Source organism: Schistocerca serialis, chromosome 2 (assembly GCF_023864345.2).
Source record: "Schistocerca serialis cubense isolate TAMUIC-IGC-003099 chromosome 2, iqSchSeri2.2, whole genome shotgun sequence".
Taxonomy (NCBI): Eukaryota; Metazoa; Arthropoda; class Insecta; order Orthoptera; family Acrididae; genus Schistocerca; species Schistocerca serialis.
Genome location: NC_064639.1, coordinates 1011253386 through 1011541743, shown reverse-complemented (window position 1 = coordinate 1011541743; position 288358 = coordinate 1011253386).

The window sequence follows — 288358 nt, the reverse complement described above, 5'->3', positions numbered from 1 at the left end:
TGTGTGTGTGTGTGTGTGTGTGTGTGTGTGTGTGTGTGTGTGAGTGTGTCTGTTTGTGTGAGAAGAGAGAGAGAGTTTGTGCGTGTGTGTGTATGTGTGTGTGTGTGTGTGTGTGTTTGCGTGTTCCACATCTCCTCCTGAGCCACTGTACCGATTGCAAACAAACTTCGTACACACGCCCTTTAGTGTCAGGCAATAATCGCTGTGGGGGTAGGAATCACATACCTATCATAGTTCACGAATATGATGGCATAAGCAATGAATGCATGACAAGATGCCACATTTAGCATGCTTTGTTACTAACTCTATTCGCAAAAATTGCAAAATTTACAAATTTTTACGGCAATCTGGTGATTTGACCTGCTGAATTACTATTCATTAACAGCATTCCGGGGGGTGTTTTCCCACCGGAGCCGGCGCTGTGGCCGAGTGGTTCTAGGCGCTTCAGTCCGGCACCGCACTACTACTACTGTCGCAGGTTCGAATGCTGCCTCGGGCATGGATGTGTGTGATGTCCTTAGGTTAGTTAGGTTTGAGTAGTTCTAAGTCTGGGGGACTGATGACCTCAGATGTTAAGTCCCATACTGCTAAGAGCTATTTGAACCATTTTTTCCCACCGGATAACGCTCGCCCACATACCGCTGCAGTAACCCCACATCCTCTGCAGAGTGTCAACATGTTGCTTTAGCCTCCTCGATCACCAGATCTCTCTCCAATCGAGGAAATATGGGACATTATCGGACGGAAACTCCAGCGTCTCCACAAACGGGATAACCGTCCCTGTATTGGCTGATCAGGAGCAACAGGCATGGAATTCCATCCCACAAACTGACATCCGACATCTGTACAACACGTTGTGTTGCACGTTTACATACAAGCATTCAACATTATTGTGGTTACAGCGATTGTTAATGTACCAGCATTTCATATTTGCAGTAGGCTTATCTCGATTTTACATTAACCTGTGATCTTGCAATGTTAAGCACTTAAATATCTTACCTAGATAAATGTACTCCCTAAATTTCATTCCTCTCCATTTATTATTTTCTGGTTCTGCCATTTTTTCCATCGGTGTACATAGGGTGGACTCATAATTTTTTCTGCTGTCTTTGACTTTCAAAATGCGATTAATAGGGAATTGCTATCTAACGAATCCCTGCGCACTGCAGTCACCGAGAAGTTCCACCATTGACGTGTTGCTGTTTGACTACCAACGCCCTGCCGGTTTTCCTGCTTTGAGTGGCTGACGTACGTACTACAGTTCCTGCCACGGTTTTCCCAGCTCCGATCCCTCTGTGAAAATGACACGTGGTGGCCGTATGCTAAAACAAAGGTACTGAGGACTTACGAGCTGTTTAATTCACATAACATTTTTCCTGTTTTTGGCATACTGTACTCTCTTTTCGAACAGCTGCCTTATTAAACTGTTGTCTTCAGCAAACATGGGCTCCCTTTAAACAACGTCGCTAATTGGGCCGCTGGTACGGCTCACAGAGAAAACAGGGGTGCCTCGTCACTTTACTCTCGCTTCGTGCCTTGTTATCCTTGCAGAATCAACACATAAATAACCGCATTGAAGGAAACTGCCCCGGCGACCGCACAATAAGGCGCTTTGCGCTGCTAATCCCCCAGAAAAACAGCGTCCGGCCAGTGGGCGGCGGTGGGCGGCGGCGGCAGATACTTTGGCCGAATTAACGAGCCCGGCCGCCGCAAGCGCCGCCCACCGGATTTGCGCCCCAAAAGGGCGGCAGTCCGCCGCTGGCGATGACCACGTGCGCTCTCGGCCGTTGAGTTTACTGTACCCGGATCGTGACGCTGCCTGCAGCGCACAGAGCTTCAACAGCAGTCCACCTAACTGTGACAACTTGCATCACGTCATTCTTTGCTACTTCTGTGGGTTATGATGGACGGTGGGCCGCTTTCTGGAACTTTTGTGATACTTGTACGGAATGTGTTACCATTTCAGGTAGTGGGCCTTGGATCAGGGTGTCGCTATCTGCGACGTACTACTGGGAAATATTACTTCCTGCCATAAGAACACAATCCGCACACCAGTTCACTGACAGATAGCTGTGGCTGCCTATCTCCCTGAGTTCAGAACTGCAAATGATCTCTGGTTGGTAAGTAGTTATTGCGAAGATGGAGTTCACTGATATCACCCATGGGAAGCCACCATTGGCTACAACGTGCTTCGGTATACAAGTTGATTCTTATTGACATTTAAAAACCTCTTAAGTGACTTAGATGACGGTGAAACAAGTAATTTAATACAAGGCACACACTGCCACAGATGTGACGTCACCTTATGACGTACCTCTCGCCGCACGTGTAGTGGTTAAGACCATCGGTATATCGCACCTTTTCATCCTAACCCACCTCAAGTATTTACGTCGGTGTGGCTCCGGGCCTACGTGCGTGAGGCTCAGGGTTCTAATCTTGCTTCTAGCAGGCAGTATCTTTTTTCATTGCGTTAGACAATTATGTGTTTATGTGGAAATAAGATTTGTTATTTTATTTACTGGTCACATGGTCTCCACTGGTTTATCGCAAAACATAACCTACCATATCGCGTCACAAATAAATTGAGTATAAGATTCCAAACAGCATCACTACAAGTAAATGAACTACGTTTTCTTAACGAAATAATGACTGTAAACAAAACAAAAAGGGACGAAAGGAAAGGAAAATAAAAGTGCTTTTAGATGGGTACAGCGAAGACAATAATTTGGCATCTTCTACGTTTACAACAGAGCATATTTACAAAAGGTGTTTGAACATTTGACAATTTACCTGAATGCAAGTATTGCATCACTCAAACAGTCTTAAAAGACGCGCTCGAAAATACTCTCCGTATTTTGGATCTTCGCAGCGGCTATGCGCCCTATTAGATCCATTTAGGATTCTACTGGGGTGCTTCATCCAGCCCCAAAATAAACAGTCTAGTAGGTTTAAATCCGGGTGTCTAGTGCTAACAGATTGGTCCACGTCACGCTACCAGCCTATCTGATTATATCTGATTTAAGTTATTTATTGTTGCGATGGTATAGTGTAGCGGAGCTCCTCGCTGTTGAAGTCACATGTTTGGTCTTACCTAGAGAGGAACTGTTTCGAGTAGCTGTGGCAGAACCTCCCTCAAAAAGCTGAGTAATTATGACCGTTTACATCATCAGGCAAAATGTACGGTTCTACTGTCTCGTTGTCTGAAATTCCCGCCCTTACGTTAACATTAAATTTGTCTCCACAATCTTGCTCGTACATTTTATGTGGGTTATTAAGGGACCAATAAATGTCATTTTTGGTATTCAAGATTCCTTTCTCATTAAATGCCACTTCGTCTATAAACATTACAGGAGATAAAATTAGGGTCCTGTTGCTGGCATTCACGAAGCCTTTCACGAAATTCAGTACAAGGCGCATAATCCCTTCCCTTACAACTTGCTCACTTTGGCCTTGTGTCACGTTTCAAGGTCATCCCGTAAGGGAAGGTCGCCGTAGTTGACGCGGAGAATGGAAGAGAAATTTGTTTCGTTACTAACTAAACAGAAAAACTCTTAAAAAATTTTAGCTACTACGCTGCACCGGTATTGACAGGAGAGGGAGGATTAGGTGGGGCGGTAATAGGATTCCCCTCTCTATTGGAGCGCTCCATTCATGTCTCGGTCTGCAAGCAGTGCAGTGGTGACATAGTAAATTTTTCACTGTGGACAATGAGACAGGCAGTATCTGTGAAGCTGTTGGCAGTATAGCAGAAGATGTATCTACAGGAGAAGAGTATGTTATTTATGAATAAACAAAACAACCATTGGCAGAAAAGGATGTTGCAGTAGCAGAGGTTACTACACTTGAAACGTCCCCTTAGAAAAATTATACATGACTGTGCCTAAACTGATACACAATATTTTTAGCGCAACGGAATCTGACTTTCAATAATCCCTACAAAAGAATGGCCCTGAGTAACATTAACCTATACCTTTCACAAATCACTTACCTCACAAAAATCTTCGTTACTCGGACTACTGCAATTCAGTGAGCGTCACTACTGCCAGCTAAATAAAAGATTCAAACTACGGAAGGCACTAACTACTGATAGGCATAGTTAGCAAATGAAAGATTTTAATAGAGAACAAACAATGTATTTACCTTAATAGTCATAATATATATAGCAGTTCATGACATCCAGTCTTACAAATTTCAAAACTCCGCCATTTCTCCCCCCACATCCACCACTGCTAGCGGCTCACCTCCAACTGCGCAACGCTACGCGCTGTTAACAGCCAACTGCCCAACACTACAATAGCCAACAACAATGCAAACCAGCGACAGACTGCACGCAGCACAGCCAGTGATTTTCATACAGAGCGCTACGTGGCGTTACCAATAAGAAAACCTAAACAGCCTACTTACACACTTTTAATATATGAAGACGCAGCAGATGAAGAGGAATCAGACAAAGAATCATCACATGAAGAAAATGATAGTGCCATCGCAGTGAGGGTGAGGCAATGACACCAGTGGCGGATTTCCAGGGAAGCAGGGAATCATCTTATCAGCCATCACCTCCAAGAAAACGAAAGAAGTTTCCAGAAGGATACCTGGCTGACGCGCACAGGATATGGACAAAACAACCAAGGGAAATAGATGCAAATGTTGAACCTCCCCTGACTGCGTTGTCCTAGATTAGCAACTGACGTGAGACATCGTCTGAAAATTACAGAAGTGTTGGCACAGAAAAGGAAAATAAAGAGCAAAACTGTCCTACAAAACTCTGAAAACAGGCTAAACCAACTTCATTCGTCAAGCCTATAAGTTCTGTAGGATATGATAAATCGTGAAATACGTGATCATTTTATAGCAAAGAGACATGAAACGCAATAATACATGACCGCTCATTGATACTTTGGGCATTGAAAATAAAGAATGGAGCTGACCCTCATAATTCACTGTTGTGAAGTCGTGGGTACGCAAATTTAAATGTAAGAATAAGATTGTCTACCGCAAAACAACCGACAAAGTTAGCAAGTGGTTGGTTTAAGGGAATGCCGATATTCAAAAAGAGTTCATCAGTTCGTGAGAGAACTCAGGTCGCTAACTGAAGAAAAACGTCGCAGATCAAGTAATTAATGTTTATCAATAAATATTTGATGAAGAGTTACGAAGTAATTAATGTTGACCAGTCAAGATTTGTTAAAGAGTTACCAAGTAATTAATGTTGACTAACCGAAATTTGATAAAGAGTTACCATCTGGACGGCCTCCCGCAGTGAAATCCTGGGTTTGTGATGGAGGGTACGATGACACCGCACTTGTACGTCCTTGTATTGGAGACCACCGGCCATTTTCCTGCAAATATGAATATAAATTTACCGTACAACAAGGTGTCTGATAGAGATTTAAAAGTCTTCCTAGCAGAACAGAAGTAATGTCGTCAGATACACAAGAAAAAACCAAAGCTCTTCACTTGGATCACTGCTGGGCAGCCAACAGACATAACGAACTATACAACTCCACAGTTGAATTAATTAAGAAGCGGATTTCAGCGAAGTGCACATGCATTATGCAACCTGTCGACGTTTTCTTCTTCAGTCCACACAAAAATTTTGTAAAATTTATTACACATACAATTATGGTATCTTCCGACAATGACATTAACAAATGGCATACAGACTACTTCTTACCCTTTCAATTGTTTGTGTATTTCCAGTGTTCGATGCCTGGATTCTCCTACTTAATCGATCTGCATTTTTTAATGAGGCTACAGCAGAGACTTTTCTGGTGTAGCTGAAGCAACCTTGGAGAACTGGGTTTACGGAAGAGTGTTTCCATGAGAACTGTGACTAACCTACTCTCAACAAATGCGCTTACAGTGAGAACTGTCTATGCACTGAACTTTCTGTTACTGACTTGCACATTTGTTGCCTCCGATATTGTTGCCATTTAATTAAACACTGTCATAGAGTGTTTTTCTTATATTGTTCATCTGTCTCAAACAATCCACTTGTATAATAAATCATTCATACTTACAATATTCTTATCGTAGCTTTGACGCGTGATGTCTTCTGTTTTAAGAGTCCATAGCAGCTACAATTTTTATCGTTTATGTATATTTTGTTACTCTATTAACTGCGCTATATATCGTCTACGCGGCACCATATCGTGACCTTCCCTTGTAAGTTCCGCACTCGCCATAGAGTTGACTGCGAAACACAGAATTGGCCCGGGACTTAAAATGTAGTCGTTTCAGGATCCTACTGCACTCGTGCCAAAGCAGCTTCCTCCATTTGGTCTCTTATATGCTGGCGAGGCCCAACATTACCGGCACGTCCGAGACCCTGGAAAGTTGTAATTGATGAGAAACATCCACACTTGATGGGAACATCTTGACGTTTAATATGAGTGGAAAAGGTGTAGTGACTTTTAGGTTTAAATACAAGGAAAAAAGCAAGATTTTAAGCTACTCCATATGGGAAACGTAATTTTTAAGCATTAACATAGAAACCCATAGAATAAATGGCAAAAAGGTAAAAATTATGTCGTACGTTGCATCTTGTCTGATAATTAACCTTGATTCTTGATTTCAGAACACAGCATTGCTGAGCAGTGTGTTATCATCCTTCAATACATTTCTTGCCTTCACTGTTTACTCACGCACAGGGTCCCTGTTTCACGCATTCGACGATCCACAGTAGTAAACAATACGTAAGGAGGTAAAACACGCTGTAGGAAACGTTATGCGTAAATACGTATCGTTGCAAGCGTACTGGAATTAGCGCCACCGTAACAGCGACACTACGTCTGCAAGCTCGTTAAATGGTAACCGATTAATCGTAGTCCTGTATTACCCCTACCGCGCGCACTACCGTACCAGGTCGGATAATGCACGAACGAAAGCAGAGCAGTCTAGCGGAGTGAAGTGTAGCACTACCCCTGCTGGCGAGATTACGATCGACAAGCCCAACCACTGCACGTGCGGCGAAGTACGTCATCTGCTGACGTCACACGTTCAACATTTGTCTTCCAATTTTGCCCCATTTCTCGATATTTTCGGCCCCCATATGTCTTACTTTCTTGTATCAGCATCATCCTCACTGCTTGGGTTCTTTTTTTTAAAAGCTAATAGGAATCACTGTGCATCTTGGACTACCCCAAGAAAGAAGACCTAACGTACTGGCGTTCTGTAAACGTTATAAAGAATGAATCCACAGGACTAACCACTAAAAATAACACAGTTTTAGGCGAAGGTAACCCTGTATGTGTTTCAGATGAAGCAACGAGTTACTTGTAGAAACATTTTGTGTGCGTAGAAAAGCGTGCAAAGTAGTGGGATACAACGTTATCAATTGACGTCGAAGCAGTAGGGCAACTATGACTTACTAACATCGTTGTTGTGATGGCAAAGTAATTTGTATTTGCAAATGACAACTGGGGACCGAATGAGGGACCAACCGTGTCTAGCAGCTAAAAGGGTGGTGGTGATTAGTGTTTAACGTCCCGTCGACAACGAGGTCATTAGAGACGGAGCGCAAGCTCGGGTTAGGGAAGGATTGGGAAGGAAATCGGCCGTGCCCTTTCAAAGGAACCATCCCGGCATTTGCCTGAAACGATTTAGGGAAATCACGGAAAACCTAAATCAGGATGGCCGGAGACGAGATTGAACCGTCGTCCTCCCGAATGCGAGTCCAGTGTGCTAACCACTGCGCCACCTCGCTCGGTCAGCTAAAAGGGAAAATCATATTTATCGACCTGTGAATCATTCTTTGTAGGTTGAATGATCAAGAGTTCAGACAGCTGTTTATACTTCACGCCGAACTTTTAAGTTCTTTGGAGGCAACAAACCCTATACCAACTGTCTACGATTTGCTACCGAAAATAGCAAAGCCACATACTATCCTTTTTTAAACTATTAAAACCAATGTTCTTGAATGGAACTCTGCGTCTCTCACGATGGACTAAAAAATTGCTATCGTTCAATCAGCTGCAAGTTTGTTTCCTGAAACAGAGATTATGGGTTGCAGTTTTCAGTTTAATCCATGTCTGTAAGAACAAAGTTAGCATCGCTGCCTTGTTCTTGATTATAAGGGAAACGAGTAAATTAATTGGTTCAAATGGCTCTGAGCACTATGGGACTCAACTGCTGAGGTCATTAGTCCCCTAGAACTTAGAACTTGTTAAACCTAACTAACCTAAGGACATCACAAACATCCATCCCCGAGGCAGGATTCGAACCTGCGACCGTAGCGGTCTTGCGGTTCCAGACTGCAGCGCCTTTAACCGCACGGCCACTTCGGCCGGCCAGTAAATTAATTGTTACATATGTGTTCAGCTCTAGTACATCCTCCTCTGGAAATGTTGGATATTTGGCTGTCTGTTCAGGAGAACACGCCTGGAAACCAAAAGGTGTAGGACTTCTATGATTATACCTTGATTAGCTGCTTAGCTGAGTGGTAATGTACTTGCCTCCCATGCAGCTGGCCCGGGTTCGATTCCTGGCCGAGTTGGAGGTTTTCTCCGCTCGTAGAGTGGGTGTTGTTTGTCCTTAACGTCATTTCATCCTCATCACCGGCACGCAAGTCGCCCAATGTGGCGTCGACTGAAATAAGACTTGCACTTGGCAGCCGAACTACCGCGGACTGGACCTCCCGGCCAGCAATGCCATACGCTCATTTCATTTTACCTTGTTTGGAGGCTCGATAGTGGGGATGTGCCGAGAGATACGTGAAAGTGGGGTGGAAGTCGCCATTGCATTGCCAGGAACTCTGAAGTATGGTACCTAGGGATAAATATTTTAATACCAAAAGTTCATACTACTGTTTACTGATAAGTAAAAGAATCGTCTAGAAGACGCTTAGTACCGCAACCAACGATTTGACCCATTAATTTTAAATTTCTGTGGCAGAAGAAAAAAGAAGTCTACAATTTAGACTGATGAGACTACGACAAATACTTTAAAAGACTCCAGACTGAAAGCAACTTAAAATCATTTTTGACTTGTGTGGCCTACACAAAGAAATTACAGTGAAATAGAAGGTGCCATATCCAATGGAAATTATATAATACTGAAACGTAGGTTAATGCATTTCCTGCTGTGTATGTGGGGTGGGGGTGGGGGGGTGGGGGGTGGCGACATGAAACTACCTCACTGCCTCATCGTGGTTTTCCCTGGAATCGATACAAAGTAAGCTAAATGTCTCTTGCTATTTGTAAAATATTCGCTAATTAAGACCGACAAGACTGTCGTATAGGTTGTGCCTCTTCTAGGAAATCATGTTGAGAGATTCTTAGAATCTAAATCTGTGTAGATCGACACTAATATAAAAACGCAAACAAATGACTTCCAATAATATTCAATCATTCTCTGTCCGTATAAAGACGTGCTGTAGACGACAGCAAGCTGCGCTCTCTTATACATAGCTCAATGAAAGCAAATATAACAAGTTTCAAAGCAATTAGTGACAAGTTGTGTTCCTTAAGAGTTAGGCCAAACATTTTCAATGTTACGAGGATGTATACCCAAGCCCTTCTGGAGGAATCAGATGGAGATGAGAAGGATGCATTTTATTCATAACTGGAGGGGGAAATCAGCGAAGTTCAAAGGCACGATACAAAAATGATCCTCGTGGATTGGAATGCAAAAACCGGGAAAGAAGAAATGTAAAGAAAAATAATAGGAAATGAAAGCCTGCTTGGAGTCGCAGTGATCACAGAATAAGGCTGACAGACTTCGCCAACTATAAGGAGACGACAATAAAAAGCACATGGCATCCAAGGAAATATATTAAGAAGTGCATATGGGCATCACCAGAGAGAGTCACAAGAAACCAGATAACCACGTCATTGTAGATAAACAGCACGCATCAGACATATGGAGGTCAGTAGCTCTACAGGGGCAGACGGAGTTAAAGATCATTACTTCATGCAGGTCAGATATAAGCAGAAGATATATATGTTAGGGAACAAAAAGAGTAGAGGAAAAGTGAAATACAATATAGAAATTACTCAAAATAAAGAAAAACAGGAAAAATACAAGAAACATTTACAAGACATTATCGAGACAAGGAAGACTACCGGAAGGAAGGGGACATGGGAAGTACGAGGGTCACTCCATAAGATATGTACACTATTTTTTTAAAATCCATCTTTTATTCTAGATGTCTGAAAGTTTTACAGTGTTTAGATACATCCTTTAGGAACAATATTTTCATTTCTCCATATAATTTCCATCGCTTGCAACTGCCTTACGCCATCTTGGAACCAGCTCCTGTATACCCGCATGGTAAAATTCTGGACCAACCTGCTGGAGCCACTGTTTGGCAGCGTGCACAAGGGAGTCATCATCTTCAAATCCTGTTCCACGAAGAGAGCCTTTCAGTTATCCCAAAGAGATGATAGTCACATGGAGCCAGGTCAGGACTGTAAGGCGGGTGTTTCAATGTTGTCCATCCGAGTTTTGTGATCGGTTCCTTGGTTTTTTGACTGATATGTGGCCGTGCATTGTCGTGCAACACCAAAACATCCTGCTTTTGCCGATGTGGTCGAACACGACTCAGTCGAGCTTGAACTTTCTTCAGTGTCGTCACATATGCATCAGAATTTATGGAGGTTCCACTTGGCATGACGTCCACAAGCAAGAGTCTTTCTGAATCGAAAAACACCGTAGCCATAACTTTTCCAGCAGATAGTGTGGTTTTGAATTTTTTTTTTTCTTGGGTGAATTTGCATGATGCCACTCCATTGATTGCCTCTTCGTCTCCGGTTAAAATGATGGAGCCATGTTTCATCACCTGTCACAATTCTTCCAAGAAATTCATCTCCACCATTCCCGTACTGTTCGAAAAGTTCGCTGCATACCGTTTTTCTTGTTTCTTTGTGAGCCACTGTCAACATTCTGGGAACCCACGTGGCACAAACTTTTTTTAACGCCAACACTTTCAGTATTCTGCAAATACTTCCTTCCCCTATCCCACCGTAGCGTGACAATTCGTTCACTGTGATGCGTCTGTCAGCAGTCACCAATCCGTTAACTCTCTGCACATTGTATGGAGTGTGTGCAGTACGAGGCCTGCCGTTGCAAGGACAATCCTCAATATTGCCGTGCCCGCTTTCATCACGTAACCTGCTTGTCTACCGACTAACTGTACTGCGATCGACAGCAGTATCTCCATACTCCTTTTCAACCTGTAGTGGATGTTTCCCACTGTCTCGTTTTCACAGCACAGGAATTCTATGACAGCACGTTGCTTCTGACGAACGTCAAGTATAGCAGCCATCTTGAAGACATGCTGTGACGGCGCCACTCACAGGAATAGGTTGAAATAAGTTTGAAAACAAGCGGGAAGGATGCATCTACACTCTGTGAAACTTTCACACATGCAGAATGAAATCTGTATTTTTACAAAAATATAGAGCATTTCTTTTGGAGTGACCCTCGTAAATAGGAGATACTGAAAACAGCCATCAGCGTAGGCACGAAAGAAGTATATGGGAGGGCAGATTACAACAGACCAGTGTAAGTGGTTTGATGAGGAAATGGTAATACAAGAAAGCAATGAATTGAGACAAAGGATGCTATAAAGAAACACACAAGGAATGGTGGAAACTGTACAGAGAAGAGGAAAACTGTAGGTAAGTGAAGAAAAGGCAATATGAAAGGAGGAGGACAGAGTAGTAGGACGAAATGAGGGATAATAACGAGATAGGAAAGCTCTGTGAAAGATCTGAAAAAATTATTCCAACCGTGGGCATTCTTCTGCAAGGATGAAGATGGGAACCTAATAGAAGATAAATGCCATGTTTTGGGAAGATGGCAGGAGCATTTCCTGAATTTAGCTAATGGAAAGGGGTGAGGGAACCTTGAATGAGGAAGAGGAGGAACTGAACATAGAACTGAAATTAGAATCAGAGGCGTTGGAGCATTAAGTCGAACTACCAGAGGTAGAGGAAACGAGGAATGGAATTGAAAGCTTAAAGAATAGTAAAGCAGCAGGGGAAGATGGCATAGAGGAGGAATTATTAACGTTTGGGGGAAAGAATATGTTGATGACTGTTAATGAATTATTAAAGGAGATATAAATAAAGGAAGAAATGGTTAAGAATTGTAGCATGGTAATAAATTGCCCATTTCATAAGAAAGTGCATCAGTTACCACGGGATTAAAGTGTTTAGTAAAATTTTAGCCTCTCGGCTAGAATACCGGGTGGAAATTATACTGGGGGATTATCAGGCTGGCTTTAGGAGAAGTACATGCACGATATACCCGATTTTTTTACTGTCACAAGTGCTACAACTTAGGGAACACACAGAACCTCTTGCATAGGCATAACGCTTTGGAAATACACTGAGGTGATAATTGATTAGGGTTCATATAGAATTAAATTTTCGCTAGTAATAGCTGTCTACTCCTGTTAATAAACCGTAAAATTAGACCTCCTCCACCGTATCCCTTACCTATCCCCACCTTCCACCCCAAACCACCCTCTTACTCTTTTATACCATTTCCCACCGATTTCCTCCATTCACTCATTTTCACCTGACAATTTGTCCCACTTCATTATGATATAATATTTTAATTTCTCAATGCCCTTCTTGTATTAGCATATTAACCTTAATTTAGCTTAGTTAGTTTCACCAATAATCATAATACCACTTTTCCTAAAACAAGAAGGCGTTCTGAAAAGTAATGCCTCTGAATTTTTTGTATGGAAACTCCTGGAGCTTTTTAAACGAACATTCTACATCTTTATTCTTCGCGTCCACATATTTTCAGCCCTTTGCCATTAGAGGGCTTCGACTGTAGCGTTTAATATTCCAGTGTGTAACGGAACTATGTCGGTGCGCGAGAATCACAGTGCTGTAATTGAGTTTCATATTCGAAAAGTTCTTCCATACATGGAGTACCCTCTTCATTATCGTGGCAATGCTAGCCCACTCTAGGGCTGCGACGTCTACAAGAATCCGACGTCTTGGGTTCACTGTCATCTATCATCCATCTTACAATCCCAGCGTGGCCCTATCCGATTTTCATCTGTTTCCGAAACTTAAACAAAACCTTCGAGGATATCACGTTGACACTGATGAAGCAGTGCAAACAGAGGTGAGGTTGTGGCTCGTCAACAAAGTCAAACGTTCTACAGAGATGGTGTCAACAAATTGATCTCTCGTTGGGAGAAACGTGTTCGTCGCCGGGATGACAATGTTGAGAAATAAATATTGAGACATTAAGACCAAAGGTGTAAATGTTAATAATGTTTGTTTTATTTAAAAAGTTTTAAGAGTATTCACATAAAAAATTGGTAGGCATTACTTTTCTACACGCCCTAATAACGAAGGAAATTAATCGGCAGACCTATATTTCTCCAGATAGAACGCTCAGAAGCACAAATACACATAACATAACATATGCTTACCACATCACGAAGGAAAAAGAAAGGCAAGCGACCAGGCTTGCCACCTTACACAGTGACATGTAAAAAAGTCATTTCTCGTTAATTTTTAATATTTGATGAACAATATTGTCATAATTAATTTAGTTTCAGAGTACTGGCAGTGTCTTCATGAATATCCGAGTCCGTTACGACATTAACGCAAAAGGCAAATTTTGTGACCCTTTTTAACTATGTTAAATTCCTTATTGATTTTTCAAAGTAGCACAGATTTATGTCAGTCTTTGGGAGGAAAGTAAGACTACTTTCTCTTCATTATTAACAGCTAAGGTATTTTTTAGGATATGTGCCAGGAATCTATCACAGGCAGTATAACTCTGTTCAATAACAGTCTCTATGTACTCCGCAAGCACATGTAAATTAAACAACAAGGTGCGTCTGAAAAGTTCGGTGAATGGTTTCAGAAAATAAAGAAAACAATAGTTACAAACAAAATACCTTTACTTGTCATTAAAGAAATCACCATTAGCTACAAGTTACGTCTGTCATCTATTTTACGTTTGTTGGAAACCGTCAGAAAAAGCGCCTTTGTAATCACTCCAAGCACGTTGGTCACGCTTTGTAGGTTATCCGCTTCATTGCAGGTGAGACTTGGTGCTACCAATACGATCCCGAGACCAGACGACAGACAATGTCATGGTGAGCGTCGCTTACCCACCTGCCAAAACATGTCGGCTCTCATGAAGTCCAAGATCAAGACGATGTTGATCGCCTTTTTCACCAAGAAGGACTTGATCCAACAGGAACGTCTACTCAAGGGAGACGGGAGACGACGAACACCGTGCCACTGACTGTTTCTTCGTATCGTATTTCTAGCACCAGGTCTCATCTCTTGTAACGAGCCACTATCCAACAACACGTGGCCACTGCGCTTCGAACGATTCCACAAGACTCATTAGCTGATGATTCCCAACAGTTTCATAATCGATTCAGAAGTAAGCTGTAGCTAAGGGGGAATACTTTGAAGGCCAGTTCAGGCACTTTGTCTGTAACTCTTGTTTCCTTTATTTTCTGAGGCCATTCACCAAATTTTTCAGACACACCTTGTATATTGATAAGAATCTGGCCCATGTGATTTACAGTGCTAAAGAAACAAGTACACAGCCTGGAGGTGACGATGCGGCACAATACGTCCTCCTCGTCGACTATGTGCAGTTTCAAGCTAAGTGTTTACACATGACTCTTCTTCTAATTAACAGTTGACATGGAGCACTGTTTGGACATCATGTTTATTACGGGAGCCACAGACCATCCGAGGAAATATATCGATACAGCCGTATACACTTTAGCCTCGTATTCGATCCTAGATGTGTCCGCCATGATGACTGACTGCCTTATGACCGGTGCTTCGACTTCAGTTGGCGCGCATTCTAAGTGCTTTTCACCTTTCCCAATGGCACTCTTCTACTTTCTTAGCACGGAGGCACTTCGTTCCAGCTTTTCCTATCCTATCGTTAGAGTTTTATCGACACTATACATGGAACAATATCAAATTCAGAATTTTCACGGATAAAAATTGTATAAATAGTGACAATATATATATTGTTATTGTTGTTGTGGTCTTCAGTCCTGAGACTGGTTTGATGCAGCTCTCCATGCTACTCTATCCTGTGCAAGCTTCTTCATCTCCCAGTACCTACTGCAACCTACATCCTTCTGAATCTGCTTAGTGTATTCATCTCTTGGTGTCCCTTTACGATTTTTACCCTCCACGCTGCCCTCCAATGCTAAATTTGTGATCCCTTGATGCCTCAAAACATGTCCTACCAACCGATCCCTTCTTCTAGTCAAGTTGTGCCACAAACTTCTCTTCTCCCCAATCCAATACCTCCTCATTAGTTACGTGATCTACCCACCTTATCTTCAGCATTCTTCTGTAGCACCACATTTCGAAAGCTTCTATTCTCTTCTTGTCCAAACTGGTTATCGTCCATGTTTCACTTCCATACATGGCTACAGTCCATACAAATACTTTCAGAAACGACATCCTGACACTTAAATCTATGCTCGATGTTAACAAATTTCTCTTCTTCAGAAACGATTTCCTTGCCATTGCCAGTCTACATTTTATATCCTCTCTACTTCGACCATCATCAGTTATTTTACTCCCTAAATAGCAAAACTCCTTTACTACTTTAAGTGTCTCATTTCCTAATCTAATCCCCTCAGCATCTCCCGATTTAATTTGACTACATTCCATTATCCTCGTTTTGCTTTTGTTGATGTTCATCATATATCCTCCTTTCAAGACACTGTCCATTCCGTTCAACTGCTCTTCCAAGTCCTTAGCTGTCTCTGACAGAATTACAATGTCATCGGCGAACCTCAAAGTTTTTCTTCTCCATGAATTTTAATACCTACTCCGAATTTTTCTTTTGTTTCCTTTACTGCTTGCTCAATATACAGATTGAATAACATCGGGGAGAGGCTACAACACTGTCTCACTCCTTTCCCAACCACTGCTTCCCTTTCATGCCCCTCGACTCTTATAACTGCCATCTGGTTTCTGTACAAATTGTAAATAGCTTTTCGCTCCCTGTATTTTACCCCTGCCACCTTCAGAATTTGAAAGAGAATATTCCAGTTAATGTTGTCAAAAGCTTTCTCTAAGTCTACAAGTGCTAGAAATGTAGGTTTGCCTTTTCTTAATCTTTCTTCTAAGATAAGTCGTAAGGTTAGTATTGCCTCACGTGTTCCAACATTTCCACGGAATCCAAACTGATCTTCCCCAAGGTCCGCTTCTACCAGTTTTTCCATTCGTCTGTAAAGAATTCGCGTTAGTATTTTGCAGCTGTGACTTATTAAACTGATAGCTCGGTAATTTTCATATCTGTCAACACCTGCTTTCTTTGGGATTGGAATTATTATATTCGTCTTAAAGTCTGTGGGTATTTCGCCTGTCTCATACATCTTGCTCACCAGATGGTAGAGTTTTGTCATGACTGGCTCTCCCAAGGCCATCAGTAGTTCTAATGGAATGTTGTCTACTCCCGGGGCCTTGTTTCGACTCAGGTCTTTCAGTGCTCTGTCAAACTCTTCACGCAGTATCTTATCTCCCATTTCTTCTTCATCTACATCCTCTTCCATTTCCATAATATTGTCCTCAAGTACATCGCCCTTGTATAAACCCTCTATATACTCCTTCCACCTTTCTGCCTTCCCTTCTTTGCTTAGAACTGGGTTTCCATCTGAGCTCTTGATATTCATACAAGTGGTTCTCTTCTCTCCAAAGGTCTCTTTAATTTTCCTGTAGGCAGTATCTATCTTACCCTTAGTGAGACAAGCCTCTGCATCCTTACATTTGTCCTCTAGCCATCCCTGCTTAGCCATTTTGCACTTCCTGTCGATCTCATTTTTGAGACGTTTGTATTCCTTTTTGCCTGCTTCATTTACTGCATTTTTATATTTTCTCCTTTCGTCAATTAAATTCAATATTTCTTCTGTTACCCAAGGATTTCTATTAGCCCTCGTCTTTTTACCTACTTGATCCTCTGCTGCCTTCACTACTTCATCCCTCAAAGCCACCCATTCTTCTTTTACTGTATTTCTTTCCCCCATTCCTGTCAATTGTTCCCTTATGCTCTCCCTGAAACTCTCTACAACCTCTGGTTCTTTCAGTTTATGCAGGTCCCATCTCCTTAAATTCCCGCCTTTTTGCAGTTTCTTCAGTTTCAATCTGCAGTTCATAACCAATAGATTGTGGTCAGAATCCACATCTGCCCCTGGAAATGTCCTACAATTTAAAACCTGGTTCCTAAATCTCTGTCTTACCATTATATAATCTATCTGATACCTTTTAGTATCTCCAGGATTCTTCCAGGTATACAACCTTCTTTCATGATTCTTGAACCAAGTGTTAGCTATGATTAAGTTATGCTCTATGCAAAATTCTACAAGGCGGCTTCCTCTTTCATTTCTTCCCCCCAATCCATACTCACCTACTATGTTTCCTTCTCTCCCTTTTCCTACTGACGAATTGCAGTCACCCATGAGTATTAAATTTTCGTCTCCCTTCACTACCTGAAAAATTTCTTTTATGTCGTCATACATTTCATCAATTTCTTCATCATCTGCAGAGCTAGTTGGCATATAAACTTGTACTACTGTAGTAAGCATGGGCCTTGTGTCTATCTTGGCCACAATAATGCGTTCACTATGCTGTTTGTAGTAGCTAACCCGCCCTCCTATTTCTTATTCATTATTAAACCTACTCCTGCATTACCCCTATTTGATTTTGTATTTATAACCCTGTAATCACCTGACCAAAAGTCTTGTTCCTCCTGCCACCGAACTTCACTAATTCCCACTATATCTAACTTTAACCTATCCATTTCCCTTTTTAAATTTTCTAACCTACCTGCCCGATTAAAATATATATATATATATATATAACCGGCTGAAAATTGTGAGTGCAATGAAGTGTTGGTATTAGAAGCTATGTCAATGTCTAATCTTAATGCTGTGGAGCCAAACGTAGCTAAATTTTTGAGAAAGAGAATATTTTAAAACAGAACACGAATCGAAACATATTTGATGTGGTAGTTGCACTGTACTCTGGCCGTACCCAGCAGGTCGTTTGCCTCCACGGAATTTGGCAGGACCACTTAGCAGTCGGACTACAATGCATTCCACCCCCATGGGTGCTGTCCTGACTGCGTTGGCCCTTAGGCCGGATTTACTACACCCGTCGTGCGCGTGTCTTGCGGGGCAATCTCGTAATGAAATTGTCTGGAGAAGTTGCCAGGAATTTTTTTTTTAAAACAGTCTGGCTATAATACGGGGCGAGCCACTAAGTGGCTGGCGAGGAGACGACCGCTGCAAAAAAGACAGCCCACTGGCTCTCGAGCCAAGGAACCAAGCCTTACTCCCTCACCGACCAGAGATCACGCGGTTTCACTTTTAGCAGACGTAGAAGAAAGTGACGCCTGTGACATCTCTTTCGGCCCCTGAGCTGTGCAGAGGGTATAGAAAATATATTTCTCTTCTTGTTGTATTGTGCATTTGTTCTATTTTGCGCACTATTCACACGTAGAAGGTAACACTACCGTTAACAATTATAGGACGATGTGTCATACTGTCATGTCGAATATTACTCTCCGGTTTGCTTTGAGATGTTTCTGACAACATACCTGAGGTCAGGAACCAAGCTATAAGAAGCTGATACGAGATTCTGAAATAATCCGCTTATAAATTATTTTTAAATTCTAGGTTTATACCTGTGTTTTCGAGAACGTAACGTTAGTGACCAAAATGGGCCATTAAATTTCAGATTAACCGTTTGTCCCCGAATGAATCTCTTTCTAACTTTAAATTTTTTATTTCCCACTATCTTTCTTCAACCCTTTATTGTTGATCCAATCGCCTCTATTACAATACTCTGTCTTCGGAGAAACAGTCATGTGGCCGACCTCTTTCACTTGTTCATAATCTAGCCATGGTGGCATCTCGTTTGGCTCCTCACTAATTATCAGCTCTTGTTGGTTCTACTGTCAAATTGTTTTGTGCTCATTCTGATACTGTGACTCCCACTATCGGTATTTTTTTACTGTCCTAGTTGTATACAGTAAAAATTACCTCTAATTACTTCATTACAAGTCCTTCCTTTGTTTTGTAGGGTGTCAAGCCGCCAGAAACGCGTACCTGGTGTACTGACACCGCAATGTACGTTCTTACGTGGCAGTTGAAACCTTGATAATGAAACCGCGCTCATTGAAGACCCTTACGTAACAGTCGAAACCTTGATGATGAAACTATCCTCCGCAATGTACATTGACGAAGTAAAAATGCGATTGACAACAGAGAGGACAGGCCTTATTATTACGTAGTCCAGAAACGTAACTGAGTGCGCCTTCCGTCATTTTCTTCAAGGATTTTGTGGAGCAGATTTGAGTAACGCAACAGATAACCTCCACATTTGAACATTAGTTCGACATTTAATTTTAATTTCCAATAAGAGTTCGTAACATGACTCCAGTATATCGCTTTGCGTTTATGTTTCAGCTCTGTTACGACTACGTGATAAGTAATTGTGTGAGCTTGGTACGAGTTTCTCGGAGTGCAAAGCACCCGAATTCTCGCTAAAAATGAGTGGGTCTGAAGGCAGTCCTGTAGGGCCTACAGAAGGATTTTCATGGGGTCTCAAAAGAAAGGGACTATCGCTTCCTGTGTAGAGCTAGTTTTCGCGAATATTGTCCTCTTTCTCGAAATGCTTGTTTTGAACAGTTTCTCGCAGTAATCTGCTTGCCACAGACATACTGCCACCGGTCTCCACGGTCTTTCCCTTGGGCTGCTTGAGGGTGAAATTTCCCTTCCTTTCGCACGCCAGGCTGGAGCCACCTACTGGTGCTATCTTGGCATGAGAAAGTTCGTTGCTTTCCTCAAAAATTATAGAATGTCCAATTCAGAGTAACGAGCCTGCCATCAGACACAGTGCAGATGCTGCCGACCAGTGGAGAGAAACTGACTGAAGGCAGTAATAACATCATGAATCATAATGACGCTTTTTGCATGGTTTGTGTGGGAAGTTTCTGATGGTTTTCCCAGTATTTACAACTAAAAGGGAGTATATTTGTTAATCAGATTGGCTGTAGCATTCATTTTACCATGAAGGCGGAGCATGGCAATTGCGGGAGTACAGGAGAGAACGTGGATTGGTGAAGATTCGCTTCACGGCTTTTGTCCGGTGCTGTCTCATGCCCTCTCGCTGTGCTCGAAGAATGTAATCCATCTTCTGAACAGCCGCATTTAACTCATTTGGTTGTGCATCTTAAATCCTCGATTATCTGCATTAAATATTAGACTCATTTCCTTTGCTTTTGCGAGCCGCTGGAAAGTGGAACTCTTATTAATTTTTGCTTCCTGCAATCTTACAATTACATGCAAGTTCCACAGAGTTTAGAGTCGTTTCATTTACGTTTGCTACAATTTTGAGAATACTGTATTATTCATTTTATATTAAATCAAAGTTTTGTATTCTCGATTTGACCTAGCGCCGGCCAGTGTGGCCGAGCGGTTCTAGGAGCTTCAGTCTGGAAACGCGATACCGCTACGGTCGCAGGTTCGAATCCTGCCTCGAGCATGGATGTGTGTGATGGCCTCAGGTTAGTTAGGTTTAAGTAGTTCTAAGTTCTAGGGGACTGATTACCTCAGATGTTGAGTCCCATAGTGTTCAGAGCCATTTGAACCATTCGATTTGACTTAACATTTTGAGAACCGTAATGTCCTACAACTTCCTTGTGCTCAGGCAACCAAAACAGTTCATCAGCTGTATATCTAGCATGTTTGCTTCATTGTGACGATTTTCCGATGTAGGCAGTGGGCAAGCACCAATGATAAAAGAGATGGAGATGTGATAAACTGTGTTAAACTCTCATTTCTTTTTATAGCAGGAGAATTTGCTGCATAAGCTATTGAGCCTTATTTCGATTTCTTACAGCTTTTTTACCTTGTGCAAATAGTCATACTAATTGCCATGCATCCATTAGGAACATTTTGCAAACTTCGCTTTTAATTTACGCCGGCACTGAATAACCTAATTACACGCTTAGCAAAATGAGACCTCTAATTTTCAAGTTCATATGACATTGTAAGGATTTTTGTGAGTATACATGTTCGACAGAAGGGTGCGATTGGGAGCCTTTTGTCATGGCTTTTTTATGTCTTTCCCACGGAAGATTTCGAGGAACGTGCCGTGGTGTTGGTAGCGTTGAATCCTGAATACTGTTTTAGGTATTTTTATTTTGCCGCATGGCACTCAGAACTTTTAGAGGTTCTTAGAACCTTGCTTTCTCTTCTTTCACGTGTTCTTCAGGAGAAAGGATGATTGTTTTCAGGGCTGTGCCATTTGTAGTAAGGCAGCTCACGCTGATATGTGTCTTGTGGCTGACAGTTCTAACCATCCACCTGAGCATGAAGGGAGGCTTCGTCCCTTGGTTCATAGAGCTCTATCATATCACAAGATGAGAGTTTGTCATATGAGATAGCCCATATTGAAATTTCCTTTTGCCAGAATTCGTATCGTCACGCAATCGACAAATGGTGATGCCTAAGTCAAAAGACCTTTTCTTACGGCGTATAATTACTCGTTTTCAGAGGAAAACTATGTGAAGTACGTTCCTCGATCATCACCTAAGTTGAAGGTCTGTAAAACATGATCTTTGTTTGCGTGAAGCGATTTGTTTGCCAAACCCTGTAACACATCATTCAGTTGATCAGTACCCTGAAAGACCGGTGGACAAATCATGAGCTACACGCTTACAGCATCAGAGCAAATTAGAGGCTGCAGAACTCTTCCTCAGCCATGTCAGAAATGCGCTACGTAAACAAAGAGCACTTCATCTCAGATTCAAGGGAAGTAAAACCATAGCTGACAAACAAAAGCTAAACGAAGAGTAAATGAGCCTAAGTAGAGCAATGAGAGAAGCGTTCAATGGTTTTGAAAGGAAGACGTAGTTGACCGATGCACACATTCAATTCAACTCATTCAAAAATACACATACTTACACACTAAACAAGACAAGAAAATTTACCCACAAAAAATGAACAAAGCGTACATAAATCACAAAACTACATATTCAAACTATCCTAAATTTGTTCAAATTACGCATGCTTATCAGGTACGAATCTATTTACAATTTCCACTAAGTGATTTGTTCTCAGTTTTCAGGAATGTCATTGGTTTGGCCAGTAAAAGGTTTCAGGTCTTTCTGTGGATATAATCCAAGGATTTTGCTAGTCTCAAGTTGTGCTAACAAATAGCACCCTTCATTAGGTATACCTACAATTACGTGTGGCCCCGTATGTGGAAGTTGCCACTTCTTATTTACGTTCTTAATACTAGATGCTTTTGGATGATTCCTCAGCATAACTAATTGTCCAATCCCGTATCAACGTACTTGTTTCCAATTTTTGTCATAATTTCTCACCCGAATGTTTGCCTGGTGTTGCAACGACTTAAAACCTGTGTCATCCTCTCCTCTTTTGTCACTACGTTTGGTATAATGGGATGAGGTTGTAACCATTCGTTACCAGGTGGATTAGTCAGAAGCACTTCGGCCTGCATGTATCCGGTCGACTCATATGGTAGGATGTTCTGAATTTTTTCGAACAACAGGATGTACTCTACCCACTTGGTCTGTTGATCGGCAGCGTAAGTGCGTATAAATCTGTTTGGATCGCGAAAGCATCTCCCGACCGGGTTGGCCCCGGAATTAAAATATGACACAAGTGTTTGTTTTGTACCTTGATCTTGTACGAATTGCTTCCACGATCTGCTTTTGAAGTCAGTTGCATTGTCCTTTAGCAAGGAAGTTGGTTTTCCTACATTAGGAATACAATCATTTGCTAACTTCTTCACTATAGTAGTTTAAGTGGAATGTTTTGATGCGTAAAGCCTTAAATATTTTCTAAAGATGTCAAATACAGCAATAACATACTTCACGCCTCCCCTTGCGACGGGTAATGGACCAGTGACGTCGACCGCTGCGGTTTGCAGTGGTTAGGTTGGCACTGTTGGATGAAGTACGCTCCTTGCGCTACGCGTTAGTTTCCTGACATTAAAAGGCAAGTTCTCAAGTTTTGCTTCACTTTTTTGTACAGGTTAGGGAAACAGCAATACTTTGATATTAAATCGGCGCACTTGTTGCCTCCAAAATGTCCCCAGTAGGTGAATGTGTACCAGACGAGATTACTAATAAATCCTGCTGGGATGTAAATACACCAATGCTCTGATTGTGTGGTGTCACCGCCAGACACCACACTTGCTAGGTGGTAGCTTTAAATCGGCCGCGGTCCATTAGTACATGTCGGACCCGCGTGTCGCCACTTTCAGAGATAACAGACCGAGCGCCACCACACGGCAGGTCTAGAGAGACGTACTAGCACTCGCCCCAGTTGTACGGACGACGTAGCTAGCGATGCACACTGACGAAGCCTCGCTCATTTGCAGAGCAGATAGTTAGAACAGCCTTCAGCTAAGTCAATGGCTACGACCAAGCAAGGCGCCATTAGTAGTTTATTGCATGTATCTATGGAGTCTCATATCGTCAATAGCGATGTACCACAAGGATGGATTAAAGTTAAGTATTCCAGCAGCTACGTACTTTTCTTTATAGCATTCATTACGTATTCTGTTACAGACCTATCTCTTGCCTGCGTGAGCTAAACGCGTGCCTTTCGGCTACTTCCGTGGCGTGGCTGTCTTGCTACGCCACAACAGATTGTTTACTCTTTCTATGATATAATGGGTCATTGTGCAATTTATTCACCTTACCATATTGTCCTCCGTTGTTGCCTTCTAACGAGTTAATTATGCTTTTCCAAGTAGGGTCTTCTCGCTGAAGCCTTGATGTTGCGGCACATACGTAGGCATCTTGGCCTCCTAGCAGGATCTCTCAATAAGAGAATCTTAAACCAACTGGATTGTTCCACTAGATTGACGAATTCTGATAAACCTCGCGGTTAACGAGACAACGCATCTGTGACGACATTGTCTGCACCTTTAACGTGCCTTATCTGTAGGTAAATCAGACTAAGAACAGCCGACCATTTGCAAAGGATAAAGTAATCTTTACCTAGGTTTCAATAGATATAAATCTATCTTCTTCAGAAGACGGCAGTATTATAACAACATGAAGTGATATGTCCTTATCGTTTAGGCAAACATCTGCATAGTTACATTAATCATATAAAATATAGCCCTGACAACAGGGTTTGTCACACAAATAAAATAGGTACATAGAAGTTGCAGAGCGCCTAAGCGCTTAGGCGCTCTGCAACTTCTACGTACCTATTTTTTTTTTGTGTCAAACCCTGTTGTCAGGGCTATATTTTATATGATTAATGTAACTATGCAGATGTTTGCCTAAACGATAAGGACATATCACTTCATGTTGTTATAATACTGCCGTCTTCTGAAGAAGATAGATTTATATCTATTGAAACCTAGGTAAAGATTACTTTATCCTTTGCAAATGGTCGGCTGTTCTTAGTCTGATTTACGTGGAACCATTGCTGTAGCGCAGCTATGTTTAAAGTACTTATCTGTAGGTTATAATCTTGCAGCGCAGACACACACCTGGTGATCCTTTTGTGTAATAGCGTGCAAGTTAAGACGTAGCTCAATGCCTGATGATCGCAAAGTACAATAATATTTTTGTCATACACATTGTGCCGGTGATTCTGAAGGGTACACACCACGGCAAGTGCTTCCAACTCCGTAGATGAGTACGATCTCTTGCAAGCGTTAAGTACACGATTCGCGAATGCTACTGTTTTTATTTCTGTCTGTTGCCCCATGTTTGCTGTCTGTGATAGACAGGTTCCAAGCCCGCAGGTGGAAGCATCCGTCGCCAGGAAGAAATCCTGAGACATATTAGTGTGGCGTTGTATGTTTGCTGTGATCATAGCCTGTTTTATCTGATCATATGCATTCCGGCAGTCCTGTGTGAATATCCATGGTCTATTTTTCCTTAGCAGGTTGAGTAAGTCCTCGTTGTTCAGTAACTGACCAGGAACTAAAGTCTAAAAAAAATGATGCCATCTCTAAGAAAGTCTTTAATTGTTTTTTGGATGTTGGATGTGGTATTTCCTCGATCGCACGGAGTATCTTAGGGTTGGGTAATATCCCTACAGGTGAAAATATACGTCCGAGGAACGTAATTTCCTCGCGACCGAATTTCGACTTGCTTATGTTGGCAGTCACTCCGCACGTCTGAAATTTATACAGAACGCGCCGCAGTATTTCAGTGTGCTCGCTCCACATCTCCGTGGCTATCAATACATCCTCTACATAGACAGTTACTTTTTCGGGAAAATCAGGCCCTAGGACCGCGTCCAGTGCCATAATAAACACTCCTACACTGAAATTTAGGCCAAAGGGTAAAACTTATAACTGATAACTGCGGCCTGCGAAAATAAAGGCTGTAAATGTTCGTGATTCAGGCGTTATGGTGACCTGCGAATACGAAGCTTTTAAATCAAGATTAGTAAGGTATTTTACCCCTTGAAAGTTTTGTATCTGGTCCTCTATGTTCTCCGGTCGAGTACGCACGGGTATTATGATGTTGTTTATGTCTCGTGCGTCTAACACTTACCTGATGCTACCATCAGGTTAAGTCACGGCTAGTAATGGACTACCATATGGCGACAGGGATGTCTCGATGATTCCCCGTCTCAACATCGTCTGTATTTCTTTTCCTACCGCATGTTTTCTCGACTAGGGGTTAGAATAGGTCGCGCGGCAGAATGTATCGTGAGCTAGGACTTGCATATTGTACTCATACCCTGTGATTACACCGAGTCTTTCGGTAAATACGTCGGCAAATTGGTTAAGCAACCTTGTCAGTTCACTTTGTTGCTGGTCATTCAAATATGTGGATTCGGCTACCTTTTTGACAAGATTTTGCTTAATGTTCCGTGACTCCTACACCCAGGCATCTTCCATATCATTTCCACTCTCTACAGAGAGATTATTCACCTCCATTAGTGTGGGACTGACAGGGAGAACTCCGGTAAAGTGAAGACAATAGTTCGTGCATGCATCAGACGTCCTGATTAACACCAATTCGATCTACTTATCATGGTATATTAAGGTGCAGATGCCACGTGCCTTCGTTTCACAGAGAGCATCGAAACCCAGAATACAGGGTACGGTGAGATTTCTAACTATCAGAAATGAGCTTGTAAAAGCTTCTTGTTCTAGTGTTAGCTCTGTCTGTGCCTGGTTTTTTATCAACTGCCCCTTCCATCGTGGGGCTCCTACCACTGTACCCTGCTGGTACAATCGCCAGCTTCCTAATCTTGTACACACAACGGAACAATTGTTTATCTATCACGGATGTGCTGGCACCGGTGTCCAAAATCACTGTCATTAAAGTATCGTTAATTTTGACCTGAAAGGGAGCTTGAATCAATTCCATATCATCCGTACTCCGCTGTTGCGGTTCAGTTGTTAGTTCGTCCTTCAAATGTTGGCCATCATTGTACCTGAGCGCACATACGTTTACATTCCGGCGCGCACCCTACTCCATTGCCGACCGACTGGAAAGGGCCAAAGCGGTCGGCCGGTGTTTGACGGCCTGTCTCCGGCTGCAGGAGTCTCATCTGTGACGTCCACAATCCCCACGCTGTCGTTTTGAGCGCAGGACTGACTCTGTGGTACATACACTTGCGCATTTGGGTTACGTGGATGCGGCGGTGGCGGTGACATGATTATAACGTTTATGTGATGGACCGGTACACTATTATTTGATATTTGACTGTCCGCCTGCCAGTTTGCTGGCCCTGGGCGTTGCCAGTGGTCGTTGGCAGTGCACATGTTTTCTGGAAGAAGTTGGTGTTACCCCTCCTTCACCTTTCCTTTTACAGTTGTATTGTTCATTGCGGTTTTTACTCGCTCTGTAAGTAGCTCGTGAATATTGGTTTCCTTCCGCATGGTTAGGATGCCAATTACTGTTACTCGGTTGCTGGTTATGTTCCACCTGCCTTTTATTGTGCGCTTACCATTTGAAAAGTCATTATTCTTCGCGTACCCGTTCTTTCCCCCCCCCCCCCCCCCCATGAACCATGGACCTTGCCGTTGGTGGGGAGGTCTGCGTTCCTCAGCGATACAGATAGCCGTACCGTAGGTACAACCACAACGGAGGGGTATCTGTTGAGAGGCCAGACAAACGTGTGGTTCCTGAAGAGGGGCAGCAGCCTTTTCAGTAGTTGCAAGGGCAACAGTCTGGATGATTGACTGATCTGGCCTTGTAACATTAACCAAAACGGCCTTGCTGTGCTGGTACTGCGAAAGGCTGAAAGCAAGGGGAAACTACGGCCGTAATTTTTCCCGAGGGCATGCAGCTTTACTGTATGATTAAATGATGATGGCGTCCTCTTGGGTAAAATATTCCGGAGGTAAAATAGTCCCCCATTCGGATCTCCGGGCGGGGACTACTCAAGAGGATGTCGTTATCAGGAGAAAGAAAACTGGCGTTCTACGGATCGGAGCGTGGAATGTCAGATCCCTTAATCGGGCAGGTAGGTTGTAACCTCCCCACAAAAATTTTAAAAGAAAATATAGCAATACATAATAGAAATGGGAGCCAAGTGTAACCTCCCCACAAAAATTTTTAAAAGAAAATAACGATACTAATTAGAAATGCTGATGGACATGGCTCTATGCGTAACCTGCCTACAATCAAATGTACTGACAATGGCAACAAATGTGAAATTCGCAATCTGACTCAATTATAAATCCTTCAAAAAATTAAAGTCCATTCAGTGACAAGAAAATTCAATTAAACCGAAATATCGGTCTTTGGCCCTGTGTAAAAAACAATCAGAATTAAAGTCTTACCTCAGAATAAATGGATGTCACATATCTGCTCTTGTTGTTGCGCACCACTTGGAGGAACTACATTGCAAATAATAATATTCTCCTTTTTTTTGTAATTCTAGTGAAATTTTTCTTCAAAAAGAAGTGGAATGAAATGGGAAGTGCAACGAGATCTTTAGTTCAAAAAAATTAAACTTTTGAGAAAATGCTTTTGAAATAAAAAATTATTATTGGGAGACTTGTTGGAGAATAATTACAATAAATAAAATTTTTCATTATCTAATGATTATATTAATTAACAGTATACCTTATTCCTCATCTTGACCATTGTTGCCGACCGCCTACATCACACAACCGCACTGGGCTGCTACTACTGACCGACCGCTCTGCATGACGACTACAGACTGAGTACTGCTCTCAACTAGACAGAGCTACAGACTCGCAACGACTGACTGACTGCTACTCTGCATAGCGACAACTAACTCGCAAAGACTACTACTGACTGAGAACCGCTCGCAACACTCGCGCGGTCAAGCGCATACTCTCTGGTCACAGATGCTACAATGCCTCGCCATCGCTGCTGCGTTACATACGTGTTTCATAACCCTCCACTCGGGGGGCAAAAATTTGGCAGCGATGGTGAGTCATTTGGACTTGCCAAGCGCGGCAAAATTTTTCTTTAATTAACAAAATCCTACAACTTACAGAATATTTAAATGTTGTGCACACGCACTAAGTACAAAATATATCAGACAAGGACAAAATGTGAATACTAAACATAGTAGCAAATCAGAAAAAAGTATATACAAACTTTTTGACAGATAAAGTGCACAGGCACTGAAAATTCTTTAGCATATGCAGAACAAATAAACAGACTGGCAAGAATAATTAGATGTAGTACATAAAGTAAATGTTGTGCACACGCACTAAGTACAAAATATATCAGACAAAGACAAAATGTGAGTACAAAACATAGTAGCAAATCAGAAAAGTATATACAAATTATTTGACAGATAAAGTGCACAGGCACTGAAAAAATTCTTTAGCATATGCAGAACAAATAAACAGACTGGCAAGAATAATTAGATGTAGTACATAAAGTAAATGTTGTGCACACGCACTAAGTATAAAATATATCAGACAAAGACAAAATGTGAGTACAAAACATAGTAGCAAATCAGAAAAGTATATATAAATTATTTGACAGATAAAGTGCACAGGCACTGAAAAAATTCTTTAGCATATGCAGAACAAATAAACAGACTGGCAAGAATAATTAGATGTAGTACATAAAGTAAATGTTGTGCACACGCACTAAGTACAAAATATATCAGACAAAGACAAAATGTGAGTACAAAACATAGTAGCAAATCAGAAAAGTATATACAAATTATTTGACAGATAACAAAGTGCACAGGCACTGAAAAAATTCTTTAGCATATTCAGAACAAATAAACAGACTGGCAAGAATAATTAGATGTAGTACATAAAGTAAATGTTGTGCACACGCACTAAGTACAAAATATATCAGACAAAGACAAAATGTGAGTACAAAACATAGTAGCAAATCAGAAAAGTATATACAAATTATTTGACAGATAACAAAGTGCACAGGCACTGAAAAAATTCTTTAGCATATTCAGAACAAATAAACAGACTGGCAAAAAATATTATGTTGACAAGTGTACATGCACTGAAAAATGTCTTTAGCATTTTCACAACAAATAAACATAATGGCAAAAAAAAATTCATGTCCAAAGTGCACATGCACTGAAAAATGTCTTTAGTATTTTCACAACAAATAAACATAATGGCAAACATCATGTCGACCAGTGACATAAGTGTACTCACACTGGAGTTTAGCGAATCGAAAAATGTATAACCTATGAACATAAATGATGTTACCAAAAAAAAATTTTTTTTTTTTTTTTTTTTTTTATGTGACAAGAATCAGGATAGGAAAGGGAAGGATTGCATCATGGTTGTAGCACTTTAGATTGCACACAGCTGCTCTGAAAGTCCATATCTTTCCACAGTAGTACAACACCAAGTGACACAACTTGAAGTTCTTTTCCCATCAGAATTTATCAGTGTAGCCAAGACACTGAACTGTCGTAGTAATGTTCCATGTTTTCATTTTGGCAGTACATTAGGTACACCAAACAGTGGGACCATAATAATGTCTTCATCGCTCATGGTGGTGGACAGCATGTCGTGTCAACACCACACTCTTACAAGGCACACCAACGTAGAATTAGTGCAAAACCAAATATAGTGCTCCATGATCACTGGGATAAACAGGACAAATGGACATTGCAGTAATTCAGGGTAGTCAGCTTATGAGGTGAAGGACATCAAGTCACATAATATTGACAATTACAGTCTTCATTGATAGTTCGTGGCATTCATAGCCCAGTTATTGAACATTTCTGTACCAAGTATGTAGTATTACAGAAAAATGTTCATTAATTGTTTTACATAGAATCAGTAGCCTTCTTTTCCTGGTTACAAAATATTATGAAATAATCGCATTCTTTTCAGTTACAGAGTATAATTAAGAATCATTAACCTTCTCCTAATTACAGTTAATTAATCATTTGTCATTCCAATCTATTGAGAATCATTAGCCTTCTTCTAATTACAAAGCATTATTAAACAATCACATTTATTTCCAATTACAAAGTATGAACATTGAAAACAAGAGTTAATTAATGGCATAATTAATAACAATTTCGTTGATTGACATTAATTATTGGCACTCAGTGGCCATCAAGTATTGAATAGAATAAAACATAGTTCATCATTCAGTATTATTCAGATCATTACAAAGTCATTATTAAAAATCAGTTAATTACAGTCAAATCATTAGTAATCACAGGCATTACAATAAACAGTGGCAGTTATTAGCTAGTGACAAAGCATTATTTTGAATATAGTCTCCTTAAGAGGTCATTACTCGAGTGACATGCTATTCAGAGTTGATCAGTATTATTCAGAATTATTATAAACTAGTGACATTATGTGGGACTGGTAATACATTTTTTTGGTAGCAATGCATTGCGTTGGGATCGATAATTAATTGCTGAGGCACAATACTTTTTGCTTTTGACCTATTGCTGCAAATGAGGATAGGTAACGTCATTCGTCATGAGTCAGCTGTAGCAAGATTATGTAACAAGGCAGTACATGTGATCACATTTATAAATGATAAACACAAATGGGTAAAAAATATAAAAATGCAAGTACTAGAACAGGTATAATAAGTAACAGGTTTAGTAAGTGTCATGAAAAACTTCTCCTGGAAAAAATACAAAAACGGATTATTGACCTGAAAGAAGAAACGCACACTATGCTGAAAAGTAGTGAACTTCGAATTAACAAGTAGTGAAATGTGTATAAAATGTGTTCCATAGCTGTCCTTTCCAAAACTTTCCGTCATCCTACTATGCAATGTAACACCTGCTGTCAAAGCAAACCGCAACAAATACTTAAATAACTACGTAGCATAAATACATTACTTCAACATTATCCTCATCTGTAAAGAAAAAACTTCATTATCCATATCATCATAACTTCACCATTATCATCACCTGTAAAGAAAAACTTCATTATTCATAATACCATATCCTTCATCATTATTCATCAGTATTCATTATCATCTGCAAAAAATCACTTCATTACTCATTTCATAACTATTCCTTATCTCTAGCATATTTCATCACTAAAACTAAGATGTGTAGTTCAGTCTGACAGCCTGCATCAATCACCTTGTATTCTGAAAGAAAAAATTAGTTAAGACTGCTATTCTGTGATGAGTATAGTATAGTCTTGTTAATGCTTGTTAATCCTGATCCCTTTACTCTTCCTCATAAAGTTATTGCATCTCCTTTCGTTTATTCCGTAGGTGAAATTCCCATTTATGTTAAATTTATTTCTTAGAATCATCATTCCTTTCTGAAATTGATGAACAAAGATTAATGTCTTGCATTTAAATCCTATACCCACTAAATAATGACTGGTTTATGGTGACACAATTAACCATACAGCATAACATGACAGAAAACGTAATATGTCCAAGACATTGACAGTGTTCGGATGCGAAAAAATGTACACAGAATAATACAATGCAGTAGCAAAAAAAATGTGAAACAGTCACGATGTTGAGATGTCATAAGGCAAAAAAAAAAATTGTCAAAGTCGACTGGTGTGTGTTATATCTTAACTATTTCATAGTGCATACAAACAAAACTGGAGTACAGTCATATACACAAAAAATGGAAAATGTGCACGGTCTGATGTGTAACGACAAGAAAAGCGACCTGCTAACCTTACCTTGCCGGGCACTTGCCAAGAAAAAAAATACGATAATCATCAATAATTAGTCAGGTGAATTAATTGCATTAGTAAATGGCATCATAGTGTGTTGAATCATACAGTGGTTTCACTCAATAAACGGTTTAATGTTTGAGATATGGTGATTGCCTTTCGATTTTCTGGTTCTCAAAGTTTCGACGTGTACAACATTGGGGTGAGGGATACTGCGAATCCGATACGGACCTGCGTATAGAAGTTCAAATTTACTACACTTACCTTTTAATTTGCTGGATAAATAGTGTGTACGTACTAATATCTTCTGTCCAACGTGAAAGTCGCGGCGTGTACAAACCTGTTTTTGCTGTCTTCTCCGGCGCTCTGCGGCACGTTTGATGTTGTTCAGCGCAATGTCAATTATTTCGTGGTGTCGTAGGCGACGATTTTTGGGGAATTCTATTAATTCTTTAATTTTGTTCGGTGGTTCAACGTTTTTCAGTATAACAGTCGGAGATAGCATAGTGGATTCATTTGGAATGGAATTAATTACATCTTGGAATGAGAGTATGTGTGTATCCCAATCAATATGTCTTTTGTGGCAGTATATTCTGCACAGCTTACCAATTTCCTTCATTAATCTTTCACAAGGGTTCGAAGAAGCGTGGTACTTGGATATATAGATCGGAGAAATGTTTCTAGCTCGTAACATGCGTGTCCATACACTACTACGAAATTGAGATCCATTATCAGAAATTACTTTCATTACATGCCCTACATGAAATAGAAAATGTTTTACAAATGCTTTCGAAACAGTTTTAGCAGTAGCTTTGCGTAACGGAGTGAAAGTAACAAATTTTGAAGTGAGTTCAACAGCGACAAAGATGTAGCAAAAACATGGTAGTGAGGTCGGACATGTTCTTTTGTGTTCCGATTCTACTTTGTTACTATCCGTAATAGTTTGCACGTGTCAAAATTAATCATTTGCTGAAAAACATTTGTTTGTGTTTTGTGAGTGTCGTAAATTGGTAGTGACAGCAGAAGACAACACAGCTGACGGACAGAAGCATTAGCTCGCGCAGCTGACCAAAGCATGTGAAGAAAAAAAAAAAAGAATACTATGTCTCGTAATGACGACGAAATGAAATTTTCAAATGCAACTTGTTGAATGTACATGACGCTGAAATTTGCTTTGCAGAAGTTGGTTGCGATGTCTTGCTGATTGTTGCCGAGAGAACGCGATAGTGCGTCTGCTATAACATTTTGTGTGCCGGGAATATGAACAATCGTAAAATTAAATTCTTGTAAATATAGTTTCCATCTACTTAATCTGTCGTGAGTAAATTTAGCTGAAAGCAAAAAATTGTATAGCTCTATGGTCTGTGTAAACGGTGGTATGTCTGCCATAAAGAAAGTGCCGAAATCTCGTAAAAGCCCAGACAACGCATAATGTTTCCAATTCTGTAACAGAGTAATTTCGCTCAGCAGGTGACAGAATGCGGCTTGCAAATGCGATGTTTTTGATTACTATTGAACCATCTTCTTCAATTTCCTGGAAAATGTGTACGCCTAAAGCGGTGTTAGAACTGTCGGTGGCAATGGAAAAATTTCTAGTAAGATCTGGGTGCGATAATAGTGGAGCATTCAACAAAGCATGCTTCAAATAACATTCTCGTGAGCAAAATTCTGCTTGTCAAAAGTAATGTTTGCGTTACTGTAGTATGCAATCTGTGCTGTATCTGGTTAAATTCTATCGTACGTGTTATTATTTACGGGAGAATGTTGTGGCATATCCACTGTATGAACTGTTCTGTTATTTCATACTGACGTGTTACGCTATGGATGACACCTATTGTCTGGATCATTCATGATAATGTGTTGTTGCTAATGTTCTTGCTGCTGAAAAGATCGACTGTTATTAAATGTACGCTGAAAATTGTGCTCATCATTTTTACGTCTGTCATGATAGTAATTTCTATACGGCGCATAGCGATGCGAGTTGAAATAGTGTGTTGTCTGTACGTAGTTATTTCTTTGCTGCCATGCGTTACTATTTGTTGGGGCTGGGACTATACGTGCACGCGGCGAAACATTAAAGTTTGGTTGACCTTGTAGACTGCATTGTTGGTTACGTATGCTAAGCGGTTGACTTTCATGCTATTGTGGTGAAAAACATCTATTGTTACCAAAAAAATGCGTTTGCTGTTAATTTTACTTTTACACATACTGATGATTACGATTTTATCTGTAATTAAAATTACGGCGGTAGTTGTCATTACGGGAGTGCCTACTGAAAATTGTCACATTCGGTAAAAGTTTGTCACATCGGATATTCATTACATGTTTCTTAATACTACAAAGAGCAATAGTTAAAGAGCAGTTTGGATAGATATAAAGGATAGTAGAAGAGAAGGCAGCAGTGCAGAAAACTAAAGATGAAACAGCACTACTACAGCTCGGGGCCCTATGCTCGCTACGGCACATATTCATTAAAGCGTAATGAATCCCCTGAGGTCTTTTACGCACTGCAAATAAATTTTAGCTTTTGCGTTGCACGCAATAGCGGTAAAAATTCAAAAGCAAATAGTTGTATCCATGTTAATTCTAGTTTCCTCATTACAGGCAATGCTGATGAAAATACAATAGCAATTTGTCGCTTCAGGTTCAAAGCTAGTTTCTCCATTACAGATAATAGCGGTGAAAGTACAAAAATAAATTGTCGTATACAGTGCAAATCGTGTATCTGTGTTCTGCCATTATTAAATTCCTTACATTTTCTTACAAATGCAAACTGCTTATTATCAACGTTCTCGTCACTGAATTTGAGAACACGTTCGGGTTTGTGTGTGAATCTGTTCGTCTCTGTCATTTCGGTTTTCAAGTTGCGTAGCTTTTCAGATTTTAATTCGCGTGGCTTTTCGGATTTTAAGTCGCGTAGTTGCTGTAAATTGCTCACATTATACACGCTGCGTGAGTCTGACAAATGTTCATAAAGTGGCGTCTGTTGTGGTATGTTATTAACTGAAATGTTTTTCATCTCTGTTACTTCTTGTTGTAAATTTGATAACTTCCGACGTAACGTGTTGTTAGATGAATCGATTTCATTAATTGTCAGCTGTAAATTTTGAAATTCAGGTGTTTGGATAAAAGAAACCGGTGCAGTATCGTCTGATTTATTGTCATTAGTATTTTCGATAACATCAATACGACTGGCCAATTCATCACATTTTTCAGTCAGTATTTTAACCTGATCATCGGTTTTAGAATCAGACGCATTAATCTGTTTTTGCAACTTGCGCGTAGTTTCGCTCAGTTTTTTAACATCAGCTTTGATGACATCGCAATCCTGTGTTAGATCTAGTTGTTCGAATCTATCTGTCACTGTTTGAATATTTACTGTGTGTGTATCCGTTTTTGCTTTAAGATCAGAAATTTCATCCCGTAATTCCGCGTTCAATTGTTCTATGGTATTAATTTTGTCGGACACTGTAGTAATATTATTGTCTACATACGTCTTCGCTTTCGCGAATATTTTACGTTTGTCCTCTTGTCTCTGTGCAGTGATTGTTTCCATGACTTGTCGTTTTACTTTGTTTTGATCTTGAATAAATCTGCGGAAACGCGTATCACTGTTCTGTATGTGCTGACTAAAGCGCTCGTTAATCTGAGTGTTCTGCTGTTCGAATTTCGCGTCTATCTTTGCGTCCATAGTGCGCGAAAGTTCTACCGTCATTGCTTTAAACTCGTCCCGTAATTGTGCAGCTTTTTCAGAGCATTGTTTAGCGACTCCGCTAATTTCGTCTCTGAGTGTTTCTGTTGCGGCTGTTTGCATTTCTCTTAATTCTTGCGCAACAGACTTAATTGCTTCGCTATTTTTTTGAGAACAAGCCTCAATTTCCACGCGCAATTGTTCCTTAGTGTCATGGCACTGCGCGGCAACGTCTCTAATTTGTTCACTAAGCTGTCTGTTATCTTCCCTAAGTTGTTTGAAATTTTCACTCCGTTGTTTATTATCTTCCCTAAGTTGTATCAGTATTGCCATAATTGGATCCGAGCCAAAATTACCATTTCTATTCTCTGTACTGTTCAATAGTGGATCTGGAATTGTTTCACTTTCTGTAACCATTTGGTCATTCTGAAATTTACAAAAAGGTTTGTCAGTCAAATGTATACTATCAGTCATTGTTTCGGAATTAAATACATCTGTCCTACTTTGTGTGATCTGTTCATTTTCATTAGACAGATTTGACTGTACATTACTTGAATTTTCCAAATCGGGTGTGTTAAGCTCTACAGCGCTCATTACCATAGAGCATTCTGCGTCATCAATTGTCGTCAAGTTAACAGACGAGACAATTGAGTTCGTTTGTTCATCATTAAGGTGAAAGTCATCATTAGTGGTTGGAATGCACTGATTGTTAGTGAACGCAGGATTGTCATCATTACGTTGCGTATCACAATTACTATCGGTCACGTTGTTTAAGTCGGTAATTTCATTCACAATACTTCGCGATACACTATTCACAGTCTTTCGCGGCATTTTTACAATAGTCAAAATTTTTCACAAAGCAAATAAGCACAATGCAAAAGCAACACACAAATACAACAAAGCAGCAAATTGCCGTTGACCTGTAGAAAGAAAGTCACAATATTATTAAAAGCGTTGCGCCAAATCCTAATTATCTAAGCAAATAAGAGCAGATATCTGACTGTCGCTCAAAAGACTCTCAACGAAATACGATCCTGGACTGGGTGTCGCCAAGTGTAACCTCCCCACAAAAATTTTAAAAGAAAATATAGCAATACATAATAGAAATGGGAGCCAAGTGTAACCTCCCCACAAAAATTTTTAAAAGAAAATAACGATACTAATTAGAAATGCTGATGGACATGGCTCTATGCGTAACCTGCCTACAATCAAATGTACTGACAATGGCAACAAATGTGAAATTCGCAATCTGACTCAATTATAAATCCTTCAAAAAATTAAAGTCCATTCAGTGACAAGAAAATTCAATTAAACCGAAATATCGGTCTTTGGCCCTGTGTAAAAAACAATCAGAATTAAAGTCTTACCTCAGAATAAATGGATGTCACATATCTGCTCTTGTTGTTGCGCACCACTTGGAGGAACTACATTGCAAATAATAATATTCTCCTTTTTTTTGTAATTCTAGTGAAATTTTTCTTCAAAAAGAAGTGGAATGAAATGGGAAGTGCAACGAGATCTTTAGTTCAAAAAAATTAAACTTTTGAGAAAATGCTTTTGAAATAAAAAATTATTATTGGGAGACTTGTTGGAGAATAATTACAATAAATAAAATTTTTCATTATCTAATGATTATATTAATTAACAGTATACCTTATTCCTCATCTTGACCATTGTTGCCGACCGCCTACATCACACAACCGCACTGGGCTGCTACTACTGACCGACCGCTCTGCATGACGACTACAGACTGAGTACTGCTCTCAACTAGACAGAGCTACAGACTCGCAACGACTGACTGACTGCTACTCTGCATAGCGACAACTAACTCGCAAAGACTACTACTGACTGAGAACCGCTCGCAACACTCGCGCGGTCAAGCGCATACTCTCTGGTCACAGATGCTACAATGCCTCGCCATCGCTGCTGCGTTACATACGTGTTTCAAGGTTAGAAAATTTAAAAAGGGAAATGGATAGGTTAAAGTAAAATATCGTGGGAATTAGTGAAGTTCGGTGGCAGGAGGAACAAGACTTCTGGTCAGGTGACTACAGGGTTATAAACACAAAGTCAAATAGGGGTAATGCAGGAGTAGGTTTAATAATGAATAAGAAAATAGGAATTCGGGTAAACTACTACAAACAGCATAGTGAACGCATTATTGTGGCCAAGATAGATACGAAGCCCACACCTACTACAGTAGTACAAGTTTATATGCCAACTAGCTCTGCAGATGACGAAGAAATTGAAGAAATGTATGATGAAATAAAAGAAATTAATCAGATAGTGAAGGGAGACGAAAATTTAATAGTCATGGGTGACTGGAATTCGAGTGTAGGAAAAGGGAGAGAAGGAAACGTAGTAGGTGAATATGGATTGGGGCTAAGAAATGAAAGAGGAAGCCGCCTGATAGAATTTTGCACAGAGCACAACTTAATCATAGCTAACACTTGGCTTAAGAATCATGATAGAAGGGTGTATACATGGAAGAACCCTGGAGATACTAAAAGGTATCAGATAGATTATATAATGGTAAGACAGAGATTTAGGAACCAGGTTTTAAAGTGTAAGACATTTCCAGGGGCAGATGTGGACTCTGACCACAATCTATTGGTTATGACCTGTAGATTAAAGCTAAAGAAACTGCAAAAAGGTGGGAATTTAAGGAGATGGGACCTGGATAAACTGAAAGAACCAGAGGTTGTACAGAGTTTCAGGGAGAGCATAAGGGAACAATTGAAAGGAATGGGGGAAAGAAATACAGTAGAAGAAGAATGGGTAGCTCTGAGGGATGAAGTAGTGAAGGCAGCAGACGATCAAGTAGGTAAAAAGAAGAGGGTTAGTAGAAATCCTTGGGTAACGCAAGAAATATTGAATTTAATTGATGAAAGGAGAAAATATAAACATGCAGTAAATGAAGCAGGCAAAAAGGAATACAAACGTCTCAAAAATGATATCGACAGGAAGTGCAAAATGGCTAAGCAGGGATGGCTAGAGGACAAATGTAAGGATGTAGAGGCTTATCTCACTAGGGGTAAGATAGATACTGCCTACAGTAAAATTAAAGAGACCTTTGGAGATAAGAGAACCACATGTATGAACATCAAGAGCTCAGATGGAAACCCAGTTCTAAGCAAAGAAGGGAAAGCAGAAAGGTGGTAGGAGTATATAGAGGGTCCATACAAGGGCGATGCACTTGAGGACAATGTTATGGAAATGGAAGAGGTTGTAGATGAAGATGAAATGGGAGATACGATACTGCGTGAAGAGTTTGACAGAGCACTGAAGGACCTGAGTCGAAACAAGGCCCCCGGAGTAGACAACATTCCATTGGAACTACTGACGGCCTTGGGAGAGCCAGTCCTGACAAAACTCTACCATCTGGTCAGCAAGATGTATGAAACAGGCGAAATACCCACAGACTTCAAGAAGAATATAATAATTCCAATCCCAAAGAAAGCAGGTGTTGACAGATGTGAAAATTACCGAACAATCAGTTTAATAAGCCACAGCTGCAAAGTACTACCACGAATTCTTTACAGACGAATGGAAAAACTAGTAGAAGCTGACCTCGGGGAAGATCAGTTTGGATTCCGTAGAAATACTGGAACACGTGAGGCAATACTGGACTTACGACTTATCTTAGAAGAAAGATTAAGGAAAGGCAAACCTACGTTTCTAGCATTTGTAGACTTAGAGAAAGCTTTTGACAATGTTGACTGGAATACTATCTTTCAAATTCTAAAGGTGGCAGGGGTAAAATACAGGGAGCGAAAGGATGTTTACAACTTGTACAGAAACCAGATGGCAGTTATAAGAGCTGAGGGACATGAAAGGGAAGCAGTGGTTGGGAAGGGAGTGAGACAGGATTGTAGCCTCTCCCCGATGTTATTCAATCTCTATATTGAGCAAGCAGTAAAGGAAACAAAAGAAAAATTTGGAGTAGGTATTAAAATCCATGGAGAAGAAATAAAAATTTTGAGGTTCGCCGATGACATTGTAATTCTGTCAGAGACAGCAAAGGACTTGGAAGAGCAGTTGAACGGAATGGATGGTGTCTTGAAGGGAGGATATAAGATGAACATCAACAAAAGCAAAACGAGGATAATGGAATGTAGTCGAGTTAAGTCGGGTGATGCTGAGGGTATTAGACTAGGAAATGAGACACTTAAAGTAGTAAAGGAGTTTTGCTATTTGGGGAGCAAAATAACTGATGATGGACGAAGTAGAGAGGATATAAAATGTAGACTGGCAATGGCAAGGAAAGCGTTTCTGAAGAAGAGAAATTTGTTAACATCGAGTATAGATTTAAGTGTCAGGAAGTTATTTCTGAAAGTATTTGTATGGAGTGTAGCCATGTATGGAAGTGAAACATGGACGGTAAATAGTTTGGACAAGAAGAGAATAGAAGCTTTTGAAATGTGGTGCTACAGAAGAATGCTGAAGATTAGATGGGTAGATCACATAACTAATGAGGAAGTATTGAATAGGATTGGGGAGAAGAGAAGTTTGTGGCACAACTTGACCAGAAGAAGGGATCGGTTAGTAGGACATGTTCTGAGGCATCAAGGGATCACCAATTTAGTATTGGAGGGCAGCGTGGAGGGTAAAAATCATAGGGGGAGACCAAGAGATGAATACACTAAGCAGATTCAGAAGAATGTAGGTTGCAGTAGGTACTGGGAGATGAAGAAGCTTGCACAGGATAGAGTAGCATGGAGAGCTGCATCAAACCAGTCTCAGGACTGAAGACCACAACAACAACAACAACCCGTTCTTTCTGGGGCTCCTTCTGTTCGAATGTTGCGATTTAGTGTTGTTTTGATTGCTCCCTGCATTGCCATATTCGTTTTGACGACATCTTCTTGAAATGGCTCTGAGCACTATGGGACTTAACATGTGAGGTAATCAGTCCCATAGAACTTAGAACTACTTAAACCTAACTAACCTAAGGACATCCCACACATCCATGCCCGAGGCAGGATTCGAACCTGCGACTGTAGTGGTCTCGCGGTACCAGACTGAAGCGCGTAGAACCGCTCGGTTACAACGGCCGGATGGATTAAATCCAAAGAATCTAGTGTTGACCTAAATTGGTCTAAGTCCGTGCCTGGTCCATGCACGAGTTTTTCTCGAATGGCAATGGGTAGTTTTCCTTTAAGAATTCTCAATCCATCTCTAGCCAACATCGGCTCATCCCAATAGCGCGTCTTATTAAGATTTTCTCAAAATACTTTCTTAAATTCCCTTGGCAGGGGTTGAATAGTTCGGGGTTGTAGACCTGTTTTCCTAAACGTTCTTGTACAGATCTGGACCAGAACCTTGCAGGAAATTTGTTTTCAAAATCAGAAAACAACGCGCACTATTCACCCGTTTCTAGTGCCCACAGCGCTGCAGCTCCTGTTATAAAGGATATGATAAACTGAATCTGTTCCCTTTCACAACCATGAGAGAGGCAAAACGTTTTTAAACTTGTTATAACAGGATGCACAGCCTTTTTCTCATCATTGTTTATCTGAAACTGTCTATGTTTTATCAACGATTCTTCAAGTTTTACTTGGGCAAGGGTTGGTAATACGCCTGAATGCCTGGCACCAACAATGACCGTAATAACATGTGGAGTCTGGCTTGGCTGACTCTCGCAGATAAATTTCTCCTCGTGGTGTATATTTAATGGAAAAATCCGGCTACAGTTGTTGATCTCCGGGAGCTTAAGTTGAAATCTTATAATTGACGTTCGAATACGCATGGTTATTGTCAAGCTTACTTATTTTATAATCAAGTCCATTGATTTTTCCGGAACAACTTTGTTATGTTCTACAAATTCCTGGAACTTATTGCTTTATCGCATTCATTTCTTAACGTAGATGTGAGATAATAGTCTTATCTCGTTCTTCCAAAAGGCCGTTCAATTTCTGAACAAGAAATCACGCTCTTTCTCTCTCCTCTCCCCCCTAGCCAGGGCTTCAGCCTTCCCTCTTTCTTCAAGAACTTTGGCTTATGCCCTCTCCTAACGTTCGTTACATTCTGATTGTAACACGCCCTTTGCCTGACGTAAAAGTGCTTGTTCGCGTTGTCTGTCCCGGATATCTAATTGTAACATCGCAAGAAAATCAGGACTAGGACCCGCTGCTACTGCTGCACCATCAGCTGATGCTGTGACATCACTTTTCGTTTCTGGCCTAATTTAACTAACACGTGATCACTTGAGCTTGGTCAGTATTTTCAGTAAAATCGTGAGATGTTTGTCCCGGTTCTGATTCCTTTTGAGGAATTTGCGAACGGATATTCCCCGATGGGCCAGCTGTTTGGTGCTCGTGGACATTATCGCCCACTTCCATATCAGATAAAGCCTCACACTCGGAACGTTTCTCTCTACGTGGCCTACCCATTCTTATACAGTGATAATGTACACAAGACACACACAAAAACACAAGAAATGTAACACACACCTTAGTAAAAGTGTGTCACAATACACAAAAAATCCACATAAAAGTTAGAAATTTCTACCGAAGTTCACTTTCTTTTAGTTATGTAAGCCTATCATTAACTAAAATTCTTTCAAATTGACTCATAACTTGACTCTGTACATGAACTGAGCTATTACACCTATACAGAACTTTCTCCAACTGCAGTACGCATTTTACCTATACTGAATTGTTAACTATCAAAAACACTGCAAAATTATCTTGTGATCTATGCTCTGAAGTTACCTTTGTGTACACTCATTTAAAGTATTTTACACAATATCTGACAAGCAAATTCGTACGAAATATGCACAGCAGTAAACTATGTATGTCAGACACTCAAATTGAACACTATCGTTCAGTGTTTTTAGTAAATGAATAGTTTTGACCTCACTGAAAACATATGTGAATGTAAATTCACTAAAATATGTAGACAACTTAAAAATTTTCACTGTGCAGAGTGCCTGGCCCCCTGCTCATTTATGTCTTGTCGTCCACCAGCCAGCAGCACTTGTATCTGCACTTTTACCTTTTTTAGTTTTTGGTTTATTGCTCTGGTTATTTGTATTTTTCTCAAAGCAGCAGACCAAGGATCAGTTCCTGTAGCCACTTCTCACACATGGATAGGTTGCTTGTAGGATTTTGATGGGAGTGGTACATGAAACAGTTTATTTTTACAATGTTAAAATACATGCCACCCGCAATTTCTACATACACGAAGTATACATTCACATCTAAGTTTTTGTTTGAGGCTCCGAGTTCAATCAAAAACGAAATACAACTGTATATCTGTTTGCACATCTGTTCGGATATATTTATGTAAGTGGTTCGAGCTGCACGCTTTGGGCTCCAGTTGTGGTGGTGCTTCATGTACCTCCACAACTGGTATATTTATGTAAATCGGTGGCTCGTGCCCCACTCTTTGGGCGCTATTGTGGTGGTTCTTTTATGTATTGGTATTTATATATTACGAAATGCTGGAGTTAGTGTTATTCTGGCTGCTTCACAGCTGAAAAATTGTTTACGTCAGTTACTCAGTTGTGGTACTTCTCACAGTTTGTTTGCCCGACCTGATGTTTTTATATTAAAAGACACCACCAACACACAAATATTTAGATATATAGCTACATTTTTTCTATTGAAATTGACTTTTTATAATTATCATTTACTTTTATGAAAATGCAAGGCTAAGGAGATTCTCGCAATTCCCGTTAAGCGGGGATTAAAAATTCTACTGAAGTCACTTTACTCAAATATGATTCAATATCGGAAAAACTGATTAGTTTTACTGTTTCAAAGGAAGAACCGCTGATCAAGAGAATTCTTCTAAATTAACATTCATTTTTATTTGTCAAAATTGGCAAATATTAAGATATTTATTACGACTCTGGCCCGTTATCATTTACAAAATGGCGCTGACCTCTGTACCAACGTTCCCTAAAAAAATTGAATAAAAACATTGATTTGCCGCTTCAAGAATATGGGAGTTGGTACATACAAAACTTGTAAGTAGTATTTCATTATATTTAGCCTAAATATTACATGTACCTTAGATGTTTTCGTGCCTCGTCACAAAATGGCTTCTTACACTACCAAGAAACAAAAGGGAAGAGACAGCAATCCTTTTGCAGAAGGAACAGAGATTTCAGTTACATTCGCAGATCATATTGGTTAATTACAGAGTTTTTCTTATTTTCTGAGATAATATTTATTTCGTTACTCTGTCAGTTTTGTTATATTTACGAAGTTATTCAATATCATTTTTATCGTGTTATGTGGCGTACAGTCACAAAGTCCCATTCCACGTCTGGAATGATTCCACTCGGTATGCACACGGCGTACACAATGGCCTTCTTCCCCTCCTTGGGAGCCTTGTCCTGGGTCCCCAAAACGCGATTAACACTGGTACTCCCAGCTACCAATAATCCCACCCTCCGTGACTGCCCAGATCTTGCAGGCTGTTTCTTCTGAAATAGGATTGGTCAAATGGCTCTGAGCACTATGGGACTTAACTTCTGAGGCCATAAGTCCCCTAGAACTTAGAACTACTTAAACTGAACTAACCTAAGGACATCACACACACCCATGCCCGAGGCAGGATTCGAACCTGCGACAGTAGCGGTCGATCGGTTCCAGACCGTAGCGCCTGGAACCGTTCTGCCACCCCGGCCGGCCTGAAATAGGACAAGCGATTGCGTCTAGCTAAGGGACATTGTCAGCCACAGATATCTCCCGATACCCGTTTGTCAGTCTAAGCCTTTTGCAGCCTGCCACGCCCCGTAGCGACCTCCCACTCGACCACGAGTGAGGGGTCAACCCTAATGCCAGCAGCTACTGGGCTGGCCACCAGTGCGGACCGATTGGCGGACTCGTGGGTCATGCTGGAAGTCTGTTGGATCCCCACGGCCGGTCCACAACGGTGATGCCTAACCATTGCAGCCTCATGCTGCATAACCGAAGCCAACACAGCTTGGAGCTGAGAGCGAAGGATCACTAACTCAGTTCGCATCCGTTCACAGCGATCACAGTCCCTGTCCACACCAAAGACGGTGGAAAAGTACAATACACAAACAATCGGCCATCGACATGCTCAACGAAACACTACTGTACACTGACAAAAACGCGGGACCTGCGCCTATTAAAATAGATGTCTAATAAAATAGATTAATATGGATGAGATACCAACGCACACAGGCGAGACTAAATAATTCGCTCGTGGTTATGAAACTATAAAATGTATCACAATATCGGTTACTTCCCAGTTGCTCCTCTGTCTTGGCTTGTGGCTGATACCTGACGAACTCTCTCTCGTGGCATGGTTTCAGAAAACTCTTATGTCTGGTTTCAGAGAGAGACAACTAGCTTGATGCTCTTTGATCTTCATTCTAGAAATAGGAGAGGAGGGATCAAATTATTTTTGTTAACCAATACGGAAGCAATTCATGGGCCCTCTAGGATTTATATATATATTAGGGGCTACACGCTGTTGATATCCTTTACTTCCACAAAACAAACAGTAAATATGGAAAGAAAATGAAAAACAGGTGAGACGGGACGGGATGTGAACCACACCTTCACCGTCAAGCAACATCTGTTAATTTCAGCTCAATTGGTTTATTACTTAGTAAGGTAAAAAGGCAAGAAACGCACACATAAGTTACAACCTATAATTTAGATATCATGGGGTACCTTGGAATTAATGTGAATATTGAACAATCGTATATCCCACGTAATACATCCTCACTGAATAAGGATTCAGTTTAGTGGAACACAGACGGACACAGTGCTACTGGAACAACTCTCGTTAATAATAAACGACTACCTACGAGCGGAACGGATTTAGCGTTCACTGAAGGTTGAGCAGAAAGAATTATGTGGTAAAAGGTAAGGGAAACTAGGAACTGACGGCAGCATTACCTCATGAATACTCCGTTGATAGGGTTTCGTATATGGTGGCGAAGAAGTGCTGTGCGGAATCCAGAACAGAGCCCAGTGGAGCACGTGCCTAATGAAACTGAAACCGCTGCGATTCAGTACCGACGATCCTTTAGAGTAACTCCTCCTGTTTCGTAATGCCAAGGAGTGATATTCAACACTGTACTAACTACTAATTTAACAAAAGCTTCACATGTCTTCTGTTTCGGAACGCCAGGGAGTGGTATCAGACACTGCACTATAAACTTTTTATTTAACAAAAGCTTCTCCACGTAATAGGACCTTTCGGAACGAAATCACATCCTCAGAATGTGAATGATGAGCACAAAAGTGATTTGAGCTCTAGGAGACCAACAATAAGATTTTTCCTTTTATACCTTGGGTATAATTTTAAGATATTATTCAAATATACGGATGTGAACTAGTAATTTATACTCACCACCTTTCACATTTAACAGTTGTAGAAATTCGTCTGCGAAATAGAAGTTGTCAAGGAGAAACATTTTCAGTTCGTTATCAAATTTTACTTTGCTGTCTGTCACACATTTTATGTCACGTAAATTTTTGTTACATAATCGTGCACCCCTTTTTGCACTAAAGACAACTTTAATGTGGAGAAATGAATATCATTTTTCCTTCTGATATTCTAATTACGTACATCGTTTTTACTTTTAACTACAGAAAACTCCGTGAGGGAATAAAAAGTCAGAATGCCCAACTCCGCCGACCGCCGTGGCCGAGCGGTTCTAGGTGCTTCAGTCCGGAACCCCGTGACTGCTACGGTCGAAGGTTCAATCACTCCTTACAACTGGCGTTAACGATTCGTATTCCATTCTCAGTATTTCTGTAGGAAATTAGGGTTCACATCTTGTCCCGCAGTCGGTATGTAGTGGTGCACGATGCCTATGAGCAGAACGCTCACATCACGGTGTTTTCCCCCGCTGTGTTGCCATCGCGGCGGGCGTGTATTGGACGGCGCACCACGCTACGCTGGCAGCAGACCCGTGGCAGCTGGCAGTTCGCCGCTGTCAACACGGCGCTCCCCGCTGCTCGATATTAGTTTCGGGGCGCAAACAGACCCGCAGAACAGGCCCCATCTCAGGTCTGCGTGCGCAGACGGGTATTTCAAACATGTCAGGGGAATGACGTCAGTCCTGTCTCAGTCGTGGTATATTTGTCCATCTGTTTCGCCACAAGTGAATCACGATATTGCTCAGTGTATCTATACGTATCACTCCGCTGACATGCCCTTGCTTACTTCTGTCGTTGTGTGAAGACATACTGTTCTAAAGTGGCAGGTTCTGGAAGCGATGTCACAGGATGCGACTAAGTCATGCCTGCGTGACATCCTTTGTTCCAGGAGAGCATGTCTCGGATTTTGTGTGCAGGAAAATTTCAGATCTTAGTGAGGTTTGGAAGGTTGCTGATGAGTTACTGGGCCGGCCGCTGGTGGCCGAGCGGTTCTAGACGCTTCAGTGTGGAACCGCGCGACCGCTACTGTCGCAGGTTCGAATCCTGCCTCGGGCATGGATGTGTGTGTGATGTCCTTAGGTTAGTTAGGATTAAATAGTTCTAAGTTCTAGGGCACTGATGACCTCAGATGTTAAGTCCCACAGTGCTCAGAGCCATTTGAACCATTTGAGTTATTGGCTGAAGAGAAGCTGTGAGGACAGGTCGTGAGTCGTGCTTGGGTAGCATAGTCGCTGTACTCAAGTGCGAAACAAAATAGCCACTCTTGGGTAATGGGACATTTTGTGCACTTCGTCGTAGTCCAAAAATCGTCCGCTCTAGAGAACCTTATACCCTATATTACTGGAGAGCATTACAAGCAGCAAAACAATCCCAGATATAAGATTAAAAATTTCTTAAAGTATGCACTAACGTAAACGACACACTTAGACGAGGAGAGACAAGTCGTCTAATGTTCGTCACATCTCTTTGTCGACATCTGATGACAACGATGCTCCTAAAGACAATAATCGAAAATAGGATTTTGAGTTAATGTAGAGACAGAAGTTTACCGCAGTTAATATGCCAATTTTTAAGGGTTCAAAGACTAAACACGAGGAGGCAGAATGACACAGTGACGAAACGTCCAGTCTCTATCAAACGGATTTCTCCTCTTTCTACACTTTGATTATAACATCGATACTAGGCCTACAACTCAGGAAATACGGGGTGACTATTTTAAACATTCAGAAAATGTAACTTTATGTAGCTGACGAACTTGCTTTCATCTTTCATTAATTCAGCACCTACCTCATTTCCTGGACATCCAGATTAATTATTTCGAGAACGTTTATCGTAACTCTGCCAGGAGGTATTGTTGTTGGAGATTACTTTTGACCTTCCGAGTAAGACTTTAACCTTTTTACCCGCCAGGATAGGTGAGAGCGCTAACGCGCTGCTTCCTGGGCTCGGCTAGGCTCGCCGGGCCCGGATCGAATCCGCCTGGCGGATTAACGACGACGGCCGGTGTGCCGGTCAGCCTGGATGTGGTTTTTAGGCGGTTTTCCACATCCTACTAGGTGAATACCGGGCTGGTCACCTCGTCCCGCCTCAGTTACACGACTCGCAGAAATTTGAAACACATTCACACTATTTCACGATTTACACTACACGCAGACAGCTGGGGTACACCAATTCCATCCCGGGGGGTATCGGGTGGTGGCACGAAGGGAATCCCGCCACCCCTTAAAATGAACCATGCCAACTCCGTACTTCACCCTGCCGACCCTGCGCACAATGCGGCATAGAGGCAGTAGCAAAAGAAAAGAAAAGAAAGTTAAGAAAATAACCTCTTTATTTTAATTTTAATTCAAATTTCGCCTTATCGTTGCACTGAAGCAAGGCCCAGAAGGCAGAATAATGGCGAACATAAGGAAGAGCTTAGTGGCAGGAAGGAGGCACTAAGACAAAAAGCTCATGAGAAGCAAAGATCTCACTTTCGAGCCCCGCTCCAGTACAAAGTTTTAATGCACTAGGAAGTTTGATACCGGAGCACACTTGACTGGTGAACAAAAATTCATTCTGGAAACAATACCCCCGGCTGAGACACGTATCCGCAGTATCCTTTCTTCCAGGAGTGTTCGGTACATGGGAGAACTTCTCTGAAGGTAGGAGATGAGGTACTGGCAGAACTGAAGCTATGAGCACGGTTCGTGTGAAATCTTATGGGGCTTAACTGCTAAGGTCATCAGTCCCTAAGCTTACACACTACCCAATCTAAATTATCCTAAGGACAAACACACACACCCATGCCCAAGGGAGGACTCGAACCTCCACCGGGACCAGCCGCACAGTCCATGACTGCAGCGCCTAGACCGCACGGTTAATCCCGCGCGGCGGCACAGTTCGTCAGTCGTGCGTGGGTAGCTCAGTGCGTAGAGCATTTGCCTGAGGAACGCAAAGCACCTAGCTTCGAGTCATGGACAGGTACACGATTTTAATCAAACAATAAATTTCGAACCGATCTGTAATGGAAGTATCCCTCAGATACATACTGTGGATGTGGGCCCGTCTTCGGTAGTTTGTGAGTCAATTTTTCTGGTTCTCTTTCTCCCTTAAACAGCCCTTCGATCTGTCCTCAAATCCTAAGGCAATGGGGGCCACGGCAGTTCAAGGAGATATACTCTGGTTGCTAGATTGCCTTTATTATTGGTGTTATTTAGGGTTTATGATTTTTCTAATATTTTATATTTTCCTTTATTGGTTGATTTTGGTTCTTATTATTTTATATTTAATGTGTTTATAATTCTTACTTTTTTAGTTAAGATGCCGATATTTTTGGTTCATTTCTTCAGGCGACCTGGTAATAAAACGATACGGTGCGAGGAGAGATGGTATGCATGCAGATCCCTTGTTCTGTAACACATGTATACAACCTCATCTGACCACCTCGTTCTTCAGTGCAACAACATACACAGGCGCCAAGGGTCAGAAACAGTGTCTGCGTCACCCTGCCGGATGCAGTGACTGAAAGATATCGAAATATCTGCATTGCTTTCATCACTTCACTGCTGCAGGCGGTATCGTTGGATGAACTTAACAGTTCGACGGAACAATTCTAGATAATAAATGCAACAAAATTATTACATTACCATAAACATACATCACTGAGCATAGATAATTTAATTATAGCGTAGAGGTGTCTTACATCGCAATTCTTAGTTGTGTATGTTACTAAGCGACTGTCCCAGAACCTGGAACTAGAAATCCGAACTTTAAACCGGTTACAGGTCGCCTAATGGTTTCAGGGGCAACAAAAATTTCATTATTTCGAGCGATTGTTAGCCGAAGCTAAAAATTTGAGTTTCTGTCGTTAAGAATTATAATCTAAGGTTAAATGCTTAACACGTAAGACTGTAAGTAGGCTGTTTAGGTTTTTTTATTGGTAACGCCACCTCTGTATGAAAATCACTGGCTGTGCTGTGTGCAGTCTGTGGCTGCTTTGCATTGTTGTAATACTCGCCATTGTAGTGTTGGGCAGCGGCAGCTGGATGTGAACAGCGCGTAGCGTTGCGCAGTTGGAGGTGAGCCGCCAGCAGTGGTGGATGTGGGGAGAGAGATGGCGGAGTTTTGAAATTTGTCATGAACTGCTATATTTATATATGATGATATCAAGGTAAATACATTGTTTGTTCTCTATTAATATCTTTCATTTGCTAACTATCCCTATCAGTAGTTAGTGCCTTCCATAGTTTGAATCTTTTATTTAGCTGGCAGTAGTGGCGCTCGCTGTATTGCAGTAGCTTGAGCAGCGAAGATTTTTGTGAGGTAAGTGATTTGTGAAAGGTATAGTTTAATGTTAGTCAGGGCCATTCTTTTGTAGGGAATTTTGAAAGTCAGATTGCGTTGCGCTAACAAAATATTGAGTGTCAGTTTTAGCACAGTCATGTATAATTGTTGAAAGGGGACGTTTCATATGTCGACCCTTAGCCTAGGATACCTCACTGGAATGTTCTGATTTTTTTCTTGTAGTTTGTGTATTTAGTGTAGCTTTTGTTTATTGCTAGCGCGTAATTGTAGAGAGAATCTCCTTTGTAGTTGTAGCCTTTCATTGTTGTACAGTAAAACAGTTGTGGCATGCATGTAGATTTGCACCAAGTATTTCGTAGCTACGCTTGCAATTAACTAGATATTATTTTCAGTGCTATGTTAATGAGTTCTCCTATTTTTGCACTTCAAATTGTGCTTTTCTGTGTTATCGTGTGAAATATTGTGACAATTATGGCGTGTGAAAAACGTAACACTAGGCTCCAAACTAAACTGAGAAATAATAGTGACGACGAGCGTAGCTTATCAGCGCCGCCGAGTAATGAATTTACTAATGTTCAAAGTAGTAATTTGGTAACTGTGCACAGGGAAATGGAGCGGGCGTCAAACAATGGCGTGGACAGTGAAACAATTAGTGAAGAGGGAAGCATTATCGATCGATCGGTCGGCAATAGCTCGCCTCAGGAAGCCGAAATGACACGACACGATCTCGCAAATACTGTAGTTTCAGGTTTTGGATCCTCACCGTTTTCTCAAATAAGTCAAGACACATTTTATGCTTGTCAAAATGTGAATGTTTCCGGTGCAAATTCACTGCCGAAAAGCACTGAGGAACATGTTTCAGACACCAATGCATTGTTATTACAATTAATACAACAAATGGGACAAACACAGCAAAAGCTTCAAAAGTTAGTCACAATGGAACAAAATCTTAAAAAGTTAGACTCATTGGAACAAACTCTTGAACAAACACGTGAAGATTTAACTACTGAGTTACATAACATTGAATCGAAAAGTCAAAAAGTCTGTAATGACGTAAAAACACAAATTTGTGAGCATTTTCAACCTATTTTTTCGCGGCATGAAAATGCATTACAGAATCACGAAGCAGCCATAAAAAAACTGCAAACTATTGTTCATGAAAATCATGAGACCTTGCAAGCAAAATTTGACTCAGTTGCATCTATCTATTCGGTTACGCAACTTGCAAAAACTCAGGAAAACTTAAAGGACACAGTAGATACTCTGAAACTTGGTTCAGAAAAACACACTGAGGAAATAAGTACACTATCGGAGAAAGTAGTCGAACTTTCGGATCAGTTCACTAATTTATCTACAAAGGTAGATGATGATCTGAATGACACAACACCTGTAGCCTTCACGGACATTGAAGAGTATGAACAAATTAGAAAATTCAAACAAAATCAAAATCAAATCAATACACAGTACAAAAGAGAAATCGGGGAAGTGCAAGATCAGTTGGCACAAGTAGTACAAGAATTACGTGTTTCAGAGGACACTCGCGCCCCAATACGGGAAGAGGGACATAGAAATACGGAACAGACACAAAATAACAACACAGGGCACTTCGGAAATTGTGAAAGAAGTTGGCAAGGTACGCCGAATTTTGAGATGGAACCGCCGAAACGACGTAACAATGACCGACATGCGACTTGCCGACATGATGATTTTGACTATAAGCTGTTCATTACTACATGTAAATTCAAAACATTTAAGAATTCTGGCAACGACATTCATCCACAAGCATGGCTCCATCAATTCTCTCATTGTTTTCCTCCCAACTGGTCGTTAGAACACAGATTAGAATTTATGTGTGGCTACTTGGAGAATGAACCAGCTGTAAGAATGCGATCGGTAATTCACGATTGCCACAGTGAAGGAGAGTTTTACCATGCCTTCCTCTCAGCATATTGGTCTCAAGCCACACAAGACCGAGTAAAACATAGCATCATAATGATGAAACGTTTCGAACAATCTGAATTTTCCAGTCTTATGAAATATTTTGAAGACATGTTGCATAAGAATCAATATCTTTCAAACCCATACAGCCCCTCAGAACTCATCCGCATTTGCTTAATCAAACTGTCTGAACATTTACGACATATTATTTTGGCAGGACGTTGCAAAGACGACATTGAAGCATTTCAAGGACTCTTACAAGAACTGGAAATTGACACTGACAATCGCGGAACGCAGGAGCACAACAATTACAGATCACATCCGTCGCAATTCCGCGATGAAAGAAATAATAAGTGGACACAACAAGGCTATTATTACAACGCAAATCGTGACCAAAACAGACACCACCCATATGACAACCACTGGCAGAGTAATAATAGTTACAGAGAAAGATCACATTTCCGTAGTAATGAATATGACAGAGACAATCATAGAAATAGACAATATGACAACCAGAACTATTATTATCAAGGGAGACAGAATAACTTCAGACGCAACAGTTCAGCGCGCAGTTACGACTCAGGGAGAAATTCTCCACCACATGACCGACAAACAAGAAACTATGTAAACTACCGACAAAACGACAGACGTGAATTTCATCAGAACTGGCGGGATTCTAACAGAGCTGGGCCCTCTCGGCAAGGCGAATTCGTAGAAGTTAGGTCTCCTAATCCCAATAACAACGCGCGCCAACAAAGAGACAGACAATGACTTGCGCCGCAGGCACCCACGTGCGCCGGCTGGCTCAGAGAAAAATAACATAGACGCTAACCTTGTGAAAAATTTTAGCATTCTTTACCGATGTATACAACATGATAATTGCTTTGAAGTTGAAACTCTGTGCACTAGGAAGAGTAAAGGTTTACACCACATTTCACATGTAAAACCGTTTATTGAAAGATAATCTGCTTTTTAACTTTGTCTTTGCCATAAAATGTTTCACTTCACGTTACTAGTATGCTTCAGAAACTGTTACCATGCAACAATGTTTGAAGTTAAATATCCAGTCAAGAACCAAGAGAACTTATTTAAACAGAAATTACGAATGCATTGTTATTGCAAACAGATGACACAGTGTAATTGTGTTTGTACATTCTTGCTTGTTAGTTGCGCGATTAGAACATTTACCAGTACTGCTAATGAGATTCTAATGCAACATTTTGGTTTACTTGAAAATACATTTGGGATTTAAAGTACTTTCTGTGAGATTAAAGATGACTTAGTATTTGGTTTCTTTGACAGCTACTAATGTCTGACATAATTTACATTGTTGCTTTTGCGGTGAATCTGTTTTATATCTGCACAGTTTTTCTGAATTCTTCTGGAAAGTAAAACATGTCTTAGTAGTAACTTTTGTGGTATAGCTACAAGGAGACAGCCTTTTCCATAGCACAACAATACGTTACAGCACAGTACTTTCATCATCTCAACAATAAGCGTGATAACTAAGATATCTCTACGCAAAGCATTTCACTTTTGTTTATCATGAGGTAAGTACATTGGCTTCTGCAGAACTTAGCTTTCGGAGGAAAATAACTACGACACTTCCACAGAGATTATCTTACAACAAGATGCACATTTAGCGCTACAGGACACGCATTTCAGTGATGAATTTTGTACTTAAAACATTTATTTTTAAAGATTTTTGAATTACAAAGAAAGTTTTCCGTGATATATTTCATTCCATTGCTGTAATCTGTAACACCTGAGGGTATAATTATATTAATCCTCAGGGGGGTACATGCTTACTTTGTGTACCATGTGTGTGGCAACCACAAGGAACCCTAGCTAATATGGTATTTGCTTATACAACTTTACACATCTGTACCATATTTCTCTAACACACAAATTACACAGCTATCTGATCATTTAACTGAGAGATAAACATGTTTTTTACTACGTCAGTGACAGATGTTTATGTGATTACACCGTTGGATAACTTCACATTTACGAAATTGTATTTTGTCTGTACTTTGTGAACTGTTCATATTTCTTCGGACCCATTGTGATACTATGAGAGCTTTGAATGATGTATTTGGTATGAGATCATGATTTTTAAAGTACGTTTGAGGCAGATGACACTGTTGATATGAGCAGAGAATATCTTTTTATGGTTTGAAATTATTGCAGAAAGCTACGACCTTTTTGAGATTTGACTGAGGTGTTATGATGTTATTTTTACGATGATGATGTGTATTATGCTGTTGAGGTATGTTTATGTCAATAAGATGATGCTACCATATATGATGAATGTGATTACGTGTGTATATGTATATGAATAATGAATAGAAGTTAGGGACTCTTGATTTGTGAAAAAGGATGTTGGAAACAAAGAATCGTACTTTAAGAGTTATGAAATGTGTGTGTAAATGCGTGAATGTATCACAATGCCGGCGAAAATTTTTTTGGACACTGTTATATTTAGAGGATTTTGTTTCTACACATTTGTGACGTAAATTTTCGACCTGTGAAATTTTCATATGAGACTGTCACTGTAGCGGAAACTGGTGTCGTAAATATTTCCGTAAGAAAGTTAAGTGACCACCTGCACGTAATGCGTCGTGGGCACACAGCTGTGTCAGACACCTGGAGAACAAGCCATTAGGGTGTGCCTTTCCGGAAGCACAGGTAGAAAAAAAAGAAAAAAGGCAGGCCTTTATCCTCGCCATTGACATTCCTTTAGAGAAAATATTGCAAATGCGACACCCTCATTACTTCCATTAACCTTGCTATTGACATTCCTTTGTAGAAAGCATCGCAAATATTACACGCTCATTACCTGAAAACATATGATTACTCGTACTTTGTGCTAATTACTGAAATGCTTATGAATTGATGGGAAATATTCGTACATCTGCACACCTGATTATGACAAGTGTCTTTCTACGAGAGTTGAGAGCTACTGACTTACGAAATGCCACATGACTATTGAATGATATTTTTATGCTTTGGTTTGCATAATTGCTTATTTCATTTGATATCTGGTTTCCAGCTGTGTTGCAGCATTGCTTTTATAAAATAAAATGCATTTGCTAATGTGAACACTTTCTGTCAACAGATCTATTAAATAATTATTTTATGATCCACATTCTTTAAAAAAGGAGCACTTGGAAAGGAAAGAACAATAAGAAGGAACTAGTAACAGTAATACATAATTTTCTTTTCAAGTACATGGTAATATTTTTTTTTACAATCAGTTGTTGTGGTGCACCACTTTAATTACATAGATATTAAGATGTGAATATACATTTCCCTTATCTGCATTGTTGTTTTTACTGTAATATTTTTTCTGCTTGAGCTATGTCATGTTTAGGTATAAGTTACTGCTGTTTGCCAGGTGTAGTGTTACTGAATTTGACTTTGTGTTACTCTGCTAAGCCAATTTTACTACTCATTTATTTTTCTTGTTGCTGCACATTGGCTCATATTAGTTGTAATTTTGCATTTTTTCTGTTAATTTAGATTTACTGCTGCTTGCTTTGCAAATTGGCGTTTTTTGTCATTGCTGTTTGTGTTAATTTGTTATGTGCTGTTGCATTGCCTTGTCCCTTAGTTTAGCATCTGAGCTCAGTAGATTTAAGTTAGCTTAAGAGGGGGTAGACTATATAAGAAACTAACTATGATGAATTTATAAGAAATGCATTGAGAAGCTATCAGAAATGGTCTGGCAAAAAAAAAAAAAAAAGGATACTGTACAGTGGAGAAAAACTATTTTTGACAGAGGATGTGAACAGAATACAGAAAGCAGGCTTAGATAGGACTTTTTGGGAATAATGCTGAATGAAGGGAGATCTCCATGCAAAATACTGCAGTAAAACAAACCCTGTCCTTTCCTTTTGTGTCATCCCTCTATATGTTTGTGTATCCTTGAGTATTTGTGTTTTTCCTGTCTTTATGTGTTTAGCTGATGAGAGCTATGTTGTAGAATTTTTCTAATACTCTGTTATTTACTTTGTAAAGATGCTTGGACATTATTTATTCTGTTTTGTTTTAATGCTCATGTCCGAAGTTGATGTTTCGCAAGTTATTCTGATCTTTTATGTATTTACTTATGTCATAATTCTTGTAACACTGATTTATATGTTTATTTCTATTGTTTTGTAGAGCCTATATTACTACAAATGTTATCTGTATTGTTATGTTTTTAATGATGTATTTTGTACCTTTGTAATTGTATTCTTACGTCATAAAATTGTAATTGTCACCAGTTCATGATATTATTAACTTGTTAGTTACATTTCACTGCACACGTTTCTGTTGGTCATAGTATATGGACAATATGTGAGAAGTAGGGACTGTTAGTGTTTGCACGTGTGTTAATAACTCAGCAAGGGACTGGATAACAGCATTGCTGGTTCTAAGGACAATTCCAAAAACTTCGTGAGTGCACAAGTGGTGGTTATGGACTTGTTATATTAACTGCAAGACTCTTCACTGGTGATTGTACACCCGCACAGTCACAACAGATGGCTGCTGGCCGTCTCTACAAGGACTACAGTGGGTCTGCATCTTTGATGGCCAACCAATACCACAATCTCTACCAGGACTACAGTGGGCCTGTCCACAATCTCTACAAGGTCTACAGTGGGTCTGCACCTCTGGTGGCCCACCAATACTCTCTACCAGGACTGCAGTGGGTCTGCTCTGTGATGACCTACCTACCAGTATTCGTCAGAACTTCGAATGACTCTGCTGTGGGTTTGCTCTGTTGTGGCCCATTACCTGTCAGCATGTCTAGAGTCAGCACTGTCTTTCCGTTGGAAGGACAACACTACTTCTTCAAGATTGCATGGAAATCCACTACTTCTGTGTGCATTTTCTTTTACTGCGCAGACTTTGAGAAAAACTCTGCATTTTTACTGTGATGAACAATCTGGACTGTCTTTATGGACTGTGAGAAATTTTTAGCTTTTGACCAACATTCTATCAATAATTGTGTGCATTTGATTTCTTTGTTATTGTAATTATAAAATTTTTTTTTCAAATCTGTATTGGCCACTGCCCAATCCAATTTATAAAATTTTTTGTGGGGAGCATGGGGGCTATGTAAGTAGGCTGTTTAGGTGTTTTTATTGGTAACGCCACCTCTGTATGAAAATCACTGGCTGTGCTGTGTGCAGTCTGCGGCTGCTTTGCATTGTTGTAATACTCGCCATTGTAGTGTTGGGCAGCGGCAGCTGGATGTGAACAGCGCGTAGCGTTGCGCAGTTGGAGGTGAGCCGCCAGCAGTGGTGGATGTGGGGAGAGAGATGGCGGAGTTTTGAAATTTGTCATGAACTGCTATATTTATATATGATGATATCAAGGTAAATACATTGTTTGTTCTCTATTAATATCTTTCATTTGCTAACTATCCCTATCAGTAGTTAGTGCCTTCCATAGTTTGAATCTTTTATTTAGCTGGCAGTAGTGGCGCTCGCTGTATTGCAGTAGCTTGAGCAGCGAAGATTTTTGTGAGGTAAGTGATTTGTGAAAGGTATAGTTTAATGTTAGTCAGGGCCATTCTTTTGTAGGGAATTTTGAAAGTCAGATTGCGTTGCGCTAACAAAATATTGTGTGTCAGTTTTAGCACAGTCATGTATAATTGTTGAAAGGGGACGTTTCATAAGACATGTGTTTGTCTCGAGGCAGCGTGACTTCCATCAAACTTTACACATGATTTTAAACATTGAGAGAGCTCTAGAAAATCATATATACAGACATCTTTCTGCCTGTATTATATTATCTGTTATTTGTGTACCCCTAGCCTCACCGAAGGAAGTGTTTCAGTTGTACAGATTGTCTTTTTCTTTTCTTTATTATGTTACAAGTAAGGGTGCACTTAAATCACTCCCACATCCTTGTTCTATCGTTTAATCTGTTGTATGTGATACAAACGAGTGAATTTGAGTTTTCGTGAGAGTAGAAAGCACCTATCTGCTACTGCAGTTTTCGTCTGCTCCTTCAGTTTGGCCAATAGCCGTAGAAGAAGGGGAAATGCAGAGAGCTCTAGATTGGCCGTAAGAGCTGGTCCGATAGCACACTAAAGAGTTACGTTTGCAGGTACGACCTCCCTATCTTAGTGGCTCCAAACCCCCTCCCAAACACTCACCACAGCGCTAGCGGAAGCGGTCAGACTGGATGCTGTAGGGTTACTATTCTACAGGGACTTGGTGAGTACGGACTGAACATTAGGAAGCCAACGGATGATGGAATTTGAAATATTCAAAGTGTGCACTTTCAATAATTCCATTGTTGTTTCTTTTGGAATCAGGGAATAGTGTGGGAATAAATTATGTGAGAAGCTTTAATATAATTTTTGAGGTTTGGTTAGAATACTTTGTGTATGAATGAACGGTGCTCCATCCGAAATATTTAAGATATGAATTTCAATTATTTCAATGAAGTTTCTTTTGTAATCAGGGGTAATCATGTTAGTGCGGTAATAAATGCATGTGAAGTTTTTCGTATATTCGTGGGTTTTGGCAAAATAGTATGTATATGAATGTGCTTGGCTCCACGTGTGAGGTAGAAGAAAAGAGATTTGGTTTCTTAGACAGGTCTGGTAGTGGATTTATTCTAAATTTACCGAGTAAGTTTATTAAACGAATTGTGAAATCCTCGTGTTTGAATTTCAGTTCCTTCCCGAGTTTGGAGCTTGAAAGTCGGTGGCTTTGTAAAGCCACACTGCCAACTTGTTGATGTGCAATGGAGGCACATTCTTTGGTAACTCGTGGTAAACGTGTGCACCTCCGTCCGGTGGTATTGCAAGGAACGCATTTTAAATCTTATGCCTTTTCATTGTCAGATTTAGCAGATCAACCATTCGTGAACAGGGTAAAAATGTACATTGGGTGGAACTCCCTGTTGGTTGGGTGGAATAGTCACAGCATTTTTATATACTATGATTTCTGACTGCTTCAGATGTTTGTTTAACACATGGTACGTGCACAGCAATTTCAGCCTTTCATGTGCTGGAATGTATTCACAATTAACATACTATAATTGTATCACATTGAGAAGTGTTTAAAAAGTTTCAAGTCATATAATGTAGGGCTCACAGTTGAGCAGAATAGCTCCTCTGACCCTTATATTTGCTTAGCTAAATTATTTGGTGCTGCGACAGCGGACCACATTAAATCACTTTCGCGATTTATGATACTTAATCACATTTAAATCATCCCCTCTTGAAGCTTAGGGTAAATGCCTACGCCTTCAGCGTTCGCGGTTCGTTTGTATTCTTGACATGTTTTTGTAAATTTTGACGAAGCTATAACTGGGGTTTCCTGCGTATTCCGTGTGCCTTATGTGTCGTGTTGATCAGTTCACATTGTATCTCTTAGACTTCTGAATAGTCGCTGGAATTTGAGGCAGTCTTGGCAGTAGTAGTACAAAATTTATTCGGGTTGTTGTGGGCCGAGCGAGTGTAAGAAAGTTAGATCCGCTTCCGGATTCCTGTTTCCTCTGACGATCCTATCCACCCACAACAGTGTTCAGATTTGATGCATTAAGGTAATTTATTAAATGTTCGTGTAATGTAGAGGATTACACCAGTTTATTAATATTTGAACGCCATTGTCTTGTCTGGACCTGGCTGACAAATGACAAAATTGTTGAATAAACTTTGTGGATTATACATTAAAATATTTCATGGTTTCAAGGTTGCAGTCTCACTTCCATAAATGAGTGTCAGATATAAGTAGCGATTAGGGCCAAAAGAAAAGTTAAGATGTGTTCCAGCGTAAAGTGAAGCGCCGGCACGCCGGTAAGGAACGTTAAAGCAGAGAGGACTGTGAAGGAGACATCAGCTAATTGCAAGCGGAAGGACCCCTCTCTAGGTCGACAACCCAACGACAGCGCCCTCGACACGATGAGGACATAAGCGCCGCGCCGCAGCCCAGTTCAAGACAAGGAGTTGGCCGACTTCGACAGCGGCATCAAGAATAGGCACTTGTATAGGAGCGACTAAGGAACTGCATTACTTCTCTTGTATTACGAATTGTATATACTGAAGAGACTGCTTATGTTGCATGTCGCTCTTTACTTGCGACACATCATTGTAAATTTTCCAAAGTTAAGTACTGTCATCTATTTTCTGTAAATAAAATTCATTAATAGAATTTGCTTGAATTGTTGTCTAGCGATCCGAGAAAGCAGTAGGCACCCCATATTCGATGAGTAGTTAGGTCAACGAGGAGGTCAACGGTTCCCATAGCGACAGCCACCACAGATTCACTGTTTCCTTTTTTCAAGGGCTTTTATGTTTTGCTGTTTCTCTCTTGTCTCTTCTTTGCAGGGGTGTGTTTCCTTGCTTTAATTGTATCTCTCATAGTGTTTATCTCTCATAGTGTTTTTTGTTAATCAGTGTTTTCAAGTGGGCGTCGCAGCAATTTTCTTTGATTTTGTACTTATTTATATTGCTTGCCTTGTCGACACTTGTTACTTTCAACATGCTCACCCCACCTATTCCACCTCCTGCTCAGGCGTCACAGCTGCAAGTGTTAGATGCAGCGCAGCTAATGCAGATGTTTCGGTTTCGGAGCCAACAAATATCTACACTGCCAAACACAGTGCAGCAACTACCGGCCAACGCTGTGCTCCCAGAAGAACAACAAACTACACCTACAGCAGCTCCAAGTGCTATATCGCCTTTTCGGCAGTTTCATGAACACGAAAAGAAAAGGCTCGAGTGGTTGCAAAAGTTTGAAGCCCATGTAATTGCTCACAACGTACCAAGTACTGTGAAAGTGCATAATTTTTTGTCCACGGTAGGAAGTGCAGTGTTCAGAATCATTCATAAATTATTTGCTAACGTTATGCCGTGTGAACTTCCCTATGATCAGGTTGTAGATTCGCTAACTAACAATTGAATGTGGTAGCAGCTAGGTACCGATTCCTTAATTGCAAGAAATGGTCAGAACAAACTTATCGTGAGTGGGTAACAGATCTGCAGGGCATGACGAGGAAACGGCAATTCAAATGTGCTAGTGGTGTTTTATATTCAGATGTATTGCTGCGTCATGCGTCATGTACAATATAACTGATGTCAGACTCAGAAAACAGAATTGGAAACAGTCCGATCCATCATTCCATCACGTAGTGTAAATACTATATCAGTACGATTCAGATGCCCTGTCAGCCGATAAATTGGAGCAGCCACAAGTTTGTCGGTTCGAGTCGCCCCTTGCCCGCGACCGGTCATTAGGCAGCAACAGCAGGCACATGCCATGCTGCATCAAAACTTCTCACACCGCGTAAACAGCTCTGTAAACAGGCGAACGGAATTATGTTATGCCCTTGGTGCTATTCACGGAACAAGCTCCAAGTCTACCCATCAAGACAAGCACAGAGTTACGCTTGTGGCAAGAAAGGTCGTGTGAAGTCCGTATGCTTGCAACAGAACAACTATATGAATTCTACCCACTCACACCATTCTCGTCACAAGGCCCTTGCCGTTAATGCAATGTATTCAAAGCCTGTTGCAGGCATTAACAAAACTAGCAAGCGAACAGTTTCCTCCGTGCTACGCCAGTCCAACAAACTTTTCATTGAACTGCATATTAGTGGAAAACGTCTGAAATTTCAGTTGGACACAGATGCCGCAGTTACATTTGCTGCATTGTACATAAGAACTGTTAGCCTCCCCACGCATGTCTAAAACTAGAATGCACCTAACGGCTTACAATGGGCAAGACATTCCCGTTCTCAGAAAATGTACTTGTTCTCAGAAAATGTACTTTGACTACCCTGTATTGCTCGCATACATGAACTATGACTTTCAGTGTGCTACAATCACGCAATTGTGAGAATATTTTCGTCCTTCATTCATTTGATTTGTTTCCTTTTAAAATTCAGGACAATGTGTTGTCAGTGACTGCATTCAGTGTTACAGACAGTGTAGCTAACTTGCTGAAAGAATTCCCTGAACCTTTTTTCTGAAAGTGTAGGCAAGGCTAACAATTTTGTTGCACATATTATTATGAAAGACAACGCACAGCCGAAATTTTGCCGGGCCAGGACTGTTTCTATTGCATTACGGGACAAAGTCGCTGCTGAACTCAAAGAATTGCAAGATAGCGGAGCCATTGCGCCCATACAAGCTAGTCAAAGGGCAAGACTACTGGTTTTGCTCCCCACCCTACAGGTCGCGTTTGCCTCTGTGTTGACTTTGCAGTCAACCCACGAACTGTGATTGATACTTATCCATTGCCACGCCCAGAGGATCTCATGGACAGATTTTTCGCTGTTCGCTATTTCTCAAAAACTGATTTGTGCGACGCTAATCTTCAAATATCACTAAATGAAGAATCTCAAAAAGTGTGTGTTGTCAACACTCACTTAGGCTAGTTTAAATATTTTCGCTTGCCCTTTGGCAGTGCTTCCGCACCCATTTTTCAGTGGTATTCGGAACAGCTGACTGCTCAAGTACCAAATTGTTTAAGCTATTTGGACGACATTATCGTAGAATGTCGTACACCTGAAGAATACATTTCAAATTTACGTTCTTTGTTTTGTGTGCTATCTGATGCAGGACTAAAGTGTAGACTGGACAAGTGTGATTTTTTAAACCTGAGTTGCAATATATTGGTCTATCATAAACAGTCAAGGTGTACATTCTCTTCAGTCGCACTTGGCAACCATACGAGACTTGCCAGTTCCTCGAAATATCACAGAATTGCAGTCAGCTTTAGGGAAAATGAACTATTATATTCGGTTCATAGCGAATGCTGCACAAATCGCCGCTCCATTGCCTCGCTTGCGTCGCATGAACGTCCCATTTGTTTGGACAGATGACTGCCAAGAAGCTTTTAACAAACTAAGTTTCCTTTACTTTACGTCTGCGGTCACAAACTTTTTGTTAATAGATTACCGGTTTCGGTCTATAATGACCATCATCAGATCTGAAGCAAAAAATGGGAAAAACATAAATACACTCGCAGATCGTCTAACTTTAAAAACCATACATAGACAATACATGCATGTGTGCGCTTTAAGTATGAAGAGGCATACCTGTTTCATAAAAATGAAGTCCTAATGTACTGCAGCCATAGTGGCATCGTCAAATGTTGAATGCAGATCAGCACAAGCATCGTTAAATATATATAAATAACATCATATGCACGAGTCATGTTTTCAGTAGCATTACTGTTCAAAACAAGCCGCCGTACAGAAGCCACAAGATGTTTGTATTGTAAGTTCACCAGATGTCGCTAATGTCGGCATACGCTAGTTTTAAGAAACTTACAGCTGCAATGCTCAGTGATTGATATTTGGTTCACTTTGATCCTGACAAACTAGTCGTGTTGCAGGTTGACGCCTCCACTTACGGAATCGATGCAGTACTTTTGTACAGATTTGGTGATAAAGAGAGGCCTATTTCTTTCGCATCAAAAGTATTGTCCACAGCTCAGTGTTACTATTCACAAATAGAGAAAGAGGCATTGGCTGTTGTGGTGGTGTCATCTAATTCCACCGTTGCTTGTATGGCAGGAAATTCTACTTAGTAACGGATCACAAGCCATTGCTGTTCTTTTTCCTGTACGAACTGCCCAAAAATTGCGAAGATGGGCTTTGTCGTCTCAATACCAGTACGGTATTGTGTATCGTCCGACAGCTCAACGTGGTAATGCGGACGCACTTTCCAGCCTTCCCATTGGTCCTGACGAAGACTTTGACGCTTCTGTTGCATCTTCTTGTCACATCGATGCTCAGAATTTTGAATTGCTTCAATCCTTCCCTCTGAACTATAGGAAAATTGCACAGGCCACGGAAGCTAAATCAGATTTGAACATTTTGCTACATTACATTCGGACATCTTTGACTCGCTCATTGCATTGCATAAAGAACTCCATAGTGCGCCTATACTTTGAACTTCGACATAGCCTCGCTATACAGAAAGGTGTGATTCTTGTTCAAAATGACAGTGGACAGTCACTTGTGTTGATTCCCAAACCTTTGCAAAAAGAAGTGTTAAAGTTACTTCATCGAGGACACTTGGGGATTGTTCATACTAAACAGTTAGCGTGTCGACACTGTACTTGGCTGGGAATGGACACCCAAATAGAACAGATGATGTCACAGTGTTACGCATGTGAGGAAAATCAGTCTGCTCCTACACAAAAATTCTCTGCTTGGCCTAAGTCGCATTCATCATGGCAACTTGTATGCGTAGACTTAGCGGGACCATTTTGGAACACTCTTTGGTTGAGTGTGGTAGATTCGTATAGCTTCCCTTTTCTGTGCCAATGAACTCGACAACGTCACATAGCACCATTCATGCTTGTCCTCTACCTTTTTGCCTCGAAGGTTTACCGGAATTCGTAGTGTCGGGCAATGGCCCTCAGTTCACGTCAGATGAATTTGAAGTATTTTGTGAATGCAATGGCACACTGTATGTAACTATTGCACAGTTCATTCATAGCCCAACAGCGAAGCGGAAAGTTTTGACAGAACATGCAGGCAGCAGATGCCCAAACTTCGCACTGCACACACCAGGAATCTAGCAGTGAAACTGTCTCTCGCCTCCTATCGTTGGCATCCACGAGATGGACCATCACCGGTGGAACTGCTTCGCGGCCGCCGCCATCGGACACTGCTCCATCTGATCCACCCTCCTCAGCGTCCGGCTGCGAAGGAAGGCCGCGAGTATCGCTTCGCGCCGCATGATATTGTGTTTTACGGGTTTTTAGCGGCAGCAGACGGTGGGCGCGAGACGAGATCATTCGTCGACTTAGTGCCTGCACGTATCTCATTTCAGGCCCAGACGGATTGCAGCGCCGATATCACAATCACTTTCGTCACTGTAATGTGCACGGTGATCCTTTTGTGTCTCTTCCCCCAGATTCACGGATCCCGAGGTCAGTGCGGCCACAGCAGTGTAATCACGACACCGCGGCACGACCCCATGGAGATGGAGCCTTCGCCGCCTCCACCTCCTCTCGTCCTACCAATGGAGCTAGACCCGCCCACACCACAGCAGCAGACGCCTTCTACATCTGGGTATGGGCGTCTGGAGGTGGACGCGTATCCTTCTGGTCGTTTTCTGGGGAACGTTTCCGCCAGAGCGGAGGCCGGAATGCGGGGCACGATCGGAAGCCTGACATCCCCTGCAGCCACAGATTCCGGTCCAGGGCAACGTCCACGATCGTGCCTCCCCTCCCGGTATCGAGGTCCTCCTTTGGAGGAGGAAGGGGGGGGGGAGGATGAATGTTCTGGCGTAAAGTCAAGCGCCAGCAGTCTGGTACGGACCGTTAAAGCAGAGAGGGCTGTGAAGAAGACATTAGCCAATTGCACGCCGATCTTGGACGACAACCCGACGGCAGCGCCCTCGACACGAACATGGTGCAAGAGCCGCGCCGCCTGGCCGCGGCCCAGTTGAAGAGTAGCAGTTCGCCGACTTCGACAGCGGCATCAAGAATAGGCACTTGTATAGCAGTGACTTAAGAACTGTAGTACTTCTCTTGTATTATGACTTGTATATGCTGAACAGTCTGCTTATGTTGGATGTCACCCTTTGCTTGTGACACAACTTTGTATACTTCCCAAAGTGAAGTACTGTCATTTATTTTCGGTAAATAAAATTAATTAATACGATTTGCGATCCAAGAAAGCAGGTTTCCCAGGCACCCCATATTCGACGATTGGGCAGTATACAACAAGATCGAAGGACAACTAAATAGAGAATAAAGACAACGCTTACAGGAATGGAGAATGAAATAAGTGTATACTATCCTCCACTCCACTGTAAAATTAGTGCTGTCTCCACTGCACTATCAAAATGAATCCTCCACTAAACTTAAACGTAACCGTCTCAACATTATAAACATTTTCTCGCTTACATGTTTCATCTAAAATATTAAACACATTCAGCATAGTGACCCTGTTTCCTTATCTATACAAGAAACCACTTAAAAATGCAGCACTATATTGAAATCTTAAGAAATTTACAAAATCCTTCTAATAACACACTGGCTTTTCAAATCTATTGTGTTACGCTTTCCGGTAGAAATGCTGCGTACGATTTGGAACCAAGTCTCTCCTTCGACTGGACACTTCTGTTGGATCCTATGGAGATGTCTCTTGATTACAGACACTGGTGAATCATATTCGTGGCACTCTCATACTCACCTTTTTCGAACCTGTCTGCTAAGGACCCCATACAGAAAGACTCCAGTGTGGTGTTAGACAGGCTCTCAGCATCTTGTAACTGTTCCTCAGCCTCTGTCGCCCCCCCTCCCTCAGCATTTTCCATGTGATCGTTCCAGTTTAAATCGGAACTGAGCGGAAGTCGGAGATCGCTATATCTACCACATTTTGCACCCCTGATGAAACAGGGTGAGCTGAGTTAATGCGACAGCACAGTGTTTCGACCACTTGGGGCAAATCGGAACGTATTGTCGTAGCTACGATGTGTGAGGCCAGCTCTAAACGAAGCTTTCTCATGCAACACGAGGCAATAGACAAGGCAGTACGAGCAGTTAAGGTGGTGTTTCTTGTTGGGAGTAATTAGGAAAACTTCACATCATATGGAAACTGGAAGAATGACGAGGATTTTGCTACTCATTGTGGTGCGTTTGCAAACTACATACAAGTACTGCAGTCTGAAGGAGACCGCTTCTCTCAGCCATTCGTGCCTGTCACCCTAACATCTCAGTCTCTCTCTCTTTCTCTCTCCTCGTTATTTGGTACCACCCAACAGATAAAAACTATGAACGATATGCAGTCAAACTTTTAAGCTTCATACTAACCATTGATTTAAGTGTCAGGAAGTCATTTCTGAAAGTATTCGTATGGAGTGTAGCCATGTATGGAAGTGAAACATGGACGATAAATAGTTTGGACAAGAAGAGAATAGAAGCTTTCGAAATGTGGTGCTACAGAAGAATGCTGAAGATTAGATGGGTAGATCACATAACTAATGAGGAAGTATTGAATAGGATAGGGGAGAAGAGAAGTTTGTGGCACAACTGGACCAGAAGAAGGGATCGGTTGGTAGGACATGTTCTGAGGCATCAAGGGATCACCAATTTAGTATTGGAGGGCAGCGTGGAGGGTAAAAATCGTAGAGGGAGACCAAGAGATGAATACACTAAGCAGATTCAGAAGGATGTAGGTTGCAGTAGGTACTGGGAGATGAAAAAGCTTGCACAGGATAGAGTAGCATGGAGAGCTGCATCAAACCAGTCTCAGGACTGAAGACCACAACAACAACAACAACTAACCATTGTGATAGAAATTTGCCAACGTCGTCTAGTCGAGATGTCGATGAGATTTTACTGTGTCTCTCTCCTCCGATATATAGAAAACAAATACAGTCTGCGTGGGTCCTGTGGATATGTCTCTTAGTCATTACAGCCACTGCTGAATTATACTCGTGGCACTCTCATATCTCGAAATGTCTGAATCGACCGTACATATAATTCATGAGGTACACTGTAGTTTTTGAGGTACAATACAGTATTCTTGAGGTATAAATTGACTCTGCTATTTCAATGCAGAAATACCTTTAACTTACACGCTACAACAGTAACACTGGTAGGAATTTTTTTTGTAAATCTACGCTAAAAACTAATGTGGAGATACTTTCATTACTACTACTAAATTGCACAGCCCCAGTAGCATAGATTTCACAATAATTCTGATGGACTGTGCACACTTAGAATCTAATTTCATCAGTCCCCAATAGCAAAGGTTTTTCTTACAATAACAGTTCTGATGTACTGTGAGCTATAAGATATATGTACACTTAAAAACCATTCTGACTTTGATGGCTAACAGCAGGTTAAAAACTTAAAAGCTATTTTATTTACAAGACACACATTGTATATATATATATATATATATATATATATATATATATATATATAGGCTACACATACGTTCAATATGAACAAATATATCAATATACAATTTTTTTTATTTATGCCTTTTAATATTTACGTATGTATACATACATGTACATAGCGGACAAAAATATTTACACTATACACACACATACACACACACACACACACACACACACACACACACACACAATTACTTAACTATGATAAAAGGGTCATACTATTACTCTGCAGGCACTCTCTCTCTCATTCTCTCTCTCTATCACTCAATCAGAGTCCCCTGCCCCTTCTCTTGCTACAAGCGAGTAGTATGAGTACGGGAGAGTTTCAATCCCATCATCACAAATGACCCTTTTATCGACATGAGACGGCAAACCGATTTTAGACTGCAGCACAGCATACACCTCTTGTCCTCTCGATCGATTACTGCCCTGCCGTACAATTAGCGGTGGCTGTGGTGCAGCACTGCGAACACCACTGCACAGGCACTGCAAATAGTCTTCGATAGAGAGGGCTCTCGATGCCATATGACGCACACTCTTTGCTGGCCTCTGGGGGGCACCTTCCAATGTGCGATACGCATACATTTTTCGGCATAGACCTACAAACTCCACAATCGGCAATCAATTCGCCTCGTCCTTCAAAAGACCGATAACCTGCTTGTTGTGTGGAATAACACCATAAGGATTATCGGTCGAGTATGAGGACGTGTCGAATTCTTTACTGTGGCACCTCATTACTTCATATGGATCGCAGTTCTTCACCCAATAGATGAAGCTATCTGTATGCATATAAGGTAGTTTAGGATCTGCGAAATGAGTTTTCGCAAACTCATAAAGAAAGCGGTAAATGTGGAGTTTGGCTTCGTCTAGTATGCACATCCCCACATAAACAGGTTTCGTAAACTCTACTGTAGCCTCCGCGATCTCCACAGCATCAAAGTTCTTATTGAATACGGTGACCCGCTTAAAATTTGGTCTGGCAATGCATTTCTTACGCTATAACGCCCGTCCCATTCAGTTATAATAAAAATTTCACCTCGTTGCCCCAAATTCTTCTTTGTTTTACAGAAAATGGAATTACTCATTAATTTACAAACATCTTTCTCAAAGTCACACGCCACGGAAGCTCTCTGTCTCTATTCAGATCAATATACTCCCTCAACCAGTGGGACTGCTTGAAGGAGATATCCCAGGTGATTCTAACCAGCTCCATATCCAAGATGAGATTACTATAATGAATGATGCATCTCCACTTATCCCCCAGAGTTGTCATCAGTTTTGGCGTGGAGCTTCCTTGCGGAACTAGTTGCTCTGGACACACCAGCAAATCGACGTGCACATCATGCAAACCAATGTGAGTTCTGCCTCCACCACATACCCTACATCAGAATCAGCTGCCATACCCACCATGATTTTTCCACCTAATCCCCTGCATTCGTCTTCGGGCACCCATCAGAACACACCAACCACTAGTGTTTGCTGCATGGCTCGCATGTATAAGTTATTTACGTCCATGTACATTATGTAACTCAAATCAAGGAATGCATTGAACCTGTCACCCATCCACTGGTTATTTACCTTCATGTGTCTATGGACACATTGGCAAAGTCCCCCACAGATCCCTCGCTCAAAGAAAAGAAGCATGTCAGCATTGGTCAATTCAATGGTGCACTTCGTTTTCTTGAGCATTGCATCCCAAGACAACCCAGGCGCTGTGTAATAAAAGGCAGGATTCAGAGAATATGTAGCCTTGCATAGACTCTGGAATTCCTCGAAAACGTCCACAAGCAAGTGCATGTCTGTGTCCATGTAAAGCTCTCCTAAAGTTGAAATATTGAATTCCCGCCAGACATTCATGGCATGCTCATATTCTGCATCCGTTATGGCATCGCCTGTAAGGTTGCTGGAGAATGCAGTTATGTCGGGTAGCCTGGTTTTGTTGAGTTTCGCCATCCTATCCACATACTCATATGGGAAAGCCCCCTTCATAGTCACAAGTTGAACCACGTCGGGAAATGCTGCTTGAGTGATATGCATATCCCTCCCGAGGTAGAGTTTCACGGAGTTTCTGGAGTGGCGCCTGCATTAAACATAGTGTATCAAGGAAGTGGAGCGTAATTCTTGGCATCATTTGTTTGGAGAATGAAATGTATTTCTCGGCGTTCTCAGGTAGGACACTGACCTGTCTGTTCTCCAAGCCAAAATCACCAATTACTCAACTAGAAAGTGAGCATCATACCCGCTTAAGTTATGAAAGAAAACGGTTATGTGCCCTGGAGCTGGTACTTCAATTTGCATGTGTTGTGAGCTGCGCCTCGGAACTTTCCCGTAAGATGATAGTGGTCCCTACGAGGAGTTTCCACTTTTATGTCCAACTGCAGCCCACAAATATGACAATCAGTCACATTACTATACAAATCTTCATTCTCCTTCGATTTGGTCATGGGCACGTTGTTTCTGTAAAGCTTATCGATCTCCTGTGAAAATTTTTCGAGCTCAGTGAGCAGCCAAACCACAGGATTATCTCCAACATAAAATTTGTAGCGGTTAAGACTGAAATAATATGAAGATACAATGTGGTACACTGCCGCATATGGTACGTGTTTTACTGTTAAGGTGGTGTGTGAGGCTGTAGGGTCACCTTCACAACGGGTCACAGCAGTGAAGATGCATTCAGAGTCGGCGTACACTACAAACGGGCATCTCTCCTGGTGGGGAGCATTCTTGAACTTTATGAATTTGTTTTCCTCAGTGGACATAATGACATACACCTGTCCTTGGAAGCAGTGTCTACTAGATGCGCTGCTAATAACTTCTCTGAGGAAAAGGCATTGAGACACCTTAAACAAATATGTTGCTTACAATTATGATTACGCAGTTGGGCCGAAAGGAGTTGGGACACGTCTTTGATCCAAATATTGTGGTAATTATCACCTTCACAGAAGAGCAGCGTGAACTGATATTCCGGTATTCTGCACCTCAAATTTAGGTATGTCCTGGATCTTGACAGGGAAATCGATACCATGAAAGTTATAACACCCAAGAATATTATCACCTACGTATTATATACTGGGATGCTCAGGATGATCTCTGTAAGTGTAGTTTCTTTTGCAAGCCAGGGCTGACCAAGCGAAACAGGCCTGATCGTTTCTATTTTCTACGTTAATGCTTGCCCTCTTGTTAGCTATATCTTTAGGGAGTTTGATATAGAGTGACCCTCTGTTTACCGTATTGTAGACATGTGTACGGATATCCAGGTGTAGTATTCGGCCGAGTGCTTTGGCTGAACCTTTGACCTCCATCTCGCAAAACCAGGGCCATTATAGCACTCAACATGGACTTACAAAACCACTCAGCGATTGATGTGCTCCAAATTATCACGGCATTTTCCTCCCACAGATAACGAAGAGTTGTCTCTTCAACACCAGACTCAGCTTTAGGGGGGGGGAGGGGGGGGGGGGTGCGCTAATTCGATGCATTGCACAGCACTGCATTTCACGGTGGGATAGCACAGATCATTGACTACCTTGTTGAGCTCTGTTTCGATGAGAGGAGGCATTCCCTTAGAAAACCAACAGGATCACTGTACTCTCCCGCCATGTTCTTGATCCTTGTGAACGAGATTCACTCCTCAAAATCATCTGCAATCACCGAGTATTCTATCAGTGGTATGGTATCACCGACCTGATGTCCTTCACTAAATGGACGGGAGAGAGAACAGCCACTACACACAGGATCATCTTTATTAGTACTAATACTATTTTGATTCCACCCCATTGATGATGGTGTTGGTGAGGGCAAGTCGGTAGGCAATGAGGCACATGTACCTTGCGTGTATGTCGATTCTGACAATGCTCGTATGATGATGATGATGACAGAGGAGGATGTTGCGGTGTTACCGGGTCAGAGCGATGGAAAGAGCCAGGCTGCAGCAATGGCTCCCGATACTGTTGTAGACCCGATCTGGTAACTTGAGAGGTGGTGGTTCATTGCTCGGCCCATGGATGCCAGAATGGCTGTGGCGTGGAGGCGGAAGCGATGGTAGTTTCCCGCACAGCAAGTAGTGGCGCCCTTATAAGCGAGACGTGCCTTACCATGTGCCGCTTTGGTGATGAAGACAGCTTAGCTGCCACAAGTATGCATACCACATCGTGTTAAGGTTGCTGAGATGTGACCACTGTAGATGAAGAAGAGGTAAAATAATTATAGTTAAGTACATTGCTTACCACTGCTGGTGCGGTGAAAGAAAGAATTCTGACGATCATATGGTTATAAGGTGAGTGAGTAATTACCTTTTCTGCTTTGACTCCAGGACATTAACTCTTGATCGGCGCCTCCACCAGACCCTCAAACAGGTCATCATAATCACATCTAGTAGAACCAGATCAGAGCGCCTTTGTCTGTCCTCGTCTGTCTCGCCTACAACAACAACAACAACAACGACAACAAACAAGCTGTATAAACCGATTTGTGACAGAAAAAATCTCCCTATACTACTACCACTACTACTAGAGGCACATAATCCTTTTTTTAACTTAAAATTATACTGCTTGGGCATCTCATTATTTGCTGGAGGCTGTTCCTGCATCTGCTGGTGAACAGCCTCTAGTGGCCTATCTAGCAAATCGAAGTCCTCTAGAGCTGTTCCTGTAACAGGACGAGATTTAATTTTATTTATCTTGAATGTCGAGCTATACAGAAAGATCACACATGGATTTTTTTTCTATACTTATGTGAGTATTGTTGTTGGTTATCCACAGCTGGAGGCTGTTCCACATAGCGTTGCTGCTGCTGTAGTAAATAGTGTTTTCAGTCCCCATCTCTGCCTCCAGCTCAATTTGCATTTGCTTCAAGTGAGCTAGAGGAACAAAAAAAAATATGAAATAAGAAAATATTGAATCGCTACTATACAAGAACAAATTAATTATACTCATAAGGCAATTCTGGCTGTGAGCCCAACACAGGAGGCTGGACTTACAGAGTCTGTTGCGGTCCAGCCCCCTCTTGTCTCTCCTCACACTCCAAGACAGAATCCTGGAGTTGTACTATAAGAAGAAGACGAATTAATAATGTGAATTTAACATAAACACGATAATTTACACTCAGAATAGAAATTATTTACTCGTTTGGTAATCCTATCTCTAGAATTCTAAGCCTCTTGCCGCTACACTCAAGAAGTGTTACTGCAGCTAACTCTCTTCATATTGCGGTGAGAACAGAACAAGTAAGGCCGGCCGGTGTGGCCGAGCGGTTAAAGGCGCTGCAGTCTGGAACCGCACGACCGCTACGGTCGCAGGTTCGAATCCTGCCTCGGGCATGGATGTGTGTGATGTTCTTAGGTTAGTTAGGTTTAAGTAGTTCTAACTTCTAGGGGACTTATGACCACAGCAGTTGAGTCCCATAGTGCTCAGAGCCATTTGAACCAGAACAAGTAAACACTCACAGACATGATGGAATGCACAACAAAGTGTACAGCAGCGGGCTGAGGCCAATGGAGATTGGTTGTGGGTTTATGTATAGCCGATGCGACTAATGAGAGAGCTTTGAATGTACAGACAGTGAGAAGTTTTTATCAAACTACACTATTTCGGGAAGGGCTTGATGCAACTATCATCTCTCACTCTCTCCAAGTAAGAAGAATGCTTTTATGATTAACTGTGTGTTTGAACCGTGCACATACATGATGAAGGCTTTTAGCGTTGAGAAGTATACCGTTTCTGAGATGGATGTTGAAAGCAGGATATTATGATTTTGGGGAAGGGTAACACGTGATGCCCCTTTAGGACAATCAGGAAGAATGCAATCGGTGTTATTCTGAGCTATTTTCGTGAACCGGTCCAGTTAGGACAATAATTTCCATTCAGACAAACTGAGACATCATGAAAGCGACAGTTAACTATTTCTGTGACACTTTACCAATTCCGAGAAGTGTTTGATAAAAAATGGACGGGCTGTGCCATTAAGATTGGGAGAGAGAAAGCAGTCGATGTTATTCTGGAACAGATTTCTATAGCGTGACATGTGACATCAGCATTCACAGGTTTCGCACGCATGGGCTAGACAGGAGTTGCATGTCCCATTACGATTGTGAGGCAGAGAAAACAGTCGATGTTATTCCGGAACAGATTTCTATAGTGCGACCTGTGACGTCATTATCCACAGGTAGAGCGGGGTTTCGTGCGAGCAATGGTAAACACGCGTGCACGAGGCCCAGAGGCTGGCTTGGCGCTTATTTAGATAGACATGTGACATCAGTATAACACTCGAAGAACTCTAACTGTAGACATGACTTTCACATGCTGTCAGAAGCAGTGTGACCCGCTATTCCCCTACCCCCCCTCCAGACCGCCATCTTGAATTACATCATGGGAGGGATGATGGCGCCATCTGGAGGTAGTACTGTGTATTAGGTCATTTGGACTCCGGACCTCGTGGTGGATGCAGTGGATAACGGTACTGCCTCAAATTGTTTAAATAAAGACTGCCTGCAAAATAAAGACTTATGCCCATCCTATCCAGCACAGGATAAGTTCTTTTCCCACCGTTTTCCCCACACCAGGCCGCCAGCTTGGATTATGGCATGGGAGGGGCGATGGGCCCCTCTGGTGGCGGTACTGTGTACTAGGTCAGTTGGACTCTGGACCTTGTGGTCAACACACTTGAAGGCATTACTGCCTCAAATTGTTTGAATAAAACTTATGTCCTTCCTATCCAGCAAAAGCTGAGTTCTTTTCCGGCCAATTCCTAGAAAGAGGTGGTGGTCAGATTATGTAGGGTAGTGAAGGTAGCCCAAGTGCTTTTTTTCCACCATTTTCCTGATATAGCCATGGCGTGTTGCATTGTCCTCATGGAATTTGAACTTCCCACAATTTTCTGGGGGAGGGGATGGAGGTGGAGGGGAGGGGAAGAGGTTAGTGGTGGTAGCCCAATTGACCTATCTTCCTGCCAAAATTTTAACTTCGCACCATGACCTCATTGTGACGATGTCATATCACTGCTATCTTGGATCCACCATCTTTAATAAATTTGACAACAATTGAGAGAGGGGTGATGCTGTCTTTGCTCCACTACTCAGGGTGAGGAGAGAAGAGGGGGACCATACAGAGGAAAGAGGAAGACAGGGAGAGAGAAAGAAAAGAGAAGGAGAAGGAAAGAGGCAGGGGGAGGGAGAGATAGTAGAGAGAGGTGGAAGGAGGAAATTAACAGACACAGTGAGAGGAGAAAATGGACAGAGAAACGGGACAGAACGAGTTGGATGGAAAGAAGGGAGATGAAGAGATGGAGAGAGAATACATACCAGGGCAATGCCAGGTACTTAGCTAGTTATGTATATAATTTCTCTTTAAAACAGAACCATCCGCCGATCCCAGTATCCTACAATAAATTGTCTCATTAACAATATTTACCTATAGAGACGTTTCACTTGCTGTCCAACGTGTAAGTATTAAACTGTGTTAAAATAAACGTGTATCAGAATAGAACATAAGTGATTTCATGCAGTGGCCGCTAGCAGTGGCGTGCGGCGAGCGCTGCGGTGCTGTTGGCCTCATCGAGGGCATAAGCCGGCGGATCGTGCTTGATCTGCCATGGCGCCAGTAAGCCCCACCATTTCACTGTCGCTGCCGCTGGCGCTGTCCGCTGGCGAAACCACAGCGCGTGAAACAGCTGCCCGCTGACGATTAGCTGCCACTCTGGCGCTCACCGCATGACTGGCGCTGATTGCCGATACACCACCACCTGACGATTGCATTTCACGTCTTTGGTTCTCGCCACGCGCAAGAGGTGACTGATAATGAAGAGTTCGCATACAAGCCGCTATCACAATATCTGACGGAACAAGACAATGACAAAATCATCTTTTGAAATGACATAAAAACTGGACATAGCATGAAGACGGGTTTCAGTCTATATATGTAAATGCATTTTCGACTGGACTATCTTACAAAGTTGGGGAGAATAATGTGTGTTGTATTTCGTGTCTTAGTTGTCTTACGTATGCAACTCAGTTACGAAAAATTTGGACAAATCTCTTCTATGTAACTCAAATTTGAACAAAACACTCATTTCATCAACGTAAACTACATGCTTGTACTTTCTTGGTGAATATATGTGTTTTACGATTACTCAATTATATTTTGAGGAAAATGTTGCAATGCCGCTATCTGAGTCCTCTAATATATATCAAAACCATTTAAAACAATGTACTACCAAAGCACTGAGAAAATGTTGTGTACGAAAAATGTAAAATTTAGCTAAGTTGATTTGAAAGATAAATTCTGAAGCATGTTATTGCCCCTTTTTAAAATTCATCGTCTCTTTAACTTGGAAAATGTGTTGTTAGTGGGTAAACTTCGCATTAAAAACAACTGCATAGTGTTTGACGACCAATCAAAACATCCGGGTCACCAGTTAAACCCAAACCATGGCTTAAATTTTGACAGAAATCTGTCAGAAATAGCGGCGAAAGACTTTCGACATGAAGAGTAACCATCATTCTGCCAAAGGCCTGATCATAGATTGCAGAGCAGCTGACTGATGTTCAGTGCACCCTACTGCACTTTCGATGGGAAACTGCCCTAACAAGGTGGATTAATTAGCAATGAGCAACGGCAGGGCGATGCAGAAGGCAATGGAAACCACTGCATTAAAGACACATAATGTATAACGCTTTACACATATATAATTATAGAGCAAAAATCAACGTGGAATGTTTGAAGTTGGAACATGTCAGGCATGATAGAAAATACGGAAAGAAAAATAAAGAGGCTAAATCTGCGGTAGGAGTCAGCAAAGAGGAATGGAAGATAATGTTTTGCTCTACACGGGAATATGTGGTTCTATCAACAACAGCAGGAACTGGCATAACGGGAGTTGTGAATATGAGGACAGCTTGAGCTTCACCTCCTGCGAACAGTTGTGTGACACGATTATTCTCATCATAACTACCAGCAAACAACGCCAACAACAATAGTTCATGTCTACAGGCTGAAGTCTCGAGCAGAAAATGAAGAGGACTCAACAGGCAAAGTGACATTATAATAATCATAGAGCGCAGGACCGCTATGGGCAGAGGAAATGCAAGTGAAACACATACTGTAGAATACGAGATTGGTAGTCGAAAGAACAGGGGAGAAATATTCCTTGAGTTCTGCAGTAAGATTCACATTTTTGTAGGAAAATACATTGTTCAAGAATCGCAATAGAAGCATGTTGGAAAAGACTCAAATACAGGATTGTAAGGCCTAACCAGGAACACTATAGTTTCAGATCACAATTTAGCAATGACGAAAAATACGCTGGAGCTTAAAATAATCGTCAGGATCTATCAACGAATCAGATACTGAAGTATTAAGACTGGGGCTGTTGATACTGTGATTAAGAATACAGTAGTGGGCAGTTCAACTGAAGAGTAAAGAACATAACTAAAAACGGAAAACAAAGATGTTGAAGAAAAAGTAGTACAAGAAAGGAAACTGAGACGTTCCCTTTAGTGAAACTTCCTGGCAGATTAAAACTGTGTGCCTGACCGAGACTCGAACTCGGGACCTTTGGCTTAATCTGCCAGGAAGTTTCATATCAGCGCACACTCCGCTGCAGAGTGAAAATCTCATTCTGGAAACGTTCCCTTTAATGTTAGAAGCAATATTCCGTTAGATCACCAAAGAAGAAAATACAAACTGTAACGGAAAAGAAAGGAGTACAACAATACACTGTCTCATCAAAAGCATCCAGACAAGTATTAGTGGACATTAATGTGGGGTGAGTCCACCCGTTGCCTTTGTAAACGCTTGTCCTGTGCTGAGAACACTTTCGATAAGATCTCTGAATATCTGTGGAGCAATGGCGGCCCGTTTTTCCCCAAGAGCCAAAACCAGAGAAGGTATTAATGATGTACGTTGGGGTCTACTGCCAAGTCGACGTTCTAAATCACCCAAAAGGTGTTCCATTCGGTTTAGGTCTAGACCCTCGGTAAGTCGATCCGTTTCGGGAACTTTCCTGACCCCAAACCAGTGCGTTACAAATGCTGTTTTGTGACAGGGTACATTACGAATCTGAAACAGTCATCTGCTCCGAAATATTCCTCTACTGCACACACCACAGAATGCTGTAAAATATGTTCATATCGTTCCACGTATAGCGTTTCCTGACGCAAAATAAAGAGACAACACTCCAGTCGAGAAATGCACAAACCGTAAAACCACCTTCTCCATACTTCACTATTGGCACTGATGGCAGGTAACGTTCTCCAGGCATTCACCAAACCAGAACCCTTCTATCGGATTGCCACAGGATGTAGCATGATTAAGCAATTGAAATTATTCGTTTCCAGTCATGCATTGTCCTGTGGCCTCTCTCTTTACACCACCTCAAGCATCGTTTAGCATTGATTTAAGTATGTGGCTCATGAAAAGGTCCTCGCTCATTGTACCCCATTCATTTTAATTGCCTAACCACAGCCTTAGTGCTAGTTGGAATACTGATATGAGGCTTCAGTTCAATTTCCCTAAAAAATGTGTCCCCTTTTATACAAAATTTTCACCCAAGAACATTGTTCTATCTGATCACTATTTTTTGAAATATTCTAGAGTAGAACATTCTTTCATTGCACAACGGGAAAAAACGGGAACATGAGTGAATATTTTAATGAATCTAAGGTCACGATTACGCCTAGCAGATTAGGTGCTATGAAACTGTACAGTCTCACAGTGTCTATACACAAAGAAGATAAAATATAACTTTCACGTCGAACATGATCCGGAACAGTAGCGTCTCGTAATCACGGCAATGACGACTTAGGTTGCAGGCTGTAATGACAATCAAACCAAAATTTTGAGATGATGGCAGTTGTCTCTTGGACTAATTATTCTGTTGGCAGCAGAGTTCATTGTGAAGTTCGTGCTCAAGTTACGTATGGAGTCAAGAATGAATATAAGAGCGTAAGTACAATTTAACTCTTGTACTGATTTTTAATCACCGTGGGAGGAAAATAAATGAAAGTCCTTTTCTGAAATCCCTGATTATTAGTAAACAATTTAGTAACTGTCAACAAAGAGCAAATTTACACTTGCCCACAAATGTATCGAAGCCAGTACGCAAACCACGGAGGTAGATAATTGAAATACCAATACTCTGCCGCTATCGAGGAACAATGTTTGTCTCTCTGAATAATGGAAGTACAGTACGAAAATGACTGAAGGTACAGTTAGAGACCTGACAGCATTGCAAATAAAATATCACGCCATGTAGTACGAGTAAATCACGGTCTCACCACAATCCTCGTAATTTGTAGCATGAGAATAGCTATCGGAACGTAACCACATCCCAGATACCCAGTGTCCATAAGCCAGATCCAACAAGTGCCGCAGTGCAGGAAACGTCGCAGAAAGTCGCAAACAGAAGCAGAAGAGAATGCTTTGTCTCATGTTTAAGGGAGCGGGCTAGTACGCTACCCTTTCAGGTTGACCCCTATTGACCAGGCTTCTGTATCTCCGAAGTATTGCCTACAGACATACCTTCACTTTACCAACCAAAGACTGTCATGTGGCTAGCAGTCAATATCTTGGATACAGAACCCCTTTGCTACAAAATAGTAATTCAGAACTCATGTAAGATGAAGAACTTGAAAGGTGACTTTGTAATGGTATGTTTTCAGGTACTCGAGAGTGGTTCCTTCTGTTGATTTCATGTAATATTTTTATAACCATCCTCTGCAATGACCGACCGTCCCTGTCCAGTAGCACATGAGAACCACCTGGACTTGGTTTAGCTTCCGTTGTTCCTTTGCGGTTCGATTTCACAATCACACCACCAGCTGTCGATTTCAGCAGCTTTGAAAGAGTTGAAACGTTCCCGATGGACTTGCTACTCGGGCGACATCCAATGACTAGTTCACGTTGGAAGTCACCTAGTCTGCAGACTAACCAATTCTGTGGTTACTGCTACTCAGCTGCCAGCACATTACTCCCAGCCTCCTTTTATACTATCGGATCTGTTTCTCGTGACATCTGGTGGTCAGTTCTGCGCTACGTGGGAGGGTTCAAATATTTTTGCAGATGGTGTACGTGTTTCACAACACACCTTCAAGCACACATATTTGAAAATGCGCTCTGCAACAGACGACACCTACGTGCATCCACATTGATCCAAGAACATGTTCAGTTACGATTTCGGTGGTCACAGACCATCATGATGCAACACTGGGTCAACGGGAATGTGTCGCCTGGCTGGATAAATCACCCTTTATTCTTACACGAGGTCCATGGTCGAGCCCATGACACCTCTTTCAGGCGCTGTATTTCCTGCTTCATTTCTTTGTGATTAACGCTAGGAAGCTCTGTCCTGTGATTTAAGAGTGTGACAATCGTGTTCCATGTACTATTCATGTATGGTTTGTGTAGTCTGACTAACGTAAGGTCTGCTATATTAACACAGTGTTCTGTGGATTTCAGCCATCCTCAAATCCAGTTCGTCCTTTACCAAGCCGAGAGCAGCAGAGTGGGTAGAAGATTAACGTAATGTTTCTTTTGGATTCTGCCTAATTCAGACGAAAATTTGCGCACGCATGGGAGGAACTCCATGGATTTGCACAACTTCTTCTTGTCTTTATCTTGTGACAGGTCATGTTTACTTATCGTTGAAACCGTATGAAGAATTTCCTTTGCATCTGAACACAGCTTGCGAATTTTACAGCCACTTTGCCATGCTGTCTCTGTCAGATACAACAGGTGCCCGGTGGACCAGTGTGTGAAGGATGCATGTAGTTTGTGGAGGTTAGTGACAGCTAGATACCGATAAATATATATTCGTGTGTGTGAGCTTACTGTAAACGGAAGACCTAATGACCGAGCCACTTTATGGTTGGAAAAAAAAACTAGATAAGTGAAAAGGTAGACAGTCAAGTTCGTACTTCCGTTGTAAATTAGATTTTACCGTGGGTTGATTTTAAACGTAATAATCTTGACAGCTCTTCATCGTGGAGCTGCAATACAAAAGTACACATCTCAACAACACAGTGCCAGAACACTTTCGGTTCAAATTCCGCCAACTCGAGGGCTCTCTCCTCATAGTCTTCCGAAAAAAAAAAAAATACTGTCAGGAAGGAGAGGGACTACCCAAAGCAATACTTCCAGTTTATTCAAAACATTCACTTCTGAACAAAAATAAGGTGAAAATAGATCATGATGAAACAGCTCTCTTCGATCGCTTTTGGGCTTAATGCCGATGAGTTGTAGTGAAACAGAAGTTGTAAAGTATGGCCGGAACTTGGCCGTCAGCGGAATGTATTATGAGGTAATAATAAATTTAAGGTCTCATTAAGATAATTTTCTGTTTAACGAAAACTGCAAAGTTTTACAGGATCACTTTCTTTTTAGCCTGACTGACTGTCTGTTAAGATCCATCGTCTCAGGAGTGGATAGATACATCAAATTGAAATTTGTGTCTACGATCACCTGGAGGTGTAAAATATTTAAACTTCTATGTCAATTCAGTGAAAAGATACGGCCATTCATGCCACGTATTGAGATACTCGCAAACTCACTTATCCAAACCTATACAGGAACTATCTACATATATAATTATGTCTATACAGGACCCTCAGGGCGGTTTTTTCTCTTCTATATATACGTCACGAAGATCTCATCAGCGCTGTAGACTAGTCGGATTGAGTACTCACCTGGTCAACGGCCGTCCTCTGCATCAAAAAGTCTTAAGCTATGCTACGTGCCCCACGGCTTTTCTGATCCTGTAATGAAATCACTGGATGAGTAACACACATAATAAAATGTATTCAGTCTCTTCTTGGATACACTAAATTCAAGTCTAATTTTTATTAAATGAGTTACGATTTTTAATACGTGGCGTACATTCCTATACTTCTGATAAAAATAGATCCAGTTGAACCATTCGTGAGAATGATTAATCTTTCAATTATGATTACTGCCTGATGCGTCTATGTAAAATGTCTTTAGATTAAGCAGAATTATAAAAATTACGAAGTATATCCTTGGTTTTATAATATTTTGCCAAGGTGCGCCTACAAAACAGTATTTTGATGTTTCAAAAATCGGAATGAGCTACAAACTGAATCCTAATGAAAGATACATATTCGGATTACCTGAAAACAAGCGCAGGGTTCATAAATACTGAAAAGTTTTCAGTTATAACTGCTAGCACGGGTAACGGCGGTTGGCTTGGTTGAGTTCCTGGTTAAATATCATCATTGGTTGTCTGAGCAACCAGAAGATTGATGCTACGACAGCTTCGGGTAACAACTACTGGAGAACAATTTTCCTTTCTTAACGTATTCTTCTTCAGACTAGGTGGAAGTGTAAGCATTTATATCATGAACGATATGTAGTCAGAAAGTATTAAATCTTTGTTCTTTTTCCTGCCATTATCCCGTGTCTTCACGGCGTTCACTGTGTTAATCTAGAGTTAGGGTTAGCGATAGGGCGTGGCCGGATGCCCTCCCAGTAGCCACCTTTCTCAGAAACCGAATTTGTTCAGCCCATCTATCTGTGTCATTCCACGTGAAAATGGGAAGAACAAGTTTTCTAAATGCACGATATTCACCTAGTGAGATGTGGGAAACCACCTAAATACTATGCAGAGGTTGGCTGGCACGCCGGCCGGAGTGGCCGAGCGGTTCTAGGCGCTACAGTCTGGAAATGCGCGACCGCTACGGTCGCAGGTTCGAATCCTGCCTCGGGCATGGATGTGTGTGGTGTCCTTAGGTTAGTTAGGTTTAAGAAGTTCTAAGTTCTAGGCGACTGATGACCTCAGAAGTTAAGTCCCATAGTGCTCAGAGCTATATTTTGGCTGGCACACCGGACTTCGTCGTTATTCCACTGGGCGGATTCGATGCGGGGCCCTCCCAGATACCGAAAGCTGCGTGTCAACGCGCGCGGCTGTCATGGCTGATAGCCAGAGGTTGTTAAATATCATAAGAAACATTTGAGGAAAGGGGACAACACATACTTAATGCGTGTAAAAGGGACGAACTGCACCGTAGTCTGGCAACACATGCTTGAAAGGTATTCTAGTGAACACTGCGTCAAAATCAAAACTTGTTAACAGGTGCTGTGCATTGAGAGTATTAAAAATAATATACGAGTTGTATGCTTCGTATGTGCAGTAGTTACGACACGGAATGAGCCGAGTATGGAGGTCTCGGAACTACAAGAGAGCAAGCGGCGTTCCCTGGACCGCCTGCGGCGGAGGCAGCAGCAAGGTAGTAGTCGGCGGTGGTAGTGGAGGTGGAGGGAGTGGAAGGAGGCGAGGGAGTGAGGAGGGCTCCCGGTTTCATCTCTGCCTCGCCTGCCCGGCCCGGCACGGCTCGGGCCGCACCCAGTCGGTAAACATAATAATGGTAAATTTAATGCTCCGGAGTTGGCTCCAGTTTTAGGCCCGCGGGCTCCGGGAACAAGGGTGAGCCGAGCCGGGCTGGAAAAGGGGAGGGGGGGGGGGGGGAGGAAGCTAGGCCCAGCCGAGCCGGCCGGCTCATCCCGGCAGTCTGAGACGGGACGGGCACCCTTCATTAAGCAGCTCATTAGCCACCTTTGATGTGCGTCGCCGGGTTTTTCCTCGGCGGCCGTAACTGCGTTAGCTTCTGGTTCGGCCGCTGACTGCGGGCCAGGTCGGCTGCGACAGTGCACCACTCTCCTCGCCTCCCGCTTATTGCGTCCTGCTGCCGTGGTCGCTGGTCGCACGTCCATTTATTTAGGTGCTCCATCCATGAATGCGTGTGTGCCGTCGAAAACCGACATCTGATGCGAAAGTAGTTGTGTAATCATCACAGATAGAATGGCAATGTTCGGCAGTCTGAAGACAGATAAAATATTAACTGGTCAAAAAGACTTCGGGTTTGCAGCCGGTCGTCGTAAACTTCATTGCACGATATTTCGGCTGGACAACTGCCAGCCAGCTTCAGGTGAGCCTAACAAGGACTGACGAAGACGTTCTCCGCTCCAGCTTATATAGTGCGCTGATAGTACTGCCGCGCATGCGTTGCAAATTGCGGAGACAGAAGGGCCACACCGACCAGCGTCGGCGCCCTCGCTGGTGGAACTGCAGTAATCAGCTGCCGTCGGTATTCTCGCTGGCCGCAGCTATCGAAGTCTTCTGGCGTCTTCGTCTCGAGCAAATTTCGGAGATGACGGAATTCCATGCGTTATTCAATTGGTAACTAATGTCACGGTTCATTAGATTTCCCGAAATGCGTATTTCAACTGATTCTTTGATAATGGAGTCCCAAAAAGTTTTTGCAGTGGCCAAAATCGAAGTTTTGTCGTACTCCATTGAATGTCCGTTAGAAATACAATGTTCCGCAACTGCAGACTTACTGGGTTGCAGTAGGCGAGTGCAACGTTGATGTTCTGGACAACGCTCTTCCACTGTACGCGTTGTCTGTCCTATATAGGCCATACCACATTGACACGGTATTTTGTAAATTCTCGCCTTCCGCAGTAACAGATCATCCTTCACCGATCCCAGCAAATCCGAAATCTTAGAAGGCGGACGAAAAACCACTTTCACATTAAAACGATTAAGAATCCTTGCTATCTTGAAGGAGATATTTCCGACAAAGGGAAGAAAAGCTAGGGACTTGGCTGGCGCGTCCTCCTCTTTATCCACTTCACGGTTCCCGGCTCTATTTGAGAAGGCCCTGTTAATTTGCCGGGTCGAGTACCCGTTGTCTCTGAACACCGTCCTCAAATGTGCCAGTTCCTTAGGCAAATTCTCTGCATCCGACACTGTGTGTGGCCTGTGTACAAGGGTTTTAAGTACACTCATGGTCTAGGATGGGTGATGGCAACTTGAAGAATATAAATACAAATCAGTGTGAGTGGGCTTGCGATAGACAGAATGTCCCACAGTGCCGTCACTCTTCCGTTTAACCAAAACATCCAGGAACGGAAGGGAGCCATCTTTCTCTAGTTCCATAGTAAATCGAGTATTCTCGTGGATGGAGTTAAGATGATGAAAAAACTCCATTAACTTTTCTTCTCCGTGGGGCCACACTACGAAAGTGTCATCGACGTATCTCCAAAAAACAGTTGGTTTACAGACGGCTGATTCAAGTGCTCTCTCCTCATAATCCTCCATAAAGAGGCTAGCCACCAGAGGAGACAGAGGGCTGCCCATGGCGACACCGTCAGACTGTTCAAAATATTCCTGGTTAAACACAAAATAAGTTGAGGAAAGAGAATGTCGGAACAAAGCAGTAATGTCCGATTCAAACTATTGACCAATTAGAATCAAGAAATCCGCCAGAGGTACTTTTGTGAAAAGGGAAACTACATCAAAACTCACTAGAAGAGCCGAACTATTTAACTGGAGAGCCCTCAGTCTGTTAATAAAATCAGCAGAGTTCCGTATATGGTGTGAACATTTGCCAACAAATGGTCTCAACAAAGATGCTAGATGTTTGGCTAAATCATATGTCGGTGCGTCAATATTACTCACAATAGGCCGTAAAGGCAGACCTTCTTTATGCACTTTAGGAAGACCATACATTCTCAGTGGTACGCTGCCATGTGGTCTTAACCGCTTGATAGTCTCTGGAGCTAGCGAGGAAGAGTTCAAAAGTGCACACGTCTTCCGTTGCACATGTGCTGTTGGATCTTGATCAATTCTCCGATACATAGTATCACTAAGTAGACTATACATCTTCTCCAAATACAACCCCCAAGGTAACACAATTTCAAATTTTACAGAAAATATTAACTGCTGCTGAATCTTCCGAGCTGAATGGTTGTGAACCATGAAACACTTCCATACTGGTGTTTTGTCCGTAACTGCGCTGGACATCATCAGAAGTGCTCCTGGTTCACCTGAATCTTACCGAGCGATGGTTCGGACGTCGGATAGGGACAAATACTTAAAACGTAGACGTGACCTGCAGAAATAATTTGTGTCAAATACTTAACGTAAATATCGACCTGTCGTCTGTCAAAGACAAAACTTACATAATCAGGAGCATCTCTGAAGATATCCAGGGCAGCATTGGACGAAACGTCAGCAACGAAAATGCTTCAAGAACCGCGAGCATACAACCCGAAAGATTTACCAGCAATCAAGGCATCCGATCGCGAAAACCTTCGTTGTATGATGAGATAAGGTACTGCCTTTCCCACATGATTTGTGCATGACAGTAACTGCGAGTGTGGCATTTTACTATTTTACAATCGGCCACTAGTTGGCGTCTTTGAGATGACGTTGTTGTTTTAAGATTTGCCGTTTGTGATTGTTAACAAAACGGAAGTTAAAAACATGTATGAACAGTTTGTTCATAGTGGGCGTTTTCTGTGTTGAGAAGAAATTGTCTATTGTTGTGTACATAGTTCCGCGTAGTCAGCGGTTATACAACTTTCCCACTAGAGCGCGCCCCACTAAGCACAACAGCGCAGGCGCAGTGCTCGTCTGTTTCCGCACTACGAGATGGCGCTGCCTAAGAGACAGACCAAATTCTGCTTCCGCCGATCCGCATATTAATATGTCACACAGCCAATGAGATTGCTGCTAACGTAGAATCTTTTCTCCTCGCGGATCACACTCGCGCAGTGATACCTGAACGCTCGAGGTATTATAACGAGTGTACAGACCTCCAATCAGTCAGTCTGCATCAGTCTGCATTAGTCAAGTTTCAGTCTGCTTCTAATAAGATTACCATATTCATGTACATATTCATGAAGATAAATGAATAGACACTTTGTCAAGTATCAGAGATATGTGAAAATAAGATTAACGTACCAAGACCAAACGAACTTCAGATTGTCACTTGTAAACAGCATCCAGAATCAAGTTAAGTAATTTCTATCCTTTTTATTATTTTAATAAATGTGTGTGAAAATTAATCAAGTTCTGTTTAAAGTTGGTCACCGTCAATCTGCTACTCTAAGTGTGCAAGTGGCATTTCTATCGTCTGACCTAACGGCGGAAGATAAACACGCCACGATAAGACCACGAGACCTATTGCTGACACTCGCCTACTTCGTTAGAGCGACGAGTCAAATAATCTGATGGTGTGTGTACCGAAGGTCTTACAGTACGCTCACCACATCTATTTTTATCATTTTCGTAAAGACCTAACTATCGAAAATGCCTTGAATCGCTTCGTTGAACTTTTGGTACTTACTCATCTTCAGGAGAGACTATTTACAATTTGTTTCTTGACTTCCCGAATACAGGTACCACAACAAGTACCACACGCAGTTTATTTACCAAAAGCACCATTGTATGGGGCATCAAACACAATTTGTGTCTTCACTGAGGACTTGTTGGTAGGCAGAACATAGCGTGTTAATATGGATGGAGAGTAGAAGTAACTCGCAGCGCAACATGGAGAAGTGTTTTGGAGCCTTGCTGTTCATACTGTATATAAGTGACCTGGAAAACGATATTAGTAGCAACTGTAGAGTTTTTAAAATGATACAAATAGATAAACATCTACAGCAACATATAATCACGTCTTTGTCAGATTTCATACTTCAAATAGGGCAGCTATGAAGGAGCTTGAAGCGGTAAGCGGGTGGGAAGTAAAACTTGAAATTTTCACCAGAAAAAACGTTTATTTGAAAAAGGTAGTTAAAATTAATTACCATAAAAATTTATATATTTCAGTTTGTTTTTTATTACAGAATGCCTACTTACGGTAGCAGAAAAAATGATTCTCACAGCACAAAGAATTTTTAAAAAATTGAAAGCCTAAGAAAGGTATTTAGTTACAACTAAAAATTTGCTAAAGTAGTTCTCTATTACAACAGCATTTAGGTAAATGATTGACAATTTAAAATATTGGCACGGTAATAAAATAATTACAGGAAGTACCCGAAAGGTGATATTTAGTTAGTTGTAGTCTACGCTGACCCTGGTTCAATCTATACTAGACAAACAATTCATACACAATGAGAGCAATTTTTAATTAGGCATAGTGATGAGAATCAGCATTCAAGAAGGTTTAAAAATCACGTCACATCAACCAGTGAGCCGCTATAACCAATGAGTATAAGAACAAGCGAGTGCATACAGTTTATATGTACGATTAAGAAAATGGTGGCCTCAGCTATTGCACGAACACGGGTGCCCAAAATACTGAACTTCATACAAAACCCACAGTATACAGTCAAGAATATCTTTTCAGAGATCATAAACTACAAGCAGATACCCACATTACACCAAAGAATTTAAAAATGTCAGGTATTGAGCAAATAAAATTTACACTGAAAGACGATTTTTCAATTTAAACAATTTTTAATATATGAAAACCAGATTAAAACAAGTAAAATCACGAAAACTCAACTGGTGCATACTTAACAAAACCACTTCATTTTGCCCGGCACACGTAAATATGGCCAACACTCGAAAAGCAACACTACGAAACGTAAGATTCTCCGTGCACTAAACACAAGTAGGACACACTTGTTAAACACATAGACGGCAAAAGGCAAATGGTGTAGTCGCACGTCGGCAAAAGAATCCAGTAACGCCGCTCCCCGTGTATATCCTTTGGAAGTGAGTACGCTTAACCTCTGAGCACAAGCATGCCACAGGGCCAAGCAACATGCTCAACAAACAATTCTTTATGCGTCTGCTGTTCCACTCTGTCGGTAATGCACGGACCAAACATCAAAGGCGAACCAAAGCCGTGTTGGAACTCGGGCGTTGCATTCCTCAGCCAAGTGAGCTTAGAAATCCAAGACCCGCTTACAAAACAGAGCAACGCCGAGAAGTGCTCGTCGAATCACAGCCCCACGCTGCTCAAAACTTTCTTCTCCAGTTAGCGGCAAGACGGAACTGACCAAGAGCGAAAGAAGCTCGGTGTTAAGTCGCCGTGCTGGGTAGAGAGCGCTTCCTCTAGAGAGACGCCAGGAAGAATGTTAATTAAGGCTCGGAAAAGATGTAGCCTCGAAATATCGATGAGGAATCGATGGTGCCCTCGGCTCCATAGTGGTGCAAAGATTAGCAGCTTCAGAATTGTAAAGGTGTGCTCATCACAAAATGAGAGAAAAGTAGTATCTCTTCACTACATCAGTAAGTGAAAACTGGTACCAGTGAAGTCGTGCAAACACCTGGATGCTACAGCCTATTAGAATCTGAAATGGAATGACCATGTAGGTTCAACCATAGGTAAGGATAGTGGCAAGATACTTGGAAAATACAGTCCGTCTGCAAACGAGACTGCTTAGAAATCTCTCGTGCATCACATCCTACACTATCGCTCAAGTGAATCACGTCCATACCAGATAGAACTAATAGGGGGTATTTAATGTATCCAGAGAAGGGCGACGTTGGTGGTCACATGGTTGGTTTACTCACGAGAAGGCTTCATGGATGTACTGAAAAACCTGAACAGGTAGATGCATTAAGATAGACGCCAGGTATACCGCAAAACCCTACACACAAATGTTTGAGAATCAGTAAGAAGAGAAGAAACTGCACATCAGCTCCCTACGTATGATTCCATTGCTAACTATAAAGAGAAGATTAGACTACTTACAGCACGCATAAAATATTTATGCAATCATTCTTCGCACATTAAGACACGATTGGAAAATGTGGTGCCATACTAAGCACCATTTGCCATGCATTTCACAACGGTATGCAAAGAACGTAAGTATAGAACCAAACATTTGCTGAATTTTGTCTGGTTCGTCCTTTCCTTCAGCGAAAGGAGGTAGTCTTTTCGCATTGTTGTTTAACTTAGTTCTAGAAAACTTTCCGTATATGGAAGTGCGAAAAGACATAAAAAAATAAATATCGAAATGTCTGGATGCGAAATCAACATTAACTGTATAAGTTCCGCTAATGACGTAACACTGACCATTAATAACAAAGGAGAAACAATATATTCCATGGATAAACTACATGGAATGTCGGTAACGCCAGGCTTCTAGATTTATTACGAGAAAACCCATTACGTGGATATCTGCACCAAGACAGCAGGGTATTCCTAGTAAACATGGAATATTTTGGAAGTTTATATAATACAGCAAACCTAGAAGGGGTCATGAAAGTTCAGAAACGACTCAGAATCACATGTACATGATTAACAAAATGTTGTGCATCATAAAACTGCGACATTTGAAGACAGTTTATCGGATGCACTTTTTGTATCATAGACTACAACTAGTGGAGGTTGTTACAAAGTTGCAGAAATTGGGAAACAGGAGTGAAAAATTATCAATAAAAAATGTAGCCCTATACAGGAAAACAGATAATGTATGATGAGCAGAACATCGGTAAATAGGTAGCTTCACTAAAACGGTGCGCACGAGACTCTTGAAACTCTATACGGAATGGGCAATAGACTCTCTAAAAGACTAATTAACACTGTTAATACAAAAAGGTCAGTCAGAAAAAACTAAGAAAAATTAACGAGACATGAACATCACAGAAGAATTCAAAATAAGTTGCCTGGCCTACCTGGCCTTTGGAAAACTAGTGAACACATAGGTTCAAGAAGAAACTTGAAAGACTGTTATTTTGTAACGAACGCCTTTCTTACGTCGCAGATGTGCTTCCCGCATCGTGTAAGTCACTTGTTGTTGCGAATTCAGTAACAAGTCGCCTCTATCTTTGAGAGTGAGACTTCTTTGCCTGAACAAGGAACTGCTACTTTATCTTAAGGCGAGGAAAAAGCTTTCTTCACTGAGAACGCTAGGTGATAGAGTTCTTATCAGTTCCACCACGATTTGAAACACAATGGCCACTCTCGCCGAATCCTGCGACATGGCCAGCACGCAGTTTCAGACGTTTGTCTTGGGCGTGATATGGACACGTTCGACCGGCATCCTTCCGTGTAATAGTAAAAACGCCGCAAGCAGCCAGTGTTTCAGTGGAATTTTATGATTGAAATCCATGATAACATTAAAGTTAGGTAAAATCGTGTCTGTTTCGTGTGGTCTTTTCCATATGGCCTTCACATGCAGAATACAACGTATCCTCGTTTTTAATTGCTTCAGAATACGTGGAGACTTGAAACAGTCTTTATACATGGCATGCGTAACTTCACTTGGGTCTATGTCTACAAATAATTTATGACCTTATTTCTTTAGTAATTCTAATATTTGCTGTTTCCAGGAGATGTTAGATATTACGATTCGTTGTTTGTTCACGGCCACCATTGGTGAACTGTGTGTATAACTCGCCTGTAAATTACATTCAGTTTTCTGTACATTTTGACTTCACGAATTGATCAATTTACACCTTTTGCCTGGGCTAGCAATTACACCACATATACTTGAATTTTTACACTTGGTTTCATAGGGAAGCGTCTTTCTTATACCTTTGTTATGTATTCTCGGGCTTTACACTGCACATGGGTGTGCCAGTAGTATTTATTTATTTGTAATAAATGTCAGTAATCCAGGTAGGCTGACGCTAATGCAGCTCTCAGAAGTATCCTGTAGCTGAGGCGACGTGATTGCAGATCGTCGTATTCACCACTAGAGCTCAATATTTTCGTATTATTAGGCAATATAAGTAACAGAAGACAAAAACAATTGTCCTTGCAGAAATCAGCCCTACAAGGTGCGATTTATTATACAGGGTGACCCAAAAGTTCGTTAACAATTGAAAATTCAAAGCTTCGCGGATTAGTGTAGGTAGAGAGGAAAAAATTGACACACGTGCTTGAAATGACACGGGGTTTTACTGAAAGCAAAAAAAAAAAAGAAAAAAAAATGCACAAAATGACAAATGGTAACGGCCTTGCCGCAGTGGATACACCGGTTCCCTTGAGTTAACCGAAGTTATGCCCTGTCGGGGGTGGTCGGCACTTGGATGGGTGACCATCCCCGCCGCCATGAGCTGTTGCCATTTTTCGGGGTGCACTCACCCTCGTGATGTCAATTGAGGAGCTACTCGACCGAATAGTAGCGGCTTCGGTCAAGAATACCATCATAACGACCTGGAGGGCGGTGTGCTGACCCCACGCCCCTGCAAACCGCATCCTCGCAAGGATGACATGGCGGTCGGATGGTACCAGTAGGCCACTCGTGGCCTGAAGACGGAGTGATTTTATTACAAGATGGTCAATAGAAGGTGCTTCTTGAGATACAACAGACATGGTTAGCATAATAAGAGCTTTTTAGCAAGTACGGTGTTCTTCATAGCAGATGCTCGACATTTCGACGCCATTCATCAAGAATACCTTAGCCGAGGGACAATACTGTGAACAGCACTGTACAAGATATCAGTAGGTATGGTGAGAGACTGCCGTCACGTGTGTCTTTGAGCATCCCTAATGAAGTAGGACGATCGCCGTAGAGTTGCGACTTCAATTCTACAAGCAATAAACACCGGACTGAGGTCTGGGGAGGTGGGAGGCCAAACGTGGCGAACGTGGCGGCTCATCACGCGATACTCACCAGAAGTTGTGCGCAAGAGATCCTTCAGATGTGTAGCAATATGGAATGGAGCGCTATTCTGCATAAATGTCGTACCTTCCAACAGGTGTTTATCAACCAGGATAGGGATGATCTGACTCTCTGTCTCATTACAGCTCATTTCATACACGATTCTGATGGGACGTGACTGGCGCGTTGCTATCCGGGAATATTTGTTGGCCAGATTTTGCAGTCAATTTCGGTTTCAACAAAACTTCACGCCATTTCAGTCACACGTGTCAATTTTTATCACTGTACCTACTTTATTCCGTGAATTACTGCATTTTCAAATGTTAATATACACTACTGGCCATTAGAATTGCTACACCAAGAAGAAATGCAGATGATAAACGGGTATTCACTGGGCAAATATATTATACTAGAAATGACATGTGATTACATTTTCGCGCAATTTGGATGCATAGATCCTGAGAAATCAGTACGCAGAACAACTACCTCTGGCTGTAATAACGGCCTTGATACGCCTGTGCTTGAGTCAAACAGAGCTTGGATGGCGTGTACAGGTACAGTTGCCCATGCAGCTTCAACACCATACCACAGTTCATCAAGAGTAGTGACTGGCGTATTGTGACGAGCCAGTTGCTCGGCCACCATTGAGCAGACGTTTTCAATTGGTGAGAGATCTGGAGAATGTGCTCGCCAGGGCAGCAGTCGAACATTTTCTGTATACAGGAAGTCCCGTACAGGATCTGCAACATGCGTTCGTGCATTATCCTGCTGAAATCTAGGATTTCGCAGAGATCTAATAAAGGGTAGAGCCACGGGTCGTAACATATCTGAAATGTAACGTCCACTGTTCAAAGTGCCGTCAGTGCGAACAAGAGGTGACGGAGACGTGTAACCAATGGCACCCCATACCATCACGGCGGGTGATACGCCATTATGGCGATGACGAATACACGCTAACAATGTGCGTTCACCGCGATGTCGCCACACACGGATGCGACCATCATGGAGCTATACACAGAACCTGGTTTCATCCGAAAAAATGACGTTTTGCACCCAGGTTCGTTGTTGAGTACACCATCGCAGGCGCTCCTGTCTGTGATGCAGCGTCAAGGGTAACCGCAGCCATGGTCTCCGAGCTGATAGCCCATGCTGCTGCAGACTTCGTCGAACTGTTCGTGCAGATGGTTGTTGTCTTGCAAACGTCCCCATCTGTTGACTCAGGGATCGAGACGTGGCTGCACGATCCGTTACAGCCATGCGGATAAGATGCCTGTCATCTCGACTGCTAGTGATACAAGGCCGTTGGGATCCAGTCCGGCGTTCCGTATTACCCTCCTGAACCCCACCGATTCCATATTGTGCTAACAGTCATTGGGTGTGCAGCAATGTCGCGATACGATAAACCGCAAATCGCGATAAGCTACAATCCGACCTTTATCAAAGTCGGAAACGAGATGGCATGCATTTCTCCTCCTTACACGAGGCATTACAACAACGTTTCACCAGGCAACGCTGGTCAACTGCTGTTTGTGTATGAGAAATCGGTTGGAAACGTTCCTCATGTCAGCACGTTGAAGGTGTCGCCACCGGCTCCAACCCTGTGTGAATTCTGTGAATAGCTAATCATTTGCATATCACAGCATCTTCATCCTGTCGGTTAAATTTTAGGTCTGTAGCACGTCATCTTCGTGGTGTAGCAATTTTATTGGCCAGTAGTGTACTTTGAAGCTGTGTATTAGGGCCTCATATGTAGGTTCAGGTACAAGCACATGTTCAGTATTCAATTGTCATAAATCCAAATGATTTCCTCCATTTCGTCGTGCTGTACGTTGTAATGGCATCAGCATTTAAGGTAAAATCTGAAATTATAGTAAACGTGTTAAAGAATAGCTGAAGCCAAGAACTAAGAAGTGGATGAGACAGCAAGACCTGTTATAATGCTTTTTCTTATGCCAGTCGTGGTACGGAATCCTGCTGTTGGGCTGCCGGCAAGCGAAACCACTCCCCCGGCCGTGGAGCGTTTTGGGAGACGTTGACGGGCCGCGCCTCGCGCATCCGGCGCAGTCGCAGCCTTCTGCAGACCGCAGCAATTACCCGACGACGGCGTCGACGTCAGCGGAATGCGGGCCTGTATGACGCCATCACTTGCGGCCACGCGCCTGCCGCCGTGATGAGATTGGAGACGCGGCCGCCTAATGGCGGCATTTGCGACGCCGCCTCATGTCACGGGCCGTGGCCCGGCGCCGCCGGCGACGCCGCTGACCGATGCCGTCTTCAGGGCCTCCGTCACGCCTCCTGCCCGCCGTTTACCTGCAGCGGCTGCGGCCGACACGAGCCAGTTGCCTCCACCTCCCCGTCCGCTGACGGACTGCACCACAGGAATGAAATTACACTACCTTCCATTAAGACTGCAACACCGGAAAAGATAGTACTTTAAAAGAATTTACGTTTTGTGCAGAATCAGCATATTAGCACCAACACGTGATTCAATTGTACACTGAGGTGACAATAGTCATGGGATACCTCCTAATATCGTGTCGGACCTCCTAAGAGAAGCAACGCACCGAGGCATGGACTCAAAAGTCGCTGAAAGTCCCCTGAAGAAATACTGAGCCATTCCGCCTCTACTGCCGTCCATAACTGCGAAAGTGATTCGGGTGAAGGATTTTGTGCACGAACTCTCGATTATGTGCCATAAATGTTCGATGGGATTCACATCAAGCGATGTGGGTGGTTAAATCATTCGCTCAAACTGTCCAGAAAGTTCTTCAAACCAATCGGGAACAGCGTCTCCGGTGACGTGGCGCATTGTCATCCACAAAGATTCCAGCATTGTCTGTTAACATGAAGTACATGAATGTGTGCAGACGATCCCCAAGCGGCCGAAAATAGCCATCTCCAGTCAATCACAGGTTCGGTTGGATCTGAGAATCCAGTACATTCCATGTTAACACAGCCCAAACCATTATGGAGTCAAACTGCCTTGCTCACATCTTGGGTGAACCCTACCGTCAGCTTTTACCAACAGATATCGGAACTAATCTAACCAAGCCACAGTTTTCCAGTCGCCTAGGATCCAACTAATATGGCCACGAGCTCAGGAGAGGTGCTGCTGGCGATATCGTGCTGTTAGCAAAGGCACTCGCATCGGTCGTCTGCTGGCATAGCTCATTAATGCTAAATTTCGCCACACTGTCCCTACGGATACGTTAGTCCTACGTTCTACATTCATTTCTGCTGTCATTTCATTCAGTGTTGCTTGTCTGTTAGCACTGACAATCCTACGCACACGTCGCTGCTCTCGGTCGTTAAATAAAGAACGTACCCCACTGTGTCGTCCGTGATTAGAGCTAATGCCTGAAATTTTGTGTTCTCTTCACACTCTTGACACTTTCAGTCTTGGATTATTGAATTCCCTAACGGTTTCCGAAATAGAATGTTCTGTGCGTCTAGCTTCAACTGCTATCCAAGTCTATTAATTCCGCTCGTGCAGCCCTAATAACGTCAGAATCCTGTTCACCTGAGTCACCTGAGAACCAATGGCGGTTCCGGCAACTCTTTGCTCATTCATACCTTGTGTAAGTAATACTACCGCCATCTGTATATGTTCATATCGCTATCCCATGACTTTTGTCATCTAAGTGTATTTTGGGGTTGTAAAGGATGCAGAATGTAGTGAACAATACTACCATCTGCGGAAGCAACAACAGCTCAAACCCGGATGGGTATCGAGTCGAATTGACCTTGAATGACAGATACGGGTGCTTCATTCCATTCTGTTCCCACTCTATGCCAGTCTTCACCAATCGCAATCGCTGGCTACTGGTGACATCGCAGTCTCTCGGTAACCCACAATGAGATGTTTGCAATCGGTGAGAGATGTAGAGAATGTGCGGTCAAGGGCATCGGTTGAACACCCTCTACGTCGAGGTACACTCCTGGAAATTGAAATAAGAACACCGTGAATTCATTGTCTCAGGAAGGGGAAACTTTATTGACACATTCCTGGGGTCAGATACATCACATGATCACACTGACAGAACCACAGGCACATAGACACAGGCAACAGAGCATGCACAATGTCGGCACTAGTACAGCGTATATCCACCTTTCGCAGCAATGCAGGCTGCTATTCTCCCATGGAGACGATCGTAGAGATGCTGGATGTAGTCCTGTGGAACGACTTGCCATGCCATTTCCACCTGGCGCCTCAGTTGGAACAGCGTTCGTGCTGGACGTGCAGACCGCGTGAGACGACGCTTCATCCAGTCCCAAACATGCTCAGTGGGGGACAGATACGGAGATCTTGCTGGCCAGGGTAGTTGACTTACACCTTCTAGAGCACGTTGGGTGGCACGGGATACATGCGGACGTGCATTGTCCTGTTGGAACAGCAAGTTCCCTTGCCGGTCTAGGAATGGTAGAACGATGGGTTCGATGACGGTTTGGATGTACCGTGCACTATTCAGTGTCCCCTCGACGATCACCAGTGGTGTACGGCCAGTGTAGGAGATCGCTCCCCACACCATGATGCCGGGTGTTGGCCCTGTGTGCCTTGGTCGTATGCAGTCCTGATTGTGGTGCTCACCTGCACGGCGCCAAACACGCATACGACCATCATTGGCACCAAGGCAGAAGCGACTCTCATCGCTGAAGACGACACGTCTCCATTCGTCCCTTCATTCACGCCTGTCGCGACACCACTGGAGGTGGGCTGCACGATGTTGGGGCGTGAGCGGAAGACGGCATAACGGTGTGCGGGACCGTAGCCCAGCTTCATGGAGACGGTTGCGAATGTTCCTCGCCGATACCCCAGGAGCAACAGAGTCCCTAATTTGCCGGGAAGTGGCGGTGCGGTCCCCTCCGGCACTGCGTAGGATCCTACAGTCTTGGCGTGCATCCGTGCGTCGCTGCGGTCCGGTCCCAGGTCGACGGGCACGTGCACCTTCCGCCGACCACTGGCGACAACATCGATGTACTGTGGAGACCTCACGCCCCACGTGTTGAGCAATTCGGCGGTACGTCCACCCGGCCTCCCGCATGCCCACTATACGCCCTCGCTCAAAGTCCGTCAACTGCACATACGGTTCACGTCCACGCTGTCGCGGCATGCTACCAGTGTTAAAGACTGCGATGGAGCTCCGTATGCCACGGCAAACTGGCTGACACTGACGGCGGCGGTGCACAAATGCTGCGCAGCTAGCGCCATTCGACGGCCAACACCGCGGTTCCTGGTGTGTCCGCTGTGCCGTGCGTGTGATCATTGCTTGTACAGCCCTCTCGCAGTGTCCGGAGCAAGTATGGTGGGTCTGACACACCGGTGTCAATGTGTTCTTTTTTCCATTTCCAGGAGTGTAGATCTGAACATAACGGGCAACATGCCATCCTGCGTTACCTTGTTGAAAGGTAACGGCATAGAGAACTAGTAGATAGGTCAAAGACATCTACTTTAAGACGTCAGATTAGCACCTGCGAACTAGAGGCGTACACAGAAATGGGACTTCTCTGAGAAAACATGGAGTTCCGTTGCTCTGTTCAGTGTTTTCGTTCGGGGCAGAAGCGTTGGTGCGTCTCTGCGTCGAGAGAAGCCGCAACAGTGGTCGCAGTTGATCGCACTGTCCGAGCTGGTACTTGTCTTACTACAAACAAACCTATTTCTGACTCAAGGTTGACGACACGACTGTACCATGCTGCTCATGTCTGTCCTTTGCGTGTGGCCGTTCAGATCCAGTCGTCCCCATAGTTGTGAGTTCCAAATAAACATGACTAGCAATATTGCCGAACTATGAGGGTGTAGTGGGACGCGAAATTGAAGCGTCACCCCTCCACCAGTGTCAGCCCAGTTTGCAGGTGAATATAGGTTTAATTTAGTTTTTTGTTTATGTATTTTTTGTGATATTTGTAATGGTTGTGAATTGTCTAAAGTTTGTATTTACTTTTTATGTTTCATGCACGGAGAGGACGGCGCAACGAACGGAGACAGCATCTTCGTTGCCGGGACCAGAGAGAAAATTGCTGGCCACTATACGTCGCGGGGCGACAGGCAAAGAGCAACAGAAGATCCTGAAACCGAGTTGTTGCGTCGTGCTTCTAAAAATTGAAAAATTGTAATTTTTTAATGTTTTGTACAACAATGACATCATAGAAAGTTTAATCATGTGTAAATGTTCAGTCCTATCTTGTCAAGGCTCAGGTTCACGTCTATATGTATGAAGATAATAAAGTAGTGTATACTACTACACGTGTTCCGAGAATTTATTTACGAAGAATTATGTGAATGAATTAATAATCTATTTGACAAGATCATTAATTTTGACAACGTTCATCGCGAGTTTGAGTCTTGAAAGTTTATGCAATATGGTTCTAATATTTATTAAATCAGATAACTTGCGTTAGTATAACTTCTGAGAAGAAACAAAACGACATCTAAATTGAGAAAAAGTTTGCGCAAACCGATAGGACTGAGTGACGTAATTCTGCGCATACGAATCAAATGATGATGTTTTAATTACAGTTTCGTTCAAGAACCATTCAGAGACAAATTTTAAAAAGAGTTTAAATAATTTTGAAGTGTGTTGTAACTGACGTAGGTGACGAAGTCTGCACATGGTCATATGTCAAATGAAAATCATTTAAACAAATCTATACGTCGTTACACTACAACAAGCGCTGTGTCCTAGCCGTTCTAGGCACTTCAGTCCGGATCCACGCTGCTGCTACGGTCGCAGGTTCGAATCCTGCTTCGGGCATGGATGTGTGTCATGTACTTAGGTTAGTTAGGTTTAAGTAGTTCTAAGTTTTAGGGGACTGATGACCTCAGATTGTGCTTAGAGCCATTTGAACCATTTTTCGCCGAACGATGAGCTGCAGCGTTGAGAGATCACGATTCTGTCGCCGTTATATTCCGACACACATTGGTACACATTTCTTTTTCATAGACTGGGCATAACGCTGCCGTCTCAAAATCAATCAACATTCAAATGAGATTTCTGAACGAGCAACTTGCTGCATAATCTTTCTCTGTGCATGATGATTCAGCTGCTCCCACAGCTGTCGTCATATGCAACTCCAAATGGTGCTTCTGGCCCTCATAAACGACGCTCGAGCCTTTCGTTTTCTCTCACTCCTTTCTTACAAACTATTAGACTTTTTTTTTTGGTCATCAGTCTACTGACTGGTTTGATGCGGCCCGCCACGAATTCCTTTCCTGTGCTAACCTCTTCATCGCAGAGTAGCACTTGCAACCTATGTCCTCAGTTATTTGCTTGACGTATTCCAATCTCTGTCTTCCTCTACAGTTTTTGTCCTCTACAGCTCCCTCTAGTACCATGGAAGTCATTCCCTCATGTCTTAGCAGATGTCCTATTATCATGTCCCTTTTCCTTATCAGTGTTTTCCACATATTCCTTTTCTCTCCGATTCTGCCTAGAACCTCCTCATTCCTTACCTTATCAGTCCACCTAATTTTCAACATTCATCTATAGCACCACATCTCAAATGCTTCGATTCTCTTCTGTTCCGGTTTTCCCACACTCCATGTTTCACTGCCATACAATGCTGTACTCCAGACGTACATACTCAGAAATTTCTTCCTCAAATTAAGGCCAGTATTTGATATTAGTAGACTTCTCTTGGCCAGAAATGCCTTTTTTGCCGTAGCGAGTCTGCTTTTGATGTCCTCCTTGCTCCGTCCGTCATTGGTTGTTTTACTGCCTAGGTAGCAGAATTCCTTAACTTCATTGACTTCGTGACCATCAATCCTGATGTTAAGTTTCTCGCTGTTCTCGTTTCTACTACTTCCCATTACCTTCGTCTTTCTCCGATTTACTCTCAAACCATACTGTGTACTCATTAGACTGTTGATTCCGTTCAGCAGATCATTTAATTCTTCTTGACTTCCACTCAGGATAGCATTGTCATCAGCGAATCGTATCATTGATATCCCTTCACCTTGTATTTTAATTCCACTCCTGAACCTTTCTTTTATTTCCATCATTGCTTCCTCGGTGTACAGATTGAAGAGTAGGGGCGAAAGGCTACAGCCTTGTCTTACAGCCTTCTTAATACGAGCACTTCGATCTTGATCGTCCACTCTTATTATTCCCTCTTGGTTGTTGTACATATTTTATATGACCCGTCTCTCCCTATAGCTTACCCCTACTTTTTTCAGAATCTCGAACAGCTTGCACCATTTTATATTGTCTAACGCTTTTCCCAGGTCGACAAATCCTATGAAAGTGTCTTGATTTTCTTTAGTCTTGCTTCCATTATTAGCCGTAACGTCAGAATTGCCTCTCTCGTCCCTTTACTTTTCCTAAAGCCAAACTGATAGTCACCTAGCGCATTCTCAATTTTTTTTTACATTCTTCTGTATATTATTCTTGTAAGCAGCTTCGATGCATTCTCACACTTGTCAGCTCTTGCCGTCTTCGGAATTGTGTGGATGATGCTTTTCCGAAAGTCAGATGGTATACCGCCAGACTCGTATACTCTACACACCAAAGTGAATAGCCGTTTTGTTGCCACTTCCCCCAATGATTTTAGAAATTCTGATGGAATGTCATCTATCCCTTCTGCCTTATTAGACCGTAAGCCCTCCAAAGCTCTTATACTGGATCCCCTATCTCTTCTAAATCGACTCCTGTTTCTTCTTCTATCACATCAGACAAATCTTCGCCCTCATAGAGGCTTTCAATGTATTCTTTCCACCTATCTGTATACCTCCTCCTCTTGTGATTCTTGAACAGGGTATTCGCTATTACTAGCTGAAACTGGTTACAGAACTCAATTAGTCTTTCTCCTCTTTAATTCCTTGTCCCAAGCCCATATTCTCCTGTAACCTTTTCTTCTACTCCTTCCCCTACAACTGCATTCCAGTCGCCCATGACTATTAGATTTTCGTCCCCCTTTACATACTGCATTACCATTTCAATATCCTCATACACTTTCTCTACCTGTTCATCTTCAGCTTGCGACGTCGGCATGTATACCTGAACTATCGTTGTCGGTGTTGGTCTGCTGTCGATTCTGATTAGAACAACCTGGTCACTGAACTGTTCACAGTAACACACCCTCTGCCCTACCTTCCTATTCATAACGAATCCTCCACCTGTTATACCATTTTCTGCTGCTGTTGATATTACCCGATACTCATCTGATCATAAATCCTTGTCTTCCTTCCACTTCACTTCACTAACCCATACTATATCTATATTAGACCTACAGCGAAAAAATGAACAGTATCTTTTTGTAGGATATTAAATGTTGTAAAATTTTGTGCAGGGATACGTTTTGAGTTATTAAAAAAAAGTCCAAAGAGACCTTCAGAACATCCCCAACCCCACACTCAGCCCTCACCAGTTTACATAGGAGAGAGTACCACGAACAACATACTAGAATCCCGCGCTGATGAGGGATGAGTGTCGGGGTGGAGGTGCGTCTGAAGGTCACTTTTGTACGATTTTTTTAATAATTCGAAAGCCTTGGAAAACGTATCCTAGTATAAAAATTATCTAAGATAAATTTCCTGCAAATAGGTTCTTTCATTTTCCTGTAGGACTAATAGGTTGCGCGTAGTGAGCGACAGAATATGAAAATCTCACTTGTGGCTTACGAATGTCAGCTATAAACTTGGGGCTTGCGTAAAACGACATCACTAGGGGCAGCTGAATCACTATATACACAGAATGTAGATGGCGTTAGTCCTGAACACCTGGTGCCGTTGCGCTGAAATGCTCAACTCTTGTATATTCAAGATTACAGCCGACGTCATGCCGATTACACGAATTTTAATGTGCAGCGATGCATAGTTTTCGATACTGTACCAATTCCTATCCTTAATCAACTTTTCAAAACGTATCGGATTTCGTGGAGACAGGGGCATACCAATCAGTCTGAAACTCAAACACATTAGTCACTACCCAGACGTCGACACTGCTCATACAGTTAATCCAAAAAGCAGGTAACTTGGTAGATTAAAACTGTAAGCCTATCCGGGAGTTGAATGCAGTCTCTGGCCTTCCATGGGCAAAGTTAAGAAGGAATGACTCCCAACTGTTGTCTAGCACATTTTGAATATACAGTATGTAATGTATTGAATAACCAATGTCGAAGTATGCACACCATGCAGATTACAACTGCTATGTGCAAGAAACAGTAGCTACGAGCTGCCAGATATAGACTTTGAGTACAAATAAAGACAGGAATGCTCCTACAAGTTAGTCCAAAAGTGACTTAATATTGTAGATGGACGAGCGAATGCATTCAGTAACGTTTAAATAATGGGAATAAACTACATTACGTACCAATGGCAGTACAAATGCAGTAGACGTCAAGGTCTATAAGTAATCCGTCGACTAGACAGAAATAATTCACAGTGAGCACTTTGAATGAAGGCAAGCTGAAAACAGTAATCTTTTAAACAATCTTCTTCTAAATCACTATCTAAACAGTGTTCAGGAGGCGTCTGAAATGATCCTGGTATTCATCAGTGTAACCGATGGTACAGTGCAAAATCTTTATTTGCTGTCAAAGAATGAACTAGAAGAAGAATTCGATCTTTGTCGTCCATATCCGGCCGTAGCAACTGTTCTAGGAACAGTTTTAGTTTGCATTTCAGCATGTATGGTTATTTGCTACCATATGCCCCCATTGGACTATTTAAGAATCACGCTTGGTTTTGAGCCTCGGACATACGTCTACATCTACATCAACATTTATACTCCGCAAGCCACCCAACGGTGTGTGGCGGAGGGCACTTTACGTGCCACTGTCATAACCCCCCTTTTCTGTTCCAGTCGCGTATGGTTCGCGGGAAGAACGACTGCCGGAAAGCCTCCGTGCGTGCTCGAATCTCTCAATTTTACATTCGTGATCTCCTCGGGAGGTATAAGTAGGGGGAAACAATATATTCGATACCTCATCCAGAAACGCACCCTCTCAAAACCTGGACAGCAAGCTACACCGCGATGCAGAGCGCTTCTCTTGCAGAGTCTGCCAGTTGAGTTTGCTAAACATCTCCGTAACGCTATCACGCTTACCAAATAACCCTGTGACGAACCGTGCCGCTCTTCTTTGGATCTTCTCTACCTCCTCTGCCAACCCGATCTGGTACGGATCCCACACTGATGAGCAATACTCAAGTATAGGTCGAACGAGTGTTTTGTAAGCCACCTCCTTTGTTGATGGACTACATTTTCTAAGCACTCTCCCAATGAATCTCAACCTGGTACCTGCCCTACCATCAATTAATTTTATATGATCATTCCATTTCAAATCGTTCCGCACGCATACTCCCAGATATTTTACAGAGGTAACTGCTACCAGAGTTTCTTCCGCTATCATATACTCATACAATAAAGGATCCTTCTTTCTAAGTATTCGCAATACATTACATTTGTCTATGTTAAGGGTCAGTTGCCACTCCCTGCACCAAGTGCCTATCCGCTGCAGATCTTCCTGCATTTCGCTGCAATTTTCTATTGCTCAACTTCTCTGTATACTACAGCATCATCCGCAAAAAGACGCATGGAACTTCCGACACTATCTACTAGGTCATTTATATATATTGTGAAAAGCAATGGTCCCATAACACTCCCCTGTGTCACGCCAGAGGTTACTTTAACGTTTGTAGACGTCTCTCCATTTAGAACAACATGCTGTGTTCTATTTGCTAAAAACTCTTCAATCCAGCCACACAGCTGGTCTGATATTCCGTAGGCTCTTAGTTTGTTTATCAGACGACGGTGCGGAACTGTATCGAACGCCTTCCGGAAGTGAAGGAAAATAGCATCTACGTGGGAGCCTGTATCTAATATATTCTGGGTCTCATGAAGAAATAAAGCGAGTTGGGTCTCACACGATCGCTATTTCCGGAATCCATGTTGATTCCTACAGAGTAGATTCTGGGTTTCCAGAAACGACATGATACGCGAGCAAAAAACATGTTCTAAAATTCTACAACAGATCGATGTCAGAGATATAGGTCTATAGTTTTGCGCATCTGCTCGCCGACCCTTCCTGAAGACTGGGACTACCTGTGCTCTTTTCCAATCATTTGGAACCTTCCGTTCCTCTAGAGACTTGCGGTACACGGCTGTTAGAAGGGGGGCTGTGTGGAAGAAGAGTGCCATTCACCAGAATAACAGGCATTATCACGTATGAATGGTTGGTTGCCGCTACTAAACCTACGGAAATATAGATCGTCTTCGCTCCTTCATCAGGAAGAGTTCTTATAATGTAACTCTTTAGCAAATCTTGACTGATCTGCATTAATTGCTATTGTGTGAAATCATATACTTCAGTAGAACGCGTTACTTCCGTAACACATTGTCCGCCTTCTTTTCCATATCAGCAGAATCACCAACAAAGTTGCTGCTAAATCTATGCGGGATCTTGCGAGAAACAACTTTTTTTTCTCTTGAACCCCTGCAACCATGTTTTGAAGCTATTAATGTTACGGTGTTGTTTGGATCAATTTTTGCCTTAAAAGACATCGACCAGACTCTTAGTGTTCGGTCGTATACAATTCCATGCTGTTTTCGCGTTGCAGTGAACTTTTTGCGTACCTAGTTGTTTATTCCTTCTTGTAGCTTCTTCTTGTCTCTGCCTTGTTGCTTCAACGACTCTTAGAAGTTTTGTAAAACTGTCTGCCTTTTTATTTGTATTTATAGTGCCACTACAGTTGTGAATTTGACTCTATGGCACATGTCTAGGGCTAATCCAGGAGGACACCACTGTGTAGAACCATTTTCACATGACTGCTTTGCCCAGATTTTATAAGCATCATCCAAGTAACCTTCAGGAAATTTTGTTCTATTCTTCTCTAGTGGTGACAAAGACAATTCGGAGAATCAATGCTCTCGTCACCGCAACGGAGTGGTGGATCGAGTTCTAAAGTCGGCTCATTTTCTAGAAATGTCTCTGGATCTTTCCAGAATAACTTTCAGTATCGTTTCATTGGTGACTTCTTCATCTACCCTAGGGACTTAATACTCCTCAACAACCAAGTCTTCATCAAATAGCTGTTTTCCAATCTGTTCAAAAACTAAGCGGTCTACCCTATTTGAGCGTTCCTCCGAAATATCGAAGATATCCACTAATGGCTGAACGACCACAGCTGGATTCACTGTGTAACAGTCTGTGCGTAAAACACGTCCCATTCACCTCTAATGTGTGATTAGCCTGCTTCTTTCCTTGCGCTCCATGTTCCCCTCCCCTTGCTTCCACTTCCAGTGGTAAAATTGCACTAAATGTGCTATATTATTTTCTGAAACACGAATAAATTGGCCACATTCAAGCGTCAGCGACAACTATGGGTCCCTTTACTTGTAGAAGTACGACTTATCCACCCAAAATGGGCTCAATGGCTCAGCAGTTGCTGTGGGCTCTTGTAACTGGAAGCCGTTAAGGCAGGGAGCATGTGTTGCTCGGACAGCATTTAAAACTTAAGAAACATTTTGTTTATGTAGGATCTATTGTACAGAAAAAAAAACAGAAAATATGCTATAGAAAGGTCCACCTGCTTAGCTGGGTGGTAACGTGTTTGCCCCCCGTGCAAGCGGGCTCAGGTTCGATTTCCGGCCGGGTTGGAGATTTTCTCCGCTCGTGGACTGGGTGTTATGTCGTCCTCATCGTCATTCATCCTCGTCACTCGCACGCAAGTCACCCAATATGCCGTCGACTGCAATAAGACTTGCACTTGGCGGCCGAACTTCCTCGGATGGGGCCTCCCGGCCAACAATGCCATACGCTCATTTCATTTCATTTTGCTACTGAATATAAAGTAAGAAATCTGATTCGTCTAAGATGACACTAAAGGCCGTATCTGTTATATTAAAGACAGAACTGCTAATTGCTAATTGACACTTACAGCAGATAGGCAAATTAATGTGAACAGTGGTAGTAATGGGACGCTTGTGTTTGACAGTCAATAAGTCAGGTAAGGCATGTGTAGCACTGGACTAGGCATCAGTACAGTGCACACTTCGTATTTGCATTCAGAGACCGAGGTCGATGTGCAATGAAAGACCTAACAGAGTTCCAAAGACGGCAGACTGTGGAGACCCGATTAGCCGGAGCATCAGTAACCAAGATAGCCAACTTACAGAATATTTCCAGAGCAACTGTTTCAACAGTCATCACAGCCTACACAAAACATGGAAAGTCATAATCGTGTAAACGTAATGGCGGGAGCAAACCTAATCTAAATGACAGTGTTCGTTGTTCGCCAACACGAATTGTGTCAAAATGACACAAAACTACGGCGGCTAAAGTGACTGCAGAGCTCAAGAGCCATTTCGAGACCCCGTGTACATCGACATTGTCTGACGAGAACTCCATGAAGAGAATATTCATGGACGAGCTGCTATACTGAAATCAATAGTGACGACAACCAACGCAAACAACAGTAAAACATGGTGTGGGAAGCTTAAATTCTGGACGAATGATCAGTGGAAACACGTCATATGGTCCGACGAGTCAACGTTTTCGTTATTTCCAACATCGGCCGGGGAGTACGTCTGGAGAACGCCAAAACAAGCCTACAATCCTGATTGCTTGATTCCAACGGTTAAGCATGGTGTGGGCAGCCATATCAAGGTATTCTGCTGGTCCCATCATTACTCTCAAATCCCGTGTTACACCCAACGATTACGTGAATATTTTAGGTGATCAGGTGCACCCCATGATTCAAATGTTGTTCCCCAACAATGATGCCATATTTCAGGACAATAATGCACCTATTCACACAGCCAGGACAGAACAATCGTTGTATGAGGAGCATGCAACTGAACTGCAGCGTCTTCCCTGGCCAACACAGTCCCTTGTGGGCGGTATTGGGGCGCAGACTGCGGAGCAGATTTCCGCCTCCCTAGTCACAACAGGATTTGATCGAAGAATAGTATAACATTCCACTGAAGACTATGCACTCATCACATGCCAGTATTCCATGAAGAATCACATCTGCATTACGGGAAAAATGGGGGTCCAACCCCTTATTCCGAAGTAAGTACAGATACATTATTTTGCCTATTCCCTGTATTTTGTAGCTTATCCTCTAGGAACATAGAGGGGAACGAATCAATTACAGAATGATTAATTAGGGCTTGAGTACTTTTAAAGAGGAACAACGGAATGTGAAAAAAGGAGATGTACGCCTGCCATCACTTAAAGAGTGACAATGAAGATCCAACCAAATAGAACAAGATGAAAAAATTTCTTTCCATGTGTGATTACTGAAGATTGTATATAGTCGGCCGCTGTGCAACTGAAGGTGGACCAGGGAGAAAATTGCTCAAATAACAAGAACTCCAGCAAACAATGTACCGACTAACATTTTCTTCAGACCAGAGGAAAGTTACTACCCTCAGGCAAAAAATAACGCAGTGATTTGGTTAATGGGCAAATATACAAGTTATGTTTGTAACAATATTGGGAGCGATGAACATATTGAATACAAGATGTATATGGAAAATGAATTCGAGAAAATACTTAAATGTCAGAATCACAATAAGAAATATGGTAACATGCTCCGAATTGTCTGCAACAGAATGGGTATAGGTTAGGAACTGGTTTCCTAGTAGAGACGGAATGGGTTCGGTCACGTTCCCGACCCTAACCTCACCTGCAAGTCACACATGGAAAATAAATCAGTAGTACAGCAGATACAAGAATATGACGGCAAACATCTGGTGTCTGATACAAAGGAAGATCTTGAACTCCCTATGGATGGGTTTAGAAGGCTGGAACTGACAAAAATAAAACAGCAGTGAAGGATTTTGCGATGACGCTGTACGGAACTGCTCTTCTGTCCACGTAATTTACCCTGGAAGGAACACACACCAAGGATCTACTGAATGATTAATTTGGGTCTCGGAAATGATGATGAGGAACCTGAGGCTGCAGAAGAAGAGAATGTGCCATGCTGAACTGTCACCAGTTGAAGGTTACAGTGAAGGTGCTAAATGTGTGCTATTGCTAAAGACTGAATGTCATTCCTCATTCTCTGAATGCTGTAATTTATGACTGCAATTATCTGTCACCTTATTTATATCATTTCATTGTAGCCATTTTTGTTACTGTTTTTGTGGAATAAAAAAAAAGCGGTTCTAGGCGCTTCAGTTCGGGACCGCGCTGCTGCTACTGTCGCAGGCTCGAATCCTACCTCGGGCATGCATGTGTGTGACGTCCTTAGGTTAGTTAGGTTTAGGTAGTTCTAAGTTCTAGGAGACTGATGACCTCACAAATTAAGTCCCATAGTGCTCAGAGCCAAAAATAATTCGACAAGAGCATCGTTCGAGAAACACGAAGGCTTATTAACCTCAAATGTTTCTGACAAGTTCACCGTGCCTTTGGCCTTACTGGCACTTATCGACCTTAATGACAGTGAAAAATTAAACCGCGTCTACCTAATGGAAATTTAAAAAAGCAATCGTCGCCGAAGTTAATCTGTCGGTAAAGAGGGAGGAAGGGTTACATCTAAATGAAAGGAAAAATGCAAATGAAATTAGTGGAAATTAATTTTGGAGAAGGGTAAAGTTAATAAAGAAAGTAAATGTGCGGTCGTTACGTTAACAATTAACTGGCGTTAATTAGCTATTTAAGATTTGGAGAAAGTTACGTTCGCCAGTCCTATGGACAACTACTATAATAACTGAAAAAGAAAGGTTAATGCACATATAATTAGCACTAAAAGCATGGCAACTGAAGGTTGACACGTGTTTTGTGAAAACTGAATGTTTGTCGTAATTAATAAATTTCGCTATACTCTGACTTAATTTAGCAAAAGAATTAATAAAACCGGAAAACTGAAAGTTAATTTAGTAACTGAAATTAATAGCGAACTTTGTTTCTGAAGCACTACGAAATTAAATAAAATAAGGTTAGTCTTGGGCTACCTCAACAATCAACTCAAAAGTAACTTGAATCTACACAATTTAGAAATAAGAGATTTAACTTTGAACTTGAATTAAATGGTTTTGAACAATTAACAATAGTAAAATTTAGTACGTACCAAGCTGAGCTGCAGTCACAGGTAAGCTATAATTTGGTAACAAAACTCTTAATTTGTGATTGTGTAATCTAAATATAGTTCTGTTTGGTTATTGTAGCCAGCTATGATTACTTTAACTGAACTTTGAAATTAAAGCAGTGAAATGGAATGATATTAGTTTAATGCTGGCGTTTGAATTTCAATAGCACTCGGGTTCATTTCGGAAATGGAAGGGATCCTGCTTGGTAATGCAATTGGAACAATGAGCAACAAAGGTTCATGCTAAGTTGCTGTATTTTAGTGATGCAAATGGAACAGTTTGAAAAGCTGAGGTCTGCCATACCGTTCTAAAACTTTGCGTTTTTGCAGTCTTCCTTGTTGGTTGATTGAAGGTTTCAAGTCGTCGATCGAGGAGGTGGCGAAAATCACTTATTGTCGGCCGTCGCTGTTGCAGAAGGTGGATGCTGGCGCGCCTTCTTCTCGACACGGTCACCAGGCGAAACAGCCTCTTGATGTGTGCCAGCTAATGTTTCCCGTCCGCGACACCGTGCCAGAAACTGTCATAGCAAGTCAAGCGCAATTACATGCTGCCAAACCCCGAAAGCGCGGCAACTCGCAGGAGCGTCACTCAACGCACCTGCTCCACCGCCCTTCTCCAGCCAGACTCTGCTCTGCCCGCGCTCCATACAAATAATATTTACAAACCAAACCAATTATACATCGACATATATATATATATATATATATATATATATATATATATATACAAATTGTAAAACAATTACAATACATAAAGACACAGAAATGTCATTTCTTCAGGTAACAAAATAGGGAAAAAATTTATAGTACAATAGATGGAAATAGGAGGATATGCATTTCGGCGTTACAAAACCAGTATTGAACAACATAGAAACCGAAAAGAAATCTTAGTAGTGTGATATCCTAATTTGGCTGGATCACTGGTGGTTCCTAGTGATCTCCGTGTGAGCTGGTCCCTCATCAGTATGCAGCTAAATGACGATTATTGGTCGGGCGGAACATTCTGTGACGTGGCAAAGAATACAGATCATCTTTCTTTATATGATAGTTTCTAGGGACGCGTAAAGTTATGTTACTACAGTAAGTGATTTGTGTATCAAAAAACGTTTTGTTGAACGACGAAGTAGATATACCATACGTATTCCAAAGCACAAATGAGAAAACTTATTCTTGGAAAGACGCCGACTGAGTTTCACTCTACTTCTCAGTTATAAAAAAGTTGTGTTACATAACGTTTTAGGAGCTGACACTGGACTGAGAATTTACTAGAGAAGAAACTGCTCATTTAGTTGTTCACACAAGAGAGCTGAGAGCAGAACACTCAATTCGGGATGAATTCTCTCTCGGAAAATTATGTAAATAGTCGTTAACATTTTCGAGTGCTTTCGAAATTCGTCATGAAGTCCAATGGCACGCAGAAAGAAAATATAATTAGTAAATGTGGAATGAACGAAGATATGTTTACTTCATGTCATGGGTGAACGTAGATGCCATACGAGTAAACTAAAATCAGTTGCCAATGTTAGCATACAATTCCGATGCTGTTAGTATATGGTAACTGTCACACATTCCTATAATTACTGTCTACATGGATAGATGATTTGATTTGATAAGAACTAATAAGCACGTGTGGTTGAATTTGGTGAGTAGGAAGGAAAGTAGAGGTACATTTGATGTAGAATAAAATAGAGTTGTTAACTTCCTAACACTGGATAACTATACTGGTTCTCTGAACTGCCTAGAGGCTCTTGGAATCTTGGAGTATCTGTAGAGAAAACGTTAGGCCAAAGTCCGAGGGGATTACAAAGCTTTCCAATGAAATAAAACATTCCTCCTTCCCCTCTCACTCCTACCATTCTCCGCTAATAACCCACGACCACTCATGTACACACCTAATTCTCAATTTTGAAATGAAAATAGATCATTCTGGACCATTAACTTAGTGCAAACGAATTTCAATTACACTGGGAAACGGTGTGATTACGATATTCACATCATGTTAGTGTAAATGAATCGGGAGTAATCCAAGTTCAGTATTTTTTTGAGATAGCAATCAGACTGTCAGAGATTAATATTTTAGGCTTTATAAAATAACGTAGGGAGGTGGCTGAATTGATAGGCACATCATATCTTTCGCACAGTGAAACTGAAGTAACACGTTAGAGGTTCCCAAAACATGTTAAAAAGGCCATTTTCAAATACGAGGTAACAGGCACCAGAATGCTCCTAAAGAACCTTCGATGGCTCTGTGAGACGTCTAACAATGATAGGGTGAAAATATCTGAAAATTGCCCCAATGCACGATGAACACCTCCTAGTAAAAAGCACATAGGGTGATCAACTCCTGTTTGTGATAATGAATCTCCAATGTTTGTATCTACACAAACATTAGTGGATCTGCTCTAGTAACCGCCAGAGTTAGCACATTCGTGCATCATGAACACTTCCTAGTAAAAAGCACAAAAGGTGACTCGGAGGTACATAAATCACAACATCTTTCTCCTAGTAATTACTAGAGCCGCACATTTACCGTGTTATGAACTGTTCTCTGTAAAGATGCAGAGAGAGAGGCTAAAGATGCTGATGGCGATATTTTTTAGTGCTCTGTTTGACACTAATTAACTGGGTGGTTTCCGCATAAAATCAAGGAGTTCACTTCTTATTTTCTGATTTCTTATATATGTTCTTGTATGGACAGTGGTGGAATGGTTTGCAAACAGACATTTGAGGTCATGGCCAAATCTGAAAGTTCACACTAACGGGAGAGGTCGCCCGAAACCGGAAACAGGAATCGTCACCGAATCAGCTTCACGTATGTTAGTTGGAGAAAAGGTTACGTTGTGCTTCGATACGGATTGAAAAGAAACTCACAGCTTATCAAAATGAAAGTGAGTGTACACCTACAAGCTACAATAATGTCTGGAGTTGTGGAATTCCCCTAGACGCGCGCTTATCAGCTTTACGTGACAAATGTACTGAGAACACGGAAATTTTATGGAAACTATATCTCGAGAAGATAATGCTAATAAAGGGGCAAATTACGAGATAACATTATCAGAAGAAACATTACACTGATACCAATAGTTACGTCTAAGTATTTTTAATTTGTCTTTACTGGTGACATTGTGACCTATCAGCACAAGATATAGTCTTGCGAAACGGGATTATTTCTTTAACACCCTGTATTTTATGAAATGCAAGCTTCCTTAGCAAATTTTCACTGATGAAATCTTTTCAGGTTGTCAGCTGAGTCATGTTGCAACGAGTTTGCTGCTCGTCATCTACAGGTGACGAGATATCGCGGGCCGTTGGTAGACTTTCCGGAGGGGTGGAGAGGGGCGTGGGCATCGTGTCCCTTCTACCGCCTCCGCCTCTTTCACAACAGAGCGTTCCTGAAGTATTTTAACGTCACATACTACGCGGATCTCTATTGGAACACCTGTCCGGAATGATAATATCATCGTGTACTCTTATATCTACTGCCTTTTTGATGACCTAATCCCGTAACCCGTTGGTGCCGCGTAGGATGACATGGTAGGATGTTCCGCCACCAGGAAGGAGACACACACGGGCCTTTATCTAACCGGCAACAGCTGCCACTACTCAGCCCAACGCAAATTTATGTTCGCCACCCTTGTATACAGAGCGCGAGCCGTATGCGACGAGGAAAGTCTGGCTACCGAGCTACAACACCTGAGTGAAACCTTTCGCAAGAACGGCTACTCGGAAACAGAAATACGGCGCTCTCTCCAGCCGAGAAAGGAAACAGTCCAGAAGAAGAACACAAGCACATACCTTCCGTATGGAAGACTGTCCACAGACAACATTACACGATAATGGAGAAGCAAAACTTAAAAGTAAAATTCCGCTCGACGGTTAAAATGAAGAGTAATCTGTTGTGAAACACCTGCTAGGACTATGGACACCGGCGTCTACAGGGTGACCTGTGAGCGTGGCCTGCAGTTTATTGGCCGCATGCAGTGGTGCATCTGGCAGCAGTGCTCAGAACATGACGGGAGGTGTCGTGCCGTAACAACAGAGTCTGGAATTAAGTACTGAAAGAGGCAGTGGAGATAAGAATATATGACGATCTTGCCAACTGGGACAATTGTTTCTAACTGAGTTCTGTGTGGGATGTGGATGTAACGAAAGTACGTAAGGCAAGCCCTAATGTGAGGTTAGCGGAGGCAATGGGATGAATAGACAGGCGTCAACAGGACGCTACGCCCGTGGTCCCCTTCTTCCCACCACAGACACTGAATTCTCGGCAGCCGTACCTGCGGTCCAGCGCCTGTAAAGGAATGAACTGGACACTAACCTGATACTTCACCCGAACATGACGAGTCTGAAACTCTTCGAAACCTTGTTACAACACGACGCCACAATTCAGCTGATAACCAGAGATTATTTCACACTGGATTTAATTACATTAATAAACTTGTCTAGAGTGGATCTATTTTTATGTTTCCATAATGCCATTTTTAGTACTACGGTTCGCATCATGTAGGTAGGCGGCACAATTTGAAGCCATTCTGAGCATCCCCATCCATTAATCGCTAGTATCTAATAAAATTCATTCTTTTTCCACAAATGCATCTACTAAGTACTCCGAAAGCCAGTGTTCGGTGCGGTTTCACTGAAAAACTATTAGTAATTTCCTTTTCCGTTCCACTTGCAAATACAGCGAAGGAAAAACGACTGTCTATATGCCTCCACATGAGCCCTAATGTCTCGCATCTTGTCTTCGTGGTCCTTAGGTGCATTGTATGTTGGTGACCGTAGAATCATTGTGCAGTCAGCTTCAAATGCCGCTTCTCTAAATTTTCTCAATAATATTCCTATCCGTAGCACTTGCATGTTGTTCGAACGCGCCATAGCAAATCGAGCAGCCAGCCTCTAAATCGCCTCATGTCTCCCTTTAATCTGACCTCGTGCGGATCAGAAACACTCGAGCAGTACTCAAGAATAGGTCCCACTAACGTCCTAAATACGTGCTCCTTTACAAATGAACAACTCTTTCCTAAAATTGTCCCAATAAGACAAAGTTGACCATTCACCTTCCCTAGCACAGTCCTTACATGCTTGTTCCATTTCATAGCGCTCTGCAACGTTTACTATGTCACGGCTGGAAAATACTAACGGGAATTCTTTACTGACGAATGGAAAAACTGGTAGAAGCCGACCTCGCGGAAGATCAGTTTGGATTCCGTAAAAATACTGGAACACTCCCTGAGGCAAAACTGACCCTACGAATTATCTTAGAAGAAGATAGATTAAGGAAAGCCAAACCTACGTTTCCCGCATTTGTAGACTTAGAAAAAGCTTTTGACAATGTTGACTGGAATACTCTCTTTCAAATTCTGAAGGTGGCAGGGGTAAAATACAGGGAGCGAAAGGCTATTTACAATTTGTGCAGAAACCAAATGGCAGTTATAAGATTCGAGGGACATGAAAGGGAAGCAGTCGTTGGAAAGGGAGTGAGACAGGGTTGCAGCCTCTCCCCGATGTTATTCAATCTGTATGTTGAGCAAGCAGTAAAGGAAACAAAATAAAAACTTGGAGTAGGCATTAAAATCCATGGAGATGAAATAAAAACTTTGAGGTTCACCGATGACATTGTAATTCGGTCAGAGACAGCAAAGGGCTTGGAAGAGCAGTTAAACAGAATGGAAAGTGTCTCGAAATGAGGATACAAGATGTACATCAACCAAAGCAAAACGAGGATAATGGAATGTAGTCAAATTAAGTCGGGTGATGCGGAGGGAATTAGATTAGGAAATGAGACACTTAAAGTAGTAAACGAGTTTTGCTATTTAGGGAGCAAAATAACTGATGATGGTCGAAGTAGAGAGGATATAAAATGTAGACTGGCAATGCCAAGGAAAGCGTTTCTGAAGAAGAGAAATTTATTAGCATCGAACGTAGATTTAAGTGTCAGGAAGACTTTTCTGAAAGTATTTGTATGGACTGTAGCCATGTATGGAAGTGAAACATGGACGATAAATAGTTTGGACAAGAAGAGAATAGAAGCTTTCGAAATGTGGTTCTACAGAAGAATGCTGAAGATTAGACGGGTAGATCACATAACTAACGAGGAGGTATTGAATAGAGTTGGGGAGAAGAGGAGTTTGTGGTACAACTTGACTAGAAGAAGGGATCGCTTGGTAGGACATGCTCTGAGGCATCCAGGGATCACCAATTTAGTGTTGGAGGGCAGCGTGGAGGGTAAAAACCGTAGAGGAAGACCAAGAGATGAATACACTGAGCAGATTCAGAAGGATGTAGGTTGCAGTAGGTACTGGGAGATGAAGAAGCGTGCACGAGAGCTGCATAAAACCAACCTTTGGACTGAAGACCACAACAACAACAACTGCAGCGTTACGCCTGCATATTTAATCGAATCGATTGCGTCAGTTCGCACATTACTAATGTTGTATCCGAAAATTAGGGGTTTGTTTTTCCTAATCATCCACATCAACTTAACTTTTTCTAGATTTACAGCTAGCTGCCATTCATCACACCAACTAGATATTTCATCTAAGTCATCCTGTAGCCTGCTACAGTCACTCCACGACGACACCTCCCCATACAGCTCATCACCATCAACAAACAATCGCAGACTGCTGCTTAACCTGTCCTCCAAATCGTTTCCGAGTATGTTTACAGAGAACAACTTCCCTGGAGGCACTCCTGACGATACCCTTGTCTCTGACTCGCCATCGAGGACAACGTGCTGGATTCTATAACATAAGAAGTATTCGAGCCACTCACACATCTATGAACGTGTTCCATATGCTCGTACATTCCTTTACAGCCTGCAGTGAAGCACCGTGTCAAACTCTTTCCGGAAACCTAGGAATAAGGATTCTGCCAGTTGCCCTTCATCCATAGTTCGCAGTACATAATGTGAGAAAAGGCCGCGAGTTACAACTATATGGCGAAAATCTCTCTCCTGCATCCTACATTTCTTCCTACCATAATTATTATTTTTCGGTATATCGATTGTGGACCACGAACAGCGACTGTGATTTAAATTTTCGTTTATCTGGTAATAAATATGCAACCAGTAAAAACATTCTTTGTAAGAACATCGAATGTTTACACCCTGTGAGCCAGTGTAAAACCAAGTGTAGCTACACACTGTGTTTGTTTGTGTACGTAGCTTAATAGTGCACGTTATAAGAAGCAATGTGATGTGAATACCACAAGACAGTCCACTGTAAGTACCTGAAACGTAAAAAACTTTAGGATTCGTAAATGTTTCGCCACCGATTACTAAATTTCCGTCATTTCCGCCAGCAGCACCAGCATCACATCTAGCTTCACTTGGTCCTCAACAAAATGTTCTTGTAACACCTCCACCTGATAATGAGCCTGCAGTGGCTCGAAAACATGTTCATTGTTGAATAAATCGTAAAAATGCATATTTATTACCAGATAAACGCCAATAATTATTTTTTATTCATAGTGATTTACCATTAGCAACAGTCAAATACACGGACAGACGGACATTATAAAATTACACGTTTAAAAAAAAATTCTATGCAGTAGAAGAGGTTGTCAAGCAGATATAATGATTTATTTTGTTGTATATTACAGTCCAGTTCGCACTAAAATGACAATTACTGAAACTAGTTTCATGACCTTGTCGTTAGATAATTGTGTTTTTAGGAAAATTGTACTTGACATCTTCACAAAGCTGCATCATCTGTTCTCGCCTACAGACGTGTAGCAGAAGCTGTGAAACAACGGATGAAACGTCATCAACATCTCTCATGCAGACGACCGGCTGTAATCTGTTATAAAATTCATTATTCTCCTTACATATGTGAACGTATAATACGATACGAAATGAAATTTATTGTTATCCGCAGCAACACGGTCTGGGAAGGCGGACGTTGTGCGCCCGCTCTTTGCCACCACTTTTAGGCAAACCACATCTCCTCCCCTCTTCCCTATCGTTCCGCCTCGCTGAGCCATCCTACATGACGCGGACTATAGTAAAGCCATCGGCACACGGACCGTGCTGTCGAACGTCAACGTTGAGCGTGCTAAGTTCAACGTGCTACTGAACGCTCAGAAATGTTGCGACTTCTGCATATGGTACGTGGGCCCCAACGTGGTATATGCGATCACAACGCACTCCAGCGGCAGTTGCGGTATGTTTCTAGTTGGTTAATCACACTATTTACTACACGGGTGCGCGTAAAATTCCCACGTTAGCTCTTTTAAAACGCACGTTTCCTCCATCGCCCACGAAAAGGAAAGTACCATGTCCAGTCAATAAGGACACAGGCTTATAAAAGTTCCATTACAAACAGTGTGATACAAATTTGCAATATTTCTCCACATAAGATAAACATTCTTGCATGATTCCCACATTTTTGTAAAACCCCAAGGTCTGTCTTACTTCATCACTGTTCCTACCCAGTGGCAAAATCTTTGCAATATGTGAATTACGGAGTGTAAAAGAAAAAGGAGCAAAATATATTTATACAAGTAGTGCAAGCTGTCATGTAGATTAAGCCAATCGAACAAACTCATCCCTCGAAAAAAGATGAACTTATATTTACATAACATCAAATATTATAGTATATACTTACATTAAACTAATAAGAAAGTATCAGAACGTAACAAAAACCAAATGTTGGGAAAAAAAATTCGAAAGTTCTGGAACGCGAGCCAACACCCCAGGTTTCAATTTTTATACGGATTAGTGACGTCACTCACCATGCTTTTTTTCATTGTTTTGTTTGGGCGTTGCGGACGTCACATGCATCCGTTCAAGTTCGTTTCTTGATCCTTCCACTCAGTTTTTTTATTATAGAGGCCAACCAGCTCTCTGACCGAACACGCTGAGCTACCGTGCCGGCATGCTAAACCTACAACACACTGCTAATAACCAATCATAGCATATTACCATTTGCTGAGAACTTTAATTGTAGATATGTTACTGATAGAAATTTAATTATAACAAATTGTACCAAGAACAATGGATTTTGGGTGGATCTGCAGCATGTCGCTGCCTTCAAATACCATACTCTCATAATACACAAGGTACAATAATTCTTATGCCACGAATACGATGTATTTCACTATTTTATTTCAACGAATCACACAGTTAACAACGGGTTCTCCAGTGATTCTCAATTTGCTGGTGCTCAGAAACGGCATATAAACGTATAGGCTTGAAATGAATGCCAATATGGCGCCTCACAACTCTGTGCTGAAGAGAGATGGCGTGCATGTGACGTAGGTGGCGTTGTGCCATCTCACTGGTCAACTCTCAGACGCACGCTCAGAATTTCTGACATGCTAGATATTGCTCTGCACGTTCGGGAAGACTCTCGAACGTGCTGTTCCACGCTATGACGTCAGAAACTCGGCCCGCTCAACGTTCAACGTTCTGATACACGACTTAACGGTTGTCTTTTTACGGAAAATGTAATACACTACTGGCCATTAATATTGCTACACCAAGAAGAAATGCAGATGATAAACGGGTATTCACTGGACAAATATATAGTACTAGAACTGACATGTGATTATACTTTCACGCAATTTGGGTGAATAGATCCTGAGAAATCAGTACCCTGAACAACCACCTCTGGCCATAATAACGGCTTTGATACGCCTGGGCATTGAGGCAAACAGAGCTTGGATGGCGTGTCGAGGTACAGCTGTCCATGCAGCTTCAACACGATACCACAGTTCATCAAGAGTAGTGACTGGCATATTGTGACGAGACAGTTACTCGGCGACCATTGACCAGACATGTTCAATTGGTGAGAGATCTGGAGAATGTGCTGGCCAGGGCAGCAGTGGAACCTTTTCTGTATCCAGAAAGGTCCGTACAGGACCTGCAACATGCGCTCGTACATTATCCTGCTGAAATGTAGGGTTTCGCAGGGATCGAATGAAGGGTAGAGCCACGGGTCGTAACACATCTGAAATGTAACGTCCACTGTTCAATGTGCCGTCAGTGCGAACAAGAGGTGATCGAAAGGTGTAACCAATGGCACCCCATACCATCACGTCGGGTGATACGCCAGTATGGCGATGACGAATACACGCTTCCAATGTGCGTTTACCGCGATGTCGCCAAACACGGATTCGCCTATCATGATGCTGCAAACAGAACCTGGATTCATCTGAAAAAATGTTTTGCCACTCGTGCACCCAGGTTCGTCGTCGAGTACACCATCGCAGGCGCTCCTGTCTATGATACAGCGTCAAGGGTAACCGCAGCCATGGTCTCCGAGCTGATAGTGCATGCTGCTGCAAACGTCGTCGAACTGTTCGTGCAGATGCTTATTGTCTTGCAAACGTCCCCATCTGTTGACTCAGGGATCCGTTACAGCTATGCGGATAAGATGCCTGTCATCTCGACTGCTAGTGATACGAGGCCGTTGGGATCCAGCACGTCGTTCCGTATTACCCTCCTGAACTCACCGATTTCATATACTGCTAACAGTCATTGGATCTCGACCAACGCGAGCAGCAATGTCGCGATACGATAAACGGCAATCGCGATAGGCTACAATCCCACCTTTATCAAAGTGATGGCACGCATTTCTCCTCCTTACAGAGGCATCACAACAACGTTTCACCGGGCAACGCCGGTCAACTGCTGTTTGTGTATGAGAAATCGGTTGGAAACGTTCCTCATGTCAGCACGTTGTAGGTGTCGCCACCGGCGCCAACCTTGTGTGAATGCTCCGAAATGCTAATCATTTGCATATCATAGTATCTTCTTCCTGGCGGCTAAATTTCGCGTCTATGGCACGTCATCTTCGTAGTGTAGCAGTTTTATTGACCAGTAGTGTATATTCTCCATAGCGTAAGCAGATACGAGGATTCGAAACAAACTGCTGTGACATGAAAACTTATGTAGTCTCCGCAGACGCACGAGTACAGTGAGACACGGCTGCTGCTGTTCGTAACGCGGCGTAGCGTTGATACTGCGGCTTGCTGCGGTGGGCGGCCGGCGCCAGCGGACAGCTGCGGCCGCTGCAGCGCCTGGCTTTTGGCCGTGGCGGGCGGCAGGCGTCATGTCGCAGGTAGGCGTTGTGTATCGGCGCCACCTTGACGGCTGACACGGCCATGCGTCTGCCGCGCCGCCTAACCGGCTGTCGGGCCGGCGGCTCGCATCCGTCACCCACGCACAAGTGCGTGCCGCGAGCCGCGCTCCCGGCCGCTACCGGTCACCTCGTCCACACTCCGCCGTCCAAGAGCGCCGTGTCGTGCGTAGATATATTAGAGAATGGTGTAAGTGAAAACGTACAAATCCGAAACAACCCACCAATATTTTACCAACACAAACGATAACGGTCCGCAGCTCGTGGTCGTGCGGTAGCGTTCTCTCCTCCCGCGCACGGGTTCCCGGGTTCGATTCCCGGCGGCGTCAGGGATTTTCTCTGCCTCGTGATGACTGGGTGTTGGGTGCTGCCCTTAGGTTAGTTGGGTTTAAGCAGTTCTAAGTTCTAGGAGACTGATGACCATAGAAGTTAAGTCCCATAGTGCTCAGTGCCATTTGAACAAACGATAACGGTGTACCAGCAAATAGCGCCCACCTGCTACAGTGGAAGGAAACTACAATCTCAATAATTTGTACTTGTTTTGTAAACAAAACTTCCTTTTCCTGCTGATAGTTACTCTATTTATCCAACACGCGTTTCGCCTTCTCCTGTTCTAAGGCATCATCAGTGGGATCTTTAACGATACAGTTTTGTTAGTTATACCGGGTGATCAAAAAGTCAGTATAAATTAGAAAACTTAATAAACCACGGAATAATGTAGATAAAGATGTAAAAATTAACACAGATGAGATGCGGTTTTATAAACAACCCAAAAAAAAGTTCACAAAATGTCCGACAGATGGCGCTGGACAGCAAAACGTCAGTGACTGCTGTAACATCCACGAGATAAATTTTAGCTACAGGGCGACGAGGGGAAATTATGCCTGTAACAATTATGAATATCATCTATTCAACATATGAAAAAACAGTGAAAACGATGATAAATATTAATTATTTATGTAATATTTTATGATGTAATTCGACATATCGATGTGTACCATACAAAAAAAAAATGGCTCTGAGCACTATGGGACTTAACATCTGAGGTTATCAGTCCCCTAGAACTTAGAACTACTTAACTAAACTAAGCACATCACACACATCCAAGCCCGAGGCAGGATTCGAACCTGCGACCGTAGCAGTCGCGCGGATCCGGAGTAGAGCGCCTAGAACCGCTCGGCCACCGCGGTCGGCTGTATCATTCAAAGACAATGATAATTGTAAATTCCTTTTATGATCTGCATTTGTCTTCCTTTGTTTTTACCTTTCGTTGGTTGGCTTTTGTAGGTTGCGGACGCATATCAAACTGAGGTCTGTTAAGAAATTGTAATTATTTGTTAATTATTACTTGAGTATAGAGTTCATTATTATTATAAATATGAGTGAATAATTATTTTTAACTTTAATTCACTCAATAAGCATTATCTGTGTTATTCTTTCCGCTGCTAGGGGCGCAGCCATTGATGATAGCGATTTATATCGCGTTTTTTGTCTGTATTTTCTTTTGAAAGAAAATCAAATGTTTGCTTGATGAAGTCTAAATAGTGCACAATACAAAAGTAAAGTTTAATAAGCATTTCAAATACTTATCCTATTTGCTCTCACAATAGAAAGTCTCTACCAATTGTCTGCCGCCATCTTAACAATTATCTCAGCGGCAAATTCAAATTACGCAACTCTGCAGACATAAATGCCGAAGGCAATCTAAATGTGTAAAAATTAATGTGCACCGGTGGTCCCGAACTCATTTTAATGAAAATAATTCGAATCAGATTGGTTCTTTAAAAACAGTGCTCATAGCACGATCGTTATAACAAACTTTTCTAGCTGATGTATGGAGCCGAAATTAATTATGCATGAGTTGCGAAGAATATTGTTTCAGGTAACATACGTCAGCGTTGTGCGCTGCTGATATTCGGTGGCTTTAATGATCATTTTGCTGAAGATAACTGTTTCCATCATAATCAATAGTTGTATTGAAACTGTTGTATGAACAGTGATTTAGTGACACTTACACATCTTACAGACAACACATTAACACAACGTTAACTTGGAGTTCTTTAGCAACTTGACCAAATCTTTAGCCGGGAGAAAAATTATTTAGTAATTACTCAATGTAATAAAATAAGATTATCATTTTCACTTACAAATTAATAAAATACCAAACCACCAAATAACACAGCGAACGCCACACTACGCCTGACAATCGTGTATAAAAGGAGCAGTAATGAAAGAGAGAATCAGATGCGCCAGCAGTCGCAGCATGTTGACGTTACCTGAAAAGGCGCTTTTAGTGAAGCTGTATTATCAGAATGGGGAATGTGCCACTTCAGCGTTACGATCCTATCGCCATAGGAAGGGGATTCGAACGTGTAAAGATACGTTGGCAAATGCAGCTGTGGCGAGAATGATTTCGAAGTTCAAAGCCACGGGTTGTTTAGACGACAGACCTCGTAGTGGCCAACCGAGCATAAGGCGTAATGCTACTGAGACAGTTCAGGAGGAAATGGAGACCGTAGCGGGTTCGTCTATGCACGGGGAAGTCAGCGCTCGTGCAGTCGCACGTCGCTCCGGCATTCCATACACTACTGTTTGGTTGGCACTGAGGCGTACCCTCCGATGCTATCCGTACAAAATCCATCGGCATCATGAACTGTTACCTGGCGAATTAGTGGATCGGCGGGCATTTGCGGTGTGGGCGTTTCAAAAGATGGCGGAAGATGACGATTGGTTGAGTAACGTTTTGTGGACCGACGAACCTCATTTCACGCTGCGAGGGTCTGTCAACGCCCACAACTGCAGAATTTGGGCTGCCGAAAATCCTAGAACTGTCGTGGAAATTCCACTGCACGATGAGAAAGTCACGGTATGGGTTGGCTTTACCACATCTACCATTATCGGGCCTTTTTCCTTCGAGGAAATGCGTGATTCTGTTTTTGTAACTGCTACCGTGACGGGTGGGAGGTACGCCGATATGTTACAGAATCGCATCATCCCCAGCCTGGCTGATAAACACCTGCTGGAACGTACGATGTTTATGCAGGATGGTGCTCCATCCCATATTGCTAGACGCGTGGAAGATCTCTTGAGCGTCGTTTGGTGATGATCGTGTGCTCAGCCGCCACTTTCGTCATGCTTGGCCTCCCTGGTCCCCAGACCTCAGTCCGTGCAATTATTGGCTTTGGCGTTACCTGAAGTCGCATATGCATCGTGATCGACCGACATCTCTAGGGATGCTTGAAGACAACATCCGACGCCAGTGTCTCAACATAACTCCGGACATGCTTTACAGTGCTGTTCACAACATTATTCCTCGACTACAGCTATTGTTGAGGAATGATGGTGGACAAATTGAGCATTTCCTGTAAAGAACATGATCTTTGTTTTGTCTTACTTTGTTATGCTAATTATTGCTATTTTGAGCAGATGAAGCGCCATCTGTCGGACATTTTTTGAATGTTTGTATTGTTTTGGTTCTAATAAAACCCCACGTCATTCTAAGCATGTGTGTCAATTAGTACCTCTCTATCTACATTATTCCGTGACTTATTCAGTTTTCAAATTTATACTGACTTTTTGATCACCCAGTAGATTATCGAACAGTTCGCGATTTTTCGTAAAAAGGAATTACTTACAATTTGCTGATATGCGTTTCCTCACATCTGGTCTGGAGCTCGCACTACCACTTTTATCATTACCACACAAACACATATTTGTGTTCTCGCGTTCCACACACAGTTCACCATGTTTCTCACTCTTTTTTGTGGTGGATTATTGTTCTTTTGTCACTCGATACAACTATTTCTTCATACACTTCTTTTCACAGCGTAAATATTGCGCCTCATTGCGTGTTGCATCTTCTATGGTATGTTGAGAGTGAGAAACATGGTGAACAGTGTGTGGAAGGCAAGAACACAAAGATGCAATTATATGGCAGTGGTAAAAGTGGTAGTGCGACTTACAGACCAGATGTGAGGAAACGCAGATCAGCAAATTGGAAGTAATTACTTTTTTTTTTCGCGAAGTGAGCTGTTTGATAATCTATAATTAACAAAACTGTATTGTTATAGATCTCCCTGATGATGCCTTAGAACAGGAGAAGGCGAAACGCGTATGGGATAAATAAAGTAACTAGCAGCAGGAAAAGGCAGTTTTATTTACAAAACAAGTATTTATATGCTTGCTGCGGAAGATGGCCACACAAACAAACTTGTCAATAACAGGTTTTTGTCGTCATTTATAAAGCATGAAACGTTAGTCATACTACAGTACATACAGCACAGTACATACAATCGAAAACGGTGTGCCAGCAAATAATGCCCACCTGCTACAGTGGAAGGAAACTAAAAGGTCGATAACAGGTTTTTGTCATCATTTATAAAGCATGAAACTTTAGCCATGCTACCGTAGTCTGTGCTCTTTCTAAATTTCAGTTTTGACCTTAACGTTCCAGGTGAGGTCTCACAGACCGCTAGCATTTATTGTTACTCTGCTGCTAATGCGTAGGGGTGGGGTCGGAGAGTACACCGTTATTTAGTTGTCCTTTCCCGAAGCTGCCGTGGTTTCCTTTGTCAGCAGCCATGTGAAAGTGATGTGAGCTTATACTGTTACTGCTTCTTTCGTGCTAGCCGTCCTTGAGACGCACCCGAGACTTTGAGTTGTGACTTCAATAGCCAAGTCATCGTCCACTGTTTATATTGCGGACCCTCACTTTGAGAACACTGGTTTAAAATTGTTTGAGGAGAGTTTAGGAAGTGATGATGGATCAGATAGTGACAACGGAACTGAAAGCGAACATAACTCAGCATAGGAGCAGTAAGGAAGTGAAGAAAAATTTATTTTGCCACATGTGAGTTCCTTGAATGAAACAACTGGTTAAATTGTAGGGATTCAGTCTTTAGCTAAAGGTCCTCCTAGAAATGCATTTGGTCGAAACAAATATTGCTGTTCGTCAGAGCCTCTTCAACGATGGCCAGTGACAGTTTTTCTGCATTTTAACATAAGCGGGGTAAATGCGTTTGTCTTTTACACTTCCTAAAAAGGCAATACTTAGGCTTCAATTTCTTAAGAAATTTTCAGACTTGTTGGTGACATCACAGATAAAAAGCCAGTCAACAGCTTTCACAACTCGTGAACTTTATGCACCCATTAATCGTGTTTTGTGTGTAGCAGACTCAAGAGTAGAATTCGTTGTAGAACGATTGAAAAAATGCAAAATATCTTCCATCTGTCACCCAAGAAAGAAGAGAAAGACACCTTAAACCTGCCATTGTTCCAAGAAGCCAATCCAACTTGAATTCTCTACAAAAATTTCCAGTGTGTGCAAAGAAAACCTCTGAGGAGGAAACTAAAAACCTGAAAAGTACTAGTATAACTTTCATTTTTCGAATGATTTTTTTTTGGGAAATTTTTATGTTTTTATTATTATAGTATAATGAACAGTAAAAACACAGCAAAAAGTGAAACTTAGAGTGCAGGGTATTTGAATTCTCATAGCAGTAATATTATCGTGTAATATTATGTCCATTTTGTGTAGTTTTCTGTTTAGATGAGTTTCTTTGTAAAAATGGACTTTAAAATTTATTTAAATATTTTTTGTGTGGTATTAATGTAACCTCCTACATAAAAAGCTGAACTGTTCCAGTGAAATTGCTGAATGCATTTTATGGCTATTTAAAAATAGCGGTCTCTCAGACCGCATCTGGGATAGACCGTGACAAAAAAATTACCTGGGAAGCTAAGGGTCAATGAAGTCTTGCAAGAATGGAATGTCTTCGTACATCCATTTTGCCTTAGATGAAACGACGACAGGTGTTACTATACATGGTGTTTAACAATTCCTATTCCTAGTCCTCACGCATTGTTGAGAGGGTGTAGAAGATAAAGTTTTGGTAAGGAGCTTATATCAGGAAACGTAACCTGTGGATTTAAAGATCGGATCTCTTTCAAATCTCCCGCTTCACGGTACTCACGCAGCGGAGACAACAGGCTCCGCCCTGTGTGTTGTACGGGAGCTTTTGGAATGGGCCCTGTTTCGAGTACTCACCGTCGTGTTATCATGAACGTTACGAATGCCGTCCTTTACGAAGTCTAGAGTGCGGTTCGTTCGTGGAACACCACACTGAATCCTCCTAGCTGCTTACGTTCCAGTTCCTCGCAACCTTTATTCTAGGAGGACGAAAATAGTATATGACATCATATTTACAACAGGGACTGGCGAAGGTGCCCTGTTCTCAGTTTGTCTGCGTACCGATTTTCAAACTTATTTTATATCCGAACGACAGTTTTACGGACATGGTTTCTTTATCAAAACTTTATCTATTAAGCCCCTCTAAAACCCTCAAAGCAGTTCAAAAGGAGTACTGAAACACCCTGTATATTGAAAGCATGAGGGTTGACACCTTCATCTGTATTTAAAGATCTTTGTTTGCTACCAACTTCAGTGCTTCACTACATTATCTTCGCTCCCCTGAATAGAATGAACACACAATTTGTCGTAACTGTACAAAATGCAGTATCTAACTGTCTATAATTGTTTTTAAGCCTGATCGTACAACAACTCCATTAAGAAAAAACGTTCCAGTTTTCGTATGTAAAAGTGACCAGCAAAGTGTGAAAACCTTCACAAAATACAAGAGCTATACTACATCTCTATGTAATTATTGCACTTAAATGAGAGAGCCTAATACAGTGTTCTGGTACTACATTTAGCCATTATCTTATATAAGGACACGTTTTGCGTCAGCGGTAGCACGTGTTTGCTGTGCGTCGGCAATGGCAGGTGTACGACATATTCTAAGCGCTCGGTTATAAAGTCACCTTTCATTTGTGTTGCGCACGTGTACGGAATTATTCACACCAGTTACTAGTTCGCACATTAGCTTACTTCGGTGAAGTGGGTGTAACATCGTAAATAGCTGTGTGTAATCAGAAACTCGCTTTCAGATTACAGCTGTGTGCCACACTGGAACACGAACCTGGGGTCCAGCGGGCAAGTGCTCAACTAACTGAGCTACCCGAGCACAGCTCACAATCCGTCCTCACGTCTACATCTGCACTCACATTATTACCCTGCAATTCACAATTAAGCACCTGGCAGAGAGTTCATCGAACGGCCTTTAAGCTACTTCTCTACCGCTCCGCTCACGGACAGCGCGCGGGGAAAATGAACACTTCAGTCTTTCCGTGCGTGCTCTGATTTCTCTTATTTTGTTACGATGATCATTTCTCCCTATGTAGGTGAGCGCCAACGAATCATTTCCATACTGTGAGGAGAAAGTTCACCAGAAGTTCCTGCCGCAGCGGAAAACGCCCTTATTTTAATGACTGCAACTGCACTCTCGAAGTTTAACTTCCGACAACACTCGTTAGCATGCAATCTATTTTAGAACAAATCACTGTTTTGCGCTACACTCATACGTTTTATGGTATAGTTAAGCTAAAATTTACATTTCTGTTTTATAATACGAGTACACTGCGATTCCACTGCGCATAAGTCACGCGTTTTGCGCCTCACGATCTGAACTGTTTTATGCCACTAACACAAGAGGATGACTGCCCCCGTACCAATACTGACGTAGCCCATGGTCCTTCTGTACCATATTGAACTATCTCACGTACATTGCACGTCTGAAAACTAGCGAAACAGTTTCAACACTTCACTACGATTTTCACTTCGAATATCAGCGCTATGAAGGCCCATAACACAGTGACCAGACTGCGAAGACATCGGAGACATCTGTCGGTTGGTACTTAACGACAATGTTCTTACGACGTCATGAACTTTATACAAGCAACACCACTGGTACAAGCAACAGCAGGGCTCCCCCGTGGAACAGGTGTGGGTGCAACCGCAACTGAGCAGTAGCTATGGAATGGCAAGACTACATGTGGTTACTGAAGAGTGCCAGCAGCTTTGTCAGTAATTGCAAGGGCATCAGGCTCGAAGACCGATCTGGCTTTGTGCCGTTAAGCTACATGAGTTAGTGTATTGCTACTGCGAACGATTCAGTGCTATATTCTGTATCTGTAATCACGTCTTCAAGGAGCGTACTTTGATACCACTCTGCGGTCATTGTTGACTGCAATGGCCTCCTTGCTCAGGTACCTAGCGTAAAGTGTATGAGAAATTGCAAGCACATTAACAGTAAGACAATGTAAAATAAATAAATTCTAGCAAATAACAACAAAGTAATTTCAGGAATAAATAATAGCCGTCCATTTACTGACCCACGCAGTTCTTTTCATTTAATTTTGCTGAAAGGGAGCAGACTTCAAGCGTATCCATGATGTGACAGAACCGGTAGGTGGAAAGGATAGTCAACTGATTTTCAGGAATGCATTACGGATCACGACAGGTGCTCGCATTTGTATTCGATTACACTGGTCAGTCTTAGCCACTAGCACAGTTGCAAGACTCACGGCAGTCCATGCAGGGTTGGGTTGTTTGGGCGGGAGACCAGACAGGGAGGTCATCGGTCTCATCGGATTAGGCAAGGACGGGGAAGGAAGTCGGCCTTGCCCTTTAAAAAGAACCATCCCGTTATTTGCCTGGAGCGATTTAGGGAAATCACGGAAAACCTAAATCCGGATGGCCGGACGCGGGATTGAACCGTCGTCCTCCCGAATGCGAGTCCAGTGTGCTAACCATTCGGTGGCAGTCCATGGAAGTTCGAGCTACGACCTTGAAATAAGTCTTCCGGTGCGCAGAGGCAAGTTTATCAGTGAATCCGCCGTCGGACACTTTGTAGTCAGTATGAGACGCCTCCCAGGCTGAGCTCTGAGGTGAGTTGCTGGTTGCCGGTGCACAATGAAGGCGCAGTACAATAGGCGCGAGTAACGCATTGCCGGATGTCGCGGGGGGTGGCGGGTCGGACCATCAGTCTTGTCGTGGCAGCGGCGCTGATAGCGGCCGATCCATCAGCGGCTGCTCCTTATCGCGCTCATCCATAATCAACGACGCCGCCATTCAAGCTGCAACTTGGCGACAGAGTTCACAGAGGTGGGAGACCTGGGGTGGAATTCTGCCACCTATCTCAGTTAGCACTACGTGGCAATGACACCGTAAGCATTTACGCTGTGTCATCAAATCTTCCAACGAATTAACCTCGGACAGCGCTGAATTCGTAAATTAACTTATATGACTGTATGTTTTTGGTAACTGAGACGAGAGGAACTTGCAACAACTGATACAAAGAGACTACCTCATTTGAATAGATTCCAAATTGGTGTTTTAATAAAAAGCAGTTAGGATCGCAATAATATTTTTTTAAATTTTTATTCTGGATGCCGGTTCGGTCTATAAGCCCATTATTCTATCAGGACTCAAGATGACGTGAGGGGCCACGGTATGCAACCGCTGTGTCGTGCTGACTCGTACTTGTTACACAATGGGCACTATTAGGCGGTGGAAATGGGAAAACTCACAAACATTAGCGGCTCCTACAAAAGGGAGAAGTTATGCTCTTGCGCCTGGGTAATCGCATCTCAGAAATGGTGAAAGTGGTTGGCCTACTATTTTTTTTTTTTTGCGTAATGCTGTCATGAGGATGTATGAGACGTGGTTGAAATATGGTGCCACCATGTTGTTGTTGTGGTCTTTAGTCTTGAGACTGTGTTGATGCAGCTCTCCATGCTACTCTATCCTGTGCAAGCTTCTTCATCTCCCAGTACCTGCCGGAACCTACATCCTTCTGTATCTGCTTAGTGTATTCATCTCTTGGTCTCCATCTACGATTTTTACCCTTCAGGCTGCCCTTGACCCCTTGATGCCTCAGAAAATGTCCTACCAACCTATCCCTTCTTCTAGTCAAGTTGTGCCACAAACTGCTCTCCCCCAGTCCTATTCAACACCTCCTCATTAGTTATGTGATCTACCCATCTGATCTTCAGCATTCTTCTATACATCACATTTCTAAAGCTTCTGTTCTCTTCTTGTCCAAACTATGTTTCACTTCTATACATGGCTACACTCCACACAAATACTTTCAGAAACGACTTCCTGACACTTAAGTCTATACTCTATGTTAACAAATTTCTCCTCTTCAGAAACGCTTTCCTTGCCATTGCCAGTCTACATTTTATATCCTGTCTACTTCGACCATCATCAGTTATTTTGCTCCCCAAATAGCAAAACTCCTTTACTACTTTAAGTGTCTCATTTCCTAATCTACACTCCTGGAAATTGAAATAAGAACACCGTGAATTCATTGTCCCAGGAAGGGGAAACTTTATTGACACATTCCTGGGGTCAGATGCATCACATGATCACACTGACAGAACCACAGGCACATAGACACAGGCAACAGAGCATGCACAATGTCGGCACTAGTACAGTGTATATCCACCTTTCGCAGCAATGCAGGCTGCTATTCTCCCATGGAGACGATCGTAGAGATGCTGGATGTAGTCCTGTGGAACGGCTTGCCATGCCATTTCCACCTGGCGCCTCAGTTGGACCAGCGTTCGTGCTGGACGTGCAGACCGCGTGAGACGACGCTTCATCCAGTCCCAAACATGCTCAATGGGAGACAGATCCGGAGATCTTGCTGGCCAGGGTAGTTGACTTACACCTTCTAGAGCACGTTGGGTGGCACGGGATACATGCGGACGTGCATTGTCCTGTTGGAACAGCAAGTTGTAAATAGTCTTTCGCTCCCTGTATTTTACCCCTGCCACCTTCAGAATTTGAAAGAGAGTATTCCAGTCAACATTGTCAAAAGCTTTCTCTAAGTCTACATATGCTAGAAACGTAGGTCTGCCTTTCCTTAGTCTATTTTCTAAGATAAGTCGTAGGGTCAGTACTGACTTACGTGTTCTAATATTTCTACGGAATCCAAACTGATCTTCCCCATGATTGGCTTCTACCAGTTTTTCCATTCGTCTGTAAAGAATTCGCGTTAGTATTTAGCAGCTGTGACTTATTAAACTGACTGTTCGGTAATTTTCACATCTGTCAACACCTGCTTTCTTTGGGATTGGAATTATTATATTCTTCTTGAAGTCTGAGGGAATTTCGCCTGTCTCATACATCTTGCTCAACAGATGGTAGAGTTGTGTCCGGACTGGCTCTCCCAAGGCTGTCAGCAAATCTAAAGGAATGTTGTCTACTCCCGGGGCCTTGTTTCGACTCAGGTCTTTCAGTGCTCTTAGGGGCCCACGTCTCATCACAAAACGTGTAGAGATCTCTGGGCTGACGGCTACATAAACCATCAACGTAACGCCTAAGGACATAATATTTTTAGGGAAACTTCTGTATATGTAGTAACTACTTGCCAAGAAAAGAATTTTTCAAATTTGACCCTTAAGGGATCAAATGGCGCCCAGGTGCTCAGGTTAAATTACTTGGAAGGAATGGACCAGGGTTCGCATAAACATCATTCAGCATTTATGAAATATTTATTATAAAAATGGTTCAAATGGCTCTGAGCACTATGGGACTTAACATCTGTGGTCATCAGTCCCCTAGAACTTAGAACTACTTAAACCTAAGTAACCTAAGGACATCACACACATCCATGCCCGAGGCAGGATTCGAACCTGCGACCGTAGCAGCCGCGCGGTTCCGGACTGCGCGCCTAGAACCGCTAGACCACCGCGGCCGGCAATATTAATTATAAGAGATTATAAAGTGCAAACTTCGAACTTTACAACATGCATCTTTCTGAATACACTCAGCAGCTATTGGCGCTTAATAAATTTAAAACAGACTGAATTTAAAAAAAAATTACAATTTAAGAAAAAACCCACAGGGCACTTAAATAAAACTTATTAAGAAATATCGGAATTTACTGTAGTTTTGAGTTTATAGAAGAAGCAAAAAAAAGGAAAAAAGACTTCATAGCTAACATGCAGCTTAATTATTCTGATAAAGAGAACGAGCTGGCCCTCTAGAATCTTATACCATAATTCAGATCTATAAATTGGATCCTGACTAATATGAAATGAAGAACATGATGGTTAATAAGGACAATTACTTATAAACGCATTCCACTAACTTCCAGCCTCTACATCTGTAAGAATCTTTAATTACGAATACTTTGCCAGAGCCAGATAATAAAACCTTAAAAAATGCAAAATACAAGAAACTGCCAATCACGGCACTTCAAATATTTAAACCTGGTCAGCGCCAGATAATAAAATTCAAGGTAATTTAACAACCTGAGCAATGGCCGTCCACGGCCCTGTAAAACAGTAACACAGTAGAATGAAACTTTTTTTAAACTCATATTAACTAAAACAAAATGACTTGCACTTACAAACGAATTAAATTTTAGCCTTCAAGCAACACACAGGACCAAGATCGGTTACTATAACGCGCACTTAGGAATAATGTCGGGGAACTACCGTGTCAACAGAATTCGTGCCAAATATAACGACCAACGTAACCAAACCCGAGCCCCATATTGTGCATCATTCTCAGCCGAGCCGATCCGACGTGATGCGCCAACTACACTGTCGCTGTGTGCCTGACCGAGACTCGAACTCGGGACCTTTGCCCTCCACGGGCAAGTGCTCTACCAACTGAGCTACCTAAGCACGACTCACGACCCGTCCTCACAGCTTCAATCTGCCAGTACTTCGTCTCCTACTCTGGGTAGCTCAGATGGTAGGGCACTTGCCCACGAAAGGCAAAGGTCCCGTGTTCGAATCTCGGTCCGGCACACAGTTTTAATCTGCCAGGGAGTTTCATATCAGCGCACGCTCCGCTGCAGAGTGAAAATCTCGTTCTGGAAACATCCCCCAGGCTGTGGCTAAGCCATTTCTCCGCAATATACTATAGAATTTTCGAAATCTATTAAAAACTGTGGTAAAAATTGAGGTAATTAACTATAAAATTTGTGTTTTTCCTAAACATGAAATTTAAAATATAACAGTTCATTGGTTTTTTGTAAATAAAATAAATTCTATAATTTCATACACCTGTGAGTATAGTACGTATCATGTGCAAAATTAATCGAAGAATCTCTCTAACTTACGAAGAAAAGTGTACCTATAGCAACAAATGCAGTCATTAGGAAGTGAAAAAATGATGAATTTCACACGTAAAAGTTTATTTTGTTATGTTTTTGAACTTCCACTGCAATAAGTGTGAATCCTGAATCCTTCCTGGTGATGCTGACAAAGTTTTACGAATTTAATTGTAAAAGTATAGACACTGGAAATTAAAATGTCCTGTGATGCCTCTCCTGCTCCAAGTCGGCCCGTTTGACGTCCTACCCCCCCTTAAGCGATGAATCAAATACTAAGAACAAAGCCATGATACAAGAAGCTAAGGGAAAACAGGCAACAGCAATTTTTATCAAATCAACGTGTGAAAAAGAACACCTCGACATTGGTCACATTACCAAGTGAGATAGGCCCCTAACGTGTGAAGGCCCCCCGCAAACGGAAGCCACTGTGTTCTTTACACAATGACAAAGCATTGTCAAACATCAACAGCTAAGGGGTAAATTGGGTATGAAACAGGCATTATAAATGCCTATCCACAATGCTAGCTGCATTGTCGCTCCTTAGACGAAAATATATTACATATCAACGAACGTAAAGAAAGTGCAGTAACGGAACCAGAAAATTCATTCTGCAAACGGTAAAGAACACTGGTTACGAAGTCATATTTCCCTGTATTGATAAAATATTGAAGTGCAAGGTCCTGTGTGTTTGTTTTGTATAGTTTGCAGCTTCTACTGAAAGTTCTTCCTCGTGATCAAAAGACTTAAACAGTCAAATGAAGAGACACGTGGTTTGAAACGTAGAACTCTTAAAGATCTATTCGATAAATGGCATTCTTTTCAGTTGGATTTCTAGTATAACTCTACACAAAACACCTTTCCAAGCCGGCCGGAGTGGCCGTGCGGTTCTAGGCGCTACAGTCTGGAACCGAGCGACCGCTACGGTCGCAGGTTCGAATCCTGCTTCGGGCATGGATGTGTGTGATGTCCTTTGGTTAGTTAGGTTTAATTAGTTCTAATTCTAGGCGACTTATGACCTCAAAAGTTAAGTCGCATAGTGCTCGGATCCATACGAACCATTTTTTGAGCCACGGGTCGTAACACATCTGAAATGTAACGCCCACTGTTCAGAGTGCCGTCAATGCGAACAAGACATGACAGAGACGTGTAACCAATAGCACCCCACACCATCACACCGGCTGATACGACAGTATGGCGATGACGAATACACTCTTCCAATGTGCGTTCACCACGATGTAAGCAGAACCTGGATTCATAAATGACGTTTTGCCATTCGTGCACCCAGGTTCGTCGTTGAGTACACCATAGCAGGCACTCCTGTTTGTGATGCAGCGTCAAGGGTAACCGCACCCATGGTCTCCGAATTGATGGTCCATGCTGCTGCAAACGTCGTCATGGACTGTGCGGCTGATCCCGGCGGAGGTTCGAGTCCTCCCTCGGTTATGGGTGTGTGTGTGTCCTTAGGATATTTTAGGTTAAATAGTGTGTAAGCTTAAGGACTGATGACTTTAGCAGTAAAGTCCCATAAGATTTCACACACACACGCAAACGTTGTCGAACTCTTCGTGCAGTTGGTTCTTGTCGTGCAAAGTTCCCCACCTGTTGACTCAGGGATCGAGATGTGGCTGCATGATCCGTTACAGCCATGCGGATAAGACGCCTGTCATCTCGACTGCTAGTGATACGAGGCCGTTGGGATCCAGCACGGCGTTCCGTATTACCCTCCTGAACCCACCGACTCCATATTCTACTTACAGTCATTGGATCTCGACCAACGCGAGCAGCAATGTCGCGCTACGATAAACCGCAACCGCGATAGGCTACAATCCAACCTTTATCAAAGTCGGAAACTTGATGGTACGCATTTCTTCTCCTTACACCAGGCATCACAACAACGTTTCACCAGGCAACGCCGGCCAACTGCTGTTTGTGTATGAGAAATCGGTTGGAAACTTTCCTCATGTCAGCACGCTGTAGGTGTCGTCACCGGAGCCAACGTTGTGTGAACGCTCTGAAAAGCTAATCATTTGCGTATAACAGCATCTTCTTCCTGTCGGTTAAATGTCGCGTCTGTAACACGTCATCTTCCTGGTGCAGCAATTTTAGTGGTCAGTAGTGTAACAGCTGAACTGGCAACACCTAGAACGCCTTAAACTATGAATCAAATGCTAAGAACAAAGCCAAGATACAAAAAGCCAAGGGAAAACAGGCAACAGTAATTTTTATCAAATCAGCGTGTGAAAAAGAACACCTCGAAACCGATCACACTAACAAGTATGATAGGCCCCTAACGTGTGAAGGCCCCCGCAAACGGAAGCCACTGTGTTCTTTACACAATGAAAAAGAGTTCCCCCACTTCGAAAGCATTGCCAAACATCAACAGCTAAGGGGTTAATTGGGTATGAGACAGCCATTATAAATGCCTATCTCTAATGATAGCTGCACTGTTGCTCCTTCGACGAAAATCTATTACATATCAACGAACGTAAAGAAAGTGCAGTAACGGAACCAGAAAATTCACTCTGCAAACGGTAAAGAACACTGGTTACGAAGTCATATTTCCTGTGTAAGTAGGCTGTTTAGGTTTTTATGTTGGTAACGCCACGTAGCGCTCTGTATGAAAATCACTGACTGTGCTGTGTACAGTGTGAGGCTGATTTGCATTGTTGGAATATTTCTATTGTAGTGTTGGGCAGTTAGATGTGAACAATGCGTAGCGTTGCGCAGTTGGAGGTGAGCCGCCAGCAGTGGTGATGTGGGGAGAGAGATGGCAGAGTTTTGAGAGCAGATGCTCTGGACGTGTGTCCGTCAGAGACAGTAAATTTGTAAGACTGGATGTAATGAACTGATATACATATTATGACTTTTGAACACTATTAAGGTAAATACATTGTTTGTTCTCTATCAAAATCTTTCATTTGCTGAGTATGCCTATTAGTAGTTAGTGCCTTCAGTAGTTAGAATCTTTTATTCAGCTGCCAGTATTGGCGCTAGCTGTATTGCAGTAGCTCGAGTAACGAAGATTTTTGTGAGGTAAGTGATTCATGAAAGGTATAGGCTATTGTTAGGGCCATTCTTTTGTAGAGATTATTGAATGTCAGAATGCGTTGCGCTAAAAATATTGTGTGTCAATTTAGTGTTGATCAGAATAAGTATAGAGCGAAATGTCTGAGTACGTTCAGTTCTGCTCAGCTGTTTGAAAATCAAATAATGTAAGAGGTTTATCAGCACAGTAATTCATAAATTTTTAAAAGGGGATGTTTCACCTGTATCGATAAAATATTGAAGAGCATGGTCTTGCGTGTTTGTTTTGCATAGTTTGGAGCTTCTACTGAAAGTTTTTCCTCGTGATCAAAAGACTTAAACAGTTAAATGAAGAGACACGTGGTTTGAAACGCAGAACTCTTAACAGATTAGCTATTCGATAAATGGCATCCTATTCAGTTGGATTTCTAGTGTAACTCTACACAAAACGCCTTTCGAAGCTGGCTATCCATGGTACAGCAACCACTATTACTCCAGCAGCCCAGTCGCATAAAGAAACCGACGGTACAGACAGACTCTTTTTCAACTTCTGTTGTGAAAAACGTGCTTATGACTAGTCTACTAATAAACAACACGTGTTCTGTACTCTAACGCTTTACTTTGCATACCCTTAAAAATACAGCTGAGCAGAGATGGATGCATAAAGGATAGTCTTTAGCCAAGCTCCTGGATGTCCCCGAATGGGGCCGTTGAAACCGAGGCAGTGCGATCGGAGATTGCGTTCCACCCCCAGTAGCGTGTCTCCCTTTTTTTTGCGGCAATCGCTTAGCTGTCTCGCGGCCCCTCCTCCGAGCATCCGATCTCACCACGCTTTCCTCACGGTTCGCAGCTTCGGAAACAAACCCAAGTTGACAAATTTCCCAAAAAATTCCAGCACATGCATCGAGCATTTTTCCGCTCCGGCGAGCAGGTTTGGCCGCCACGTCGCCAACCTCGTGCGTGCTCCTCCGAGCATACTTCCCCCCTCACCGCCCGCACCCATCCCCACCCACGGCACCAGGGCCCCGCTATCTTTCTCCACAACGTCTCCGCACTTTTACTTGCTCCGTTCTTCGCTTCCGCCCGCTTCCGGCGCCGCCGCTGTGCTACTAGGTCAAACGGAGTCGCCGCTTGCTCCCTTTCCTTCCCGTCGCACAAAGAAACAAATGAGGCAGGAGGCAAGCGCACGGAAGGGACAGAAAGAGACGCCGAGATAAATATAATCCGGGAGGCTGCACAGGACCTCAGAGCCGAAATGTTGGTGAGAGTTTGTGGCTACTCTGGCGATGCCGGAGGAATAGCGCTCTTGTGGCCGGGCTCTGAAGATCGGATTTCGTGTAAGCTGTTCGCAGTGATACCACAGCAATCCAAAATATAAAATTTTCGCAAACAAAATTACGGCATAAACATCAGGATTGGTCACATTGAAAGGGTACAGTACCGAACCACATTGAAAATAGATACAACATTCTTCGTTATTCTTGTCAGAACAACATATTTTTTGTAATAATAACTCAATTTCACTTAATACACCGAAGCCGGATACCAGTGTAGGAAAGAATGACAATTTATTTATATAATTGATCACATGTGCACTCCTAATAAATAAATCCCTGCATCCAATTTGGTGAGATCTGCGAAATGAATGAATGTATGGTCGTCTGCTAACCGCAGATAGTGAATGTTCAATATATGATCATCTTTGAGACGGTCCTTTGGTCACCTTTGGTGGAACCAAAGAGATGAAATTTACCTGAGCTTTGAGCGCCTGAAATGTGACTGACCAATGGGTAACATGGTCTTCCCCCATTTCGACAGAGGTGCGAGCTGACCTGAAGAACGGCCATGTTTCAGCACTCTGGCGCTGGATCTTGTATTGGTAAGACCTGTCTTAGGTGTGCTCCGTAAATACAAAAGAGTGGAGAGAATGGTATCCATGTGGAATACTTAAGAGTAGTTTGGAAAAATAATTTCTCTATTTCAGGAACTTTTGTGGGGAGAATTAAATGTCAGACAGGTAATATTAAGGGGATCGTAGTAATCTTCGGAAGTGACCGACGGTCACAATGAAACCACGTGTTCTTCCGAGTGCTTAAGTTAAGCTGAATTACTGGCGTGTGTACTTTAAGTTGGAAATATTTAAGAAATGGCATGTGCATGACTTGAAATTAGAGACGAGTACTTCCACGTGGTGAGTACTGTGTGAGTCTCAATCTGTGTATGAGACAAAGGATAAAGAGAAGTACTCGTCCATGGTATCAGTTGAGGACTCGCGTGTGTGACGAATATGTTCTTAATATTACTTTGCGTGTTATGTTTCCGTGTGACTCTTGATTCAAACTATAATACTCTAAGAGTGAAGCAAGGTGAGTCAGCCGTCTATCCAGCAACGCCAGTTGGCTTGCATTGCACAGGAAGACGTGCACATATCCTCCAGAGTTTATAGTAGGAAAGAAAAGCTACGAAGTGGGGCAGTGTCGTGTGAAACTGGGATGAATACGAATTGGAGTGGGAAAGCTGAAAGCGATGTAATTATAACGTTGTGACTATTCCTTGTGTTGTATTCCATGTTGCCAGTGTGGTGTATTTCATGTCATTTAAGAATGTGTGGTTTGCATGGGAGAGCAGCAAGATAGATTCAGAGGCAGTGGGTTATGCATGTTCCTTTTTGTACCGCTCGGTCTGGAGGAAATTTTCGTGATGATGGGTGTGAGAGTCGAAGTGTGAGATATATCAAAAGATCCACCATCCTATCCTGAAAGTTCACTGTAGTGTTAGAAAATTACGAGACCATAAGATAGAGAATCACCAATGTAAAGCCATGCCCACTGGGCGGAGTTTCTCATGTGCAATTGTTATAGAAAATTTAATGGTGTGTTTAGGTTATAGAATTTATCGGAATGAAAAAGACAGTGAAAAGAAAAAGATTGGTGGCCTTTTACTTCGAATAGTATGTTCTCATGATATCCAGAATTTATAATGTGTGCGCCATTCATATTCAGTGTGATGGCCAAGTGTTGGTCAAAGCCGTTTGGTAAGAAAGAAAATGTGGTATTGCCAGTGTGTAGTGAACAGTCAGAGTTGTGTAAATTACTAATAGTCAGATGTGCGTTATCTGTTTCCGTTGCGTAATATTCAAACAGGAGAATAATTTGTAACTTAATTGTCTGTACTAGAGCTCATGTTACTCGATAAATAAGAATGAACCCACTCGCTTTGCAGACCACTCATCTTGCAGGCCTGACTGCTTGATGCCACACCATGTGCAAGGCATGTGGGTGCCTCTCAACATATAAATGAAATATTTATACCTTTGAAGAACATAAAGCCACATAAAAATATGTATGTTCTTATGGTAGGCATTGTTCGTCGTAGATCTTATACATGAATTATTGTCGGATTCTCTCATTGTTTTCGGAGCACAGCGGCTTAACAGTGTTACTCCAGATGCGATTCATCTTTATTTACAAAGCTTCATCAGTGGTGGTTGTGTAAATGTAGCATACATAACAATGTTCTATATTTCTGATAATTATACACATATGAACAGAAGTTTTCCATCATCCCTTTATTTCACTCTTTGTGGTTCAGAAAGAAAACTTGACCCTGAGTTATGCGAATGTGTCCTCATCACAAAAAAATTAAAAAAATTAAAAATGTGTAACAACAAAACCATTTAGTTATATCCTTCACGGGACTGCAGTCGGATCACGAAGCCAGCCTGATAAATTTTTAAATTTTTTAAATATGTTTTTATTTTTTTTAATATTTCCGCAGTCCACCTGTCCGTTATCTTCTGGTAAGTAAGCCATTGCACAAACTCACCGGAACAGAATTCAGACTGCTAGCGACGGCTCTTTTACACACCGGGAATGGCCAAGAGCGGGTGCGCAATAAATCTGTCCTCTAGAGCAAGTGAACATACATCATCTCTCAGTATGAAGCGACGAAATCGATAAATCATTATCAGAAACAACTCTGATGGTTGAATCAAACACCGTTGTTTTTCTTAATATCTGTTGGAAAAGAGTTCCAAATCTTACTTAAAGACAAGCCCTTGTCTCTAGTCACAAGATTTTCAGGTAGTCGAATTTCAACGGATTCCTTTAAAACAGACTCCCAGTAGCGAAACGCAGGGGCAACCTCTTGTCTCTCTTTATAAAACACTTTATGTCCCTCGGTAAGACAGTGCTCTGCCATCGCAGACTTCTCAGGCTGAAACAAACATGTTTGGTGCTGGTGCTCCACACATCGGTCCTCAATGTTAAGAATTTCTTGACCATCATGACACACCAGGCTTCCTCAATCTCAAGTTATCCTTTACTGAACCACAGAGCGCTCTAATCTCGGCTGGCACACAGAAAACACTTTTGAATTCATAACTTTTTAAAATTCTTTCTATTTTCGGAGATATGCTCCCAGCAAAAAGTAGGAAAACCATCGATTTACGTGTATTTTCTAATGGTTCCCGCGAAGGTCTGAACTGTAAACCACGACGGACCTATTTGTCTAAATAGCCATTCTGCTTGAACTCAACCTTAAGATGTTCCAGCTCTCGAGTCAAGTTTTCGGCGTCTCAAATGGCATAAACTCTTCTTGCCAATGTCTGTAGTACTCGCGTACACTGGAACGATGGATGGCAGCTCGATGCTAGCAGGTGACAGGCCGTGTGCGCGGGATTTCGATAAACACTGTGCCCCAGTGTAACATCATCCTTTCTGTAAACCAAGATATCAAGACAGGGAAGCTTTTCATCCCTTTGAATCTTCATCGTGAACTTGATGCTGGGATGATGGTAATTAAAAGGATCTACCAAAAGGTTAAGAGCGTCTCTTCCATGTGGTCAAACAATGAACGTATCGTCGACACACCTCCTAAAACAGCCAGCGCCATGTCTTCAAAAGCTTCCACAAATTGAAACATCCCCTTTGAAAAATTAATGAATAACTGTGCTGATAAACCTCTTACGTTATTTGATTTTCAAACAGCTGAGCAAAACTGAACATAATCAGACATTTCTCTCTTTACTTATTCTGCTTATCACTAAATTGACAGACAATATTTTTTTTTTTTTTGCGCAACACAATCTGACTTTCTATAATCCCTACAAAAGAATGGCCCCGACTAACAATAACCTATACCTTTCATGAATCATTTACCTCACAAAAATCTTCATTACTCAAACTACTGCGATACTGCGTGCACCAATAGTGCCAGCTGAATAAAAGATTCTAACTACTGAACGCACTAACTAGTGATAGGCATAGAAAATGAAAGATTTTGATAGAGAACAAACAATGTATTTACCTTAATAATGTTCAAAAGTCATCATATATATACCAGTTCTTGATATACAATATTACAGATTTACTCTTTCTGATGTTCTTGATATACAATATTACAAATTTACTCTTTCTGATGGACACACGTCTTGATCGTCCGCTCTCAAAATTCTGCCGTCTCTCTCCCCACATCCACCACTCCTGGCGGCTCACCTCCAATTGCGCAACGCTACGCGCTGTTCACATCCAACTGCCCAACACTACAATAGCAAATATTCCAGCAATGCAAACCAGCCACAGATTTCATACAGCACAGTCAGTGATTTTCGTACAGAGCGCTACGTGGTGTTACCAACATAAAAACCTAAACAGCCCACTTACAAAATAACAACGTGATGACGGGCCCACTACTGACATACACTAGTAAAATGTTATGGAACAAAATACCAAACATATAGTGGGTTGAGATGAAAATTCTAGTAAAAATGTAAGGTGATAGAACAGAGGCCAAGTACAGCAAAGAAAAGCATTTTAAGAGCCGAATATTAAAATATCATTACATAAACCAGAGCATTCAGGAATGTTCCCAAAAGAAGAAAGAATGGGGGACGGCTAACTGATAAAAGAACAAATAATATACAGATCACCCGAGAACACAAACATTTTGTTATGTGCAGATGGTAAACATGTAATTGCTGAATATGTATTATGTAATATGAATGACGCATCGTCTAAGGTAATGGGAACAGTTAGCTTCTGAATTAGCCTGCAACAAAATATGACTTTCTAAAAAAATGGCTCTGAACACTATGGGACTTAACAGCGGAGGTCATCAGTCCCCTAGAACTTAGAACCGCTTAAACCTAACTAACCTAAGGACATCACTCACGTCCATGCCCGAGGCAGGATTCGAACATGCGACCGTAGCGGTCGCCCGGTTCGTGACTAAAGCGCCTAGAACCGCTCGGCCACTCTGGCCGGCTATGGCTTTCTAGCTTGTAACTATTGTAGGAGGGAAATTCTGGTGTCGCAATGTGATAATAAAATCTGCGAAGCCCAACATTCATAGGACTAGACAAAGATGAGAAGCTCTATTGGAATTTTCACACTGAGAACACAAACTAAAAATTTTACTTTACTATACGAATTATTTCAATGGCTCTGACAATGAAGGGTGATACCTTATTTGCTGTGCTTACTTTCACATGTGTGCTGTGGTAGATTTTGGATAAATTCTGTGCATTCACGAAGAATATTCCTAACCTAGAGCAGGGGTCTCCAAACCAACGCCCGTGGACCAACACCGGTGCGGGAACGCCATCACTCCGGTCCGCAGTGACGGGTCAGGCATTAATGGTATCCAACCAACCGTAATTTATTTTATTGCAGTTGAACCTTGCTTATCGAACGCCTACCATAATGAGTGATGCAGCGTAGAGGAAAATGTAAGAAACTGACTCGCTTAATGAACGATATCTCGCTTAAAGAGACTTTTTCGTGTTATTTTTTCAGTCTTTAATAACCATTTCAGAAACCACATTCTGGCTTGGATCGAACTCTTTACCCACTATAAACGAAATCTAAGCCACTCGTTCTTCTACAATGCTTTTTCAGCCAGCTGTAGTACTTACAATATGTCTCGTGCCGATGCTGCAAATTCTCCGCAATGATATAGCAAGAGTTTTCATCACCGGCGCATGGTAAAACTTTCCTTTGCAGTATCTGTTTATGAATTCCAGTTCTGATTTGTCGTAGTTAACGAACAAGAATTCATTAAAGATGTCCATGACGCAGTAGCTATACACAATACACTTTAACTAACGATAATGCTACGCATCTTTTCCGGCAAACTTTGAACCATAGGCGTGAACAAATATCTGTGGACAACTTTCTTCTAAACTAGGATGTACTGTGCTACAAACAAAAATTACGACACTGTATTATAAATGTCTGACTACCTATTTTTTCGGATTGAAACTCAGTGACCCATTCTATATGGATTCCTGCTGAAAAAGGCGTTTCACTTCACGAAAGTTAATTACGAATAAGCTTCAGGGTGAAAATCATGCTCATTAAGTGAAGTTTAAAATTTATTACGCTAATAAATCATAAAAAACACGTACAATAATCAGTTTTTGTTTGACTATCAATTAAGATACATATTAACTAACACAGATGTAATTGAACATTTTAAATGTAATTAATTATATGAGATTTCCTGAAAATTTACCGTACCTAAGTGACGTACGTAGGCAAATAATGAAATAAAGCATTGTAATTATGATTAATGAGATTTATGTAGCCGTAACATCCCACTTACAACTGTTTACATTCGTGGATCAAGTTTACGAGTGGAAATTACCAGCAGCGACTTCAAATGCTCATCAGTTAGTTTAGATCTGAAAATAGTTTTTGTATGTTTCACATTGTAGACCGTTTTTTCACTGAGATAAGTAGTGACGAAAGTGGAAAAAAAGCAACGAGCAAACTTATGCTACTCGTCAAACTGTGTGAGTGCAAGATTTGCAAAATTCCAGCAATCATGAATTTAAATATTTATCGTTAATCATAGCTTCATCTTTAGTTTTTAACCGCTGCACTGTAAATCATTCACGTAGATTTGAATTTCCCCTCAGGTGACTCAGCATTCATTTGCTGGGTACGGGCTTGGCGACCCCGGGGTCCCCGAGCTGGGGACTGGTGTGCGCCGCCAGTCCTCTGACACCGTAAGCTCTGGGCATGCTTCAGCGACCACGGTGTGGCGCAACGGTGGAACGTTGTGTGTCGCAGGGACCGGGGATCTTGGCTTGATTGCCTGGATCGCGAGGTTGATACATACCTCTACAAAAAAACCTTCAATCTTAAGGTGTGCTGCGCGCCGATAAGATGCAGGGCTGTTGAGGTGGAACAGTCGCTAGCGAGCGACCTCTGAGGAACCTGCCGCACATCAGTTGTAAAGGCTTACCCAGGCATGCGGGACTCTGTCTGGGCGGACGTTTAGTTCCCTAGCTGCTCGTGGGACGCACATGGCAACCACATATTTCCCTTCACCACCTTCGCAATCAGTAAAGCGCATGAGGGAGGCTAGTCCTCCAGATATGCAGATAGAACAGAGTAACAGGGCTCATGGAGTCATAAATGACAATGTTTTCATCGTGATTAAGAGGAAGGAGAGCTCATTTGAAAAAGTGTCTCCTTTCTACATACATAAAGATTTAGAAGGACTCGCAGGTACACTGAAATCTATCAAACGCCCGAGGAATGTTACCCTGTTAGTTGAGACTACTAGGGCAAAGAAAGTGGAGCTGCTTCGAAAGTCAACCAAGTTAGGCGAGTATGATATTACTGTCGAGTTGCACAATTCCCTCAACTCCAGTAAAGGCGTCGTCACCTGCCGTGATTTAATGGATATCGAGGTAGAAGAGCTGAAGCAAGAATGGGCAACACAGGGGATTGTAGACGTGGAACAACGGACACGTAGGAATAATGGAGTTGTTGAGAAATCTGCCACCTTCATTGTGACTTTCAATTCGCCTGTCTTACCTGAATACGTTCTGGCTGGTTTCCTCCGACTTAGGGTTAGGCCTTATATACCTAACCCTATGCGATGTTTCAAATGTCAGCGATTTGGCCATACGACAATGAGTTGTGGGGGTGAACCGACCTGCGGTATACGAGGCAAGGCAGCTCATGGAGCTGGGACCAACTGCACACCTCCAGCGTTGTGTATCAACTGCTCTGGGAGCCATCCCGTCTGGAGCAGAGACTGCCCCATCTTTGCGGAGGAAAGAAACATTCAGGAGATCAAGGTGACAAAGAGATTACCTTATGTGGAAGCCAAAAAAGAGTATAAGGCGACAAAACCCCCTGTCTTTGCCACATCCTATGCTTCCTTGGTACACAACCGTGCGTCAAAAGTAGACGCTTCGACGCAGACCATGTCCAGCATGGCAGTATCCTCCACCAATACCTGTACCTACGTTTGTACCTGCCAGAGCACAACCAATAACGATATAGCTGTTAAGGCTGCTCCGACTGCACCAAACGCTATTGCAGAGAAAGCTACAGTGGAGCTTCGAAGGCCCTCCAGAAACAGAGTGCCTCTCCACTTCCCCCATCCCCGACTTCCGCAAAGAAAACGGGACCAGGGAAAGGGGCTCGACGTCTGACGTCACACCTGCCAAAGGCACCATCGGATGTCGTCATAGCATCCCTGACTGATGAGGAGGAAATCGTCATGGAGTTTGATACCTCTTCCCCAGAACCTGGCAGACCCTCTGCTGCCACTCGCTCCACAAGTGCCTCACCAGCGCGGCGCAAAGACAGGGGGAAATCTAAACCGAAACGCTGATATGGCTCCCATACTTCAGTGGAATCTGAATGGAGTCAGACCTCGCTTTGACGAATTGCGGCTGTTAGTACAGGAAAACCCCTTTTGCATCTCTTTGCAAGAGACACATTTTAAACAGACACGCCTGTACTTACAGGATATCACATGTACAGGAAAGACGGCCTGACTGGTAATAGGGCTCAGGGTGGGGTGGCAGTGTTCATTAAGGACACATTCCACTCCTCACCTGTGCCCTTAACCATAACTCTACAAGCGGTTGCAGCTCGGATCCTGGCCCAGGTTAATTCCACAGTGTGCTCCTTGTATTTACCACCCGCTGAGCTCATTGACAGTGAAGCCCTCGCCCAGCTCATTGATCAGCTACCCCGTCCCTTTCTCATTTTAGGAAATTTTAATGCTCATCATGCATTATGGGGTTCAAACAAAACCTGCCCCAGAGGCCAGATGATTGAACAGTTGATCAGGACTCCCGACATCATACTGCTGAACACAGGTCAGGCCACGCATTTCAGCACCGCTTCAGGTTCGTCTTCTGCCATAGACCTCTCCTTTTGTTCGCCTGTGCTTGCAGACATTTCTCAGTGGGTCGTAGACGACGACCTTCATGGCAGCGATCATTATCCTATCTGGCTCCATCTGCCCGTTGAAATGGGTCGTGTCGAACAGCCGCCGAAATGGTTGTTCCGGAAGGGAAACTGGAAGCTCTACCGGCAGTTGGCTGTTTTGAACAGTGTGAAGGGGTCCAGGATTGGGCGGATCACATTACGGCGGTCATGCACCATGCCGCTGATGTATCCATACCAAAGTCAAAGGGAACACCTGTGAGGAAGCCTGTCCCTTGGTGGAATTACGACTGTCGTACCGCAATCAGAGACAGAAGGGCGGCTTTGAGAAGATTCCATCGGTGCCCCACTGATGCGAATCCGGCAACTTTCCGAATTGCACTGGCACGGACGAGAAGAATCGTTAGGTAGAGTAAACGGCGGTCTTGGCGTGAGTTCCTGAACTCCATCAGTAGGTCCACATCTTCAAGCAAAGTATGGGAAGCCATTAGGAGGATCCAAGGCGATACTCTCGACCGCCAATAGCAGCTATACGTGAGCGGGGGTCTCCAAGAAACATCGCCCGGGCGTTGGCAGAATCATTTCAAACTATTACGGCCGGTTCTAGCCAGGACCCAGAATTTCTTCGCTATTTGGGTACACAGGAGAGGGCTGGTTTTGATTTCCGTTCAAACAACACTGAGGACTACAACCAGTCTTTCTGTTTGTGGGAGTTGGACTCTGCAGTGTCGGTATCTCGAGATACTGCACCTGGTCCAGACCTGATATCGTATAGCATGCTGCAGCAGTTGCATCTGCGGTCAAAGGAAGTCCTCCTTCAACTTTTTAATGAAATTTGGAAGACAGGTGACTTTCCTAGTTCGTGGAAAGAATCGATTTTAATTCCACTTTTAAAACCAGGGAAGGATCGGACCGAACCCGGTAGTTATCGTAGCGTTAGTCTCACGAGCTGCGTAGGAAAGACATTTGAGCGTATGGTCAATAGGCGCCTGGTGTGGGTTCTCGAATCCAGATCCTTACTTACCCGCTGCCAGTGTGGGTTCAGGAGGTATCATTCCACCCTAGATAACCTGATCCTACTCGAAACGGCGATACAAGATGCTTTCCTACGTAAGCAACACCTTATCGGGGTTTTCTTCGACCTGGAGAAGGCGTACGATACTACCTGGAGGTATAACATTTTGCGGCAGCTTTATGAGTGGGCTTTCCGTGGGCGTTTACCCACAGTCCTCAGATCCTTTCTGTCGGACAGGTATTTTAGGTATATGGTTGAGACTGTCCTGTCTGACCGTTTTAAGCAGGAGAACGGTGTCCCTCAAGGAAGTGTCCTCAGTGTGAGAGCTTTCGCAATTGCCATCAATAGTATTGCGTCCACAATACGACGGCCCGTGCAGTGCTCCTTGTTTGTGGACGATTTCTCCATTTTCTGTGCGTCTTCCTCCCTCGCAGCTGCTACACGCCAATTACAGCTGACACTCCTGCGATTGAAGGAATGGTCTAAGACCACAGGCTTTAAATTCTCTTTGGAGAAGACTATTTGTGTAGATTTTAACCGTTCCCGTTCTCTTTTTAATCACCCTGTTTTAAAACTAGGAGACACTGTTCTCCCCTTTATGGAAAAAGTGAAATATCTCGGGCTTATTTTTGATGAGAAGCTCACATGGTTGCCACACCTAAAGGATCTAAAAGTCCGCTGTTTCAAGGCTTTAAACGTCCTTAAATGCGTCAGTCATAGATCCTGGGGCGCTGACAGGGCACGTCTGCTCCAACTTTATAAGGTCTTTGTGCGACCTCGACTGAAATACGGATGTCAAGCTTATGGCTCTACAAGACCTTCCTACCTTAAAATGTTGAATGTGATTCACCATGAGGGTATTAGGCTTTCAACGGGGGCTTATCGCACGAGTCCAGTTGCTAGTCTATGTGTCGAGGCGGGAGAGCCTCCGCTGTCCATTCGGCGTCTTCTCCTCGTGGTACGGCACGCGTACAGGGCCCAGTCCACTCCTCTTTCATTGGCGTCCAACACTTTTTCCCAGCCGGTACTGGAACGTCTCTTCCGCCACCGTCCGAAGGCAACAAAGCCGTTTGGCATCCGTGCAAAGGAGAGGCTCGAGGCATTAAGGTCCTCCACCAGGGATGGAGTAGGGGATCTCCCTGGCTACTACAAAGGCCAAGATTACTTCTTGATCTGGCTGCTTACAAGAAGTGTTGTACCCCGGACCACCTTTTTAAAATTACTTACTGAGATTTTAGAACGTCATTCAGATTTTATTACTGTTTACACGGATGGGTCTAAACAGGGGGATTTTATGGGCTGCTCTGCTGTGTTTCCCGATACTGTCCGTAGGACAGGGCTCCCACAGCAGTTCTCAGTTTACTATGCAGAACTGTTTGCCATTCTGCAAGCATTAGAGCATATGCGCCGACATCATGGCACGAAATTCATTATCTGCTCCGATTCCCAAAGTGCTCTACACGCTCTTGAACATATGTGCCCAGCAAATAGGATGGTGCAAGAAGTGCAGGACGCACTCCTGCTCTTGCAACAGGAGGGTAAGGATGTAATTTTCTGCTGGGTTCCAGGGTACATAGGGATTCCTGGAAATGAACTTGCAGATGCGGCTGCCAAGGAGGCTTGCACCATCCCACCTCCTGCTCGCTGTTCCGTCCCCCTGCAGGCAATAACATCTTTCGTGACTCGGAAGGTCATGCGTTGGTGGGAGGCTCAGTGGCTGGACGTGAGGGATAATAAGTTGCGAACGGTGAAGGATTCTGTCCGACGGTGGCTCACCTCCTTCCGACAACGACGAGCTGAGGAAGTAGCCCTTACACGGCTTAGAATAGGACATTGTCCGTTGACACATGGTTTTCTGTTACGTCGTGAGGAGCCACCAACGTGTCAGACATGTGGGACACAGCTGTCGATACGACATATTTTAACTGAGTGTGTTTTATATGCGGATTTGAGGGAAGATTTCAGTTTCCCACCAGACCTGCCCTCTCTTTTACCTAATAATGAGGCGAGTGTCGCTAGAGTTTCACGTTTTTGTGTGATGTCGGGACTTCTTCCCAAAATATTGGGATTAATGTGCTGTACAGTGGTTTGGTCACCCATTATTTGTAAGTGGTCACTCAGCCACCGTTAATTATTTTTACCTGTTTTGTACTGCTATTTTATTTTTAGTTTTATCTGCCTGTTTTTGATGTGCTGTGTCCAATCTTGCAATTTGAACATTACCAATTCTCGCAAAGATCGGCTCTGAATTGATCTTTTGGGAACGGGCGCTGATAACCTCGTTGTTGTGCGCCCTAAAACACTAATCATCATCATCATCATCATCGATTTGAATTTCTGCCGCATGAATTTCAATACCGGCGTTAAAAGGATTTTGAAAATTCTTGATTTCGTTTACAATTGTATCAAAATCTGGAAAACAAGACCCAAAATTTATTTTAAGGCATTTAAAGTTTCAAATGGGTCTCTCATTGCTGAGAGAATGCGTGGCATTTATTATGGATGAAATATCTTTTGTTCGTTTAAGACTGAAGCAAAGCAATTTAACATGAGTCTACATATCAGGCAGCAGTTGATTTTCTCCTTTTCGATTGTTGTTCGGAGCACAGAAAATCGCCTCAGAGCTTTTTCAGTTCTCGCGGCATTGAGATTATACAGAGCATGTGATCATATATAATTAATAGCTGACATGGGTGGGTTTGGAACTTCTGACTTATCATAGCATTTTCCACACAAAGACTCTTGATGTATGATACAATGCACTATTAATTATTTTTATTAATTATTTTTGCTCCACCGTATTTCCTACCGCCTCTGACACGAGAGCACCGACAACTGTATTTTTTCCACACATGTTGTTGCCACCATCAAATGTGATATACTTTAAGTTTTTCCACTCAAGATTATTTTTCTGAACAGTATTTTCTAATCCTTTAAAAATTTCTCCTCCCGTGGCCGTGCCATGGATGCTATAAACGTCATGAAGTCCTTTATACAATTCATAATTTTTTTACCGAGTGAGGTAGTGCAGTGGTTGGCGCACTGGAATCGCTTTCGGTAGAACGACGGTTAAAACCCGCATCCGGGCATCCTGCTTTAGGTTTTCTGTGATTTCCCTAAATCATTTCAGGCAACACCCGGAATGGTTCCTTGGAAACAGCACGGCCGATTTCCCTCCCCACCCTTATCTCATCCGACGGGACCGATGACCTCGCTGTCTGGTCACCTCCCCCAAACAAACCAACCATAATTTTTTTTCTTGCTCGAATAAAAATTAACACATGTGTGGAATCTGAAACATCTTTTGATTCATTCAGACCCAAAGAGAACCACTCTAAATGTCGAATATTCTCAGACAGTTAATATATTTTCGACAATATCATTTACTCTTCAAGCCTAATTGAATGCTGGAAAACTGATGATTTTTTTAAAATAAATAAGCTTTTCCTGGACACATCTCCTTAACTGCTTCTCTGAAGCAATCCTTTATTAATTCGCCATCGTTAAATATTTTTCCATGTTTTTCAACAGTGTGAGCCGCGAGCGGAAACTACCACGAGTTGCTGCTCCTTGTTCAGTATTTAGTGTCAGCTCGTAAAGATTGCAGCAATGATAAACGTCAAGAAAATGTCTAAGCAGCACCGAGGAATTCCCCGCACTACTTGCGTTATTAGATATCAGGAAAATTTAGGCAGACTACAGCTAGATCTCGGCCCTTGGCATTTAGTGGAAGAGCCAGTGTGGCCCTTAGGCTAAAATGTTTGTAAACCCCTGACGTAGAGGATTATAGTCTGAGCGAGCTGCGGTTTCAGTTTGCGAAATTTTACTCTGCCGTCCCTGTGGCTATACGTCTCCATAGGATATGCACTGAAGAGCCAAAACACTGTGACCATCTGCTCAATAGCTTGTTTGTCGGTCTTTGGAACGAAATGTACCACCGATTCTGCGTATCAGGGATCCCACGGTTTGTTGGTTGGTTTGTGGAGGTATGTGGCATTACATGTCTACACAAAGTTCATGTAATTCGCGTAAATAGCGGACCGCTGATCTGCGTACGCGGTGATGGCGCTCAGTAGCGACCCAGAGGAGTTCCATGGAATTTACATCAGACGAATCTGGTGGCCGAGATATCCACGTGAGTTCATTATAATTCTCCTCAAACCAGTGTTGCACTGTTCTGAATCCGAGACACGGACAATTTTATCGCAGCAGTCAACGTAGCTTAGACTACTACCACAAATCCTAAGCAAGCGGAGGAGAATGTCTTCCATTACATAATACTGCTGCCACCAGTCTGAGTCCGTGGCGCGCTGCACGTTTCGACCGTCGTTCACTTCGATGACGGCGTTTGTGGACATTAAAAAAAGACGTGCTAAGATATTTCAATAATTTTATTTTTACATGAAATCCTGTACCTTAATCTATTTTTCTACATAATTTCCGTCAATATTGAGGTACTTGTCATAACGTTGTACCAGTTTTTGAATACCCTCCTCATAGAAGTCGGCCGCCTGATTCGTTAACCACTGCATCACCACTGTTTTGACTTCGTCATCGTCTTGAAGACGCTGACCGTCCAGGTGTTTCATCAAGTGCAGGAACAGATGGTAGTCACTGGGCGCTAGATCGGGGCTGTACGGAGGATGATCTAGAGTTTCCCATCGAAAAGAAGTGATGAGATCTTTGGTCTGATTCGCCACATGCGGACGGGCATTGTCTTGCAGCAAAACGATGCCCTTGCACAACTTCCATGGACTGTTGCTTTGATTCTGGTGTGACGTAGGCCACCCATGTTTCATCGCCCAAAATAGTTTGGCTTAAGAAATCATCACCGTCGTTGTGATACCGCTCAAGGAAAGTCAATGCACTGTCTGAACGTTTGGTTTTGTGCACATCCGTCAACATTTTCGGAATCCAACGTGCGCACAATTTTCGGTAATTCAAGTGCTCGGTCACAATGCCACACATAACACTACGAGAAACATTAGGAAAGTCATCCCGCAAGGAGGAAATTGTAAAGCGTCTGTTTTCTCTCACTTTATTGTCCACTTCCTGCACCAAACTTTCATTAACGACCGAAGGACGTCCACTGCGTTGTTCATCATGCACATATGTGCGGCCATCTTTAAATGCTCTCACCCACTTTCTTACCATTCCATCACTCATAATGTTTTCTCCGCGTAAACTGCACAGATCTTCGATGAACATCGATCGCTTTTAGGCCTTTAGCACTAAGAAATCTTGTAACAGCCCGTACTTCACAGTCGGTGGAACTCAAGATTATCGGAGGCATCTTAAACACTCAGTACACAACGTAAACAAGGAAGAATCAGACTGTAATGGCGTCAGTGCGTAGATTAAGGTACAGGATTTCATATAAAAATAAAATTATTGAGATATATTAGCACGTCTTTTTTTAATTTCAAAACGGTACTTACTTAAAAAACACACCTCGTATTATACAGCACTTACATATGCAGAACTCTCAATACTTCTAAACACCACACAAAACACAACGTCACGTCTCACAAAAAGGAAAACACTAGGCAATATCGAAAATTGCTTATGATGGTCTATACTGCACGGTCCTTCACGTCAATCTAAAATCGGTCACTAGACTGAAACACCGACTATGGAACGTATTTGTCTGTGCACTACGCATCACGCAGCACAATGTCCGCAACAGTCGAGTGGATCTGATGTGGTGATAGATTAAAGACACAAGGGTGTCTCACAACTCTGTATAAATAAGATTCAACTACAGACTTAATTAAATGTGTATATTTCCACAAATGATCCACAAGTGCATCAGCAAAGAACCTCGCTCAATAGAATAAAGAAGAGCACTTAAATAGCTGACAAAAGTGTTCTAATATTAAATAATTAGTACCAATCCAAGAGGCAACACTTCAAAATTCAAGAAAAAACACATTCATAAGTAATCATAGGACATGTACAAAGTGGAGAAATACACTGATAAGTCAAAACAATATGACCACTGCCCACCACGACGTTGGATGCCACCTGGTGGCGTTGCTTGCACGTGACGCGGTAGTAAAAGTATGTTACCGGAGTAGACACGAACGGGGAATCACCCTTAGGGAAATACTGGCTGTAAATGGAAAAATACATCGAAATAAGCGACTTTGACGAAGAGCATATTATTAATACGCTGAGCCTGTAAACGTGTGTCTCGAAAGCGACGAAGCTGGTCGAATCTTCACTTGTTACTACCGCGAGCATGAACGGAAAGGGGTAGAAAGACAGTGAAACTACCACTATGCACTAAATGGCTGGATGTCGACGACTCCTCACAGAACGTGGGGTACTGAGGCTTGTCTGCTCTCTAAAAATGTTTCGGAGCACACCGTTCACCGTACATCGCTGAACGTGAAGCTCCACAGCAGACCATCCCTACGTGTTTACATGTTGACACAACGACATCGCCAGTTACGATTGCAGTGAGTGCGGGACGATCGGGATTCGACCGGCGATCAATGGAAACGTGTCGGGTCTTCGAGTGAATCACATTTTTCATACGGTCGTCTCCACAAACGCTGTCATCGAATTGAACGGCGGTTCGAGATCAGCAGCTCGCTACGGACGCAGGTTGGTAGGATCAGTCTTGTGGCAGAAATCGAAGACACGCTGACAGCTCTGCGAACGACCTGTATCCTCTCATGCTTGATGTCTTCCCGACGGCGATGTCATCTTTCAGCAGTGTAATTATCCGTGCCTCGGAGCCAGAACAGTGCTGCAGTGGTTCGAGGAGAGCTATAGTGAATTTACGTTGATGTCTCGGCGACCTAATTGGCCTTATGTAGGTCCTATGGAACCCATCTGGATCGCTATCGGGCGCCATCACCGCGTATGCAAATCAGCGGCCTTTTGTTTACGCGAATTGCATAACCTGTGCTTAGACATCTAATGCCACATACATCCACAAACCTGTAGGATCCCTAATACGCAGAATCAGTGATGTATTTCATTCCAAAGACGGACAAACAGGATATTAAGCAAGTAGTCATAATATTTTGGCTCATCAGTGTAAAGACTGTATTTGATTTATGCACAGTAAGTTACATTTACTTTTGTTCAGGATGAACTGTTAAGTAACAGCACTAATCGTCGACCATGTGCAGGTCCTCCTGGATCTCGCTCCCACCTTCCTACAGACAACTGCATGGTTTGCGAACAGCCTCGTGGAACTTGCTACGTTATCCACGGGATCATTTATATAAATTGTAAACAGTAATGCTCCTACCACGCGCTATGAATCACGGTCAGCGGTCCCAGAAACTTACTGCTATGGTGACTGCAAGAACTTAAGTCCCGAGCTCATTACGTCTGTGATACTTAATCGAAGCTGGGGTATGATCGGGTAGCTAAGGACAAGCTAGATACCAATGAGAATTGCCGTTGATGGGACTTCAAATTTACTTCAATGAACGATAAACAAGGGATGAACAACATACATGAACTATGAGGACTTGTTTCCGATGGTTTAAATTACATTTAAGACAACTCAGCACTATGCAGTTTACGGTTATACCCCATACCTTGGGGTCAAAGCAGTTACTCTGTAGAGCACAAACGGGCAGTGTCATACTTTATGTCTAAGGCATGTGACACATTCATACTAATGTAATTTATGTTCAGTCCACCCTGTCCAAAACTCACGGGTCCACTTTTCACACTTTAAATACTTTACCAAATCATTTAATTTTCTTGTTGACGAGTAGGTCTATTTGCAAAGAAGACAAGGTGTTTTACTCTCATCTGCAGAAGAGTTATTTGCCTCACACCTATTCAGTCTCCGTTGACTCTTTTTATGATCTAGACCTGGAGTCCTTCAACAACTTTTTTAACGTGCCAGGAATATGCGTTTTTGCATTGAGTTCATTTTTATAGCAGGACTCCTTGGTTACGGAGCTTTTTCCTATTCAACTGTTTGATGATGGTCTGTCGTAATGAGGAACTGGCATTACACTCTCCGGTGATACAGTGAATGAAGACTGTGTTTCCACACCAGTCGACGGACGAGGTTGTGGGCGGGAAGCAGTTCTCTTCCTTTGATATAGCATTCTTCTTTCTGTTGTACGGTCTAAGGCACTACAGTCATGAATTGTGCTGCTGATCCCGGCGGAGGTTCGAGTCCTCCCTCCTGCATGGGTGTGTGTGTTTGTCCTTAGGATAATTTAGGTTAAGTAGTGTGTAAGCTTAGGGACTAATGACCTTAGCAGTGAAGTCTCATAAGATTTCACACACATTTTAACATTTCCGTTGTATCTGATGGTGCAAATTCTTCTTCGCCAAATGCATTTATATTAAGCGGGAAAACACCCATCTTTTTATGCCCAGATGAGTCATTTTGCTATATTCCTATTCTAGCTGTACAACTAAGCTGTTTGGTACTGGATTGCTACTCTTTCCGAATGGGTGCTAAGCCATGTCTTAATTTCCTGACCGTATAAAGCGCTTAATGGTGCCATCTCAAATGAAAATACAGGGTGTATCAAAAAGAATCATCCGATTTGTCATATATATATTTCTGAAACTAACAAACATATACAATGAACTTTGGTGAACTTTGGTTTCTGATGAACGGTAAACTCAAAAAGTCTTTTTCATGCCTTTTCATAGGTGTTCAGGATGCTCCCCTTGAGATTCACGGCATTTTTCAATGCGGTATTCCAATTACTGCCACACTGCGGCGAGCATGTCTTGAGTCACAGCTTCCACAGCTGCTGTTATGCGATGTCTCAGATCATTCATTGTTGTTGGTAACAGAGGCAGGCACACAAACAGAATCTTTTGTAAATCGCCCACAGGAAATAATCAATACAGTGTAGTCCAGTGACCTTGGAGGCCAGTAATGTAGGGCTGAATCATTTGGTCCAGTGCGACCGATCCATCGTTCAGTTATTCTCTAATTTAAAAATTCCCGCATTTCCAGATGCCAGTATGGCGGTGCCCCATCCTGTTGGTAAAATGAAGTCGTTCGAATCAGTCTCCAACTGTAGGAAAAGGAAGTTCTCAAACATATCGAGATATGTTCTTCCTGCAACGGTGTTATCGGCAAAGAAAAATGGATCATACACCTCTTCCCGTGAAACAGCACAAAACACATCAAATTTTGGAGAGGCCCTCTCATGTTGTACAACTTCATGTGGTTGTTCCGTACCCCAATATTCTTATATTATGATGTTTCAAATTTCCATTTAAATGAAATGTTGCCTCGTCACTAAACAGCGTGGAAGAAAACTGTCATCCTCCAGTTTGGCAAGAATGAAATTACGGAACTCCACACGTTGTTGTTTGTCACCTTCAAGAAGAGCTTGCAGTTGCTGAATTTTGTATGGCTTCATATGTAAACGTTGACGCAACACACTACAGACGGACATCGGGGGGCATGCTCAGCTGTCGAGTAGCGCGGCGAACGGATTTCTACGGGCTCTTTGTGAAACTATGGCGGATGTATTCGACGTCTGTGTCAGACAATCGGGAACGGCCCAGCGATTTGCCTTTACACGCACAACCTATTTCTCGAAACTGTTCATGTCATCGTCTAATGTTCTGTGCTGTAGGAGGATCCACACCATACCTAGCATGGAAGTCACGCTGAAGAGTTATTACTGACCCGCACTGGGCAAAACGTAGAACATGAAACGCTTTCTGTTGTCCCGGCACAATTTTTTACTCTTGCGAAACTCGAGAGTTTGCTTTTTCCAGCAGTACGGTGTTCACGCACATATCTCATATAACATAATAGTTATGAGTTGTTTAAAAATTGGATGATTCTTTTTGATACACCCTGTATAGCTCTTCAATAATGGATCATCAACAAAATTATTAGCGACAAAAATAATCTAAAAATTGGCCCAAAATTATTGTAAATTTTATATGTAATTATTAAAATATGTAAACACCATTAGCGTACCGTTAAAAGCAAACACTTCTTATGTCACACATATAAGTTATACGAAACGAAGTCATGGAAAAATGTTAAATAGTTCCCGATTTACCCCACTGACTTCAACCGGTTTTACCCAGCTGTACCTTAGGTGTATAATTCCTGCTGCATGAGGAAGAAGGTGAAGAATCGTTTAACGTTGCACATGTTCATGAATCATGTTACAAGTAGTATTCGTTGTATTAGCAGTTGCAACTTGTAACACGATGGTATAAGTTCCTTACTGAAAACAAAATAACATACACAACCACCACAATCTAACAAACGATTTTGTTCAACAAATACGCGTTTCAGACTATCAAGGTTCATGCGCTACTGAAGTTCCCAGCTGTCTTCATGGTCTAAGAGCCAAAGCGCAATGTTACCAACGTTTAAAGCGAAAAGTGAGGGTTCCGGTTTTACCCTCATACCCGATTGTATCATAACTTCCCCTATACGGTAACCGAAATCCGCTCTGACACTTTCGTAAATCTGTCAATACATCATTCCTATTATTCTGCTTTTATTTTTAGCCTTCAGGTACTTATTTACTTAAAAGTCCCCTGATTTTGTTTTATAACATTTTTTATCACCATACACAGTATAGAAAACCCCGTAATTACAGGCCACTAAACCAAAACAGTCATCCCCCACAGGACAAAATTACTAGGCCTTTTTTCCCTATTCATATTCGTGAAAGATGGGCCGGCTGGTGCAGAACAAGCTCTGTTCTTATCAGTCAAACTCCTAGTATGCTAGTAATTTGATAGAGGTGATCCCAGTTCGAATCCTGCCTAAGGGACTGATGACCTCAGAAGTTAAGTCCCATAGTGCTCAGAGCGATTTGAACCATTTTTGATTCCAGTTGATAATAACTGAGAGGACATTTTCAGTTCTGTCAGTCGCGTGATGACTAAGGGGTTTGTTAGAGGTGATTCCAATTGATAATAACTGGGACGATATTTTGAGTTCCTTCAGTCGCGTGATGACTAGGCGATCTGAGAGAGGTGATTCCAATTGATAATAACTGGGACGACATTTTCGACTCCGTCGATCACGTGATGACTCAGGAAAACAATCTGAAAAAGCTATGTTGCAACCGGTGGATTTGGCTTTTTTACTGCACAAGTACATGCACCAATGTAGCCACAACTGAAGCAATAGCGTATATACTGGTACCTAATTTATTCCATATCTTGTGCTGCGAGAATATTTCTCGTGCTGAAAATACTAGCGCCCGCTCTCAACAATCATTTTTATTGTCTTTTTTTTTCTAATGCATGGCCTCCATGAAACTGCCAGAAGTAGAAGAAATTGCATATCCTATTTAGCAGATTACACATGTATTTCCTCAGACAGTGAAGCAATGTAATATATTTTGTACCACTATAACTAAATACGAGAATGGTGTTGGAATTAATGTATGTGGCATATAATGACAGTCAGCGTATCCCACAATCAGAGATACCCTTCAAGGTGAACCAGAGTGTGAGAATAGTATTCAATAAAATGAACATACCTGCGGTTGATATTCGAAACAATCTTATATTTTGTAAGGTTACTAGACTGTTTCAAAATGTTCAAATGTGAGCGAATTCCTAAGGGAACAAACTGCTTAGGTCTTCGGTCCCTAGACTTACGCACTACTTAAACTAACTTACACTAATAACAACAACCACAACCATGCCCGAGGGAGTACTCGAATGTGGGAGGGGCCGCGCAGTCCGTGACATGACGCCTCAAACCACGTGGACACTCTCCGCGGCCTGCTAGCCTGTTAATGGAATTCAATGAAAGTGATGTGAGCTCTCTCTTTATTCGATGTGTCACCTCTGTCCCTCTCCGTTCGAACAAGCCTCCGAAGGCCCAACGGTACCGACCGCTCGCAGTGTCATCTTCAGCTGATAGGCTTCACTGGGTGCAGATGTGGAGGGGCATGTGGTCAACACACCGCTCTCCCGGCCGTTGCAGTGTGTCTTACTTCATATTTATACACTAGATATTTTTTAAACAGAAGTCTTGAATAGTTGACATGTTACATCACTTAGGCTCTCTCTATTAACGATGTAATCTTTGGTTGTCAGTAGCAACATCATTTGTCAATGTTAGCATTCTGTGAGGAGTACGTGTTGGTATTGCTGCTGAGAAGTCTGGAAGTAAGTAGCAGTACACGGAGATGTAAACGCAGAGGACGGTGCTTTTTGGAAGTATGATTTTTTAAGATTTATCTGAGGAGTGTGAACATATTCAGTTAATGTTGTCGCTGCACTGCTTGCTCGCGGAATTTATGATGAGTTTGAAAGAGACAAACTTTTAGCCTGATTCTTCTGTATTGTTTCGGGTGAGTTAATTTGACTGTGTAAGCGAGAAACAGCAAACTTATCTGTTTTGCACTCATAGATTCACACACCTTTACCACTTCACTCGTAATTAAATTGTAGAGTTGTATTTATTTATAAAAATGAATTTGATTAGGATTGTTGTATTTTTTACGGAATCAGAGATCCATAATACAATTTCTGAATGGTCTCTCTTCTACATCATTCAGTAGGTACAATTACTTCCACCATCTCCTCACAGAAATTTGTTTTGTAAACGTGTGTCGCTGCACTGCACTTAGCGGAAAACAATCATTTAAAGTAAAGTATGATACACTTAACACAGTTGTATTTCCTTGTATTTCGCTTGGGCAAAGTTTATTACCTTTAGCAGGTTTGCTGCTGCACTGCATGTTAATATTCTTCACTTCCGAGCAGTATCAAATTTCCGTTGCCGTAAGGTAGGTGCAAAGGTCTGTCAACCACGACACGGTAAGATGATTCACAGTTACGCATTGCATTTCAAAATTATCATGTTCAGTTCAGTAAAGTTTACATATAATGTGTGTGTTTGTGGGTGTCATATAGTTTTAGGGATTTTACTTAGTTTACATATGTAAAATTACAGGGAATTTTAATAAAGGCATTTTGGACATTTATTCTTTCAAAATTCTGTTTGTAATTTTATGTAGAATTTTTATTCTGTTCGTTTCGTGGAACTGTACAACAAGCACTGTGATGTCACAGATTGTAGAACTGCCCATTGCACTGGACTGAACAATACGGAACTTCACAGGATCGCTTATTTAGCATACAGTTTTACGTTTTCTAATTTTTTTTTTTTTTGAAAAGTTACTTACAGCACGTTGTACAATTACAGATGGATTTGGTCACTCTTTATATCAGATAATGTCTACGTAAGTACACCACTTACATTGTTCAGGTTCACGCTACGACACAAGAAAGTTAAAGAACAGGACAGCAGTTTATATAGTACATCAAACAAACAATAACAAAAATAAATAGAAACAATTACAAGTTTTCATTGAGAATTAGATTCAGTTTGAGACTTACGTGAGACAATCTATTGCTGTATTCATCCACAGCCTTCATCTAATTATTAAAGATTGTTGTTTCTGTTTAAGGCTACCAATAAATTAATTTTCAATTAATTACTACTGTGAGTTCGAGTAAATACGACAGTTACTTTTCTTGCGTGTGTTGTGGCCACATGTAGTAAGCGTTGCTTCACACAGTGGAGAATGGCAAAACAGAGACATGCCGGCGACCAAGGCGTTGCGAAGTAGGCAGGCACAGATAGCCCTGCTGACAGCAGCAGTCTACCTGCAGGCTGACGCAAGGACGCACACAGACCGAGCGCCGAGCGAAGCCTGGAGAGTGCTGAGTAAGGGGAAGTGAGGCCAGCACGCTAAGCTACGCTGCAATGCACCGTGGGAGTAATAACAAAAAGCTACCACCGAGGGTAAAAAACGTCCTCCTGCCGGATATAATTAGTGGAGCGCAGGCAGCAACAGACAGAAGCCATTAGGAAGCAGTTGAGATCTGAGGACGGACATGGTTCTTGTCCGAATGTTCAATCTTCGTAGGTGGCGATTCCAGAAGTCTGTTCCAGCTCGCAGGAGTCATCCGTTCGCCACCAGATGTCAACTTCAGCTCTGGAGGTCGGCCCAAGTTCGATCGGCACCATGGCTGACTAACTACAGCGAGAACTTCCTGCAGGACCGGCTTCAGTGCGGTCTCGGTCACAGGCACCGCCGGGGACTGACGCCCGGATTTCACGGCAACCCAGCCTCACGGCGCGTGGTCCGTCCATGACGGGACCTCGCTGACATCGCGACTGACGGCTTCCCAGCCGACAGTGCAGCAGGCGTCGGCAGCTGACCTCACGGCGACGCGGCTCCGTGGGCGTGCCCGTACTGGGGCGCCGAGCGGTGACGAGTTCATCTCAACCACAGGACATCCTGGCTTCATCGGAGCACTGGTGGCCTCAGGCTCGCGAGTGCGATCAGCGACGCTCGTTGCGCGCATTGTCGGAGAATAAACACAGCAGGAGCCAGGTGGAGGGATCGGAGGGATCCACAGGGCTGGGCAGCGACGACGAGTGAGAAATTATAAAGAAAGTTCAATAAATAATTGTAAAACTCCACGCCGTCTCAGTCTTCGGCGCAGCCACTGTGTCTGCTGCTAACAAGTGGTGCAGAAGTCGTTTACATATGTATAGGATCCCAGTTGTCAAGTGGGACCGTACGAATGTAAGAAATATGTTACTGGCGTGTTTCTTATCTTGTTCAACGCCGTAATCAGAAAGATGCATTTTTTATTGTACATGATAATCAGTTATTATTGTTATAGTTCATTTATTATCTAAATAATGCTATTTTCCTTCTATTTTCCTAATTTCCAACATTGCAATAGCAGTAGTGTGGTTTTCTTTTACTTCCAGGTAGCAAAGTAGCAAACTATAGACATTACAGCAATGAAAAATTAAATAAATAACAAGCCTTCCACTCATGCGGCAAAGTAAATAGTGAGAGACTCGGCAAGCGAGAAAAGATCGGGACGTAGCAGAGAACGAGGAAATAAAGGGTGAATTCCTTTGGGCCAGCTTCTTCGCTTGCTGGGCTCCCTAGGTGCAGGTTGTATTTTTCTGCGGGGCAGACGTGCAAGACGTGCCGAGGTGGAGATGTTTGGCGCGGGCGGCGGAGGCGGACGGTAATTACCGCACGCAGCCGGCGGATTCTTGCCGCCCCTCCACCCCCCTCCCCCCTCCCTCCCCCCCTCCACCCACCACCGCCGGAGTCGGCGGCAATAAATAACGGAGACAGCGGCTCCAGACGCAGGCAATTTGCGTGGCCGAGCTGCGCCCGCCCGAATACTTTCTAGTGTGAAATATTTGAAATTCCGTAGCCACTGCTCCTACTTTCACGAAAAGAGGTTAATTAATAGAAATTCCTTGCGCGGGTTTCGGCTAATAAAGTCTGATATTGTGTACCGCACGCCCACTTTTTAATGAATTCTTATTGCACATTCTTCGACTGACAGCAGACGGCGATGTTTAATTTTGATGTGGGGGCGGCAGACGAGGCGACCCGCGAAGAGTGAGGAGGAAGGACGGAATCGATGTTGGAGGGAAGGAGGCGAGTCTAAGGACAGTTCGACGTCGCTCACCACTCTCTCTGCGACGTGTGTTCCGTCGTGCATAAGTTTCAGGGGCACCTACTATTTGCCGAACTCAATGCACGTGTTCCCCAATTCTAGTTACAAACTTCGAGAATTTGTCGATGGGACTGTGCACACAATATTTCAACACGAATTCATGTTCGAAAACTAAGTTTTTTTTAGTCATCTATCTCCTGACAGGTTTGATGCGGCCCTCTGCCAATACTTCTCTAGTGTCATCTTCTTCGTTTCAGGGTAGCACACGCACCCTGCGTCCTCAGTTATTTGCTGGATGTGTTCCAGTCTTCCCTTACAGCTTTTATCCTCTACAGGACCTTCCAGTACCGTGGAAGATATTCCCTGAAGCATTAACACATGTCCTTTTATCCTGTTCCTTCATCTTGGCAATGTTTTCCATAAGTACTATCCTTCGCCGATTCTGCTGAGACCTCATTCCTTATCAGTCCACCTGATTTTCAGCATTATTCTGTAGCACCACATCTCAAAAGCTTCCATTCTCTTCTTTTCCTTAGTTCCCACTGTGCGTGATTCACTACTATAGAAACCTGTGTTCCGATCGTACATTCTCGGAAATTTCTTCCTCAAATTGAGGCCGATGTTTGAAACTAATACACTTCTCTTGGCCAGGAAGGCCCTCTTTGCCTGTGGTAGTCTACTTTTAGTGTCGTCCTGCTTCATCCGTCATGATTATCAGAATCCCTTATTATTAGTCTTCTTCGCGCACCCTAATTTTGATGTTAAGTTTCTCCCTATTCTGATCTCCTTTACATAGCATTACCTTCGTCTTTTTCCGGTATGCTCTCAATCCATATTCAGTTTTCATTAGGCTGTTCATTCCATCCAACAAATCTTTTAATTCTTCTTCACATTCAATGAGTATAACGTCACAAACGAATCTGTTCATTGATAATCTTTCACCATAAATTTTAATCCCACCCTTGAATCTTTCTTTTATTTCCGTCATTGCTTCTTCGATTAAAGGATTAATCCGAGCACTTCGTTCTTTGTCTTCCAGCCAAACTGATTCCTCTTGGCTCTTGTACATACTGTGTATTACTCGTCTTATCCTGTAGCTTACTTCAAATGTCCTCAGAATTCTGAAGAGCTTGCACCATTTCATTTTGTCGAAAGCTTTTTCTAGATAGACGAATCCTGTGAGCGTATCTTGATTTTTCTCTCGTCGTGCTTCCATTTTCAACTGCGAAGTCAGAACTGCTCCTTTAAAGCCTGTACATTTCCTAAAGCCAAATTGATCGTCATCCAACAGATCCTCAGGTTTCTTTTCCATTCTTCTGTATATTATTTTTGTCAGCAGCTTGGATGCAAGAGTTGTTATGCTGATTGTGGGATAGTTTTCGCACTTACTCGCCCTTGTTATCGTCAGACCTGTTTGGTAGATATTTTTCCGACAGTCTGCTGGCACGTTTCTCGTCTCGGATTCTACACACCAATTTTAATAGTCGTTTGGTTGCCACATACCTCAAATTTTATAGAAATTCCGATGGAATGTTATCTAACCCTTCTGCCGTATTTGAACTGAAGTCTTCCAGAGCTCTTATAAATCCTGACTGATACTGGATCCCCAATGTCATCCCTACTGACTCCTATTTCTTCTTCTAACACGTCATGAAACATGCGATATTGCAGTGCCTGTCTTATACTGATTACGATGCAAAGTTCCTCTGGACATGCATGTTTGCTTTTGTTTCACCGAAAGTTGTTTTAACTTGTCTAAATGAAGATCAGTCTTTCGGACGATCATTTCATTTTCGACTTCTTCACATCTTTCACGAAGTCATTTCGCGTTGGCTGACATTCAATTGCTATTTATTTCATTTCTGAGGGATTTATATTGGTGTATTCCGGTCCTACCCTGAACATTTTTATACTGTACTTATTCCTTACATCGATCAACTGAAGTATTTCATCTGTTAATCTGTTACCCATGGTGCAGTTATCTTCCTTGTACCTATGACTGTCTGTCGAACATCTACGATGACCACATCTTGAACTGTCTTGCCTACACTGGTGTTCCTTACGCGGTATCGATATCCTTAGCGAACTCCAAACGCGTCTCTTCGTTCCTCAGTACTTCAGTAACCCACTTCCCTCCAAATTCTTTAGGACGATTCTCTTAAACTTCACTCTTCATTATTAGTAAATTGTGATCTGAGTCTATATCTGCACCTGGATACGCCTTACAATTCAGTATCTGATTTCGGAATCTCTGCCTTACCATGACGTAACCCACCTGGAACATTACCGTGTCTCCTGGTGTTTTCCACGTAAACCTTCTCCTCTTGTGATCCTCGAACAGAGTATTCGCTATTACCATCTGAAACATACTGCAGAACTCAATTAGTCTTTCTATTTTCTCGTTCTCACTATCAAGCCCATATTTTCCCGTAACCCTTTCTACTTTTCCCTCCCCTACAGCCGCATTCCAATTCCTCATGACTATTACACTATTACTATATAAGGAGATGGGACCTGGACAAACTGACTAAACCAGAGGTTGTACAGAGTTTCAGGGAGAGCATAAGGGAACAATTGACAGGAATGGGGGAAAGAAATGCAGTAGAAGAAGAATGGGTAGCTTTGAGGGATGAAGTAGTGAAGGCAGCAGAGGATCAAGTAGGTAAAAAGACGAGGGCTAGTAGAAATCCTTGGGTAACAGAAGAAATATTGAATTTAATTGATGAAAGGAGAAAATATAAAAATGCAGTAAATGAAGCAGGCAAATGGGAATACAAACGTCTCAAAAATGAGATCGACAGGAAGTGCAAAATGGCTAAGCAGGGATGGCTAGAGGACAAATGTAAGGATGTAGAGGCTTATCTCACTAGGGGTAAGATAGATACTGCCTACAGGAAAATTAAAGAGACCTTTGGAGAAAAGAGAGCCACTTCTATGAATATCAAGAGCTTAGATGGAATCCCAGTTCTAAGTAAAGAAGGGAAAGCAGAAACGTGGAAAGAGTATACAGAGGGTCTATACAAGGGCGATGTACTTGAGGACAATATTATGGAAATGGAAGAGGATGTAGATGAGGATGAAATGGGAGATACGATACTGCGTGAAGAGTCTGACAGAGCACTGAAAGGCCTGAGTCGAAACAAGGCCCCGGGAGTAGACAACGTACCATTGGAACTACAGACAGCCTTGGGAGAGCCAGTCCTGACAAAGCTCTACCATCTGGTGAGCAAGATGTATGAGACAGGCGAAATACCCTCAGACTTCAAGAAGAATATAATAATCCCAATCCCAAAGAAAGCAGGTGTTGACCGAACTATCAGTTTAATAAGTCACAGCTGCAAAATACTAATGCGAATTCTTTACAAACGAATGGAAGAAATGGTAGAAGCCGACCTCGACGAAGATCAGTTTGGATTCCGCAGAAATGTTGGAACATATGAGGCAATACTGATCCTACGACTTATCTTAGAAAATAGATTAAGGAAAGGGAAACCTATGTTTCTAGCATTTGTAGACATAGAGAAAGCTTTTGACAATGTTGACTGAAATACTCTCTTTCAAATTCTAAAGGTGGCAGGGGTAAAATACATGGAGCGAAAGGCTATTTACAATTTGTACAGAAACCATAAGGCAGTTATAAGAGTCGAGGGGTATGAAAGGGAAGCAGCGGTTGGGAAGGGAGTGACACAGGATTGTAGCCTCACCCCGATGTTATTCAATCTGTATATTGATCAAGCAGTAAAGGAAACAAAAGAAAAACTCGGAGTAGGTATTAAAGTCCATGGAGAAGAAATAAAAACGTTGAGGTTCGCCGATGACATTGTAATTCTGTCAGAGACAGCAAAGGACTTGGAAGAGCAGTTGAACGGAATGGACAGTGTCTTGAAAGGAGGATAAAAGTTGAACATCAACAAAAGCAAAACGAGGATAATGGAATGTAGTCGAATTAAGTCGGGTGATGCTGAGGGAATTAGATTAGAAAATGAAACACTTAAAGTAGTAAAGGAGATTTGCTATTTGGGGAGCAAAATAACTGATGATGGTCGAAGTAGAGAGGATATAAAATGTAGACTGGCAATGGCAAGGAAAGCGTTTCTGAAGAGGAGAAATTTGTTAACATAGAGTATAGACTTAAGTGTCAGGAAGTAGTTTCTGAAAGTATTTGTGTGGAGTGTAGCCATGTATAGAAGTGGCACATGGACGATAAATAGTTTGTACAAGAAGAGAATAGAAGCTTTCAAAATGTGGTGCGACAGAAGAATGCTGAAGCTTAGATTGATAGATCACATAACTAATGAGGAGGTATTGAATAGGATTGGGGAGAAAAGGAGTTTGTGGCACAACTTGACAAGAAGAAGGGACCGGTTGGTAGGACATGTTCTGAGGCATCAAGGGATCACAAATTTAGCCTTGGAGGGCAGCGTGGAGGGTAAAAATCGTGGAGGGAGACCAAGAGATGAATACTCTAAGCAGATTCAGAAGGATGTAGGTTGCAGTAAGTACAGGGAGATGAAGAAGTTTGCACAGGATAGAGTAGCATGGAGAGCTGCATCAAACCAGTCTCAGGACTGAAGACAACAGCAACAACAAAACATTTTCATCTCCCACAGTGCACCCCGAGTGGCAGCGACTTCGTCCGTGGAGCCGTTGAAGCTGCATCCCATCAGGTAAGATTGACTTTTATCATTCAACATTCATTCTCTCATCAGTCATCATTAGACTTTGCTGATGGGCTGCACTACAGCGGTTGCACGGAGGAACTCGCTACCATTCCGGGCAAATTGTTGGTCCTACATACTTTCTAATTACTCTGTTTGATGTATTTCAGAAGCGTCTGTGTCTTATAAGTTGAGAATGGTCCCGTGATGGTTTTGCGATTGACGCATGTTAATATTATTTCAGAAAATCCGAAGATGACAGCTAGATCTTTCGTTACCGGCCATTGAGTAAATAAAAATAGTTCAACACGCTATCTTACCTGCAAAAATTGTTATTTATCACTTTACATCACATAGCACCCAGTAGCATGTGCGACTTATATACTTAAAAGAAAAGTAGAAGGACAAGTGGCACAAATAAATAACTGTTCTCTGTGTCTCAATGTCCCAGCGTGAGTCTAACAACTGGACGCAAATTTGGCTACTTGCGTAACCCTAGCTACACTAGGGAAGGAGGACCGATCTAGAATTATCATCATCATAATCTAAATTCATGAGTAAGGTTCGAGGAGTCTGGTCCAGATTGGCTCCTTGGCTTCTTTACTTTGTAGATCGACCAATGTTTCTTTCACCTTTCGGCATATATCGTAAACTGTTTTAGCTTATCTGTTACCTCTGTTCTCATGTTTTTCCAATTCCGTTAAAATTTGTTAGTTTTTTGCTATTGCAAATATTGTCAGCTCGTTTCTAATGTCATCATATCTTAATCTAGGTCCTAAATTATGCTCCTCATCTGAGGAATTTAGTCTCTGGCGTTGATTTGTATCTTCATTGTTTCTTGACCAAGCCACAGAACCATAAAATACCAATGAAACAGATAGTTTTTCATTGAATTTAAGTCGCATATCTTTAGTTGACTTTTTGTTTAATATTCTTTACATAGTTCCACTGGCACCCTGAAATTGAAAAAAAAGAAAAAACGAAACGTGGCAGCCCAGGTAGTTCGGCCTACTAGGTACCACATCAGTTCAACTACTATACCGAGATTTAACTGCTGCCCAGTGCTCCTGCATTCGTTTTCGGTGTTGTACTTATTTTCTTGGGTCACGTCGTACCTGTTTTTAGCTTCGGTTCTTCCTAGAAATCTGTGTCCATTCGTAGTTTTTCCTTAAAAGGATAACGCTTTGGACATCTTTGGGAAAAATTTCCAGTTCTCGGAGATGTTTTTCGACTTGTGTGAACCATGCCCCTTTGGTTTTCTTATCTTGAAGCTACGTTAATATCCTTATCGATAACGTTCGTGGGCTCTTTCGTTTTTATATAGTTCGTGGCTGTGACTTCTTCTGTACTCGCTGTTTTCTTTGATGGGACCCAAGATTTTTTCCTCAAAGCTTTTCTACTTTAGGACTCATGGCTTTCCGTTCATTGTAAGAGCCTCTGGCGCATATAGGGCCTTCGGTATAACAACAGTGCAGCGGTGTGTATTTTAAAATTTTAACAGGAATTGAGTGGTCGAAGCAATTTCATGTCACACCTCTTTGACGAGGTATATTACAAATTCCGGACTTTCGGAGTACAAAAGTTATTCTCCACTGATCCCAGCAGGTCGACAGCCTTAGAGATTGAGCGGGAAACCATTTACCTGAAAATTACCGAGATTGTTGCTACTTTAAACGAAATATTGCAAAGTAAGTGAAAAAAGCTAGAAATTTTGCCAACGTGCTCTCATCTTCATCCACTTCCTAGTTTTTGTTTTAACTGCTAATATGTTTGACAGAATATCTATTTCACCATTAATTTAGCTGGGTGAGCTCTTTAGGCAAATTATGTGCAACTGCGACTATATAAGCTCTATGTGCGAGTGTTTTAAGCATGCTCATAGTTTTCGACGGGTGATGACAACTCGATGACTGTAAATACATGTCGATATGTGTGGTCTTACAATAAATTGATGTCCCATATAGCCATCGTTCTTCCGTTTAATCAAAACAGCTAGCAAGGGCAGACAACCGTCTTTCTCTAATTTCATAGTGGAACGGATGTTCTTATGAAGGGAGTCTATGTGAAAACTCCTTTCATTTATCTTCTGAATGAGGCCGCACCATGAAAGTATCGTCCACATACCCCCAAAATACAGTTTGGTTAAGGGGTTTAGTTACAGAATGTATTTAGTTACTGAACTTCTTAATCACCTGTAGCCACGGGAGGGAGGGAGGGGAAGGCGTTTTACCCCGTTACCACTCCTCTAACTCCTCAGAGAATTGGCCACGCCAGTTAAAATATGTTGGTGACAAGCAGCACAGTTGTACATAGTCGCAGGAGCCTGGCAATATTTGCTCCTGTAGGATTTTGCTGGTTTCATTTAGAGATACATAGATAAACAGACTTTTTATGTCAAAGTTAATAATTAGATCCTTAGCTGATTCCTGCTACTTCCGCATCTGATGTATGAAATGTGTGGAATCCTTAACATCAAGAGTTCGTGCATCCGATTAGTCAGCACTTGGGGGGTCAGATGTCTCCACAGATAAAATACGGGCCAATTGGTCCCATTGACCATTGGTCTTAGATGACAGCCTTTCTTATGCACCCTTAAACCCGTTGAACCTTTATCTTTAACAGATGGAAGTATTCGCAGAGACAGCGCTAATTTCCACCACGCTGCGCCCCATGTTATTGGTTGAGGTACGTGGACGACACATGGACAAGCAAAACTAGATATTGTCAGCACCTCAGCAGCTCAGGTAAAAACATGTAGTTCATGTTTGAAACAGAAAATAACCATCCAACTTAAAAGAAAACTATGGTACGTATGATGGCAGTCCAAGATTACCGGATCAACAACAATTAATTTGATTAGTTTCTTGCACTTCAGTCTGCTCTTCATCATTACTAAATTGTGGTCTGAATCTTTATATGCTCCTGGGTACGCCCTACGATGCAATATCTCATTTCGGAGTCTTTTCCTGGCCGTGATGTAATCTAAATGGAATCTTGCCGTATTTTCCGGCTTTCTCCAAGTTTATTTCCTCGGCCGCGCGGGGTAGCCGCGCAGTCCAAGGCGTCCTGCACTGTTCGCGCCGCTCCCCCCGTCGGAGGTTCGAGTCCTTCCTCGGGCATGGGTATGTGTGTTGTCCATGGTGTAAATTAGTTTAAGTTACATTAAGTAGTGTGTAAGCTTAGGGACCGATGATCTAAGCAGGTTGGTCCCATAAGATCTTACCACAAATTTACAATTTTTATATTTCCTGCTCTTATAGCTCTTGAACAGAGCATTCGCTATTACTAAATGATATTTATTCCAGAGATCAATTAGTCTTCCTCCTCTTTCGCTCCTACTACCAAGGTCATATTCCCCCGTAACCCTTTCTTCTAGTCCCTACCTTACAACCGGATTTCAGTCCCCCATGACTTAGATTTTCATCTTCCTTTACGTTTTGAATTAGCTGTTCATTATCTCCATAAACTTTCTCTACCTCTTCATCGTCTGCTTGTGACGTCGGCATCTGCGCCTGAACTATTGTTGTCGGTGCTGGTTCTTATCGATTCTGAGGAGAACACTCTATTACTGAACTGCTCACAGTAACTCATTCTCTGCCCTACCTTTCTGTTCACCAAAATCGTACTTCCGTTGTACCATTTTCTGCGCTTTGGACGATTATCACGCAATTCTTTTAGATTCCCTGACGGAGTGAGACGCAACACAGAGCCTTTGTGAACTGTCGCTTCACGACAGTAACCCTCTGCTGCATCGCATGTAAGGTCAAGTAGATTAACAGGTTGAGGATGTATGGAAGGACCACAAAGACGCAGAATCGACAGGTAGGTCAGCGATTCAATTGAGTCTTGCACCGCTGTTAGAATTCAGCTTCCTGAAACGGGCAGCTGATAGATGCTACGTTGCTGGTTAGCGTTTGGACATGAGGAATTTTCTCTCGAGGTAAGCCGAAATGATTCGTTTCGGTAGTATCTGAAAGGCAAAATCAAATTAACGTCAGTTAAGATAGGAAGTAACGGACAGTGTTTCCAGGTCGCACAGTAATGGCTTCTAAAGTATTTATCTTACTTCGGAACGATTTGCCTTGCGTAAAGTTCGACACACACCAGGACGGTGGACGAAAAGTCTTGGACACCTGCAGACACTTGAACCCAAAACACGCTTCCTGTTACAAGCGAGGCATGCTGTCTCTTTGCCATGCTTATGCTAGCATGTCCGCAGACTGTGATATATCGTTGTTTCCAGATTTTTTCCCTAACTTTACATACACTGCCGTTTGTGAAAAGTGCAACACCAAGAAGCAATTACCCGAACAGCGCCGCACTTGATGGAAGTGGCGGCTGGTGTCCAAGCAATACGTGATACGTTTTGCAGCGAGATGGGATACACGTAGGCCGAGCAGAGCCCTCTCGTGTCGGTCCGGCAGGGTCGGTGTTGCTCCTAGTGTAGTCGGTGCAGAACTGTCACACAAGGTGGAAACAATTTGGTGAGTGAAAGTATGCCTCGTCGACGTCCAGGGAGCCTTATCGGCATGTGAGCGAGTTCGAACGGGGCAGAATGATAGGTCTCCTGGAAATGGGGTTGTCATACCGTGACAAGGCATGCTGCTACGACAGTGATGCGTGTGTGGAAGCAGTGGACAGAGGAAGGTCGCACGCAGCGACGAGCGGGAACTGGACCTCGGAACATGACCACAGCACAGGATGACCGTCATTTTGTCCGCATGGCCATTACGGACCGTACAGCGTCATCTACAGTGTTGGCTCGTCGCTGAAGCACTGCAACAGGTGTGAAATTGTCTGCATCGACGGTTCTTCGCCGTCTGCTGCAGGCTGGACTGGTTGCACGCGTGCCATTACGTCGGCTTCCATTGTCCAGAAATCACAAGCTCCTCCGACTGCAATGGGTACGTGAACACCGTCACTTGGGTTCTGAGTGGCTACATGTAATCTTTTCGGAAGAGTCCCGCTTCAACGTTGGCCGCATACGTGTCCGGCGGTGCCGTGGTGAGCGCAACCTGGAGGGCTGCATTGTGGAACGGCATGGCGGACAAACACCAGGTGTGATGGTTTGGGGCGCCATTGGTTACAACAACTGATCTCGCCTCGTACGTATTGCGGGCACTTTGAACAGCAACCGGTACCTAACGGATGCTGTGGAGCCTGACGTACTCCCTCTGCTTCAGGCACCTCCACAGACCACATTTCAACAGGACAGTGCTCGGCCACATATTGCGAGGAACGTACATGCCTTCTTCGAAGAGCGACAGGTCCATTGCTTCCCCGACCTTCACGTTCGCCAGACATGTCGCCAATCGAACTGGTGTCACGGATTTGTGGCCTCTGACACAAACCACGTGGAGGGAAATCCCTCAGGAACGTATTTAGAACATTATTGATTCAATGCTACGTCGTGTAGCAGCTCTAATTGCAGCGCATGGTGGCCACACGACATACTAAATAGTAGTGCTCAAAGAACAGGTACAGATTTGAAAAGGTAATCAGTTGTTACTTGTCATGTATCTAACAACGGTAGTGTATGACTACAAGACCATTTGTCTCATGATACTGACACAGCTCGACAAGCTGATGACGTCCTAAAGAACGAAGAACTGTTAATACAGTTGTGGTGGTTTCCATTAACATTTAATATCATGCAAGTATGTCGTGGCTTTTTTAACAGTTCTCAGGTATCCGAGCGGGTAGCGTCGTAATTTCTCCACAATATTTCGGCAGACGTACACGCTGCCATTTTCAGGTGGTTTCTGACGAATGCTGTGCTGTTGCCGCTGCAGAATATATTGGGGCATCAAGGATTGCCCAGTCTGAAAATAGAAGTTCAAGTCATGCGGCTACACCTTCAATAATAAAAATTGACATTAAAACAATAGCTTTTTGGTTGTCTTGTTTTTTCTGCTTTTAAATGATTTAAAATGACATTGGCTGGATGATGATAATTTTATTATTTTTTATTTTTTTTATTTTTTCCTTTTTTAATTTTTTATTTTTTCCTTATTTATTTATTTCTTTATTTTTTATTTTTTTTTCTCCCATTCGCTCACACATTCACACGATATATACATTGTACACACATATTACAGTTAACACATTCTCACACTCATTCGTTCACTTTTTTATTCCTCTCGGCGCCTTTACCCCCTCCACCGTTCCTCTCCTAGTGTATTTGGTGCGGCCGGCGCGGCGGCTACCGGAGGTGGTGGGGAAAGCAGCGCCTGGGTCTGAACTGGGGTCTGCTGTCTCCCTGCTGCCGCCGTCGGGGGCGGTCCTCGATCTCTGGGGCCGCATCTTTCTCTCCAGGCTGAGTGCAGGGTTCCAAGCCTCACTAAGTTGAAGGCTGCTTTCTTTATTAATTAGATCGTCCTGTAGTCGGATTTCGCTGACCTCTTTAGTAACACAGTCCCAGAAGTGGGAGGACTGACAGAGTATTTTTGTTTTTTCATAGTCCATAATACGGCCAGAGGGGACGTCCCGTGGTCTAGGGGTGGCGTCTTTGATTCATAACCAAAAACGTCTTCGACCCCCGGGTTCGATCACCGCTACTGCCTAAATTTTGATAAATAGTCAGCATTGGCGGCCGAAGACTTCCGGCATAAGAAGTCAGCCTCATTCTGCCAAAGGCCTTGTCAAGGAGGGCGGAGGAGCGGATAGAGGTTCAGGGCACTCTCTTGTCCTAGGGGTGGGAAATTGCCCCTAAAGGCGGAAGAATCAGCATTGATCAACGACATGAGGATGCAGAAGGCAATGGAAACCACTGCATTAAAGACACGTAACGTGTATCCACAGGACATGGGGCCTGTAATTGAAGAAGTGTCATGATGATCTCTCCATTGGCAAAAGATTCCGGAATAGTCCCCCATTCGGATCTCCGGGAGGGGACTGCCAAGGGGGAGGTTACCATGAGAAAAAGATTGAATAATCAACGAAAGGGTAACGTTCTACGAGTCGGGGAGTGGAATGTCAGAAGCTTGAACGTGGTAGGGAAACTAGAAAGTCTGAAAAGGGAAATGCAAAGGCTCGATCTAGATATAGTAGGGGTCAGTGAAGTGAAGTGGAAGGAAGACAAGGATTTCTGGTCAGATGAGTATCGGGTAATATCAACAGCAGCAGAAAATGGTATAACAGGTGTAGGATTCGTTATGAATAGGAAGGTAGGGCAGAGGGTTTGTTACTGTGAACAGTTCAGTGACCGGGTTGTTCTAATCAGAATCGACTGCAGACCAACACCGACTACGATAGTTCAGGTATACGTGCCGACGTCGCAAGCTGAAGATGAACAGATAGAGAAAGTGTATGAAGATATTGAAAGGGTAATGCAGTATGTAAAGGGGGACGAATATCTAATAGTCATGGGCGACTGGAATGCAGTTGTAGGGGAAGGAGTAGAAGAAAACGTAACAGGAGAATATGGGCTTGGGACAAGGAATGAAAGAGGAGAAAGACTAATTGAGTTCTGTAACAAGTTTCAGCTAGTAATAGCGAATACTCTGTTCAAGAATCACAAGAGGAGGAGGTATACTTGGAAAAGGCCGGGAGACACGGGAAGAGTTCAATTAGATTACATCATGGTCAGACAGCGATTCCGAAATCAGATACTGGATTGTAAGGCGTACCCAGGAGCAGATATAGATTCAGATCACAATATAGTAGTGATGAAGGTTAGACTGAAGTTCAAGACATTAGTCAGGAAGAAGCAATACGCAAAGAAGTGGGATACGGAAGTACTAAGGAATGATGAGATACGTTTGAAGTTCTCTAACGCTATAGATACAGCAATAAGGAATAGCGCCGTACGCAGTACAGTTGAAGAGGAATGGACATCTCTAAAAAGGGCCATCACAGAAGTTGGGAAGGAAAACATAGGTACAAAGAAGGTAGCTGCGAAGAAACCATGGGTAACAGAAGAAATACTTCAGTTGATTGATGAAAGGAGGAAGTACAAACATGTTCCGGGAAAATCAGGAATACAGAAATACAAGTCGCTGAGGAATGAAATAAATAGGAAGTGCAGGGAAGCTACGACGAAATGGTTGCAGAAAAAATGTGAAGACATCGAAAAAGATATGATTGTCGGAAGGACAGACTCAGCATACAGGAAAGTCAAAACAACCTTTGGTGACATTAAAAGCAACGGTGGTAACATTAAGAGTGCAACGGGAATTCCACTGTTAAATGCAGAGGACAGAGCAGATAGGTGGAAAGAATACATTGAAAGCCTCTATGAGGGTGAAGATTTGTCTGATGTGATAGAAGAAGAAACAGGAGTCGATTTAGAAGAGATAGGGGATCCAGTATTAGAATCGGAATTTAAAAGAGCTTTGGAGGAATTAAGGTCAAATAAGGCAGAAGGGTTAGATAACATTCCATCAGAATTTCTAAAATCATTGGGGGAAGTGGCAACAAAACGACTATTCACGTTGGTGTGTGGAATATATGAGTCTGGCGATATACCATCTGACTTTCGGAAAAGCGTCATCCACACAATTCCGAAGACGGCAAGAGCTGACAAGTGCGAGAATTATCGCACAATCAGCTTAACAGCTCATGCATCGAAGCTGCTTACAAGAATAATATACAGAAGAATGGAAAAGAAAATTGAGAATGCGCTAGGTGACGATCAGTTTGGCTTTAGGAAAAGTAAAGGGACGAGAGAGGCAATTCTGACGTTACGGCTAATAATGGAAGCAAGGCTAAAGAAAAATCAAGACACTTTCATAGGATTTGTCGACCTGGAAAAAGCGTTCGACAATATAAAATGGTGCAAGTTGTTCGAGATTCTGAAAAAATTAGGGGTAAGCTATAGGGAGAGACGGGTCATACCAAGAGGAAATGATAAGAGTGGACGATCAAGAACGAAGTGCTCGTATTAAGAAGGGTGTAAGACAAGGCTGTAGCCTTTCGCCCCTACTCTTCAATCTGTACATCGAGGAAGCAATGATGGAAATAAAAGAAAGGTTCAGGAGTGGAATTAAAATACAAGGTGAAAGGATATTAATGATAGGATTCGCTGATGATATTGCTATCCTGAGTGAAAGTGGAGAAGAATTATATGATCTGCTGAACGGAATGAACAGTCTAAGAGTACACAGTATGGCTTGAGAGTAAATCGGAGAAAGACGAAGGTAATGAGAAGTAGTGGAAATGAGAATAGCGAGAAACTTAACATCAGGATTGATGGTCACGAAGTCAATGAAGTTAAGGAATTCTGCTACCTAGGCAGTAAAATAACCTATGACGGACGGAGCAAGGAGGACATCAAAAGCAGACTCGCTATGGCAAAATAGGCATTTCGGGCCAAGAGAAGTCTCCTAATATCAAATATCGGCCTTAATTTGGGGAAGAAATTTCTGAGGATGTACGTCTGGAGTACAGCATTGTACGGTAGTGAAACATGGACTGTGGGAAAACCAGAACAGAAGAGAATCGAAGCATTTGAGATGTGGTGCTATATATGAATGTTGAAAATTAGGTGGACTGATAAGGTAAGGAATGAGGAGGTTTTACGCAGAATCGGAGAGGAAAGGAATATGTGGAAAACACTGATAAGGAGAAGGGACAGGATGATAGGACATCTGCTAAGACATGAGGGGATGACTTCCATGGTACTAGAGGGAGCTGTAGACGGCAAAAACTGTAGAGGAAGACAGAGATTGGAATACGTCAAGCAAATAATTGAGGACTTTGGTTGCAAGTGCTACTCTGAGATGAAGAGGTTAGCACAGGAAAGGAATTCGTGGCGGGCCGCATCAAACCAGTCAGTAGAATGATACAAAAAAAAAAAATATATGGCCAGTCTTTATACATGGTCAGCCACGGCCTGGCGTAATTCAGTATGGCGCTTTTGTTCGCGGCACTTCTCTTCTGTAGTGCCGACTGTCTCCCCAATGTATGATTTTCCGCACTGACGCGGAATTTTATAAACGCCTCGTTTTCAGAAAAAAAATGGCTCTGAGCACTATGGGACTCAACTGCTGTGGTCATCAGTCCCCTAGAACTTAGAACTACTTAAACCTAACTAACCTAAGGACATCACACACATCCATGCCCGAGGCAGGATTCGAACCTGCGACCGTAGTGGTCGTGCGGTTCCAGACTGTAGCGCCTTTAGCCGCTCGGCCACTTCGGCCGGCTCGTTTTCAGAGGCCTAGGTCATCTTCACTGAACCCAGTAGAGTCAAGGTTTTTGCAGGGGGTCGGAACACACATTTCACATTGTGTTTCCCCAGGATTCTGCCGATTTTTCTTGAGGTGATTCCGACAAACGGAATGCATGCCAACGACTTGTGTTCTTCTGTTTCTTCTTCTTGTTCTCTTGGCGCAGTCTGTCTGAGTGCGTGTCTTATTTACTTCTGGTTGTACCCATTCTTCCGAAATGTTGTCTCTAGGTGCTGCAGTTCTACTGGAAGGCTTTGCTGATCGCAGATCGATCGTGCCCTGTGAACAAGTGTGCGCAAAACGCCTTCACGCTGTGAGCTGTGGTGGCAACTGAAGGCATTTAGCTACAAATCGGTGTGTGTAGGTTTTCTGTATACACTGTGTCCCATCTTGCCGTCAGGTTTCCGTTTCACCAGGACGTCAAGAAACGGTAGGGCCCCATCCTGCTCCACCTCCACCGTGAACTGTATGTTGGGGTGCAGCGAGTTGAGGTGTTCGAGAAATTCGTTTAAGCTGTCCCGTCCATGTGGCCAAACAACGAACGTGAAGTCCACGTAGCGGATGAAACTAGTTGGTTTTTGTTTGGCTTGATCTAGTGCCTTCTCCTCGAAATTCTCCATAAAAAAAGTTGGCTACAACCGGTGAAAGCGGGCATCCCATGGCGACACCATGTGTCTGCTCATAATAATTTCCGTCGAACACAGCACAGCATTCGTCAGGAACCACCTGAAGATGGCAGCGTGTACGTCTGCCGAAATATTGCGGAGAAATTACGACGTTGCCCGGTCGGATACCCGAGAACTGTTCAAATTGGAAATACGCCGGGAAAACTTCAGATCGCATATTTCGTGGCTTAATAGCGTATTGCACGTGGCTTTGAGAACGCACACTATTTGACACTGAATGTGGAGTATTCAACAGCAACTGTAGGAAGGTGTATAGCGATGAAAAATCAACGCCAATAAAGAAAACTCAGCGGATACGCTGCACGCCAGTGGAATGACGAGAGCGAATATTCTAATCATTTAGCTCACTACACGGATACCACAGTTACTAATGGTAATCAGCATATAAATTAAAGAACACGTGAGTCGCCGCAATTTTTTTCTGTGAAACGCTAAGGAGTGGGCAGTAAATTTTTCTGTAGATTCCGAGGTTGGGCTTAGCGGTAATGTAGCAGGCAGGCGCAGCCCGAATTGCTCCCGCGAGCTGGCTGGGACCGCGCAGGTAGCGAGCCGTTCCTCTCCCGCGCCCGGCGCGGTGGCGTGAAATACGGCGCCCCCACCGGCCCACCTCGCCGCTGATAACACGGGCACCGCCCCATTATCTGCCTGCACGGTAAACACCGCCTCGCCCCGACTCGCCCTCTTCCTTTTACCTCGGACTGCGCAAACTGATTGCGAGTTAAATCCTTCCCTGTTTTCGTTTAACGCGCTGCAGGTTTTCTTGCCGCCGCGGCTCGTCCCAGCAGCTGCGAGTAATCACTCCCGTGGTGCTGCTCCGCTTTGCGCTCTCCATCAGGCGTTTCGACTGTTCGCAGTACCTTACACCGACAGTAGTGTATGACACTCCACCTTAGAACAATTCGGTTGCAGAAGAATTATCAAAACAGAAAGTGAGATGGAGGGAGCCAGAATCTAGGAGTAGTAAGTTGCTGAGCATTAACAAAATAATCCTTTTAACATATTTATTTGCCATAGAGAGCTAATTTTACATCAACAAAGACGATCAATTGTAGTTCGCCACAGAGCCTAAGTTTAACAAAAACAATTACAAACCATGGAGCTCATGGCAACACCCTAAATAATAAAAAAAAATGAGGTAACATTTTAATAACAGTGCTGGAAATTTCTTTTTTTGTAATGGAATCAAATAAACTCTTTGGACTCTATACAGATATAAAATCGTCCCAGTGGCACTTACTGGCTACAACAACAGTTTTGGCTACTTGAAGATCAATGTTTCGAAGACTTAAAGACCGTAATGCTCGTACACTGTAAATGTAAAAAGAAAAGAAAAACCTTTCGTGACCCTAGGATACTCAGCCTCTAAACAGGCTTTAAAATATGAATGACTGCAATAGCAAATCGACAGCTTAAGCAGTTATTCGCAAGGCCAACCAAGGATAAATCCAAAGCAAAGGAAGGGCTCAAATACATGGATTAACCATCGCAAGATAATTGTAAAAAAAATATTAAATCATAGATCAAACTTTATAATTTAATACTTGGTGAACTGTTACAGTATTAATAGTAAATCATTTTATTTCAAAAATGATACGCAGACATCATAGTACATACATTGTTCAGAATATCTCTTAAGTCCCGACAGGATTATCCAGACGCAGTACCATAAGGGGCTGAAAAGTTCCAAAACAATCATACAGCTAAGATTATTGCTTCTGATAACACTTGTAAAAACGGCTCTTTTTTCATTAACACACACAAAAAATATTACACTCTGAACACTTTGAATGATGCCTAGATTCCACCTTTATAGATGAGCAGAGTTCACATCTGCCTCTTGAACTGACAAACGTTGGCCAGTGGGATCCTGTGTTCTGAAAACGTACGTCATTTGGTATTGAAAATGCTGTCTTGCTTCTTTTTGGAGTTGAAAGAGGAGACTTTTGGCCTTTTTGAGTCTTCTCCCATTTTTTGGACTTCTGCTTTCCAAGTGCGAATAGGATAAGTGTAGTTCTACGTTTGAAATCATTCAGTACAAGTGTCCGTTTACGTCACATTATCAAATATAGAAATGCACAAGGGTCTTATCCAAAACTGCATAAAAATCTCTACCAATACTTTTTTGACTTTCTATTTCATAAAGAGACCTCAACAAGTCACCTTATCTACGTCATCCATGTGTTCGTTACTATCTTGTACAACTGTCACTGCCTCCATTTCCTACTTTGTTCCGCCTTTCTGGTTTATGGATACACTTGCTTACTTAATTTTCATGATAATTTGAAATAAAGTGAATTTACTGCCCTGGACCTGATGGGACTGCTAAGCACCAATTGCATTTTACGTCGCAGTTGAATATTTCAGAGATACTATACTGATACTTTATCCAAATTAATGTTAGTATATATAAGAGTAAAAACATAAAAATTATCGCTCACCTCAGCTACGTATAAACCTTACTTTTATTTAAGTAAGCTTGTAGAGTTGTTTTACACACGAAGCAGCCGTTTGAAACACAGCTGTTCACATTCCCGGCTGATATACAGGCTTCGGAATAGCGTGCGGGCTGTCCTCACATGCAGCGTGGGATGCACAGACTGTATGGAATGCGACCTTTCTGTCCCTACAGGTCTAAAGGGCTGTTGAGTTATATAACTCCACACAGAACACGCCGGGACTCCAAGTCCCGCCATTAAATAGTGGTTTAAGCTTGGCCGATTGCTCGATTCAGTACAGTTTCTGAAACACATACACAGAAAATACGTTAAATTTACGTAACAAAAAAATGTTAAAATATGTGTGAAATTTATGGGACTTAACTGCTAAGGTCATCAGTCCCTAAGCTTACACACTACTTAACCTAAATTACACTACTTAACCTAAATTAACCTAGGACAAACACACACACCCATGCCCGATGGAGGACTCGAACCTCCGCCGGGACCAGCCACATTTACGGAACATATAAATGGCAAATAGTGGACGAACCTCCAAACATGACACAGAAAATGGAGGCAGACAACTGATCCGTTTAACCGACAAGTACATGGGATTAGCAGAGTAGGATCTACGTAGCTAAATAAATTACAACATTCATATGGGCCTTTCAATTTTATGTAATAATGAAGAATTTTGAAGATACTTGAGCCCAGAGAGAATACGCAGCAGTAGAGCAGGTAAGCCGGCCGGTGTGGCCGAGCGGTTCTAGGCTCTTCAGTCTGGAACCGCTACGGTCGTAGGTTCGAATCCTGCCTCGGGCATTGATGTGTGTGATGTCCTTAGGTTAGTTAGGTTTCAGTAGTTCTCAGTTCTAGGGGAATGATGACCTCAGATGTTAAATCCCATAGTGCTCAGAGCCATTTGAACCATTTTTGAAGAACAGGTAAAGACAAAGTTTCCTACGCCAAAGGTAAATAACAATGAGGATTTTTAAATATACCTGCACCTAGGAAAAACATACGCCAGTATTGCAGACGAAAACAAGTCCTTCTAGACCATGTACTCAAAAATAGAGCAAGTTAGAACAGAGGCACTCTTGCAGTACACTAAATTTTTAACGCGGGTATATCTTACCGGGATGCTGATTCACTTTAAGTGCATCGGCCGGAACAATGGCGAGCTGTGGAAGCCATATCAGCTTACGGCAAGAACATCAAACGAAATTTAGTGCAGGGGTTTTCACGGACCGCGGCAGACACTTCATCCACAAAAAGGAACGGTGTTTACCTTTATTCCTGTATCAGACCCATTTATTTATTTATTTATTTATTTAGCGTATGTGGTTTTCAAGTACAAATGGTTTCATGTTTAAATACACACAGACAGATAAAGATAAAATCAACATACATTATAACACATAAATAATGTCTCACCTTATGGACATTCAATTAAGGATAAAGTAGGCATACATAGGTTGTTACAATAAGGTATCTCGTCATAGGTAAGATAAAATTATCATATAGAAACTGTTGCTATAAGGTCATTCAGCAATCACATATATGGAATCTATAGAATCTCTTTAAAGTTCTATGTCTAGGTTTCCCATCCACTCGACGGCTGCAGGGGAGGCTGCATAAAGTTCTCGAATGGATCCTTTAAACCCGCTTTTAGGGCATTTCTGAATGATGTGCTGGATCGTTTACTCTGGATGTCCACAATCGCACTGTGGTCAATCTCGTATGCCCCATCTACATCTACAGAGCATCTCGCCACTTCTGCCATGACCAGTTCTGAGTCTGTCGAGTATAACCCAAGTTCTTTTTGGCAGGTCTGTACCAGGTAGGTTTCCACCAGGTGATATTTCATTGCAGTTCTTGGATAGTCCAGTCTGAGACCATTCATTTTTCCATGAATCCACAGCATCGTAAGACGTAGCCATAAGGTTTTGAGCTGTTCTCCATGATGGTCTTCTAGATCTTAGTCGGGAAAGGTTTGGGGCAATGTCCTGATGGATTGGAAGGTTGGTATTGGAGGAGATTTTACGCCATTCATTAACTAAGGCGGTTTGCCGCCTAAGATGTGGTGGAGCTATACTGCAGAGAACAGGAAGCCAAGGTAGTGGGGTGGATTTAATGGTCTCAGTTATGGTTCTCATGGTATTGTTTAGTTGAGTATCCACTTTAGACGTGTGGCTGCTGTTAAGCCAAACAGGGCTGCAATATTCCGCAACAGAGTGTACGAGCGCTACAGAAGAAATCTTCAGAGTATGTACATCAGCTCCCCAGCTAGTATTGGCGAGCTTTTAAATAATATTATTTCTTGTGCGTGTCTTAGCAGCAGTATCAATTAGGTATGGTTTGAATGTAAGTGATCTATCCAATTTAATACCAAGATATTTTGGGTTTGGGTTATGCTTTAACTTTCTACCAGCATAGGTAACGTCAAGGGTTCGGGTTGCCTGTTGGTTGTTTAAATGAAACCCTGTAATTTCTGACTTTACTGGGTTAGGGATCAATCTCCAAGATCTGAAATATTTACCCATTACTCCGAGGTCTTGGTTAAGGGAGTTTTCACACTGTTCAAAACTTTCATGTTGCACAGCCAGGGCCATGTCATCTGCGTAACAGAACTTCCGCGCATTTGTTGTTGGTATGTCGCTTATGTACACATTGAAAAGTAATGGTGCCAATACAGAACCTTGTGGTAAGCCGTTGTTTTAAACAATGGTTCGACTCTTCTTTCCTTCTAGGTGAACTTCAAGGGTTCTATTGCTGAGCATATCACTTAGTAATTTGTACAAGGTCTCAAGTATCTTGCTAAGAAGACCATGCCTCCTCACAGTATCGTATGCAGCGGTTAAATCTACAAACACAACAGCTGTTTTAAGTTTCCGATCATAACCGTTCTCGATATGTGTTGTTAAAGCCAGTACTTGGTCGCAACAGTTACGTTGTGGTCGAAAACCAGCCTGCTCGATGGGGATTCTTTCATTGAAAGTCGTCCCAATACGATTATACAAGAGTCTCTCCAAGAGTTTGAAGCAGGTGCTCAGGAGAGATTGTTCTAAAATGTTCAGGCTTGTCTGGTGTTTTCCCAGGTTTTAATATTGGCAATACTTTAGATCTTTTGAATATCTTAAGCACTCGGCCTTCTTCAAGGATGTTGTTATAGAAGTTCATGAGCCAGTTGATAACATTTTTCCAACTATATTTAATAAATTCTGGGTATAACTCATCTGGCCACCTGCCTTTCTAGTTTTGATGTTCGAGATAGTCGTTTTCAGTTCTTCCACTGTGAAAGGTGCTGCAGGATGTGATCTTTCAGTAGTTTGTCTCCGTCGTGTTTTAATTAGTTTCTTAATGTATCTTGCGGTTTCTTTGTCGAGAGGTGCCCTGGACATATTGGCTATACGGCCTGCAATTGCATTTGGAGTGGTTTTTGCTTTTTCACAGGGATTGTTTGCACCAGATCCTAGTTTCCTGGACTTTCTAAAGTCTATACCTTCCACGGTTTTTTTTTTTCAGTTTTCTCTTCGGGCGCTGTCAAGCGACTCGATAAGTTCCTCTGCCACTTCCCTGTCTCCCGATTCTTTGAACTCGTTATAGAGGCGTTCAGTTGTTCCATTCCAGGCAGGTGTATATTCTTTCCTGAAACCGCGTGGTATAGTTTTCTTATCTGATGCAATAAGAGCTCTATTAAATCGTTCATAGTTGTTAATGATTGGCTTTATCCACCGTACAGTGGCATCGGCACGTTTTGCGTTGGAGCTGATTTTATAAGAGGGACTTATATACCAATGTGAACAATGACAGGTCTATGCTGGATGTATGGGAAGTTAGTTCAAATGGGTTCAAATGGCTCTGAGCACTATGGGACTCAACTGCTGAGGTCATTAGTCCCCTAGAACTTAGAACTAGTTAAACCTAACTAACCTAAGGACATCACAAATATCCATGCCCGAGGCAGGATTCGAACCTGCGACCGTAGCGGTCTTGCGGTTCCAGACTGCAGCGCCTTTAACCGCACGGCCACTTCGGCCGGCGAAGTTAGTTAATACTTTCCTGCTTGATGGGTAACCTTTACCCTTGTGGTCTCTACTAACAAAGCACAGATCTGGGTTGAAACCGTGTTGCCATCTAGCTGACCAGAAGGTGTGTCTCTCTTTAGCATCATATATTAGTTGCAGGTCTTCAATATCTGCCCACTCAAGTAGGGCTTGACCATTATCATCGTTTTCACTATAGCCCCATAAGCTGTGGTGGCTATTGAAATCGCCCAGTAAGAGGGTAGGGTATTTTGTTTCAGGGAGTGCTTCTTTTGGCCATTGGATGTTAGGTGGCTTATATACATTGACTATTGTGAGGTTACTTACTAGTGTTTCTATTAAAATTGTTATCCGAAGAACTTATTTTTATTTGAGGCCAGTTATCAATGTCAGTACGCACGTATGTAGCAGATTCATAGGTTTCGTGGTGAATAGCTCCAGCAACGGTGTATCCACTTATGAGACCTCTTTTCATGAGATCTGCCTCGAGGTTTACATGTGTTTCTTGGACCAGTATGACATGTATATTGTTATCCCGTGCTAGTCTTAAGAGGATATCACATTTAGTCTTACTTACACCTTCTATGTTAATTTGCAGTACTCGGACTGATGGGCCGAGGTCTCTTGTCATTGGGTTTTGAGAAGACCTGTTCATTTTATTGTTTGCTTCCACTTGCTCTTTTAAGCCACGAGATGAGTTCACACTCATAGTGCAGCGCCACGATAGTAATAGACTTTTACCTACCTTTCGGCATTGCCCGGGGTGTACCACTTGGAGGCAGTCTACTTTTACACCTCCAGGCCCATGAGAATTAAGGACGGAGTTTTTGGCGACCAACCAAGGCAGCAGGAAACAGGCTTCGTCGAAATCTTAGTGCGGTCCGCCACCGCACAGGCATAGGGAAGCGGAAACCCTCCAGTAGGTAAAATGGAATGATCGTGTAGCCTTCACGGCCGGGAGGCCCTATCCGGGGAAGTTCGGCCGCCGAGTTGCAAATCTTATTTCAGGCGACGCCACATAGGGCTACTTGCGTGTCCTTGATGATGAGACGATGACGACAATACAACACCCAGTCCACGAGCGGAGAAAATCTCCAAACCGGTCGGGAATCGAACTCGGCGCGCTGCGTGGTAGGGAAATAAGTTACCACACAGCTAAGCAGGCGGACTTCTTCAGTACGTGCAGGCACACCTCAGACTAAACATCCACCAGCCAAATTCGGATAGCGGAGCTACACGGCTAGCAAGCTAAGGCCGCATTCCAGAGAGATTCCTCTCAATTGTCAACTCCCAGCAGACAAATCTCTAATGTGAGCTGTTTGTGCACTTAAATCACGCTCGGGGGAGGGGTCAACTGCGCCAGCTGCTGAGACGCCAAAGAAACCATACCTAAGTATCGAAACCCAAAGGCAATCTACAAGCGAAGTTATCGATATGAGCGCATGCACGGCTCAAGAAAAGAGTCTAATTTCAACAGCTGAATTCATTGTAGAATCTGCCATGCTATTCATTAACTACAATATTTATTCATATCAATGCTCACATGAACTGAGAGTCGAATTCCTACAGCTGAATTCATTGTAGCGTTTTCCGTGCTATTCATTAACTACAAGATTTATTCTTATCAATGCTCGCATGAATTGTTTAATGGCTTTGCTGGTGCCAACTGACCAGTCAATACCAGTAGCCCATAAAACCTTCTTCCTCTACAGGAACCTTAGGGAAACGTTTATTCCTAAAATTGCCACGGCAATTGGCTAAGAAGTTTTTGTAGACTATTGACAACGACTATTCAGTGAAGTACGGCAGATATGCTCAACGTAACCCTCATAAGACAAGAGGCGGGAACACGTAACTGCACTCATGAACATTGTCAAACATGATCGTTTTGGTGGTTTAAGTGTTACGGTGTGGGGAGGCATAATGTTGTATAGGCGACCTGATCTCCAGATCCTCGAAATCGCTGCCCTCACCAGTCCATGTTGTTCTGACACTGTTCTCCTTACCCATGTGCGTCTTTCCTGGGGCGCATTCGGCACTTCCTTCATTTTTAAGGATGCCAATGCGCGTCCGAACCGTACAGAGCAAGTATAGGAGCTCTTGGAACGAGGGTACATTTGGCGAATGGACTGGCCTGGCAGTTTCCGCGGCTTAAATCCCTTATGGTGCGTGTGGGATGCTTTGGGGGGACATATTGTAACACGTCCATATTCACCAAGGACCACCTAGCAGTTTTCAACGACGCTGGTGGAGGAATTGAACAATATAGCACAAAACTTGTTACCAACCTCGTGAAGAGCATGGGAGTACGTTGCAGAGCATGCATCGCCTTCCGTGGTGATCTTAAACGCTATTAAGAAACATGTCTCTCAGTTTTTAATGTCCAGGACATCATCATAAATGGGATGATTTCAGTGCAATTATTGTCTCTGAATAAAAGTGTCATTTCTATTGGTCTCATTGCGTATTTATTTCGGTTGCCTTATGTGCTATACTGTACATCTACATCTACATTTATACTCCGCAATCCACCCAACGGTGTGTGGCGGAGGGCACTTTACGTTCCACTGTCATTACCCCCCTTTTCATGTTCCAGTCGCGTATGGTTCACGGGAAGGACAACTGCCGGAAAGCCTCCGTGCGCGCTCTAATCTCTCTAATTTTACATTCGTGATCTCTTCGGGAGCTATAAGTAGGGGGAAGCAATATATTCGATACCTCATCCAGAAACGCACCCTCTCGAAACCTGGACAGCAAGCTACACCGCGATGCAGAGCGCCTCTCTTGCAGAGTCTGCCACTTGAGTTTGCTAAACATCTGCGTAACGCTATCACGCTTACCAAATAACCCTGTGACGAAACGCGCCGCTCTTCTTTGGATCTTCTCTATCTCCTCTGTCAACCCGACCTGGTACGGATCCCACACTGATGAGCAATACTCAAGTATAGGTCGAACGAGTGTTTTGTAAGCCACCTCCTTTGTTGATGGACTACATTTTCTAAGGACTCTTCCATTGAATCTCAACCTGGCACACGCCTTACCAACAATTAATTTTATATGACCATTACACTTCAAATAGTTCCATACGCATACTCCCAGATATTTTACAGAAGTAACTGCTACCACTCTTTTGTTCTGCTATCATATAATCATACAATAAAGGATCCTTCTTTCTATGTATTCGCAATACATTACATTGGTCTATGTTAAGGGTCAGTTGCCACTCCCTGCACCAAGTGCCTATCCGCTGCAGATCTTCCTGCATTTCGCTGCAATTTTCTAATGCTGCAATTTCTCTGTATATTACAGCATCATCCGCGAAATGCCGCATGGAACTTCCGACACTATCTACTACGTCATTTATATATATTGTGAAAAGCAATGATCCCATAACACTCCCCTGTGGCACGCCAGAAGTTACTTTAACGTCTGTAGACGCCTCTCCATCGAGAACAACAAGCTGTGTTCTGTTTGCTAAAAACTCTTCAATCCAGCCGCACAGCTGGTCTGATATTCCGTAGGCTCTTTATTTGTTTATCAGGCGTTTTGTTCCTATGTATAGCACAAGTGTAGAGAGCTATGTCACAGCGTGCGAAGGTTACTTTTGTCATTAAGCCTGACACACTAGCTTATTATTCTTTAAGTCAGTAATGTTAAACAGTCGTGATGAGCACACCAAATATTACATCACTACAGCTGGTAACTTTCTACCCAGGATAATTTTCAAATGTACTTGCCTTTTGTCAGTAGGAGCTGTGACGCGCTGGGGCTCGGCATTATAGTGTGCAAACTGCCTCCACACCTAACGTGCTCAAGACAGAAACGCTATACAAATTAGCGTCAGCGTCGTATCATTAGACTAACAAACTGCTAGTTACAATAATTGAAATCCTATATGATCTCAACATTGCACCAAATGAGAGCATTTCTCGTTAATCATCAGTAGCGCAAATGAAGTCAATTTCATAACAAATACATTAAATGTTCCAAATAGGGGGACTGCTCTACAATGGAATGCCACCACAACAAGAACGCTGTTCAGTTGTCGGTCATATATATATATTTTTTTAATGTGGCCGTCTGACCAATATTAATGTGGGATGAAAGTAAATGCAATCCCAAGCCAAATTTATTTTGTCAAGTTTATGTCACAATTAAATAATCTGCAGTTCAATGTTGGTACAAAACGTGAACATATATATTCACGTTATTATGCCTGATACGATTGCTTACTTGAACCACAAAAAATATATTTGAACACAAAACGAGTTTAAAAAAGTTAATTCCACAACGAAATACACCTTGACGTGCACAAAAATACAATAAATGACTGCTTCAGTGATGCTCTATTGGTAGAGAGTTCACTGCTAACGTCTCACAAGTACCTCAAACTAAATAGAAGATTGCTAGAGAAAGACAATGCCTTTCGATATCTCTGCGGGTCTCAAATGCAAGCTAAAATCAGATCGAATGTCGAAATAAACGAAATCACTGAAGAAGCAAGACAAGTTGCAGAACAGACCTCGCAGATTTTGAGCTGCTAAGAGCAAATGCAGAACTATCGCTAAAAAGCGACACTTACTGAAAGGATTCAGCAGACTGCTCCAGGCTGTGACAAGGCGCCTCTATTTCGATGTGATTTCATGGCTACCCATCTCCACACTATCTCCTGTCTTCCCTATGGTCCCCTCCACTCCAAAAAACCGTTGAATTGGCGTGGATGATTCACGACCTACGTCACACTAGTGAGCAAGAATTCCTCTCAATACACCAAAACATAGGCAGCCTGCTGAAACTGCTCCTGCATCGCTTACTGCATGTCCATTAACTATCGAGTGGCTGGCACGCTGCATTTTCTGTATCTCCACTCTTTAGTTCAGACATTCAAATCACAGTGCCGATGCTGCTGATCTATCTTATTGGCTGACAAAATCTGGAATGTAAGACTCAGCAACTTCCCTTAGTGGAGATTTCAAAATTGCAGGTTCGCACGTTTGCATCACCCTATACGATGCGTAGATGCCAGCAATACTAGGGGGACCTACGGTACGCTCAAGGCCCATGCTGACTTGTGGACAGTGGAACCAGTCCATTTTTCTGCTGAGCAATTCTGTGATATCCACAGACCAACCAAGGGGTATCAGCTCAACAGTTTCTCACAACATATTCACTCAGGCTTGCTCCAGGAAAGAGAAATTTAAGAGTCTTTTTGCAGAACCCACTAGCTATTTGTTTCCTTCCAGCCAATTTAAGGGGGGTAGGACGTCAAACGGGCCGGCATGGATCAGGAGAGGCATCACAGGACATTTTAGTTTCCAGTGTCTATACTTTTAGAAACAAAATTCATACAACTTTGTCAGCATCACCAGGAAGGATTCAGGATTCACACTCATTGCAGTGGAAGTTCGAAAACATGAAAAATATTTTTTTTACGTGTGAAATTTCATAATTTTTTCACTTCTAATGGCTGGATTTGTTGCTTTAGGTACACTTTTCTTCATAAATTAGAGAGATTCTTCGATGAATTTTGCACATCATACATACCACACTCACAGGTGTATGAAACTCTAGAATTTATTTAATTTATGGAAAAGCGAATGAACTGTTATATTTTAAACTTAATATTTAGGAAAAACACAAATTTTCTAGTTAATTACCTCAATTTTTACCACAGTTTTAAATAGATTTGGAAAATTCTAGAGTTGCGTACACCTTTAAGTTTGGTTTGTATGCTGTGCAAAATTCATCGAAGAATCTCTCTTACTTATGAAGAAAAGTGTACCTATAGCAACAAATGCTGCCATTAGCAAGTGAAAAAAATGATGAAATTTAACATGCAAAAAAAAAAAAAATTATTTCGTTATGTTTTCGAACTTCCATTGCTATGAGTGTGAATTCTGAATCCTTCCTGGTCATGCTGACAAAGTTTTATGAATTTATTTGCAAAAGTATAGACAGCGTAAATTAAAATGTCCTGTGGTGCCTCTCCTGCTCCAAGTCGGCCCGTTTGACGTCCTACCCCCCTTAAGAAAACACAGGTGCAAAATTTATTTATTACCGCAAAGCGGTATGTGACTGTACTGTCACATCACCCCATTATTCCCGCTGTTTGAAGAATAAAACTCCCTCGATTTTGTGTGACAACCATAGAAAATAAATCTACTTCAGGATAAATTCGACTTGCAACAAGTAACAATTTTTCCGACGAAAGTGGGCTGTATTCTCAAGTTTAATTCAATTTATTAACTAAATTAGTGGGTGCCGCGCCTAAAAGACCCTTTTTCTGCATCGCATAGTTAAAGACTCGCTGTTGTTAAATTTAAGAAGGAGTAAGGTAGGCACCAACGAAAATTAGAACGTCTGGGATCGATTGCAGACCTCGTACTTGAAGTGTACTTTGCTGCACACCACTAGTTAAAGCTATTAGTTAAAACCATCTACCAGTTCTACGTTGTTTTCTTCGGAAAGCTTTCCACGTGTCCATAAGTATATCGCAAATTTGATACAATGTTTCGATGAACATTAAAGTGGATGAAAGATTTTTTTGGTTACGAAACAAAATGTCATGGCAACATGAGCGACGAAAGTCAGTGAAATTGTCCGCGTTATCCATATGCCGACCAGAGGTAAATTTTTATTTTGGCTCCAGTCCGCCAAATACAATTCAATAATAATCAAATTTTTTTTGTAATTTATGTTGTTGAGAAATATGAAACCATACCGCATTCAAAGCCGTTCAAAGTTGATATTGACATCGAATGCAGTTTCTCCCTGTCGTTGCTGTATTTCAGCTCTTCCTGCTCAGACATGGCATGATAGTGGGGAAGAGTGAACATGGGTGACAGAGATAGGCATGCGTTCAAGTGCTACGCAAACGTTTAATCCCTTGCTCTCTTTAGAACTATAAAACGAAAATTCAACTAAAATATTGATAATCCCATTTTTACGAAATTACTGCCTGTGTGTTGGAGATTGTATTTCTGTAGCTATTTTACGCATTAGAGAGCGGAAGACATTAAAAAGTACTGTGCACTTAACTTATATCTCGTCGCTTGCTCAAAGTTCTTTTTTCTCCTTGGCACAGTCGTCACATGTTAATGATTCTTTCATGCAAAAGCTCAAAGAGATGTTCGGATTCCGTTCGTCCACACATCAAACCGGTAATACCACGAAGCAAGAAAGTATTTACTCTTCAGAATTATTTTATTCCGTATTTTTCAATTTTCACAAACCAACACACTTCTTGACAAGAGCTCATAACTTTCAATTGTTACATCTCACAACTACTGCCGCTTTTAACTGTTCACAACTACCTCACCCTAAGACTTAACACACACTCCATAAGTGAACACGAACAGCGACATAACCGTTCCACTACAAAGACACTTTTACATCACCGATGTAACAGATATCCTTGATTAACGAATTATAATTTGATTAATATTTCATGAAAGGGAAAACAAATATAGTCTACTATCGATTTTATTGTATTACACGATCATGGACAGCAAAAAGTATGATATCATCTTTCACAATTGTGAAAAACGATAAAATCAATAGAAGACCGTGTAACTTTTTGCTTCATGAAATATTAATCAAATTAAAAAACTAAATCTAAATATTCACAATTTCTCAGATGAACAAAACTGTGAAAAACTCTAGATATAAGAAGTAATAATAATTTCATAAAAGAGTTAATTTTATGCCAGCATTATGCATATTCTGTGGCCATTTACATAGAAAATATAATAAGTATACATAACTTTTGGAGGGGTCCGTCTTGAGCAGAACAGAAGGAAAATGAATAATAAATTATACGCAGCTGTCTGCAGCAGAAAAAATTCTAAATGATACAGAAGACTCAAGTCATCAGCTACTACTGATAACAAGGCATATACACAAAACCTTGTTCATCTTATTTGTAAATACTTTTCACCCCGTTAGCTGAGTGGTCAGCTCGGCGGGATGCCATGCCAAGGTGCCCGGGTTCGATTCCCGGCTGGGGCAGGAGATTTTTCTCACGGGTGTTGTGTTGTCCTCATCATCACTTCATCCCCATCTCCGACGCGCAAGTCGCCCAGTGTGGTGTCGAATGCAATAAGTACTTGCCCTCGGCGGCCGAACTTCCCCGAATGGGAGACTCCAGGCCCACAATGTCCTACGCTCTTTACCATTTTTTTTCTTTTGTAAATATTGTCTTAAGATCACTGATTTATGAGGGTACAAGCAGTAAAGAGCAATCTTTCTGTTCAATAGAAATAAAATAAAAGCACAGACTTCAGCAAAACACGTCTGGGATATAAAAAAAAAAGATAAAATTGTATTTTGCTTGCTCTAGGCGAATCCCCTTCAAAAACAAATCAAGATGATAAAATATACAACCCGTAATTTTAACCTCTTTGGATCATGTTATAAGTAATAATGTATCGTGTTCAATTTTTGACGAAAAAGTGAGGAACTGAACAATTTCTTTTCAGCGTGCAAGATTCATGATCGTCCCAGCAAGACACTGTTATTCCCGCTCTAATCGGTAGTCAGTTAAGGGTTTTATTATAGAAATAAAAAAGGGCTCCTGAATATGCTTAAGTTCCTAAGTGGAAACAGACCCTTGGCTATCAAGACAAGTCTTCTCCTACTTACAGGCAATGTGGTCGCAGGTCTCCTTAGAGGCTTTTTGTCTAATGTAATTATTTGCAGTATATACCCCAATCCCAGTCTTCCACCATAATTTTTACTCTCTACAGCTTCCTCTAGAACCACAGAAGTCATTATCTGATGTGTTAATAGAAGTCCTGTCCCTTCTTCTTGCCAATGTCTTATCTTTCCATATACTCCTTTCCCCGCCGATTCTGCGGAGAATTTCCTCATTTCTGAACTTGTCAATCTACCTAATTTTCAACGTTCTTCTTTCGCACCTCATCTTAAATACTTCGGTTCTCTTCTGCTGCGTTTTCACCACAATCCACGTTTCACTGTAACACAATGCTATGCTCCACACCTACATTCTCAAAAATTTCTTCCTCAAATTAAGGCATATGTTCGATGCTAGCAGACTTCTCTTGGCCGGGAATGCTCTTTTCTCGAGTGCTAGTTTGCTTTTTATGTTCGCCTTGCTCCGTCCGGTAATGAGTTATTATGCTGCTTAGGCAGCAGAATTGCTGAACTTCATTTGCTTCGTGATCACCAGTTTAGATATTAAGTTTCTCGCTGTGCTCAATTCTGCTACTTCTCATTACTTTCGTGTTTCTTCTATTCAATTTCAGTCCACGTTATACTGTTCATTCCATTCAGAATATCTTGAAATTCTTCTTCACTTAACTTGGATATCAATGTCATCAGCGAATCTTATCATTGATGTCTTTCACCTTGAATTTTAAATCCACTCTGGAACCTTTTTTATATTGCCGCCATCGCTTATTTTATGTTATTATTAGTAAAATAATAGGCATCTGCGGTACGTGAAAAGTGGTGATGGCAGCATACTATAATTGTGGGTGGGGAGCTGTGGGGGACAGTCTGTATGCTCACGTGGTACCAGTCACCACTCTACGAGTCGAGATCGGAGCCAACTTCTTGCTGCACCAATAACCTCCCTGTCATCCACGTATTGCTTCCCGCTGAGTGCATCCTTCGTTGATTAGATTAGATTAGATTAATTATTCATTCCATAGACCCATAAAAGAGGGAATCCTCCTGGGTGTGGAACATGTCAGATAAACACATTACAAAAATCTAATTAGAAAAACATGAGGTTCATTAATTTTAATGATCCTCAGTCAATAAACAGTGAAATTATGTACATGAATTAAATTTAAACTTCTAATATTTACAGGTTTAATACTTACATCTGCTTTCATTAAATCCATCATTCCGACATTTGCTAGTTTCTTGGCTATTACAACCAAGTATTGTCAAAAATTAAAGTATAATAAATTTTCATTAAAATGGTCTACTGCACTTGTTGAGAAACTCATGGATGGAATAGAAGGAGTTGGCCACCAAAAATTCTTTTACATTATGTTTAAATTGTGCCTTGTCTGAAACTAAACTCTTAATGGCTGCTGGTAACTTATTGAAAATATGCGTTGCTGAATACTGGACTCCTTTCTGGGCAAGAGTAAGTGATTTTAAATCTTTATGTATGTTGTTCTTATTTCTAGTATTGATACCATATGATATAATGGAGTGAAAATAAGCAAAATATGCCAGTTTTTTATATTTATATCTCCTATGTCTGATATCATTCGCATTGCAAACACAGACTTGTTTAGGCGCTTTAGCAGTTCGTTAGTATGTTGCTCCCAACTGAATTTGTTATCAAGTTGTAATCCCAAGAATTTTACACTCTCAACTTCTCCAATTTGCATGTCATCATATTTTATACACATATCAGAAGGAAATCTCTTGGAAGTTCTGAACTGCATATAGTGGGTGATTTCAAAGTTTAATGACAGTGAATTGGCTATGAACCACTTATTAATGTCAGTAATTCTAAATTTATATTTGATTTTCTATTTGTTGCAATGTTTGTATCATCTGCAAGTAAGACAAACTTGGCATCTGGTAATGTAACAGGTGACAGGTCACTAATATACACAAGAAACAGTAGTGGACCTAGTATGGAACTTTGGCGAACACCACATTGGGCCAAACAGATCTCTTTATGGTCCTTTATCAGATGATGAGGAACCCATAGGCCACACAGCTTTGAGTACCCCAACTCATGGACCAACAGAGACGTCCAGTTGAGCAGGGAGGATTTTTGTTGTGATCAGTTGATCGCTTCGAGTGAGAGTGTCCGCACGTTCCTACATTGTAAGAGTCACAGTTGCGTGTGGCCGGCTGGCACGCTGGGACTGTGACACTAGATCTGCACCAGATGCTAGGTGCGGCATCCTATATAAAGTGATACAGTAGTTACCCCAACAGCTTCCGTCCAGATATTACAGAAGATGGCCGTTGAATCAAAGGCGCGGCGGAGTGACCACTTTGTTGCGGCAGCGAGCAGCTTCTTTCCGCCAGCAGGCGCCGCGCAGAGCCGGGATTGGCCCGCTTAGAGCCGCCCTACGCGCCGCGCCCTGGGCGGCCTTACACGCCGTTCCCCCGGCTTAAAAGAATCAGGTCCAGCCGCGACACCCGCCCTTCCTGCGCAGAAATCCCTCATTAGTCCCAATAAGGGCGGCAGCGGGCAGGGCTTTTTAAGACGGACCCTTGCGCCCGGCGACGGCGACGCGACGCTACACCCGGCCGACGCCTCCCTCGGCCGCCCTTCGCAGCCGCCCCATTCGCCTTGATTGTCACAATTAGAGTTTTTTCCTCTTCACCCCCGCACCGTGTCTTGCTTTCCGCCCGAGTGGAAGAGCAAGGATAAGGGATGAAATGAATTTAAAAAAAGCAAAGGGGAGAAAGGGAGAAAGGAGGCAACTGCTGGTACGTCTCCAGAGGTTGTGCGGACCAGCCGGCGGGAGACGATACGACGTTTGAGCTACTGGGATCGCGCGCAGCTTGGCGCACCCTGGGAACCCTGATTACTGCCCGTAAGGCACTATGCTCAGACCTATAAATCCGCGGAATTTTTTCCCACAGTCTTTAAGCAGCAGAACGAAGACGGGGGATCGAAATATACAGCTATTATGACCATTACTTTCCAAGGTAATACAAACTCACTATTAGCGTTTACTATTGTATGCGGGGCTGATTGCAACACCTTCTTTTTTTTAAAAAAAAAAAACAGGTTAGTTTTATTCTGGGTTCTATTGCAGTACACTGTTACCCAGTCTTTTGGCTACCAAATCCTATTTTTCAACACAGTCTCCGTTCAATGGGCGAACTTACGTCACCTTATTGGCAGGTTGAATCGTTCATTGAGCCAAATAGATGCTGGTTATGGTCCTCAATCAGGTGGCGAGGAACCTAGCTGGTACACCCCTTTGAGTACCTCAACTGGTGAACAAATGGGTTAGCACTACCGACAGAGGCGTTCAGTTGAGCACCTGAGTGTGTGATTGTGATCTGTCGATCACCTCGAATGAGAGTGTCTGCGCGTTCCAGCACTACAGGGGACACATCTGGGTGCAGCCTACCAGGATGCAGGAGATCGGAGAGGTTTGCGTGACCTTGTTGCTATGATGACTGACGCCTCACCGAACGACTCTATGTGCTCATGTTCACTCTCAGATGTCCGTAGACATTCTGAAAGCTCCTATGAATATCTCCGGTACACTGGTTTTGCGCCAAAAGAAACTCAATAACGGCTCTCTACTTGGAACGCACCTCCGTTGCAGACTCCATTTTGAAGGCTAGATATAGCACCGCAACCTATCGGAACTTCAGGAAACTATAGGGGTTGAAGTGGTAATATTTCACGATGTCGCGCAATTTTTCAACTGAAATTGACCGAGAAAGAAAAAGTATTGCTTTACGTATTTGACGTCCCTCATAGTTAATACGGTTGACTGACAGAGGACTCACTTTGGTAAACCTTTGGAGATGTGTCGAAGAGGCCTGTTCGTCAACGAATGAAAGGGGGCTATGATCATGATGGTTTCGTTCTGAAAGTAATGCCAAAGAGCTCAAGGCCTTTGTTTAATCTTCGTCTTTTCCATCGCCAGTTGTCTCAGAAACCTTGCATTTATGAGACAAAAAGCCGCAAATAACTGTGGAGATAGGTAGGTAGCTCTAACGTGCATTGCTACTAGACAGTGAATGGGGTTAAAAGGCTTCTATGTTTCAAAATTAACGTGTTATTCCATCCATACCGAATGATTTAAACTTGGAGACAGTGAAAATATAGCGTCTGTAATGCATGAGAAAGTGCTAGGAATATTCTAATGCCCACTTTTACAATAGAGTCTAGGGAATGATGTCCAAAAAGATCCGAATGACTTGTAAATCATTATTATCTTCACCATTCATAACGTATTCCATTAATTTCTTTTCGAATATCAAATTGATTATAGACTCTTGAACAATACTGTTGTTAAATGCAAACACAAATTCGTCGAATTGAATGGAGTGCGTTACACAATATAATAACAAACGCCTTTTCAGTGTAATATACTTTTAATTTCCGTTGCGCCTTTTTTCTAAAGGCAACACCAGTGAATTTTTTTCTAGAACAAAACTGAACTCATAAAACGAATTCAGAAACCTTTAAAAGAACACAAAATCAACCTGAGTGGCGACGTATTACAGAAGCGCAAAATTTCGTACAGGCTTCAAAGTGAAATGCTGTTAATAGCTTCCACAATGAAACTGTTTAATCTGACAGAAAACTGAAAGACATCGGATGTATAGTACACCGACGGTCACACACAATCAATACCATCACTGTACAATAGTACTGGTAATGTTACTGATGACAGTGCCACTAAAGCGTACTTACGAAGTACAGTTTTCCGAATTTCGTTCGCCAAAGAAGGTGCAGTAAATATTCCGGAACTCAAATCAAGAACAGTAGACAACATAAGCAACGAAGAAGTAGATACCATCGCTGTAGCGAAACAGTTTAAGTCACATAATAAAGGCAAGTCTTCGGACCCAAGTTGTATACCAGTTAGATACCTTTCGAAGTATGCTGATGTAATAACTCCACGTATAATACCCAAACACAATCGCTTGCTCGACGAAATATGCGTGCCTAGGGACTGGAAAGGTCCACAGGTAACACCAAAAATCAAGAATAGGAATAGGAGTAATCCGTTAAATTATAGATCCATATTACTGTCATCAATTTTCAATTACAGTTGGAACATACACTGTGATCTAACGTTATGAAATGCCTCGACAAAAACGATCTATTGACAGGTATGCCACAACCAGCCCTTTATCCACAGAGAGTAATGAGCGCTACCTAAAGCGGTCTCTGGTTCTCCATCTACATCTACATCCATACTCCGCAAGCCACCTGACGGTGTGTGCCGAAGGGTTCAAATGGTTCAAATGGCTCTGAGCACTATGGGACTTAACATCTGTGGTCATCAGTCCCCTAGAACTTAGAACTACTTAAACCTAACTAACCTAAGGACATCACACACATCCATGCCCAAGGCAGGATTCGAACCTGCGACCGTAGCAGTCGCACGGTTCCGGACTGAGCGCCTAGAACCGCTAGACCACCGCGGCCGGCTATATGTTCAAATGTGTGTGAAATCTTATGGGACGTACCGGAGGGTACCTTGAGTACCTCTGTCGGTTCTCCCTTCTACTCCAGTCTCGTATTGTTCGTGGAAAGAAAGATTGCCTCTGTGTGGGCTCTAATCTCTCTCATTTTATCCTCATGGTCTCTTCCCGAGATATGCGTATGAGGGAGCAATATACTGCTTGACTCCTCGGTGAAGGTATGTTCTCGAAACATCAACAAAAGCCCGTACCGAGCTACTGAGCGTCTCTCTTGCAGAGTCTTCCACTGGAGTTTATCTATCATCTCCATAACGCTTTCGCGATTACTAAATGATCCTGTAACGAAGCGCACTGCTCTCCGCTGGATCTTTTCTATCAAACCTATCTGGTACGGATCCCACACCGGTGAGCAGTATTCAAGCAGTGGGCGAACAAGTGTACTGTAACCTACTTCGTTTTTGGACTGCATTTCCTTAGGATTCTTCCAATGAATCTCAGTCTGGCATCTGCTTTACCGACGACTAATTTTATATGGTCATTCCGTTTTAAACCTCTCCTAATGCCTACTCCCAGATAATTTATGGAATTAACTGCTTCCAGTTGCTTACCTGCTAAATTGTAGCTAAATGATAAAGGATCTTTCTTTCTATGTATTCGCAGCACGTTAGACTTATCTACATTGAGATTCAGTTGCCATTCCCTGCACCATGCGTCAATTCGTTGCAGATCCTCCTGCATTTCAGTACAATTTTCCATTGTTACAACCCTTCGATATACTACAGCATCATCCGCAAAAAGCGTCAGTGAACTTCGGATGTTATCCACAAGATCATTTGTATATATTGTGAATGGTAACGGACGGTCCTACTACACTCCCCTGCGCCACACCTGAAATCACTCTTACTTCAGAAGACTTCTCTCCATTGATAATGACATAATCCGTTCTGAAATCTAGGAACTTTTCAATCCAGTCACACAATTGGTCTGATGGTCCATATGCTCTTACTTTGTTCATACAATTGGTCTGATGGTCCATATGTTCTTACTTTGTTCATTAAACGACTGTGGGTAACTGTATCAAACGCCTTGCGGAAGTCAAGAAACACGGCATCTATCTCGGAACTTGTGTCTATGGCCCTCTGAGTCTCGTGGACGAATAGCGCGAGCTGGGTTTCACACGATCGTCTTTTTCGAAACCCATGCTGATTCCTACAGAATAGGTTTCTAGTCTCCAGAAAAGTCATTATACTCGTACGTAATACGTGTTCCAAAATTCTACAACTGGTCGACGTTAGAGATGTAGGTCTATAGTTCTGCACATGTTCGACGTCCCTTCTTGAAAACGGAGATGATCTGTGCTCTTTTCTAATCTTTTGGAACGCTACGCTCTTCTAGAGACCTACGGTACACCGCTGCAAGAAGGGGGCAAGTTTCTTCGCGTACTCTGTGTAAAATCGAACTGGTATCCCATCAGGTCCAGCGGCCTTTCCTCTTTTGAGCGATTTTAATTGATTTTCTATCCCTCTGTCATCTGTTTCGATATCCACCTTTTTGTCATATGTGCGAAAATATAGAGAAGAACTACAGTGCAGTCTTCCTCTGTGAAACAGCTTTGGAAAAATACATTTAATATTTCGGCCTTTAGTCTGTCATCCTCTGTTTCAGTACCATTTTGGTCACAGATTGTCTGGACACTTTGTTTTGATCCACCTACCGCTTTGACATAAGACCAAAATTTCTTAGGATTTTCTGCCAAGTTAGTACACAGAACTTTACTTTAGAATTCACTGAACGCCTTTCGCATAGCTCTCCTCACACAACACTTCGCTTCGTGTAGTTCTTGTTTGTCAGCAAGGCTTTGGCTATGTTCATGTTTGCTGTGAAGTTCCCTTTGCTTCCGTAGCAGTTTTCTAACTCGGTTGTTGTACCACGGTGGCTCTTTTCCATCTCTTACGACCTTGCTTGGCACATACTCACCTAATGCATATTGTACAATGGTTTTGAACTTTGCCCACTGATCCTCAACACTATCTTTACTTGAGATAAAACTTTTGTGTTAAGCTGTCAAGCACTCTGAGATCTGCTTTTTGTCACTTTTGCTAAACAGAAAAATCTTCCTACCTTTTTTAATATTTCTATTTACGGCTGAAATCATCGATACAGTAACCGTTTTATGATCACTGATTCCCTGTTCTGCGTTAACTTTCTCAAAAAGTTCGGGTCTCTTTGTCACCAGAAGGTCTAATATGTTATCGCCACGAGTCGGTTCTCTGTTTAACCGCTCACGGTGGTTTTCGGATAATGCACTTAAAAAAATTTCATTGTATTCTTTGTCCCTACCACCCGTTATAAACGTTTGAGTCTCCCAGTCTATATCTGATAAATTAAAATCTCTGTCCAGAACTACACTCCTGGAAATGGAAAAAAGAACACATTGACACCGGTGTGTCAGACCCACCATACTTGCTCCAGACACTGCGAGAGGGCTGTACAAGCAATGATCACACGCACGGCACAGCGGACACACCAGGAACCGCGGTGTTGGCCGTCGAATGGCGCTAGCTGCGCAGCATTTGTGCACCGCCGCAGTCAGTGTCAGCCAGTTTGCCGTGGCATACGGAGCTCCATCGCAGTCTTTAACACTGGTAGCATGCCGCGACAGCGTGGACGTGAACCGTATGTGCAGTTGACGGACTTTGAGCGAGGGCTTATAGTGGGCATGCGGGAGGCCGGGTGGACGTACCGCCGAATTGCTCAACACGTGGGGCGTGAGGTCTCCACAGTACATCGATGTTGTCGCCAGTGGTCGGCGGAAGGTGCACGTGCCCGTCGACCTGTGACCGGACCGCAGCGACGCACGGATGCACGCCAAGGCCGTAGGATCCTACGCAGTGCCGTAGGGGACCGCACCGCCACTTCCCAGCAAATTAGGGACACTGTTGCTCCTGGGGTATCGGCGAGGACCATTCGCAACCGTCTCCATGAAGCTGGGCTACGATCCCGCACACTGTTAGGCCGTCTTCCGCTCACGCCCCAACATCGTGCAGCCCGCCTCCAGTGGTGTCGCGACAGGCGTGAATGGAGGGACGAATGGAGACGTGTCGTCGTCAGCGATGAGAGTCGCTTCTGCCTTGGTGCCAATGATGGTCGTATGCGTGTTTGGCGCCGTGCAGGTGAGCGCCACAATCAGGACTGCATACGACCGAGGCACACAGGGCCAACACCCGGCATCATGGTGTGGGGAGCGATCTCCTACACTGGCCGTACACCACTGGTGATCGTCGAGGGGACACTGAATAGTGCACGGTACATCCAAACCGTCATCGAACCCATCGTTCTACCATTCCTAGACCGGCAAGGGAACTTGCTGTTCCAACAGGACAATGCACGTCCGCATGTATCCCGTGCCACCCAACGTGCTCTAGAAGGTGTAAGTCAACTACCCTGGCCAGCAAGATCTCCGGATCTGTCCCCCATTGAGCATGTTTGGGACTGGATGAAGCGTCGTCTCACGCGGTCTGCACGTCCAGCACGAACGCTGGTCCAACTGAGGCGCCAGGTGGAAATGGCATGGCAAGCCGTTCCACAGGACTACATCCAGCATCTCTACGATCGTCTCCATGGGAGAATAGCAGCCTGCATTGCTGCGAAAGGTGGATATACACTGTACTAGTGCTGACATTGTGCATGCTCTGTTGTCTGTGTCTATGTGCCTGTGGTTCTGTCAGTGTGATCATGTGATGTATCTGACCCCAGGAATGTGTCAATAAAGTTTCCCCTTCCTGGGACAATGAATTCACGGTGTTCTTATTTCAATTTCCAGGAGTGTATAACATGGTCCGGAAATCTACTCGAAATATTTTCCAAATTTTCCCTCAGGTTTTCTGCCACAACAGCTGCTGAGCCTGAGGGCCTCTAGAGACATCCAATTACCATGTCTGAGCCTGCTTTAACCGTGACCTTCACCCAAATTATTACACATTTCGGAGCTCCGTCAATTTTTATCGCCATAAACACGCCTCCACCTTCACTGTCCAGCCTGTCTCTGCGGTATACATTCCAATCTGAGTTTAGAATTTCATTAATGTTTATATCAGGTTTCAGCCAACTTTCCGTCCCTAGTGCTATGTGGGAATTGTGATCGTTTATTAATGAGAGCAGTTCTGGGACCTTTCTATAGACGCTCCTGCAGTTTACTATTACCACATTAATATTGTCATTCCCTGTTGCGTTGCCTACTGCTACCTTGTCGCGTCTCACGAGGCGTTTTGTAGGGCCTAGGAAGGGAATTCTCTAACCTAAAAAACCCACATGTACACTCCACACGTACTCCGCTACCCTTGTAGCCGCTTCCTGCGTGTAGTGCACGCCTACCTATTCAGGGGGCCCTACATTTCTCCACCCGAGAGCGGAGGTCGATAAATTTGCATCCCAGATCTCCGCAGAATCGTCTGTGTCTCCGGTTTAAGCCTTTCACTCGGCTCCAAACCAGAGGACCGCGATCGGATCTAGGAACGGTACTACAAATGTTCTAGGAACGATACTACAATTAGTTAGCTCAGATTCCACGCGGCAAGCGGGATTTTATGACTTCACCAACTTTGTCAAACGCCTGTATCAAATGAGAATGACCTCTGAACCCAGGTGGCAGGAATCATTGGTTGGTTCCATATACTAACCTTTGTGAAGGCTTTTGCTACCGTTCTTCACAAGTGACCTCTGATAAAATTGTGTGCCTATGGAGAAGCGCGTCAGTCAGAAGGGACGCAGTTTGTAGTAACTGACGAAAAGTCATCGCATGGAACAGATGTGGTATCTGAACTTCACCAAGGAAGTTATAGGTCCTCTGCTGTTTGTTATCTACGAGTATATAAACGATTTGAGAGACAATGTGAAGAGCGCTCTTAGATCGTTTATAGATGATGCTGTCGTTTACCGTCTAGTAAAGTCATACGAATTATAAAATGATTTAGACAAAGTATCAACGTGTTGCGAGAAGTGGCAACTGACGCTGAACAATAAAAAAATGTACTAAAAAGAATTCGTCAAATTATGATCACAAGATAAATGACAGAAACTTAAAAGTTCTCGATTCAACTAAATACCTGGTGATTACAACAGCGGACAACTTAAATTGGAATTGTCACGTAGAGAGAGTTGTGGGAAGAAGACCATATACTGCGTTTTATTGGCGGAACGCTCTGAAGATGCAACATATGTACCAAAGACACTGCCTACTTTACGCTTGTCCTTCCTCCGCTACAGTATTTCTGCGCAAGATGGGGTCGCTGATGTTGCATCCGAGATCTTTCACTAAAAGTAAAATCATTATAAGTCACTGGTTCGAACCTAACCATTGCTTAAGTTTTTAATAAAGATCATCAGCAATGGCTGCTGAATACTTCCGGTGTATGAAGTCAGCTCGTTCTCCCAGCGGCGTTGTCAAAGAGGGTGTGAGGAACAGACAGACGTTCAGGGTTGGAAACTGCCCTTAAAAGACGGAGGAATCAGCGATGATGAATGAAATGAGGGTGCAGAAGGCAACGAAAACCACTGCAACGATGTCACATAACACACAGGACACGTGGCCTGTATTTGAAAAAGTGTCACGATGACCTCTCCATTGGAAAAAGCTTCCAGGTTAATCGCCCATTTGGATTTCCGCAAGAGAACTGCCAATGGAGGAGGTGACAATAACAAAAAGTTCGAGTAACTACCTGAGGGTAACATTCTAAGAGTCATGGCGTAGAATGTCCGAAGATTGAACTTCGAAGGAAAACTAGAAAAGCAAAAAGGGAAAATGTTAAGGCTCAATCACGATATTGTGGGTTTCAGTGAAGTCAAATGGAAGAAAAAAAAAAAAGGCGTTTTCGTCAGATCAATGTAGGATAGTATCAGTAGCAGCAGGAAAATGTATAACGGTAGTAGGATTTGTTACGAATAGTAGGGCAGGACAGAGAGTCAGTTACCGCAAACAGTTAACAGTTCTTATCAGAATTGACAACATACCAGTTCCAGCCATAATAGTTCAGTTATGCATGCCGTAGTCAAGTATAAGACGGTACTGAAAGTGTAATGCAATATGTCAAGGGAAAAGAAAATCTAACAATGGTGTTGAATTCGAATGTGGTTGTGGGGGAGAAGAAGTGGAAGAAAGGGTTATGGGAGAATATTATCTTCAGAGCAGAAATGAGAGCGGAAAAAGACTAATTGAGATCTGCAACAAATTTCACATAGTAATATCGAATACTTTGTTCGGAAAAAGGCTGAACAACATCATGATCAGACAGATATTCTAAATTAGATGTTGAATGGAAGGCATGCCCAGGAGCATACTCAGATCACAATCTGGTAATGATGAAGAGCAGACTGAAATGTAAGTGTATCATATGAAAGAATCAGTGTGTAATGAAGTGGTATTCTGAAGTACTGAGAAACAACGAGACACGTTTGCAGTTGGCTAAAGATGTGGATACTGCGATAAGGAATACCACAATAAGCGTTCATTGAAGGAGGAATGGCCATCTCTAAAAAGTGTAATCACAGATGGTACAAAACTATACATAGGTCCTAGGAAGGTAACTGTAAAGAAACCTTGGATAACGGAAGTAATATATCAACTGATATACAAAAGAACAAACTACAGTGATATTCAGGGAAAGACAGCAATATAATTATCTCTGAAATGAAATAAATAGGCGAAAAGGCTGAGAGATTTCAGAGCACTCTCACTTCTGATTCGGTGTCATGTCACTTAATGTTCTTAGGGAAGATGACCTTTATTACCTGGTTGCTATACCTGGATACGATCTGACTTCATACATCATGATGAAATGTTGGGCAGTAGTTAATGCTCATGTTCGTGTGCTCTAGTGAAGGAATAGCAGTAAGCTTTACCTGCATTCAAAGGAAGAGGGTGCTGATTTAAATGACTGCAGAAAAAATGTACTGTGGCTGAAGGCCGATGAGAGTGTTTTTTCTGCGGAAATTGGTTGAAAACATTTGTGAACTGCTGAGTTCCAAGGTCTCATTGTTCAGACATGTTGGATGGCGCCGGTCGGTCAGCGGCAGCGTCCAGGTAGGCTGACTAGCGCCGAGGAGTCGCCACTGCAATGGGCAGAGCAACTAGACTGGCGATAAAGAAGAGGATGGGCCCTTGTTAGGCAGGAAGCCGATGAGACGACTGTGAGCTTTCTGCGAATTTCCGTGAGACAGGTCACTGGTGCCCAGACGTCCAGACTTTGTTACAAAACATGTTTGTGAAGGCATGAGGCTTTTAGCGAGTTTATGGCCGTTCTTTGGAAAGTTCGAAATGGACGCAACAGGGGATGGATGTCTGTGGTTCCATCCAGGTCATGTTTTTAGCAAAAGACACGACGTAAAGGCGTGGGAAAGAGCCAGCAAAGCTGAATCTTTTAGCATTTCTCCCAATTAACTTTAAAGTCTCTGGCTAGTCAAATCTATGTATGCAGAGCAAGGGGCAGTCTCCCTGTTTCGATTGCCGTGCTTCAGCTCGTGGTTGCTTGTGCTAAGGTGGGAGTGGCCTAAGATGTAAATGTGCTTTGCCACCGAGCTGGCGAGGAAAGCTGAGAGAAAGGGAAATGGACACTCTCGTACAGGCGCTTTGCTGGTAAAGAACTGCTGGTCTTTACCTAAATGGTGAGACTTGTGTCCTCTGCTAGTGTTCCACTTAGAGCCTGTGACAGTCACCATCTGAACCATCAGAGGTACAGCTTCTAGCATCACACACACAGCGAGTGAAGCGTGCGTATACTTATTTGTTTTGAGTCGGGCGTCTAAACATTTGACACATTCCGTCACGCGTAGTCGTGGCAGAGAGTCAAATTGGTTTGGCAGACCAGCAAACAGGTCCATCTGCACACTGGAATCCACCAGGATTTCAGAGGCTCATAAGGAAGTAACTGCGTTTCGAATTAGCCGAACACGTGACCACGTACTTGCATTTTTTCGGGCGCGCGCCACTATTAACAGATTGCTGCCGTCCACGACTCCAGTAGCCAAGCACATCGCGGTGTGCTGCCCTGGCCTGCAGAAGAGTAAACAAGTCGCCTCTATGGCGTAGGGCTCCAATATATGCTTCTCAGCACACTGTCCTTTGGAACCATATTTTCTTCTTTGGAATACTAGAGTCTAGATGCTTGACAGTAGCGTAGTTTTTGGGCCATACCACGGATTCACGTGTATGAAGACAGATAAAGCGATTAGTGTTCTGGTTAATGTCGTGTATCGATCCCCAACTCATCACTTTGTTCACCATACACCGCATGTTAGTAAAAACGTTTGTCAAACAAAAATGTTTGTGTGACGTTTCTTTAGCCAAATTTTAGTCTTGTGATGCTAAGAATGAATAAATCTATTGTTATTTAGACCACAACTCCTCCCAGTGTTCTGATTAACATTACCATTCCCAGTTTTATTAAAGTCTCGATTACAATTGAAAGTAGGAAGCTCGCAAAGCTGCATGAAAAATACGAAGAAATAGGAAAAGAAATGATCGTAGGAAGGACTGATACAGGATACAGAAAAGTCAAAACAGCTTTCGGAGAAGTCAGAAGCTATGGCGCCCACATTAACAGTGTAACGGGAACTTCACTGTTAACCAGAGAGTGCGAAGAGCACATTGAAGGCCTGAAAGAGGGGGATAATGTGGTAGAGGAAGAAGCTGGAATCGATACAGATGAGACTGGAGATCCAGTATAAGAGTTAGAATTTAAAACGGCTTCGGAAGACTTGAGATAAATTATGGTAGGAGCAATAGGTAACATTGCGTCGGAATTTCTAAAGTTACTGCGGACGGGGGGGAGGGGGGGGGGGGGGGACCTAACGACTATTCAGGTCACGGTGTACAATTTTTGAGGCAGGTGGAATACCATGAAACTTTTGGAAAAATATTATCCACACAATTCCGAAGACAGCAAGAGCAGGTAACAGCGAGAACTGTCGCACAACCTTGTTAAAACTCATGGTTCAAATGGCTCTGAGCACTATGCGACTTAACTTGTTAGGTCATCAGTCGCCTAGAACTTAGAACTAATTAAACCTAACTAACCAACGGACATCACACACATCCATGCCCGAGGCAGGATTCGAACCTGCGACCGTAGCGGTCGCTCGGTCCAGACTGTAGCGCCTAGAACCACACGGCCACTCCGGCCGGCTTAAAACTCATGCATCGAAGTTCCTGACAAGAACAATATACAGAAAATTGGGTGATCTTTTAGATAATTATCAGCTTGATTTTACAAAAAGGTAAAGCCCTGAGACGCAGTTCTGACTTTATTCTTGATAAGGGAAGTACTATTGAAGAAAACTTAAGACACATTCATAGTATTTGTCAACTAACGACAGATGTTCACAGGATTTGTCAACATAGCAAAACCGTTCATCAGTGTAAAATGATACAACGTGTTCGGAATTCCGAGAGAAATAGCAACAAGCAAAGGGAGAGACGGGTGCTCCACAATATACTCAAAAACGAAGAAGGAGCAATGAGACTGGAAGGCCAAGAACGAAGTGCTCGCTTTAAAAAGGGTGTAAGAGAGAAATGCACTCTTTCGCCCCTGCTGTTCAGCTTGTACATCGAAGAAGTAATGTTGGAAATAAAAGAAATGTTCAAAAGTGGGACTGAAATACAGGCTGGAAAGATATCAATGACAAGGTTCGATGGGGACATTGTTATTCTTAGTGTAGTTGAAGAAAAGTTGTAGTACCTGTTGAGTGGAATGAAGTATAAAGAGTGCAGAATATGGGCTGAGTGTAAACCTTGGAAAGACGAAGATAATGAGAAATAGCAGAAATGAAAACAGCGAGAAATTACAGACTGAAATCGATGATCACGAAGTAGACGAAGTGAAAGAATTTTTTTATGTTGGAAGCAAAATAACCTTAGACGAACGAAGGAAGAACGACATGAAAAGCAGACTAGCACAAGCAAGTGAGCATTCCTAACCAAAAGAAGTCTGCTAGTCTCAAACATAGATCTTAACTTGAAGAAGAAACTTCAAAGAATGTACGTTTGGAGCACATAATTGTATAGTAGTGATAATGGACTGTGGAGAAGTCGGAACAAAAGAGAATCGAGGTGCTTGAGATGTGGTACTGATAAGGTAAGGAATGAGCAGGTTCTCCATACAATCGGCGAAGAAAGGAACATACGGGAAATACCGACAAAAAGAAAGGAGAGGATGATAGGATCTGTCTTAAGACATCAGGGGATAACTTCCAGCCGGCCAGTGTGACCGAGCAGTTCTAGGCGCTTCAGTCTGGAATCGTTCGACCGCTACGGTCGCAGATTCGAATCCTGCCTCGGGCATGGATGTGTCTGATGTCCTTAGGTTAGTTAGGTTTAATTAGTTCTAAGTTCTATGGCATTGATGACCTCAGAAGTTAAGTCCCATAGTGCTCAGAGCCATTTGAACCATTTGAACCACTGAAACAACTTTTCATTGCGACAAGGTATTTTCACAAAATTTGAAACAGTCGATGCCATCCGACTGCGAATATATTTTTCTGACTGCATGGTAGAAATTACCATTGTAATAAAATGAGAAACATCAGTGAACCAAAGGAAATATTTATCCGTTTTTCACCATGTACCGCGCGGGATTAGCCGAGCGGTCTCAGGCGCTGCAGTCACTGATTGAGCGGCTGGTCCCGGCGGAGGTTCGAGTCCTTCCTCGGGCATGGGTGTGTGTCTTTGTCCTTAGGATAATTTGGATTCAGTAGTGTGTAATCTTAGGGACTGATGACCTTAGCAGTTAAGTTTCATAAGATTTCACACACGTTTGAACATTGTTTACCATGTGGTATTCGAGACTGGAACTGTCGATTAATAGTCTGAGTGTGGTTCTGTTAACTCTGTAGCAAGCACTTGGCTGTGAATTTCAGAGGTGAGAAGTAGATGTGTACTTAGCGTATAAAATTCCACAACGCCAAACTTGTTTTTAAGATCATTGACTCGTTTTGTGGAAAATATATAAGCCTGAACACTGGTTTTTACCCAGCAGTGGTTCGGTAGTAATAAAGATATTGGCAATACACCTTTTAATCGTAGCGTATTATTTTCAATAGATATGTTACAAGTAATATAATTTCATTGGCGCCACGTGGGAACAGTGATCCCGCTGGGCATAATATTTTAAGGAGTAGTAGTTAGTAATAAATACACATTTTACACCTTAACGCAATTTTAATGCTACAAGATCATATTCTTTGTCACTGAAAAATTGTTTCTTGATACCGCTGCATTCCCCCCCATGAACCATGGACCTTGCCGTTGGTGGGGAGGCTTGCGTGCCTCAGCGATACAGATAGCCGTACCGTAGGTGCAACCACAACGGAGGGGTATCTGTTGAGAGGCCAGACAAACGTGTGGTTCCTGAAGAGGGGCAGCAGCCTTTTCAGTAGTTGCAAGGGCAACAGTCTGGATGATTGACTGATCTGGCCTTGTAACAATAACCAAAACGGCCTTGCTGTGCTGGTACTGCGAACGGCTGAAAGCAAGGGGAAACTACAGCCGTAATTTTTCCCGAGGGCATGCAGCTTTACTGTATGATTACATGATGATGGCGTCCTCTTGGGTAAAATATTCCGGAGGTAAAATAGTCCCCCATTCGGATCTCCGGGCGGGGACTACTCAAGAGGATGTCGTTATCAGGAGAAAGAAAACTGGCGTTCTACGGATCGGAGCGTGGAATGTCAGATCCCTTAATCGGGCAGGTAGGTTAGAAAATTTAAAAAGGGAAATGGATAGGTTGAAGTTAGATATAGTGGGAATTAGTGAAGTTCGTTGGCAGGAGGAACAAGACTTCTGGTCAGGTGACTACAGGGTTATAAACACAAAATCAAATACGGGTAATGCAGGAGTAGGTTTAATAATGAATAGGAAAATAGGAATGCGGGTAAGCTACTACAAACAGCATAGTGAACGCATTATTGTGGCCAAGATAGATACGAAGCCCACACCTACTACAGTAGTACAAGTTTATATGCCAACTAGCTCTGCAGATGACGAAGAAATTGAAGAAATGTATGATGAAATAAAAGAAATTATTCAGATTGTGAAGGGAGACGAAAATTTAATAGTCATGGGTGACTGGAATTCGAGTGTAGGAAAAGGGAGAGAAGGAAACATAGTAGGTGAATATGGATTGGGGGACAGAAATGAAAGAGGAAGCCGCCTGGTAGAATTTTGCACAGAGCACAACATAATCATAGCTAACACTTGGTTTAAGAATCATGAAAGAAGGTTGTATACATGGAAGAACCCTGGAGATACTAAAAGGTATCAGATAGATTATATAATGGTAAGACAGAGATTTAGGAACCAGGTTTTAAATTGTAAGACATTTCCAGGGGCAGATGTGGACTCTGACCACAATCTATTGGTTATGACCTGTAGATTAAAACTGAAGAAACTGCAAAAAGGTGGGAATTTAAGGAGATGGGACCTGGATAAACTAAAAGAACCAGAGGTTGTACAGAGATTCAGGGAGAGCATAAGGGAGCAATTGACAGGAATGGGGGAAATAAATACAGTAGAAGAAGAATGGGTAGCTTTGAGGGATGAAGTAGTGAAGGCAGCAGAGGATCATGTAGGTAAAAAGACTAGGGCTAGTAGAAATCCTTGGGTAACAGAAGAAATATTGAATTTAATTGATGAAAGGAGAAAATATAAAAATGCAGTAAGTGAAACAGGCAAAAAGGAATACAAACGTCTCAAAAATGAGATCGACAGGAAGTGCAAAATGGCTAAGCAGGGATGGCTAGAGGACAAATGTAAGGACGTAGAGGCCTATCTCACTGGGGGTAAGATAGATACCGCCTACAGGAAAATTAAAGAGACCTTTGGAGATAAGAGAACGACTTGTATGAATATCAAGAGCTCAGATGGAAACCCAGTTCTAAGCAAAGAAGGGAAAGCAGAAAGGTGGAAGGAGTATATAGAGGGTCTATACAAGGGCGATGTACTTGAGGACAATATTATGGAAATGGAAGAGGATGTAGATGAAGATGAAATGGGAGATATGATACTGCGTGAAGAGTTTGACAGAGCACTGAAAGACCTGAGTCGAAACAAGGCCCCTGGAGTAGACAACATTCCATTGGAACTACTGACGGCCTTGGGAGAGCCAGTCCTGACAAAACTCTACCATCTGGTGAGCAAGATGTATGAAACAGGCGAAATGCCCTCAGACTTCAAGAAGAATATAATAATTCCAATCCCAAAGATGTGAAAATTACCGAACTATCAGCTTAATAAGTCACAGCTGCAAAATACTAACACGAATTCTTTACAGACGAATGGAAAAACTAGTAGAAGCCAACCTCGGGGAAGATCAGTTTGGATTCCGTAGAAACACTGGAACACGTGAGGCAATACTGACCTTACGACTTATCTTAGAAGAAAGATTAAGGAAAGGCAAACCTACGTTTCTAGCATTTGTAGACTTAGAGAAAGCTTTTGACAATGTTGACTGGAATACTCTCTTTCAAATTCTAAAGGTGGCAGGGGTAAAATACAGGGAGCGAAAGGCTATTTACAATTTGTACAGAAACCAGATGGCAGTTATAAGAGTCGAGGGACATGAAAGGGAAGCAGTGGTTGGGAAGGGAGTAAGACAGGGTTGTAGCCTCTCCCCGATGTTGTTCAATCTGTATATTGATCAAGCAGTAAAGGAAACAAAAGAAAAATTCGGAGTAGGTCTTAAAATTCATGGAGAAGAAATAAAAACTTTGAGGTTCGCCGATGACATTGTAATTCTGTCAGAGACAGCAAAGGACTTGGAAGAGCAGTTGAATGGAATGGCCAGTGTCTTGAAAGGAGGATATAAGATGAACATCAACAAAAGCAAAACAAGGATAATGGAATGTAGTCTAATTAAGTCGGGTGATGCTGAGGGAATTAGATTAGGAAATGAGGCACTTAAAGTAGTAAAGGAGTTTTGCTATTTGGGGAGCAAAATAACTGATGATGGTCGAAGTAGAGAGGATATAAAATGTAGGCTGGCAATGGCAAGGAAAGCGTTTCTGAAGAAGAGAAATTTGTTAACATCCAGTATTGATTTAAGTGTCAGGAAGTCATTTCTGAAAGTATTCGTATGGAGTGTAGCCATGTATGGAAGTGAAACATGGACGATAAATAGTTTGGACAAGAAGAGAATAGAAGCTTTCGAAATGTGGTGCTACAGAAGAATGCTGAAGATTAGATGGGTAGATCACATAACTAATGAGGAAGTATTGAACAGGATTGGGGAGAAGAGAAGTTTGTGGCACAACTTGACCAGAAGAAGGGATCGGTTGGTAGGACATGTTCTGAGGCATCAAGGGATCACCAATTTAGTATTGGAGGGCAGCGTGGAGGGTAAAAATCGTAGAGGGAGACCAAGAGATGAATACACTAAGCAGATTCAGAAGGATGTAGGTTGCAGTAGGTACTGGGAGATGAAAAAGCTTGCACAGGATAGAGTAGCATGGAGAGCTGCATCAGACCAGTCTCAGGACTGAAGACCACAACAACAACAACACCGCTGCATTAAAATCGCGTCAACATTTTCGATGTTCTGCAGTGTGCTGTTACGCAGTGACTCCCACGAAAACTGTACGCCCCTAATATTTTGAGCTGCTCAAAATAGCGATACTGGGTTCGGATTAAATGATAAAACGTCGAGTAATTTACTTCAGGGTCAATGCTCGTACCCTTACTTATTCAGCTACTGCAAGTACTTTGCTTTTTAAATGTAATTCGAAAGTCTGAAGAATCATATTATTGGATACCAGGTGAAATGGCCAGCTAGGTGCTCTGGGGGTGGTAAGGCCAAGTCGTTAAATAAACATCATTCACATAATAACGATTTTAATAAACTGCGCCAGCTCTGTGCTCGTAAATAACAAAGCGCAAAAGGGGGTCCAAAGATTTACGGTACAATTATAAATGCCAGTAGCTATTCACTTGTCTTCGTTTCACAGTCAGCTGAATGTGGGCAGGAATCAAACCCGCCACCTTTTCGCAGTACTGGACGTACCATTCTGCAGACGATGCCACACTGCGCAGTCTCTGATACTTCTGAGACATATAAGTAAAATATAGGTAATAAACGCACAACAATCAGTTCATAAACGTAAATTGCATTGCCCGCAACCAGAAATATGTTTAAAATAACATTTCGCGGTACTAAAAACTAATTTAAGCCGACAAATAAGAATCAGGGTAAGTTTCAACAACGGTGCTTTTATCTAACGCCAATAGCTGTTACCTCTTGAACGATAAACCAAGAACAAGTCCTGGTAAGCCAGGGCTTCACAACTTACGTGCTCGCGGAGCAAGCTGTGAGCAGCAAGGCGCGAGCACGGAGCAGCGCTACCCCCACTATCGGACCGGAGCGAAGAGTGAGGAGAGTCACGTGGGGCACACAACAGCTGCCGCCAGTCAATGTAAATCCGCGGTCACCTGCAGGGATATCACTCACGAATTATTACTGCGACAAATGAAACAAATAAAGGAGAATTTACACGTGCCACATAATTTTATTAGCTTAGTGTATGCCTCTACATTCGTATTAATTTGTGAACTGTTACACAATAAAAGGTGTCACTGAAGTGTGGGGTTCTCGGTTATCTTGTACTTTTTGCCCTTTACAATTGCGTCTATGTTCGGAGTAACTGTTCGTGTGCATTGTAGGCGCAGCATGCAGTTTAAATTTCGATCAGACAATGCGTTTCTCAGGCGCGTCTTGTTACATTTCATTGCAGAGAACAGTTGTTCACAAACGTACGTGGAACCGATCACTGATGTTATTGTAGCTGCCAGTTTGTGCAAACGAGGAAATCTATCCAGAGGGAAGCCTCTGTAGAATTCCAAAATGTTTTTCTTGTCCTGAAATTTGTCTCTGTATTCTCTGTCACACTGCAGGTCAATAATTTATAGTTGCAGCTCAGGACAAATCTCTTCAATATTCGCTGAATATGGAGAGAACAGATCAAAATCACTGTCTAATGCTGTCAGATCTTGAAAGTGTTGATCAAATTCTTCCTTAAGGGCATGTGAATAACGTTCACAGTCTTTGTGAACATCTTGCATGGATGATAATGTAGGAAAATGAGCTAGATTTCCTGTTTCCAGCTGACTCACCCAAAGTGTCAATTTCATTTTAAAAGCTCGTATTCGATCTATGAAATGAGTAATTAGCAGATCTTTACCTTGTAGTGAAATGTTCAAAGCATTCAGATGGCTAATTAAATCTGCTAAGAACGCGAGATCAAATTTCCATGAAGGCTCTTTCAGTTCAGGAACACGCATATTATTTATTTCCATGAACATATTTATTTCATCTAATAGGCAAAAAAATCGATTTAATAACTCGCCTCGACTAAGCCAGCGGACCTCGCTGTAATAAGGCAGGCTACCATACTGGCTTTCTACATACTGAAGAAAGCTTTTAAATTGCCTGTGTTGTAGCCCATTCTTCCTTATATAATTGGTTGTACGAAAAACAACACTCATCACATTTTTTGGAGTGATACTCTTTGCACATAAGTTTTCCTGGTGGATCAGCCAGTGAACGCCCCTTGTTTCATTCGGCACGGTCAGTTTTCGCATTTTCTCCTTCAACAGCGCGACGAAACCTAATTTTTTCCCTGTCATCGCTGGTGCACCGTCTGTAGACACTGAAACTAAAGAATTCCACGACAATCCTATATATTCAACACTTTCTTCAACACTACTTAAAATATCACTTCCGGTTGTAGTGTTCTTCATGGCTACTACATCGAGGAGCTCCTCCCTCACCTGAAGATCTCTATTAACACCTCTAATAAATATGGTATGCTGCGCTGTTCCTGTGATATCAACACTTTCGTCCAGAGATAGAGAATACGCCATAAAACCTTTATAGATATTTGCAAGCTGGCTCTGGGCGTCGTCTTCCATGTCCTGTATGCGACGCATAATGGTCATGTTAGATAATGGCACAATCCGAAACTGTTCAACTTGAGATGGACACAAATGTTCTGCGGCAACTACCAAACATTCTTTTACTAAATCGCCATCACTGATGGGGAGCAGGGATTTTGCTAAAAGCAAAGCAATTTTGTAACTCATTCTGAGAGCTGCCTCAGTTGATTTTTCTTCGTCGTCCAGATCTTCTTCGGATAGCTTCCTTTTAAGTTTAATAACTTCCTGTGCACGATCTGGTGCATCACATTTTCCACTTCCGTAGTCTTTCACGTGGTACGACATATAATGTCGCTGCAAATTAAATTTCCTAAAAGAATTCAGCGTTTTGTGACACACTAAACATTTTGCAACATCATCTTTTTCTGTAAACAGATACAGTTCCTCCCAATGGGGGTTGAACTACGAAAGCATGGTTGGGGTTACACAACGGCGACTTGACATGATTCTTAACCAGCGAAGTGACTGTTAGAGCTGATCGTAGTACTTTTAACGTTACACAGTCGGCGCGATTTCAATAGGCACACTGCGGTCCTATTCATACGTGCGCGCGCATTTCCCCACCCTCCCCTCACTCCCTACTCCGCGACCTTGCAGCTGCTCGCGAGCACGTGCCTGAGCAGACGCGAGTACTCGCGCTCAAAACCGGCCAGTTGTTAAGCCCTGTGGTAAGCCATAAGCTTATTATTGCTAGACTGAAACTTGCAAGAAGCAATGCTGTTGACGGAAGCCTAATAAAGTATAACTAACAAAGGTACAGACAGCATCGATTTAGGACGAACTGCAATATTCATATAAAAAAAATCTTAGATCCAGATACACTCACTGAGCAAGATCAGACCAGTTGCAGCACTTAAATCCATTCTCCCTGTACACATCTGTGCCCAAATGCATAAGTCACTAATTTAATCCTAGGGCAAGTAATATTTAATGCCGATCCACGATAACAATAACAAATCAGCAGGAAGAAGCAGTTTAACGTCACACGATAAATAATCGTCTCTTTTTCACGTTAATCAGAATCAATAAGAACCACCAAGTATAAAACTGAGTGCAGCCCAGTGGCGAGTGAGGCTCCGGCAAATAGCTCTAAACAGAATGTGCTGCATGTGAAAGTCGGCTCCACGGCACACGTGCACAGCAAGAGGTAATGTTCTCACCAAGTTCAGTTCGATTTCGTTCAACAGGGGCTGGCCCGAATGATAACTGGTACCCCAATCTTCCCTCAGCCGCGCCGCGCGACCCTAAGATTCCTTGCCCGATGTAGACTCCCACTTCGCGTCTTGTCCATGCACTCTTATAGATACCGACACCGGCATCGTGTACTCGACCATGCGCTGCTATGAAGGCGCCCACTCACTTGTCTAACAGTAATGGACTCGGTGCTCTTGTTGCTGTCCTGAAACATCTAACTCCCTTCTTGACCGCCAGGCGCACTTTTCTACGCGAGCTTGGTATTACCCTACTGGCCATTAAAATTGCTACACCACGAAGATGACGTGCTACAGACGCGAAATTTAACGGACAGCAAGAAGATGCTGTGATATGCAAATGATTAGCTTTTCAGAGCATTCACACAAGGTTGGCGCCGGTGGCGACACCTACAACATGCTGACGTCAGGAAAGTTTCCAACCGATATCTCATACACAAACAGCAGTTGACCGGCGTTGCCTGGTGAAACGTTGTTGTGATGCCTCGAGTGAGGAGGAGAAATGCGTACCATCACGTTTCCGACTTTGATAAAGGTCGGTTTCTAGTGTATCGCGATTGCGCTTTGTTGTATCGCGACATTGCTGCACGCGTTGGTCGAGATGACTGTTAGCAGAATATGGGATCGGTGGGTTCAGGAGGGTAATACGGAACGCCGTGCTGGATCCCAACGGCCTCGTGTCACTAGCAGTCCAGATGACAGGCATCTTATCCGCATGGCTGTAACGGATCGCCGGCCGCGGTGGTCTAGCGGTTCAGGCGCTCAGTCCGGAACCGCGCGACTACTACGGTCGCAGGTTCGAACCCTGCCTCGGGCATGGATGTGTGTGATGTCCGTAGGTTAGTTAGGTTTAAGTAGTTCTAAGTTCTAGGGGACTGATGACCACAGATGTTAAGTCCAATAGTGCTCAGAGTCATTTGACCCATTTTTGTAACGGATCATGCAGCCACGTCTCGATCCCTGAGTCAACAGTCGGGGACGTTTGCAAGACAACAACCATCTGCACGAACAGTTCGACGACGTTTGCAGCAGCATTGACTATCAGCTCGGAGACTATGGCTGTGGTTACCCTTGACGCTGCATCACAGACAGGAGCGCCTGCGATGGTGTACTCAACGACGAACCTGGTTGCACGAATGGCAAAACGTCATTTTTTCGGATGAATCCAGGTTTTGTTTACAGCATCATGATGGTCGCATCCGTGTTTGGCGACATCGTGGTGAACGCACATTGGAAGCGTGTATTCGTTATCGCCATACTGGCGTATCACCCGGGGCGATGGTATGGGATGCCACAGTGGACATTATATTTCAGATGTGTTACGACCCGTGGCTCTACCATTGATTCGATCCCTGCAGGTTGCAGGACCTGTACGGGTCTTTGTGGATACTGAAAATGTTCGACTGCTACCCTGTCCAGCACATTCTCCAGATCTCTCACCAACTGAAAACGTGTGGTCAATGGTGGCCGAGCAACTGGCGCGTCAGAATACGCCAGTCACTACTCTTGGTGAACTGTGGTATCGTGTTGACGCTGCATGGGCAGCTGCACCTGTACACGCCATCCAAGCTCTGCTTGACTCAATGACCAGGCGTATTAAGGCCGTTATTACGGTCAGAGGTGGTTATTCTGGGTACCGATTTCTCAGGATCTATGCACCCAAATTGCCTGAAAATGTAATGACATGTCAGTTCTAGTATAATATATTTGTCCAATGAATACCCGTTTATCATCTGCGTTTCTTCTTGGTGTAGCAATTTTAATGGCCTCTCGGGTCTTACGATGCGAAGCCGTTGCTGGGCAACAACCAAAGAGGATGATCACGCTTAAGTCCGTCCCTGGCAGCTGAGTGGCAGCGCGACGGAACGTTATACCTCCCCGCCTCGGTTCGATTCCCGGCTGGGTCAGAGATTTTCTCCGCTCACGGACTGGGTGTTATGTTGTCCTTATCATCATCACTTCATCCCTATCGACACGCAAGTAGCCGAAGTGGCGTCACGTCGAAAGACTTGCACCAGGCGATCGGTCTACTCGACAGGAGGCCCTACCGACACAGCATTTCCATTTTTATCGCGATTAATATCGATAAGGGAATGCAGCCGTGGTCTAGGGGTAGCGTCTTTGATTCATAATCAAAACGTCTTCGGTCCCGGGTTCGATCCCCGTCACTGCCTAAATTTTGATAAATAATCAGCATTGGCGGCCGAAGACTTCCGGCATAAGAAGTCAGCCTCATGCTGCCAACGGCCTTGTCAAAGAGGGCGTAGGAGCGAATGGAGGTTCAGGGCACTCTCTTGTCCTAGGGGTGGGAAATTGCCCCTAAAGGCGAAAGAATCAGCAATGATCAACGACAGGAGGATGCAGAAGGCAATGTAAACCACTGCATTAAAGACACGTAACGTGTATCCACAGGACATGTGGCCTGTAATTGAAGAAGTGTCATGATGATCTCTCCATTGGCAAAAGATTCCGGAATAGTCCCCCATTCGGATCTCCGGGAGGGGACTGCCAAGGGGGAGATTACCATGAGAAAAAGATTGAATAATCAACGAAAGGGTAACGTTCTACGAGTCGGGGCGTGGAATGTCAGAAGCTTGAAGGTGGTAGGGAAACTAGAAAACCTGAAAAGGGAAATGCAAAGGCCCAATCTAGATATAGTAGGGGTCAGTGAAGTGAAGTGGAAGGAAGACAAGGATTTCTGGTCAGATGATTATCGGGTAATATCAACAGCAGCAGAAAATGGTATAACAGGTGTAGGATTTGTTGTGAATAGGAAGGTAGGGCAGAGGGTGTGTTACTGTGAACAGTTCAGTGACCGGGTTATTCTAATCAAAATCGACAGCAGACCAACACCGACAACGATAGTTCAGGTATACAGGCCGACGTCGCAAACTGAAGATGAACAGACAGAGAAAGTGTATGAGGATATTGAAAGGGTAATGCAGTATGTAAAGGGGGACGAAAATCTAACAGTCATGGGCGACTGGAATGCAGTTGTAGGGGAAGGAGTAGAAGAAAAGGTTACAGGAGAATATGGACTTGGGACAAGGAATGAAAGAGGAGAAAGACTAATTGAGTTCTGTAACAAGTTTCAGCTAGTAATAGCGAATACACCGTTCAAGAATCACAAGAAGAAGAGGTATACTTGGAAAAGGCCGGGAGATACGGGAAGATTTCAATTAGACTACATCATGGTCAGACAGAGATTCCGAAATCGGATACTGGACTGTAAGGCGGACCCAGGAGCAGATATAGACTCAGATCACAATATAGTAGTGATGAAGAGTAGGCTGAAGTTCAAGACATTAGTCAGGAAGAAGCAATACGTAAAGAAGTGGGATACGGATGTACTAAGGAATGACGAGATACGTTTGAAGTTCTCTAACGCTATAGATACAGCAATAAGGAATAGCGCAGTAGGCAGTACAGTTGAAGAGGAATGGACATCTCTAAAAAGGGCCATCACAGAAGTTGGGAAGGAAAACATAGGTACATAGAAGGTAGCTGCGAAGAAACCATGGGTAACAGAAGAAATACTTCAGTTGATTGATGAAAGGAGGAAGTACAAACATGTTCCGGGAAAATCAGGAATACAGAAATACAAGTCGCTGAGGAATGAAATAAATAGGAAGTGCAGGGAAGCTAAGACGAAATGGCTGCAGGAACAATGTGAAGACATCGAAAAAGATATGATTGTCGGAAGGACAGACTCAGCATACAGGAAAGTCAAAACAACCTTTGGTGACATTAAAAGCAACGGTGGTAACATTAAGAGTGCAACGGGAATTCCACTGTTAAATGCAGAGGACAGAGCAGATAGGTGGAAAAAAATGGCTCTGAGCACTATGGGACTCAACTGCTGTGGTCATTAGTCCCCTAGAACTTAGAACTACTTAAACCTAACTAACCTAAGGACATCACACACATCCATGCCCGAGGCAGGATTCGAACCTGCGACCGTAGCAGTCGCACGGTTCCGGACTGCGCGCCTAGAACCGCGAGACCACCGCGGCCGGCTAGATAGGTGGAAAGAATACATTGAAAGCCTCTATGAGGGTGAAGATTTGTCTGACGTGATAGAAGAAGAAACAGGAGTCGATTTAGAAGAGATAGGGGATCCAGTATTAGAATCGGAATTTAAATGAGCTTTGGAGGACTTAGGGTCAAATAAGGCAGAAGGGATAGATAGCATTCCATCAGAATTTCTAAAATCATTGGGGGAAGTGGCAACAAAACGACTATTCACGTTGATGTGTAGTATATATGAGTCTGGCGATATACCATCTGACTTTCGGAAAAGCGTCATCCACACAATTCCGAAGACGGCAAGAGCTGACAAGTGCGAGAATTATGTCACAATTAGCTTAATAGCTCATGCATCGAAGCTGCTTACAAGAACAATATACAGAAGACTGGAAAAGAAAATTGAGAATGCGCTAGGTGACGATCAGCTTGGCTTTAGGAAAAGTAAAGGGACGAGAGAGGCAATTCTGACGTTACGGCTAATAATGGAAGCAAGGCTAAAGAGAAATCAGGACACTTTCATAGGATTTGTCGACCTGGAAAAAGCGTTCGACAATATAAAATGGTGCAAGCTGTTCGAGATTCTGAAAAAAGTAGGAGTAAGCTATAGGGTGAGACGGGTCATATACAATATGTACAACAATCAAGAGGGCATAATAAGAGTGGACGATCTAGAACCAAGTGGTCGTATTAAGAAGGGTGTAAGACAAGGCTATAGCCTTTCGCCCCTACTCTTCAATCTGTACATCGAGGAAGCAATGATGGAAATATAAGAAAGGTTCAGGAGTGGAATTAAAATACAAGGTGAAAGGATATCAGTGATACGATTCGCTGATGACATTGCTATCCTGAGTGAAAGTGAAGAAGAATTAAATGATCTGCTGAACGGAATGAACAGTCTAATGAGTACACAGTATGGTTTGAGAGTAAATCGGAGAAAAACGAAGATAATGAGAAGTAGTAGAAATGAGAACAGCGAGACACTTAACCTCAGGATTGACGGTCATGAAGTCAATGAAGTTAAGGAATTCTGCTACCTAGGCAGTAAAATAACCTAAGACGGACGGAGCAAGGAGGACATCAAAAGCAGACTCGCTATGGCAAAAAAGCCATTTTTGGCCAAGAGAAGTCTCCTAATATCAAATATCGGCCTTAATTTGAGGAAGAAATTTTGGAGGATGTACGTCTGGAGTACAGCATTGTACGGTAGTGAAACATGGACTGTGGGAAAACCGGAACAGAAGAGAATCGAAGCATTTGAGATGTAGTGCTATAGATGAATGTTGAAAATTAGGTGGACTGATAAGGTAAGGAATGAGGAGGTTTTACGCAGAATCGGAGAGGAAAGGAATATGTGGAAAACACTGATAAGGAGAAGGGACAGGACGATAGGACATCTGCTAAGACTTGAGCGAATGACTTCCATGGTACTAGAGGGAGCTGTAGAGGGCAAAAACTGTAGAGGAAGACAGAGATTGGAATACGTCAAGCAAATAATTGAGGACGTAGGTTGCAAGTGCTACTCTGAGATGAAGAGGTTAGCACAGGAAAGGAATTCGTGGCGGGCCGCATCAAACCAGTCAGTAGACTGACGACCAAAAAAAAAAAAAAAAAAAAAAAAAAAAAAAAAAAAAAAAAAAAAAAAAATCCATAAAAGCCGACATAGCTCAATCTCTCCTCCCACCCCTCCCGAAACTAAAATATCCCAGGAGGTGGTGTAAAATTTTAAGTCATGGTAAATTGAATTTTTATAAAGTCTTAAACAGTTGTTAAGTGATGATTTATTAGCAACCGGTGTATACGACTGACAACTACAGCGTTTTACCTCGTGACAATCAGCTACAGGGCTTGTCTTTAGATAAGGGGTGACTTGTTACCTGATGACAGTTCTCGGTTCTTACTGGTTTTCTTGCCTCATCCCCTGCACTATTCGCCCAATGCTCTGCCAGTTATTATTTGTTGTCGACTTCCCCTCCTCATCGCGTTACATTTTGTGACTACGAATGTTGGGAGCGTCTCTGTGTGCTTATCTATGTGACATTGTTTGTCCTCGATGGAGATTATTCATCAGAGGCAAGGGTATCGTCAGCAGTGTGATAGGACAACTGATATCTTCTATGTACATAAATGATCTGGTGGACAGGGTAAGCAGCTAATGATGCTGTAGTGTATGGGAAGATGTCGATGATGAGTGACTGTAGTACGTTACAAAATGACTCAGACGAGATTTCTAGATGGCGTAATGAACGGCGCCAACGATCTTGCCGCAGTGGTAACACCGTTTCCCGGCAGATCGCCGAAGTTAAGTGCTGTCGGGCTGGGCTAGCACGTGGATGGGTGACCATCCGGTCTGCCGAGCGCTGTTGGCAAGCGGGGTGCACTCTGCCCTTGTGAGGCAAACTGAAGAGCTACTTGATTGAGAAGTAGCGGCTCCAGTCTCGTAAACTGACGTATGGCTGGGACAGCAGTGTACTGACCACATGCCACATCCGGTAACGCCTGTGGATTGAGGATGACAGGGCGGCCAGTCGGTACCGTTCGGCCTCCATGGTCTGTTCGGGAAGAGTTTAGTTTAGTTTTAGTAATCAACGGCAGATAGCTCTAAATCTAGAAAAAAATGGAAATGATCGTATGGCATCGTTGGCCGGGGAAGTTCGGCCGACAAGTGCAAGTCTTATTTCAGTCGACGCCACATTGGGCGACATGCGCATCGGTGATGAGGATGAAATGATGATGAGGACAACACCAGTCCCAGTCCCCGAGAGGAGAAAATCTCCAACCCGGCAGGGAATCGAACCCGGGCACGCTTGCTTGGGAGGCGAGCATGTCACCACCCGGCTTAGCAGGCGGACACTAAATGTAGAAATATGGAGATGAGTGGGAAAAACAAACCCATAATGTTCGAATACACCGTTAGTAGTGTGCTACTTGACACTGTCATGTCGGTTAAATATCTAGGCATAACTTTGACAAGCAGTATGAAATTAAATGAACATGTAAGCACTGTAGTGCGGAAGGCGAATGGTCGATTTCAGTTTACCGAGAAAATTTTCGGAAAGTGTGGTTCATCTGTAGAGAAGACCGCTTACATGACATTAGTGCGACTCATTTTTGAGTACTGTTCGAGTGTCTGGGATCCGCACCAGGTCCGATTAAAGAGAGACGTTAAGCAGCAGTGAGGTGAGCTGCTAGATTCATTACCGGTGGTTCGAACAACACGCAAGCATTACGGGAATACTTCGGGAACTAAAAGGGGAATCACTGAATCACTGGAGGGAAGGTGATATTCTTTTCAAGGAGCACTACTGAGAAAATGTAGAGAACCGGCATTTGGGGCTGACTGCACAACAGTTATACTGCCGCCAGCGTACATTTCAAGTAAGGATTATGATTTGCATTGGTACGTGGTGCCCTCCGCCGTTCGCTGTACGGTGGCTTGCAAAGTATACATGTACAAGTACATGTTGAAACTACTGACTACCCGAAGATGCTGTTGTTATGTAGCATAACCAGTCACTGATAAATCATCACCTAACAGCCGTTTACGGTTTTATTCAGGTTCAGTTTAAATGAATTTCAACCGCTTTGAATGCCCACATTATGAAGCTGCATATGAAAATTTTAAGTAGCAGGTCTTAATATGGCTTAGGTGTACTCGATGCGTCTCAATCGTGGATTGGTTGTCATCCAGGAGGCTAGCTTTGGCGGATACTTTTACTATCTTACAAGCTGCCACAAGGTGGGGTAACCGCTTACTTGAGATTTTCTCATCGGCCTTCCCTTTTTCTTAGTAAAACTGTAAGTAGGCTGTTTATGTTTTCTTTTTGGCAACGTTACGTAGCGCCCTGTATGAAAATCACTGGCTGTGCTGTGTGCAGTCTGTGGCTGGTTTGCATTGTTGTCTGCCATTGTAGTGTGGGGCAGCTGGATGTTAACAGCGCGTGGCGTTGTGCGGTTGGAGGTGAGCCGCCAGCAGTGGTGGATGTGAGGAGAGAAATGGCGGAGTTTCGAAATTTGTAAGACTGGATGTCATGAACTGCTATATATATTATGACCTTTGAACATTATTAAGGTAAATGCATTGTTTCTTCTCTATCAAAATCTTTCATTTGCTAACTATGCCTATCAGTAGTTAGTGCCTTCAGTAGTTTGAATCTTTTATTTAGCTGGCAGTAGTGGCGCTCGCTGTATTGCAGTAGTTCGAGTAACGAAGATTTTTGTGAGGTAAGTGATTTGTGAAAGGTATAGGTTAATGTTAGTCACGGCCACGCTTTTGTAGGGATTATTGAAAGATTGCGTTGCGCTAAAAATACTGTGTGTCAGTATAAGCCCAGTCATGTATAAATTGTTCAAAGGGGACGTTTCATATGCCGACCCTTAGCCGAGGATACCTCACTGGAATCTTCTGATTTTTTCTTGTAGTTTGTGTAATTCGTGTAGCTTTTGTTTATTGCTAGCGCGTAATTGTAGAGAGAATCTCCTTTGTAGTTGCAGTCTTTCATTGTTGTACAGTAAAACAGGTGTGGCACGCATGTAAATTTGCACCAAGTATTTCGCAGCTGCGCTTGCAATTAACTAGATATTATTTCAGTGCTATGTTAATGTGTTCTCTTATTTTTGCTCTTCAAATTGTGTTTTTCTGTGTTGTCGTGTGAAATATTGTGACAATAATGGCGTGTGAAAAACGTAATACTAGGCTCCATAGTAAACTGAGAAATGACAGTGAAGACGAAAGCAGTGTGTTAGCGCCACCATGTAATAAATTAACTAATATTCATAGTTGTAATTTGGTAACTGTGCAAACGAAATGGAGCAGGCGTCAAATAATGGTGTAGACAGTGAAACAGGTAGTGAACAGGGAAGCATTATCGATCGATCGGTCGACAACAGCTCGCCTCAGGAATCGGAAATGACAGAACACAATATTGGAAATACTGTAGACTCAGGTTTTGGGTTCTCACCGTTTTCTCAAATGAGTCAAGACACATTTTCCGCTTGTCAAAATGTGAATGTTGCCGGTGCAAATTCACTGCCAAAAAGCACTGAGGAACATGTTTCAGACATCAGTGCACTGTTATTACAATTAATGCAACAAATAGGACAAAAGCTTCAAAAGTTAGACACAATGGAACAAAATCAGAGACAAACACAGCAAAAGCTTCAAAAATTAGACACATTGGAACAAAATCTTCAAAACTTAGACACAATGGAACAAATTCAGAGACAAACACAGCAAAAGCTTCAAAAGTTAGACACAATGGAACAAAATCTTCGGACGTTAGACACCACACTTGAACAAACACGTGAAGATTTAACTACTGAGTTACATAACATTGAATCGAAATGTCAAAAAGTCTGTAATGACGTAAAAACACAAATTTGTGAGCATTTTCAACCGATTTTTTCGCGGCATGAAAATGCATTACAGAATCACGAAGCAGCCATAAAAGAACTGCAAATTATTGTTCATGAAAATCATGAGACCTTGCAAGCTAAAATTGACTCAGTTGCATCTACCGATTTGGTTACGCAACTTGCAAAAACTCAGGAAAACTTAAAGGACACAGTAGAAAGACACATGGAGGAAATTAGTTCATTATCAGAGAAAGTAGTTGAACTTTCGGATCAGCTAAATGATTTATCTACGAAGGTAGATGATAATCTGAATGACACAAAACCGGTAGTCTTTAATGACACAGAAGAGTGCGAACAAATTAGGAAATTCAAACAAAATCAGAATCAAATTAATATGCAACACCAAAGAGAAATCCGGGAAGTACAAGATCAGCTGACACAAGTAATACAAAAATTACATATTTCAGAGGACACTCGCGCTCCAACACGGGAATAGGGACTTAGAAATACGGAACAACCACAAAACAATAACACAGAACACTTCGGAAATTATGAAAGAAATTGGCAAGGTACACCGAATTTTGAGATGGAACCGCCGAAACGACGTAACAATGACCGACATGCGACTCGCCGACATGATGATTTTGACAATAAGCTGTTCATTACTACACGTAAATTCAAAACATTTAGGAATACTGGCAACGACATTCATCCACAAGCATGGCTCCATCAATTCTCTCATTGTTTTCCTCCCAACTGGTCCTTAGAACACAGATTAGAATTTATGTGTGGCTATTTAGAGAATGAACCAGCTGTAAGAATGCGATCGGTCATTCACGATTGTCGCAGTGAAGGAGAATTTTACCATGCCTTCCTCTCAGCATATTGGTCTCAAGCTACACAAGACCGAGTAAACCATAGCATCATAATGATGAAACATTTCGAACAATCTGAATTTTTCAGTCTTGTGAAATATTTTGAAGACATGTTGCACAAGAATCACTACCTGTCAAACCCATACAGCCCCTCAGAACTCATCCGCATTTGTTTAATCAAATTACCTGAACATTTACGACATATTATTTTGGCAGGACGTTGCAAAGACGACATTGAAGCTTTTCAGGGACTCTTACAACAATTAGAAATTGACACAGACAGTCACGGGATGCGAAAACAGGAAAACAATCACTACGGGCCACATGGGTCACAATTCCGTGACGACAGAAATAATAACTGGACACGACAAGGCTATTCTGACAACACAAATCGTGACCAAACAGACACCACCCGTATGACAACCACTGGCAGAGTAATAGTTACAGAGAAGGATCGCATTTTCGTAGTAATGAATATGACAGAGACAACCATAGAAACAGAAAATATGGGAACTAAAATAATTATTATCAAGGGAGACAGAATAACTTCAGACGCAACGGTCCACCACGCAATTACGATTCCGGGAGAAATTCTCCACCACGTGACCGACAAGAAAGAAACTATGGAATCTACCGACATGACGACAGACGATATGATGGTAACGACAGAGCTGAATTGCATCAGAACTGGCGGGATTCAAACAGAGCAGGGCCCTCTCGAGGAGGTGAATTTGTAGAAGTTAGGTCTCCAAATCCCAATAACGACGCGCGCCAACAAAGAGACAATAGGCAATGACTCACACCGCTGGCAGCCACAAAACGTACTTATGAAACTGACGACGCAGCTGCCGTAGCTAGTAATTACGTAAAAATGGAAGACATTAGGGACATCTTACTCCAAGAACACGACGTAAAACATAACAACATTGCATATCCTGTGATTCACATTACAGTAAATGACGTAAAATTTACGGCAGTACTTGACTCTGGCAGTCCCATTTCACTAATTAGTGAAACAGCCTTTAGCAAATGCAACAAATCGAACGATTGCCCCACACTTTCGTTACGTAATATTAAATTACAAGGTGCAATCTTTGGAAAAAAGTGTAGATGTACGCCAACAAACCAACTTAGAATTCTTTTGTCAAAGCCACAGCTTCTCTATGAACTTTCTTATTGTTCCATTTTTGTCGACGGAAATTATACTGGGAGTAGACTTTTTGAATGAATACAAAGCAATCTTAAACTTTCACGATGCTAAAATAAGTTTAGAAAAAGAAGGTAAGTCAGTAGCTTTGAAATTTGAAGATTGGCTCTCAAACCATGACAAGGAAATTAATCGACCTTACCTTCTGTTGGACAACAGTTCGGAATTTTCTACAGAACTAGACACTAACAATCACTCTGCAAGTACTGACAGGGATGAAATCGACGACGTGTTTGATACTAATGAGTTAATTCAGAATAAAATTCGGACAATTGAGATTTGTAATGACACTGATAGGCAAGACCTTTTTGAGATTTTACAAGCACATTCCACAGTTTTTACTCACAAAACAGGAACAATCAAGGGATTTCAATACCAATTTCGTGTTCGTGAGTATACTAAATTTTGTGTTAGACCATACGTAATTCCAGCACATTATAGGGACCGTGTTAGAACAGAAATACAATCTATGCTTGACGAGGGCATTATTGAGCCTGCAGTAAGCTCATACAACAATCCATTACATGTTGTTGAGAAGTTGAGAAGAAAAATGGATCGATCAGACTTGTCTTGGATTCGAGACAAATCAATACTATCATCATTCCTGAAACAGACTGGCCGCAAACGATGGAAGAACTTCTTCAAAATTTTAATGGCGTAAAAGTGTTGTCTTCTATTGATCTCAGATCCAGCTTTTATCAGATCGAACTTCATCCAGAATGTAGAAAATACACAGCTTTCCTTTGTTTTGGCGTTTGTTATCAGTTTCGGAAACTTCCTTTTGGTCTGAACATTTCTTCGGCAGCATTCATTCGTGAGCTAAATTCCATATTACCTGAGTTCTTGAAACGTCACATCACCTTATATGTGGACGATATTCTAATAGCAGAAGCTTCATGGGAACAACATAATTGCATCCTCAACAGTTTGTTACGTATTTTTGCAGAATCTGAAATTACAGTTAACTTGGAAAAGTCTGAATTCGGTAGGTCAAAGGTGAGGTTTTTGGGACATATTATTTCTTCTGAAGGTATTCAGCCGAATCCTGAAAAGTTAGAAGCAATCAGAGCCATTCCAGTTCCATCCACAAAAAGACAAGTCCGCAGTTTTCTAGGTCTCGTAAATTTTTACCGTCGTTTTCTGAACATGCAAATTCTTGTTACACCAAAACTTTGTTCTCTCACTGGAAAAAATACTATTTGGAACTGGGACGAACAAGCACAGTTGGAATTCAAATCCTTTGAAAGAATCGCTACTTAACGCGCCAATCTGTCACAAGATTTCTGCCTTAGCACGGATTCTTCTAAAGTCGGTCTTGGTGCCCATTTATTTCAAGAAGCCACAACAAATGACACTACTGTTCGGAAAACCATTGCTTTTGCTAGCCAAGTGCTAACAAAATCTGAAAGAAATTATTCCGTTACTGAATTAGAAGCTTTAGCTATCGTTTGGGCGTTTAACAAGTTGCGTTTCTTTCTTTCTGGTAAGCACGTAAGTATACTGTGATCATCATGCATTACAATTTCTTATGTCTTCAAAATTAAATCATGACAGGTTAAAACGTTGGGCATTGTTTCTGCAAGAATTCCACTTCACAATAGTCTACATTCCCGGCAAGGAGAACTGTCAATCGCGCCGGCTGGGCTTGAGAAAAGTAACACAGAAGGCAACCTCGAGAAAAATTTCAGTATTCTTTACATTCAGAAAGTCGCCTTTGAAAACTTCATCACCACATCTTTAAAGGACATTGCTCATGAACAAGACAAAGATCCGATTTGGAAAGACATCAAGAGCAAATGGCATGCAAAGACACACACAGATTCGGCATTATTATCTGGTTAGAAACAACATACTGTTCAAACGCTGCACTATTGATGACAAGCTATGGGTACTTTGCATTCCTGACGATTTTGTTAATAAGCTCATTTGGTACATTCATTTCAGGTATGCACATTTTGGCCCACGAAAATGTTATCATATTCTTCGAACGACTTGTTATTTTAACAATATGGAAAAGAGAATTCGAAGAGTCTTGTCTATTTGTAAACTTTGTCAAAAGGCGAAACCATCTACTATCTCCCATCTCGTGCTCCGCTGTTTCCTATCATTCCTTCTAAATTAAAAGAATTTGCTGCTGTTGATCTCTTGGGACCGCTTGTCAGAACATCTAATGGATTTTCGTATGTTCTAGTCGCTGTTGAACTTACTTCAAAATTTGTTTCTTTCACACCGTTACGTAAAGCCACTCGACGGTCTGTATCCAACGCCTTTGTTAAAAATTTCTTACGTGAAGTTGGACACGTTAGTAAAGTCATTTCAGATAATGGACCGCAATTCAGATCTGCTGTTTGGTCACGCATGCTTCGGAATCATAAAATCAAGCCTGTTTTTATTTCATTGTACTCACCACATTGTAACCTCTCCGAACGGATTATGAAAGAAATCAATAAGCTTTGCAGACTTTACTGTCACAGAAAGCATCAGCACTGGGATAGATATTTACACTTATTTCAAAACGTGCTGAATGACATGCCTCATGACTCCACTGCTTTACCACCTACTCTTGTACTGAAGAATGAAGAAGCACCGAACAGAATCAGAGAGCTTGTACCTTTCCCGAATACACGTAAACTTCGACACAAAGGCATAATTGATTTGGCTATTATAAATATAAAATCTGCAGCAGACAAAAGGAGAAAACTACACGGTAAAGCAAATGCAAAGAAATTATATATTGGTCAGAAAGTTCTCATTAAAGCTCATTCATTGTCACATAAGAAGAAACACTTGAGTCACAAATTCTTTCTAGTTTACAATGGACCTTACAGAATCCGACGTATACCACATGATAATTGCGTTGAAGTTGAAACTCTGCGTACTAGGAAGAGTAAAGGATTGCACCACATTTCACATGTAAAACCGTTTATTGGAAGATAATCTGCTTTTTAACTTTGTCTTTGCCATATAACTTTTCACGTTACATTACTAGTATGCTTGTCAGACTTAGAATCTGTTAACATGCAACAATGTTTGAAGTTAAATACCCAGTCAAGAACCAAGCGAACTTATTGAAACAGAAATTACGAATGCATTGTTATAGTGAACAGACGTCACAGTGTTATTGTGTGTGTACATTCTTGCTTGTTAGTTGCACGATTACGTAACGACTATAAGGCTTACATACTTAGAACATATACTGGTACTGCTAATGAGATTTTAATGCAACATTTTGGTTTACTTGAAAATACATTCTGGATTTAAAGTACTTTCTGTGAGATACCAGACGACACAGTGGTTAGTTTATGTGACAACTACACGGTTTTATCACGACACTACTAATGAGTGACAATTTAAAATGTTGCTTTTACGGTGTTTCTGTTTTATATCTGCACAGTTTTTCTGTATTATTCCTCTAAAGTAAAACATGTTTTAGTAGTAACTTTTGTGGTATAGCTACAATGAGACTGCCTTTTCCGTAGGACAACAATACGTTACAGCACAGTACTTTCTTCATCACGGCAATAAGCGTAATAACTAAGATATCTATACACAAAGCATTTCACTTTTGTGTATCATGAGGTAAGTACATTGACTTCTGCAGAACGTAGCTTTCGGAGGACGAAAACCAAGACAGTTCCACAGAGATTATCTTACAACATGACGCACAGTTTAGCGCTACAGTACACATATTTGAGTGATTAAGTTCGCACTTAAAACATTTATTTTTTAAGATATTTGAAGTACAATGATACAAGGGTTTTCCGTGATACATTTCATTCCATTGCTGTAATCTGTAACACCTGAGGGTATAATTACACTAATCCTCAGGGGGGTACACGCTTACTTTGTGTACCATGTGTGTGGCAAGCACAAAGAGCCCTAGCTAATATGGTATTTGCTTATACAACTTTGCACATCGGTACCATATTTCTCCAACACAGAATTACACAGCTACCTGATTATTTAACAGAGAAACAAACATTTTTTTACTACATCAGTGGCACATGTTTACGCAATTACACAGTTGGATAACTTCACACTTACGAAATTGTATTTTGTCTGTACTTTGTGAACTGTTCATATTTTTTCGGACCCATTGTGATATTATGAAAGCTTTGAATGATATATTTGGTATGGGATCACGATTTTTAAAGTACGTTTGATGCAGATGACACTTTTGACATGAGCAGAGAATTTTTTTAGGTTTTGAAATTATTGGAGGAAGCTACGACGATTTTGAGAGTTGACTGAGGTGTTATGATGTTATTATTACGATGACTATGTGTATTATGCTGTTGAGGTATGTTTATGATCAATAAGCTGATGCTATATGAGGAATTTGAGTATGCTACGTATTTATTATGATGAAATATTGAAGAAGTGTCGACGAATATGTATATGTGTAATAAGGTAAGGAATAATGAGTAGTGTTTAGGGACTCTGATTTGTGGAAAAGTATGTTGGAAACCAAGAATCGTACTTTAAGAGTTATGAATTGTGTATAAATGCGTGAATGTATCACAATGCCGATGAAAACTTTTTGAACACTGTTATATCAATAGGATTTTGTTACTACACATTTGTAACGCAAATTCTCAACCTGTAAAATTTTTTTATGAGACTGCCACTGTAGCGGAAACTGCTGTCATAAATATTTCAGTAAGAAAGGTAAGTGACCTTGACGTAATGCGGTTTGGGCGCCCAGCTGAGAGGTAGTCGTCTGACAAAAGAAAGCTATTAGGTGAAAAAAAAAAAAGAGGCCATTATCCTCGCTATTGACATTTCTTTGTAGAAAGCATCGCAAATACGACACGCTCATTACTTGGAAACATGATTACTCGTACTTTGTGCTACTTACTGAAATGCTTATGAATTGATGGGAAATATTCGTACATCTGCACACCTGATTATGACAAGTGTCTTTCTACGAGAATTGAGAGAATTTCTACTGACTTATGAAATGCCACATAGCTGTTGAATGATGTTTTTATGCTTTGGTTTGCGTAATTGCTTATTTTATTTGATATCTGTTTTCCAGCTGTGTTGCAGCATTGGTTTTATAAAATAAAATTAAATGCATTTGCTAAAGTGAACACTTTCTGTCAACAGATCTATTAAATAATTACTTCATGATCCACATTCTTCGAAAAAGGAGCTCTTGGAATGGAAAGAACAATAAGAAGGGACTAATAACAGTAACTGCATATATAATTTTCTTTTCAAGTACTTGGTAATTTTTTGTAGAATTAGTTTTTGTGGTGCACCACTTTAATGACATAGATATTAAGATGTGAACAGACATTTTCCTTATCTGCGTTGTTGTCTTTAGTGTACTATTTTTTCTGCTTGAGCTTTGTCATGTTTATATATAATTTATTGCATTTGCTGCTGCTGTTTGCCAGGCATAGTGCTACTAAATTTCACTTTACATTACTCTGTTAAGCCAGTTTTACTACTGATTTATTTTTCTTGTTTGCTGCTCATTGCGTTATATTAGTTGTAATATTGCTGCTTGCTTGGCCAAGTTGAATATTTTGTCATTGCTGTTTGTGTTAATTTTTTTGTACTGCTGCATTGCCTCGTCCCTTGGTTTAGCATCTGAGCTCAGTAGATTTGAGTTAGCTTAAGAGGGGGTAGACTATATAAGAGAATGAGTTGCGATGAATTGGAAGAAATGCATTGAGAAGTTATACGAAAAAAGTACAGAAAGCAGGTATAGATAGGACCTTTTGGGAATAATGAAGAACGAAGGGAGATCTCCGAGAAGTAAAGAAAGTTTTGTTTGCAAAATACTGCAGTAAAAGAAACCCTGTCCTTTCCTTGTGTTATCCCACTATGTGTTTGTGTACCCTTGTGTATTTATGTTCTTCCTTTCTTAATATGTTTATCTGATAAGACTTATGTTGTAGAATGTTTCTAATACTCAGCTACATGAACTATGATGAGGAATACTGTTATCCTCAAATATAATTTGCATTAATAACATGTTATTTACTTTGTAAAGATGTTAGACATTATTAATTCTGTTCTGTTTTAATGCTCATGTGTGAAGTCGATGTTTCAATAATTATTCTGATCTTTTATGTGTGTACTCATGTCATAATTCCTGTAACACTGATGTATATGTTATTTCGATCCTTTTGTAAAGCCTATACTACAAATGTTATCTGTATTGTTATGTTCTTTGATGATGTATTTTGTACCTTTGTTATTGTATTCTTACGTTATAAAATTGTAATTGACAGCAGTTCATCAAATTAAGTAACTTGTAAGTTACATTTCACTGCACACGTTTCTGTTGGTCATAGTATATGGACAATATGAGAGAAGTAGGGACTGATAGTGTTTGCACGAGTGTTAATAATTCACCAAGGGACTGGATAACAGCATTGCTGGTTCTAAGGACATTTCAAAAAAAAATTTGTGAGTGCACAAGTGGTGGTTCATGGACTTGCTATATTGTCCACAAGACTCTTCGATGGTGATTGTGCACCTGCACAGTCGCAACAGATGGCTGCTGGCCGTCTCTACAAGGACTACAGTGGGTCTACACCTTTGATGACTCACCAACACCATTATTTCTAGAAGGACTGCAGTGGGTCTGCAACTCTAACAAGACTGCAGTGGTCTGTTCTGTGATGATCTACCTACCAATATTACTCAAAACTTCGACTGACTCTGCGGTGGGTTTGCTCTGTTGTGGGCCATTACCTGTCAGCATGTCAAGAGTCAGCACTGTCTTTCCGTCGGAAGGACAACACTACTTCTTCAAGACTGCATGGAAATCCACTACTTCCGTGTGCATTGTCTTTTACTGCTCAGACTTTGAGAAAAGAAACGGCAGTTTTACTGTGATAAATGATCAGGACTGTCTTTATGGACTGTGAGAAAATTTTAGCTTTTGACCAACATTGTACCAATAAGTGTGTTCATTTGATTTCTTTGTTATTGTAATTATGAAAAATTTTATCAAATCATTATTGGCCACTGCCCAAAACAATTTGTAAAATTTTTTGTAGGGAGCATGGGGGCTGTGTACGAGGTGCGGCTAGAAAAAAACCGGACTGATGCTGGAAAAAACATTTGTATACAATTATTTACAATTTAATGTTATCTCCTTCAATGTACTCTCCTCCTCGGTCTCTACACCGCTCCATACGAATTTTCCACTGTTCATAGCAATGCTGCAGATCATTTTCGGTAAGTCCATACATTACTTCCGTCGCTTTTTCTTTTACTACTTCAACAGTCTCAAATCTAGTTCCTTTCAAAGCTGACTTGACTTTAGGGAAAAGAAAAAAGTCACAGGGGGCCAAATCAGGTGAGTAGGGTGGATGATCTAAGATGGGAATGTTGTGTTTTGCCAAAAACGTCTTCACTGACAACGCACTGTGAGCTGGGGCATTGTCTTGGTGAAGGATCCATGACTTTTTTCTCCACAAATCGTTCCGTTTTCTCCGTACTCGCTCACGTAGGGTAGCCAGGACGCTAATGCAGTAATGCTGATTCACTGTTTGTCCCTCTGGTACCCAATCAATGTGCACAATCCCTCTGATGTCAAAAAAAAAAAACAATCATCATTGCCTTGAATTTCGATTTTGACATTCGTGCATTTTTTTGTCGTGGAGAACCAGGAGTTTTCCAATGCATCGATTTGCGTTTAGTTTCGGGATCGTAAGTAAAAAACCACGATTCATCGCAAGTAATAACATTTTGTAAGAAGGTGGGATCACTTTCAATGTTTTCCAGGATGTCAGAACAAATCATACTTCGGCGTTCCTTCTGTTCGATTGTGAGACACTTTGAAACCATTTTTGAACACACTTTGTTCATGTTGAAACTTTCATGAAGAATCTGCCTAACACTTTCCTTGTCAACTCCTGTTAACTCAGACACTGCTCTGATTGTTAAACGGCGATCTTGTCGAACAAGTTTACCGATTTTTTCAATGTTTGCATCAGTTTTTGCTGACAATGGTCTGCCAGTGCGAGTGTCATCACTGGTGTCTTCGCGGCCATCTTTAAATCGTTTAAACCACTCAAACACTTGTGTTCGCGATAAACAATCATCGCCGTACACTTGTTGTAACATTACAAACGTTTCACTTGCAGATTTTCCTAGTTTGAAACAAAATTTGATGTTAACACGCTGTTCTTTCTGTACACTCAACATTTTCCGACGCACAGACAAAACGTCAACTACTTAAAACAGACGCCACGGGCAGACTGAGTGCAGGAGGCAGATGAAACTCGAGCAGTAGGCGGAGCGAGAGTCACGTGACAGGCCACGCGACTTTCAGCCTTATTGCATTCGTTTTATTGTTTCACCAGTACTAGTCCGGTTTTTTTCTAGCCACACCTCGTAAGTAGGCTGTTTATGTTTTCTTATTGGCAACGTTACGTAGCGCCCTGTATGAAAATCACTGGCTGTGCTGTGTGCAGTCTGTGGCTGGTTTGCATTGTTGTCTGCCATTGTAGTGTGGGGCAGCTGGATGTTAACAGCGCGTAGCGTTGCGCAGTTGGAGGTGAGCCGCCAGCAGTGGTGGATGTGAGGAGAGAAATGGCGGAGTTTCGAAATTTGTAAGACTGGATGTCATGAACTGCTATATATATTATGACCTTTGAACACTATTAAGGTAAATGCATTGTTTCTTCACTATCAAAATCTTTCATTTGCTAACTATGCCTATCAGTAGTTAGTGCCTTCAGTAGTTTGAATCTTTTATTTAGCTGGCAGTAGTGGCGCTCGCTGTATTGCAGTAGTTCGAGTAACGAAGATTTTTGTGAGGTAAGTGATTTGTGAAAGGTATAGGTCAATGTTAGGCAGGGGCACTCTTTTGTAGGGATTATTGAAAGTCAGACTGCGTTGCGCTAAAAATACTGTGTGTCAGTATAAGCACAGTCATGTATAATAAAACCTACGACTCTGATATCCTATGCTAGTCGTCCGATGTGCATGGTCAACAGTAATCTTCGCCCACCTCTAATTATCCTGAATGGCTTCAGGAGTCACCTTCATCTGGGAAAGATTGTTTAATGAGTAAAGATCCGACAAGGGCGAACTCACAGAACAAGCGAACACTAAAGCCGACAGGATCGTCTCACGGGCCTCGTGACTGCCAGTGTTAACCGCAAGAGTCCCATTCTGTCTGAGCTCGAGAATCGTATATTATTAGAGCAGATTTCAGATTGCGATTCACTCTCTCAACGAAAGAAGGCTGATGCCAATAAGGATTGGTTCAACATATGAGATACACCATTCCGAAACCAAAATCTCTTCAGTTCCCACTCTTGACTTAGGCGATCCTAAAATGGAGAACATTTCAGGAGATACCCTATCGTTGGTTCATCTGTTATTCCTCCACTAGAAACGCTAAAAGGCATCAATGATGACGAGTACATAATCGAGAATCACCTTGTCCATTGGTCTCTCAACACATCGAATGCAGAAAATCCTTGCATGTGTTGGTATTTCACTTGTGCAAACTTACAAGCTTCGCACTTATTCATCAACCTCCAAACGTCTTTGCTCAGCGTTGACCAAATTAGATATTTCATAATTTTCTGAATTTTCTTGTATATTCCCTGGTGTCCACCAAGCATGGATTTGCGGAGATATTTGAAAACTGCTTTTGCTCACTCCTGTAGATGGCCGATATTCACTCTTTCATCCTCAATGAGTAACATAGCAGAGCAAGCCATTTTTTAGGTGGTAATCAGACACTTATTCCCCTGTGGCAAATCTCTTTTTCAACGCCTAAAGGCTAGTGCCTTGTTGTTGTCTTTCTTTGAGGTCTCCGAGAAAGGAGGCAGTTTCAGCTACTATATGCTGCATTTTTTTCTTCACTCTGCACCTAAATGAACTAACAGACCACATCTCCAAGACAAAGTGTACCATCTACAAATAGGTGAGACCTTACAGACGTCATACAGATGTCAAAGAGACAACTGGGTTAGTTCAGATGAAGACTCCAGTCCCACAGACTCATCCAACACCGACACAGGGCACATGACACACGAAGAAGAACATCTAGACACCCAAATACAGGAATATTAAATACAGATCTAACCAGAGACACATATTTTATTATATAATCAAGGCCAGTTATTGTACCAGGTACTACATGATAACTGTTACTGTAATGACATGCATATTTTTACAGTAGCATGATTTAGAATAAGAATATGTGTTGTGTACGCTATGTATTGTGCAGATTCATGTGCTTCGTCATGAGCAAATACATAATAAAACACATGCATCTGCACAAAACATAGCGTACACAACACTTATCAATAGAAACATTTTATCACATAGTGTACATACGTGAAGCAGAATGTATTACCTAGTGTGGCCAGTTACTGTACCACGCGTCATGTAAAAACGTGTAAAACGTTTAACTAGGATTAGGTAGAGTACCATATCAATATACCTAAATAAGTAGCCTTGGCAAGCCTTACGCAAGAATGTCAGGCTAGAAGTCACATTCCGAGACCTCCTCTCTGGGTAGCACAGGTGACTGGATCTCTATCACTCAGTCTCCCCTTCTTTTATTAAGGTTCTTAGTTAAAACTGTTTTTCTTTAAAAATCACTACTTACAGTTTGATGTACAATACGGCTGCCATTTAGACAAAGAAACATCTCCATGAGGCCCCACCTCCACATGGTGCTGCATGGGCAACGAAACCCGCCAATATTTGGCGGACGTAACGGACATGATCAGAAAATGTGACACTATATATCGCAACGTAAAAATGAACAAAAAAATCAAATCCCTGAAAACAGAATCCAAGAGCCTCGAAAGCACAGTCGCCCATCTAGATAAACCAAAGGGGAACTGACTAAAGTCATGTAGGTTCTGATCAGTGCTAAAGGCAGTGACAAGCTTCGAATCTTCAGCTAAGAAATTTTTTGAAAAGCTTGGTTGATGTCTAGATCGGTTAAGTACCGCGCCCTGCTGAACAAAGTGAAGTAGTTGTAGAGAGTAATGTTTAAAGACCCCATAAGCCACGACTGGTCTGAAAGCTGCGAAATTAGCCCTGAGAACTGGGAACATTGGGAATGTGTGAGTTCGGTGGCCTAACCTTATTACATAACACCTGGTCAGTCAGCTGGTGCAGAACCATCATTTTCGGCTTGATTTTCCAAGGTATCGGAAAGCCACAAAAATCTGATTATTTATTGAAAATTATCGATAGAGAGATTATCAACATCATCAAAATAAGTATGGATAAATTAGCAGAGTTATGCCCTATACCGTCATTAATGCTCCCTCTCATTATTGTTAACCTCGTCTGTATTCCCATGATCCTATCATCAAATAAAGTGGTGCCCCACTCTAACGCATTCCACTTCATTTCTAATTTCATACCTGTATTCTGCAATTCATTAACCATGGGACACTCTTCCTGATTACTAATAACTGCGTTCAAGTTCTGAATACAGTTGGCTAACTTGCACTTGTGCTCGACATATCTGCATCTGGGAGGGATTACTACATTTCAAGAACTGAATATTTTCCCAAATCTTGAGAGACAGGTGGCACAATGATAACACTCACCCCATCATGTTGTCCGCAGTGACTTGCAGTGGATATGCCACTGCCTTGAGCAGCCATATACTCAGCTCAATGATACTTTGCCGGCCGCAGTAGCCGCGCGGTTCTAGGCAATTCAGTCCGGAACCGAGCGATTGCTACGGTCGCAGGTTCGAATCCTGCCTCGGGCATGGATGTGTGTGATGTCCTTAGGTTAGTTAGGTTTAAGTAGTTCTAAGTTCTATGGCACTGATGACCTCAGATGTTAAGTCCCATAGTGCTCAGAGCCATTTGAACCATTTTTCAATGATACTTTCCTGTCCCGACTGGCGAGATACCGGGAACTCAACTACTCCTTCTTTCAACACGAAATACCTAGGACTCCGGTTTAGCATACTAGACTACACTGTAACCTCCCCAAAAAATAAAATAAATATTATGGATAATGATTCTGATTTAGTGTAACCTCCCCACAAAATTCGTTTACATTTAATCTAGCCACAAAATTCTTTCTGATTTAATCTAAGCTCAAAATTCATTCACATTTAACGTAACCTCAAAACAGAAAAAATTCCTAAACCTCTCAACAGTAAAAATTATAATTATGTCGTTCACATTCAGTGTAACGTCCCAATAAAAAAATAAATTCAGTAACCTGGTAATAAAACAATGTAACTAACCTCTCAATTAAATTGTCGCTCACTTATGACTTTTCAATAATTCACTGTGAATTTAACCTGGTAAATTTTGGATGACAGCAGTGGTGCGTCATGGCCGTGAAATATCATTCTGAATAAAAAAAGGAAAAATTCTTACCTCAATGAAGTCGCCGGATATATCTGCTCTTACAATAAATTTTTCCGGCACAGCTCTGTGCAATGCTGGCCGACCTATCTGTCATTTATGAAAGGGAGCAACTGATTTTTCTATTGCAATAATCGGGATGATCATAGATGGGAGAAATTAGTAAATTCTTTAAATTGAAATGAATGGTTGTTAAAAGTTACTTTTTGTGAGGAAGATTATTATTACGAGAATTTTAAAACATTTACATGCGACTTGAGATAACATTACTACATATGCGCGAGGCTGCTTTTTACCTTATACAATAATACTCAGGCTCCGGCATCGCTGCACCGCGACCGGGCCAGCCAACACGATACACCATATCAGCCCAGAGCAGACTCCAGACTAGCAACAACTTACTGCTACAGCTACACAGTTCCTACTGCAGTCAACACTGCTCTCTGGTCAGAGACCTTGCATATCGCAGGCAGCGCATGAGCAATACATCGAAATTACATCTGCTCGGACCTCTTACAACACCTCTTACATAACAACGTACAGACTCTGCACACAAACATTTTTTAAGAAAATTGTTTTCCTCTTTCCAAAAAGGTTGTAATAAATAATGTTTGATTTACAATTTTAATTAGCTCAGCTTCCAGAGAACCACCCTCTGCTACTTTCACAGTGAAATAAACGCCGGTAGGGCTCAAACCTGGCACAAGTTCACGGTACTTGACGAGATGCTCTACAGGACAACGCAGTCACTGGTAATACTAAAACATATAAATAAAATACAATTAACAAATGCGTAGTGACCAGCTCACAAAATCGGGTGGCTCTTCGAAGCTCTACAAATTACATATTGCACTGTCAGCACCCAGAAACATTATTAAAATTATCTTTTCTGATACTGCACTGAGGTGACTAAAATCATGGCATACCTCCTAATATCATGTCGCACCTTCTCCCCCCCCCCCCCCCCCCGGCAGGAATGTGGAGCCATGCTGCTTCTACAGCCGTCCATAATTGTGAAAGGGTTTACAGTGCAGGATTTTGTTCACGAACTGAGCTCTCGGTTAGGTTCCATACGACGGCATTCATATCGGACGATATGGGTGACAAATAATTCACTCAAATTGTCCAGATTGTAAATCAAACCAACTGTGAACAATTGTGGGCCGGTGACGTGGCACATTGTCATCCACTACAATTCAGATCTTTGACTGGGAACACGAAGCCCATGAATGGCTCCAGATGGTCTCCAAGTAGCCGAAAATAACCATTCCTAATAAATGGTCGCTTCAGATGAACCAGAGTACCCAGTCCATTCCATTCAAACACTGACCACATCATTATGAAAGCACCAACAGTCTGCATAGTGCCTTGTTTACAACCTGGGTCCATGGCTTCGTGGGGTGAGTGCCACACACAAACCCTCCCATCAGCTGTTGCCAACTGCAATCGAGACTCGTCTGACGAGGCCACGGTTATCCAGTCATCTAGGTCCCAACAGATATCGTCAGGAGCCCAAGAGAGGCGCTGCAGGCGATATCGTGGTTGTTATCAAAAGCACTCGGGTAGGTCATCGGCTACCGTAGCCCATTAACGCAAAATTTCGGTGGGCTGTCCTAACGGATACGTTCATTCTACATCCCACATTGATTTCTGCGTGTATTTCACGCAGTGTTGCTTGTCTGTTGGCACTGATAATCCTACGCAAACGCCGCAGCTGTCGGTCGTTAAGCGAAGGTCGTCGACCACTGCGTTGTCCATGCATCAGATTTGGCATTCTCAGAACGCTCTTGACACTATGGACCTTGAAATACTGAATTCCCTAACGATTTCAGAAATGGAGTGCCACATGCATCCAGCTCCGACTATCATCCCGCATTCAAAGTCCGCTAATTCCTGTCATGCGGCCATAATAACGTTATAAACCTTTAATCATTAATCATTTGGGCGCAAATGACAACTCCGCCAATGCACTGCCCTTTTATGTCTTGTGTACGTAGCGTATCGCTGTCCCATGACTTTTATCGTCCTAGCGTAATAAATATTTTAAAAGCCACAAATAAGAATCTGAATTAGTTAAAATAATTTTGCTCTTATCTAAAGCCAATAGCTATTAGCTATTGAATAATAAACCAACAAGTCCTGGTTAACCTAGTACAAGCGTAATACAGCTAGGTTGGAACCCGCAAGAAACAGTGCAGTTTACATAACAATCATCTTAAAATTGAACGCACTCGCTGAGAAAGATCAAACAACCACATAACTCAAATCTGTCCTCTCCTTACATCTCCATACTCAAATGAATAAATGACCAATTTAAACATCGGGCAAATAACGTTTAAATCTAATCCGTGATAACAAGAGCAAATTAAAGTGTTGAAGCAATTTACCGTCAAACAACAAATAATCAACTCGTTTTCACGGCTTTGGGAACCAGTTACAAACATCATGTAAGAACGCGACTGCAGCTCAACGGGAGCCAAGCCCCGGCAAACAGCTCTAAACAGAGTGCTGTATGTTAAAGTCGGCTCCACGGCGCAAGTGTTCTCAAAAGTGCTCCACAAATTCAGTTCTTTTACGTTAAACAAAGGCTGTTCCAACTGGTTACTGGTACGCCAATCTTCCTTTGGGTGCGTCCCATGACCCGACGATTGCCTAACTGTACTGCCACCCACTTCGTCTCCTGTACATACATTCCCATAGCCACAGATACCGGCGTCGTACATTCGGCCATGCGCTGCTTTGAAAGCCCCCGCTCAGACTGAACATCAGCAATGTATCTAGAATGAAACTGTCAGCCTGCAGTGGAGTGTGTGATAATATGAAACTTCCTGGCAGATTAAAACTGTGTGCTGGACCGAGACTCGAACTCTGGACCTTTGCCCTTCGCGAGCAAGTGCTCTACCGTCTGAGCTACCCAACCACTACTCAGGCACCGTTTTCACAGCTATACATCTGCGGATACCTCTTCTCCTACTTTCCAAACTTCACAGAAGCTCTCCTGCGGTCCGCGGTACTGGCCGATGTAAAGCTGTGAGGACGGTTCGTGAGTCAGGCTTGGGTAGCTCAGATGGTAGAGTACTTGCCCGTGAAAGGCAAAGGTCTAGAATCCGAGTATGGATCCCGCACACATTTCTAATCTCCCAGGAAGTTTCATTAGCAATATACACTACTGGCCATTAAAATTGCTACACCAAGAAGAAATGCTGATGATTAACGGGTATTCATTGGACAAATATATTATACTAGAACTGACATGTGATTACATTATCACGCAATTTGGGTGCATAGATCCTGAGAAATCAGTACCCAGAACAACCACCTCTGGCCGTAAAGACGGCCTTGATACGCCTGGGCATTGAGTCAAACAGAGCTTGGATGGCGTGTACAGGAGCAGCTGCCCATGCAGGTTCAAAACGATACCACAGTTTATCAAGAGTAGTGACTGGCGTATTGTGAGGAGCCAGTTGCTCGGCCACCATTGAGCAGACGTTTTTAATTGGCGAGAGATCTGGAGAATGTGCTGGCCAGGGCAGCAGTAGAACATTTTCTGTATCCAGAAAGGCCCGTACAGGACCTGCAACATGCGGTCGTGCATTATCCTGTTGAAATGTAGGGTTTGGCAGGGATCGAATGAAGGTGAGAGTCACGGGTCGTAACACATCTGAAATGTAACGTCCACTGTTCAAAGTGCAGTCAATGCGAACAAGAGGTGATGGAGACGTGTAACCAATGGCACCTCATACCATCACGCCGGCTGATACGCCAGTATGGCGATGACGAATACATGCTTCCAATGTGCGTTCACCGCGATGTCACCAAACACGGATGCGACCATCATGATGCTGTAAACATAACCTTGATTCATCCGAAAAAATTACGTTTTGCCATTCGTGCACCCAGGTTCGTTGTTGAGTACACCATCGCAGGCGCTCCTGTCTGTGATGCAGCGTCAAGGGTAACTGCAGCCGTGGTCTCCTAGCTGATAGTCCATGCTGCTGCAAACGTCGTCGAACTGGTCGTGCAGATGGTTGTTGTCTTGCAAACGTCCCCATCTGTTGACTCAGGGATCGAGACGTGGCTGCATGATCCGTTACAACCATGCGGATAAGATGCCTGTCATCTAGACTGCTAGTGATACGAGGCCGTTGGGATCCAGCACGGCGTTCCGTATTACCCTCCTGATCGCATCGATTCCATATTCAGCTAATAGTCATTGGATCCCGACCAACGCGAGCAGCAATGTCGCGATACGATAAACCGCAATCGCGATAGGCTACAATCCGACCTTTATCAAAGTTGGAAACGTGATGGTACGCATTCTTCCTCCCCACACGAGGCATCACAACAACGTTTCACCAGGCAACGCGGTCAACTGCTGTTTGTGTATGTGAAATCGGTTGGAAACTTTCCTCGTGTCAGCACGTTGTAGGTGTCGCCACCGGCACCAACCTTGTGTGAATTCTCTGAAGAACTAATCATTTGCATATCACAGCATCTTCTTCCTGTCGGTTAAATTTCGCGTCTGTAGCACGTCATCTTCGTGGTGTGGCAATTTTAGTGGCCAGTCGTGCACTTAGCCCTCTTGTTTTCGCACTGAAACTTCCTTCTTGACCTGCCAGACAGACATCTATAAAAGGTTCGGAAATAGCCGTACACGCCCTCTCGTAGGCCACGCCGAAGCCGTTGCTAGGTAACAGTCATTGTGTGCAATCAAGTGCAATATCGGTTAGAGCTGACATCGCTCATCAGGTTTCTTGGGAAACAGTGGGGCAAGTACTGAATGTTGAAGTTCGGTTTGCTGGATTTGCAATGTAACCAACAGATAACCGGGCATAAAATGTCGATTTTTTGGGGAACTTGACATCTATAATTAACACATTAGTCGTCTGTATTGGAGGATATTCTTACTACTTACTTCAGGTGATATGAGGTCACAATGTTCCTTTTCCGTAAGCCCCTCAAATGCATTTGAAGAAAGTAAACTGTACAGAAATTCTTACCACATATCGTACAAAAGATGAGTTAGCTGAGCCCCTCACCTCTAAGACTTTCGAAAGAATGAAACATATCGCAGTTCTTCGAGTAATATATATATATATATATATATATATATATATATATATATATATATAGAGATATATATATATATATATATATATATATATATATATATATATATATATATATATATATATAGAGAGAGAGAGAGAGAGAGAGAGAGAGAGCAATTTTTTACAGATCGTCTGTGTACATTCTCTGGTCAATGGCGTGTTAATTACGAAGCTGTGGTATTGGTACCAACTTCGCTTTTTTGAAATGAAGGTATGGTAATATCTGCTGCATATATCATAGACTCAACGAGACAAATTCAACACCTCTTCACTCTCCACAATCCAAAAAGTAGAATCAGAAAAATGAAAGTATTTACTGCTTAGAATTTGGCTGTTTTGGACATCAAACCAACTGCTATCTTACACCGAAGATCATGTCAACATATGGAACTGTCGCTTCCAGCTAATGGAACGCTCCAGCTTGATGCAACTAAGAGAGTATAATGACAGATTCGAAATAGTTGATATTATAATTTTGAGAATCATTCTTACATTGTAAAATTACAGTATCAGAAATAGCAACAAGAAGGAAGTCACAATGAAATTTTATCATGTGCTTTTTCGTAAATTCGTGCTCGAAATGCCTGTCATTTAAGGCAATACATGTTTCCTGATACTGATGCGAGGACTTCTAGACAGACCAGAGAGATCCCTTCGACCTCATTGCTTCAACAATGTGAACGTTAAAATCCTCTCTCGTCGTCAATAATCACGCATAGACTTTGTCTTTGAGTGTACTCCAGGGAAACAAGTGCATTGGCGTCATATCTGCAGAACTTCCTATGCCAACAGATAAAACCCTCGCATCTTACACAGCGACTAGCAAAGAGGTGGGTGAGCGCTTTCCTACCCCCAGGCGAATAGCAAGCCTTGTACCCACGGCACTGGTACCATATACATCTATGTATTTCAAGCTGTACTTTCTCCACGAGACGTGAGAGCACTTTGGTGTAGACTTGTGAGTTTCTTCTATAAATTAAGGATCTACTGCATACATTCTAATAAACTTATACCAGACGTTCACGCTTCCCTGCCTTTATTTTAATACAGGTCTCAGTCAGTGCGGGTTATCATTATCCTCATATTTCACACATGTTACATTCCATGATTAGTAAAAGCTTTTTCTTTAATAGTAAAGAGTGTTCTTAGAGAAAGATCCTATCGTACGGATATCATATCGTAAAGAAATGCCTTTTTTATTATTTTTATTACTTTTATTATTTTGACTAATATGGGAAACAGGCATTTCAGTATGTCTAGTTGAAGAGTGTAGGACATATTGTCCAGTGATGAGGTTCCTTACACTACTGTTGGGGTACAACCACAGTCGTCCGCTGTGTCATTCTGCGTTGTAATTTTATACTGGTAGGCGATTGCCTCTCGGAGAAATTTTTTGAGGTCTACCCTTTTCCATATCTTGCCCCACTGCCTTTTCACTAATTCTATCCTTACTTTCTTCTTCTGTTATTGAGGGGTAGTTTAGACGTAACTCCTGCAAAAATACCAGTCTGTCGATCTTCCCATCAACAACAACGAGGCATCGCACTTCCCTTGCAACATTGTCCTAAATTATACTGTTTCAATTGTTACCAAGTAAAGAAAATACAAGTAAACTTTTAATATGTGCTGTTTTGTGAATAAGATGCGCGAGAGCTGAACAAGTCTGGTATGTGAAATACCTTGATGTCACAAATAATTATTCTGTCATCAATAAATGGTGTAAACACGTACTGCTTATATTGTGTTGGGTAGCAACACTTTACATGGCCATTCAACTAATGCCACATGACGTCCTAGTGAGATATTGGGTACAAAAATGATGTAAGAAATGAATAGTGAAATATATTTGCTATATGTGATTTTGACGCTCCTAAAAAGCGAACATCCGATAGCTAACCAAAGCATTTCTTTACTGCATCACGCTACGCATTAAGAATACCAGAATGTGACTTACATACCTGAAGCGTAACTTTACACTTGAAGCTAGAAAAATGAATGGATAACAATGAGATGGCAAGGGTTTTTCGCAGTTCCTAAGAAAACCGTTTATTGAGACAAAAGGATAAGGTGCTTGAACTGAAGTACCAGTGTAAAAGACTAAAACAATTTCCAACTCTTCTAGTTAATATGAATCTAATTTTTTTCTTTACCTGTAATTTTTTGTTTACTTGTATATACATGCATATTTAATACAAGACTTCATTTGTATAGTTTATAAGTTTATAATAAGGTACTAATGAGCAAAATTTATGTGTTTTTCATTTTACTACGACCTGATAACGTTACCATGGACGGAAACTCCGAAGGTTTGTTGGTGTAACGAAGGATGAACAGTGAATACTGGGTAGAAGGAATGATTCATAGTGTAATGGTGATGTTGAAAATAAAAAAAGAACAACTGTTTAGGCTTTATATTACAGAAAAAGTGGAAATGTATACTGAAATTTTGAAAAATGAATTATTCATAATGATGTTATTTTGACTCACGATGAACAGGATCTCAAGAGTCTGAGCACAATACTCTAGACAAGTTATTTATATATTTATTTATTTATTTATTTACATATCACGTTCCGTAGGACCAAATTGAGGAGCAAATCTCCAAGGTCATGGAACGTGTCAGTACATGAACTTACAACATAAAAGTAATAACAGATAAAAATAAATGTTCATGAACCTGAAAGAAAATCAGTCCATAAGTTTAAGCAAACGCTATCAGCAATACAATGAGAATCAGCTTAATTTTTCAAGGAACTCCTCCACAGAATAGAAGGAGTGACCCATGAGGAAACTCTTCAATTTCGATTTGAAAGCGCGTGGATTACTGCTAAGATTTTTGAATTCGAGTGGCAGCTTATTGAAAATGGATGCAGCAGTATACTGCACACCTTTTTGCACAAGAGTTAAGGAAGTCCGATCCAAATGAAGGTTTGATTTCTGCCGAGAATTAAGCGAGTGAAAGCTGCTTATTGTTGGAAATAAACTAATATTGGTAACAAGAAACGACAATAAGGAATATACATATTGAGAGGCCAATGTCAAAATACCCAGACTCGTGAACAGAGGTCGACAAGAGGTTCGTGAACTCACACCACTTATAGCCCGAACCGCCCGTTTCTGAGCCAAAAATATCCTTCTAGAATGGGAAGAGTTACCCCAAAACATAATACCATGCGACATAAGTGAATGAAAATAAGCAAAGTAGACTAATTTACGTGTTGAAGTATTACTCACTTTCGATACCGTTCGAATAGTGAAAATGGCAGTATTAAGTCTTTAAACAAGATCCTGAACGTGGGCTTTCCACGCCAGCTTACTATATATCTGAACACGTAGGAATTTGAACTGTTCAGTTTCACTAATCATATGCCCGTTCTGTGAGATTAAAACTTCAGGTTTTGTTGAATTGTGTGTTAGAAACTGTAAAAACTGAGTCTTACTGTGATTTAACGTTAGTTAAGAACAACGTGAAAGTATAGCCTTTATTACCATTCAAAAATTTCTATGTATAATTATTTCTAATTTTTTACCATGCGGTTGGCCGGTGGGGAGGAAGGGGGTGGGGAAGGACTGATGTAACAGAGCAGGTTGACTCCCACGATCTTATCATGTATGCCCTCCTGTTTCATATATTAAGGTCTCCATAATTTTTTCGCAGATTTTCTTTTCAATATTCTGAGAGACGTATTCCTCCCCATCCCCTCACGGAAATTTATTATTCAAATAGTTTAGTTTGATGCCCTGATTGCGATGAGATAATTAGTTTGTCAGAAACAATGGCAATCAAAAGTTATTGGAACTACGAAATTTCATGCTTCTAATCTTAAGGAAAATCTTACGAGCGAGTAAGTAAATTCAGGACGAAAGACTACTTCAAAATTAAACAGATTTTTTTTGATTTTTCACTAAAGTATTTACATTAACCCAAACTTAATTATTGAAAAGGTATTGTTAAATAAAGATTTGACGTGTTCCAAATTTTCAGTGCCAATTATAGCCAAATCACTGTACTTTTCGGAATCTGTTGATATAATTTTGATAGACTGATTTATTTTTTGAAATCCAATGACACCCATAGCTTGAGAAAAGGTCCTTAATTAAAAATTACTGAATATTCAGTAGCTAAACTTTAAGATACAAGATGAATGCCATACTCATAAACCCGGGATTCCATACGCATAGAAATAAATTGTTGCTGCATACCCTAATGGATAAGGTCATGAGAAACAGTATACAAACAAAATACGATGCCAAAATCAACAGCTGATAAAAGATCAGCTTTCTGACCGAGGGAAGTGGTAAAGTATTATAAATTAACAAAGTTGAGTATACACTGGAGCGAGTTTTTCAAGCCCCAAGCTCGCACCATTTTCGGTTCTGTCCATTTCGCTTGTAGTTTTCGGCTGACATAGCTAGTCTGTTATTTAGCCCAGCCTCGGGAACCTTTTGAGTTGCATCTCTATTTGGTAAAACGGGTCCAAGAGAACTTGTTTTATAATAGCGAGCAATAGACAATCAAAATATCTGTTGGATCATTTGAAAAGTGTTTGTGACTAACAACAGGTCTGTGACATTTTGTACTTAATAGCGTGTGAGGCAGCTTTTTGTCACTCCGTCTGTGCTAAGTGCTTTTTAAGTATTTGGCGAAACAAGAACTACAACGATCTGTATATGTCCATACTAATTACCTGTGTGTAAACATTACTAGAGATTGTTCGAGGAACGGACATCACCGGTGGGATTTTAAAGACGTGATTAAGCGTTGTGCACTTTCAATTCTAAACGTTAAAACGAAGGTTCTGGCTATTTATTTTAAGGATAAACTTACTACAGAAAATGCAGGTGGTGACCCAACGAAACTGTGCAGCTACCAAGACTTATTCGAAATAGGTGGGGCTTGTTTGTGTGACCAGATAAATATAACGGTTTTTTGTTTGCTTTTTAACCACTTTAGATGGATTTTTAGAGAGACGTATATGGATTTTTAGTTCTTCAAGGATGTCCAGATTCCGCCCCTAAGGTTCGATGTGCAGCATTTCTGTATTATCAGTCGAGACTGAAAGTACATGGCTTTCATTTTTAAGATGAAACCCAAGGGCACTATGGTTCTTGTAAGTGTTTTCTCTAAGTCGATACAAACTCACCAACTGCAGTTAATTTTGTAAACACCCGTTTGTTTAACTTGTTATTCAGTGCGATGGTTAGATGTAGGCCAGTTTTTTACCGGTGCGGAAGCCTGTTTTTAGTGTGACTTTTTGAAACCTTGGCCTATTTTATCGCAAAAGGACCCGAAACAAGAAAGGGAAGTAAATTTACACTAATGTTCAGAAAAAAAACAGAACACCCTGAACGACTAGGGACAGGACATTCATATTCACAGAAAATGTACATTAGTACTTGTTTTGCAAATCAAACTGTCTTTTCCTTTATTTATCCCATATGCGTTTCGCCTTCTCCTGTTCTAAGGCATCATCAGTGGGATGATCTGCTGATCTGCGTTTCCTCCCATCTGGTTTGGAGGTCGCACTACCGTTTTTGTCACTGCCATATATTCACATCTTTGTGTTCTCGCCATCCACACACTGTTCACCATGTTTCTCACTCTTTTTTGTGGTGGACTACTGTTCTTTTGTCACACGATACAACTATTTCGTCGTACACTTCTTTTCACAGCGTAAATATTGCCACTCCATTATGTGTTTCATCTTCTTTGGAATGTTTACCTATATGTACATTAGTATGTTTTGCAGAAATGATTAGTTTTTTTAGTAACCTCGGTTTAGCATTTGTCCTGTTGCCTAGTAGGCACAAGGTCCGCCATTGACCCTCATCACTTGTTCCATGCATGATGGCATCGACGCGTACAAGGCGCTAATGGCGCCCTGTGGTATACCCATCCTTGCTGCACTCACCTGTTTCCAAAATTCATCTGTGGTGGTTGGCAATGGGTCACAGCACTGTACCCGTCGTTTCACTGGGGAAAAGCCTAGTGGTCTGGAGGGAGAGGTCAAAAGGTTGACATCCTTTGATACCAAAAAGGCAGGTCTTCGTGCAACATGTTGTCGTGCATTGTATTGCTGAAACATGTCGTCTGTGATGTTGTGCAGAAAGGATGTTGCTATGGGTCGCAGGGTGTCATTCACTTAGGTCACACTGGTCACAGTGCCCTGGACATGCAACAGTTATAATTTGTGGTTGTACCCTGTATCACCTTTGAACTTTAAGTCCTTGAGTTGGTGCCGTATGTTTTGTGCGAGTGCAGTCACTGTGATGCCGCTCCCCCTGTCTGCAGCGAACCAAAATGCGGCCATCATTTTTAAACAAACAGAACCTGAGGTCGTCCGGAAACACTATCTGATGCCATGCCTGTTCCCAGTGACATCATTCCACACGCCATTGCCGTCTAGCAAGTTTCTGCCCATTCGTCAAATGTAGGTGGAGAAGTGGACGACGAGCACGCAACATTCGCCATAATAAATGGCGACGGGCTGCCACCCTCGATAGTGTAAGAAGTGTTACACTGTTTCATTGTTTCGCCAGAGCCGAGGAGGACACAAATCTGTCCTGCAGTGCCATTCGGATGAGGTGTCGATCTTTTCTCGGGGTGGTCTGGGTGGTGCGACCTGACCCATCTCATCGTGTTCTACGGTCTTCCGTGAACCATTCTGCACACACCCACTGCAGTGCCGAAACACTTTGTCGCAGGTGAGCAGTAATTTTCGGGGTGGATGCATTACTTTCTCTCATTACAATAATGCGCCGTGTTTCAAACTCACTGATTCGACGCTACGGTTCACGTATACATCCGGGAGGCATTCTGTACGTCTGCTCAAGTCTGACTGATCCATTACCTTCGGTTTATAGCAACAACGAGAGCCGCAGGCACATTCTACCAGTAGGTGGTGTTGCGCAGCTATATCGATGTTCACCCTGAACCTGCGGGTCGACATGTTTCAAATGCTAATCGTTTCTGCAGAACTTATTAACGTACATGTCCTGCGAATATGAACGTCCTGTCTCTAGTCATTCAAGATGCCCTGTTTTTTTCTGAGCTTGAGTGTAATTTCATCAGTAGTGGCTAAAAAAAATTACTTTTTCTTCTCTGTTGAGAATTTTACCAACCATTGCACGAATGGTGCTTTCAGTGTGTGTATTGGACATGAAAAACTTGAATGATGATGTGAGTTTCCTTCCTGAGACAATTTCTTTGAGTTGTAGCACGGCAAACCTATTAAACATGGACAAAAATAAGGTCTCTTGTGATGGTTAGGATGGTCTGAATCTGCACCAATAATATTAGATCTGTTGTTATAGGTTTATGATCGACATCTGTTAACAAATTAAAACCTTCACTCGTAACCGTTGTCGCGTCCCGGCACAGCCTCACTATGCCAGAATGAAGTAAGTGCGAACTGCGTAGCGCAATCGGGACGTTAACGACAATGGGTTAGTTATAAATTGCTGTCAACCTTTATATCGGAGATGAGAGGGAGAGATTCTCCTTGGTTTGAAGCAAATAAGTTTCCTGAAAATAGGTTACAGAATAGCAATAGGCAGAAAAGATTGGTTAGTTTCTATCAAGTCTATTCTCACATATACTTATGCGAGATGTTGGACCATAAACCCCTTAGTAAGATTCAGTCTATTTATTCGGACTTACCACTTCAAAGCTAATTACCGGTACATATAAGATACAAGTACAAAGCAATCACTTGTTCTTGGTTAGCACTGAAATCTCTGTAAGTAATTGAGACGAAGACTGACAGCCTCTGTTCAACACTATTTCGATGAAACTCTAAAAATTCTACTTGACCTGCAGTTCCTGAGTGTCCACCAGAGTCTGTCACCGTCTTCTCGTAGCTGAAGTCTTTATCAGCTGTATCGGCTGCTATGGGCCTACTCGGCCTCGCTGGCGTCTCGCTGCGGAATCTCCAAACTGCAGGCACTGGCTCTGAATCTACATCTGAATCTCTGCGTCTAGCTATTCCGCTGCCTGGCCTTTTATTTCGTTTCTCATGTACTTGGGTGCACACGAGTTAATTTGTTTCACACGACCCTTTCATTTCTGAGTGATCAGACTGCACAAGAATGCCTATGGCTCCACACGACACTCTCGTTTCTAATTGGTAGGCTTGCACAAGAATGCCTTCGGTTCCACACGACACTTTCGTTTCTAGCTGCACACAACGGAATTTGGTTCCACATGAGTCTTTTCTGCATGTGACTGACACTCCCTCTTGCTGTATTATCGCCCTGGTGTTTGCGTCTTCCATTGTGCAAGGTTGATTCATGCTGCTTCCTGTGGCAGAAAGTCAAACACTAAGTTATTTGATCAACAAGCCATACTTGGCAGCCTCCGCCGCTTATCTTGTCCTTACGTCCTAGTGGACTATTTCTTAATGTCGACTGGCTGTTTGCCTATGGAACCTGGACTCTTATTGTAGTCACAAAAGCAAGAATAAAAATTAAAATTTTCTACGGTCACAACGCTGTCAGATGTAGGACGGTTGCTTTTATAGCTCATCCGCAAATTGAATTACAGGTATATTTGGCTAAACCCGGTAGCGAAGTCCCTAATGTCATCTTTCTTGCCTTGGTAAAGCACACAAATGTTATCCACGTATGTGCGATAAAGCATAAGCTTTTTAGTGAGTGATCATATCAGCACTGGTCAATATTTTAAGTATCTTAATACGGTTCGCGTACTTCTTGCGCTATTACGTATCAAATGGCGCTGCGCACTATGGGACTTAACAAATGGTTCAAATGGCTCTGAGCACTATGGGACTTCTGAGGTCATCAGTCCCCTAAAACTTAGAACTACTTAAACCTAACTAAGCTAAGGATATCACACACATCCATGCCTGATGCAGGATTGGAACCTGCGACCGTGGAGGTCGCGCGTTTCCAGACTGAAGCGCCTAGAACCGCTCGGTCACACTTGCCGGCATTACGTATCACATGTTGTAAGTATAATACTAAATTGACGGAAAAATTAGTAACACCAAAAAATATGTAATGCACAGTAATGAAATTTCGGGAATACTTTTGTCTCGCTAATGCATATGAGTAATTAACATTTCAATATCAAAAGTTAACATTAAGTGTTAGATAAGCCACTGCAAACTGGAAATGCTGGTACTTGAATAACCAGTGTAACCGCCAGAAAGTTTAAAGCAAGCATGCAGATGTGCCTGCCACTTGGTAGCTCAGTAGGGACGTTTAAATCCGTCTGTGGATGACGCCGGAGTTGTCGTTCGATGACATCAAATATGGGCTCTGTTAGAGACAGATCCGTTAATCGAGCAGGCCAAGGCACCATGTCAACACTTTGTAGAGTATGGTGGGCTGCAACAGCGGTATGTGGGCGATCATTATCCTGTTGGAGAGCACCACCTGGAATGCTTTTCTCTAATGGCAGCGTAGCAGGTCGCGTCAGCAGACTGACGTCTAAAGTTGCGGTCAGGCTGCGTGGGATAACCACCTATATCTCTGACGTCGATTTGTTGTAGAATTTTAGAACATGTTTTAGTGCTCGAGTATCATGTCGTTTTTGGAAACCCAGAATCTACTATGTAGGAATCAACATGGATTCCGGAAACAGCGATCGTGTGAGACCCAACTCGCCTTATTTGTTCATGAGACCCAGAAAATATTAGATACAGGCTCCCAGGTAGATGCTATTTTTATTGACTTCCGGAAGGCGTTCGATACAGTTCCGCACTGTCGCCTGATAAACAAAGTAAGAGCCTACGGAATATCAGACCAGCTGTGTGGCTGGATTGAAGAGTTTTTAGCAAACAGAACACAGCATATTGTTATGAATGGAGAGACATCTACAGACGTTAAAGTAACCTCTGGCGTGCCACAGGGGAGTGTTATGGGACCATTCCTTCTCACAATATATATAAATGACCTAGTAGATAGTGTCGGAAGTTCCATGCGGCTTTTCGCGGATGATGCTGTAGTATACAGAGAAGTTGCAGCATTAGAAAATTGTAGCGAAATGCAGTAAGATCTGCAGCGGATAGGCACTTGGTGCAGGGAGTGGCAACTGACCCTTAACATAGACAAATGTAATGTATTGCGAATACATAAAAAGAAGGATCCTTTACTGTATGATTATATGATAGCGGAACAAACACTGGTAGCAGTTACTTCTGTAAAATATCTGGGAGTATGCGTGCGGAACGATTTGAAGTGGAATGATCATATAAAATTAATTGTTGGTAAGGCGGGTACCAGGTTGAGATTCATTGGGAGAGTCCTTAGAAAATGTAGTCCATCAACAAAGGAGGTGGCTTACAAAACACTCGTTCGGCCTGTACTTGAGTATTGCTCATCAGTGTGGAATCCGTACCAGATCGGGTTGACGGAGGAGATAGAGAAGATCCAAAGAAGAGCGGCGCGTTTCGTCACAGGGTTATTTGGTAACCATGATAGCGTTACGGAGATGTTTAACAAACTCAAGTGGCAGACTCTGCAAGAGAGGCGCTCTGCATCGCGGTGTAGCTTGCTCGCCAGGTTTCGAGAGGGTGCGTTTCTGGATGAGGTATCGAATATATTGCTTCCCCCTACTTATACCTCCCGAGGAGATCACGAATGTAAAATTAGAGAGATTCGAGCGCGCACGGAGGCTTTCCGGCAGGTGTCCTTCCCGTGAACCATACGCGACTGGAACATGAAAAGGGGGGTAATGACAGTGGAACGTAAAGTGCCCTGCGCCACACACCGTTGGGTGGCTTGCGGAGTATAAATGTAGATGTAGATGTAGAATGTGCTCCTGCTGTCGTACGAAATCGCACCCCAGACCATGGCTCCGGGTGTAGGTCTGGCATGCAGACAGGCTGGTTGCACGCCGTCAACTGGCCTCCTTCTAACCAAAACACGACAATCACTGTCACCGATGCACAGTCACCTTTCGCCAGAAAAAACAACAGATCACTACCCTGCCTTCCAATGAGCTTTCGCTTGACGCTGCTGAAGTCCCAAATGGTGGTGGTCTGGGGTCAGTGAAATGCACTGTACAGGGCGTCTGGCTCGGAGCTGTCCCCGGAGTAACAGATTTGTAACAGTTCGCTTTGTAATTGTGGTGCCGGGTGCTGCTCATATAGCTGCTGCAGATGCAGCACGATGTGCCAGAGGCGTACGAACACGATGGTTTTACTTGTCGGTGGTGCCCCGTGGCTGAGCGTATATTGTCGTGACCACCGCTGCCGGTAGTAATGCACGGTGGCTACATTCCTGCTAAATCTTTCTGCAGTATCACAGAAGGAACATTCAGCTTCTCGTAGCCCTAATACACGATCGCTTTCAAACTTTGATGGTGTCTTTGTAGCCTTAAACGCGTTCGTGACTGGTATGAACTCACCACGTCCAATGGCAAAGGTAACTAACGCTCACGACCACTACAGCGTGTATGTAAGGCAAATCTGATTTCTATCCTCATACTGGCTTCAATAGCGCCACTCTTACGTGACTGGTGCGGCATCTGAAGAGACATCATTTTCAGATTACCAACAGAACTACCAGCTTTAGTTTCTTTCGCACAACTCCTTCTTGTAGTTGCGACTCTCTCATTCTAGAAGTGAGATTTTCACTCTGCAGCGGAGTGTGCGCTGATATGAAACTTCCTGGCAGATTAAAACTGTGTGCCGGACCGAGACTCGAACTCGGGACCTTTGCCTTTCGCGGGCAAGTGCTCTACCAACTGAGCTACCCAAGCACGACTCACGCCCGGTCCTCACAGCTTTACTTCTGCCAGTATCTCGTCCCCTACCTTCCAAACTTTACAGAAGCTCTCCTGCGAAACCTGCAGAACTAGTACTCCTGAAAGAAAGGATATTCCGGAGACACGGCTTAGCCACAGCCTGGGGGATGTTTCCACAATGAGATTTTCACTCGGCAGTGGAGTGTGCGCTGATATGAAACTTTCTGGCACATTAAAACTGTGTGCCGGACCGAGACTCGAACTCGGGACATTTGCCTTTCGTGGGCAAGTGCTCTACCAACTGAGCTACCCAAGCACTACTCACGCAGACTGGCAGAAGTAAAGCTGTGAGGACGGGGCGTGAGTCGTGCTTGGGTAGCTCAGTTGGTAGAGCACTTGCCCGCGAAAGGCAAAGGTCCCGAATTCGAGTCTCAGTCCGGCACACAGTTTTAATCTGCCAGGAAGTTTCTCTCATTCTAGTCAGCGTGTACTTGTCGGAAGTTATGCTTTTTCACGGTCTCGGATGACAGCAGGTTAGTGAAATTTAGGCTAATCCGAACCGAACGGAACAACGTTCAGGGATTCGGCAGGGCGACCGCAGTTTTATTTAAACGCGCGGAAGGCGTGCTGGCAGTAAATCGGAGCGGCGGGCGCCGTAAAGCAAGCCGGGCGCAGCGGCGGCTGTTGCGGCCGCGTCAGTGGGCGGCGGGGGCGGTGGGGGTGGCGGGGGCGGAGGGGCGGCGCGGTGGCGGGACGGCACCACCGCCCTCTGGCCGGACCGTACCCGCGCTGGTTGCGCGGCCGGCCGCGAGATGTCGCCACCGGACCGGCTCGGCCCGCGGGAAGACCGCCGCGGAATTGCGAAAGGAAATGAGAGGGAGGCGGCAGTGGCGGTGGCGGTGGCGGCGGCGGTGGCGGTAGCGGTGGAGGCGGAGGAGGAGGCGGAGGCGGAGGAGGCGACCAGCCTACCCCCACCCCCAGGCGCGCTCCTCGGCCTTCCTCGCCACACCTCCCCTCGCCTCTGCAGACCACCTCCCCCGCGTCCCTCTTAGCTTTCCTCAGAACACCCCCGGATCAATAGTCCAAAAAGACCCCCGACCTCCCACCCACACACGCACACACACACACACGTGTTACCAACTCCTAAAATGAGGGCAGTTATTGAATTACAAGTTGGATGCTTGGAGGCTCGAGTCCGACCCTTATTGGAAGGGAATCTAATTTGGGTGCGCTCGCCGGGCGTCATTTGTTCGAATTACGTACGGGTGGAGGCTACCATTATCAGAGGCTGTGAAGAACAGAGGAAGGGGCCGGTCGGAGCGGTGGGGAGGGGAGGGCACGCCCGGTGGCGAGCCAGTCGCCCCTGGCGCCCCGCGAGGGCCGACGCAATTTGTGAAATATATGCGACACTTGTGTAGTCATTATCCTAACACAATGTGCAGAAATTTCGCAACACAATTGGGGTGAATTGGCGGATCTGCGAGCGGTGCGCGCGGTACATGCGGACGCCTGTGGCAAGTGGGGCCCGCCGCGTGCGGTCTGCCGCCCACCTGCGACAAAGCAGCCGCTCCGACCGATCCGGAGTGGCCGAGAGGAGGTCGGCAGCGGAGGCCATTCGGCCAGTACCCGGCGACGTACGTGCTGCGAGGTCAGAAGAGCTGGCAAGAACAGCGGAGCAAATTATAACCGTGATTGTGCCGTGGCACATCCTTATAACACTTCGGATTTCTGGTAATATCTTCCCTATAATAATAATATCACGTTAGATCTCCACAGGCAAGATGATATGAGGAAATTAGGGCACTACACCAATGGCCAGTGTCGATGGTGATGACGACGGGTGGTGGCTTGGGCCGATATTTGAGAACAGCGAATTCAACCCCCAGTCGTTCTGAAGCAAGCTTACCGGATCAAGTAGCCGTCATGCCATTAAAAGAGGATACTAGTGTTGGTAATCTAACCATGAAAGCACTTAGTGTTGTACATGGATGAATACATAATGTTAATGCTTAGGATTAGCAATACCATTTCTCTACTACTAACTATAAATAACTTTGTTGTGACTAGAGCTCAACAGGTCGAAGGAACCATTCCGAGGTGTTCACCGCCAGTCACAATCGGTGGTGGCACTAACAAATCTCTATTCTATTAAATTTTACGTACTTCTTAAAACACCAACATTTTATTTCTATTTCAGCCTCAAATTATTTGTCACTTTAAAAAAAGTATTTATTCCGTGACAAATCAAAAAACTGCGAAAAAGATGCAAACCGAAACTATAATAACGACGACCTGTTTTAAAATATCACGTAACAGGTCTTTAATGGTTCAAATGGCTCTGAGCACCATGGGATTTAACATCTGAGGTCATCAGTCCCCTAGAGCTTAGAACTTCTTAAACCTAGAACCGCCTGGAAATTTCCTCTCGAGAAATACCCAAGTTTCGAAGGAAGCTAGTATAGTACGATTTCTGTGTCCCGTCACGGACACGTGAACCCCTTAAAACCGAAATGTTTTTCCTTAATGAGTTCTTATTACTGTATTTACCTCTGAGTTATTAATATACTTCTTCTCATCACATTTACTCTACTTACCTGTCGGAGACTTTTATTTCATCTTAAAGCTGCACTAATATTAAATATAATTCTACTTCACTCCGTATTCTGTCTACAGCTATTGACGAGACGCAGCCTATTTTCTCACTCGACTCACACTCTGTTACCAAACTCACGGCTTACTCAGATGGTAAAATGCACTGACAGCATAACGAACGTGGGCCTTACAAAAAGCGTGGCCCCCGATATACAGGAGATCACGATAGATGTAACATCGCCTTCGGTTCGTGGACAGTTCCAGATATCGAAACGAAGTTTTCCACATTTGATTCCACGCTGACAGGCACGTAATGCCTTATTTGTACAATACTATGAACTCTAATATCAACTGAGATACTGAATGAAGTATAGCTTTTTTTTAATGGAACTGTACACTTTTCATAACTACGTTCAGTGGTTATTGGAGACACAATTACAATGATATAGCGCCTGTTAATGCTGACATTGAAACGTTCGCCAAAAAAGTCCGAGAAATGTACTAAAATTTGCAAAGCACTTAAGCGAGAGTCGGCTGCATTCAAGCAGAACTCTCTTGCCGGGCTCCGTCATTACGTGCAGCAAGAAAGGCTTGCGCTACCACGATGAAACATAATTTCCTATATGACATAGATACACGTTGAGCCACGATTTTTATATATGAAACAACGGTATATGGTAGCTTATGATACACGAGAAACACTTAGAAAATCACTTTCAAATCTTTGCACCTTCCCAGGTCTCCGTGGAAACAACTGCAGTTTCGGCACGCAGTTTTCCATTTAAATCCTTCTTCTTGTTGCTCACTTATCAAAGCCGAAATAAAATGGTCGGACATTTGTGTTTCATAATGATAAACAGCCCTAATCACGGAAAAAAGAAAGTGCTCTATTAAGTTCGTTAGATTAAAAAGAAATAACTGATGTGTCTCTGCCTAGAGACGCCTGAATGCTTCTTGAATGTAAAACACCTGCTGTTGTACACGTGTGTCTGTGGGTACAAGTCGAAATTGTAAGTAGAAGGAATGCACTTGAAATAAAATAAACGTTTTATTCAGAATAACTGGCAACGTGTCACCCACAAAATAAAAACTGCAGTTAAAGAAACATAGTTGCTTACTTAGTATTTTCTCAGTCGTTTACTAACGACTGCGAGGCACATCTGCAGTCGCCGTTGAAGAGAAAGAATAACAGATGCAACTACATTGGATATTATGCCGTTCCGTACTGTAGCGATTCGACGGCGCATATCGCTTGATGATAGAATGCGCCTACCAGTGCTCCACACAGAAGGAAATCAACAGGAGTCAAATCAGAGGACCTGGACGACAATTGTACTGCACCATTCTGTCTTGTCTAACGGCCAGGAAACAATTCATTCAGTATTTGCGTTGCGACACATTAAGTGAGAGCTGCGCACCCGTCATGTTGGAACCACGTACGCTGCTCCTTACACGGTGGTACCTCTGTTAGAAAAACATGTAGAGTATTCGTAAGAAAATGGGCATACGTATTTAAGTTTACACACCTGGGATGAAGTGAGATCCCACAATGAATTTTCTAAGATGCCGGACTATGCGTTTACTCTCCACGGTCGTTGGTGTTACTTATACCTGATGAAGCCAGCGTGAATATTCAGCCGCCCAGTAATGCATGTTACCTAAATTTACATTACTGAGGTTCGTAAATGATGCTTCGCCGGTAAAGTGCCCACGCTAGGAAAATGTAGTGCCATCTCCCAGGTGCTGCAAAGCTAACCAACCAAATTCTATTGGACATTCGAAATCACGTCCTCCGAGTACGTGATGTAGTGACAGGTGATAAGGATGGAGCTTTTGTCGATGCAAGATGCGAACGACACTCGTCTGGCTGACCGACATTCCTTAACAATACTTCTCATGTTGCCATGTGGATGGATAAGCGTCTTAGCCGGGACAGCTTCTTCACGTGCTCAGTCAGTTGCAGTCTTAGTACTCGTACTCCGACGTTGACGCTGCCTGTTCGCATAGCGACCTAGTAATTCGTGTAGGGGTCTGGCGCGACCGACAGTGACGGATCAGGATACACATCTTTATGACGCCGTACTGTTTCGACAGAATTTCTTTAACATTCGCTGTATGAAAGTGATACGACTAACTTGTCCTCACTAGTGTATATGACTTCACGCAAGGAATGTTGAAGCAGATATTATCTACTGATAGACGACACAGTCCCATTTATTTCTGCAGTGCAAGCGAGGAACCAGTAGAAAGGCTTGATAGACGTAGCCTGGCATGAACGTGTTTACAACACAATATTCCATTCTGGTCGACTTGCCTTTAATTTTAGAATACTTTTCAGAGTCTTCTGCGAAGAGATTCAACGTCAAAATTAGCATGCGTTATATCAATGTACTTGTCTTTTGCGCACGCGTTCTCCCTTTAAAACAAGTATGTCATTCTGTTTAAACAATTATACTTGTTTCAAGATCTCGCTCGATACAAGAGTTAAGATTCTGTATCACATATTAAAATTATGTGCTCCTTAGAATACTGTCATTTACTGGAAACCTCGTTCCGATATAAGGAACTGTTCTCGAAATAAGAGGTGTCTTACGTGACTCACCATGTACAGGGTGATCAAAAAGTCAGTATAAATTTGAAAACTTAATAAACCACGGAATAATGTAGACAGAGAGGTAAAAATTGACACACATGCTTGGAATGACATGGGTTTTTTTAGAACAAAAAAAAAAAGAAAAACAAATATTGCTAGACGCGTGGAAGATCTCTTGCGCGCGTCGTTTGGTGATGATCGTGGGCTCAGCCGCCACTTTCGTCATGCTTGGCCTCCCAGGTCCCCAGACCTCAGTCCGTGCGATTATTGGCTTTGGGGTTACCTGAAGTCGCAAGTGTATCGTGATCGACCGACATCTCTAGGGATGCTGAAAGACAACATCCGGCGCCAATGCCTCACCATAATTCCGGACATGCTTTACAGTGCTGTTCACAACATTATTCCTCGACTACAGCTATTGTTGAGGAATGATGGTGAACATATTGAGCATTTCCTGTAAAGAACATCATCTTTGCTTTGTCCTACTTTGTTATGCTAATTATTGCTATTCTGATCAGATGAAGCGCCATCTGTCGGACATTTTTTGTTCTAATAAAACCCCATGTCATTCCAAGCATGTGTGTCAATTTGTATCTCTCTATCTACATTATTCCGTGATTTATTCAGTTTTCAAATTTATACTGACTTTTTGATCACCCGGTATATCGCACCATTTCAAGAATCACTGATCAACTTGGATCAGTGACGTGAAGTTCGTTCACTGAAAGACCGTGTCTCCTGGCTACGAACACGATCTTGCACGACTCACCGAGATGTGTCATGACGAATAAAGTACAGCGGTGTCGAGGATGTTGTACGACTGGAATATACGAGCTACGTATGCAACCTCCGAGCTCCTGGCAACACCACTGTGCCCCTACTTTGTTTATTATCGAATGCTCAATGAAATTACGCAACCGTTAACAGGGGTGGCCGGTCGTTAACGTAACGAATGACAAACAGTCTCCGGTACTTGAATATTTTACAGTACGAAGGGGTTCTGCTGAAACTTATTTTCTTGGAGGGAGGGAAGCAAGAAGCGAAATTATTTTCAATGGAAGAAACGGAAATAAAAGTCAGTGTTTAGTGGGAGGTAAAGCCGGGGAGTGCAAGGGGACCGCGGTGGAAATAAGTTTAATTTCTTACCTACTGTGCTGAGGGAGCCGCATTCATTGGCTGCGCGTGCTGGGCTGTGGGGTCGCGGGAAGGGTTACAGCAATACCACTCGCGTAATTCTCCGGACCCTTCGGAGCCGCCTTTTTCCAAGCAAGCGTTTATTTTTTTGTACCGCGTTTCCTTCTATTCCTTTTTTCCCTCGCACTCCATCATTCGGAGGGAAATGGCCAGCTTCTGGTTTCTCTCTTCGGTATCGTGAATTATAAATGATGATAAACTTAATGGAGAGGAGGGCACAGCACGTATTAGGAGGGTTGGCTGCAAGAAAAACGCGTTATTAGGCAAACGGAGCGAAGCGCGTCCGACGGATGCAAAGGGAAGAAACTGTGTGGGATGGAAACCTTTTAAGATAGTTCTACGCGCAAAGAAGGCAGCTCCACTTTTATCGTCTTGCAGGCTACACACAATCTCTGGAACGCTGCTATGAAAATTACATACGTCGTCCCACACAGTGCGCTCACAGCATATGACAACTCACAGTCGACCATCTTGCTCTTTTTTATTTTCTTTCTTTTCTTTAACGCTCATGATTTTTTTTTTTTTATTTTTTTTTGTATACGAGATCAAGTCTTCCAGGAATACCAAATAATGAAGTAGACGTTTGAGGCAATACTTGGTCATTTTATCCAAAGTAAAAGATTCTGCCTCTAGTTCAGTGGTATTCAACACACGTGAACCGACGCACTGGTGCACGATGCACCTGGGGTCCCGTGGATTTGCTGCGAAGTTAGTGGGAAAGGATTCAGGTGCAGGAAATTTATTTTCTGGTGTCAACCAGTGCGGACTCGGAGGAAATCCACTTTAGATGTTGGCCAGCCTGCTTAAACTGTCGTAACATCTAAACTGAGCCGTAGTGCTCTGCGCTTAGCATCAGCAGAGATTGCTGTGCTTTTAACCACTCTTTATTATACTGGGACTTTGTTATAATACTGATAAAAGCGATAACCTATGGGAAACCTCTTACATCTGCAAGTGGAACTAAAAATTGATAACTTACTGAGGACAACAAAGAAAGTGAAGACAGGAAACGCAAGTATCGAGAGTACAGCGATAGCTAATTTGATTTTGGTTACTCGTGCACTGTAGTGAACACTGAAGAGCGCCCACCGGGTGTTTTGCGTTCGAAAGTACTTTCTGTTGAATGTATGCTACCTAGCAAATTAAAGCGTCATTTAGAGAGTGTTCATAAGGGTGACTTGATCAGACCAAGGGAATATTTTTCTAGAAACTGAGTCAAATGGAAGGACAAAGCCATTATTTTTTAACCAGGCAGAAATCTCGACTAAAGCACTTCTAGCGTTCCACAACGTAGCTTATCGAGTAGTGCATTGTAAGAAAGCCCATACGATTGCAGAGAAACTATTTCTACCGCGTGCTACTGACATGGGCCCGTGGCAAAACAACTTTTACCCATTCTTTGTCTAACAATACAATTAGTCACCGAATTGAAGACTTAGGTTAGGATCTTCATGAACAAATTATAGAAGAAATTAGAAAGAGGGATTTTGTTTTGTAGCTTCATGAAACTATTGATAGCAATAGATGCTCATTGAATTTGCTATGTGCGAATTGATGACGAAAAGAATAACTAAATGATGAAAAATCATCTTTCCTGTAGGAAAATAAATGCCGGTATGACAGGTAAACATTTGTTCGAAATAGTGGACAACTTCAAGACAGAAAGTCAAATTAACTGCCCTCCGTGTGTGTACTGATGGTGCGCAACGCTATGTCAGGGTGTTACAGATGTCTACAGGCTCTTAACCGCGGCAAAACTCCTGATATTATTTGGACCCATTGTATTATCATAGAGACGCACTTGCTTCGCCACGTTTAGGTGCCTTGTAGACACTGTCTACGTCGCATACTTATGTAATATATTTTTAAACTTAAAAGTCACTGAATATGTCTCTGCTAGGATGTGAAACTCATTTCACTCAGGTTATTGACAAAGTTTGTGCCTTCAAAAAGAAGCTTGTTGTTTGGAAGAGAAAAATGAACTATGGGGAAGAAATGGACTACTTACCATGTTTGCAGGATTTTATAAAAGACAGTGAGAAATTTTATTGAAGGACATTTATCTGAACTTCAGAACTGTGATAGGTGTCAGAGGTTACAAAATCCCTTCGGTACTGATTCTACTTCTGAATTCAGTACTGTACCGCAGAAGTGGAACAGTTGACAGAAATATCATCAGATTCAACACTGAATTTTACATCGATGACATTGCCAACAGTTTGGTATTCTGTAAGAAAAGAGTTGCCAAGCTTGAGCAAGAAGATACTGAAGTTTTTAATTCCTTTTGAAACCTTCTATCGCAGCGTGAGTGGGTTTTTGGCAGTGGCTGTCATTATAACCAAGTGCAGATCGAGACTTGGTGTGGAGAAGGAAATGAGGATAGCTTTATCTCACCTGCTGCCAAGATTTGACAGGTTGTGTAACAAGAGCAAACTCAAGTGTCGCACTGAGGTGACTAGTATTCTATTCGTAACTTTTTTTTAGTTAGTTATTTCAGTGTTTACAATGTAACCGACACGGGAACCACGGAAATAACATAGTTGGGCAGGGGAGCCACAAACTCAAAAAGGTTGAAAACCATGGCTCTGAAGTCCGATTAAAATTACATGATAGTTGACAACGCGTTGGCGCTGGTATCTTCTAATCAGAAAGCTCAACTTCGCGCCCAAACCGTTCACCATTCCCAAATTACCACAATTAGTTCAGTTCCAGTTCCTTATTCGGCTTTCTTTCTTGTTATGTTTGCATCCCGAATCCTGGGTCTGGCCCTTGTATTTCTTATTTCATCACACGTGATTATCATACCAGAAACAACACGCGCACACACACACACACACACACACACACACACACACACACACACACACACACACACCATGATAACGAAGTACACACGCTTTAATGCATATCGCTAACCAAACAACACTACCCCCTTCAGCCGAGATGCAATTACGCTCACATATACAGCTATTATAATTAGAGATATCGGCTTGCATCAGGTAAGCTTCGCATGACAACGCGTATAGCCAAATTTTTGAAGGCTGCAACTAACTGTTGCCAATGGGTCGCCAGACTCATAATTACAACTTTCTACAGTATAGTGCAGTAGCGCAGTGGTTAGTGTATAAACCCGACGGATGGAAGGGCCTAAGATTAGAAGCTTGTCAAAGGCACCGAACTTTTTAGTTTTTCTACGTCTAATTAAAAGACTTTGTCATTTTCATTCAGTTACTTGCTTAAGATTTTTTTTTAAATTTCTAGTACTTTGGAGGCATAATTTTCATCATCGTACTGATTTTTTAATTTGATCTTATTCTTCTTCCTGTCGTCTTTTCTTCGTTTGGAATAATCTGACTGTGTCGCCTACAATCTGCAATCAAGTGCCAATAGAGAGTGCTTATCGGTTGGTGACACAGCATCCCGTGCAGCTGGTGTGGAGATGGCTTCAGGTAACCACTGACAAGGAGAATTTACAGTTTTCTTTTACCACTCACACTGTAATTTTGCTGCGGAAGATGGTTATGCAAACGAACATATTATTAAATCTCTTTATCTTGAGACTATTCTTAGAAGTTAGCCTTACGCGCTGTGAAAAAAGCGGTAGTGATTTTAGTTCTGCAGCAAGTTGCTGATCGCCGTTTTCTCGGATATACAGCTCATCACGAGGTTGTGGTTAGGTTAGAACATGATCTTAAATCCAGGGCTACAAAACGCATCGTCTGCTGCAGTTCAATGATTGGTCACTTAAGATCAACTGACGACAGACCATCTTCCATTTCCGCTATACCTCGCGGCTGCCACTTCCAATAGTGCTCCGCGTTACACATCACCAGCATTTATGAAGTGATCCGCCTTGTTTGTGTGTCGTCTATGATCGAGCGGTAGTCGGCAGCGGATGTTGCAACACTACAGCTGCAAGTAGCAGACGTCGACTACCAAGTAATTTCAATCAGACTATAGTTACACTGACGCTCTTTGACAAGGGTAACATTTTGTATTAATATTACTGCCATTTTCAAGTCAAACTAATGATTTATTAGCGATTAAATTACAGAAATCTTTAGAGTGACGAACACGACTTGTTAAACTGTTGTTGGGTTTTTCGTAGGCACAGTTTCTGAATATGTTCTCTCTAAAAACCACAGTGAAGTGCGTTTCAGAGGATATTTAGCATTGTACTCTATGTTAGGGTTTCTTCCCGTTCATATCAGGCATGGAGCGTGCGTAAAATTGACTGCCTAAATAATGACTCTATTCGCGCCTTAATTAGTGTAGTATTCTCTTCGAGGGTCCAACGGGAGCTATGGAAGGAGGCTAAATTCACTCATTATTGGTTCTTGATACTTCGTAAGTAGGATTTTGCGGGATATTAGCGACTGCCGGCAAGCGTCTGCCAATTCCAGTTCCTCGGAATTTCTTTGACGCGCTTCCTGTGACGCGTGATCATTACTGCTTTCCTTCTCTGCTTAGAATATTTCCTCTTAGCAGATTATAATGTACTGTAACAGCGAACTGCATTTTGCAAAGTAAGATCATGTGCGAGTAACATATATATTCTTTTTCCCTAAAAAATAAAGTAAAACAAAGTTGACAAAGAAATGTAGTTTATCAACAACAAAAATAAAAGATAAATTGCAGTAGGCCAATTAATAAGAATTAAAAAATCTCGTACAGAGATTCAGTAATGTTCACTGCTGGAAATGCAGATTTTGGGAAGAAAAAATACACTGTGGGGACAAAAGTCATAGGACAGCGATATGCACGTATACAGGTGGCTGTAGTATCGCGTACACAAGGAATAAAAGGCCAGTGCATCGACGAAGCTGTCATTTGCATCAGGTGATTCATGTGAAAAAGTTGCCAGCGTGATCATGATCATACGGCGAGAATTGGCAGACTCTCATTACGGAATGATAATTGGAGCTAGACACATTCCTAGATCCATAGTGTCAACATGATGCCGAGAATACCAAATATCAAGCATCGCCGCTCACCACGCACAACGCAGTGGCCGACGGCCTTCAATTAACGACCGAGAGCAGCGGTGTTCTCTTAGGGTTGTCAGTGCTAAAAGACAAGCAACACTGTATGAAATAAACTCATAAATCAATATGGGACGCACTGTGAACGTATCCATTAGTACAGTGCGGCGAAATCTGGCTTATAGGGCTATGACAGCCGACGACCTACGCGAGCGCCTTTGGTAAAAGCACGACATCACCTTCGGCGCCCCTCCTGGATTCGTGACCTCATCTGTTGGACACTAGTCAACTGGAAAACAGTGGCCTGGTCAGATGATTCACAATTTCAGTTGGAAACAGCTGATGGTAGGGTCTGTGTACGGAACCCACCCCACTAAAGTTGTCAATAAGGCACTGTGTTGGTGCTTCCAGAACGGTGAGCAGTGTTTGCATGGAATGGACTGGGTCCTCTGGTCCCTCTAAACCGACCACTGATTAGAAATGGTCGCGTTCGGTTACTTGGAGACCATTTGCAGCCATTTATGGACTTCATGATCCCAAACAACAATGGAGTTCTTATGGATGACAGTGGGCCATGTCACGGGGACCAATTGTTCACAGTTGGTTTTAAGAACATTCTGGACAATTCGAGTGAATAATTTGGCCACCCAGATCACCCGACATGCATCCCATTGAACGTATATTTGACAGCATCGAGAGGTCATTTCGTGCACAAAATCCTGCACTGGCAACACTTTCGCAGTTATGGACAGCTATAAGGGCAGCATGGCCCAATATTTCTGCAGGGGACTTCCGTCGATGTGTTGAGTCCGTGCTACATTGAGCTGCCGGACTAAGCCAGGTAAAAGGACCCCCGACACGATATCAGAATGTAACTCACGCATTTTTATCACCTCAGTGTACAGGCCACCGACAAATGTGCAGTTGGCCACTAGCAATTTCTATTTGTAAACACTCAGTGAAGGAAAAAGAACGTTGGGGAACTACACACTCAAAATACATACCACTAAATGCTTTATGTGCTGAAGACTTGATGCTTATCACTGACAGTGAAGAATCCCTTCACTGAATCTTTGCTTTATAGCCACTAAACGCAACATTATTTTATTAACAAACCTAACGCCATGGCGTTTAAATGCCCAGTACGTGTTACGTGCAGAAAAGGTACGTGTTCTGGCCCTATATGGGCAAATTAGACCCGTCCGAGCGCTATGTCAACCCCTGTAATCGTTAGAGTTATGGAGGGGTGTGTGGTCACCGTTCTCCAGGTCGTTGTCGGGTTTCTTGGCCTCGAAATCGCTACTGATTAGTCGCATAGGTCCCCAGTTGGTCTCACGAGGCAGAATACACCCCGCACCAGTCCTCCCGCTAAGGAAAATTCTCTGGTAGTACCGGGAATCGAAACAGGATCTCCGCGTGGCGTCAGTGAAGCTGAACACTCAGCTGCGAAGGTGGACGTTACATGCATGATAGTAACGGAAAGTGAGCCGTAGCGAGGTTTCCTTCAGAACTCCTGGTGCTACTAGCTCGATCTGTCGTGTGATGTCCCTCTGGTTTGAGGCCACTAAGATCCTCTTAATTGAAGCTGTTATCACTGAAGGTCTGCCTGTTTTCTATTTTGGTAATTTTACGTAACTGCAGCTGCTATTTTTGAAGGCCTGCCTCTTGATATTTGGTAATTTTACTTAATTGAAACTGTTATCATTGAAGGTCTGCCTGTTTTCTATTTGGTAGTTTTACTTAATTGAAGCAGTTATTATTGAAGACCTGTCTATTCCCTTTTAACTAAATTAAGAGCTATTTCATAATTTGAGTTAGCTGAAATTCTTTTTAGTCAAGGCCTACCTGTTTTTGTAGCCCTATTATTGAGATCTGGTATCTTAGTCTGTGTTGTAATTAATGAAATTGTGATTGCCAAAGGCCTACCTCTTTCAGAGGTATCTATGTCAAAAAGGTAGTAACAGGAAATGACACATGATGGTACATGGGCCCTAATCTTTCGCCTTACATCCCTTTATCCATAATTGTAAATTTTAGAAAATAATCCCATTTAAAGCGTATATTCATTGAGCTTTAAGGGCGACAGTTAACTTTAAACAGCAGTACGCGTTTAAATACTGTTAACGAGATATAAGGTCCATTTAAAATAATGCCACAATTTACGAAGAAAAAATTATGACAAAATTTTACGAAGCTATGGCTTCAATTACAGTTGACTCTCGTGACTCTCGATGCTTCAGAATTCAAGAGACTCACAAAAGTGCAAATAACTGATAGCTTGAATTAACGAAAGTTTTTCTGATCAAGGTATAATTAAAGAAAAAGACGAAAGAAAACTATAAGACGTAACATTCATGCTAAGTAGCAAACATATTTCCTTACGAAGGTAAGCATACATAACAAATAAACCTAAAAATTGAAAGAAAGCGAAATTTTTATCTACTGTAACATCTGAAACTGAAGACACATTCAGATTTCCAAGGATATATATGAAATTTCCCAAGCTGAAGAAACTGTGTTATCAGCGCTTTTTAGTAAATCAGCGAGTCACCCCTCGCTTCTGGTGATACCTTCTTGTTCTATATATTGCGTAAGCTTTTTCAGAAAGCATTCTGCCAGACTCGTTATCATCTGTTCCACTTCTGCTCTCCTTACGATACTTTCCAGCAATCCAATTTTTATTATTGCACTTATTATTTTTCTTTTTATGGAGATACTCTATGTGGAATTTTCTTCGTTATCCAGCATAATGCTTAAGTTATTACTTACACATTTGAAATGATGTCAAAATATTATGTGCTATATTCGTGCGCAACATTCACTTTGTCCTTTGTCCTTTTATACTGATAACAGACTACAAGAAAGTACCAAATAAATAAACAAATAAAACGTTGTTCTTGGTGTTCCAGGCTTATTGTTCCCTCTGAGCTCTTATGCGTATTTTACATCATCCATCTTTCGCTGTAGCTTACTCGTATTTTTCTGAGAATTTCGAACATCTTACTCCATTTTACACTAACGAACGTTTTCTTCTAGGTCCACAAAACATATGAGAGTATCTTTATTTCTCTTCTGTGTTGCTTCCATTATCAAACGCGACGACAGATCCACCTATTTGGTGCCTTTACCTTTTCTAAAGCAAAAGTGAACGTTATCTAACAGAACATCAATTCTCGTTTCCTTCCTGTTGTATCCTAATCTCGTCAGCATTTTGGATGCAGAAGCTGTTAAGATAATTGTCCGATAATTCTCCAACCTGTCAGCTCTTGCTGTCTTCGGAATTGTGGGGATGATATCTTACCGACAGTCTGATGGTAATTTGGTAGTCTCATATACTCCACATACCAACTTCAGTAGTTCGTTAGAGAAGCCACAGTAAAATGCGCAGCCTGTCTTCACCTCGTCAATAGGCTGCACGTTCTTCGATTTGCCTTCTGTAGCAGCATGACGCGGTAATTTGGCGCGGGGATTTCAGTGAGAACCACAACAGCAGACATGTACCTCAAGCAAGAAAAATTAATTACGTAACTCCCTGAGTGCTCCTTTTACTTCCGGTGGTGTCTACATTCCAAATAGTGCCAAACTCCAGACTGAAATTTTCTGTCTGCTGCGGAGTGTGCGATGATATGAAACTTCGTGGCAGATTAAAATTGTGTGACGGACAGATACTCGAACTAGGGACCTTTGCTTTTCGCGGGCAAGTGCTCTACCATCTGAGCTACCCAAGGACGACTCACTACCCGTCCTCACAGCTTTAATTCCGCCAGAAAAATGGCTCTGAGCGCTATGGGACTTAACATCTGAGGTCAACAGTCCCATAGAACTTACAACTACTTAAACCTAAGTAACCTAAGGACATCACACACATCCATGCCCGAGGCAGGATTCGAACCTGCGACCGTAGCGATCGCGCGGTTCCAGACTGAAGCGCATAGAACCGCACGGCCACCCCTGCCGGCCAATTCCGCCAGAACTTCGGTAAGGAAGAAGACTACCTAGTGGCGGAACTAAAGCTGTGAGAAAAAAGTCGTGATACGTGCTTGGGTAGCTCAGATGATAGAGGACCTGCCTGCGAAAGGAAAAGGTCCCGCGTTCGAGTCTCGGTCCGTCACACAATTTAAATCAGTGCTGAAGTGCCAGAAGATGAATCTTCTGTTAGTTCGAAATCGAGTACAAAAAGGTGAAGATAATCTATACAGCTGAGATGAACAAAGATACTGAATGAAGTCAGTCCGCATATGACTGTTAAAAATGTTTACTGTTATTTTTAACAACCGTGTGTGGAATGGCTTATTTCAGTATGTACACTAAAGCTGTGGGACGAGGCCTCGTCAAAATACTGGAACAAATATACTAATAGAACAGCCTTTGTTCTCAACAACAAACTACAGAAAATTGGCTAGCAGGTAGGGAACAGTGCAGGAGATGAGAGGAGTTTGAAGGAGACGTCGAAGAACTGGAGATCAACAGTTTTCGGGCGGAGCCACATCTGGAGAGCCATTAAGATATAAAGAATTTCCGCCTTTTCCCCGCTGCTCCGAGATGCTAATGGCGCGGAGTCCGCCGGGCAATGAAAGTGTTAATCTGGAGAGGCGCCGGCGTGTGAATCAAAGTGTGCGCGCCCGATAACAGCTTCATTTGGTTTTCTGGCCGTTTCTTCGTCGGCGCGGCGCGGCGCCCCGGTGATTCACATCTGGCAGCGCTCCCCGCATGGCAATGAGCCACGCCGCTGCTAACGGGGGGCGGGCGCGCTGCCAGCCGGGGATCCAGAGCCAGGGGCGGACGCACAGTGGCGGCGCCGGAAACCGAGTAACCACCCCGCGGCACCGTAGCGCCGATAAAGAGAGCGCAAATCCAAATCGCAGAGGTGGGCACTGTGCACCCCGTAATAACGTACGATGCGATACGATGGGCGTCCAGTAAGTAATGCACCCTTTTTGTTTTTTACAGCAGGTTGTTTTTATTCAATATTCCAATACACCGTGGTATTCCCCGCTCTTTTGGCTACAAAAACCTACTTATCTTCATAATCTCCGCTCAATGTGATGTGTTGGCAGAAGAGCCAACACCGTGTTGCTAGAGGAGGCCGAAATGCACGCGTTTAAGTTCACGCAAACTGGCGTGAGGTCTGGAACAGGACAATGTAATTAATATAGCCAATAAGGTACGTTGCTGCTGGATTACTTAACTTTAATCCATAAATGGTGTACATCGCTCTTGACGGTACATGTGTTACAATCTCAATATTAACTGGTAATGGCGCCTTGCTAGGTCGTAGCAAATGACGTAGCTGAAGGCTATGCTAACTATCGTCTCGGCAAAGGAGAGCGTAGTTTGTCAGTATAGCATCGCTAGCAAAGTCTGCTGTACTACTGGGGCGAGTGCTAGAACGTCTCTCTAGACCTGCCGTGTGGCGGCGCTCGGTCTGCAATCACTGACAGTGGCGACACGCGGGTCCGACGTATACTAACGGACCGCGGCCGATTTAAAGGCTACCACCTAGCAAGTGCGGTGTCTGGCGGTGACACCACACAATGCAAGAGCCTCACACCATCGTACTGGGGGCCGGCTGGAGTGGCCGTGCGGTTCTAGGCGCTACAGTCTGGAGCCGAGCGACCGCCGCTACGGTTCGAATCCTGCCTCGGACATGGATATGTGTGATGTCCGTAGGTTATATAGCTTTAATCAGTTCTAAGTTCTAGGCGACTGATGACCTCAGAAGTTAAGTCGCATAGTGCTCAGAGCCAAGCCATCATACTGGGAGGGCCTTCAAGCCGCAAGGTACCACGCTACTGGTCGACACCGGAGCCAAAGTCGCGTTGCATCAATACCCACCGCCTTACCCACTCAGTGCTTTCCGGGAAGTGCTCCTTCACTGAACCAGAGGTGGAAGCCGGATCGTGAGAGATCCGTGCTGTGGATGGGGAACAACAGCCCGGTTAAGTTTTGTGAGCCCCTCTCGGTTGCGCAGATTTGTGTGAGGGTTGCGTTATCATGGAGAAGTTCGTTTGCATTTTTGTGGCGACGAACTCGCTAATTTCTTCAGTTTCCTGAGGGTAGCAAAATACATTATAGCATTGCTTGTTGCACCACGAGGGAGAGCACAAAACAGAACAACCCCTTAGAGTCCCAGAAGACAGTCTCCATATGACTTCAGCGGCTGAGAGTCCGACTTGAAGGGGGATAGGACGTCAAACGGGCTGACTTGGAGCGGGTGAGGCACCAGAGGACATTTTAATTTCGACTGTCTATATTTTTACAAGTAAATTCATAAAACTTTGTCAGCATGACCAGGAACGATTCAGGATTCACACTCGTAGCAGCGGAAGTTCAAAAACATAAAAAAATAAATTTATTTACATGTGAAATTTCATCATTTTTTCTCTTACTATTGGCTACATTTGTTGCTATAGGTACACATTTCTTCATAAGTAAGAGAGACTGTTCGATGAATTTTGCACAGCATACAAACCATACTTACAGGTGTCTGAAACTCTAGAATCTATATAATTTATGAAGAAATGAATGAGCTGTTACGTTTTAAACTTTATGTTTAGAAAAAAAATCGAAATTTGTAGTTAATTATCTGAATTTTTACCACAGTTTCTAATAGATTTGGAAAATTCTAGAGTTTCACACACCTTTAGTATGGTTTGTATGCTATGCAAAATTCATCAAAGGATCTCTCTTACTTGTGAAGAAAAATGTACCTATAGCAACAAATGCAGCCAACAGTAAGTGAAAAAATGATGAAATTTCATATTTAAAAAAATTATTTTGTTATGTTTTTGCACTTCCACTGCTATGAGTGTGAATCCTGAATCCTTCTTGGTCATGCTGACAATGTTTTATGAATTTATTTGTAAAAGTATAGACAGTAGAATGTAAAATGTCCTGTGAAGCCTCTCCCCGGCCCGTTTGACGTCCTACCCCGCCCCTCCCCCTCCCCCCTTAAACTTATCCTCGGAGGAGGGACGATATGGCGCCACTCCATGGATTGCTCTCTTGTTTCCGGTTCCAAATGATGAACCCATGTTTCATTGCCTGTAATTGTATTTAGCACAAAATTATCATATGAGACTCGTAACGAGCAAGCAATTCCACAGAGATGGTCCTTCGTTCCTCTTTCTTCTGTTAGGCGGCGAGGAACTCAGTGGGCACACACCTTTGAGAACCCCAAATAGTGGACGAGTGTGTCAGCACTACCAACAGAGACGACCAGTTGTGCAAAGCGGGGCCGCCGCTGTGGCCGAGCGGTTCTAGACGCTTCAGTCTGGAACCGCGTGACCGCTACGGTCGCAGGTTCGAATCCTGCCTCGGGCATGGATGTGTGTGATGTCCTTAGGTTAGTTTTAAGTAGATCTACGTTCTTGCGAACTCATGACCTCAGATGTTAAGTTCCATAGTGCTCAGAGCCATTTTTTGTGCAGAGCGGTGTGCGATTGTGTTCCATCCATTATCTCGAGTCCAGCTATGTGCAGCCTGCCGTCACGTGTGAGGTAGGACAGGCTTTCTCGACCTTGTTGCGACTCTTCGCCCGACGGCTCACTGTGCTTTTGTTCACTGTCGGGTCTCCGAATAAATTCTGCAAGCGCCTATGAGTATCTGCGATGCTCGAGTTTTCCGCCAAAAGAGACTCAATGACATCTCTCTGCTTGGAACGCACGTGCATTACAAACACCATTTTAAAGGCTACGTATTGTTCCGCCACCTATAGGAACTCCGAGAAACTATAGGTGACGAAGCGGCAAGATTTCACAATGTCCCACAACAAATTCCGTGTTTTCTTCAACAGGAAATGGCCGAGAATTAATGTGTCGTATTACTTATTGAACGCCCCTTGCATTTGGGGCAGCAGATGTCGTAAGTCCGAGAGCTTTCAGTAGGGGGGTAGGATGAACTTTCCTTGTACTAAGCAATTGAGAACAGTTAAAGACGTAAGCCAGATCCTGGAATTATCCTATGTCAGTGTCATAATGTAATAATTATGAAAGACTCAAATCTAGACCAGCGGCTAGTACCTCGCTCTGCAGATAATTTAAGAAGAATTTTCTCGGTTCTAACAATATGAGTTCTATATTTCTGGATCCAGTACATCACACACCACACAGCCACACATTGTGGTTTAGCAATTTTAATGGCCTGTAGTGTATTAAAGACAAATACATTATCTTTTTCCGTTTAATAAAACTTGAACTCAGGCTAAGATGCATCATTAATTCGGTCCAATCCACCACACAATCATGATGGAAGCCACTAAAAATTATAATGCATAATATCCCACAATTATAGCTTAAAATACGTCGCTCATACAGTGATCAACCCCCTGTCTTCCAAACAGTGTACCTCGAAAACTGATGAACAACACATTACTTACCTGTTCCAAAGCTGTACCATCCGACAGCAATAAATAAGAGAACAGACCAAATACCTTCTGCAAGAATAGAACACATGATGAAGGACGGCAAGCTGACAACACCCTCTATTCCGGCGTACACTAGCGTGGCAGCTGTTTACGCATCGCAAACAGAGCTGAGAACTACCCATGCGTAATTCTGCCACTTCTGCTGCATCCATCCCTCCAGGAATGCGACAAGCATAGCATCCAACACGGCGCCGGGTCCCGTAAACGGTAGCAAGGAAGGGGAACAGGCAGACCGTCAGCACTTGTCGCCTGTAGCAGCACTGGTCTCATCTATCAGGAGTCGCTCTTCCGCGGTTACATTACAGGCTGGCTGTTCCCCGACCCACTCCAGTCTGTCCACTTCCTCATCACCATGCAGGTACTTGCCAATACTGTGCTGCAGCAGACGCTGCCTCGACTTCCTCTTTCGCCACAGACAACACCAACCACACACTACCCACAGCAAGCGTCCTCTGACATCGATAGGCAGAGACGTTGCTACAACGGGTTAGGACGTTGTATTCAAATATCAGGTGGTTATAATTGAAATGCAGCTACTCACGGAGATTCAATGTTGGCTGTAACTATCGCATGGCAGCGAAACTTGGCAGATATAGTAATGGAACTAATGCGGAACAGATTTACACTGGAAACAAATTAGTTCCAAGTTTGACCAACAGGTGCAAATCCGAAGCTGTAAAGCATTTCGTCGATAATGCAAGTGCTCATATTGAACAAAACTGTGTAAGTAGAGTCCAATAACAAAATCAACATTATGCCTTTCTCACTTGGTTGACCTTCTCTGCCCACATCCCTTTCCTAATCTAGTACATGTGGAAAAATTCCTATACGTCTTTCTCGCACCGGCTGCGCCAGATTTTCACCTGGTGGCCAAAGTTGGAACTATTTTTTTTTTTTTTTTTTTTTTCCAGCGTAAATCGGTTCCGCATTAATGAATTACGAGGGTGAGTCGAATGAAAACCTTAAATTTGTAATAAGAAATTGAAATTTCGCGCCGTTATCCTGTAAGTTGGTAAGCGTGCTACAAACAGCGTACAGAATGGCCTGTAGGTGGCAGCATAGTGCAGATTCACACATACCGTCGCAGTATCAGAACAAAGATGTCCGCCCCATTTGCGCCTTGAACTAGGGAAGAACAGCGTTCTGTTATTCGGTTTTTGCTAGTGAAGGTATGAAACCTATTGGAATTCATTGACGAATGAAGGTTCAGTACGGTGACGCATGTTTGTCACAGCATCAAGTCTACGAATGGAGTAGGATGTTCGCAAATGGTGTGACTTCAGTGGAAGATGCTCCTCCTCCAGGTCAGGCACAACGACTTGTAACTCCACAGAACATTGCAGCAGTTGAAGCCATAGTGAAGGAAAACAGCCGAGTGACACTGAATGACATTGCAACATGTTTACAGATTAGTTATGAGTCAGCACACCAAATTGTCCATGATGCGCTCCAGTTTCACAAAGTGTCTGCAAGATGGGTGCCACGGACACTGACTCCTGCAACGAGAAATGAAATGGCACTAAGCACCATGGGACTTAACATCTGAGGTCATCAGTCCCCTAGACTTAGAACTACTCAAACCTAACTAACGTAAGGACATCACACACATCCATGCCCAAGGCAGGATTCGAACCTGCGACCGTAGCAGCAGCGCGGTTCCGCATTGAAGCACCTAGAACCGATCGGCCACACCGGCCGGCCCTGAAATGAGAGAACGACGTGTTGATGCTTGTGAAGAACTTCTTCGGCGCTTTGAACGAGAAGGTGATCGCTTCCTTGCAAGAATCGTTACTGGGGACGAAACCTGGGTTCACTTCCACCAACCGGAAACGAGTGTCTTCCTCATCCACCATACTCACCAGACCTTGCCCCAAGTGATTTCCTTATGTTTGGACCACTCAAAGACGTAATGGGAGGAAAGAAGTTCCGTTCTGACGAAGAGGTCTCCACGCAGTGCATGAGTGGTTGCGCGGACTAATAAAAGAATTTTTTCTAAAGGAATTTATTAACTTTGTAAGCGCCGGAGGACTTGCATTGAGCATGTTGAAAAGAGACACAGCTTTGTACCACTTCTGCACAATAAATAACATTTTAAAAAATATTTAAGGTTTTCACTAGACTCACCCTCGTAGAATATCTACCAAGTTTCGCTGTCACACGATAATTACAGCCCACACTGGACTTTTATGAGTAGCTCTACTTTAACTGTAACCACCAAGTATACTGTGGAGAACGTCATATAAATGGTGTCTGAAATCAGAGGGACCTCATAACATCGTATCAAGCATCCGCAGACTTCACCGTATCACACAGCCGCAGACAACACTGTGGAGCACCTACACCGTTCTTTGAAGCTGATGCTGTATACCAACAGATAAGTACGGAGCGACCTGCGAGTCTGCGAGGTCTCTGCAAGCTGAAAGCTTAATTCCCCGTCGCGGTGGGAGTCGCCCCAGCAGCGCGCCGTGGCCCACATTTCGGTGGCTTCCCGCCTCGGTCGAATACCGCGGAAGCGACCGCCCCCTGAGTTGCCGCCCCCTGCCTCTCGCTCGCTCTCTGTCGTAATAAATAGCCCGCCTCCCACCTCCCCCAGGAAGGTCTGCCTCGCGGATCCCAGCCGCGCGCCTCTCGGAAACTTCATTTTCATACAGAGGGAGCTGAAGGGTGAGCGCCAGCCGGCGAAAGATACATTAGTTTCCCTCCCGCCTTCAATTTTTTATTCGCCGCTCGCAGTATCCGTTTCTCGCACCCGAAGACAAGCAGCGCCGAGGGGGCGCGCTGCGGAAGAAGCTGTTTTTTAAAATCGCGGACCGGGGGTGGCGAGGGCGCGGTGGCGTCTTTAACAATAAAAAAATGCTATGACGGACTGCAGCGCAGGGGGTTGATCTGCGACCAGGCGTCGTGGGGAATCGTGGCGCTTCACGACGGGTGAACTTAAATCTCGCGCTCCCCGTCTCTCTTAGCTACAGTTTATCCCGTGTATAGGATCCGCTGTTTTTATAATTTGTCAAATTTACTCTAGTTAGCGTTATCGCCGGATGTCGTTTATTGGCCACAGTCGTAAGTTAACGTAAGGGAGGGAAATCGTGTGCGCCAGTTGTCTAAGAATCCGATGAACTTTATTCTGTGAGTAATCGCGTTTTAATTCTTTGTCTTAAATTAAGTAACTTGAGGGATAGAATGTAGATCGATTGACTTAAATATAATATAACACGGGCATTACTGGGACGTGTGAAAGATGACCTCGGTTTGAGGAAGACCGGCATATACCAAATTCCCTATGAGTGTGGGACGACTTATATCGGACTTACAGTACGCACCATCGAAGATCGTTGCCGAGAACATCAAAGGCACACTCGACTGAAATATCCAAATAAGTCGGCGGTAACAGACAATACTTTCAGAAGAAGACAGTTTTAAAACTGTCGAAACCAAGGTCAAGGCTTAATAAACCTGTGTTATTCCCAATTCATTGAAGATATAATATGAAAGGCGTTTCTAACAGACGGCTTTCTACGTAAACGCCTTCTACGTAAACGTAAGCAGAACAAGAGAAACACGAGATGGATTATGAGCGTACCAAGATCCTGGCTCAGACCTCTAAATATTGGGACACCGTTATAAGGGAGGCTATCGAAATTCGCACCAGGGAAGATCTTATCAACCGAGATTGCTGCTACAATCTCAGCAAGGCTAGGGACCCGGCATTGAATGTAATTAAGAAGACTCTCAGCAAGAAGTACGAACTGGCGACCAGGGCGGACGTAGCAAGCACATCGACGCTACGACAGATGCCGACGCCCACGTCTTCGCGCGGGAGCGGTCGGTGAAGTGAGCGGCCTGCGGGGGGAGGGGATTTAAATCGGCCGCCCGCCCTCAGGAGCTCAGTTCGTCAGCGCACCTGACGATGGCGACATGTCTGATCGCCGAAATATTGTGCCCGTTGGACACTATGAACCGTCAGTATACCCGTGGACTTCAAAAAATGGCTCTGAGCACTATGAGACTTAACTTCTGAGGTCATCAGTCTCCTAGAACTTAGAACTACTTAAACCTAACTAACCTAAGGACATCACACACACCCATGCCCGAGGCAGGATTCGAACCTGTGACCGTAGCGGTCGCGCGGTTCCAGACTGTAGCGCCTAGAACCGCTCGGCCACACCGGCCGGCTACCCGTGGACTGTTCGAGCAACAAATACGCCGGGAGAAACTGAAGAATCAGACTTAAATATAAATTGAACATAACTTTTCACTTGAAACACTCCGAATGACAGTAAGATAAACGTTATACGAAGCTGTACAAGCTCTAAACAGCCTTAAAATCCTTAACGAATCGAAGCTATACTCTGAAACGTGTCTTATGAAAATTGCCCTGAGATGCAGTAGCATGCCTGCTTGATCTATCTATATTCTAATTCATTTAGTGGTATCTCTCTGTAGCTCTGCTCTGTCACTGGTGGTCTTGTTCTGCTTACGTTGTAAGCTCAAAGATAAGGCGTTTACGTAGAAAGCCATCTGTTAGAAACACCTTTCACATTATATCTTCAGTGAATTGGGCATAACACAGGTTTATTCAGCCTTGACCCTGGTTTCGACAGTTTTAAAACTGTCTTCTTCAGAAAGTGTTGTACGTAGAATCACAGTATCTGCATCCAATATGGGAGTCGTTGACCCTGTCTAGCACATGGTCGTGTCATCCTCTTAAACACCATTTAAAATTCATGATTTAAAAGTAGCTACTGTAGAGGTTTGTCTTAAAAGTTTTAAAACCATGGTTAACATTTAATAAACTAGTATTTTCTAACTGGTTGGCTGTTATTCCAAAGCTAATGAAGCTCTTGCATACAGTTGCTGAAGCGCAGGCGTGTTCAGAAGCTTAAAAATAAATAGCAGTAATAAAAACCTTTCATATTACTTATCTGTACGCGATTCACGATTCACTTGCAGTTCAAAGTCTGTATATTCCATATTCTCGTCTTCTAGAGAAGTCGTTCGTTGTTTGTATAGTGAGAAGAATGTCTCTCGCTGCACTTTGAGTGCGAAGCCAGTAAGCAACACTCTCACCGTAAATCCCTGCAATTCAGAAATGCCGCTCTCAGAGACACACAAGGTAAAATGTCTGACATTAACAATTCGTTAGCAGTTTTTACGACCTCAGCAGCTTCGGGTGGCTTTAACGAGAAGACTTTCTCGACATAGCTCTATCCTAAACCGAAATTCTGCGCCAACCAACTTGAAGTACGCTGTCGTAACGTTTTCAAGTTCACCTGCTGAGAATTAGTTGAAATACCTGGAATAGCCTCAGATTTTGAAAATATTTCTTATCGATTGATAACTGACCCATCAGATATTTATTAGTCAGTATATCAAAATAGCAACATTTAAACGCCAAAAGTCTTAAAAATCTAAGTAAATACCCCTCAGAATGCGACACAACCGATAGAGAAGAGGTGTGAGGTGTTTTCTTTCGGTTTGAGCACGACACGTTTGCACGCCGCGCTGACGTTTCAAGCAGGTTGGGCAGGTGTGGAGCGCAAGTTAAGTGGCAGCGGCTGGGTCCATCGGCTACTGTCAAACTTCACTAGCTCCCTGATGTGAGATCACGAGGGTTGTTACAGAGCGCACAAAGAGTAGCCGCCGTTTAGAGCTAAGCCAGTGAACCTAAAGAGTACGGCAGAGAGTGATACACCACGTTAGAGAGCTCAGCGAGACGATTTTTTTTATATATAGACTGATTATAGAAGTGATGCATTTAATTAGCTATTGAGTGAAGAAGGAATATATAATGACTTTTTATATAAATTTAATAACATTTGTATTGATAACAAAAGAGATCGATCTATTATATAAGGGCTTATTTCAATAGTGGTACAAGTCTATTTCCTCCACTTTTCTGTCTATAATGCTTCTGAGATTAATGAGCCAAACAAACAGAAAGGAAGGTTCATCTCTAGCAAGAAGCCATACGCTTGAATATTTCTGGTATCTCAACTGCAGATTTTTCAGCACTCATTTAACTTTAGGACTCTGTATCTCAATATGAACAAAAATGTACTAGTACCACTGTTGAAATAAGCCCTTCATATGAAAGGGCTCATCGAAATGAATCGAAAGAGCTGTTTCAATGTCTATTTATGTACCTATTTATCCAATGACAGGCGACTAAAGCAAGTAACTAATTACAGTCAGCATATCAAATTGTATAAGAGAGATGCACAAACAAAACGCAGCATGTGTTGGTTAACGTAAGCTCACATCATGAACAACATTTAGATCTCAAGTTTTCTCTGTCTATTTATCGATAGTTTCGCCCATTTTTCAAATTTTACTAAAGCTATGTAAATTGGGATGACGCCCGTAGAAAAAGCTGCGAGGTCTCTGTTGGATTCCTTTCATGTTAATTTCTGAAATCTGTTGTCATTGACGGCATACATTCCACTTCTAAATTTATTGTGGTGTTTCTGACTCTATCTGGGAGGAGACTGAGCAGTGGAACGTGTTACTTTTACACATAAACAAGAACGATCTGTCACACTAATACACTTTAAAACACAGTTTACATGTAATTCATGTCACACAGTCTCATATGGAACCTACATCCGATTTCTTTTATATAGTGTATATGATAAGATACTGTCATCCCCCTTCCCTTCTGTGTGAGCGGATGAATGAGCAAATGTATTTGCAGTTGCATGTATGATGGTAGCAGACAAGCCTATCTGTTAGAGAACAGTAGGAAGAGGTAGCTACGCTTTCTAAAAGCAAAGAGGTATCTACTCTTGGTATGGTCCTGTCCATCCTTTGTCATACTGGTGTAGGAAGCTGCCTCTCTGGTCACTTCCGATTGTGTCTGTGAGGCACCCTTGGTAGGGGCCCTTGCCAGTCTGTCCGCAGCGAGCGTCTGCAGTAGTAAGCGCGTCTCTGCTAAGTCCGTAGGACAATGGATTTCTTAAGTTCAGCCTAACTGAAAATTTAATCACCTTCGTTTCAGGTTTAGATCTAAAATATCTTAAATTGCAACACAGTGTAATTCGAGTGTGAAGTTCAGAATATCTTCCAATAGTTGCTTTGTCACTAGTTAGTGAGCAAAGTGGAACCGCGTGTTGATGATCCGTAGCTCTAACTAAGATCATAAATCTTAAATGCGAATGTGCGTGAGATTATAACGTCTCGTCTTGACAATATTTTTCAATATAGCAACTTTTCTTTATGTTCAACCCACGTGGGGTGTACTTTCTGAGACCAGTACCACGGGACCGATGACCGTCGCAGTCTGGTACCTTTAATCCCAAAAACCAACCAACCAGTACCACGTGCTTAAATAATTGTTTGACCCATCAGGTTAATAGTATGACGATAGTAACCAGATCGAGGTTTTTCTTTCGTAAATTGCGTTTCGATGTAATTTATTTTAATTATCAAGATTATTGTGGAGCTACACTCTTTGTGTAAACCAAGTTGACCGTCTGAAGCATGTGGTGTAATCATCAAAGTAGCCCTCAGCTATTCTTTTCGAGAAGATTTCACAGACAATCAGTATGAATTTAGTATACCAGTGTGTGGTAATTTCATGACGGACAGGATTGCGCTACGACCATAACTTCTTTGGGTGAAAATTGAATCGGTTGGTTGTGGTTAATTTTCTCTTGCATGTGTTTCAATGTTCTTCGTGTGTTATTTTATGACTGCAGTGTTGTATGCAGTCTCCCAATCTTGGCTCCATATTTGATGTGTTCCGTAAGATCACAAACTCACATTTTCACAATCCTAAATAAGGCACCAGTTTAGTTATGAATCAAGTTTAATATGCTGAAAATTTAACGGAACAATGATCAATGTTAAAATAAATGTCCAAATATAATCTGATTTATATCTTTTTATTTAAATTCTCTTTATATATATATATATATATATATATATATATATATATATATATATATATATGAAGGACTCGGAGAGATATAGTCATAAGCCACAACTTTCACGAAATCGAGTTTTTCATGTTGCGGCATTCTTAACAATGTCTTCTTCACAATGTGTTGAAAAAGTTCCGTGTTACCGCAACAGATGGCAGGCTATGACGGAGTGCAGTTCTATGCTGTGCCATCTAGTGGTAGTTTCAGAAGAAACATAGTCACAAGCCACGGCAAAATGGCAGGTGGGTCAGGAACGTCTGAAGCGTCTTCGGGTCTTCAACGCATATTTGACACAGACAGTAGTGGAAGTGAAGAGTTTTACCCTTTGGATCCTGACAGTGATGAATCTTGGTATCCATCGACCAGCAGTTCCAGCTCAGATGATGTTTCAGTAAGTATATAAAACGGTTTATTTCTGGTGATTAATTTCCTGTGGCTTGTGACTTTGTTTCTCTCAACATTGCCAACACATTTGACAGCCATCCTGTGTGTTAATGATGAACCTTAATAGGCACATTTATATTACTGCTTAATGGTGCAATAATGTAGTTTCAAAGGCAAAAGCTGTGTAAACAATATTTTCTCATTAATGTGATTTTAGCGAAATTTGATGTTTTGTGTGGCTTATGACTATATCTCACGCAAATTCTTATACTATTTTGTTCTTCATATTATAGCTTGAAATAAGTAGAATAAATGAAGAATCACCCAAAAAACCAAAGCCTTCACAGAAAGGAAAGCGAAATATTGATCAGTGGAAGAAAAATAATGCAAACTGTCGACGAAATGCTGGTCAGCAGTATAAGTCTTTAAAAACCCACAAGACTGTTCAGACTGCTACTATAGGAAGTCCCTGTACTTGTTTAAATAAATGCTTCACAAAACTGCTTGGAGAGGAAGAAAACATTTTTCATTCATTTTGGGACATAGGAAACTTTAATGCCCAGAATACTTACCTGATGAGCTGTATTAAAATGGAACCGAAAAAGCGGAGGTTTGTTCACTATTTAAATACAAATTTAAATACAAATTTTGTATATTTATTTCATTTTGATGTATTTGTCATAATTTCTTTCAACGCTATCCAAAAAAGACTTCCAATAAAATATCATCCAGGGATGTTACATTTTCTTATAATGCGAGGGTATGCGGAATAGAAGTCATGATCTGCAAGGAAGCTTTCCTAAGGGTTCGTGGCTTACAGATACATGCACCAAGAGTGAGGAATTTGCAACATCAAATGAAGCAGGGATTTGCAGTGCCAACATAAGATTGAAGAGGTTTGTATGTTACTCTGTGCTATAAGTTAGGGATCTAATCAAACTGAGTACTATACAAATATTTCTATTAGGAAGAGGATGTCAGCTAATCATTTTTTTCTTTCAGGAAAACATGGAAACTACCCACATAAATTTCAAGACGAAGCTGTACAAAGTGTTAGAGAATTTCTTAACGCCATACCGAAATATAACAGTCATTTCAGTAGGCAACAGAACCCCAATAAAGTGTATTTGGATTGTGATCTCACAATTGCTTCCTTATTTCGAAATAAATACTCAGAATACTGCAAGGAAAAGCAAATTCCTGCAGTATCTGAAAGTAAATTCTGAGAAATTTTCGTATCTGAATTTAACATAGGCTTCAAATTACCAAAAAAGTGACACCTGTTCATAATGTGAAGGGTTTCTAATTGAAATAAATAACACAGAATTATGTGCAGAAGAAGTCACAGAAAAGAAACAAGAATATGAACTGCATCTCAAAAAGGCTGACAGAGGACAAAATATGATTGCGTCTTTAACTGCTCTGGCTAAAGAAAATTCGAAAGAGCGTCCAGTGATAGCAATGGACATGCAGCAAACGTTCCCCACACCTAAACTAACAGTTGGTCCAGCACTTTACAAGAGGAAAATATGGACATACAACTATGGTATCCACGAATGTGGATCAAATAAGGGTTATATATTTCTGTGGAGCGAGAAAGATGGAGAATGGGGTTCAGATGAGGTTGGGAGCTGTTTATTGAAGTACCTGGAGATAACATATCCTCAGACAAAACATCTCCACAGAATCACAGACAACTGCAAGGGTCAGGCAAAGAATTGGACTATTATTGCTTTGGAAAGGTCCCTTGTTCCTACCAAGGGATTTGATTCTGTCCAGCATTACTTCCCTGTGGTAGGTCACACCATGCTACCTTGCGATCGTGATTTTGGTCACATTGAATGTATGCAAGAAACAGATGAATGGGCAGAAGTAATGAAATCTGTGAGTCCAAAACATTTCATTCTAACTAAAATGGAAAGAGAAGACTTCACAAGTTTGTAAAGCCTGAAGACATTGATCTCAAAACGTACAGAATCC